General features: G+C 41.8%; 3 protein-coding genes and 1 long non-coding RNA gene across 8 annotated transcripts; 2 read left to right on the forward strand and 2 right to left on the reverse strand.

Moving 5' to 3' along the window:
• Positions 1-18,324: 18,324 nt before the first annotated feature.
• On the reverse strand, positions 18,325-165,033 carry LOC116981074 (phospholysine phosphohistidine inorganic pyrophosphate phosphatase). Of its 3 annotated transcripts, none has more exons than XM_033033748.1 (8): positions 164,769-165,025; positions 112,523-112,710; positions 111,288-111,441; positions 103,742-103,805; positions 99,951-100,043; positions 71,446-71,537; positions 18,720-18,962; positions 18,325-18,486 (listed from the first exon to the last, which is right to left on the reverse strand). In XM_033033748.1, exons 1-7 carry the CDS (start codon positions 164,984-164,986, stop codon positions 18,869-18,871), a joined length of 903 nt encoding a protein of 300 aa, XP_032889639.1. In that variant the 5' UTR covers positions 164,987-165,025; the 3' UTR covers positions 18,325-18,486; positions 18,720-18,868. The 3 variants fall into 3 exon arrangements, with proteins under 3 accessions (XP_032889639.1, XP_032889640.1, XP_032889642.1); XM_033033749.1 differs by lacking the exon at positions 164,769-165,025 and adding an exon at positions 140,553-140,736; XM_033033751.1 differs by lacking the exon at positions 71,446-71,537 and having other exon boundaries at positions 164,769-165,033.
• LOC116981076 lies at positions 141,653-146,987 on the reverse strand. Its single transcript, XR_004414158.1, has 3 exons — positions 146,579-146,987; positions 142,882-143,520; positions 141,653-141,921 (listed from the first exon to the last, which is right to left on the reverse strand). It is a non-coding gene; the product is annotated as an uncharacterized LOC116981076 (long non-coding RNA).
• nkx1-2 (NK1 homeobox 2) lies at positions 144,757-149,685 on the forward strand. The gene is made up of 2 exons (XM_033033752.1): positions 144,757-145,702; positions 148,730-149,685. Exons 1-2 carry the CDS (start codon positions 145,465-145,467, stop codon positions 149,350-149,352), a joined length of 861 nt encoding a protein of 286 aa, XP_032889643.1. The 5' UTR covers positions 144,757-145,464; the 3' UTR covers positions 149,353-149,685.
• Positions 165,034-165,213: 180 nt separating the features above from the next.
• Positions 165,214-192,979, forward strand: oat (ornithine aminotransferase). Of its 3 annotated transcripts, XM_033033747.1 has the most exons (11): positions 165,266-165,361; positions 175,345-175,350; positions 180,559-180,782; positions 182,587-182,811; positions 184,460-184,555; positions 184,841-184,968; positions 185,061-185,183; positions 185,270-185,398; positions 188,233-188,346; positions 189,734-189,878; positions 191,659-192,979. In XM_033033747.1, the coding sequence occupies exons 3-11, from the start codon at positions 180,581-180,583 to the stop codon at positions 191,817-191,819; spliced, it is 1,323 nt and encodes a 440-aa protein (XP_032889638.1). In that variant the 5' UTR covers positions 165,266-165,361; positions 175,345-175,350; positions 180,559-180,580; the 3' UTR covers positions 191,820-192,979. The 3 variants fall into 3 exon arrangements, with proteins under 3 accessions (XP_032889637.1, XP_032889636.1, XP_032889638.1); XM_033033746.1 differs by lacking the exon at positions 175,345-175,350 and having other exon boundaries at positions 165,214-165,362; XM_033033745.1 differs by lacking the exon at positions 175,345-175,350 and having other exon boundaries at positions 165,235-165,362; positions 180,562-180,782.
• The last annotated feature ends 95,379 nt before the right edge of the window (positions 192,980-288,358 follow it).

Here is a 288,358-nt window from a genome sequence, read left to right on the forward strand (position 1 = left end):
TCTATCATCCTGATCCCCAAAAATGCTCTCACTCAGGTCCACCACATCCTCAAACTTCGCCTGGCTCTTAGCCATAGCCTTCGTGACAGCACAAGCTGCGAAGACCTTTGGATGCTGCATAGCCAATCTATCAGGACTCTGCACCATCGGAACAGCCGTCACCTCAGGAGTGACTAAAACTCTACCTCCTGCCAAGTCATTCCCCAAAATCACAGAAACTCCCCCAACGGGAAAACACGGCCGTAACCCAACAGTTACCCGGCCTGAAACCAACTCGGACTCGAGACGCACGGTATGCAAAGGCACTACCATGTCATCCATCCCGAATCCTACCACTGGGACACTTGACCCAACCGATGATTCCCCAGAAAACGGCAGTACACCATCCAATATAAAGGACTGAGTAGCACCGGTATCACGCAAGATGGATACTGGAACTCTATCACCCCCATCCTCTAGAGAAACAAAACCATTCATGATGAACGCAGAATAATTCCTACACTCATCAGACTCAGGCACCTCAGGTACGACAGGTGCCTTCTGTGCACCCACCAAAGCCACAGGCTTTGCATTTTTCTGCTTCAGAACGGGACACGACTTTAACATGTGCCCTCTCCTTCTACAATAGTAGCACACAGGACCTTCATCAGTCCTTACATTTCCGTCAACCTTATCAGCTCGGACCTCCCCCTGTATCAACGTGCTGCATTTTGCAGGCACAGAAACAGCTTTGACACTGCCACCGGCGACACCACCACGATCAACCGGCCGTGCACCAATACTATAGGATCACCCAACAAAATCAGATTTATGGGTCAATACATACTCATCTGCCAACACCGCAGCCTTAGACACCTCATTCACCTTCTGCTCATTAAGGTAAGTAGTAACCCTCTCAGGGAGACAGTTCTTAAAGTCTTCCATAATTATCAAGGCCCGCAGTAGCTCAAAATCCTTCACTCCTTGAGAAGCGCACCACCTGTCAAAAAGTGCCTCCTTCTCCCTAGCAAACTCCACATAAGTCTGACTATCAAACTTCCTAAAGCGCCGGAACTTCTGCTGGTACGCCTCTGGAACTAATTCATAAGCCCTTAGTACTGTAGACTTCACACACTCATAGTCCAGACTGCTTTCAACAGATAAAGACGAGTACACCTCCCGTGCTTTACCCACAAAGACACACTGCAATAGCAAGGTCCACACGTCCCTAGGCCACTTCAAGGACAAAGCCACCCGTTCAAACACTGTGAAATACTTGTCCACATCCTCCTCACGAAATGGGGGAACCAGGCGGATGTTCTTGCTCATATCAAACTCCCGTTCCCTAGAAGAAACCCGGGAATTATCTATTTCTTTTTCCCGCAGCTGAAATTCAGCCCTTTTGGTTTCCTCCTCAAGCTCAAGCCGTTTCATTTCAAGAACATGCATGAGCTCTTTCTCTTTTAACAAAGAGGCAATTCTCTGTGACTCAAGCTCCATCTCCTTCAGTTTAATGATGGCCTCCATGTTCTGAACTGGCTGAACAGAAGGTGGGGGACTGTCTGCACCACCAGGCAAAACCCTAGCCTCCACCAACGCAGCCCACAACTCCGATTTAATGGAGTGTTTCTTTGAATGCTTGTCAATCGTCACGGCATAGTTCTCAGCCAGCAAAATCAAATGCTCTTTCGTACATCTATCAAACAACTCCCGACTAGGAGCCTCAACAAATTCTTTCACCTTAAATTCCATTTTCTAATGTAGCACCAAACCACCAGCTAAAACTTGGGCCTTAATGCTACCACAAACAGGGAAGAAAAAATTCCCTCTCAACACACAGACTTCCTCAGTCCAGAAGCCTACCAAAAAATACCCCCTAAAAACGTCTAGGGTCCTCAAAACTCCGGACGAGCCCCCATTTTGTTACGACTCCCGAATGCAAGTACTTCAGAGCCACGTAACACAAGTCAAAAACCAGGTTCAGGTTCAAAAAAACAGTTTTAATGATTCATTGGAACACAAAACTCAAACCTGATTTAAACAACCCAGTCAGGGATATGGATAAACCGACAAACAATTTAACAATGCTCCAGCCAGCCACACCATGGGCCGTCGAACCGGAGATTCCAAAACCTGCCCAAAGAGATACAACCCTGAAACCAAAATACACGAAAACTCTAAGGTCAGCCCTTATCCGTCCCAATACAATATCTGATAACAAGGAATGGTGAAAATACACAAAGTTCTATGCCATGTGGTCAGGCTGCCTCAGCCCCCACCAACAGTCTGCTCATCAGTCGGAGTCTACGACGAAGAGAAGAGAATCCTGGGAAGCTCTCGTATTTATACTTCAGATGAGTCACCCGTCACCTGACGCAGCTGGGCCAATCGGGTACAGGAGCCTTTAACCCCTCGATTCCAGACGCACAGCCACGAGGCCTGTACTTGGGATAGAAACAGAGAAGTAAGTACATAGCATTCACCAGGGGGGGGGGAAGTGCCTAACAGTGTGTGAGGGTTTATTTATTTGTGTGTTTTCACATCTTCTCGAATGGGAATTTTTTTTGCATATTCTGGTAGAGATTGACCCCCTGGAGTCCAAAATCGGCGTACCTGAAAAATTTGTGCTTTATTTCTTGAGTTATTAATTAAAATGTTCACAAATCCGATCAAACGCCTGTTTTTTGACGTGACAATGGATCTGCCTGCCGTCTGCTCGCGCTGCGACTGGCATCACCTCCCACCCCTCCCACCTCCCCCCGTTGTTCAAAAGTCGCCCTTTGGTCGACACTCGCTCGTGCCTCGGCCCGCGCTGACCGTCTCCCTCGAGTCCACATCCGCCCACATCCCTCTCCCTATCTCTGCCCTCTCCCTGTCCCTGGAGCCTGCAGCCTGGAGCAACGGAGTATTGAGTTCGGGAACCAGCCCTCCCCTGTAATGACCCCTCCCCACCCCGGGCTCTGGATTAAAGCTGCTGAACACGCAGTCCTTTGGTTGACGCCTGCCCCGCTGCCCGCTCCCCCCTCCTCCTCCTCTCCCCCCTTCCTCATCCTCTCTCCCCCTTCCTCCTCTCCCCCTCTTCCGCTCCCCCCTCCTCCTCTCCCCCCTCTTCCTGTCCTCCCTCCTCCTCTCCCCCCTTCTCCTTCTCTCCCCCCTCCTCCTCCTCTCCCCCTATCCTCCTCTCTCCCCTCCACCTCTCTCCCTCCCCCTCCACCTCTCTCCCTCCTCCTCCCCCCTCTCTCCCTCCTCCTCCTCTCTCCCCTCCACCTCTCTCCCCTCCCCCTCTCTCCCTCCTCCTCCCCCTCCTCCTCCTCCTCTCCCCCCCTCCTCCTCCTCTCTCCCCCCTCCTCCTCCCCCTCCTCCTCCTCCTCTCTCCCCTCCTCCTCTCTCCCACCCTCCTCCTCTCTCTCCCCCCTCATCTCTCACCCACCCCTCCTCCTCTCTTCACCCCCCTCTCTGCCCCCTCCTCCTCTCTCTCTCTCCCTCCTCCTCTCTCCCTCCTCCTCTCTCCCCCCTCCTCCTCCCCCCTCCTCGTCCTCTCTCCCCTCCTCCTCTCCCCCCCCCGCCTCCTCTCCCCCCCTCCTCCCCCTCACCCCCCTCCCCCTCCTCTCCCCCCTCCTCCTCCTCTCCCCCCTTCTCCTCCTCTCTCCCCTCCTCCTCCTCTCTCCCCCCTCCTCGTCCTCTCCCTCCTCCTCCTCTCTCCCCCCTCCTCCTCCTCTCCCCCCTCCTTCTCCTCTCCCCCCCTCCCTCCTCTCCCCCCTCCTTCTCCTCTCCCCCTCATCCTCCTCTCCCCCTCCTCCTCCTCTCTCCCCCCCTCCTCTCTCCCCTCTCTCTCCCCCCTCCTCTTGCCCCCCATCCTCTCCCCTCTCCTGGCCTCTCTCCTCCCCCCCTCTCCCCTCCCTAACCCCCTCTCCCCTCCCTTCCCCCCTCTCTCCTCCCCCCCTTTTCTCCAATATTAAGGGGGTGGTTAGTGTGAATGTGGGGGTGGCTGGTGGTTAGTGTGTGTGTGGGGGGTGGTTAGTATGTATGTGGGGGTGGCTGGTGGTTAGTGTGTGTGTGACGCTGCAGGTCACCCCCCACCGCAACCGCGCGTTGAGGGGATGGGACCCAACGGGTCCCCCTTGGTCTAGTAAGACTTAATTTTATTATATCTAACTATATCAATAAAACTTTGGTTAACAGATGCAAATTTCTACAGCCTTGAGACATTTTGTTGTTTTCCAGGTGAAATAATTGATGAAGATACTATATATTCCTAAATTAGCAATTAGGAAATCTGGCAGGTAATGGCAAAGGATGGTAGAAGGATAGAACCACGTAGCTGAAGATAAATTGTATATATGCATCTATGAATTAAATGCAATGACAACATGAAAATTATCAGTTTTCTATGTACCAATTTTAATGCATGTTTTTCAATATTTTCAGATGAGGTTCACCACCTACTGATTAGAAACCAGTGATTAAATAAAGGAGAGCTGCACATAGGTTGAGTTTCCGGTGGTATCGAACTTATTCATGCATGGTACCCAACACTAGCATAAACAGAGTGCAGCAAGCTAGAAATCCAGTGCTTGCCCATTTTCATGGTGAAAATCATAGCCCTCCTTAAAACTATACATTTTCTTTCTTGTATTTGTTCTTCATTTGCAGCTTGTTTAGTGACAAACCCAGTTGGGAGATGACATGTTTATTTCCTGCTCTCGGATGGGAACTGAAATGTGAGGAACTGTCACAGAAAATTCTCCATTACTGTAGACGTTACATGCTTTTCTTTGATATTCTGACTGGAGTTTTATGTTTCTGTCTTGAGCAAAGTAGATAACTGCAACATTTTTTTTGAGGCCACAAGTACTTAAAGCTGGACTGGAACACAAGGCGATCGGGTGGTGAAAATCAGTTTAAATAAGATGCAAACGATTTAATTCTGAATTTAAGGTTTAGTGAGCGTTCCTGATCTTACCCTGTTGCATTTGTATGACTTTCATCTGTTCTGGACACAAAGGAAAAACAACTTTTTCACATAAAGGGTGGTGGGTGTATGGAACGTGCTGCCAGGGGAGGTAGTTGAGGCAGGTACTATTGCAACGTTTAATAAACATTTGGACAGGTACATGGATAGGACAAATTTGGAGGGATATGGATCAAACGCAGGCAGGTGGGGCTCATGTAGCTGTGACATGTTGGCTGGTGTGGGCAAGTTGGGTCGAAGGGCCTATTTCCACACTGTATCACTCGATGACTCGAGAAACTTATAAAGCAGCAAAATGAGCAGTGTGTTTAAAATCAGTAACTAAACTCACCAAGTCCCTTTGTCTCTTGATGGGCAGTTTTTTTTTTTCATTTTTAAGAAGCATAAAAGGATAAGTGACACCAATTATTTTTGGAAAGTTGTGGTTTGGTTATAAAAAGCTGCCAATCAGAAAAAAAAACAGAAAAAATGATTCAGAGAAGAGTGAAAGGAACAGACATCTCTGGGATTTTCTGGACAAAGTCTGGGATTTTATAACAAACGCGAGTGTCTCTGTTTTCGCAAACAGATTTGTGTAAAGGGCTTCCACAATATTATTTATTAGTGTATTCAAGCAAAGGAAATCTGATAGCAAAATGTCCCAATATATTTGGTTAAACGTTTCTTCCCCTGTGTGGAAATTGTCCAACCCACTCTCCCATCAGCCACAACCAAGCACAAGGATGATGTCAATCTCGGTTAGAAAGTAGGCAGGAGCTATTTGCTCCCAGTTCGTGGGACTGTGATAACACTTGAAGCGATCACTGGGAGGAATACTATTGTGTCAATAGTTTCTTCACACTTTAACACCAATGTAGGTACGTCTCAGTTTGGTTGAAATTGTACCATACGTGAGTACAACCACATGTAGTGCAAAAGAAAGAAAGGAGAAGAGTGCAGAATATGATGTAAAAGGTACAGAGAATGTGCAGAGAGAAAGTAATTGCAAGGGCTACAATGCATGATGGATTCAGTCAGTGTGGAATTGTGTGCAAACTTTCTCTCTGTCGTTCTGTGGAACAGCACAGCACATAAAGGCACTGCCCTTCCAGACTGTCAACAAACCTTGATCTGCCATTTTTGTCTAGAATTGAGATTTAACCAAAAATAACAGAAAAAAATGACATTAATATTAATTCCTATCCATCATTCATCAAAAAAACCTGCCATTACATACGCTCTGCAACAGTTAACCTGCCATTACATACGCTCTGCAACAGTTAACCTGCCATTACATATGCTCTGCAACAGTTAACCTGCCATTACATACGCTCTGCAACAGTTAACCTGCCATTACATACGCTCTGCAACAGTTAACCTGCCATTACATACGCTCTGCAACAGTTAACCTGCCATTACATACGCTCTGCAACAGTTAACCTGCCATTACATACGCTCTGCAACAGTTAACCTGCCATTACATACGCTCTGCAACAGTTAACCTGCCATTACATATGCTCTGCAACAGTTAACCTGCCATTACATACGCTCTGCAACAGTTAACCTGCCATTACATACGCTCTGCAACAGTTAACCTGCCATTACATACGCTATGCAACAGTTAACCTGCCATTACATACGCTATGCAACAGTTAACCTGCCATTACATACGCTATGCAACAGTTAACCTGCCATTACATACGCTATGCAACAGTTAGTTTACTTCTGTAATAAAGGTCATCTGCCTTCCTTTTTAAATTGGTGAAAAGTAGGCTTAAAATCATACTCAAATCATGTGGCTTTTGATGCAAATAGATTTTCATTGAATGCATTCAAGGATACGGCTCTTAAATGTCAGCTGTTTGGCAGCTGGTCTAGGTGTGTCCATGACAACTCTGTCTCTCTGGGCTGAGAAAGTTCTGGGCAGAGTGGAGTGGAAATATTTGTTTCACACTGTCAGCTGTAGCATTGGTCCTGGTCAACCCACCACAGGGAGTTTGTGTGCGAGTTTTTAAATTACAGAATTAAAACTCAGATACCAAATCAGCTACATGTATCCAAATTGACAACAAGACCAACAGATAAAAATGGAACCAAGGGATTATAATGTGAATAAAGAACATACAAATTAGATGTGGGACATTCAACTCCTCAAGTGTGCTTGGCTGTTTCATAGCTGATATTGTAAACACAGATCGACACAAAAAGCTGGAGTAACTCAGCAGGTCAGACGGTATCTCTGGAGAAAAGGAAAATAACTAACTTATTCCTTTTCTCCAGAGATGCTGTCTGACCCGCAGAGTTACTCCAGCTTTTTGTGTTTATCATCGGTTTAAACCAGCCTACACACTCATTGTAACCACAAATCCACATTCCTGTCTATCCACCATAATCTTTCACCCCCCTGCTATCAGGTATTCATTCACCTCTATTGTTTATAATATCCAAAGTCGGGATCTACTGCCCAAAGAAGAAGAACATTCCAAACACTCACAATCATCTGAGAGATAAACAAACTTGTGGCCTGTCCTGTCACAGACTGGTAGCTCTTTATTTTTAAACCATCCTAGATTTTCCCACAAGAAGATACATCCTTTCTATGCCCATCTTGTGAAGACCCCTCAGGATCTTATGTATTTTCAGCAGGGCACCCTTCAGTTTGAAACATTAACGTATTGGACAGACTAGGCATGCATCTTTCCTCACATGCCCAGCCTCTCCATTCCAGGTATTAGCCCAGTAAACATCCTCTGAGCCTCTGCCATTGCATTAACATCCTTTCTTAAATAAAATTAATAATATGCACACTGCTCCAGATATGCCCTATGAACTTTCTGAGCAGTAAAGGATATGCATTCTGTTAGCTTTCCTACTTACTATTGTGCCCTCATAATTGCCTTTGTGAATCATGCACTAAAACACCTGGATCCCTCTGCAATTTCTCACCATTTGTCCCTATATTTCCTGCAAAATATTTCCTCCTTCATATTTGCCTACATTTGCCAGATTCTCTCCCCATCCCCATCAGTATCCCTCTGTAGATCCTCTGTCCTCTTCCCAACCTCCTTCCCTTTCTATCTTTAAAGTGTCATTGATAAATTTAGCGTTGTATCTTCGGGCAAGTCATTTATATAAATTGTAACAGGTTAAGGCCCCAGCAACAAACTTTGTGGCATTTTGTTATCCAGCCAAACTTTTATTACCTTCTACAGCACAAGTTCTTATTTTCCACAATAATATTGAGACGATGAATCTGCTTTATTCCTAATTTCTAATATTTGGCTTGCATAGGTTCTCTGCACTTGAGATAATGGGATTCATTGGACAAAATATGATCAAATGCATTTTAATTCCCATTATTCTTTAGCCTTGAATCATTTGCATAAATCCATGTAGTAAATAGATGTCATGGCTTCTTCTGGACACAAACTGTAACATCAATTAACTTCTGGAAAAATATTGGACGTTCAATTCTCAAACTTAGCGTTTAAACATTCAGAATATGGAAATTATCAATTTTCTGAAGTTAGTGACTTATTTGCAAAACATGCTTCAGAAATCACAATTTCCAAGGCTCAGAAAAATGATGGTGTCTGGTTGAGCTATGCAGACTAGAATCATTCATAGCTCTCTGCTTCAGCCAGTGTGGGGCTACGGGCAATAAAAATGTCTTCAGCACATCTAAGTTTAACAAAGCAAAAAGTGACCAGAGATTCTGCTTTTAAACACGTCAGCGAACTCTTTCTGGAAACATCATTAGGGAAAACTTATGGGGCGAGAGGATCAGATTGTAATTGCAATAGCATCACCAACACTCATGAATCAAAGAGTCCACATATTCAGGAGAGGAGAAAGATACTGGTGGGGAAAGTTCATGAGCAGAACTAAAACAAAAACACAGCCGTTTACATTTTATACTGGATGTTGCCCTGAGATAGAAGATGCTGACAGAACTCAGTTTAGATTATTATCACTTGAAGTTTCCAACCCAGCAAGTGGTTCTGTGGTTACAACCAACCATAAGCTTCTCACATGCATTGGAGCACAGTTTCTGCTGAAACCTTCAAGGGTATCGTTTCCGCTGCCTTCGTACGTTTCATGGTCATGCTCTGTGAAGGATACTTGTTTTTAACTGACTTTTAGATCCCTGTAGACTCTCTGTTTGCCATCACAGGTGATCCGTCGAATTGGTTTTTAAACCACAGAACAATATGTTGACAACTATAGATAAACTATAGATAAAACGGGCCATGAAATGTTCTGAACATAAAATGGCATCTTTGAATTCTGCTGGAGTTCTCAGTTCAAAGATATGTCACTCGACTTCTCCCGGAGAAAACATGCTGCTCTTCCCTGCTTGCACCTGTTGTAGGAGGACAGCAAACCAGGCTGGATCAGTGGGTAATACCGAGAACGAAAGAAAAATATGGGAACACAGTAAGTCAGTAAACATAGACACTAAATGCTGGAGTAACTCAGTGGGTCAGGCAGCATAGGAGAAAAGGAATAGGTGAGGTTTTGGTTCGAAACCCTTCTTCAGATCCAAAATGTCACCTATTCCTTTTCTCCAGAGATGCTGCCCGACTCGCTGTTATTCCAGCATTTTGTGTCTGTCTTTGGTATAAACCAGCATCTGCAGTTCCTTCCTGCACGTCAGTGAACATAAATGGCAGTGATGGAAGCAAGAGATACTGTGACCAGAAAGGCACCAAGTATATTCCATGTGGCATTACCGTGAGCCAGACAGATATACCTTTGGAGTTTGTACATTCTCACTGTGACCATGTAGACTTTCTCCAGGTGCTCTGGTTTCCTCCCACATTCGAAAGACCTGCAGCTTTGTAGGTTCTGCCTTCCGCAAAGACCGCTCCCTCCGTAACTCCCTTGTCAATTCTTCCCTTCCCTCCCGCACCACCCCCTCCCTGGGCACTTTCCCTTGCAACCGCAAGAGATGCAACACCTGTCCCTTTACCTCCCCCCTCGACTCCATTCAAGGACCCAAGCAGTCATTCCAGGCGCGACAGAGGTTCACCTGCATCTCCTCCAACCTCATATATTGCATCCGCTGCTCTAGATGTCAGCTGATCTACATCAGTGAGACCAAGCGCAGGCTTGGCGATCGTTTCGCCGAACACCTCCGCTCGGTCCGCAAGAACCTACCTGACCTCCCGGTGGCTCAGCACTTCAACTCCCCCTCCCATTCCCCATCCGACCTCTCTGTCCTGGGTCTCCTCCATGGCCAGAGTGAGCAACACCAGAAATTGGAGGAACAGCACCTCATATTCCGCTTGGGGAGTCTGCATTCTGCGGGCATGAACATTGAATTCTCCCAATTTTGTTAGCCCTTGCTGTCTCCTCCCATCCCTCAGCCCTCGGGCTCCTCCTCCTCCTTTTTCCTTTCTTCTCCCCGCCACCCCCCATCAGTCTGAAGAAGGGTTTCGGCCCAAAACATTGCCTATTTCCTTCGCTCCATAGATGCTGCTGCACCCGCTGAGTTTCTCCAGCATTTTTGTGTACCTTCGATTTTCCAGCATCTGCAGTTCCTTCTTAAAAGCTTTGTAGGTTAATTGGCTTCAGTAAATTGCCTCTGGCTCGAACAGTGTACCAGGATCGCTGGTCAGTGCTTACTCAGTGGGTTGAAGGGGCTGTTTCCCCACCGTATCTCTAAACTAAACTATACCTCAGGGATCACAAGTACTTGTAATCAAAAGTACTGTAGCATCCTTCTTAACAGCTGTTGGCTCTTCCTTCACGATGATCGCCTAGCTACGTTTAAATCTTTCTGCTCCCTCACCTGCCAGATCCAGGAAGCTCATCACCCCAGTAACACCATTGAACTTCACTCCATTCTCTAAGATGGGCAAGCCAGTGTGTCTTAAAATGTCTCCATTACAAGTGTAATTGTCCATTTAAAATTTACCAGTGAATTTGCTTCTACTGTTCTCTTTGACAGAATGCAAATCAGAACTGAGTCAAAGGGGGAATGGATTTGACATGAGCACTATGTGTAGTTCCTCAGGGTGATGAATCTTTGCTCTAGGAACGGGTCATCTGTGTCTACTCAGGGGTGAAAAGCTGCTTCGGATATGGAGAGAACATCTAGCTCTGACTCAGACGGACACCAAGATGGGAAGCTGCTGAGCTTGACCAGAGGGGACAGGAATAAAATAGACAACCCTACACTAAAGAGGCATGCATGGGTGCTAAATAGTAAAGGTTGTACATGTGCAAGAGTACTGCAATGCTGGATGGTTGCACAGGTGCTTTGGCCTCACATCTGGACAAAACTCTTGGTGATGGTCAGGGTGGGCCTTGGACCAACTGATGGGGTTAAGATTGGATGTGGTCGGCTTGGATATCACCATTAAATCTCAATAGACACCAGTAAAATTGATTTTCAGAATCAACCTAAGGTTTCACACGAGACAGTTAGGAGAAATTAAATATTGAATTAAAGACAACCTTTTGACATGGGTAAGGACATTATAGGATGTAGGGGATGGAGAGCAGGGTCTCATCTGGTACAATGTGCTTTATTGTATCTCCAAGATGCAGAGGAGCAGAAAGTTGCAAATATACATTGATAAATTAAGTAGGTGGCAGACAGAATTCCATGAGTGTTATTTAGTTGTTGAAAAGTTAGGAACGATGGAAAACAGAGAGATTTGAGAGGCCAGGCACAGATCATTAAAAGCAGGAGAACATGTACAAAAATAATTAAGGCAACTTACAGACTGTTAACTTTCATCAAAAGTGGTTGGTCTTCGCATTTACATTCAGCAGGCTTTGCTTTGAGTAATTTTGTTGGCACTGAATCATTTGAACTAATTGAAGCTATTAACCACAAAAGTCATAGAGGAATAATTTCCTAGCATACAATTTTTAGGGTCAAAACCAGTCATTAATTTAGGATGTACAATGTATTACACTTTTGAAAGAAACAGCTCTCTCCCACCAAGTCCACACCTCCCGCTCCACTCCACCTCCTCATTACATTCAAGCCTGCATCTTTGGCATGGACTTGCCTGGACGTGTTTAAAGGATTGGAATCGCTTTGTAAAAAAAAATTAACAATGACATAACTACAGTAGTAACAGGCTAACAATTCTGAATATGGATTATGATTGATTCTTGGTCACCAATCAATTTTGCTATTCCACCTACTTTAGTGGACGTTCCTGAAGCAAAATGCATGTAGATTGTTACAACGTAAGGGATTTCTATGGTTCTATTCCAAATCTGCATAGAGGAAACAAATTATAAAATAGACATCAACTGCAAATCTGTGTTTGTATCCAAGGAGCAGTTAGTACAGTGGATTGACCAAGCTTCAAAAGAGCAGCATATGCATCACATTTGAAAAAGACAATCGGACCAAAAAATGACAAACGTAAGCTAGCATGTCATGGTAGATGTGAATGTTTTGCCCCGATTATTCCCAGCATGGGGTGTTATGTGGTGAAAGGTCATTGTTAGCTGGAATTCACAGAAACCCCGATCATGTTTCTCCCTGCTCACTAGTTCAGAAACATCCCTTAATGACAGGCTAAGGTTTTGAATACACAAAAAAGGCTTACATTTAAACACTATAATTGCATTTCATTGATTTCAAAATATTTGTTAATCACCATGCAACCTCTCTACCACTGAAAGGAATAACTAGTGTGGTTATTTCAATGCTTAATTGTCAAATCCATTCTCCCAACTAACAGTTTCATCGTCTCCACCGCATCTGCGCCCATTCTTGGCCTCATTCATTAGGGAACAGGGATTTCCCTCTTCTATCATAGATGAGGCCCTCACACCTGTCTCATCGATATCCCGTAGCTCCCACCCAAACCACCCCCTACCCAGGTACCTTCCCCTGCAACCCTGTCGCTATACCTCCTCCCTCAACTGCGTCCAAGGACCCCGACAGACTGTTCAGGTGAGGCAGAGGTTCACTTGCACCTCCTCCAGCCTCATCTACAGTATCCGTTGTTTTCGGTGTGGACTAAGTGCAGCCTGGTCGAATGTTTCACTGAACACCTATGCTCAGTCCGCCTCGGCTTACGTGGTCTCCCAGTTGCCAATCATTTCAACTCCCCTTCCCATCTGACCTGGCCTGGGCTTAGTCCATTGTCAGAGTGAGGCCACATGCAAATTGGAGGAATAGCACCTCATATTTCGCTTGGGCAGCTTACACCCCAGCAGTATGAAAATTAACTTCTCTAGTTTCAAGTAACCCTTGCATTCCCTCTCTCTCTGTCCTTCCCCCACCGTAGTCGTCCTGCTAGGTTCATTGATCGTATCCTTTGATTATCACCTCTTCCACAGACATCAATGGACCATTGTGGGCTCCACCTTTTCTTGGTCATTGGTTCCGGCTCTGATTTGTTTTGCACTGTTTCACACCTCTAGTTTCCCTCTCCCCTGACTCTCAGTCTGAAGAAGGGTCTTGACCCAAAACATCACCTATTCCTTTTCTCCAGAGATGCTGCCTGATCCTTTGAGTTACTCCAGCATTTTGTGTCCATCTCAAGTTTTATTATGTAAATCCTATATACTTTAAACCCGATAACTTTTTTGGGTTAAAAAAGTGGAGCAAATGTCAATTGTTAAATTTAGCATTTCTGTAAAATGTTAGTAACATGGCTTGACAATGGATTTGAAAAAATAATGACCATTGTCCAATGCCGATTAAATTCTTACCCTGATGGCCCTGAAATTCTACATAGATTCTTTCACTGAATTAATGATGAAAAACCCCTTGCAGAAAAATCATCTTCCGTTCTATAGTATTATGTAGAAATGCGGGTAGAGGAAGGTCAAGAGTATTTAATTGTCATATATATCGACAATGAAACAATGAAATTCTTACTTGCAGCAGCATAACAATCCTATAAACTCAATATACATGGATAATATATAAAAAACAAAAGGTGATGGGAGAGGAATGGAAGGTAAAAGTAATCATGATGTGAGGATATGCAAGGACTCTGGCAGCCAGGTGGGTGTTGCATAATTTTACAAATGCCTGAAAGTGAAATCACTGGCCTTTGACTCTCATTTATCAACATCTGACACTTATCACTTTAGCATTAATGATAATTTTAACAGAGTCATAGAGTCATACAGCTTGGAAACAAACTCTTGCCCATTCCAGCCAACATATCCCAGGTGCACTAGTCCCACATGCCTGCTTTTGGCCCATTTCCCTCCAAACCGGTCCATGTACTGGTCTAACTGTTTCTTAAACGTTGCAATAGTCCCTGCTCAACTACCTCCTCTGGCAGCTCGTTCCATACACCCACCACCCTTTGTGTGAAAAAGTTATCCCTCAGATTCCTATTAAATCTTTTACCCTTCTCTTTAAACCTATGTCCTGTGGTCCTCGATTCACCTACTCTCGGCAAGTAGTTTGCACATCATTCTGAGATGCTTCAGGAAAGTCATTTTCCCCTGCTTGGCCTATTCTGGTCTTCAGACTACTGATCTCATTCTGTTCTTGATTCTTGACACATCATTCTGTTCTTGATGTATTTTGTTATACACTCTTACTTGAAGAACTAAATTAACCCAACCACTGAACTTGATTTAAGAAATGTCCTTAAGTTTTAGATTCCATTAGCAGCAAAATAACCTTGCAACATCAATATTTATTTCATTGCGACTTGTGGAGAAAGATGATTGGAGGAGAAAACAAAAACAGAAAACAGTCAGAAAGTCAGGCAGCATCTGCAAAGAGAGAAACAGAACTAATGTTTCTGGTCAATGACCTCTTCCCCAGCACTAGGAATGTGAAAACATAAACATGTTTTAAATAACAGAGAAGGGGGAGGTATAAAGAGCATAAAGGGATGATCTGTGATTAGGTGGAAACCAAGATAATGAGACAATGGCAAATGCATCTCACTCCGAATCAGACCTCTCTATCCTTAACCTCCCACACTCTTCCAATGCAGTTGCCCTATGACTCTAAGCCTAACATTGGATTGGAGAACAGCACCTCACCTTCCATAAAGGCAACCTGTAGCCCTCAGTGATTTAGTTTTTTAGTTTTAGAGATACAGCGCAGAAACAGGCCCTTCGGCCCATCGAGTCAGCGCAGACCAGCGATCCCCGCACATTAATACTATCCTACACACAATAGGGACACTTGGGATGAATTCTGTAGCTTCAGATGAGCAGCTTTTCCTCATTGTATCTGCGCGGCCAGTTCTAAAGGAAGGTCATCCACCTGTAACATTACCTAAATGTTCCCACTCTGCAGATGCTATCTTATCAGCTGAGCATATTCAGCATATTATTTTCATTTTAGGTCTTCAGCGACTGCTGCGTCCTGTATCTCACAGTTCTGGTAGTATTATTTCCTGTCTGCCCTCATTCAACATTCCATTTATAGCTCATCTAGACTGATCTTAGCTATATACATGCACTCACAACCCTTCCTTAGATGGTAGAAACTGCATTTGTGTTGTCTGGATTCGATCTCCATCTCATCACATGCATTCCCTTTGTTTTCTCCACATCTCCCTCTTCTCTGCAACTTTGTGCTCAATGGCTTTCTCACATTTTCAGCTCTGATGAAAGGCCACTGATCTGAATGACTAACTATGTCATTTACTCCGTTTTTCTCTTTGCAGATGCTTCCTGATCTTCTGTTTATCGCCAGCATTTTCTGCTTTATTTTAGGTTTTCAGCATCTGCAGTTTGTTGCGTTGCAGGTGTGCGTTATTGACGATTGTTTGCTATAACCGGCTGGTATAACACAAGGCTGGGTGGGGAGAATCATGGCATTGAAGGGGTGTTTAAACCAGCAGGACATCACAGGTTGGGGGTCCACACATGGTGCACTGGGGATGGGTCCAGTACTCACACCACCTTCATACTGCTCTAATCACGCTGAAGTTCAGCCTTTAATAACTCAAGCTTACCCATGTGAGGCATCATAAAATACTGAACAAAGTAATTCATACATTTCTCCAGAAAGATGCTATTACCCGAGTTTACACAGAGCATTAGTTATAAGTGCTCCTGTTAGCAGCAGTTTTGCCTTCTATAACAATTTTCATGTGTATTTTCGCTAGACTTTGTGTCATAATTCTAATTTCTGAGTGAAGCAACAGATCCAAGAGTATGAATTTAACATTTAATAGAATCTGAGAAAATTATGTTCATTCTTCGAAAAGTCACACAACTTCAACATCCTTAATTAAGGATGACATTTTCTGCATTAAAAATTAGAAAAAAATAATAGCATTCACACTGAGCAGAATGAGGAAGTAGTTCAAGTCACGCATGGTGAGGTAAAGACAAAATGAAAATCTTGCTTTCTTCATAATAATTTCTTTATAATAACTGCTCCAAGTAATGAAGAGGATGCTCTCCACAATATCATACTTTCAGTAGATAAAAATCATTGTTATTGCCAATTATCAGAGAGCAACACTGATTTCTTCAAAGGGTTCGCTTGATTCATAGTCTATGTTTATTGGAAGAACAGCACCTCATATTTTACCTGGGCAGCTTACAACCCAGTGGTATGAATATTGATATCTCTAACTTCAAGTAACCCTTGCATCTCTCCATCCCTCCCCCACCCAGTTTCAAAGTCGTCTTGTTGAGTCTCATTGTCTGTAACTTGTTTTCATCTAGCTCACAGTTAACAATGTGTTGTTTCCTTTACCATAGTTACTTTTTTGCTGTCTTTCATTCATTTGTTCGATATCTCTCTATATTACCGTCTATATCTCTTGTTTCCCTTTCCCCCCGACTCTCAGTCTGAAGAAGTGTATCGACCCAAAACGTTACCTTTTCTTTTTCTCCAGAGATGCTGCCTGACCCGCTGAGTTACTCCAGCCTATTGTGTCTATCTTCTGAAGATTAATTGTTTATGTCAGATTTGGAAAATTATTTGTGATTTCTTTGCTTTTGAATTCATCCCAAAAAAATGGTTTCAGCCTTATGAGGAAAGAGCATCACATCTGCCAAGCACTACTATTAACTAAGTAGGTTTTAGAATGTATTGTACAGTGCAGAAAGGTCCAAGATAAATGTCTCATTCTTAGTCGTTTACCAAATGCTTGCACCATTAACAATAATTTGTTGTTAATTTTGTATTGGTATAATCACAGAATATTTGATTTTTTTAGATATAATCTGTAAATATACTTAACCTGTTTGGAGATCAAAATAAATTTGCAGTTCCTTCTTGAACAACTTGTGATCAAAATAAATGGTGGGAATCCCATTCACGTTCTGAAGTAAGGGATTCTGTAATAAAGTAATTTTCATAAGTTCATAAGTTTTAGGAACTGAATTAGGCCACTCAGCCCAACAGGTCTACTCCGTCATTCAATCATGGCTGACCTATTTTTCCCTCTCAACCCATTCTACTGCCTTCTCCTCATAACCCCAGACACCCTAACTAAACAAGAATCTGTCAATCTCCGTCTTAAAAATATCCATTGACTTGGCCCTCGGCAGTCTTCTGTGGCAATGAATTTTACAGATTCACCACCCTCTAACTAAAGAAATTCTAATTCTGGCTGTCAAAGGTATATAATCTTAACTGGAAAGTGAGTGTGAGTGGTAAGTTTTAGCTCGTGGGGGAGATGGGTTTGCTTTTGGAAGCAACAGTAAGCTGTGAGCCATAGAGTGCTGAAAAAACTAATTTGTTGGAATTTGCTGAATCTAGTCTATAGAGTAAAGCAATTAACAATTTGCACAGGAAGATTGAGACAAATGTTCTCAATAAATGTATTTTCCACCAGTAGAATTCTAAACCATCAGTTCTGCATATGCGCTTGAAAGGTATTAAATCATTGGATTGTGCACCTCTGAACAACACTAGCCAATTCTGCAACCACGAGCTTTTAAAATCACACCAGATAAAATTACCAGGTTATAGTTTTTCTAAGCTAAATATATGAAAATGAATCCAAGCTGCACTAAATCACTTACAACAGCCCTGGGACAGGCCAAATTTGCTTCAGAAACGTGAATTCATGCTCCCTTCGGATTAGTTATAGTAGACTGAGATGTAGTTGTTTGCTTCATCATGAGTGATTATGATTAACACGAGCCACAATTCAAACTCAGATCTATTAAAAAAACGACTCTCTTCTGGGTTGTATATAGTCAATAAAAGTACAATGTCACCATATAATATATACCACGTACCTTCAACATGAATCTGTACTTTCTCATTACTTACGTGTTTGTCCTGATTATGGCAAGTTCTGAAAAAGGGTCCCGAACTAAACTGTCTCCTATCCATGTCTTCCTGATGCTGCCTGACCCATTGAGTTACTCATACATTTTGTATTTTTTGTAAACCAGCATCTACAATTCCTTGTACCTAAGCTACAGCTAATGTTTGAAAAAAAATCAATTGAAAAGACAAACCTGAATCTCGGATTAAAATCATCTTTATTGACAGTGTTACAGTAACATATACAGATGATCTGATATTTATCAGTTTATAAGACTGTATACAAGTGAATCCTTGGAGTTTATACCAACAGTAAACCAAATTGTACACAGTTTTATAATCAAGTATTTATCGTCTAGTGCAGTGGTTCCCAACCTTTTTTTGGCCATGCCCCACCTAATCACCTCTAAAATCCTGATGCCCCCCCCCCAATATTTTAGCACGAGCAGACAAAGAAATAATTCTCAGAAAATGGAATTTACTCAAAATAACATCTGAAACATAAACTACATATGTTTACCTGATGCCCCCCTTAAAAATCAAATTGCCCCCCAGTGGGTCATACGCCCCACGTTGGGAACCACTGGTCTAGTGTAAACTATAAACCCCTACAGGATAGTGTTAATTCTGTGACCACATAACATCAAATGTTAACTTCCTTCATTTTGCCAGACAGTAGATTAGGTTGACCTGCCAACTTTTGTTGATCACCAGATGATTCTTGGGCACTGACGTTCAAGTTACTAATGTAAGTGTTCAAGAAGAATTGTGACTGCTTGCGCCAAGTTGTTTACATACCCATCAGCTTTCACAGTTGGGTGCTGTTCATCACATGGTCTGCAAATAAAACACAGAAGCATTGTAAACAGATCCATCAAAAATAATCCATCGTTTAGGAGTTAAATAGGAGTTAAATAGCATCCAAAATAAGTCATAATTGTTGATGGAGTTAGATTGCAATTAAGCACTGTGAGGCCATACTTTGCCAAAGACAGTTCTTCAAATATCGTTTCTTTATTGCGTGTGAGGAAATAAATTAAACTTCAAGCAAAGCTTCACTCCCAAGACTAGGCAGTAAAAGAACAAGTACTTTCTCCAAAGATAGTTCTTGGCGTATTGTGTACAGTTCTGATATTCACACTCCAGGAAGGATGTATTCATAAGTTCATGTGTAGGAGCAGAATTAGGCCATTCAGCCCATCGTCTTCTCCGCGATTCAATCACGGCTGATCTATCTCTCCCTCCTAACCCCATTTTCCTGCCTTCTCCCCATAATCCCTGACACCCTTACTAATCAAGAATCTGTTCATCTTCACCTTAAAAATATCCATTGACTTGGCCTCCACAATCCTGTGGCAATAAAATCCACAAATTCAGCTCATGTATTTATTCAAAATACATTTCACCTCATCTCCTTTCTATAGGTACATCTTTTTATTCTGAGGGTATGGCCTCTGGTCCTGGACTCTCCCACTAGTGGAAACATCCTCTCCACACCCACACTATCCATGCCAGTAGAGAGAGTCACAGAAGAGATTCACCAGGATGTTAGGCACAAAATGCTGGAGTAACTCAGCGGGACAGGCAGAATCTCTGGAGAGAAGGAGTGGATAACGTTTTGGGTCGAGACCATCACCTGGATGTTGCCGGGAATGGTGGGAAGTAGTTATAATAAGAGATTTGATCGGCTGTGTTAATTCTCACCAGTACTTTGAAAGCTGAGGAGTGAGCTTAAGAGTGGTTCATAAAATTCATAGGTAGTAGAAAGGATAAATGGTCCTAATGCCAGGATGCGTTGTCTTTTTCCCAGGACAAGGGGTGTAGGGGTGAGAGGCAAGGCGTAGACAGATATGGTTCTCATGCAGGAAAATGGGATTAGTATAGAATGGCAAAAAGAGTAGCTTGGATGTGTTGTGCCAAAGAGCCATTTCTATTGTGCTGAACTCTATGGCCATACACAAGTTTTTAATTACATTTGCACATTCTCAGCGTGAGCGTACACGAGGATAACGACTGCAAGTCCACTTACCCGTGTTGGCAGTTTGAGGTGAGGAATCTAAAGATGAATTGAGTGTGCAGGCAAAATGAAAAGACTTTGACAAAATGAGCTTTCAAGCTGAACATCATTGCAAGTAGTTTGTTGGTGAAAACAACTGTTGCTTAAAAAAAGCAATAAAAAAACCACTGACATATATTAACACAGGGATAACTGGTTAGTGGCCAGCAAAGTGTTCATAGCAATGTCATCATTTGGTAGGGGCAGGATTTCTCACCCTCACTTCTTTTCCAGTTTTCTCCCCACCTTCTATAATCAGTTTGATGGTTCCCGACCTGAAACATCACCTATCCATGTTCTCCAGAGAATCTGCTTGACCCTGAGTTACTCCAGCACTTTGTGTCCTTTTTGTTATCATCATTTGATTCATGTTCCTGTCAGCTCTCAGTGATAGTGTACTGTTCAACCACTAATATAAAACAAGGACTGAGATAGAACCTTTATCAGTGTCAGATTCATTCTGCACCATTATTAATGTGTTATTGCAGCAGTATTCTTGCTCAGTATTCAAAGTTCCATCCATCTACCTTAAATCGATATTTAGCATTGATATGCTGCACTTTCAAAAAAAATATTACAAATATTTTCATAATTATTAATTCATAATTAATTGGACTGAAACAACTGAAAACAAGAGCACTTTCAATGTCTGTGGAATTCTCTGCCTCAGAGGGCGGTGGAGGCAGATTCTCTGGGTGCTTTCAAGAGAGAGCTAGATTGGGCTCTTAAAATAGTGGAGTCAGGGGATATGGGGAGAAGGCAGGAACGGGGTACTGATTGGGGATGATCAGCCATGATCACATTGAATGGCAGTGCTGGCTCGAAGGGCCAAATGGCCTACTCCTGCACCTATTGTCTATTGTCAATGCTTTACTCATCAGCAACACGTTAGAAGATCTGGGGCAATTTTGCAAACCCCAATAGGTTTATCTCTTGAAGAAGTAAAAGTAGTGCATGGAGTCCATACCCATGTGAATAAAAATCAATTGATATAACTGATATCCATGTTGAAGATCGAGTAACATCTGAAATTATAGCACTATACACAGGGTTCATGAAGAGTATACAGGGAATTATAACTTGTATATTGAATGCTCTATTCTCTATTGCTTTAAAACTAAAGATACAGAAAACACAATTTCACACATTGACTGTAAAAGCACTAATTAAAGTGCAGAACTGTTAGCACTGGTTACTTTTTAAATAAAAAATGTAACATTAATATAACTTTATTTTATGGAATGAGGTCTTTCATATAGAACTCAGACCAAATATACTTTCTGTATATAACAATCTTCAGTGGGTGGTGCAGTAAATGTTGACTACTTAGGACAGACTGCTGACTTATTTCCTCCTCTTTGGTGCACTGGAACTGTGCAGCAACAGTGAACAGTGACAAGCTGCCAGCCTCTTTCAACAAAAAAGTGTAGAAGGTGACAATTTCAAGAAAGCCAGCCAGATGGTGAAGGAAACCACTAAATGATATTATCTGAGCGTAAACACCCTTTATACAATCTTGAAGAGATAAATCTTAGATTAACATCGTCTTCACAGCAGCACCATCTCACATAACCAAATATCAGACGAGTCCGGAATGAGTCAACCCGTCAACCACACATTGGAGGGATGAGCTGATTTTACATGTCCCACGAATAAACATCACATTGCTTTCATACCAAACATTGACATCCACTTCTATGTTGAAAACAAATGTTGCTTCACTGTTGCACCACTTCTTACTTTTTAGTTTCTTAACTGTGCAGGAGATCATGCAGTACGTGATTATAAGTGATAGGGGTAGAATTAGGCCATTCGGCCCAACAAGTCTACTCCGCCATTCAATCATGGCTGATCTATCTCTCCCTTCTAACCTCATTCTCCTGCCTTCTCCCCATAATCTCTGATGCCCGTACTAATCAAGAATATACCTATGTGTTTAAGAAGGAACTGCAGATGCTGGAAAATCGAAGGTACATAAAAAAGCTGGAGAAACTCAGCGGGTGCAGCAGCATCTATGGAGCGAAGGAAATAGGCAACGTTTCGGGCCGAAACCCTTCTTCAGTCTGAAGAAGGGTTTCGGCCCGAAACGTTGCCTATTTTCTTCGCTCCATAGATGCTGCTGCACCCGCTGAGTTTCTCAAGAATATATCTATCTCTGCCTTAAATATATCCACAGCTTTCAGTGGCAAAGAATTCCACAGATTCACCACCCTCTGACAAAAGAATTTTAGAAAGAAATAAAGAAATCTGATGGTGTCAGCCATATGACCAAGACTGTGCAACACTTGTGAGCGTGATTAGTTGTCACTCAAATTTCAAGCAGCTCAACACCATTTAGGATAAACAAATCCATTTGAAAACACATTCATTCATTGGCCATTGTGTTAACTTCTCCAAATTGTCCAGGTTCCTCCAACAGCACCTCTAAAACCCGTGAGCCCTACTACAAAGCTGGCGAAGGCAGCAGCTGCAGGACACCATCGCCAACTCAAAGCCAACCTCACGTCTCACATCATCTGGAGATAGATCACCGATTCTTCATTGTCGCTCAAGATCAATTGCAGATGGGCAATAAATGCAAACCTTGACAACAATGCCCAGATCATGAGAAATGCATAAATAAAACAATATTATTCAACACCATGCAGATAGTGCTTGTTCTTCACTGTCAAATTAGAAAGTCTTATGTGGAGAACAGCAAATAAGAACTGCCAGTGCGACTGCATCTTGTACACCTTTCCTTATCACCATTGAACTACAATACCTAGGATTGCTTTTTCGAGAGATTTAAATTGTATTATCATTCGCCTCTTAGTACCCTACCCATTCCAACAGCAACTCCCCTGATATCTAATATCTTTATAACCAATAAATATATTCCAGTGGCGCAGTGGTAGCGTTACTGTCTTACAGCACCAGCGACTCGGGTTCGATCCTGACCATGGATGCTGCCTCGACGGAATTTGTACTTTTTCCCTGTGACCGCGTAGGATTCCTCCGGGTGCTCCGCTTTCCTCCCACATTTCAATGACAAGCAGGGTTGTAGGTTATTTGGCTTCTATAAAAATTGTCCCTCATGTGTAGGATAGAATTAGTGTACGGGTCGGCACTGACTCGGCCAATTTATCTCTAAATTAAAACTAAACTAAGCTAAGTAAAAATATTGTAGAAAGTGTTCAGAGAATTCTTGTTTTGCTCAAAGATTGCTTGCAAAAGCACCCAAGAGATGAATTGTTAATCAAGACAGTCTGTACAGCAATCCCTGTAATGTTGGCAGCCTTAGCCTAATAGAATGCTATGGCCCAATAATTGATTTGAGTGGGGTGGAGATGGTTTATCAAGAGGATCAGAGATCGTACATCTTGTGCATGTTAATTGTATTGGATGGATATCACATCCCCCTCACATCTGTCTCTCACATTCACCATTTGCATCGGTGCCTGGTGAAGTTCCTGACCCACTGGCAAATCTGAGCTTCCTGGAATTGAACTATCTCCAAGAAAGACAGAACTGGTTTCAAATGTACTAATAAGAGGATCAGAGAAACAAAAATCACACAACTTGGGCAGAATAAAATATTACTCCTCGGCAAATCTCTTGTACACTGTAGCAACCCTTTAACTTTTAATAGTAAGATTAAATGAGAACTTACCAGTTCGAAGTTTGATCATTATTTTATGAGGAGTACGTTGAGGGAATACGTGAAGAACCCCGCCAGGACGCATGCGTGTCATTCTTCAAAGCAGCAGTGTGAAATCACAGATAACTGTAATGACTTAAACATAGTAAGATTAGAGAAAGAAATACCAGTTGAGTATATGATCATGGGTGGGAGCGGAGGGCACGTATTCCCTCAACGTACTCCTCATAAAATAATGATCAAACTTCGAACTGGTAAGTTCTCGTTTAATCTTACTATTTTACTTCGGAGTCACGTGAGTGACTACGTGAAGATTTCAAAGCTCTGTGATTTCATGCCATGGAAACGAGTCCATGCATCACATCTGCCTTAATGACTGTAGGAGGAATTGTGTCAACATATTTTAGACATGAATCCGACATTGAAATCCATGAATTGATTAACACAAATTACAGCCCCTATTTATGGGGTAATTAAATTACAGAACTTAAATTGTTTCTGCAAATGTTCCAGGTTTAATGACTGGTTTATGATAAAATAGTTGGAATGTTTTTTTCCCTTGACCATCCTGATGCCTTGAGGATTTGGTCCATTGGTACATCCAACTGCATAGCTGCCGATGTAGCTGCAGCCCTGGTGGAATGAGATTTAAAATATTAGTATCCACCCCAGCCTGTGTTAGAACCTGTTTCAGCCATCTTGAGATGGTCTGGACCGACACTTTTTTGTGTGGTTGCTTATGGCTGACTAAAAGTGCCTTCTCATTGCCTCTGATGATTTTCGTTTTCTCCATATATAACGACAAATGTTTTACTATACAGAGACAATCATCTGTTAGGTAAGACCTAAATTCGATATTGAGGCCCGCTGATCCCTGTCTGTTCTGTTTCACTAATTCATAAATATGAAACGTAATGTTTTCAGATGAAGAAGTCATGTTGTCCAGTCTTAATTTATGTAATGACTGTACCCTTTGTGCCGTGACCAATGCCATTAGCATGACTGTTTTTAATGTCAGTCTATGTAGGGACAGAGATGTTGCTGGAGACCAATTCCTGAGCATCTTCAGGACAATACTCACATCCCATATTTGGGAGTACCTGGTTCTTGGGGGATTGGTATTAAAAATTCCCCTCATAAGTTTTGTTACCAGTGGGTGAGTTCCAACAGAGTGACGCTCTGTTCCTTGCCATAGATAAGTCGATAAGGCACTTCTGGCGCAGGTGATGGCACTATAAACGAGCCCCTCATCATAATGGAGGCCTGCCAGGTATGCCAGAACAGACGGGATGTTCATATCTCTGTAGGTGATGCTGTTTTTGTTACAATACATCTCCCACTTCCTGATATAGACCAGATACTGTTTTTTGGTGGACTGTCTTTGGGCCGCCGAAATCATGTTCACTGTTCGGTCCGTCAGTCCCAGCTGTAGTAGAGGTATTTTTAAACTCTACAAATTAATAAATTCAAATAGTTATGGCATGGGTGGCTATCCCTTGTTATGGGATGAACCAACAAGTCTGGTCTATTCGGGATGGTGATACATGGTTCTAATACCATGTTCATTATCACTGGGAACCATGGTTGAGTAGGCCAATCGGGTACTACCAAAATACCAGACGCAGAGTCCTGCTGTATTTTCCTTAATACCCGACTGATGAGGCAGAAAGGAGGGAATGCATAAATAAACAATTTCCCCCCAATGCAGCGAAAATGCATCTGTCGCCGCTGCCCCAGGGTCTGGTTCCCATTAAACATAATTTGATAACTGGTGATTAAGCCTGGATGCAAATAGATCGATATCTGGTGTTCCATATCGTGCTGTAATATCAGCAAATACTTTTTATTCAACATCCATTCGGTGTTTTCATTAAATTTGCGTGACCTGGTGTCTGCCACTAAATTTAGTTTACCTGGTAGGTAAGTAGCTGATATCCAAATATCTCTCTGGATACACCACTGCCAAATTGTATTAGCCAGATTGTCACATGATGTCGATTTGTTTCCACCCATGTGGTTGATATATGCTACCACGGTGGTATTGTCAATCTGTAGTCTAACATGCTGGTGATATGACCCAGTAAAATATGACTTTAGGCCATAGAATGCACCCAACATTTCCAGGTAGTTTATGCCCAGTGTTAGTAATAATGATGCCTCCTGAGCAGTCCATCTACCTCCACAGCTGGAGATGGAATTGGTGGCACCCCAACCAAGTGCACTGGCATCAGTTTGTAGCACCATAGAAGGGTTGCTGATAATGATTGGATTGAAACAAAGCCAAATGTTATCTATCCACCATTTTAGTTCCATTATAGCTTTGATTGGTAGCTTCATTGGTCTGTCAAAATGACCAGCATTGATTTTGAGTGCTTGTATTTTTGCTCTCTGTAAATTTTGGTAATGTAAAGGTCCAAATTGTGTGGCTGGAAAAGCAGCCACCATTTTGCCAATTACTTTTGCTACCAATCTGATGGACGGTTACTGATGTCAATGAGGTTATTGCAAGCCTCTATTAAGTATGTCAAGTAGGTTATTGCAAGCCCACAATAAGTATGTCATCTAGATATGCCATGACCATGTGTTTTCGTTTCCGTAGAAACGCTAGGGCTGGTTTCAAAATTTTAGTGAACAGCCTGGGGGCTGATGTTAATCCATTTGGCAGCGCTCTATATTGTCAGTGCTGTCCCATCCAGTTGAATTTTAAGTAACATCTGTGGTCACCTCGTATAGGCACTGAATAGTAAGCATTTTTTAATCGATGCTAGCCATGAAGTAACCTTTGGAAATCAATTGTTTAGCAGTAACAAAGGTTTCCATTTTTAAATGAATATATTGTACAAATGTATTCAATTTGGTCAGATCTATGATGATGCGACAACCACCATCTTTTTTGATTTTGGTAAAGATATTGGACACGAATTCTAGCGGTTCGTGTTGGGATTTTTCAATTACCCCTTTTGCGTAAAGCCGCTCCAGTTCAGCATGCGCTTCTGATTTTTTACTTTACCGGAAAGTACGAACATTCGGTGTTGAACTGGAGGGCTGTACTTGTGTATAATTCTATTGTATATCCCTGGATACTGCTTAAATATAAGTATCGGTAGTTAACATACTCCATGCATCCAGAAAGGAGAGTAATCTCCCCCCCCTCCATGCTCCCTGCAATGTGTAGGGAACCAGAGCCACCTACCTCCATAGTTACCAGTGGCAGGTTTACTTCTTTTTGTAAATCCTTCGTTGATGTTGAGGCGTCGGTGTCTGGGTTTGTGGTTTGGTTGATGTTGGAGGTGTGCGTATCTTCCAAGAAGGCCGGTCTGGGCCATGGCCTAAGAAAGACTCATGTTTGGTGTACCGGACCTTCGAGCTTTCACCAGTCGGTCTTGTTCTACTGGTGGGTGCGTAAGGGTGCTGTCTATGGCCGTGTGTTGCAAAGCAGTGCCAGTGCATCCTGTTGGCCCTGCGACATGTCCTTCTCATCCACTGTGCGGGTGAAAGCTGTTATCCCCGCTGTTTAGGAGTTTCCATATGCAATTATTTACTACAGGAAACATTCCGGGATATACAGTTACCCGGTGTCAGGTGTCCTCCAGGTTTTGGCCAGTCTGGTCTGGCTGTATGAAGTTGGACACCATGTCCAGTAGATTTTCACGTTCCTGCACCCCCTGCACACTTGATTTCTGTTCTGCAAACCCCTCTTCAGGATCAGCCCAGAACTGACCCCCAGTACTCCCCTCTGACGAGGGAGAAGCACTGTGCAGCCCTACAAGAGGTGCTGCTGTGGGTTTTACATAGAGCCCACAGTGACTCGACTCCATCTCCCGGAGCCTGTCACGTTGGAGCAAATGCTCCACACACCGCTCCATCCGGCTCCAGCGCTCACGGTCACTGGCTGCTCAAAGTCGGACTCCTCTGAGTCCACGACTTTGATGGTTTTTTGTCTTGCCTTACCGCCCAGCCGCGGAGTGGATCTGGCCGGTGCGGAGGCGACATCGGGCACAGCTGATCCCATTATAGGTGATTCAAGTGCCGCTGGCCGCTGCTAGCCCACCAGCTTTGTCGCAGCCCGTTGGTTTCTCCACCTGTAATCAGCATGGGAAAACACAAAAAGACCGCAGCTCTTACCTGCAGGTCCTGGTTTAAATTGTCGCTACGGGGGAACGTCGTTCCACCCCGCCTCCTGCCGTTTTCGACTTGTCAAACGTCGACGGCCCCATCTGAATAGACTCCCGCCCGGCCGTGGTGTTCTGGCCGGCGCGGGACCAAAAGTCGGCACAGCTGATCCCTTACGGGGCTTGTGCCTTCAGCTGCTGCTGGCTCCCGCAACTTCACGGTCCTCCCCAGCCAGCTTCACTCGCAGCACTTGTGGACACTATTTAAATCACTTACCTGCAGGTCGCGGTTTCAAACTTACCGCTGCGGGGGAACGCTCCACCCCGCCTGTCGTTTCGCAAGCGCGAAAGCGATATGGCACGCATGCGTCCTGGCGGGGTTCTTCACGTAGTCACTCACGTGACTCCGAAGTAAAATCGCCAATAACTGTCATCTAAGCAGAAACCAGAATGGACCACAAGTTCCTCCAGTATACATTACAGGGTATGGAAAGCAACATAGAGGAGCCAAAGATTGAAAAATCCTGGGTTAATGGAAGAAGTGATCAATTACAGTTGAGTGAAGATTTGAGAAGATGAGATTGCCATAAACTTTCTTTTGGAGCACAGTATGAAGGGGTCCAAAATAGATTTTGAGATATCAAAGGCAGCTGCTTCTGGAACAGATTTGTAGAGATAGGTTACTGAGAGCATCTGTGGGACTATCCACAAACTTTCAAATTTATGGATAATGTGAGAACTTTACTATTAGCTTCCTCATCTATGTGTGGGTGAATTGCATGATATCTTCCTCCAGATTCATGAATAACACATTCAATTTCAGCAGCAAAACAGCAGTGACACTTTCATTTTCATAGGTATGCAAACATGCTTTTTGCTACCCTGAATACAAGTCATAGCTACTCAATATTATATGAGGAAACCCCGCTTAGTTGGCTGAGCTCCTTCCAAACACTCAGTCTAAAGCTGTGACTAGAACAGAGGGCAAGCCTGCTTCCACATCTGGAAGTCCTAATTTGCTCTGTACATGTGGTCGTTAACCTCTGTAACTAGACAGAACTCCCTGCATATGCCTCTCCGTGGCAAAGGGCCAACCATTTAAATAAACAGGCAACGAAAACGGGACCAAACCCCAAATTGCAAATTTTAATAGAATTTTATTAAGCCCCCTCCTGAGTTTATGACAGACGAGGCCCCATAGCTGAAAAGACACAGGGATATGGGGGAGGACGTTGCAGAGAGAAGAAAAGTAACAGTGTATGGCATCATTCGTCTGGCATCTTGTACCTTTCTTTCAGCTGAAAAGTTTAATTGAGGAGGCAAAAAATATCCAGACCTTTGTTAATGGGAGGGAAGAGACGTAGGCTTTGATCACAGGTGCCAGGTCATGCAAGGGAGAAAGAAGACTTTCATCTCTTCATTCAAACTGAACAAAACTGCATCCCAGTGGAATTACAAGCCTGCTCCCTGGGATTATGAATGTTAATATTCTGCATGTAGAACAGTTTCCTGGTGAGAATACGTTCCTTTATCTTTGTGCCCAAAAGGAAGATTCATTTTGGTGCTGATGTGGATTTGTGTCCAAGCTACAGACTGCCAAATCTGCTACTGACTGCCGAGGGAAATGTATCATCTATTGACTCTGAAATGAAAAGTGCAATATAACAAAACTGCAATACCTTTCAACACAGAGCTCGTTTGTACTAAGAAATGTCACATACACAAGGAATAGGAGGGCGGTAAACATGGAACTGAAATCATTGCCTTATTCACAGCAATATGCAGCTTCCATCAGTTTTATTCTATGGCCAAAATAAGCTTCCCAGTGGCTTTTATACACAGAAAGACATCAAATGCATTTTAATTTGCTGCACCCTTTGTAAAATATAATTGTTTAATCAACCTTTAATTGGATTTACTTCATGTTCCAGTTGTTTGAGAAGAATAGATTTCAACATTCGACGATGGTGCTTTCCATCCTAACTAATACGTTCCATGCTGTATATTTAAGAGAATGGCACAAGGCCCAGCTTTGTCTGCAGAGTACAAGGTATTTGTGTTTGTACTCAATCACGGAATGACATAACACACCGGTCAGTCACACCAAAATGGTGAGCTTCATGAAAATCACAATTGTGATTGAAAACCAAGTTATCAGATGGGGACAAGAAGACACGATTTATATAACCTTGGCCATAATGCCAATTTAAACAAATGGTGGAAAACTGGGCAATCTTGAAAACCCTCAAATGGAAACAGGAAATGTAGCAGAATACTCACACCTGATAACAATTCGTCACCCAAGTTGTTACAAAAAATCAAGTTGAATAAACGTTTTTGGTTAGGTGCGCAGTTTGTATGCCAGTTGAAACATCCAAGTAGGTTTGAGATTTGAAGTCACAACAGCTGAAAAGCACCATCAGCATTCAGTGCACTGGACTGATGTGGTATAGCTATGAGACTGGTGTGAGCACAGTGACAGGTGCCAGCGCATCGGTCTCTCGGTCTGTTGTTGAACTGTGCATGGAGTCAAGTGGCAAGGCTAATCCTGCTTGGAGCCTTCAGCATAATTATGGGGGATCCACTTCTGTGGCGCAAGGAGAGCATGAGGAATGAAGTTAAATATTAATATTTTAACTTATTTTAGTTAGTGCTTAGCTATTTCATTTTTTAAACAGATGCTCAATATTAAAGATTCACAAACTGTTAAGATGTCTTCCAGCTATGTCAGGAAGCATGATTCTGCCGAAGGCCACGCCACCAGTCAAAGACTTTTAATGTCCTGTGAGTTATCAATTTCTGATCTGAAACAATGAAAGAATATTGTTCCAAAGCATAGGTTGTTTAGGCAAAATGGACTCTGAATTAGCTCCAATAAGCCAACTATCACATGTAGATGGACAGTTGTAACATAAGCCAAACAATAAGCATGCTGGCAAGCATATTGTAACTTGTGAGGTTGTTACCTGTAGTAGTATGCAGAGTAGGAAGGCCATAACACCCATCAATGTGCAACTGCACATTGGTGCAGGAACTGCTAAATCAATGCTCCAACTGTATCCCTTTACTAGCATTTAAAAGGGCCCCCAAAGTTATTGGAAGACCCCATCCATTGTTTGCAGATTTGCTCTTATCTGTTTCTGCCTGGGATTTGCTACAATTCTACGTGACCAATGCTTTCAAGTCCTGTGAAGTTGCAAAGAATGTGGTATGCTAGGACTATTGTCAAATTTCTGCGTGGATACTCCCAGACAGGGTACTAGTAATCATTCCCTTTGAAGTGCAGTACGACAGGGTGAGTGAGCAGAGAGCACATTCGGCAGGATGAGATAGTAGAAGGAGAAAGAAGGGCCTCAGGAGGAAAGCCTCCTAGAAGGAGGCCACATCTACTTGGGACTTTCAGAGAGCAATCATTGTGGTTGAACCTCAGTGAGAAACAATATGTGGTGCTCCAACTCTTCAGTAAAGATATCCTCACTCAAATACATACCTGCTCCAGCCTCAAATTCAAATGCAGAGGAGGGAAAGGATCACTTTTCCAACGGCCATGACCTTATATGCGTGATCATATTTGCCCATGTTACCCATTCCACATACTCATCTCACTTACAAGTTACAGATGGTGTAACCGTACAATTTTGATCTACAACCTCACCAAACCTTTCTGGTTTTCTCCTTTCAGATACCCAACTACTCCAAGTCCAATCTGGCTGGGAATTGGTGGAAAAGCGGAAAGAACATGAAGACATATCAAGAATCTTTACTAATAGCTCAAAGGGCTGAAGCTTACAGTTCAACATCAATTGTTGAAACATAATGATCACCCACCCACACTGTTCCAAAAGAGCCAAGTCTACCTCATTTTCACTTCTCACTGACCAGCAGTAGAACAAATGCTGGTTTTGTGAGGTCTGCATGTTGCCACAAAGTGAAATGCATTATTCACTGCATTCAGCTCCCTCCAAAGATGCCTTGTCAACTCGGGGATGTGCCATAAGCCAAAGGCTGGTACCCATGACATGCTCATAATGCCATCTGCATTTAAGCTGCCATGATATTGGCAGAGTGGCCCAAAAGAATGGGTTATCCACTGACAACGTAGTTCTTAACTCTGGTGTGTATCTGGTACTGAAGGCCAATCTGACAGAGGTGGCATGTCAGACCAGACCACCAGTGTTGTCAGGTCTCTATTACCTGAAACACTCTGGGAAAGGCCGGTAGACTGGAGGTCAAATCTCGTGGTCTGTTGAATGTTATATAGCCCATTTCATCAGGGCAATCCTGAGGACATTTCTGCTACCAATGCATTAAATATTTGGGCATGAGGACATAGTGAGGTGATGAGAAGCAGGAGGAAAAAGAGGAAAGAAGAATGGAGGGGACAATCTAGGCAGAGCTCCCTTGATGACTCTCTCCATACCAATTCATAAGACTATGCTAACCAAAATGCCAATCCCAAGTCACCATTGGTCCTACAATTTTCCTTTCTCTCTATTGCTTTCTGCAAGGTTACTGCTAGCTGCTTCATGTTACTTAATACTCCTTTCATTTTTGCCCATGGAAGCCCATATCATCATTGAGAACATCATTGACTTTTTTAGAGAGCTGCAAACAAGTGTTCTTTTGAAACTCCAGCACAATTTGTTTACAATCTCTCTTTCAGAAATGCTGGCCCCTGCATTGTCCTACTTTTTGTCTAGCTGTATACATGTCATGAAACTCATCTAGTGCAGATCCTACCTTTTGGCTAACATAAAATGCAAACAAAAAGGCCCCTTTTAAGCTGTTTAAGAAGGAACTGCAGATGCTGGAAAATCGAAGGTACACAAAAGGCCCCTTTTAAGCTGTTGACTAAGAGCACTACCATTTTTCATCTTCACTCGCTTTGCTTCTATGGGTTCCTGGCCAGGTTGGATTGGAGTTATTTCATACATGTGGTGAAGTGGAAAGTAAAAGTTGGATGGTACGGTCTTTAATTGTTTCCTCCTTGCCGCTGACCACAGACTGTAATAACCACTCCAATAATGATGAACTCCTTCTGCTCCATGTGGCAGAGTGTGCAGTTGCACTAGTTAGATGTTGGTGATTTTGAGTGCGTGACAGGACCTGCAAAGTAAGGGGGTTTGTTATTGTGTAATATATTTGGATGATATGTCTGTGTACAGGTTGAATAACTGGGGCAATGTGGTAAAGCTAGGGGGATGTGAGGCATGCAACAGGGCTCAGTCTGCGGTGGCTGCCAAAGATCCTATAGCAAGCAAGATAGCCCACGCGACGAAAAAGACGTAGTACGGTCATGGGCAGATGCATGGGTAATTCTCAGCCCCATTTCCGTAACCGCACCAAAGATCCCATAGCGGAGCAAAGATACTAGTGCGGAGACGGAAGCCGGTTACGGAAACATCCTCGCAAAAATAAAAGTTATTTGGAAAAAATCTTCTCCTCATTTTCACAATTATAATTTATTAACACAAACTGTTCCCCCGCAACGTTGATTACACTGCGAGATAATTGTTAGTAGGTGGAAACAATGGAAATGTAATATCAGGCTATCAGGTGATATCAGGCTATCCAACTCATGAGATTTTGATACATTTCTTTAAAGAGGATGAGATGGTCACAAAGTATCACAGTCTAGTTTATCATTGCATTTTAGCCTGCAATTGAATGTGCAGGAAAGAAGGTAAATCGATAATATTCTCTGATCATCAGGAAACTCAAAAGGCAGAAAATAAGCAGGTCAACCTTTGGTCCAGAGACCATGTGAGGAACTGGTTCCAATAACATCTTGTGCCAGAAATCTCAAAGATGGGCCCATGGCAGATTTCCAACTATGTCAGCCAAAAGATGGAGGCAAGCCCTTGCCCCAAAAACAAAGAAGTCAACGAGGCAAACTTCATGACATAATTTCCAGCGATGGCTTGCTTCACCCTTCATCACTAACCACACACTCCAACCCCACTAAGTGATAACTAGTGTTAGGCAGACAGTTTGCCTACATTCCAGAGTAGAATACAGAGAATGTGTACTTCAAGGGTGTTTAATTGTCATGCACACCGGGACGGCAACAATAAAATTCAAACTTACTGCAGATTTACAGGCTCATTAAATGCAACAACACAACAAATAAATACACTTGAAGTGCTTTGAAATCCTTGGGACATATAAAGAAGATCTCTTAATACAATTTTTTATTTCTACTTTGTCCAAGGTGTGTATTACTAAACTAACGCTCTGATTGTTAATGTTCTTTAATTAATCCAGCACAATCTCTGTCCAGAATAAGTAACTGATAACTGTGTATGCTATCATGTTCCAGGGCTTTGGCAGACACTGTGCTGTGTTAATGCATAAAGGCAGCATGATGCTTTATATATTTGTTTGGCAAGCCTGGACCATCTATTCACTGGTTGGAGTCACAGCCTTTACACCTGGCATTAAGCCAATGGAAAATCTAACTTTTCTTAGCTTTAATAGAGGAAAGAAGCTATTTTTTTTTCTGTACAAGGTTAATGGTAAGTAGATTAGGCAGGAAAAATGAAACTCAGTCAGATCTTGTTTTAGGTTTGCCAATACTGTGTTTCACGTACATGTTTGTTCCATAAGATTATTATATTAATAGCATCTGATTAACACCACTGAATCACTATGCACTAACTATGTAGCACATGAACCAAAATCAACCAATTTGTTGAGGGATCTCCCTAGCTCTGCTGGCAACAATAGTGTTAATGTGAAATAGCAAACCAACAAGCTGCTGAATTCAACAACAAAGTGCAATTTCAGGTGGGAGAGGCAACATTTGATGGGAACAACTCTCTTGAAGTCTGGCTGAGTGAACATTCCTGGTATAAGTTCAATTGGAAATTTTATACTGAAAATACAGGATAGCGGCAGGTTCCAGGAAAATTACAAGTTTGGCAACGTCTCGGTTTCTATGGACCTTCTCATGCATTAACTGAAATTACTGGCAGGTTTTAGATCTGCACCTGGTCACCAGTGATGAGGAGATGTTGCAGTTGAAAGATGAGAATCATGAGTATTTAATCAGAACATCCCTTTCACTTTCTCCATTACATACACAAAAGTTAACTGTTAATAATTTTGGCTTTCAGTAGTAACAGTGATAGGTTGTTGGATGCTTCAGTGCCAGGAAATGCCTGGCAGTATTGTGATGTACATATTTCCAATGTATTACTTTGTATCTTTCCATCAATTTATATTGTGCCATTGACATCGAAAAGTTGTGAGCTGTTTCAGTCATATCGGAAAAGCTAATCAGAGGTAATGAGAGTGTTTTCAAGGAGGGAGAGGGAAAAAGGTATTTAAGGTATTTAAGCCTTAGCTGGGGATAACATGATTTCAAATGATGGGAGAGGGGGGAGAGGGTGGAGAGGGGGGTGGAGGGGGGGGCAGTAGGGTGCACAATTGGCTGAACTCAGTAATGGATCAAATATTGAAAATAGCTGCAGGCCTGCACGAGGTTAAAGGTAGAGGCAGCAAGCCCAAAGAGGGGTTTAATAATGGGATGAGATTTTTAAAGTTGAGCATAAGCCATTGTGGGCAAAGTGGGCAAAAGGAACCAAAAAAAAAAGCAGACTTTTGGGTGAACTGCAATTTATACAAGTGGAAGATGAGATGAACTTTGGGACAGTCATTATGAAGGTTTACATGAGTGGGAGTGCAGCAAATGAGCAATTATTTGTTATTGAGAAACTGAGTTTGGAAATTAAGTTTGGAAATGAGTCCAAGATTTGTACAGAGTTTGAGGCAGCAGCTGAAGATAGGAATGGTTTATAATGAATAGGATTTCCGAAGGTGAAAACAGAGAAAATGAAGACAGATAAAAATATAATGTCTCTGCATTTGCCAGGTAATTCACATACAACCTCTCACTCTTCTGTCTCAGGACTGTAGGGTAACAATAAGTTAAGGCTATGTAGCCAGGACTGTTTAGGGCAGCACAGTGGCGCTGTTGTAGAGTTGCTGCCTTACAGTGCCAGAGACCCGGGTTCGAACCTGACTATGGTTGCTGCCAGTATGGAGTTTGTACGCTCTCCCTGTGACAGTGTGGGTTTTCTTCGTTTGCTCCGGTTTCCCCCACATTCCAAAGACAGGTTTGGACAGGTTTGTAGGCTAATCGGCTTCTGTAAATTGTCCCTAGTATCATAGTCATACAGCGTGGAAGCAGGCCTTGTGGCCCAACGTGCCCACACTGATTAACATGTCCGTTCTACACTAGTCCCACATGCCTGCGTTTGGCCCATATCCCTCTAAATCTGCCTATCCATGTGCCTGTCTAATTGTTTTGTTTAAGTTGCAATAGTCAACTACCTTCTTTGGCAGCTTGTTCCATACACCTACCACACTTTGTGTGAAAAAGTTACCATTCAGATTCCTATTAAAATCATTCCCCCTTCACCTTAAACCTATGTCCTCCATTTCTCAATTCCCCTACTCAGGGCAAGAGACCCTGTACATCTACTCCTCCCATTATTTTATGCACCTCTATAAGGTCACCCCTCCTCCTGCACTCCAAGTAATAGTCCCAGCCTGCTCATCCTCTCCCTGTAGCTCAGACCCTCGAGTCCTGACAACATCCTCGTAAATTTTCTCTGTTCCCTTTCCAACTTGACACCAGTGTGTGGGATAAAACTAGTGTACAGGTGATCATTGGTCAATGTGGACACAGGGGGGTCAAAGGGCCTGTTCCACGCTGTATCTCTAATTTAAACTAATACAGGTGCTGTGCTGGTAGTTCCAGGTACTTTGTTTCCTCGTCCCAGTGATGGCATCAACTTAAACAAGAAAATATTTCAGATGCAAAGCATTATAAAAATAAACAATCCACAATACTTCCCAGTACTGGGACTGAAACATGTCATCATTTACAAAATATGGAAGTGTGCCCTAACTGAAACCACTGGGTATCCATATTGCAAAGCAGATGCTTCGAACAGTTTTGGAAAATCTTTCAATAGTCAGCCCTTTTCTTTTAATCGTCTTGTTGATGAATCATTCAAAAAAGAAAGATAGACAAATATTTCTCGGGTAAGCAAGCAATTGTTGGATCTTGCTTAAAATAAAAAGAGATTTATAACAACAGAACTGTGTCTTGCTCTAGATCAGCTGTGGTGAGCACAAAACCATGGCTAAACGGAACCACAAAGTATTAGATTCTTTCTCAAAAACAGAACAAAACAGCTGTGGGCAGCTGTAAAAAAACGTTTCTGGGATTAGAAAGTTGAAATGACAGCATTGCACATCGTAAAAGATTCTGTTCACCAATCATGAACTGGTGTTCCTAATGGTCAGTTTATGCTGCAGCACCACAGGAGTAGGGTCAAATGTCACTGACACCGTTTGCATGCTGCATTTGACTTTCACTATTTTTTCTTGGCTCATTGTTAATTTTTAATTGACCATGTGAAACACCTTGAGGCATTCGGGTGTGCTAAAGATACGTCATCGGTGTTGATGCGCTAACAATTTTGCTGACAACTTTGATCACACAATGCGACTCATTACTGCGTCAATAAACCAAATCCAACTCTCCCCCACCCAAACCCCAATCTCGTGCCTCGCCTCCACCCACACATCTCCACTGCTCAGTCACAAAGGTCACATATAATTAACATACCTGCAACTCTAGCTACTCTACACAATATGCCATTGTTTGGTCCCGAACAAAGAGATCCTTTGGTGATTACTGTTCCAGTAGTGCAGAACAGAATAAGGCTCATCTCTATCAGTTTAGGAGGAGGCAGTTTAAATCAAGTCAAGTCACATTTATTTATATAGCACAATTAAAAGTAGATTTGATTGGTTTTTGGGCTTCAGGGGGAGATAGAGTTGTGTATCGTCTGCGTAGCAATGGAAGGAAATGCCGTGCCTTTCAATGACTTGGCCTAAGGGGAGCATATATACGGAGAAGAGAATGGGGCCAAGGATGGAACCTTGTGGAACCCCACAGCAGAGATTAGCTGGGGAGGAGAAAGAGTTGCCGATGTTAGTCGAGAAACTCCTACCTTTGAGGTAAGAGATGAACCATCTTTAGAGAGAGATAAGAAATTACAAAGAGACAATAACTGACAAGAGAGAGATTGACCTGAATCATTCATGGAAGGCCCCATAGCAGAAGCGTCCACGTCGCGGGGCTGGAAACTGGAAGTATCCCGAGCTAATTCTGCTACCACCATCATCTACTGCAACAAGTGATGGCTCCCACTGATTGTCGCCGGAAGCTTGCGTCCTTTTCAGGACGGACGATGACAGCGAAGTCAACATTTGAAACATGGAAGATGGACACGAAAGAAGAAGAGAAGATTCATGGAAGACAGCTGCAACTGGTCTTATGCAAAAATGACCATTTAATACATGAAGAAGCACATCTGAAACATAAGCTGTCTTTTTTATTTTATTTTCAGATTAACACACTGTGGAACTCCTATTTAAAAAAAAATAGTGTCCTTGTTTAACAAAAGAAAAATGAATGGGTATGTGCCTTTGTTATTGGCAGGCAAAAAATAAGCAATTTTGCTCAAGATTCAATTGGTATTGGTTTGATAAACTCCATCTGGTACATGCTAGAAGAAATCAGTGGACCATGCAGCATCTGTGGAGGTTCAAGATTATAGGTCCATTACAACAGGACTGAGAGTGTAGAGGGAGGATAGCAAATACATATAAATGAGAGGCAGTGGTGAGACAAATCGCACATAAGAGGGCAGTTGTTGAGGCAGAGGCTGGTGGGTGAAAGGGGAAACCAGATGTGAGGTGGAATGAAGTGCAGAAGGAACTCGTTGGGTGCGGGGAGGGGATAGGAAAGATGAACTAACGGAGAAGATACACAGGTGGATAGCACTGGGTGATGGGCAGATGGAACCAAATGGGGAAAGGTAACAAATCTCGGTAATGAGAGTTGGAAGGAAGGAAAAGGTGAACTAAGGGAGAGAGAACCTGAATGTATGAGTTTCTGCCAAATATTACTCTGCCTCCACTGATGTTGCTACCTGCTGAGTTCTTCCAACCGTTGTTTTTATGTACCAGATTCTAGCATCTGCAGTCTCTTGTGTATGAGAGGCTTATAACCAGCTTGGCTCACAAGAGGCAACCACGGCATACTTGAACATGAAAATTGTCCATTTGTGTGAATAAAAGTGTGCCCAGAGTAACACAAATTAAACACACATATTCTCTGTGATTTCTTGAATATCAATACATCAAATTTATTATTTAAATTCCTGATCTAGTAATAGACTTATTGGGAATGTATAAAACATTTGTGTCTATCTTGGGCCTTCATGAATACTTGAATCTGGACATTGTCTGCAGCAATTCTGTTTGCGCATAGTTAAGTGGCAAATGCTGAAATTGAAAAAGATGACAAATGAAATACCTCTGCATTAGAAAATGATTTATGCCAGAGTTTTGGCACAGAGGTGTGAAATTATTGTTTTCCTACTGTAAGAGGAAAATGCAAAGCATATTATCCAGGTGGGCTGCGTGCGTCGAGAGGAATCCCGGCGAGCCGCAGCTCATCCCAACATCAGGCCTGGTTCTCCCGCCGCGGAATCAGGTACCCGCCCAGAAAGGGAAGGCTGCAATGGCCCTTTGTGGCCAGTGGCAGCTGCAACTGTAAAATGGTGCCAAAATGGCACCTCATGCATTTATACTCAGTGGGCTGTTCCGTACATTCTGTACTAACCAGGGGATTGTTCTGATGTATGGAGACAGTCTTGCTGAGCTGTAGGCACAAAAAAGAGTTTCACTGTACCTTAGTTCACGTGATGGTGGACTAACGTCTGTGGTGATGAAGTGCTTTGAGAGGTTGATCATGTAGCAAATCAACTCCTACCTCGACAAAAACCTGGACCCACTGCAGTTCGCTTACCGCCACAACAGATCAACGGTGGATGCGATCTCGCTGGCCCTCCACTCTGCTCTGGACCACTTGGACAACAAAAACTCATATGTCAGGCTGTTATTCATCGATTACAGCTCGGCATTTAACACAATCATCCCCTCCAAGCCGGTTACCAAACTCGCAGAACTGGGTCTCTGCTCATCCCTCTGCAATTGGATCCTAGACTTCCTCATTCACAGACCACAGTCTGTTCGTATTGGTGGAAATGTGTCAGCCTCGATAACAATCAGCACGGGAGCACCTCAAGGCTGCGTGCTCAGCCCCCTGCTGTACTCACTCTATACTCATGACTGCGTAGCCAGTCACAGTGCGAACTCCATCATCAAGTTCGCTGACGACACCACTGTTGTGGGACGTATCACTGATGGGGATGAGTCAGAGTATAGAAGAGAGATCGAGCAACTGTCCATATGGTGCCAGCGCAATAACCTGGCCCTCAACACCAGCAAAACAAAGGAACTGATTGTGGACTTTGGAAGGAGTAAGAGGGGGACCCACAGCCCCATTTATATCAACGGGTCGATGGTTGAAAGGGTCAAGAGCTTCAAATTCCATGGCGTGCACATCTCTGAAGATCTTTCCTGGTCCGAGAACACTAATGCAATTATCAAGAAAGCTCATCAGCGCCTCTACTTCCTGAGAAGATTACGGAGAGTTGGTTTGTCAAGGAAGACTCTCTCTAACTTCTACAGGTGCACAGTAGAGAGCATGCTGACCGGTTGCATCGTGGCTTGGTTCGGCAATTTGAGCGCCCTGGAGAGGAAAAGACTACAAAAAGTAGTAAACACTGCCCAGTCCATCATCGGCTCTGACCTTCCTTCCATCGAGGGGATTTATCGCAGTCGCTGCCTCAAAAAGGTTGGCAGTATCATCAAAGACCCACACCATCCTGGCCACACACTCATCTCCCTGCTACCTTCAGGTAGAAGGTACAGGAGCCTGAAGACTGCAACAACCAGGTTCAGGAATAGCTACTTCCCCACAGCCATCAGGCTATTAAACCTGGCTCGGACAAAACTCTGATTATTAATAACCCATTTTCTGTTATTTGCACTTTATCAGTTTATTTATTCATGTGTGTATATATTTATATTATGGTATATGGACACACTTATCTGTTTTGTAGTAAATGCCTACTATGTTCTGTGTGCTGAAGCAAAGCAAGAATTTCATTGTCCTATACAGGGACACAGGACAATAAATTAACTTGAACTTGAACTTGATGTTGCAGAAAACATGGAAGCATTATTAACTACCAAAGAAACAATGTGTTTCTGTAATTATTCAATTGCTCTCAGATTAGAGCAACGCATTAGGTGGGTACAATCTCCCAAATGCAGCACTGGTATTCAAATCCTTTTCAAAACAAACAGATTCCTGAAGGGAAAGGGCAGAATCAATAGGTGAAAACGGTTATTTGTTTCCCAGGCATACTATGGTTTTTACCCAGATCGAAGAGCAAATGAAAATATTTCAAATGGAGTTGGATTCACCCACTGACAGGTTCTGAAATAAGGTTCAAACTGCTGATCAAAGATTTAACAAATATCAGTGTTTTTTATTTAAAGAGGGGCAGTTATAATTTGTCCACATTATTGAATTAATTATCCTCAGAAGTATTAGAAGCTTAATAGCCCTGTCCCACGGTGCGAGTTCATTCCAAGAGCTCTCCCGAGTTTAAAAAAAATCAAACTCGTGGTAAGCACGGAGAATGAACGTAGCGGTTACGTCGGAGCTCTGGGACGTCTCTTAGCGCTAACGGCAGGTACTCGCGAAGACTCGCTAACAGCAGGTAAGCAAGGGAAGACTCGTGAAGATTTTTCAACATGATGAAGATTGTCAACGAGAGCCCCGAGTTCCGATGAGTGGCCATTATCGTAAATCTCCGATTTCGAATCAGGGCAAACTCGGGAGAACTCTTGGAATGAACTCGTACCGTGGGACAGGGGTTTAATTAAACAAAGAACATAAATGGATAGAGCCAGATTTTAAGAAAGATCAGTTAATATAAAGGCATCTCAGTGGCAAGGCATTTCTGTGTATACAAAAAGGAGATATCTGTGACCCAGTTATAGAAAGTTGAAACAAGTTAATTAGATTCAGCATGTCAGTACTTGAACTCAAGCATGGATGAATTTACAGCATTGCCACATGAAGTAGAGATGTTGTAAACTCATCCTAGGCTGATGATGATACACGAGCCAAAAGATGAACACAAATGTTTGACCCTTATTCTGTTTATCAGTTTAATAGTTTCATTCCAGATATTATACTTCCCTTTTAAATTTAACCTAATGACTAACGTTAATCCTGAACAGCACCATTGTTTAAATATTGAACTTGTAAAACAGATTATATATCCAATTTCAATTTATTGCAAATTCATCACATCTTTTGTGCAGGGGCGGAAAACCCAGGGGGGCCAGAGGGGACATGACCCCCCCATGTTTTGAGAGGTGGGCAACAGACCCCCCCCAAGTTTTTGTAATCCGGATTTTAAAACCCGGTGAAATCTCCTCTTTCCGCAAGGCAGTGGGGGTGGGACTGATAATTGAGGGCGCCGATTGGATGAGAGAGACGTCCGTCAGCAAGCAATGGGGGCGGGACATGATAATTCAGCGTGATGATTGGAGGAGGGAGGAGTGGGGGAGGGGGTGGGACTGTAGATAGAGAGCGGTGATTGGAGGAGGGAGACGTGGCACAGACCTGCGCTTCATCCGCAGCGAGGATCGATCCCGGCCGGCTCTCCGGCGCTGCCCCAAGTGCCCCCCCCCCCCAACGGGTGGCCAGAGAGGTCGGCAGCAAATATCCTCCGCTTTGGTCGGGAGTCAGACGGGCGCGGTGCCCCCAGGCCCACAGCCAGCGCAGAGAAACAGCACTAAACCCAGCTCAACTCTGCCTGTGTCGCCAGGTGAGCCTACAGCCCTTCCTGGACTTGCAGGAAATAAGGCCAGCACGTAGAAGCAGCGCTGGTATCCCGTCAATCCAGACAGGGCTGTAGTTAACCCGGTGAGACAGGCAGAGTTCAGCTGCATTTAATGCTGGATTGAGCCTCGGTAGGTGGGGGGGGTGGTGTGTGTGTGTGTGTGTGTGTGTGTGTGTGTGTGTGTGTGTGTGTGTGTGTGTGTGTGTGTGTGTGTGTGTGTGTGGGTGTGCGTGCGCGCTTCTATCCTGCACTACTGAAAACAATGGAGAGATGTCTTAAAAATCATGCTGCATAAAAATGTATGAAGGCTGATGAAATGATTTTGTGGAAAATGATCCATATCATCAGGGATTAGTTTGATGATGTCAAGCCTGCTGAGGTAAATAAAGTACACCCCAATGAGGAACACTTAAAGAAAACTGTACTCGTTGTTTTTCCAAGACCGCACTTTATGTTGCTTTATTTTTTAACTATGCAGAAAGATTTTATTAGCTGTACAATGAAATCCTTAAGATGAACATTCTTCTAAATTTATTTGGCTGGATTTTGGGTGTAGAATAACAGTGTGGTTTATACTCCTCATAAATACAACAGGGCAAATCGTAAAGAACATATTCGCAGTTCTTCCAGTAATCGTACCATCCTATTACTGTTTCAAACAATTGCACAAGGATATATAAGACTATACAAGACTGGCAGTCTAAGCAATTGGGTTGGCGGCGCGACCGACGTCGCAGCGGCCTCTGCAGTCCGTCTGTCTTTTTTTTTTTTTTGTCCTGTTGAGTGTATAGTTTGTGGGGGTTTTTTGACTGTATGTGTGGGGGGCGGGTGGGGGAAACTTTTAGATCTCTTCCCTGTACGGGGACCCGACCTTTCCCTGTTGGGTCTCCGTTGCCATTGGGGCCTAGCACCGTGGAGCGGCCTCCAACCGGAACGACAGCTCAAGTCACGGAGCCTGCGGAGCTGCGGACCTACCATCGTAGAGCTGGCCAGCTTCGGAGTGTGGAGCTGTGGTGGCGCGCTGCTGCGACCCGACTCCGGTGGATGGTGACACCGGGAGCTCGCGGGTCCCCGGTGGGAGACCGCTTTGCAGGGCACCAGCAACGGCGACTTCTCCCGCTCGAATTGCGGGGTTGAAAGTGACCTGGAGCGGGGCCTTACATCGCCCGGCGTGGCTTTAAATGTCCGCGGACTTGCTAGCGCCCGCCGGGGGCTCCAACATCGGGACCCAGAGCAGGGCCTTATATCGCCCGGCACGGCTTTAAGTTGCCGTGGGACTTGTTAGCGCCCGCCGGGGGATTTGACTTTGGGAGAGGAATGGAGAGCAGGGGAGAGACAAGACTTTGCCTTCCATCACAGTGAGGAGGAGACTCACTGTGATGGATGTTTGTGTAAATTGTGTTGGTGTGTGTCTTGGTTCTTTTCTTGTATGACTGCAGAAACCAAATTTCGTTTGAACTTCATGTGAGGTTCAAATGACAAATAAACGGTATTGTATTGTATGTTCTAAAGCTCTCTCAAAAAATGGAATCCAATTTTTGGGCACACATATTTGCAATTCAAAACATCTCATCAAACATTCCATCATGAATGCAGTGCAATGACAACCAATATTGAAAAGGGCCATCTTATTTCCTCTTTTACCAGTATAGAATGCATAAATACAATTGTCAAACTATAGTACAATAGATAGAGCAAAGGGGACGATACAAAGTGCAGAATAAAGTTATCAGCATTGCATCGCATCAGTTTCATAGACCAAATCCACTCTCTGCAATGGGGTAATGGTGAATCGAACAATACCTTATCTTGTTCAGAAACCTGATAACAGAGGGGAAGAAGCTGTTTCGGTGTCTGGTGGTACACGCTTTCAAGCTTCTGTGCCTTTTAACAGATAAAATCTGGGAGCAGAAGGAATGATCAGGGTGGACAATGATTACTTCCACATTAATAAGCGGGTCCCAATCCAAACGCAGAATTGAGATTTCCAAGAACAGTAGATACAAATAATATTACTCTTGGTCATTCAATGTCAAATAAGAGGCTGCACTGATATCCACATAAAGCAGCACTCTTTTCAATAGAAATATATTAAATAATTTGGATAGGCTGTCAACTTGCTATTATCTGCGTTATGCAACGGTACAAGGACAATTTATTTTCCTGGATTACAATAGTTCAATTTTTCTGTGCATACATGATCCTGGCAGGATCAGTGAAGCCTGATGTAGAAACTTGTTTTTATATATTCATATCAAGACACAAGCATCTGGATACGCATAATCAGTTCCAGATATTGTGAAGGAAGTACTTAATGCAACAGATCACAAGATTCAAATGAAACTAAAGCTCCAATGTCACAAGTGCTCCAGGGACTGAGTGCTTCATATTGGTGAATGTCATCAATAGAAGGAAGCTAAAAATAAAAGACCTACTATCTTGGAACAGAGCAAATGCGAGATGATCCACTGCACAGGAAGAAAGCAATTATAATGGCAGTACCTTTATCAAGATCAAAATATTTAACTGCATCTCTTTAGAAATATTGCAAGTCTGCAAGCATCTGCCGTCATTTCTCTGCGTAACTGCCAGGAGGTTTGGGAACACAGACATGCATGTCTCCAGAGAGGTCCCTACTTGCAACTTCCTAACTGGAATCCAAACTTGGACAACTAATGCAATTCAGTAGCAGAGTTTCATCTTCTGCAGTTTATCTAGGAAATTTGCTGCGGAACCTACATCAGGTTGGACCCAGCACAAGTTAAGAAATCCCATTCATTTTAAAAGAGTGGAACTGTTGTGTGTAGAAGAGATAAGTTTAGTTTAGTTTAGAGATACGGCCCACTGACCAGTGATCACCCACACACTAATTCTATCCTACACACGAGGGATAGTTTTACAGAAGTCAATTAACCTTCAAAACTGCATTCTTTGGAATGTGGGAAGAAACTGGAGCACCATACAGACAGCACCCCGAGCTCAGGATCGAACCCAGGTCTCTGGCGCTGTAAGGCAGCAATGCTTTAAAAATATTTTTTTTGTGGTTTTTGTTAAATGCTTGTTAAATTTAAAAAAAATTAGATATTTTAAATGCAATCATAAACAATCAATGTTTTAGACAGCTGGCTCAGGAAGCAGGTGCGACTTATCTGACCATTAAACCACTTCTGTAGAAATTACAACTGAAAGGCTTTGTAACTTTCACGTTGGTACAAAAGATATTGTTACACGATTCACATTGAGAAAATTAAGAACAGTAATCACCTGGGGAATTCTAAACACAACAAGTATAACCAACAAAACAGCAACTGACAAATTCAATACAAGGCACAAAGATCTGCAAGAAGAGACGTTATTTTGTTAATACAAATTGGCAAGAATGATTATGCATTGACTAATTAGATTTGTGAAACTGACCAGAAATGGACACAGTCTATTATGAATTGTTTTAAATGGGAAGATAAATTACATCACAGACATCCCCTAATTTGAGGATTTCTTACCCAATTGTTGCAAAATAGATTTGAACTAATGCTTTGAGCTGGCTTTAACTGGAAATGTCTTTCACTGGCTTTGTAAACTTGTTAGATGGAATTCTAACGTCTTTAGATTTCTATAAATGATGCCACAGATAGTTCCCCCACAGAAAGGGTACAGGATTCTGAAGCATTTGCACTAATCAATTAATGAGCAAGACCAGAGTGCCAAAAATATACTTTGATAAATGAAATTCTTCCACTTTGTTTCTTGTAAGATTAAAATATCTAGAAGACTAATCATATCAAGTGATTTTGACAGGCAATGTTGGACTGATAAATGGCAGGCAACAATTTTTTGAGAAATTGAAATATATAGATGTAAGCTTGACCGAGTTCCCTGATGTTACAATGGAAAATAATGAAGATAGTGCAGATGCTGTTTTCCCACAGGCTTACACACCAGACAGAGAACAGCCTGAAGAAGAGTCTCGACCCGAATCATTACCCATTCCTTCTCTCTAGAGATGCTACCTGTCCTGCTAAGTTATTCCATTTTGTGGAGTAACTGTACAGCAGTTTGTGTCTTTCTTCAGTGTAAACCAGCATCTGCAGTTCCTTCCTGCACAGTGAGAGAACAATGAACATTCAATTTTCCAATCTTAGGTGACCTCTAACTAACCCCCCTCCTTTTCTCCTCCGCACTCTCCCCTCTCTTCCCAAATCAATTCAATTCCATTGGCTTCACAGTCCACAACTTTTCAAACCTGTCACACACTTATTGTTCTTATCTCTGGCCTTTGTTCCAACCATCTGCCCCTCGCCTGTGTTACTTGCCATGCTTTGTCCTGCCTCTCACCTTTTCCAGCTTTCTTCCCCTTCCCCCCACTATCAGTCTGAAGAAGTGTCTCAACCAGAAACATCACCATTTTCTCCAGAGATGTTGCCTGGTCTGCTGAGTTACTCCAGCATGTTGTATCCTTTTTAAAAACACAACACATATCCATGCCTTGGAAAAGTAAAGCACATACAACGGTGACAATGTAAATACCAAACTAAGCAAGACTGAAATCAAAGACTGTGATTAATACTTGCCTTTGAGACTAGAAGGAAGTTAATAGTAGTGAACCCCTTCTCCCCATTCAGCAATGGGATCATTGATTATGTTGATTACTAAATGAAGGTTTAACTTCAAAATTTGCAGATGGAGGCTATACATGCAGCAAGCATGTAATGAGAAAGATAATATCAAACTTCAGGAAGACATTTACTCATTGGTAGATGAACTAGGTAGATGCAATTTAATGCAAAGGAAAATGAGGAGAGGAAATATAAACTAACTAGTTATAATTAAAAGGGTGTGCACAATCTGATGGATCTGGGCCAAGTTGAAAAAGCTGTCAAGAAATGCTTAAGGTTTCTTGGCTTCATAAAGAGACACAAAGTTTGAAAGTAAGGAAGTTAAGGGAAATCACAAACTAGATCTCAGCTGCAGTATTGTATATAAAGCACAGCACCACATTTTTGAAAAGATATTAAGACACTAATGCTGAAGAAAGTCACATGTGGTGAATGGAGAAGCTCGGGATATGTTTCTTACAGCAGGAAAGGTTTAACAGGAATGACCAAAACCTTTATTGATTTTGAATTGAAGAGTAGGTCAGTAATGACATAAATTTGAAAACTGGCAAAATTGTCAGTAGGAATCACAAAGTTAAGGGCCCGAGTTTGCCCTTGACTCATACTCGTAACATGGTCGTCACGAGGTTGGAGGAGGTCGTAGGTAGGTCGTAGGAGGTTGTGATGTTAGTCGTAGGTACTCGTGGCATCAAGTAGGTCGGGGCGTTTTTTCTAGCATGATGACCTCCTAGCAAATGTCCACGAGTAAAAATGGTCGTGAGTTAGGTCATGAAAGTGGGACAGGCCCTTTAAAGATCAAAAACAGAACCATTATGCTGTTCAAGTGGAATACTAGATGTTGTTCTTCCGATTTGCAATGGGCCTCTCTGAAACAATGTCTGAGGATGGACATTAGTGTGCGATCAAGAGTTAAATTCAAATGCTCGACATGGCCATTAATGAAACACCTTTGTCTCAACGTGTGGTCTGAAAATCTCCCGTTTTGAAAGCTTTTGATCCCAGCTTATACCAGCTAATATCAAGATCGTGATCTTTAAATTCTTTTGCAGTTGAGCTAACACAAAATAGGTGCATGGTATTCAGGATGCAGCAAAGCATGCCCCACACCAAATTCCCCTATTTGCTTATTACCACAGCAATAAGGTAGCTTGCTTAATTTCTTTATGCAATACAGACCTCCCATTGAAATAATCCCATTAAAATTCTATACATTTCCGAACATATTTCCATTGACAAGCCGTATGACTTCTGACAAATGGGGATGTATTCCTTCAAAAAAGCTGCATTTCCTCATAACCCATTCTATACTAAGGTTTAGGGAGCAGATATAAGCATTTGAACCAGGGGCTAATCTGTCAAAATGCTGTTCTCACCTTAGTTAAACACACGATATCTTTAAATAAACAGCATTGACTACAACAAAAGCATGAACTTGGTTATTAAAATCAATCCATCTGCACACAATCCACCGTAGAAAGACCATCCCTTTGACTCTATGTTCCCAGATATAAGGGACAGAGCTGCTGCTCACTTTGTTGACTTATTGATGGTATTCCATATGTTTAACACACTGAGCCTTTGTATGAGCAGCCAATCAGACGAAAGATAGCCTCATCGCCTCCAGCGTTAATGTCATCCTTTATTAAATTAAGTGGCACATGACCCCCAGATCAGCACTTTGGTGCTGATTACATGTGTTTTTACAAATCAGGAGTTGTGGGCAGGGATGAAACAATGAAAGGAAAGGCAAAGAAATGTCAGACCTTTCATTTGACAATTATGGAACTTACAATGATTTAATGTCTTTAATCTTTAAACATCTAACATACATAGCAAGGTTATTGCATTGCAAGAATTGCTATTATTATTGAGCGACAAACAGATGTTCCACATTTTATAAAATACTTCAAATTACAAGTTGGTTAAGTGAAAGTACTGGAAAATTTTAAGCACAGACACAGAATTAAGTGAATGGGTGGGTGCAGGGAACAGATCTCATTCAACTGCAATAATTAGGGATTTTTTTCTATTTGCTTATCACATTCAATCATTTTGATTTGATTATACTTATTTGATATAACTTTTCTCATTATTTATTACTCACTGGTCATGAATAACAAGATGTTAAACAGTATAGAGGAGCATAAATATGGACTGTGATAGATCACTGCATAAATGTGGACTGTGTGTCCCTAGATCACTGCAAATGGCAGGACAGAAAAGCAAATTGTCGAAGGTAGCATATACTTGCTAGGTATTGGCTGGGGTACAGAACACGAGGTTATGTGATAATTAGTTGAAAATTAATTGGGCCATTGTTTAAGGATTTTACTACTCTCATCATTGTATTACTGAAAGCATGTGATAGCACCAGAGGATTTGTGAGCATGTTGCCAGTGCTGAAGAGAGTTAGGTATGAGGAAGGTTTGGCTCAGTTGTGGTTATAGTCTTTGCAGTACAGTGAGATATAACCATATAATATAACAATTACAGCACGGAAACAGGCCATCTCGACCCCTCTAGTCCGTGCCGAACACATAATCTCCCCTAGTCCCATATACCTGCGCTCAGACCATAACCCTCCATTCCTTTCCCATCCATATAACTATCCAATTTATTTTTAAATGATAAAAACGAACCTGCCTCCACCACCTTCACTGGAAGCTCATTCCACACAGCTACCACTCTCTGAGTAAAGAAGTTCCCCCTCATGTTACCCCTAAACTTCAGTCCCTTAATTCTCAAGTCATGTCCCCTTGTTTGAATCTTCCCTACTCTCAGTGGGAAAAGCTTTTCCACGTCAACTCTGTCTATCCCTCTCATCATTTTAAAAACCTCTATCAAGTCCCCCCTTAACCTTCTGCGCTCCAAAGAATAAAGCCCTAACTTGTTCAACCTTTCTCTGTAACTTAGTTGCTGAAACCCAGGCAACATTCTAGTAAATCTCCTCTGTACTCTCTCTATTTTGTTGACATCCTTCCTATAATTAGGCGACCAAAATTGTACACCATACTCCAGAATTGGCCTCACCAATGCCTTGTACAATTTTAACATTACATCCCAACTTCTATACTCAATGCTCTGATTTATAAAGGCCAGCACACCAAAAGCTTTCTTTACCACCCTATCTACATGAGATTCCACTTTCATGGAACTGTGCACAGTTATTCCCAGATCCCTCTGCTCACCTACATTCTTCAATTCTCTACCATTTACCATGTACGTCCTATTTTGATTTGTCCTGCCAAGATGTAGCACCTCACACTTATCAGCATTAAACTCCATCTGCCATCTTTCAGCCCACTCTTCCAACTGGCATAAATCTCTCTGTAGACTTTGAAACTCTTCTTCATTACCCGCAACCCCGCCTATCTTAGTATCATCTGCATACTTACTAATCCAATTTACCACACCATCGTCCAGATCATTGATGTACATGACAAACAACAGTGGACCCAACACAGATCCCTGTGGCACCCCACTCGTCACTGGCCTCCAACCTGACAAACAACCATCCACCATTACTCTCTGGCATCTCCCATTCAGCCACTGTTGAATCCATCTTGCTACTCCACCATTAATACCCAACCATTGAACCTTAGGGGATAAGGGGAGAGATGAGGATTTATTTTCAGAGAGCCCATTTTCAGAGAGAGGCAATGGAGAATTAAGGGTACAGGCATAAAACAAGCAGGGAATTGAGAAAAAAATCATCCTAAAAGTGGTGGGGATCTGGAACTATCTGCCTGAAATGGTAGAAGAGGTAGACATATTCATCACATGTAATAAATACCTGGAAGGTCATTTTGTCCTTTTAGCCTGCAAGGCTTCTGACAGAGAATTGGAAAGTGGCATGAGCATCTTTATTGTCGCCAGCATAGATACAATGGGCTGAATAGTCACCTCTGTGTCACAGATTGTTGACTATTTACCTAATTATTTTGTAAAGTGGCCCTCCACTTCGCTCTGGACCACTTGGACAACAAAAACTCATATGTCAGGCTGTTATTCGTCGATTACAGCTCGGCATTTAACACAATCATCCCTTCCAAGCTGGTTACTAAACTTGCAGAATTGGGTCTCTGCGCATCCCTCTGCAATTGGATCCTCGACTTCCTCATTCACAGCCACAGTCTGTTCGTATTGGTGGAAATGTGTCAGCCTCGATAACAATCAGCACGGGAGCACCTCAAGGCTGTGTGCTCAGCCCCCTGCTGTACTCACTCTATACTCATGACTGCGTAGCCAGTCACAGTGCGAACTCCATCATCTAGTTCGCTGAAGACACCACTGTTGTGGGGCGTATCACTGATGGGGATGAGTCAGAGTACAGAAGAGAGATCGAGCAACTGTCCATATGGTGCCAGCGCAATAACCTGGCCCTCAACACCAGCAAAACCAAGGAACTGATTGTGGACTTTGGAAGGAGTAGGAGGGGGACCCACAGCCCCATTTATATCAACGGGTCGATGGTTGACAGGGTCAAGAGCTTCAAATTTCTGAGCGTGCACATCTCTGAAGATCTTTCCTGGTCCGAGAACACTAATGCAATTATCAAGAAAGCTCATCAGTGCCTCTACTCCCTGAGACAATTACGGAGAGTCGGTTTGTCAAGGAAGACTTTCTCTAACATCTACAGGTGCACAGTAGAGAGCATGCTGACCGGTTGCATCGTGGCTTGGTTCGGCAATTTGAGCGCCCTGGAGAGGAAAAGACTACAAAAAGTAGTAAACACTGCCCAGTCCATCATCGGCTCTGACCTTCCTTCCATCGAGGGGATTTATCGCAGTCGCTGCCTCAAAAAGGCTGGCAGTATCATCAAAGACCCACACCATCCTGGCCACACACTCATCTCCCTGCTACCTTCAGGTAGAAGGTACAAGAGCCTGAAGACTGCAACAACCAGGTTCAGGAATAGCTACTTCCCCACAGCCATCAGCCATCTCCCAGTTTTGCTAGCCCTTGCTGTCTCCTCCCCTTCCTTAACCCTCAAGCTGTCTCCTCCCACCCCCCCCTGCCCTCGGGCTCCTCCTCCTCCCTTTTTCCTTCCTTCTCCCCCCCACCCCCCATCAGTCTGAAGAAGGGTTTCGGCCCGAAACGTCGCCTATTTCCTTCGCTCCATAGATGCTGCTGCACCCGCTGAGTTTCTCCAGCATTTTTGTGTACCTTCGATCTACCAGCATCTGCAGTTCCTTCTTGAACACATCAGGCTATTAAACCTGGCTCGGACAAAACTCTGATTATTAATAACCCATTTTCTGTTATTTGCACTTTATCCGTTTATTTATTCATGTGTGTAAATATTTATATTATGGTATATGGACACACTTATCTGTTTTGTAGTAAATGCCTACTATGTTCTGTGTGCTGAAGCAAAGTAAGATTTTCATTGTCCTATACAGGGACACATGACAATAAATTCACTTGAACTTGAACTTGTTCTCAAATATCCTATATTCTCTATTTGATCTATATTTGTCTAAGATTATTTTCTGTTCTCCATTCTACAGGCTAATGAAGTTTGAAATTCAAACGTATTTAATTGGTGTGGGGACTGAACCAGAATCATGTCATATTATGGGCAGTTACAATCCAGTGCAGTCAATCCCTTAATGATTCCTTAATGAAGGAGGTGTTTGGGAAGCTGAAAGGACTGAAGGTGGATAAGTCACATGGACTGCACACAAGAATTCTGAAATAAGTGGCTTTAGAGATTGTGGAGGCCTTAATAGTGATATTTCAAGAATCGCCAGTCAGTATTGGTTCCAGACGATTGGAAAATTGCCAATATGACCCCGCTGTACAAGAAGGGAGCAAAACAGAATAGTGGGAACTATAAGCTGGTTAGTCTGACTTCAGTGGTTGGTAAGATTTTAGAGTCCATTATAAAGGATGAGGTTATGGAGTACTTAGACGTTCATGATAAAATAGGCCGAAGACAGCATGGTTTTGTAAAGGGGAGATCTTGTCTGATGAATCTGCTGGAATTCTTTGAAGAAATAAATAGTAGGACAATCAGAAAGCCTTTGATAATGTGCCACACATGAAGCTGCTATGGAAGATGAGAGACCATGTTATCAAAGGGCAGATACGACCATGGATAGCAGGTTGGCTGGATGGCAGAAGGCAAAGAGTGGCAACAAAAGGGGCTTTTTCTGGTTGGGTAGGTGAGTTCCGCAGGGGTTGGTGCTGGGGTCGCTACTCTTCACGTTGTAAATGAATGATTTGGGTGAGGGGATTGAAGGCTTTGTGGCCAAGGATGTGGATGATACGAAAATAGGTGGAGGGGCAGGTAGGTTAGAGAAAGCAAGGACTCTGCAGAAGGACTTGGACAGGTTGGGAGAGTGGGCAGAGAAGTGGCAGATGGAATATTGTGTGGTAAAGTGTGGAGTCATGCATTTTGGTAGTCAGAATAAAGGCATAGACTATTTTCTAAATGGGGAAAGAATCCAGAAATTGGAGGTGCAAAGGGACTTGGGAGTGTTGCTGCAGGATTCCCAAAAAGTTAATTTGCAAGTCAAATTAGTAGTAAAGAAGGCAAATGCAATGCCAGGATTTATTTCAAAAGGGCTAGCATAGAAAAACAGGGATGTAATGCTGAGGCTCTATAAGGGATGGTCAGGCGGCATTTGGAGTAATGTGAGCAATAATGGGCACCATACCTGAGGAAGGGCGTGCTGGCCCTGGAGAGGGTTCAGAGGAGGTTTATAAGATTGATCCCAGGAATGAGTGGATTAACATATGATGAGCGTTTGACAGCATTGGACCAGTGCTCACTTGAGTTTAGAAGAATGAGGGGGGGACCTCATTGAAATGTACCGAATAGTGAAAGGCTTGGATAGAGTGGGTATGAAGAGGATGTTTCTATTAGTGGGAGAGTCTAGGACTAAACATAGCCTCAGAATTTAAGGACGTTCCTTTAGGAAGGAGATGAGGAGGAATTTCTTTAGTCAGAAGATGGTGAATCTGTGGAAGATGGCAGTGGAGACCAAGTCAATGGATATTTTTAAGGCAGAGATAGATAGATTGTTGATTAGTACGGGTGTCTGGGGTTATGGGGAGAAGGCACTAGAATGGGGTTAGGAGGGAGAGATAGCTCAGCCATGATTGAATGGCGGAGTAACTTGATGGGCCGAATGGCCTAATTCTGCCCCGATCATTTGTGACCTTATGATTCTTTTTATTGGAACAACTTTACAAAATTGTAAATTACAAAATCTCCACTTGCTAATTGAAGGTGCCTCAAGCAAAGAAATTATGATAAATTATGATCTAGCCAATATTTGCTTAGTGAAGCACTGGAACATGACATCAGTGAGTAATTTATCCCCTTCAAAATGCTGTGAATGCATTCCATTGTAAAATAATGGGGAACATTGAAAGTGTGACCTTGTAATGAGGTAGTTACATAACATTTGCTGGATGCATATGACAACTAACCTTGTAATTCTGATTCTAATTAATTACAGCAGATTTATTCTGCTTTGTACTTACGCTATGTAATGAGGCCCACATTCACAAGATCACAGAAATGTAGGGTATTTTCAAACTTTGCGATCGATCAAACGGCTGATAATACTTCAAAGAATTATCAATTTTTTATGTCCAAGACTAGCTCTCCCTATATTTGTAACATCTGGAATCTTCCCATGTCAGAGTTTCATAGTACTTTGGGTTTCAATGTTTTCAAAACCCAAATCTCACAACACTCTTTTTCTCCAGCAACAACAGAGTTCAATGAAAAAAAAAATCAAAGATGTAACTTTAAGATTATAATGAAACATTAAAACACACACATTAGAAACCCTTGGTGCAGTTGAATGCTTTTTATATCTGTCCTTTTCTATAATTTTTCTAAATTTCTGTATTTCTCCTGGGCTACAAAATCAATGCTTAATATCTGACTAAGTCACCTGCACAATTTTGCCTTGATATATTTTTCATTTTTAATGATCATAGCTAACCTGAGGGCTAAGAATAAGTAATAAGAAAAAAATGAGAAGTGGCTTACAGTATTTGATGGAGAATAAAACTTGAAATATGGAAAAGGAAATTTAAACCCTGACAATATTTAAATCTCACCAGGAGGGATCACTAAATAATCTGGAGGAAGAAGATAATTCGAGTTAGAAAATTATTCCACATGGAAACATTAATTTTTGCCTCACAAGAACAGCATAAAGACACTTGGGAACAGAATATAATCTTACTTCCTCCTATGCTGCAAGAGGCTACTTACATTTTAAATCAAATGTTAATGGTAGTATTATGTCAGGAAATAGGTAACATGGAGTTGTATAGAGTTTTAACGATGAAAGCCAGCTTTGAAATCTATTTTGAAAATCTGATAAAGGACAGTTTTCAATTTACTTTAGTAAACATTAAGTAATAGAAGATGTGGTTTTATAGTAATTGCAAACAATAACTTCTTTTCATATATCATTTTCAACAAGGAAAAATGTTCCAAGGCATGATCAGTCAAAACAGGATACAAAGCCAGCGGAAAAGATGCTTGCAATATAACGGAATGCTGGTGAGGCAGCATCTGTGGAAGGAGAAACAGAGTTAACATTTCAAGTCAAATATCCTTTGTCAGAACTGGGCCACAGGGAAAATAAGTTTGTTTTAAGTTGCAGAGAAGGTGGCGGGGGAGGATGAATAGGACAAAGGGAATATCTGTGATAGTTGAGGCTACGGTGTGTGGTTAAATTGTAGACACTAACCAGTTGATTGATTAAAGGGGGCAGTTGGAGTGAGTGCATCATAGGAGCATAACAAGTTGTGAAATGGAGAGCTTCTAGGATATGCCAGTAAGTCAGGCTGCACTAATCGAGTGAGTAAACAAAGTCAATATCATAGATAGATGACTTGAAAAAGAGAGGGCCAGTTCTGTTAGAGACAGAGAAAATTAGCTAACTGAAGTTAGAGAATTCAATATTGAGTACAGAAGGCTGAAATGTGTCCAGATGGAAGACGATGCGGTGTTCTTCAGGCTAACATTTGGCCTTGCCATAACAGTGCAGGAGGCAATCAACAGTTGAAGTGGAAACCACTCCAGAGTTGGAGTGGAAAGAAGCATTAAAGTGAGAGGAAATAAAAGGTTCAGAGTTACCACCACAGAGTGATCCTCAAAGAAGTCACCCAAAATATGTATCTATGTCCTCTGGTTCTCGATTCCCCAACTCTGGGCAAGAGGCTCTGTGCATCTACCCGATCTATTCCTCTCATGATTTTGTACACCTCTCAAAGATCACCCCTCATCCTCCTGCGCTCCAAGGATTGGAGTCCAGCCTCGGGTCTCAGACCCTCGAATCTTGGCAACATCCTCGTAAATCTTCTCTGTACCCTTTCCAATTTGACATCTTTCCTGGAACATGGTGCTCCGAACTGAACACAATTCAGTTTATGTCTTACATAACTGCAACATGGCCTCCCAACTTCTATACTCAATACTCTCACTGATGAAGGCCAATGAGCCAAAAGCATTTTTGACTACCCTATCTACTTGGACGCCAACTTCAAGGAACTATGTACCTGCATTACTATATCCCTCTGGTCTACAACACACCCAGAGCTCCACCATTCACTGTGTAGGTCCTGACAATGTTAGACTTTCCAAAATGCAACACCTCACAATTTTCAGTATTAAATTCTATTAACCATTCCTCCGTCCACCTGGCCAACTGATCAAGATCCTGTTGCAATTTTTGACATCCATCTTGACTATCTGCATACCACCCACTTTGTATCATCTGCAAACTTGCTAATCTAGCCCCAAACATTCTCATCCAAATCATTGATTTAGATGACAAAGAGTAACGGGCCCACTGCCAAACTCTGAGGCACACCACTAGTCACAGGCCTCCAGTCCGAGAAGCAACCTTCCACCATTACTCACTGCTTCCTTCCATGAGGCCAATTTTCTATCCATGGTGGAGCCCTGCAGGTCACAACTTGCAGCTGTCTGTCCTTTCACTCTTTTTTGTTATTTTTAGTCTGTTTAAAAAGTATGTTTTGGAGGTCTTTTAGTCTTTTTGTGGGGGTGGGGGGTGGGGGGTGGGGGTTTCCAGTCACTACCTGGTCGAGGATGCGTCTTTTTTCTAAGCCGCATCTTCGCGGCCTACCATCTGGATTGGCTCAGCCTTTCCTGCCGGAGACCAGCCAGAGCTTCAGCGGCGGCGCAGCACTGAGTTACCGTTGCAGAGCGGGCGATTCGTATCGGGCATCGCCGTGTTGGAGCTCCGGAGTGTTGGGCCGGGATTACATCGTGGAGCTGTCGTTGCGGAGCTTCCAGCTGCGGGCGGCACTGACTCTAACATCGCGGACCCTGGGATCTTTGCCGAGGATCGCCAGCATTGAACCTCCGCTCAGCTCAGCCTGTGGACTTCGGGAGCCGCGGTCTCCGGTAGGAAGTGGCTGATTCGGAAACTCCAAGCCACTGAGAGTGTTCTCCATTCTGAGGCCGGAGCTCCATCATACCGGCAAGAGGGCCTGAAACATCGGGCCGCCGTTTGGCTGCCTGTCGTCACTTCTTGCCGCTCTTGTTTGCCCTGGCTTTATTTTGTGTTTATCTGCTCTGGTCTGTACAGCACTTTGGTCAATGTGAGTTGTTTTTAAATGTGCTTAATAAATAAATATATTATTATTATTATTATTATTATTATTATTATCCATGGCGATTTTACTCTTCTCTATCTCCAAGATGCTGAGACTAATAATTGTTTCCCCCTATGAATCCAACCGACATGACATAAACCAGAACTGACTCTGGAATCTTTGCAGGAAAATTGCAATATTTTCCAAATATTACTTCCCTACAAGAAATCCACACAGGCTGGATTAGTAACATTTGAAATTTGAAGCTGAATAACTTATCAGGTTGTAAAAAATTTCCCACACCTACAATTAGACTTTTCTAAACAGCACAATCTCAACAATTGGAAGTCTTGCATGTGTTATGACAAATTCAACTATTTGAATCAGCCGATAATAACAACAAAGAATCCAAAGTTAGTGGCCCAAGACAAAATCTGAATGAAGCCAATAGATTTTGGTTATTCAGTTTATGTTGGGTAACACATCATTATATTTCTTTTTTCTATTGTTACATTGACTACAAATTTATCTGGACATTGCTTGTACATATAGCTATTCAAAAATGAAGTTGAGGACCCTTAGCATGGCATCTCACATAATAATAACTGGCCCCCTCCTCAAAGTGAGAGGTACCAGAAGTAACACTTTTGAATGTAATGTTTTTTAATACATATTTTACAAATTTTCCTAGGTTAGTTCTTTGCTGCTAATCAAATGGAGATGCTTCAGAAATAAGTAACATTTCACATGGAAATACAAATTCTAAATCAGCAGCAAAATCCACGCATTCTTACAATCTGAAGAGCTTGAAAAGCTTAGACACTTGGAAGGGCACATTGAATAGATCGTGCATAGCAAGTGAGTGGTTTCCTTTATGGGCTGCTGCTTCAAGGCTCTATTATGCATGAGGTTCGAGGCATTGGGAACAACAGAAAATATATCAGGTCAAGGTGAGTTTATTTTTATGTTTTCAAATATGTTGAGGTACAGGTACAGGTTTCTTGCAGCAGCATCAGAGGCACATAGACAAAACAAATGATACATCAACTAGATATAAATTACACATACAATTTCTGAAAGAAGGCTGTGCAAAGCACAATTAAAAATAGTTCCAGGAGAGTAGCTGTTCCTGAGCCTGGTGTGTGTGACTTCAGGCTTCTGTACCTCCTGCCCGATGGTAAGTAAGAATAGGGCATGGCCCTCTTGGAGATCCTTGATGATAACTACTGCATTCTTGAGGCAATGCCACAAAATATTCAAAAGGAGATAGGAAGTGGATCAGGAGCGGAGATTCTAGATGGGGGAGGGATGGAACATCTGTTGTGGAGGACTTGTGGGGCATGTCATCGGCAAGGAATTGGGCTTGCGATCAAAGGAGAAGTCAACGGCTCCAAAGAAGTGCTGTTACATTGATGAACAAAATGGATCTTGCTGAAGTGTGTTTTCATGTGCCCTAACGTGAAAATCATCACAGAAGTGATCTTCAGGGATGATTGTTTATATCCAAATAGCTTTAACCCCAAAAGAAAATCGATATTTGCGGAGTGAAAAACAAATCCCAACTAAACTTATAACTAGTTTATATCATGCAGCCAACATAAGCATTGCACCACATGCTAGAATTGCTATGTGGGAAATTATTAAATATCAGCCTATGTGCTCATTTTTTTGGTTTATGTCAATTACACTTTAATTGTGAAGCTCTGCCCCACTGTCCATAGGTTGCATGAGGTTACTGAATTCCTTTCAGCTGGCTTGCTACGATGGGAAAGAAACAGTACTTTGCCTGGTCCCATTCCAATTACAAAGCAACAAGAGTCACTGAATGGTAGTGGGGTCTGCTGCAGACATGATCAACTTCAAATGATGGGAGAGGAAACATGGGTTATTAAACAAAGCAGCTGTTTTACAAATAAATTAAACAAGAATTTTGGAATGTTAAATAGCAAATATAACATTCAGCATTTAACTATTTTTACAGAAAATATCAACCAATTCAAAATAGATCTCCTGGTAAAGCAATATGTTTAAAATAACTAAAAAAAAATAAAACATAATTTTCTGCTTAGAACATGAATGCATAACTATTAATGCTACTGATACTAATTTGGTCTGAGTCCAATTATATAACTCATATAGAGTTGCAGAAAATGTCCCATATTATTTCAAGTAAAACAAGGGTCTGTTGTGCCAATGAAACCATAACACAACTAAGTTGAAAAAAGGTTATAGATGTAGATTCTATTGTGTAGAACAGGAATCTAACCTTTAAATGAAAGTGGAACTTAGGTCAATGAAGGCATGGCAGACAACTATTAAAAGTTTATTTAATATTTTGTGACAGTTGATTGAGAAAGGTTTAAGTTTCTTTCACGACTCTACATTGTAATAAAATATTCAGTCATATTTTCATAAGGCCTTTTTGCTATTAACTGATGTTGAAGTTCTACTGTAAAAGGTGGGTCAGTGTCCAACTTTAGGAAAGAGACTCACTCTTGTTTTGCTGCAGAACAAGGCAAAGCCATAGCTCTGATTTACATTACCAAACATTACTGCGAGTGTAAATTTCACTGCTGCATTGCAAGTGTGCATTCAGTAACTAATCTGTTTGCCTTCAAATCATTGAAAACAACAGTATTGACAATGGAGAATTATTATAAAGGCTCATTAGATAAATTCCAATGTACAATATAAAAGATTGTGGCATGCAATTCAAACAGGATCAGTATTAAGATATAAAATCATACCTATATATTGATATGTTTGACAGACACAAATAGCTGGAGTAACTCAGCGGGTTAGGCGGTATCTCTGGTGAAAAGGAGTAGATGATCAGGACTGGGAGTTAAATATAGAGGGGTACTCGACAATTAGAAAAGATAGACAGGAAAGAAAGGGAGGAGGGGTGGCCCTTTTAATAAGGGAGGGAATAACGGCAATGGAGAGGAAGGATATTGCGTTGAAGGATCAGGATAGTGAAACAGCTTGGGTACAGATAGAGAATAACAAGGGGAAAAAAACACTAGTGGGTGTAATTTATAGACCTCCAAATAGCTGTGACGCTGTTAGTCAGAACATAAATCTGCAAATAGTTGACGCATGTAAAAAGGGAACTGCTGTAATCATGGGGGACTTCAATTTTCATATTAATTGGGCAAACCAAACTGGGCAGGGTAGACTAGAGGAAGAGTTTATTGAATGTATTAGAGACGGGTTCCTAGAACAGTATGTCACGGAACCGACAAGGGGGGAGGCAATCTTAGATCTGGTCCTGTGTAATGAAGCAGGATTAATTAAAAATGTCATAGTTAGGGACTCGTTGGGAACAAGTGACCACAATATGGTCGAATTCCATATTCAAATAGAAGGGGAGCAGGTTGAAACTCAGGCTAGGGTGCTTAGTCTAAATAAGGGGGATTATGAAGGTATGAGGACTGAGCTGATCAAAGTTGACTGGGATAGCAGACTCAAGAATAAGACGGTACATGAGCAGTGGTGTACGTTTAAGGATCTACTGTATAACCTTCAAGAAAAATTTATTCCTATGAAGAAAAAAAGGGGTAAGGGTAAGAACAGTCAGCCATGGCTCAGTAAAACTATAAAGGATAGTATTCGGCTGAAGGCAAGGGCATATAAGGTAGCCAGAGGTAGTGGGAGGGTAGAGGATTGGGAAGCATTTAAAGGTCAGCAAAAAGTAACTAAGAGATTAATTAAGACGGGGAAAATAGGCTATGAAAGGAATTTAGCGAACAACATAAAAACTAATAGTAAGAGTTTTTATAGCTATATAAGAAGAAAAAGGGTGGCTAAGGTGAACGTTGGTCCATTGGAGGGTGAGACTGGAGAGTTGTTGGTGGGGAACATGGAAATGGCAAAGGCATTAAACGAGTATTTTGTATCAGTCTTCACCATAGAAGACACAAAAAATATTCCAATGCTGGATAAACAGGAGGCGGTAGGAATGGAGGAGCTAAATACTATTAAGATCACCAAGGAGGTGGTATTAGGGAAATTAATGAGACTGAAGGAGGATAAATCCCCTGGGCCTGATGGATTACATCCAAGGGTCTTGAGGGAGATAGCAGTGGGGATTGTGGATGCATTGGTGATAATTTTCCAAAACTCCCTGGAGGCAGGAACGGTCCCAGTGGATTGGAAAATGGCCAATGTAACACCTATATTTAAAAAAGGAAGTAAACAGAAGGCGGGTAACTATAGACCGGTTAGTCTAACATCGGTGGTGGGTAAAATGTTGGAGACAATTATTAAAGAAACGCTAACGGGCCACTTGGATAAACATGACTTCATCAGACAGAACCAGCATGGTTTTGTGAAGGGGAAATCGTGTTTAACGAATCTGCTCGAATTCTTTGAGGAAGTAACAACTCGGGTGGATAAAGGGGAACCGGTGGATGTGGTATACTTGGACTTCCAAAAGGCTTTTGACAAGGTGCCACATAAGAGACTATTGCTAAAAATGAAAAATTATGGGATTGGGGGTAATATATTAGCATGGGTAGAGGATTGGCTAACGAATAGGAAGCAGAGAGTGGGGATAAATGGTTCATACTCGGGATGGCAACCGGTAACTAGCGGGGTTCCGCAAGGGTCGGTGCTGGGACCCCAGTTGTTCACGATTTATATAAATGATTTGGAGGAGGGAACCAAGTGTAATATATCAAAATTTGCGGACGATACGAAAATGGGAGGGAAAGTAGGGGATGAGGAGGATAGGAAGAGTCTGCAAAAGGATATAGATAAGCTAGGTGAGTGGGCAACAACTTGGCAGATGAAATTTAATACTAATAAATGTGAAGTCATTCACTTTGGGGAAAAAAATGATAGGGCAAGTTATTTTCTAAATGAGGAGGAGCTGCGTTGTAATGCAACGCAAAGGGATCTAGGGGTATTAGTACATGAATCACTAAAAGTCAGTATGCAGGTGCAGCAAGCAATCAGGAAGGCCAATGGAGTTTTGGCCTTTATTGCTAGGGGGATTGAGTATAAAAACACGGAGGTCTTGCTGCAGCTGTACACGGTATTGGTGAGACCACATTTGGAATACTGTGTACAGTTCTGGGGTCCATACTTAAGAAAGGATGTACTAGCCCTGGAGGCAGTGCAGCGAAGGTTTACAAGATTAATTCCTGCAATGAGGGGATTGACATATGAGGAAAGGTTAAGTAAGCTGGGACTCTACTCTTTGGAGTTTAGAAGAATGAGAGGCGATCTCATTGAAACGTATAAGATCGTGAGGGGCCTTGATCGGGTGGATGCACCGAGGATGTTCCCAATGATCGGGGAGGCTAGAACTAGGGGACATAGTTGCAGAGTGAGGGGGGGCTCTTTTAAAACTGAGATGAGGAAGAACTTCTTCACCCAGAGAGTGGTTAGTTTGTGGAATTCACTGCCCCAGGGAGCAGTGGAAGCAGAAACGTTAAATATATTTAAGTCGAAAATAGATGGTTTTTTAGCTGCCAAGGGGATAAGGGGCTACGGGGAGAGGGCAGGGATATGGACCTAGGTATGGTTAGTATAGTAGACCTGAGTGATCTCCTGGACAAATGTCGATCGCCTGGATTGGGGTCGGAGAGGAATTTCCCGGATTTTTTTCCCGAATTGGACCTGGGTTTTTATCCGTTTTTTTGCCTCCCCCAGGAGATCACGCGGTTCTTGGGGTGGAGAGGGGTGATAGCGGTATAAAGGGGAGGGTAGTGTCTTGTGTTCTGTGTCTTGTGTCTACTGTTTGTGGGTAAGTGTGTCTGTTTGGTGTTCAGCCATGAGTGAATGGCGGTGCGGGCTCGACGGACCTGGTGGTCTACTCTCGCACCTACTTTCTATGATTCTATGATTCTATGATGTTTTGGGTTGAGACCCTTCTTCAGACTGTCTTAATCTGTTTGTATTTTCACCTATTTCACTTTACTTCCAATTAAAACATGTGTTTTTTGTCCAAATAATCAATGAAAACATCTATTTTTTTCAGTTTTGTCATTATGTTTTATAATCCATTAAAAATATATTAAAAGCATATGAAAACTTTAAAACTGTGTACTGTAAAGAGATGTCAGAAGAAGAAAATAAAATGAATGATATACATAATCTATCGTTGCTTTCAGGTGAAGCATTTAACAAATGGGATGGGAACTGCCATAACTTTTATAATGGACCACTGATCAACTACTGTACAATTAACTCTGTAAGTGCACACTTGGAATACCTCAGTTCAACAGATACACTTGAAACAAAACAGACCATATTCATGCATACTTTAGTTCCCGTATTAATGAAGAAGGTAACCTTTACTTAGAGCAACTGTAGACCAAGAATGACTAGTTGAGGACTGGCAGGAAGTGCAGCAATTATAGAGCCAACTTAGTAGTCCTATGGTTCCAGCAAAGGTCAGTACTCCAAATGAACTCATTACACATGTCACCAAAGGAATTATTTCTCATCTAACTGCCCAGACTGATCAAGCTAAGTTACGAATGAATGAAAACCGGCCAGAATGAAGTAAAGAAGAACGAGAGAACCGCTGGCCGGTTTTCCTTGCTTGGCAACAGCAGAATGAGTTTAAATATGATTGCGATAGCTAATGCACAAGGAAAAAGGTTAGGATGCAGATTTATTCAACTGCAAGTTATTTAACTACAACTTTTTTTAAGGCTGTTAATTTTAACCAGCTAAATTTAACCTAGCTCTTTGCCATATAAATATGGCATTTTTTTTCACATATAAATTTATAGCCCTGTCCCACGGTACAAGTTCATTCAAGAGTTCTCCCTAGTTTAAAAAAAATCAAACTCGTGGAAAGCACGGAGAATGAACGTAGTGGGTACGTCGGAGCTCGGGGACGTCTCTTAGCGGCTCGTAACGCTAACGGCAGGTAGTCGGTAAGACTCGCTAACGGCAGGTAAGCACGGGAAGACTCGTGAAGATTTTTCAACACGTTCAAAAATGTCCACCAGAGCCCCGAGTACCGACGAGTGGCCATTACCGTAAATCTCCGAGTTTAAATCATGGCAAACTCGGGAGAGCTCTTGGACTGAACTCGCACCGTGGGACAGGGCTATAACTCCGTAAAATTAAATTAGTCTGGGGTAATTTAGAACTCATGTGACACCATCATGTGAAATCATGTTGACTTGAGTAGGAACAACAAAGGAACATATTTCACCCGAAAATCATCAGAGATTTATCTTAAGATAACACCGGTGACAGAAAGTAATTATTTATTTGTCTGATTTTTCATCGCAACAGCATGGGTGGAACTATGAGAATTAGATGATCATTTTCTAAATTGACACTGGGATAAACAACACAGAAGAAAGAGCCTGAACTGATTACAAACATCTGGAATCACACAAAGACAATGTTTTTGCTACTTCAACCAAGAAGTGCTGTTTAGAGTGTACACTATTTCTTAGTGTACAACGTTACAGCTTTATAGAATATATTCCATAAAACAAACTATATAAAGTGCAATAAATGTGATTTTGATGCATATACTGAAGGCAAGCAAGTATGAATAGAAAATTAATCAGTAACATCCATCAACTCCAAGCGCGATCTATGAAAAAAATCGTTAAATGAATGCCCACCCTGCCCCCAAGGATAGAATAAATAACATCGCCTGCTACTGAAGTGCATCGACCAAGAAGTTCAGGGTTTTATTTCCGCTCTTTTGTCAAGTTAGGCAATCTCATTCAGGGCTACTTTTAAACCACAAAATGAGCCTTTATTTTCCTGAACTAGGAGGTGGGCTGGGGGAGGGGAGGCAATTGTGAAGGAAAGGGAAACGAACTTAAAAGTAATCAAGCAGTAATATAGTCTTTGCAGCATTTAAAATGCAAGTCAAAATTATTTTTTCTAACCAAAGGATTTTTGAAAATTAGATCTATCATTACTGCAAGATTATAAAACCTAATTTTCATTCATTCTCAATCACCTATACAGAAATGAAACTAGCATTAAACAAAAATTAATCAATTAAAATTAAATTAAACCCCTCGCATGTTTCTGTGTAAACTGTTATTCTGTCTTTCGTTTTTGTTGGGACCATAAAGGTCCAAGAAATGACTTGCTCAAGTAGCTACAAATTTGAAATTAAGCAAGGATTTTGTTTTAGATCATGCCTTTATATTGGACTTGTTTCCCCCCCCCCTCAAATTGGCTGTGCCATGCACTAAAACATTTTAATGTTTGCACTTGGTATTGCATTTTGATCAAATCCAGATCCGCACCTTCTTGCAGACTGACTTTTTACAGCATGCAAAGTTGACTATAATTCTACAAATCATCATAAAGCACATGAATAGATTCTTAAAATATTTTGGTTAGATGGAATATCAAAGATTACCATTGTATGGTGGAGCTATTTATGCATGGCTTCTCACCTTGTTCTTCACAGATGGTGCAAAGGCCGTCAACATCCTGGGAGATCTGATGTTTAATTCTTACAAAAATAAAAATGATGCTCAGTTTGTTCCCCCGTGTGGTGGATAGTAATCTGATGTACCATATCATGGAATCATTGTCGACACACTGACTGAATGACAGCTAATCATGCCGTTTCACACAGAGGGTGTCGGGTACATGGAATGGGCTGACAGAGGAGGTAGTTGAGGCAGGTACTATAACAACATTTAAAAGATATTTGGCCAGGTATATGGATAGGAAAGGTTTAAAGGCATATGGCCCAAATGTGGACAGGTGGGACTAGTGTAGCTGGGCATCTGGTCAGCATGCGCCAGGCTGTATGAGTCTAATGGATATTCATTAATATCATCAAATCGGCCTGTTCACAGAACTCCTAAAACTGGAAAATGGATTGCTAAAGAGCCAGAAGAAAAATGCGGCAGACATGTATACCATGATTAAACAATACCAATTACATGGAACTGCAGATGCTGGAATCTTGAGCAAAATATAAAGTGCTGGAGGAACTCATCGGATTAGGCAGCATCTGTGGACTTAATGGGCCGGGTTCATTCTTCAAAATGATTGATGTAGGAGGGGAGAAAGCTTGCGAAGAGAGCTAGAAATGGGACTAATCCTGGTAAGTTATAGGTGAATACAAATGATAAGGGTAGGTTGATTGGCACAAAAAGCTGGAGTAACTCAGCGGGGCAGGCAGCATCTCTGGAGAGAAGTAAATGGGTGACGTTTCGGGTCGTGACCCTTCTGGTAATTGGCAGATGGGTGAAGTAAGTGACAAAGGCCAGAGTGGAAAAGGAGACAAAAGCGTATCCAATAAGGAAAGAAGAGGTGGAGTGAAATGTAAAGCCAAGGAGAAGAATATGGGTAGAAAGGAAGAGAAAGGAGGGTAAAGAATGGGGGATAAAAGGGAACGTGGGACTTGTAGATGGGAGATAAGTGTGGAAGGTGGGAAACGGAGCAGGGTGAAATGGGCTGGTGAGAGATCTACCCTGCCCCTTACGCCCACAACATTACTCCCACCATCTCTCACCACTAAGTCACCTTGCCTCTTCCTTCTCCTTCCCCTGAAGGAAAAGCTTCAGCATAGTTCCACCTCTTTTAAAAACATTTCTATAGACCATACTGTAGAATATGGCTTGTCAAATTTGACACATTGAGCATAGAGATGTCTATTTCTGCAGAATGTAAGAATTGCAAATTATGAAAAAACATATGGTTTCACATCACTGATTGTGAACTATCTATTCCCAAAACTATGTCAAGGCAAAGAGTCAGGTAAACTTAGGAAATAAAGTTTCTAACTGTATCACTTAAAGTCTACCATGATGGAATTACTACAGGTTTAAGGTAGTACTACAGTGCAACCGTGTTACACACATTGAACCCATTTCGGACTCTTCCATCATATCAGTATCCATTGGACTGGAGTGGAAGCTAATCATCTCTCAATCCAGAGCGTACTGCCCAACGAGTGCGCAGAAGGCAAAGGCCACACAGTTTGAATGGTTCACAAGGTAATATGGACTGAGAAACTGGAAGGATTTGTCAGATAGGACAAGGCCATAGGATATGAGGTTCAATAACCATTTAAAAAAGTTTTCTTTGTGGTGAATTCCCTGCAGTTACTAAGTAGTTGATTAATGTCAAACAAGCCAAGAGAGCTATCTAGTGTAGTGTCAGCTCAGGACCTTCATGGCAATGGGAAGGTCACCATGACATTTGGAACAGTGACAAAATTGGAGACAAGGTAAAATCTATAAATTTTCTTTACGTAAAGGGTGGCTTGTAAAATAATGACAATTGTTTCTTCTGGCACTTCCTAATGTACCCAGCTCTCTAGATGTGAAGCTTGTCTCAACATCCGTTATCTGCACCTTTAAAAGAAAATAGAACCAATGGTTTCCTTTCGCTTCAGTGTGTTTTACATGATCAAACAGCCAATTACTTAGTACTCCAGGCTAGCATTTCCCATTCAGCATCCTGTCTGAATCACCTGTCCCAGCGCCATGGATTTTTCTCAAAGGTCCTACTCATCTGTGCCTTAATGGGCAAGTGTGGATCATATTGTATAATTATATTAATTATATAAATTGGATTGTACTTGCAGGAAAAGCAGTAGATAGTACTCCATAGATGCTGCTGCACCCGCTGAGTTTCTCCAGCTTTTTTGTGTACCTTCGATTTTCCAGCATCTGCAGTTCCTTCTTAAACAGATAGTACTGATAGGTTGTTTTGTACTGATAGGTTGCAACTTTAAACCAAGTTAAATCCAAGTGTACACCTGTGAGCATTGGGTGTCATAGTATAGGCACGGTTAGCCTCAGAAAATGAATTTATTCCTGCAAGTTCTTTGCATAGCTTGGAGGAGCTTGGTTCAGCCATACTGCCACTTCAATGAACAGAACTGTCAGTTGAACACTTTGTTGGACTTAGATAGTAAGCAAGAATCTTCATTTTGTTTAAGTTTTCTATAAATTCAATCTAGCATCTACAAAGAGTGATTTTTTTCCATTTAAACATTAAATGTCCTCTTAATGGCATTACTTCCTTGAATTCTATAAATCTTAGCTGTCAAGATACAAGTTTGAAGGAGTACTGCTGAGTACCTCACATGCATCAACTTTCAAATTATTCCAATTACAGATATAGTAAAAATGTAGAAGTTGATATGAGCCCTAAGAGGTTAGGACATCAATTATGGGTGACAGTTTAATTATGTAAAATGTCATAGCTTTATCCTTTTATAATTATTTGGGAAAGTTTCACAAGAGCACAAGTGCAGTTTATAGCACCACCTAGAGGTATTCTTATGTCTTTGGGTGGCTGGGAAGTAACACAAGAACATAACAATAAAAAACTAATGCTTCAGATTAAAAAATAACAAAAATGATTTAGCAGACAACAGTATCTGAAATACAGAAATTATAATATTGAAATTTGGAATACATATTTAACAAAAAAATCGACCTATTTCAAAACTTGTAACAAAGCAATAGCCAGTTTGGCATAATGCTTGTAGCAAAAAACAGCTGAGAAATATTAGGGGAATATTAGAGAAATTTAGTCAGTTATGTCAGCATTTCCTCCATTACTGAAGCCTCCGCTAAAAAACTTTCAGAATTCATCAGGATAACGAATTAACATATTAAAATCTTCCATAATTTCATGCTGTGTTTATTAAGCCTGACATTTATTAAGTCTAATTCATGATTTAACAGCTTCATCTTATAAAAAAAATGTAATATAGCATTATCTGCTTTACATGGATCCCGATTGATTGCATTGGCTCCTGTTTGCATTAACTCCTACTGGTCTCTATGATATTCTCAAGCTATTTTAGTATTTGCTGACCTCAGCAGAAGCAGTTCAAACATTGCTGTAACTTTCCAGTTTTACTGTAGAAATTCCAGTTCAATAAGGTCCAAGGATTAAAATGATGCTGGGTTATAGCTTGGCATCTGGAAATTGGTAGAGGAAAATGCAGGTTTATGGTGTATGGCTTTTGTGAAGCAACATCATTATATAAAACTGTTCACCTTTGAGCCACAAGAATTTCACAGTGACTATTAAGATGAATGTTTAATGGTTTGTCAATAGGTCAAATGCTGTAAATGTGATAAACCACAAAATTCAAAATAGCTTTGTTTGAATTAACGCAAGATTAAATTGAAAATTTGTAAAATCTATGATGTTTTCTTTATTAAATTTGCCTCATTCAAATATTATTAGATAATTGTATTTATATTTAACTAAATATGATTCAATTAACATGAATAGGAGATACATTCAAGTAATTCTTTTATGTTAATGGGTCTTAACTATACTATTCAATCCCCTCACATTTTGCTTGTAGCACTGAAATCCAGGTCTAGATGTTCAGCAGAATAATTCTTGAGATGTAGGATTAATGTCTCATAAAATAGACTGTATAGTTTAAACTAAACTCCTCATTTATGCTGGCAGCATGCTTATATGCAAATTTAACACAATTACAAGTATGGCCATGGGGGATATGCTAAAGATAATGCAAAAGATGTCCAACACCTCGTTCAGTTGCAAACACTGTATGACTAACTGTAATATGTTTATAAAAGCCCATAGGCACAAAGATGCTCAATACATCCTTCAATGTTATCAATGTGTACTGATCCTTCAGTATTTTGCACAAAGTGTCAACAAACACCCCTCAGGTTAGAACAGAAAAAGGTTAAAAGACGTCCTTCTTTTCAGCAGATGGGAGTTTCAAGTAAAGAATTGACAAGCCAAGGAACTTTAGCCTCTAGAAATGGAAAATGAAATATGACATTTAAGAAAAATGTACAGGTAAACGATGGAATTGGAATTGTCAATATTGAGTGCTATTTCAATCCCAGCCATGACTGAAAAACAGCAAAAAAATGTAAACTGGCAAAAGACAAATTGAATATAAGGAAATTCCTCCACAATAAATAAATAATGGACATGACAGCAATGTGAGGTGGAATATTCTGCAGTTAATCACGAGGCTGTTAAATATAGTGATGATAGTGTGGACATAAATTTATAGGTTTTATTGGAGAATGAGCTAGCTGCGTGAATGGCCTCCCTTATCTTCATGACCTTTGGAATGCATAAACCATCTATTGTCTGCATGCACTTGACAATGGACAATAACATTCACTAGAATATCTGACAAGTGCAAGACAGTATTATCATTCTTCTATTCCACATAATGAGACCAGTGCAAGAATGACTGCCAACCGTATAATAAGTTGACAGATAAGAATAAATATTAATAAAATGTTATTTAATTTGGTTTTCTATGATTCTGCCACAGATTTACTTTTATGATGAGCTGTAATCTGGGTTTTATGAAATATAGCATTGTTCTTTCCTGCTTTTGACAGATTCCAACAATTGGTATGGCTTTAAAGGGAGGCACTGGAGTGATTCTCTTCTGGCAATCAACATTCTGAACAAAGCCACTCTCATTAAGATGTGGTGAAGGATTGGCCTGTAAATTTACTAACCTGTATTTGCCTGTCCTCACTTGGACAGCCTTCATACCACACTGCTGGGCTCCACCTACATCATACACAATATCATCCCCAATCATGATGACCTGTCAGAGAAAAGTAATGAATGAGTTGGTATCAGGTAAGATTATTTTGATGAGTTTGCATTTCTCAAAATATTAAATGTGAACTGTCACCAAGATGAATAGGCTGACATTGAACATTGTCATTGAACAAGAACACACTGGAATTTACAAGGCAGAACAAAATGGCAGGTTGCACGAGGTGGGCTGCAAATGTGCAACCAACAAGTCAGTCAAATGTTACCTGCTCTTCAAAATGTTTTGAAATCGTATAGAGCAATTAAGTCAAAAGAATGAAGATTAAAATAATTATTTTTTAATTGTAACTTAATCCAATGTTGAAAGGAAACATACACATTCAAAACAAAATGTTCTTGCACAGGAGGACAACAATATGACATGGTTAAACGTTCCTGTATATCTTCACCAGGGTGGTGTTACATACCACAAGATAAGAGATGACTGCTGAAAGTGTCAAGACACCTCTGGGCTCCAGTGTGCTAAGATACCAGGTTGCAAGGTGACATGAGTTACACCTTCAATCTCAATAAATACTTAAAACCATTTTGCCTGAATGAAATTGAGTACATGTTCTATACAGACAAATCATAGAGTGATACAGTGTGGAAACAGGCCCTTCAGCCCAACTTGCCCATACAGGCCAACATGTCCCAGCTACACTAGTCCCACCTGCCTGCGTTTGGTTCATATCCCTCCAAATTTGTCCGATCCATGCACCTGTCTGTTTCTTAAATGTTGGGATAGTCCCAGCTTCAACTACCTCCTCTGGCAGCTTGTTCCATACACCCACCACCCTTTGTGTGAAAGTTACCCCTCAGATTCCTATTAAATCTTTTCCCCTTCACCTCGAACCTATGTCCTCTGGTCCTCGAGTCCATACTCTGGGCAAGAGATTCTGTGCATCTACCTGATTTATTCCTCACATGATTTTATACACCTCTATAAGATCACCCCTCACCCTCCTGTGCTCCAAGGAATAGAGACCCAGTCTACTCAACCTCACCCTATAGCTCAGACCCTCTAATCCTGGCAACATCCTCATAACATTGGACCTTAACATTGCGGGCCCACAGCATCAGCGGCGGCACAGTGGGGACTGTCACATCACACTGGAGAAGAGCTCCAATTGCTGGCATGTGGCATACAACATCTTGGAGCCTCCGTCTGTGGAGTTTCTGGCGGCAGGCGTGGAGCGGACTTTACTTAACATTATGGAACGGGCTATCCCTCACTGGGGGTCGGCAAAGAAGAGCTCCGACCGCCTGCGGCCGACAACATCTGGTAGCCACGGTCTCCGGTGAGGTGGCCGATTGGGAGCTCGGTCGGCGTTCCGACCATCCCGACCAGAGGGCTTGAATATCGGGCCGTCCGTAGCGATGACTACGGAGGGTCAGGGCCCCGACCACGGATGATCAAGGGAGGGGGAGGAGGAGGACTGTCTGAACTGTATTGCCTTCCACCACAGTGAAGAATGCTGTGGTGGATGTCTGTGTTGAATTATGTTGTGCATAGTGTCCCTTTTTAATTGGAATGCTGCATGGTAAATTACATTTCACTGCACCTTATGGGGCATGTGACAAATAAATTTGAAATTGAACTTAAATCTTCTCTGAACTCTTTCAAGCTTGCCAATATCTTTCCTATGACATGGTGCCTAGAACGGCACACAATACTCTAAATGCCGTCTCACCAATACCTTATACAACTGCAACATGTCCGTCAACTTCTATACTCATTTAGCATTTAGCAGTCTTTAGCATTTCAAATCAAGTTTGGACTGCTTAACTCTAACCTGTGTGGCTGAGGAGGTGGTGCAGGGGTCAGGAATTCAGAATTTTGGAGCATTGGAATCTTTTCTGGTGCAAAGAAGAGTTGCACCTAAACTGGAGGGGAGCTAATTTCATGTAAGGCAGGTTTGTTCGTGCTACATTGGTGACTTTAGATTGGCAGGGGGGCAGGATCCAATGCAGAACTGAGGCAGGTGAGAGGCTGGAAGTTGGTATGGAAGGTGAAGAAAGGAAGTTCAGCAGACGATAGGCAGGAGCACGGCAGAGAGCGAGAAGGACAGTTGGATTGAATGACATTTATTTTAATGCGAGCGGCCAGACAGGTAAGGCAAATGAACTCAGGGAGTGGACAGGTTCATGCCACTGGGATGTTGCAGCCATTACAGAAACATGGCTAAGAGTGGAACAGGACTGGCAGTTTAATGTTCCAGGGTATAGGTGCTACATGCCAGGAGATTCCAGGCAGTTGCAAGACTAATAAGGATGATATAATACGGATTTAAACTTTTCCAATGTAGACTGCGACTGTCATAGTGCCAAGGGTTTGGACAGGGTGTAATTCATTATGTGTTCAGAAATGTTTCCTCAGGCAACATGTAAAGAGCCCTACAAGGGAAAAGGCAAAGCTTGATGTATTAGGAAATGAGAAAGGGCAAGTGACTGACGTGTCCATGAGCGAGCCTTTTGCAAACAGGCACCACTGTTCTATTACCTTTAAAATAGACAGGGCAGGCCCACAAATTCAAATCATGAATTGGGGTAAGACTAAGTGATGGTATGAGACAGGAACTTGCTAAAGCTGATTCAAGCAGGTTGTTTGCCGGCAAAGGAATGTCCGGAGAGTGAATGCTTTTAAAAGAGTGATTACAAGAGTTCTGGGCATGCATGTTCCTGTTAGAATGAAGGGCAAGACACGTTGGAGCAAGGAAGCTTGGATGAGGAGCAAAATTGAGGATCTGGTCACGAAAAAGGAGGCAATGGACAGGTTTAGTTAGCTGGGATTAAATGTATCCCTGAAGGAGTTTTGGGAACTGAGGACCATATTTAAAACATGGGGGGCAGGAGCTAGCTTTGGCATTAAATATTAAGGAAAGTACAAAGAGATTTTATGTTCATTAAGAGAAGTAGAGTAACCAAAGAAAGAATAGGGCTCCTCAGAAACTAAAGCGATCATCTCTGTGTGGAACCGCAGGAGATGGGCAAGGTCCTCAATGAGTATTTCTCCACTGTTTTTACAGTGAGATAGACATACATGGAAACTTGGGACAATTAATGGAAATGTCTTGAGGACAGCTCGTGTTACAGTCGAGGAGGTGCTGAATGTCTTAAGGCATATGAAGGTAGATAAATCTCCTGGGCCTGATCAAATACAAACCAGGACACTATCGGAGGCGAGAGAAGAAAATGCAGGTGCCCTAGCTGAGATATATGAATCATCATAAGACAGGGGCAAGGCATAGGAAGACTGGAGGGTGGCAAATGTTGTGCCTTTATTTAAGAAGGGCTGCAAGGAAAAGCCTGGGGACTGTAGACCAGTGTGCGTAAGGCGTTGTCTATATGGACTTCAGCAAGGCATTTGATAAGATTCTGCATGGTAGGCTGCCTTGGAAGGTTAGAATGCATGGGACCAAGGGAGAGCTAGCCGACTAGATAGAGAATTAACATGGAAAGAAGCTAAGGGTGATGGTGGAAAGTTGACTGAATGGTATATCTCATAGATCAGTGCTGGGCCCTTATGACAACGATTTAGATGAGAATGTAGAAGACATGATCAGTAAGTTTTCAGATGACACTAAAGTGGACGGTATCGTAGACAGCAAAGATAGTTATCAAAGATTACAGCAGTATCCTGATCAGTTGAGAAATCGTTTCATAGAGTTTAATACATATATGTGTGAGGTTTTGCATTTTGGGAATTTAAACTAGGACAGGACCTAGGGAGTGTCAATGGGATCTTGGAGTGTAGGTACATAGTTCCTTGATAGGGGTGTCAAGCTTAGATAGCTTGGTCAACCATGCTTTCAGTAGATTGGCCTTCATCACAGGGTATTAAATATAGAAGTTGGGACGTTATGTTACAGTTGTACACGTCATTGGTGAGGTCATATTTGGAGTATTTTGTTCAGTTTTGGTCACCTGCTATAGAAAAGATGTTGTTAAGCTCGAAAGAGTGCAGAGAAGATTTATGGGGATACTGTCAGGACTGAGTTATAGGGCGAGGTTGGGCAGGTTAGGACTTTATTCCTTGGAGCACAAAAGGCTGAGGGATGATATTATTGTTGACAACCGGCTGGAGAACTGTGACATACTATGTATGCAAGAGACATTCTTAGCGAAGCAAGACTTGGACAAACTCAATTCTCTCAATGACAACTTTCATGGGGCTGGGGAGTCTACAACTGACCTTGGCATGGGAATAGTCAGAGGTAGGATATCAGGTGGTGTGGCTATTCTATGGAACAAGAAGCTTGACTTATCAGTAAATGTGATTCGGCTTGATGTTGACTGGTGCATTGCCATACACTTTACTCACAATGACAAGGAATTTGTTATCCTGAATGTATATACACCCTATGAATGCCATCAGAATGAGGATGAATATTTAAATAGACTTGCTTTCATCTATTCTTTCATTCAAAACAATAATTATTGTAGTGTATATGTCATTGGGGATATGAATGCAGATATCTGTAGTGGGCGCTGCTCTATGCAGCAGCCATGTCAGCAGCGCATCAGTTTTTTCAACCTTTTTTTATTTTTTTTCGTATGTTTTAAAGTCTGCATTTAATGTTCCTTCGTGTGTTTTGTGTGGGGGGTGGTGTGGGGGGGTAAGGGGGAAACCACTTCGGTCGCCTCCTCCATGGAGAGGCGACTTTTTCCAGGTTGCCTCCCCCGTGGCCTAACATCAAGGATCGGCGCGGCCTTTCCCGGAGACGCGCCCGGGGCTTCAGCGGCGGGCGCAGCGTAGACTCTCGGCGTGGAGCGGGTTAGCCCTCGTTGGGGCTCGCTGGAGGGGAGCGCTCCGTTTTGCTGGCCCGGGGCAGCCGGCAGCCTGAAGTCGCAGCCTCAAGCCACGGTCTGCAGAGCTCCAGCTGGTGCGGCGTCTACAGCCCGGGATCCCTCGCGGGGGACCCGGGGGAAGAAGAAGCCATCACTGCCGGCCCGCGGCCAACTTCTACCGCGGGCCCGGCATGGACTTACCATCACCCCGGGAGGGGAGCTTCGACCGCCGGCCCTGCAGTTTACGGTGCTTCTGGCTGCGGCGGGGACTTTAAATCTCGACCGCCGGCCTGCGGCCTACACCATCTTAAAGCCGCGGTCTCCGGTGAGGAAGAGCCGATCCTGGACTGACTCTGGACTCTGGTCCTGTACACGGGGGGGAAATGGAGGAGGACTGGCCAAATTTTTGTGCCTTCCACCACAGTGATGAATGCTGTGGTGGATGTTTGTGTTACAGTTTTATTGTGTGTTCTTTATTATTATACTGCTGCTGACAACCCAAATTTCCACCGACCCTGGTTGTGTGGCAATAAATTATATCTATCTATCTATCTATCTCAGATAGGAACTCATTATTTGCCAATCATATAGCTCAGTTCTGTCAAGATAACAATTTAATATTGTCAAGCAAAGTGCTTTTACCTACAGATAGCTATACATATTAGTGAGGCCTGGCACACCACATCATGGCTGGACCACTGTATTAGTACAGCTGATGCACATGCCTCATTGGGGTGTGTGAGCATTCTGTATGGGGCAGCAATGATTGATCATATACCTGTTGCTATGACAATAAATGTTGAACACATACCTGTGGTATCCAGAGATAGAAATAGCTTTAATACAGAAAAACTGGACTGGTCAACGCTTACAAAGGAAGACATCCTAGCCTATTATGTCCATACAGATAAATCCTTAAGCAATATTCATCTACCTAATGATGCAATAATATGTAGTAATGTTAATTGTAAAGATATGAAGCATAGGAGAGATATCTGCTCCATGTATAATGATATAGTAAGCGCCTTATATGTAGGCAGTAAGCCCTACTGCAAGCATAAAAATAAGACACATAACATCAGACCTGGCTGGAATAAGTATGTAGCTGAGTATCATACTGAAGCCCGTGAAGCCACCAAATCATGGGCTATGGCAGGTAGACCCAGACAGGGGCCTGTGTTTGAGCACAAGAAGCTCACTAATGCAAGGTATAAGTATGCTGTTCGCTTCATCTGTAAAAATGAGCAAGCTATGAGGGCTGATTGCATGGCTAAGAAGCTGCTAAGTAACAATGCTACAGATTTTTGGAAGGAAGTGAGAGCTCTTAGCAGTTGCAAAACATCTCTACCATGTACTGTAGATGGAATCTCCGGAACAGCAATATCGCGGAGTTATGGCGACAACATTATAGCACTTTATTCAACTGTGTCCAAGGTGACGTATAGGGTGGACAATATTGAGAGTAATGACTCGATGGTGATTATGTCACATGAGGTGCATCATCCCATGAACAAGCTGTCCAACAACAAAGCAAGTGGCTTAGATCATATCTCTGCTGAACATCTTAAGTATGCGAGTATGAGGATAGCTCCTCTCCTTGCTATTTGTTTTACTGGCTTTATGATTCATGGCTTGTTACCAGACTCAATGTTGTCTGTCCTGTTAGTAGCGGTCATTAAGGACAAAACTGGCAAAGTAGGCAGCCTAAATAATTACAGGCCCATAGCTTTAGCCAGCATATTGTCAAAAGTTTTAGAAAGAGTTCTGCTGGATAGAATAAATGAGTTTGTTAACTCCACAGATAACCAGTTTGGCTTTAAAGCTAAACATGGCACTGACTTATGCATATATGCCCTAAAGGAGATTGTAAACAAATATAGAGGCAAAAACTCTTCAATCCTTATGTGCTTTATTGATGCTTCCAAAGCCTTTGACCGTGTTAATCACAGAAAGCTGTTTGGTAAAATGAGTCAAAGAGTGGTGCCTGAATACATTGTTAGAATTCTGGCCTACTGGTATGCCCACCAGACTATGCAAATAAAATGGGGCAATAGGGTCTCAGCCCCATTTGGGGTTAGCAATGGTGTTAGACAAGGGGGAATTTTGTCCCCAGTCCTTTTTAATCTATATATTGATGGTCTGTCTAAACAATTGAAAGCCTGTAACACTGGGTGCGTGATTGGTAATATTTTAGTGAACCATATTATGTATGCAGATGATCTTGTGGTCTTTAGTCCATCTAGCGCTGGTCTCCAGCAGCTCCTTACTATATGTTCTGTGTATGGTGTGGAACATGACATTAAATATAATGCTAGTAAGATTGCTGTTATGGTCTGTAGAACCAAAGAGGATAAATGCCTAAAATATCCTGATTTTAAATTGTCTGACAACAATCTTAGTGTCTGTAATAAGATAAAATATCTAGGGCATATCATTACAGAACAAATGACAGATGATGAGGATATTTATAGGCAACGACGCATGCTGTATGTACAGGCGAATATCCTCTTGCGTAAATTTGGTGCGTGTGCAGGTGTGGTGAAGATGTCGCTATTTAGAGCATACTGCACACCACTCTACACTGCGCACCTGTGGTCGAACTATTTAAAGACAAGTATGCAGAGACTAAAGGTGGCATATAACTATGCCATGAGAACACTGCTAAGGCAACCTAGATGGTGTAGTGCCAGTAATATGTTTGTGGCTGCAGGAGTCAGTACTTTAGAAGCTATCCTAAGACACCACATGTATAAATTAATTTGCAGGATAAATGACTAAAAATGTGCTTATTGTGGCCTTGACAAACATAAGGGTTAGCACTACACGCTACGAATCCCAGTTGTGGAGACACTGGTATCGTTGTCTCGTTGTAGGACATTGATCATCTTTTAATCTGGATTTTTAACTTAAGTATTGTGGGTTTTTAAAAATATATAAATTATGATGTTTTTATGTGATATACCATGATTTTATATTTATTTATGATATTTGATATGCAATGCATTTTTTATGTAATGTTGCCCCTTGTCTGGACCTTGAGTCCGTAATAAAGTGTATTATTATTGAGGTGTATAAGATCATGAGGGGAATGGATAGAGTGGATACACAAAGTATTTTACCCAAAGTAGGGGAATCAAGAACTAGAGGACATAGGTTTAAGGTGAGAGGGGAAAGATTTAATAGGAATTCGAGGGGCAACTTTTTCACACAGACGGTGGTGGGTATATGGAACGAGCTGCCAAAGGAGGTAGGAGGCTACTACAAAAACACATTTAAAGCACATTTGAACAGGTACATAGATTGGAAAGCTTTAGAGGGATATGGGCCAAATGCGGGCAGGTCTGACCAGTGTAAATGGGGCATCTTGGTTGATATCGGCAAGTTGGACAGAAGGGCCTGTTTCCGTGTTATATGATTATGTCCATCACTGAACGCTTCAAAATAGGTGCTGCATATGGAAGTTCAGAGACCTTGGGGCAGGAGGCACAGAGATGTCCATACTCTCAAAAGATCTTAAGCCACAATGCATTACACCTGGAGCTTTCTGACGAATAATATATTTGTCGAACGATCAGTGTAAAATCATTTCTAAGTAAAGATCTTTCATTTATTCATGATATTTTTAATCATTTCATATGGAGGGTTCCAAACGGATCAACATCAGACAAGTTTTTCATCTCACCATGCAGCCTTCATTAGTTGACTAAGCAGTCTGGATGCTGCAATGTTACACCCTTTCAGTTTAAATCTGTGCACATATCTTTGATGACCCAGGAGAAGCTCTTACCTTGGGTGGACAGGCTTCAGACATTTCCCAGTCAATTAAGGGGACATTTCAGGGTGGCTGGCAGTGGGCCTGGATGCTCCCTGAGATGCGACAGTGCCAGGTGAACTGAAGTCACGAAGAAAGGCCATATCAATGCGCAGCAGGTTCTGACATAATGTGAGGCATTAGATAGATGGTGTAGTGATCTGTTGACACATATATAAATATCCTCATTTCACAGGGGCCTGGCCAAGCTGCCATTATTGCTGTCCTCTGTGTCATCTCTCACACATGATTCTGCTCATGATAAGGACATGTGAAAGTCACAGGGAGGGGACATGCTGCTGCTCTTGCAGAAGATAAATCATGCCATATTTCTAGTAGGGAAAATGCTCATATAGGATATAACTCTGCACATGCAGGACACAAATCTGCTCACTTGCAGCAACTCTCCGTTCATGGAGAACAGTTAGTTGCATACACAGTTGACATCTTCTGCTCTAAGAGGTCATTAAGCTGCCAACCGATGCTCCTGAGGAGCTTCAAACTGCTCCAATGAGGCAGCCACCAGACCTCAGCTCCACCACAGGAAGGGAGAAGATTTAATCCTCTGTGTATGGGGTGCTGGGCAGGTGGATGAGTAGAAGACCAATATTGTGGCGAGGGATAATGCAGGAGCAGGTGGCATAGTAGAAGTATATGTGTGTACATAAGCGCATGTGCATTTCTCTCCCTTTTCCAATAAAGGGCCTGTCTCACTGACGCGACTTTACAGCGACTGTCTTCAACCTGGATCGACCGTCAGCGATGAAACCGTGAGAGACACACAGACAATCCAGACAACTTATAATAAAGTTTAGCGGGTATTTAAATTACCGGTTGGTTTTCCTTGGTCCTGAAAACTCCACTGAGCCAATTAAAATGCCTGGTCAGCGAAGGAGATTGCCTATGGCTGCCCTGAACTGCTTATAACTACACAGCGACCCCACTCCACTGCACTACGAGTTCAAAAGAACCATGCCGACCAATCTTTACTCGCGGAAAATTTTTCAACATGCTGAAAATCTTTCCTCTACCCAACTGAGGCCGCGAGTATGCGGGAACTTCCCTCGAGCATGAAGAGCTCATAGGACCACGTGTCGACCATACTGCGAGTTTGAGTCGTGGGCAAACTCTTCTAAACTCGCAGATTAGGTCGCCGCAGTGGGACAGCCCCTTTAGTCTCTGTGTTAGACTGCTGTATTTATAATGGCCGGTAGCTCGCTTGGAAGATCACAACATTGATTCAATTACTGCTCTGCTGAGAGAGGATTCCCACTCCTGGAGGACATAGCTCAGTGAGGTTCTTCTTATGCCAGCTCTGGCAAGTTTCCTGGCCCTCCTTGTGGCACAGGACACCAACCCTCTCCTCTATAACTTCTCCCTCTTCCAGGGCAGCCATGAATTGCTGCTGTTGGTGTTCATTCTCTGACTGAGTTTAGCCTCACCGTTCCTTTGCACTAGTGATTCTGCCTGAGTGTTAAACATGTCAATGCTACTGCATGTAGCTTTGTGGCCAAATCTAGGAGAAGTTTGAGGGGTACCTGATTTGGCATCAGAGATAAATGCAAAAATATTTTAGCACACTCAAGAAAAAGTGTGATCCAATTTCTCAATACACTTCTACGGTTTTGAACAACTTAGTGTATGAAGTAATAAGATCTTTATGTTTGAGCATTTATTTGCAAAGGGTAAAAGTAACATTCCTAATAGCATAAGGTATTAAAACCATGTTTTTAAAATAAATATAATTGCCTCCAGAACAGTTCTGGAATCTATCTCGTCTTGAACAAATAACAAAAAAATGTTAAGACTTAAAGATACATTTTTAAGGAGGAAACAGGCAAAGAACAATTTCAGCTGCATCAGTTCCGGGTCAGTGAGATTTTATTTCCATACCAACGGCTCTCTTTAAGTAATAGGTGTCAGCAACAGTACCACAATGCCAGAGTTGACAGGTGTGAATGGTAGCTAGTTGGAAACAGACAATCTTGTTCCAGCTGGGGTTTGAAAACATTTAGAACTGTTGACTTCTTTCAATTCTATTCCACCATTAGTTTGATGGATGATCTTTTACTCGGTAAGAGTGAATGGGTGGCAAAAGAATCGGATGTCAAGCTGTTTTGAGAATAAACAAGGAAATCCCCAAAAGAGCAGCTGATAGGAAGGATTTTATGTTGTGTATCCCCAAGATCCATTTATCTTGCTTGTTATTTCTATCCTGCTCTCCACACAGCCAATAAAATAGGGGCAAGGGAGGGTGGGTAAGAAGTCCTAGTGTGGTTTTCTGTTCAGTTATAGATGGTTGCACTCTAGTAAGAGCCTTGTACAAATTTGTTAATCTTCAACTCTTCTGTTTAAAAACATATACAAGTTCGTTGAACTGCGTTACTAAAAGTTACATATAGTTTAATCAGGTGATAAAGTATCTGTGGAGAGAAACTGAATGATAACCTTCACCAGAGGGTCATTTACAATGTTCTTCTCCTCCCTAGTCCAGCCGAACCTGAGTGTTTCCAGCATTTTCAATCTTCATTAATGATGACATTTTCATTAGTGAAGCAAGATAATTTCTTGCTTTTCTAAAATTACCTGCAAGTTGATAGGACCAGGATTTGTGGGGATATTAAACAAAATGAGACCAAACTGAAATTATTTAAGTTCAGGTTTTCTCTGCAGCTGAATTTGAAACTCTTGAAGTGATTGTAATTCTTATCTGGTTGAACAGCTGATTGGCCAGAAAGAATAAAACCCAACACATTCCAACCAGCAGTTGGAAGTTTAAATGTATTTTTTGGAACCTTAATACACATTCATCTTCAATAATATGACACTGAAATCAGAAGCACAATTCCCATCAATCTAAAAACCTTTTTCTGTTAATAAAAAAAAATTAAGGGCTGTACTTGAAAACACACCCCACTACCTACTAAGCAGTGAAAAGTAGAAGAGTGAAATATGTTATTCAACAAGTTTTATAGGTTCCAATTTAAAGGTTTCGAAGGTCTTTTATTGTCACATGCACCAATTAAGGTACAGTCATATGCGAATTACCATACAGCCATACAGAAAAAAGCAAGACACACAACTACATAAAACTTAACATAAACACACACTACGACAACCTGGCTTTCAATATCAGGAAAACCAATGAATTGATAGTGGACTTAGGAAGAGGAAGGATGAGGACCCGCAATCCTGTTTATATCAACGGGACGTCAAATTCCAGGGCGTGCATATTTCCTAAGATCTTTCCTGGCCCAGCATTGATGCAATTATAAATAAAGCACATCAACACCTCTACTTCCTGAGATTATGGAGATTTGGTACGTGAAAGAGAATTCTCTTGAACTTCTACAGGTGCACAGTAGAGAGCATGTTGACTGGTTGCATCATGGCCTGGTTCGGCAACTTGAACGTCCAGGAGCGGAAAACACTGCAAAATGTGGTGACCACTGTCCAGTCCATCACCGGCTCTGACCACCCCACCATCGAAAGGATTTATCGGAGTTGCTGTCTCAAAAAGGCAGCCAGCACCATCGGAGACCCACACCATCCTCACAACTCATTTCACCCGTCATCGGGAAGAAGCTACAGGAGCCTGGAAACAGAAACGTCCAAGTTCAGGAATAGCTTCTTCCCTACAGCCATCAGGCTATTAAACAATACAACCCCAAATAAGCTCAAGTAAGAATTTAATTGTTCTATCTGGGACATATGACAATAAAACACTCTTGACTCCCCACATTCTTCACTGGGATGAAAGGCAAAAAAGCCCATCTTCTTCCCCTTTATTCTCCCGCGGTTGGGGAGTCGAACCATCCATTGGGGTGATCGAAGCTCCCGCAGCCAGCGATCGAAGCTCCCGCGTTGGGGCGATCGAAGATCTTGCGTCAGGGCGATCGAAACTCCCACAGCTTGGAGTTCCGATGTCGGTCTCTGATCAGAGACCGCGAGCTCCGTGATGTTAAGTCTGCAAGCACTCACAGTCGGAATTCCGAGGTCGATCCCTGGCAAAGGGATCGGGGGCTCCGCGATGGTATGTCCGCAAGCTCCCAGTGGTGGAGCTCTCAAAATCGGACTCCAGCAAAAGCCGCTAACTCCTGGATGTTTGGCCGCAGTGTGGACTGTGATACGATACGGAAAAAAATTGCATCTCCGTCGAGGTAAGAGATTAGAAAAAGTTTCCCACAACCCGCACCCCCACATAAAACAAGCTAAAGAACACTAAAAACAAACATTTAACACATGCTATTTAAACACAAAGAAGGGAAGGACAGACAGACTGTTGGCGAGGCAGCCATTGCTGGCTCCACCCGGTGGACTGTACGAAATGAAATACGTTTATTGTCATTGCACAACAACTGTACAACGAAATTCCATTGCATCTCCTTCGGTGTGTACATAGAAGACACAGGATAAAAGATTTAAAAAGAACAAAACACAACAGCCATTGACTCACATATACACCAGATCAGTAAAGAAAATAATAAATAGGTATTAAAAATATTTTAAAATAATATTGCGCATTATCTTGCACCCCGAATTATATTGTGCTTCCCCCAGTGTTCTCTGTTAGAGTTATGTTCTTTTATCGCACATGGGTAGAAACTCTTCAGACCTGTATCGCCTCCCAGAGGGTAGCAGAGTGAAAAGGTGATTGGCAGGGTGGGATGTGTCCTGCTTGATGTTTGTGGCCCAGCGCAAGCATCGGGCCCTGTATATGTCATCCAGGGAGGACAGTTGAGCGTTTGTGATGCTCTGTGCAGTTTTAATAACTCTCTGCAACGCCCTCCTTTCAGCCACAGTGCAGCTAGCAAACCACACCAGGATGCCATAGGAGAGGATACTTTCCACCAAAGATCTTAGAGCAGAGCAAGATAGGCCACTCCTGCGAAACACAAAGGGCTGATGTGTAGTACGCTACGGAGGGGATCCTGGGCATTTTCCCCCGCCCATTTTAGTAACCGGAGCCTACCTGACCCGACCCGACTCGCAGTGCAATCAATGTTGCGGGGCAACAGTTTGTGTGTGTGATATAGGGTTAGATTCATAATTCTGTCAGTTCATACTTCTTGTCAAGAATAAAATTTGACTCTGGTAATTGTCTTTTTTTGATGTTTTTTAAATCATTTCTTTTTAAATGGCTCACAAGCAGTGTTTGAGTTGATTTTGTAGTAACCGGAACATACCCGACCCGACCCGACTCGCAGGGTAATTGACATTGCGGGGGAAGTTTTTGTGTGTGATATAGGGTTAGATTCATAATTCTGTTAGTTCATAATTCTGTTAATTCTTGTTAAAGAATAAAATGTTTATAAACACACATACCTGAAAATTATATAAATGTATATAATCATATAACACACACAATTATATTTCTTCTGATCCAATAATGAACTTTATTTCAGACTAAACAAGGGACATTAAATAAGAAACATTGTAAACCTCCCCGCAACTTCACACACACTAGGCCTTATCCCACCCCTAAACCCTCCCCCCCCCCCCCGGCACTCCCTCGCCTGCCCCCACACTACAATGTCTCCCCCCCTCCTATGTCCCTCTCCCCACTGCCCCGGGCCGCTCACTCCCTCTCCCCGCTGCCCCGGGCCGCGCACCCCCTCTCCCCGGGCCACTCACTCCCTCTCCCCGCTGCCCCGGGCCCCACACTCCCTCTCCCGCTGCCCCGGGCCGCACACCCCCTCTCCCGCAGCGGAAACAAAGATCCGATCTTTGGCCGGAAGCAAGATGGCGGAACAAGATGGCGGAGCAAGTTGGCGGTGCGACTCACCCGTTGCAGCGGCCCCTACAGCCTGTCTGTCTTTTTTTAATTTTTTGTCTAGTTAAATGTAGTTGTTTGTGTTTTTTAATCGTGTTTTTAACTGTGTATATGTGGGGGGCGGGGGGGGGGGGGGGAGGGGGAAACTGTTAAAAATCTCTTCCCTGTCCGGGAGACACGACCTTTTCCCTGTCGGGTCTCCGTTGTCGTTGGGCCTAGCACCGTGGAGCGACCTCCAACCTGAACGACCCGGGGGCTTGGGAGACTGCGGAGCTGCGGACTACTCACCATCATGGGGCTGGCCGGCCTCGGAGCGTGGGAAGCGGTGGTGACTCGCTGCTGCGACTCGACTCCTGGGGCTTGGAGGCTCCAGCAACGCAGCCGCAGGTCCGGTGTTGGAACGACCCGGAGCGGGGACGTACATCGCCCGGCACGGCTTCATGGCCGTGGGACATTCCAACGCCCGCCGGGGGCTCCAACACTGTGACTTTTAGACTGGGAGAGGGGCCGTAAATCGCCTAAAATGGCCGTGGGACTTATCATCGCCCGCCTGGGGCTTGGACATCGGGAGAGAAATGGAGAACAGGGGAGAGAAAATACTTTGCCTTCCATCACAGTGGGTTCACTGTGATGGATGTTTGTGTGAATTAAATTGTGTGTATGTCTGTAGGAAATTGTCTTTGTTTGTATGGCTGTGGAAACGGAATTTCGTTTGAGCCTCACTGAAGCTCAAATGACAATAAATTGTATTGTATTGTATTGTATTGTGTATGGAACAAGATGGCGGGGACTGGTTGTTAAAATGTGTCCTATAATCACCCATGAATCTACCCATGAGCGTACTACGCGTTTGCGTGAGAGTAACCCATCTTGCTCTGCTCTAAGATCTTTGCTTTCCACAGCACACCAGTAGAAGGACAGCAGCAGTTGCTGTGAAACGTTTGCTCTCCGCAGAGACCTCAGGAAATACAGCCGCTGCTGTGACTTCTTCACGAGAGTGACTGTGTTCATTGTCCATTTGAGGGCCTGGGAGATATATATTCCCAGGAACTTAAAGTCAGTGACTGTCTCCACCATGTCTCCTTTGATGTAGAGAGGAGCAGGTTCCTCTCTCCTCCTCCTGAAGTTAATAACCAGTTCTTTTGTTTTGGTTGGGTTGAGTACCAGGTTATTTTTAGTGCACCAGACAGTCAGTTTTTGGACTTCATCTCTGTAGGCAGACTCGTCGTTGTTATTTATCAGCCCCACCACAGTCGCGTCATCTGCAAACTTGATGATCCGGTTTGTGCTTGGTATTGGTGTGCAGTCATGGGTGTATATTGTGTATAAGATAGGACTCAGCACACAACCTTGTGGCGCTCCTGTGCTGAGCGTCAGGACTGGGGAGTGATTGGACCCCATCCTGACAGTCTGTGGACAATCTGTTAAGAAGTCCTTGATCCATCTGCATGTGTTGGCATTAACACCCAGGTCAGACAGTTTGTCCACCATTCTGCTGGGGATGATGGCATTGAATGCAGAACTAAAATCTACAAACAACATCCTCACATATGAGCCAGGGCGCTCCAGCTGAGACAATGCAGAACGTAGAGCTATGTTGATGGCATCCTCTGTTGACCTATTAGCTCTATATGCAAACTGATGCTGATCCAGGGTGGGTGGGAGTGAGGATTTATTGTGGGCCAGGACCAGCCTCTCAAAGCAATGTTTGCGGGAACTAGACAATTCTTATACATAATAGTAAATTTAGGGGAAAGACTTCCATTAAACAAAGTTACTCCCATCTCAAATTAACAACTATAGAATTACTAGCAAATAGTAAACTTAAGAGTGAGTTTAAGTTTAATTCTAAAAGTTGTAAGAAAATGTAGGTAAATACAAACAAAATAAAAGTAAACCATGCAAACGGAGCGCTTAATTTGTAAAATAGTGACTAATTTGAAAACCATGATATGTTGGCAGAATTAAAAACAAAGACTGTTATTGAATTTCCAGGATTTCAACAAATTATACTGTCAAACACAAAAACACTAGTCATAGATCACTGCATTTAAAATAAGGAAACCATTATTGGCTTGCTGATGTTTACTTGGAATCTGAAAATAATCTAAGTTGCTAATGACATCTGGAATTTGTTTCTTCATGCATACATCTAAAAATGTCAGATCTGTTAAAGTATGGTTAATATAAAACACGTTGCGCAAAAAATCAGTTACAAGAGTGGATTGTCAATCTGACATCCTTCCATGAGGGGTGTGGCGGGGGAAGGGGATGTGTGTGGGAGGGGGTGTGTGTGTGTGGGGGAGGGGGTGTGTGTATGTGTGGGAGGGAGGGGGCGTATTTTGGGGGGTGCGTGGTTGGGGGGGTCGTGTGTTGGGGGGGGGTGTGTGTGGGGGGGGGGTGTTGGGTGTGTGTGAGTGTGGGAGGGTGAGGGAGTGTGTGGGGTTGGGGGGGGGGTGGTTGGGGGGGTTAGTGTGTTGGGGGGGTTAGTGTGTTGGGGGGAGTGTGTTGGGGGGAGTGTGTTGGGGGGGGGGGTGTGTTGGGGGGGGGGGTGTTGGGGGGGCGTGTGTTGGGGGGGGGTGTGTTGGGGGGGTTAGTGTGTTGGGGGGGTAGTGTGTTGGGGGGGTAGTGTGTTGGGGGGAGTGTGTTGTGGGGGGTGTGTGGGGGGGGGCGTGTGTTGGGGGGCGTGTGGGGGGGGGGCGTGTGTTGTGGGGGCGTGTGTTGTGGGGGCGTGTGTTGTGGGGGCGTGTGTGGGGGGGGGCGTGTGTTGGGGGGGAGAGGGGTGGGTTGTGGGGGAGTCTCCCTGCTAGTGTTCCCTCATTGTAGGTTTGGAGGAAGATTGAGCCACTGTGACAAAGCCGAGACCACCAGAGCCACCATGTGTTCAAGACTGAACTTTCGGAACAAGCCCAAGATTGCCAGCATCTCCGCACATGCACACTAATGACGAAGAATAGCATGCCTATGCGGGCCTAGACTTCCTTGTCACTATAAATAAACCATATACGTGAATCGACCCTACTGCATGTGTCGGTGTAGTCACTGTTGACCCGGTGTCATCCACGACAAGACAGTGGATACATTTTGGACACAAACAGGATATACAGAGTAACCTCTAAATGATTATAAAAAGAGTGAAAAAGACGTGGGTTTATATGCATAGATCATGTATAGGTAGAGAGAGTAACAGTGCTTCCAAGCTTATGTTTTTCTAATACAACAAGATTCTTGGATAGATGGCGTCTGGAGAACTGTAAACATTTCTGGCCACCACAACTTAGAAATAATAATGTCTTGGAGAGAGTGCAGCATTATTTGCCAGTGATATTTAGACCCCATGTGATACCGTTACAAGGAATGATGATGTAAAGTGGCCTTTTGTCCCTGGAATACAGATGATAAAGAAGTGATTTCACGGTCGCTTTTGACAAATTAATACGAGGCAATAGGGAAAATAAAGAGATCTATTTCCACTGCTTGTGGTTTCTAGAGCTAGGAGATATAGTATAAAATTATTACCAGGCCCTTAAGGAATAACATTTTATTTGGAAACATTTCCATATGCAAAAGGTGGTTGATACTTGGAACTATCTTCTGGAAGTGGCCACTAATACCTGATTAATTATTCATTTTAAATATGAGATTGAAGTAAGTATATTGAGTTTAGTCACAGATCATTTGTGATCTTATCGCATGGCAGACCTGGCTTAAGCAGTAGGCTGTTCCCATGCCTACATAAAAGTCACATGAGAAACCAGCAGGTCAACAAAACAAGCAATATTTTTTTTTTTTTTTTTAATCCTCTGCTTTCAAAAGATGCCAAGGTCGAATTTAGAAGTAGTTTTAATACACGTAGCACGCCAATGTGTATTAATACCTACACATAGTGGAATGTCTTTATTAATTAGTCAATATACCAGTAACTTGGTGAGCCTAATCTAAAATGGCATTGATTCAAAATACTTAAGCTTTCAGTCCAAAAACAAATTTTGTGTACATATCAAACATCAACATTAGAAAAACGCAAATGGAAAAAGAAGAATAAGATTAGATTAAAAGCATTCCACGCAGGAATGCAGACAATTCTCTAGAAGTGAAAAATCAAATAAAAATTGGTCACTGAAGAAATTCATTTCAATCTTTTAGAATCTTGGCACTACCTGACCACCATATCATTTTTATAATAAGTTCCAGATGATCATCTGACAAGGTAACATCATCCTGCAAAAACCCGTTCTACTGAGCGGCAAAGAGGCCCAACAATTAGAGCCACTGCTCTTGCACATCAGGTTGCAAGGATAGTGCCTCTTGAAGCTTTGCTGGTGATGCTCTCCTATGCACCTCTCTCGTCTCCATAACCCATTGCTTGCTGTATGTACTGAATGCTGTGGAAGCTAATGGTGTTGCTCTACCAATGCACTCAGGCATTCACTATTCTCCTGTGCTGGGATTGTCACTTTGAAAGGATCCAAAGTCGTGAGAGAGCTCCATCAATACTACAACTGTCACTCCTTAAAATATTCCCTTTTTTAAACTTGCACATAGACACACTCAGGCTGTGCTATGGTGACAATCATCTACAGATTTGTACTCAGTCATTATGAAAGTGGTGAGATAGAGGGACATTATTTTTCCCAAGTCTCCATGAGCATTATAAACTGTAAGTAAATGCACACATTTTTACAAGATTAAATTCATGAACAGTACCTAAAACTGGATACAGTAAACTGGACGCCATACATCTCTCAGATGATATCAGCGACAGACCTGGAGCTTTAGTTTTAATTGAAAAGCGATCAATCCTAACCTAAAATGTGGGTAAAAAAGTATAAACCTGTGTATCCTTATTCAACTGTGCTGTTCCAAACCCCATGCCAGCTCACAGTGGTGTAAATTTGCTTCTGAGTTATTCACTGCAGCAAGCCAAGAATGCTATTTTGGAAAAACAAATCAACTGAAAATAAATGTGAAAAAATAGCTTACAACTTCTCGAACTATTGTGGTTTCACATCATAATTTGCTAACAGTTAAATGTGCCCGCTTCTCTGTTTTCATTTGTACAGAAATATTTTAGGCTGTGATATTTGGTATCTTTAAATTGATATTATGGAAAATAATATGTTATATGGAAGAAAAGTACAACTTCCCAAGATACCAGCCTCATCAAGCAGCACCTGTCCTGTCTGTGGCACAGATCCTGCACAGGACTCTTCACGCACTTTTATACCCACAAAATTTGAATGGAAGCAAGTCACCGTCAACTCCAAGGCAGTGCCTAGGGGAGGAGAGTGAGGTTTGGTTGGCGAAGAGCGGTTCCAATTTCCTGTGTGGCCACTTTTCAATCAGATTGGGATGGGGAGCTGGAGACGTGGAGTTATTTCTGCTGGCTGATGATGTGGTACATGAGGCAAAATTAACATGCAAGCCATTACCAATTACCAATTCAGCTTCTGATCACAAACTCCCAGGGGACGTCAGAAATCATATTACATTTAAAGTCAACATTCAGATGTAGAGAGACCACTTGGGTAAGTTACATAGAAACATAGAAAATAGGTGCAGGAGTAGGCCATTCGGCCCTTCGAGCCTGCACCGCCATTCAATATGATCATGGCTGATCATCCAACTCAGTATCCTGTACCTGCCTTCTCACCATACCCCCTGATCCCTTTAGCCACAAGGGCCACATCTAACTCCCTCTTAAATATAGCCAATGAACTGGCCTCAACTACCTTCTGTGGCAGAGAATTCCACAGATTCACCACTCTCTGTGTGAAAAATTATTTTCTCATCTCGGTCGTAAAAGATTTCCCCCTTATCTTTAAACTTTGTTCTGGACTCCCCCAACATCGGGAACAATCTTCCTGCATCTAGCCTGTCCAACCCCTTAAGAATTTTGTAAGTTTCTATAAGATCCCCCCTCAATCTTCTACCAGACAGTCAGCACCCAATGAATGTATAATTATTAATTCATGTATATTTAGTCTGTGTGCTATTCAGAGGAGAAGAAAGGAAGAACAAAAAACATGCTGCTAGAGATAGTGATTAAATAAAATTATTTTAAATCAGCGCTCAAGGTGCAGTCACTGGTCTGGACCGAGTCAGTTATTTGCAGATTGGGGGTCGATTAGAGAAATGTGACAGGAAGCTGTGTTGGGATGTATATGCTACTGGACTTTCTGGATCAAGGAGGAAACATTTAAAGACAAAATGCTGGAGTAACTCAACGGGTCAGACAGCATCTCTGGAGAACATGGATAGGTGACGTTTCGAGTCGGAACCCTTCTTCAGGTAACATTTGAACTGAGCTTCTTGTTCTAATCACTGCTTAGCAAATCCTTAGGAGAAATCCCTGTGTTTGGATATCCACTAAACAGATCATCCACCTAACACAGCTTTAACACCTTCTGCAGTTGAATATGTATCAACTGCTCATATCAATCAATAAACTTTAAAGGTACACAAAAAAGCTGGAGAAACTCAGCGGGTGCAGCAGCATCTATGGAGCGAAGGAAATAGGCAACGTTTCGGGCCGAAACCCTTCTTCAGAATCAATAAACTTTGTTGGTTCTGGCAGATGACAAATCTCTCTCGAAAACTACCAGTCAAGAGTGAGCAATGCAAAAGAAGAAGGTAAAGATCATTCAGTGAAGGAATTGGGGATGAATTTCACTGGAGCTACAATATTTTCTGCAATGATTTGAGGGGAAATTCAAAAGAAATTGCTGACAGGTTCATTTATGCCAGTCCCAGTCTTCATCTTCTGTCAATGAATCTCAAGAACCCTCTCAGAAATGTTACTCTTCTGACCTAAAATACTTTTCAATGAACATAATGGAGTGTAAATAGGATTGCTACTTAATTAAGTGCATTTTCAAACAGGTTTCCTATCTTTAGCAGCACCACACATAATTTATGAACAGCGGCAGTAGAATTTTAATTAATAAAATCAGATATTACTTTCCTGCATCATCCTCAGAGAGGAAGGACAAATACATGCAGATGCTGTTTAAAATACAACTGCATGTGAGCAATGGTGCTTGCAGAAACAGACAGTGGCAGACGCGTGCAAAAATGGCCTCTGGCCTCAGGGGAGTTTAGTGATTTACTATCAGTGAAGGGTAATAATCACTAAAGGCACTGCAATTATCCCCAAATCATTTAGGATTTAAAAAATCATTGGTGAGAAGATAGAGGTCAAAAGGTCTCATGTCAGGGGAAATAAAAAGCTCTGGTCATCAAACCCAAGGTATAAAATACTTTTTTTCAGGTTGACAGGGTAGGTGGGAATATCTAAGGGGATGAGCTGTGACAGGCAGTGTGACCATCCCATAATCAACGCAGTAAATGGGAAAATAAACAGCAGCCTCTTGATTAATAGGAAAGCAGAAATGGGATCTTTGGAAATGGCCACTGCAGGAGTTAAGAACTAATGCTCTGTGACAAGTAATTGATGTCAGAAATATGTCAGCCATTATTGGTAACTTTAATCACATAGAAATACACACAAACTAAGTCCCGAAAGAACATTTAAGTTTCTGAATAAAATAATAAAAATATAAATTGTACTTTAGTCACTAATATACTGTAGCTTTCTCCAAGGGAGTCAATACTCAAAACAAATGTGTGTACTTCTTGTGTACATTAAAAGTGACAAAAAGTCATGGCATTTTAAGAAGTCTGAAGATTCCATGATCAAGTTTGATGCAACCATGTCTCCAAGACAGCAATCTCATGCATTCTGGAGAGAACACCCAGAACTCCTGGTCACTGATTAAATAATTTTCTTATTCCTTGTGTACATGTCTCCTGAGGAACTTTCAACCATTTCAAGTTCTAACACAAACATTCTTGCCAATGGTAAATGGTAATTCCTACCTGCGATTGTTACAGTGCTGTGGAGATGTGTGAATTATCCCACAATAAAGTGATGGCCGGTGCTTAAATAAACCATAAGTAACCCGCAAATCATATATAACAATGGTTGATAATTTTCAACCTTTCAACCAACTTTCTGTCATCACATTTCATCAATAAGTTGTTTATTTACTTCACTGGTAAAAAAATTACACGATTGATATATAAGCCAACAACAAACAAGGATGAAAATGCACAAACATATCAAATGAATTAAAATCAGGCAAATTCTTTCCTTGACCTTTTCATGAAAAAATATTTCCTCATGCCTCTATATTTAAGAAGTGACCAGGCAGATAACCTACTATGTACCCTCAGTCACTACATTTGCTTACATGAGTAGAGTTGTAGAGGCGCATATGACTCTCAAAATACTGACAAGTGTACCAAAATATTTGGGAATACCTTATGACAAGTGTCATCAATGATCGCAATTATAAGTTAACTTGAAGTACTAAATGCAAATATATTAAACAAATCCATGGATCTCATTTACCACCAGAACTTTTATTTAAACATATTTTATTACAAAGTATCATATTATATTTTCACCTCAGAAACATGTCATTTATTGCCCAACTTGGTTTACTGTTCAACATTTATTCTAAACCCAACAACATATGCTTCTATTTATTTTTCTCTACGTAATTGATGTTTGGAGGTTTGAGAATCAGGGGGCTACCTTTATCTAAGGAGAACTGTGTACCATCTTTAGTGTTATCATTGGTGGGTTATCTTTATAGTAGCATATATGCACCATACCTGGCATATATTAGTGTGCGATCTTTATTGTTCAAATGGTATTAATTCCTTCATGTAGTATATAATTGCACTGCATTTACAGTGGTATATCAAGCTTGCCGCCTTTAGCATAGTATTTCAGTGTGCTATCTGTAGCATGGTATCAAAGCTACACATTTAGTGTAGTACATTAGTATATCCAGTACTGTTTGTCATGCACTACACAGTAGCACTCATCAGTACCATAAATTGGTATCAGAACTTTTACACCATCCTGTATGTATCCAGAAGCATTGTATGTGTATGCTTCACCAAGAACATCCTCGACAATTTTAACAAAGTATCTTAAAATAAGATAACTACTTATTCAGCACAATTGTTCAAGGTAGTGTCGTGCACACTAAACAAACAAAAGCATCTCAAAACATGGGCATGTTTAATGTAAATTCAGTGTTGCCAAATTAAACCAACTTAAATTAAGAACCATTAATGTGCATTTGTAAAAAGGAAAGGGAATACGATATTACTTTCCAAACAGAGGTGAGATCCAGCACTCACAGGCTAATATTATGTGAACTGGTTGCAAGGTTTTTTTTCCTAACAAGAGTAATTTTTTGCCTGTTTACTATTGAAATAATACAACACAATTTTGGCAAATTTCAACAAAGTAATTTTCAGTACTCCTGTGATAAAGCTAAGCTCTGGACACAATAAAGGCCGTGCAGAAGAGCACGACCAAATAAAGATTAATTTACCGTTGTGCGGAGAGCAACTGGGTCAATTGTTATGTTTTGGATTTTCACTGCACCAGTGAATGTGCACCACAATTAAACAGATGCCCCACAATCACAATCTCAGCCAGTGAATTTATAACATTTGCCAGACCAGAAAAATACTAATCAACATTCAACAAAGAATCACATGCAAAAATGTTGATATTTCTGGAAGGTTGTAGTTTTGAAGTGATTCTGACCAAAACAAAAGAAAATCCTTGATTTTATCAATGAGAAATGTAGCTTCAACAATTAGTATAGAAAATGCTTAAATGAAATAATTTACATAGTATTTTAGTTGAAAACAAAAGTAAATCTAGCCTTTCATAAATGCTGACATTTCTATTTCACTCTATTTCGCATCAATAAAGTAAAAGTTGAGGTAGCCCATTCCACCCTTTTATCCAATGCTTTCCCCAGTGTTTAACTACCTGTTCATTACGCTAGAGAACTTGCCTCTGATGGCTGGAGTTGTTTTTCACGTAATTAAGTAATGCAATCAAACTACGCATTAGTATAACAGGTAGAGCAAGAAGAGAAAATAAATATAGTTCTGAATATAGTGTTAGAGCTACTGAGAAAGTGGAAATTAAAAAAAGTGCAAGGGACCCCAACAAGATAGATTGGAAGATCGGGAATATATCCTTAGCTTATGAAAGGTCTATTCAATGAACATGTTTAAGAAAGAACTGCAGATGCTGGAAAAATCGAAGGTAGACAAAAATGCTGGAGAAACTCGGCGGGTGAGGCAGCATCTATGGAGCGAAGGAATAGATGACATTTCGGGGTCGAGACCCTTCTTCAGACTGATGTGGGGGTGGGGGGGGGGGGGAAGAAGAAAGGAAGAGGCGGATACAGTGGGCTGTGAGAGAGCTGGGAAGGGGAGGGTAAGGAGGGAGAAAGCAAGGACTACCTGAAATTAGAGGTCAATGTTCATACCGCTGGGGTGTAAACTACCCAAGCAAAATATGAGGTGCTGCTCCTCCAATTTGCGGTGGGACTCACTCAGGCCATGGAGGAGGCCCAGGACAGAAAGGTCGGATTCGGAATGAGAGGGGGAGTTGAAGTGCTGAGCCACGGGGAGATCAGGCTGGTTAATGCGAACTTCGCGGAGGTGTTGGGCGAAGCGATCGCCAAGCCTGCGCTTGGTGTCACCGATGTAGAGCAGCTGACACCTAGAGCAGCGGATGCAATAGATGAGGTTGGAGGAGGTGCAGGTGAACCTCTGCCTCACCTCGAAAGACTGCTTGGGTCCTTGGATGTAGTCAAGGGGGGAGGTAATGCGACAAGTGTAGCGTTTCCTGCGGTTGCAAGGGAAAGTGCCAGGGGAGGGGGTGGTTTGGGTGGGAAGGGACAAAATGACCATGGAGTTACGGAGGGTGCGGTCTCTGCGGAATGCTGAAAGGGGAGGAGATGGGAAGAAGTGGCCAGTGGTGGGATCCCATTGGAGATGGCGAAAATGTTGCAGGATTATCTGTTGTATGTGACGGCTGGTAGGGTGGAAGGCGAGGACAAGGGGGACTCTGCTCTTGTTACGAATGGACCTGAAACATCACCTATTCCTTCGCTCCATAGATGCTGCCTCACCCGCTGCGTTTCTCCAGCATTTTTGTCTACCTATTTAATAAACATCCTCAGCCTATGATAAAATGGGGAGGCTTATATTTTCATACACATTGAACAGGACCAGGTTTTCATTACGTTTCTGCAAACGTCTGCAAAGAATACTTTCCCACTCCCACCCACCAATCATCCTTCTGCTATTTGCAAAATTGCAAGTGGCGGCCCGGGGCTGCTCTTAGTGTTGTTACCAGTTAGATCCCTCGAATTGTCAGAGCCGAGACATCACGGGCCGCCGTGAAGAAAGGCGCAATGGTGCGGCGGGGGGTTCGGCGGCGGTCAGAATGGGACGGCTGCGGGTTATAACGTGCCAACGTTCCTCTCTCCCTTCTCTCTCTCTCTCTCTCTCTCTCCCCTTCTCTCCCCCCGTTCTCTCCCCTTCTCTCACCCTCCTTTCACTCTCTCCCTTCTCTCTCTCTCCCTTCTCTCTCTATCTCTCTCTCCTCTCTCTCTCCTCTCCCTCCCCCCTCTCCCTCCCCCCTCTCTCCCTTCTCTCTCTCTCTCCTTTATCTCTGTGTGGAATTATCTGCCTCAGAGGGCGGTGGAGGCAGGTTCTCTGGATGCTTTCAAGAGAGAGCTAGATGGGGCTCTTAAAAATAGCAGAGTCAGGGGATATGGGGGAGAAGGCAGGAACGGGGTACTGATTGGGGATGATCAGCTATGATCACATTAAATGACAGTGCTGGCTCGAAGGGCCGAATGGCCTACTCCTGCACCTATTGTCTATTGTCTATAAGCCAGGAAGCATCAGTAGAAAGAGAGGCAGAGATAAATGTCTCAGGTCTGAGTCCTTTTGTCAGAACTCAACAACTCTGATGAAGGGTCTCAGACCTGAAATGCTATCCCAGTTTCTCTTACCATAGGTGCTGCTGATTGTTTCCAGAATTTTCTGTTTTAATCCAGTTTTTATTCTGGTTTTGAGATCACAGTTTGATACCTGGTTAGGCAGACAAAAATGCTGGAGAAACTCAGCGAGTGAGGCAGCATCTATGGAGCGAAGGAATAGGTGACGTTTCAGGTCGAGACCCTTCATCAGACTGAGACTTCAGTTAACTGAGGCATCAATCCATGAAATGCCATGTGTAAACTGAAAATGAGATCCAATATACATTGAGTGACTCTATTTTCAATGAAGTTTTTTTTTCTCTGGCAAAGCAAAATAAAAAGTACATTTCAAGTCACAAATAATTACTCACCTGGTCTGTCACAGGACTATGTGCTTGCTCAATAATCTAAACTTGCACTCAATTGTCAATTTTATACCACTCTCTAGATTTTAGGCTGTGGGCCGTGGACCTTTTTCGTTCAATTTTGTGACCCAACTCACGGAACTACCTGAATTTTTAACATATTGTGCAAAAATATTATATAAATCATACCTGAAATTTGTCAAGACCAAAACCTGCACATTTTATTAAATATGAGAAAAACTTCCAATTTTCCAAGTAGTAATTGTCCAATCAATGCACGTTTGACATTGAGGTCGGACGCAAATTGACCAATCCCGTGCTTTGTTTTATGGTCGCTAGACAGCGAGGACCATGGGATCATGGCTGCCTCCTCATTACATCAATAGCAATAGCAAGGTTTCCAAGGGATAAAGGTAATGCTAACCTTGTTGATCATTTTGTTTTTCAATTGATTTATCTTTATAAAGTTATGATGTGATCTATTAAATAAAAATGATAAATAAAAATGTAGAGCTGGGGTTAGGGTCAGTCAGTCGGTCGGTCAGTCTGTCAGTTGGGCTTGTCGGTAGGCCGATGGATGCTGTGGAGGATTGGTCGGGCTGTCGGACCGTCAGGTCGCCGATGGATGGTGAGAGTGGTCAGCCAGGCCGGGCCACCGGTGGGTCGTGGGAGTAGTCGGCCAGGTCGGCCCGTCGGTGGGTCGTGAGAGTGGCCGGGCCACCGGTGGGTGCTGCAAGTGGTCGGTTGGGCTGTCGAACGGCCGGTGCTGCAGCGATCGAGCGGGCAGACTGACGGAGCCGGCGCTATGGTGGTGCTGAAGGCGGCCCGGGCGGCGTGCAGGGCAGTGCTGCTCCCCACCATCATTACCACGATGTTCGAGAAGGGCATGCTGGCCGGGGTGGACGCGTTGCGGGGTCACACGTATGGAGCCCGCAGCCGGTGCCAAAGCGGCTCCAGCTCCAGCTGTGGGCAGCTCTGGAAGGGGAGGGGCGGGTTAGGGTTAGGGATTTTCCTGTCAGTGGAAGATGCCTTAACCTTCCCCCAGCCTGGCACTGCCCCAGTCCCACTATGGCCGTGACCCCACTCTGCACACTGGCAGTCAGTGGGGTTCAGTAAATGAGGGAACCCACAGGAACTGCCCTCACCCACTAATTAGGCAGGTTCAGTCCTCTGCGGCAGTCTCATTCAAAATACACACTCACAATTATATTATTCTTATATAATATAATTATAAATAATTATATATTATTACAGACAGACACACACACACACACACACACACACACACACACACACACACACACACACACACACACACACACACACACACACACACACACACACACACACACACAGTGTGTGAGTGTGTGAGACGAGTTATGACTTCCTCCTCAATTATATTTTATCTAATCTGTGCAAAATTTCATGTAGTTCCAAGACACATTTTTGATGCTCGGCCCACAGCCTATTTAGGTTCACAATGCAGATAAAACGCTGTTCTTATTTTTCTCATGACTTTTTGAATTTAAAACTCCCTTTTATAATTATACAGGTTACTTCTGCATTTATCATATTTTCAAAACATTTTCTACATTTATTCCTTATTACTTATTTAAACTTCTAGCATTATTTCTCTATGCACAACAACAATCCAATAATCTGCAATAAATTAAACTAACTATTCATCAAAGAAAGATCTGCAAATACTTGAAAGCTCAGTGAAAACCACTAGAAACAGTTCAAACACGATTTTGTTTTACACAAGTGACAATTCCAATATGTTGTGTTAAAGATTAACCCCTACCTGATCTGGTTCCAAGCCCATATCAGATAAAGCGGACAAGAAAAACATTTCTGCTGGCTTGCCGACAACTTCAGCTTCAATATCACAGGCATACTAGTAGAAGCAATGGAAAGAAAAATCAAATTCACGTGCTCTTTGTGAGAAAATATTGCAAACAAAGCTGTAAGTACAGATTTTCATTAAAGTACATGAAAGCAAAGTAGTGAAGTTGGAAGTTATTTATATATTTATTCTGAGCAGCTACAGTCATTTCTCTAGAGTAGGGGAGTCAAAAACCAGATGGTGTAATTTAAGGTGAGAGGAGCAAGGTTTCAAAGAGATTCGAGGTGCAAATTTTCTCACACAGATAGTGCTTACATGGAACGAGAGGACAAGTAGAGCAGGTACAAATATGACACATAAAAGACACTTAAACAGGTACATGGTTTAACAGAAGGACACAAAATGCTGGAGTAACTTAGCAGGTTAGGCAGCCTCTGTAGAAAACATGGATAGGTGATGTTTCAGGTCGAGACCCTTCTTCAGACTTCACCCGAAACGTCACCTATCCATGTTTTCTAGAAGATGCTGCCTGACCTGCTGAGATACTTCAGCACTTTGTATCCTTTTGTATATTAACCATCAGCTGCAGTTCCTGATTTATACATGGTTTAACAGGTTTGGAGGGATATGGGCTACGCTTAGTTAAGCAAATTGGATGACATGGATAAGTTGAGCCAAAGGACATGCTTCCATGTTGTATAGCTCTGATGACTCTATTTTTAAAAATGTGTAAGATACAACAAGTAGCTACTGCGACAATTAAATGAATAATTATTTACTCTGACAGCTAATATGATGCATTTTTCATGAAGGGTTTTCATTTTTTAGATGAAACTCTGGTGTCACAACAGAACAGCCAGTTCCATGAATATTCGATCAGAAATTATTTTGAGTGTCATGGAAATTACTCTTTTTGAGAGTAATGATGCTCCTAACTATAGATAACCGTGCATAGCAAATACAGATGACATTTGCCCTGGTTTTAGTGGCAATTTAGCAGCACAACTCAACAAATATCTTTACACCTCCCTCTAGTGCAGGAACTTGTTGAGAAAAGCTGGCCTGCAATGTGGATGCTTGGGAACTTGCCCAAGCCCAAAGAAGCCATGCAAATATTGATGGTTAGTTAAGATATGCAATGCCCTTGGGTTAGCTGGGTGTCAAAACAAGTACAATTATTCAAAACCTCTTAACTAAACACAAAGTATTTATAAACATCCAAATATGCTGATAGTTGGCTCGCTCCCTTGTAGTCACTGACATCATTAGAGATGATCTCCTGAAACATATGTAGCCATGCACATTATTTACTTAGATTTCTATTGTACCATGGCAAAAGTTCAATATTTAGTAATGAAAAATACCGCAAAAAGCTACCAGTAATTTGGAGACCTGGCCTTCTACAGAAATCTTGATGTTACCGATTATTAAGTAGGGTAATGTTGGATTTTTGTGTGCAATACTTCCCCACAAAATCTAGCCGATTACGTGTCATGCATCGCAGAAGTACAAAAGTAACCTTGATGCGTTTACTCTTTCATCCTGACATTTAAATGTGTATTTTCCTATAACCATGTTGTGCAATAGGTCACATGTCAATTAAACTGAATATGTCCAATGCAGTTTGCAGCAAGATCACATGATCAGCACTACACCATGTAATATAGTGTGCACCCAGCAGAGGGAGATTGTGGTTTTGGCTGAGATGCACTGGTGCAGCAAAGCAGGCAATAATACTCTTGTTCTTCCACTGAAAAGCTGGCAGATTTGAAAGGATTCCCCAGCTTTTATCTTTTTTAACTCAGAGGATGCTAGAGATTCTTTAGTGCAGGCTAATACCCAGCCATCTGCTGCAACTAAGTTAGACACAAAATGCTGGAGTAACTCAGCGGCACAGGCAGCATCTCTGGAGAGAAGGAATGGGTGACGTTTCGGGTCGAGACCCTTCTTCAGACTAAGTGTTGATCTCAGCAAAGCTGTGCTGTGCCAGTCAATTCCAGCAGCACAGAATTCTCCAGACGTGTCAGCACATTGCCCAGGGTATCAGCTGACTGGGCCTATGCCAGACCCTACTCCGTGCAAGGCCAGCAGGCACTTACAATCAATCGAAAGAAACTGCTGAGAACAGAATGGTAAACAGAAGTGTATGTTCTCTTTATTTTCTGTGTGTTTTAATTAGATGAAAAAGTAATAGTTTGAATTGTCGAGTTGTTTTTGCCCTGTGCCCATGTGGCTTTAATGGTGTATGAATGTATCCAATGTGTACGACCTCTCTCATCAGCAGGGAACTGATTCCTGGCAAAAAAACTATGTCCAGAGGCATCTTGATAGGAAAATCAAGGTCCAATGGCAGGGGACTAACAATGTTGGGCAGCATGCCAATCTGTGGAACATTATCCCTGATGGTCAAATGAAAGATCACCGGCATTAACTCTGTTCCTCTCTCCACAGATGCTGACTGGTCCACTGAATATTTCCACCACTGTCTGTTTCTATTTATGTGAGATAACATGTTGCTGAATAATTCAGTGCATTTGCAAGTCTTAGGAAAACAGTTAGACCATTTAAAAAAAAGTTAACATACATCATTATGCCATGTTACTGAATTAAGCCAATCACCATTATTTTTAACTATGTACAGAATTTCATATAAGAATCATGAGAAGCAAAATTTTGCTCCTCCCTTGAGAAATCTTCTTATCTGTGAAAATTATCCTCTATATGTCTTCAGTTCTCTCACTGATAATCTCCCTCCATGGATAGGAAGGGTACAGAGAGATATAGAACAAATGCAGGCAGATGGGACTAATCCAAAATGCCAGGCAGCTTAAACAAGGTGAGCTGAAGAGCCTGTTTCTGAGCTGTATAGCTCTATGACTATGAATGCTACCTAAAAGTTGCATTGTTGAAAGGTGACAGAATGAAATATGGATTGTATACCTCTCTATAGGTGCTGCCTGATCAGCTTCCAGTATATTTTGTTCTTATTGCAGATTTGCACCATCTCTGTTTCATAGGAAGTGAATGAATGCTGCTGTATTTGTGGTAAGAGTAACTTATTTCTGTAAAGACAGTCCTGTACTTTCCCTCTTCCGTCTCCTGTCATGTTCTTCCTTTGCACCAAGAGCCCATAATCAATTGCTAATACTTGTTGGAGATATTACCAGTGGCTTCATCACAAGGCCATCCACAAAAACCACAGCTCACAGACCCCTTGATTTACAGGCACGATACCTTCACTGATCAGGATGGCTCCTCTCTCAGGAGCATTATACCCCGGAGGCCCTGGACAACATAATCCTCTCACATACCATTTTCCTGTTTGCTCTCTTTGCTTGCTCTCCTGTGTTCTTACTCAACTGCATACCTGCCTAACTAGCAAGCAGCCGGTGTCAAAATGCAGATGGGGTTTTAGGTCACTTGAAAGGGAAACAACCATGATAACAATTTCTTAAAGCAAAGATGCCGAAGGTTGGAACTCTAATTGTGATTTTGGATTTTGTACTAGAGCTATATGCAGCACCTATCAAGTGTATCAAATGTGCCTGAAGATCAATATTTAAGGAAATCAGTTTCTGTATTTTCTAAATTTGAGTTATATACAAATGCTTTCATTTCATTTAGTGCTATGCTTCTCATACTTCTATAATACCATATACCATAAATGGTAACATTCTGTTGTAAAATTGTTGCTGTAACATTATATGAATAATGCAGTAACAGTCTTAAAAGAGAAAGGATCCTCATACCTCCAAGGCCTTCATGTAAGCTCCAACATCAAGTTTCATCCCATCTGTTTCCTTATAATATCGCCTAATGTATGGAAATAGAAAGAAATGTAGAGATGTATATATATAACATGGAAGATACACAGAGTTTAGCTGCAGCTTCTTGTATATTAAACACAGCATCCCTTACAATTTCTCCTTCAGCAAAGAAAGCAAACAATAGCAGCCGTGATGCACATAATCATATAGCAAACAGAATAGGAAAGATGAATACAGCTCAATCTTAGAGACTTTACATTAATTTCTTTTGAAAAGCAGTAAATGTCTTCTGATATTTTAGCTCTAATATGGAGCCTTTTTCAGCTGGGAAAGAATGGGTCAAATGGATTCCTTCAAGCCAAATATCAACTGATCAAATATTTCATTGTCAATATGAAGAACAAAACGATTTCTGTGAAGCCTTTCAAAATAAGCCTGCATTAAAAGCAAAGTACGTCAGGAAATGTGAAGATTACTGAACAGATAAAATGTTAAATATCTCTCAGGTTATTACAAGCTACAATAAACTTCTTTAAAAAAACTCATATTGTCCTCTCTCTTAAATGTAATTCACCTTCACTCAAGCAGATAATGTCAGCTGAGTGACAGAATTATTGAGCAAATAATTTTTTCTAAACTATTTCTGCTCTATGCCAGATGGACTGCATTAAGGTCTCCGACAGCAGATGAGAAATGCGTAACATGGTCGGACATGGTTTTATAGTTTATCTTGCTGCCATTTTCAATTATACAGCAAAGCCTCTTTTTCAAATGACCACTTGACCTCTGCTTGAGCAGCCATTCACCTTCCACAGCCTAGCGTAAGCTAACACCGGCGTGACCGGAGACATTACACTGTCAGATCCATTTCCCACCAAAAATAGATGCTGAATGTAAATCAATATGTTTACTCTCGTCTCCCTGAGTAATTTTGTCACACGGGCATAACTTTTTAACTTCCCATTCGTTAGCTAGAGTAAAGATCCATCTGGACTGTTTTGAATATACTATTGAGTCCTGTTGTATTCTTAAGAATTTACATTTATATCATATTCACATGTGCACACATTACTTCTCCTTTGATTATTTTTTAAACATTGCAATTATGTTCCTGAATATGAGAATGGAATTATAAATTATACTTTTGTGGACATTTGTGTAGACAGCTGTGTATTTCTGAGCTATTGCTCACTCCTGTCTGTTTACTTCACCCTCACCCCAGGATTTTGCTTATTTACTTGACTTAATTCAAACAGAGATTCCCACATTACTAAATGGTGCACTTTAACTTGCCACTTGCTACTTTTGACCAAAATGTATATTTCTTTAAAAAATAAATGGAGGATTGGGAGCTCAGAATCTATTGTGTGAACTTATCATCATCATTGTGATGTGGGAACAAATGAATGATAATTCTAATCTAGCAAACAGAAAGCCAGAATCATGGACACCCAGCCTTAATCACAGAATATAAAAAATAACAACAATTTATTTATCTCATTGCGTATGAAAGGCAGAGACGACTATTTGAACCAGACATAAGGAACTGCAGATGCTGGTTTACAAAAGAAAACAAAGTGCAGGAGTATTTCAATTCCCAATTCCCTACTCCCAATTCTTCCGTCTACGCCGCATCTGCGCCCAGGACGAGGTTTTCCCATACTAGATAGGAGATGTCCTCATTCTTTAAGAAACGGCGGTTCGCCTCTTCCATTATGGATGAGGCTCTCACGAGGGTCTCCTCGATATCCCGCAGCTCCACTCTTGCTCCCTCTCCCCCCATTCACAACAAGGACAGAGTCTCCCTTGTCCTCATCTTCCACCCCATCAGCCGTTGCATACAGCATATAATCCTCCAACACTTTTGCCACCTCCAATGGGATCCCACTACTGGCCACATCTTCCCATCTCCACCCCTTTCTGCAGAGATCGTTCCCTCCGCAATTCCCTGGTCAACTCGTCCCTTCCCACCCAATCCACCCCCTCCCCAGGTATTTTTCCCTGCAACCGCAGGAGATGCAACACCTGTCCCTTTACCTCTCCCCTCGACTCCATCCAAGGACCCCAACAGTCTTTTCAGGTGAGGCAGACGTTCACGCACCTCCTCCAACCTCATCTACTGTATCCGCTGTTCCAGGTGTCAACTTCTGTACATCAGCGAGACCCTCGACGGCAGGCTCGGCGAATTGTTTCGCTGAACACCTGCTCGTCCGCCTTAACCTATCTGATCTCCCGGTTGCTCAGCACTTTAACTCCCCCGCCCATTCCCAATCTGACCTTTCTGTCTTGAGCCTCCTCCATTGTCAGAGCGAGTCCCAGCACAAATTGGAGGTACAGCATCTCATGTTTCGCTTGGGTAGCTTACACCCCAGCGGCATGAACATTGACTTCTCTAACTTCAAGTAGCCTTTGCGTTTCCTCTCTCTCCATCTCCTTCTCCTTCCAAGTTCTCCCACTAGTCTTATTGTCTCCGACTACATTCTATCTCTATCCCGCCCACTCTTCTGACATCAGTCTGAAGGGTCTCGACCCGAAACGTCATGCATTCTTTCTCTCCAGAGATGCTGCCTGTCCCGCTGAGATACTCCAACCTGCAGGAGTATCTCAGCAGATCTGGCAGCCTCTTTGGAAGACATGACATTTATGACGGGCTCCTTCTTCAGATTAATTATAGTGGGGGGGGGGGGGGTGTGTTGTGAAAGCTGGAAAAGAAGTGAGGGCAGGACAAACCCGTGCAGGTGACAGGAAAGTGCCCTTTCCCATTCCCTTCCACTTATGGCTTCACATTTCACTCCTTTCTCCTTATCTTACAACCTTTTGTCTTCTCTTCATCTGTGGACCCATCTACCAAAAAAAACCCCTCACCTGTATCCACCTATCCCCTTGCCAGGCTTTGTCCCACCCCAAACTCATTTATAGCTTTCTCCCCACCTACTACAATTAGTCTGAGGTAGGGTCTTGACCCAAAACATCACCTCCCCATGTTTTCCAAAGATGCTGCTTGACCCACAGTTACTCCAGCTGACCATTTCCTCAAGCCAATAAATGGCTCTAATTTGTAACTGATTCTATCAACATAAGCTGCTACAGATTTCATATTGCCATGCAGAGCCAGAAAAGGCACCAGGCAGAGTTTGTTAGGGTCTGGCAGCGCATTGCAAATCAGAGCTCTGCAATGCTGTCATTGCTTTGGCAGTATGATGTGGGTCCTGCTCTATATCCTCATCTGCTTATCTCCCTACTGGTAGGCTCCTAGCATCAATATCGTTATCTGAATAGCACTGCAGAGCAAACAAATAGTAGAGTTAATAACACAAAATTTTGGCTGCTGCCCACTGGCATTTATTTACCCAAGTCATGAATTTACTTTGCTTTTCAAAGGTTCAAAGGTTCAAAGATTATTTATTGGTCACATACACCTAGGTGTAGTGAAATGCTTCTTGCCAATGCAGCACATAAAGAAAGAATACAGACATAACATTAATAAGAGATTTAAACATAAAGAACATTCCCCCACAATGGCTCCCACCATGAGGGAAGGCACAATGTCCAGTCCCCAACCCCAGTTCACCTATAGTCGAGCCAATTGAGGCCTCCACAGTTGCGTCTACGGAGGCCCGATGTTCCTGGCCGTTCTCGCCGGGTGATGGTGCTCCGGCGTCGGGAGAATCCTCACAGCGGCTTGGGACACCTGGAACGGCCGCTTCCGTACTGGAGGCCGCGGCTTCCAAAGCCGACAAGGCCGCACCGGTTGGAGCTCCACAACTGGCGATCTCATCTAGAGATCCCAGGCTCCCGGTGTACAGTTCGGCGCCGCCGCCCGCAGCTGGCCGCTCCACAGTCCCGCAGCTCCGCGATGTTGTTCCCGGCGGTCTTCAGCTCACCGGAGCTCCAGCGCGGCGACCCAGGCAAGGCATCGCCCGCTCCACGATAGCGCTCCAGCGCTGTGCCGCTGCCGAAGCCGTGGTTCTGGGCGGTCCGCGACAGGAAACGCCACTCCAGGCCCGGTGGTAGGCCGCGAGGACGGGTCGAAGCTGCAGCCCGGAGAAAAGCAGCCTCTCCGACCAGGTAGGGACCCTGAAAGGTAGTTTCCCCCTTCCCCCCCCCCCACCCCCCACATAAAAAAGTCTAGACCTCCAGAAACAAAAACACTTTGTTAAAGCTAAGTCATTGAATAGAATTGAAACAGAGAAATAATTCTCTGATGATCATGGTCAATGGATTTTACTTTTAAAGATTAAGATGGGTCATTAATGGATGAAATTATCCAACACTTTCACCAGTAATGGCAAAGGGAGTCTTGCAAGGACATTGCAGGCACTGATATTGTCAAGATTGAGATGGACTGATTTTAGTTAGGCAAGGGGTATCAAGTGGTTTAAAACAAAAGATGAACTTTTGTGCTTAGAAATCCGTTCCTAATTGATAGTGCAGCATTCTTTTCTACTTCCTAAAATTGGTTTTGTTGACTTTTGGAAACAGTAGAAAATAGTGTTGTTCTATATGGCATGGTAAGCATTACATAGATCGTAGGACAGTACAACTCAGGAACAGGCTCTTCGGCCCATAATGTAAGTACTGAACACGATGCCATGTAAACTAATCTCTGCCTAAATGTGATCCATATCCATCCATTCCCTATGGAGGAATAGTAGATTATAACGAGACAACACACAAGACTCACCACGTATCTGGATGTGCTTATTCAAAAGCCTCTTATATTGCCTCTACCACCATCTCTAGTAGCGTGTTCCAGGCACCCATCACTCTGTGCAGAAACCTGCTCCAAACATCACTTTTAAATGTTGCCCCTTTCACCTTAAAACTATGGATTTGATTCATACAAAATGGCACCACATACGTGGTGAGTCTTGTGTGTTGTCTTGTTATAATCTACTATTCCTGCACTCTTGTATGATTGTGCCTATGCATAGTATGATTTTTAATGAACTGTATGCAAAAAAGGAATTTTACGATACCTACTGTAGGTACACGTGACAGACTGCAAAGTATCATTGAACCAATCAGTCAGATGAAATGAAAAGTTGCTATAAAATACTGTCATTTTGCCTACTTCCATAAAACCAGGACCAATAGGTTGGATGTGATCCCTAATAAATTGGCCATTTTGGAATTCAATCAAGGTTACTTCAGAAAGCTGTCCAGATAGCTAAAGAGGAATATGCAGAACATGTGGAGGAAGGAACTGCAGATGTTGGTTTAAACCGAAAATAGACACAAAAAGCTGGAATAACTCAGCGGGTCAGACAGCATCTCTGGAGAAAAGGAATAGGTGATGTTTCAGGTCGAGACCCTTCTTTTAGTCGGCATGGCTTTGTGCATGGGAAATTATGTCTCGTAAATTTCGGTTCAAGACCCTTCGTCAGACTGAGTCAGGGGAAAGGGAAACAAGAGATATAGACAGTGATATAGAGATATAAAACAAATTCATGAAAAATATGCAAAAAAAGTAACAATGATAATGGAAATAGGCCATTGTTAGCTGTGTGCTATGTGAAAACGAATACAATGAGATTCAACAAGACGACTTTGAAGCTGGTACAACGGGTGGGAGAGGTATGGAGAGGGGATGCAAGGGTTACTTGAAGTTAGAGAAATCAATATTCATCCCACTGGGCTGTAAGCTGTCCAAGCAAAATATGAGATGCTGTTCCTCCAATTTGAATTTGGCCTCGCTGACAATGGAGGAGGCCTAGGACAGAGAGGTCAGTGTGGGAATGCTAAAGGGAATTAAAGTGTTTGGCAACCAGGAGATCAGGTAGGCCCAGGCGAACTGGGTGAAGGTGTTCAGCGAAACGATTGCCCAGTCTACGTTTGGTCTCGCTGATGTATAAGAGTCAACACCTTGAACAATGGATAGAGTAGATGAGGTTGGAGAAGGTGCGTGAATTTCTGCTTAACCTGGACAGAGTCGAGGAAGGAGGTATAGGGACGGGTGTTGCATCTCCTGCAGTTGCAGGGAAAGGTACCTGGGGAGGCGGTGGTTTGGGTAGGAAAGGATGAGTTAACCAGGGAGATGACGAGGGAGTCTCTGCGGAAAGCGGAAAGGGATGGAGATGGGAAGATTGGACTAGTGATGGGATCCCATTGAAGGTGACGAAAATGTCGGAGGATTACACGTTGTATGCGATGGCTGATGGGGTCGTAGTTGCATACAACACATAATCACCCCATCAGCTGTTGCATACGCATTGCCCTTGTGTGAGTTTCCATTTGTCAGCTTGGTTTTAAAAACTCTGACAAAGTCAAGGAGCTTGAAATATTGCCCTTTTGGGAAGTTCAAAGATAATTCAGAGAGGTGCTTCTTGAACACCTGGTGCAGGTTTGGCCAAAGGAGGGGTAATCCAGTCGGTACAGAATGTGGAATGGGAAGGAATAGAACCAGAGTCTTAGTACTTAGAATAAATGTAAAAACTGAGTTAAGAAAACACGAGTCAGCAATGGACCATCTAAAGCTAAAAGTAAGAATTTGCACACAGAGTTATGTGACTGAGAAACAAAATAAAATATAAAATGTATATATTTCTGTTTGAGCCGTTCCATGCTCTGGTTGCTGAGTGACATGAATTTAAGTTCTAACGTTTCTCTGTCAGACATGACGAAGGTGAGTTTCCTGTTCAAGTGATAACCATCTTACTTGTGTTTTAAGTCTTCCTCATAGATAAACACAAGTTCAATCTCCTGAAAAAAGAAATAATTCAGTTTGTTGGTCATGTTGAGTTCACAAGTGTCTCTTCCTTCTCTGATATCTTCCAACTCCAAACGGTTGAGTCCAAAACCACCAAATCTCAATGCTGTTAAAGCTATCATGTTTGAGGTGGACAATTTTTCCCCTTTGAAGTATTTCATTAACAATTCAGTTTCTTCCTTGTGAGGGATGTTCTCTAGAAACATTGGGTTATATCTCCCCTCCCCTTCCTGACCATCCATCACCATTATCCAATAACATCCATCTACATTCCACAGCATCCTCTCCCACCATCAGTTCCAAGTGTCTGTGGAGTTAAAATAGTATTTGGTTTTGGCTCCCCAGTCTACAACCAAACATTGCTTAAACACCCAGCATTTAAAAACAACAGGGTCCGTTTCTATAACACTGGGCACAATGACATCCCAAGAAGGAAAACAGACCAAAGAGGATTTAATGCAAAATAACTGGTAAAATACAAAACGTACCAACTAAATGTTGGGGAACATTACAACTTTGAGAGGGGTCTCGACCCGAAATGTCGCCTATTTCCTTCGCTCCATAGATGCTGCCTCACCCGCTGAGTTTCTCCAGCATTTTTGTCTACCTTCGATTTTCCAGCATCTGCAGTTCCTTCTTAAACTTTACAATCTTGTTTGTTGCATGATGGGTCAGCCAAACCAGAGAAATCTTGTTGTTTAGTCATTTCTCTCCAGTGATCTGATTTTTCTCCATCCACACAATTTAAAATAAAATTATGCATAAGGCAAAAACACTTACAAATTTTAAGTAATTCATATTCAACAAGGAAACTCTTACCCTCTGCCAAGTGAAATCAGGATAGGTTTTTCTAGCCCCATTAGAATTTGAAAAGCCTCATTCATGTTCTTGTAAGTAAAATATTCTGCAGCATCTCCAACCACCACACAGTTGGGATTTGACTGGTCAATCTGGTCAAACTCTGGTTGAAGACCTATAAGTAAATTGTAGGATATTCATATTGGTTTATTATTGTCCATGTAGCGAGAAAACTTTGTTTTGCGTGCTGCGACTTGGATTATACCAATAAATTAGTACAATCAAGCCATGAACAAATCAAAGTTTTGATGAACACAAATTAAATGCTGTGTTGAGAGCTTTGGCATTTCAAATATCTTAATAGTTCAATTGTATACATGAGTTAACAACACATTTTAACTACTCTCTTTTTTTTTACAACATCCTTACACATATCCATCTAGTTATATTTCTAGCGATGGGAAAAAAAACAGTAATGTTGGCTACAGTGCATTTGGTACAGATAAAGGGATAACACATTTATCCAAAAAAGCAAACTGCAAAATCTCTCAATGTTTTTAAAGGGAACACGTGCTATTTTACAACGGAAGGACAAAATGTGCACATTTTAGTTGATAAAGTTATCCGCAAAATCAAGAAATCCAACATCTTGAAAGTTTAATCTTTCTCAATAATCTAGCAATGTAGAGAACTGATATGCAGTTCATTTCATGACTTTTCGCTGGTTTGTCCAAAGCTCAGATTAGCAATTTTTACTAGCAAGGGCAGCCCAAATAATTCAATGGTTAGAAAAAGTAACATAACATCAATTTATTTTCAGTGCAACCAGTAACATTCAATAAACAGGCTTGAAAATAACAAAACAACTGTAGATGCTGAAAATCTCCAAATAAAAACTGAAAAATATGAAAAACTCAGTAGGTCAGGCAGCATCTATGGAAAAGGATGTTAACATTTCACCAGAAGATAGGATTTCTGTGTAACAAAGTGCCTCATCATTAGAATAAGCAATCAAACAAAATTGTGTTGCAGCTCAGGTTGTGCACAAATGTTTCCTCTGAATGTCACCAAAGGAGCTGCATCATGTATTCCATTAGTTTTATTATGGTTAGTTAGGGTGAATACTCATAATCTAGAAATTTAATAACTGAAAAACAATGGTGTGTTTGCCGTGAAGAAGTTTTATTTATTTTATGAAGACTATACTGAATACCAATAAATTCAGCAGTGATAATGATAAAAGTTTGAATACCAACCATCATGTACCAGAAGATGAGGTCTAAGTCCACGTTTCTTCAGAACTTGACAAACAGCAGGGGCAGGAGAAAAGACTTCATCCACCGTGATATCAAACCCCAGGTTCTGCAATTTCTTTACAAACTTTTCCCGGGTAGCTTGCGTTTCATTGGTACAGAAACGCACTTGTAGGTTGGCTTCTTTGAGTCTGCAGCAGAAAAAAAGTGAACCTTAAAATGTAATGTTTTAAATGAATGCTGCTATCTACAAGAGCTTTAAAAAATAGTAATGAATACATTTCATCTAGAGGCAAGATCATCTAGAGAGTTCCTCGTGCTAAGGGCTTAACATACCAACATTATTCATTGGGAGATGTATGAAGTGATTACATTATCTCCAAACCTTAGAGCATAGAACAGGAACAGTCTCTTCCACTCAATATGTCTGCGCCGAACATTAACCAAGCTAAACTAATCTCCTTTGCTTGCAAATAATCCAAATCCCTCCATTTATTGCACATTCATGTGCTTAACCAAAAGCCTCTTAAAGGCCACTATTGTAACTTGCCTCCACCACCACTTCGGTAGGGCATTCCAGGCACCCACCATGTTCTGTGTAAAATATTTGCCATGCACATCTTCTTTACCCCTCAAAAAGCTTAAGCTGAAAGCTATAGACACAAAAAGCTGGAGTAACTGAGCGTGACAGGCAGCATCTATGGAGAGAAGGAATGGGTGATGTTTCGGGTTGAGACCTTTCTTCAGACGTCTCAACCCAAAACGTCACCTATTCCTTCTCTCCAGGGATGCTGCCTGGCCCGCTGAGTTACTCCAGCTTTATGTGTCTATCTTCGGTTACTTCTTTCACAAGCTTAAAGCTATACCTTCTGGTCTTTGACATTTCCACTGTGAGAAAGGTTCTGCCTGTCTAACTAAGTAACTATGCCTGATTAAGAAAGTATAAGGTTTAGCAAAATGTACATCAATAACTAAAATTACACTAACAAAGATTGAAAACAAACTCAGCCTTCAAAGATTGCAATCAAATGTCCAAAAACAATACAATGGATGGAAATTTAATGTTAGCAAAACTGTCACTATTCACTATCATTACGGTAACGGGCCTGTCGCACTGCCGAGACCTAATTGGCGAGTTTAGAAGAGTTTGCCCTCGACTCATACTCGCAGCATGGTCGACACGAGGTCTTAGGAGGTTTTTGTAACTCTCCTTCATGCTCGAGAGTAGTCTCCGCGAACTCGAGGCCTCAGCTAAGTCGCTGCGTATTTTTCAACATGCTGAAAAATGCCCGCGAGTAAAAAAAAAAGTCGCCGTGGAGGGGAAAAATTGTTTTTACTCGTAGGTTTAGTCGAAGTAGGTCGTAGTAGGTCGGCATGTCATTCGTAGATAATCGAGGGTAGTCGAAGGTAGTCATAGATAGTCTTCAATATAGGCGAAGGGAGGTCGAAGTCACTCTCCACTATTCGGTGTCCAATTTTCTCGAAGCTAGTCTTCAACATAGTCGAAGGAGGTCTTCTACATAGCCGAAGGAGGTCTTCAACTTGCCACTTACTCAAACTCTCCTAAACTCGCCAATTAGGTCGCCGCAGTGGGTCAGGCCCTCAACATTGTAAGCGACTTGCACATCTGAACATATACTGAATTGACATGGTTCAAGGTCCATGCACTTTCACCACAAATGCCCACAGCTGAAAGTGGATCTTTAAACAATATGCCATTTACTGCTGAACAACCCTCTTGCGTTTAACATGCATGTGAATTTTCACTTCTTCAAAATAACATTTTCAAAGTATTAGAAATAATAATCTATAAAATACTGTCTTTTAATTTGATGTTTCACCTCAATCTTTATTTTCCTTTCAATAAAGTATTTGAAGAGTTAAATAAGCAAATGCTTTTTGCTTACTGGATTGGAATCTGTGAGATAACTATTCAAAATATTGCTGACTGGAAATATTTAGATTTATAATAATGCCAAGAGACCAATAAGGAGGACTTAACTTTAGTAAATGAAAACAAATGAGTACATAACTTCTGATCGATACAAATCATAAATACTGCAGATGCTGGAAATCCAAAGTTTTAAAAAAACTGCTGGAAATACTCAGCAAGCCAGGCATACCCATGGAAAGGGAAACAGAGTTAAAGTTTCAGGTCAAAATTCCTTCATTGGAACTGGGAAATGTTTCTTTTAAGTGGAATTTTACTTTGCAAAGAAAATCGGAGATCCGGAATGAGGAGGGAAGAGACAGATAGACCATGTAAAGGTTAGAACAGTATGGCAATCTAACTTACTGCATTCAGTATTCACAATGTTAATTTTCATTATTATCTCTCTTTTCCATTTATGACAATGGTCTTCAAATTGAAATGTTAGCTCTGCTTCTCTTTCCATTGATGCTGCCTGCCTGACTGACTGGGCCTTTCCAGCATTTTCTGCTTTTATTTCTCACAAATGGATATCTGATATGTTCTTTAATGGCAATGAAGATAATGAACAGCTTAGGTTAAACTTGGAAGCTGTAACCCATCACATATTTCTAGAATCATTATTCCTATTTAATTATTGCAGGACAGATCCACAAAGCATTTATATCAGAAAAGAAACACCTATTTGGAAAAGAGTGGCACATTTATTGATTCACCTACATTCCATTCCTCTGGCTGCACAATTTGAACTTTTCTATCCTTATCTCACACCTGTAGGTTTTTCATCTCTGGCCTCTGTCCAAACATCTGCCTATCCAAAACCGCCCCTTGCTGCCACTTGCTCAGTTTTGGCCTGCCTATTATTCACTGATAGTGCAATCTTTCATAAAAGTAGCAAAGTGAACATTTATTTGGCATCACAGTTTACCCGCATATCTAACGGAATGGCTGACAAGAGACGTGTGTATCTCATACCTCCAATTACCTATCCGTGTTCTCTGGAGATACAGCCTGACCCGCTGAGTTACTCCAATTCCCTGGGATTCCAAGTAGACTGCTGCTTTTAACTAGAAAATCACTACAAGTACAAATTTTCAAATCTAATTCACAGCTAAAACTCAATTTTTTATACATTTTAGGGAGTGATAAAGTGTTTCATAATGTTTTCAGTGTCCTTTTTAAGAACAAATGGAAATGAAAGACAGCTTTGTTTACCAAGTGATATCTAATGGATTGAACTCTTGTTAAACATTGCCAATTGCATAAACATTTCATTACAAGCAAATCGTTGGCTGCAAAAATGAAACAACCCCTCCCAAAGATAATGAAGCCATTGACTTTTATCGATGTTTGCACAGGAAAGCACATCAGAATGCATTCTGAGCAGTGAAAAAAAGTGTATGACTTGACAAGTCTTTCTTAATGAGAGTGATGATCAGTTTCTTTAGCACTATTTATCTTTACTAATTGCGGTTAGTGTGAATTATCAATTACAGTTAGAGGTAATTGCCCTTCATACAGAAAGCTTTTTTAGTTCATTCACGGCCATTAATGTATTGCTACAATTAACAGTCACATTTACATTACCAATATATCTCCATTGTTCTAAATTGTAAAGTAATTTTATTTTTCACAGGAGAGCCTCTCATAATTTACTGATGCAATTGACTGAATAAGTAGAGAGACTGCCATGGGGCTAATCAGTGATAATGAATTATCATTTGACCTTGTAAGGGTAATGCACAACACATGCTCTCTTCAGATAACTACAGATGACATCTGCTGCAACTTTGACTTCAGTAAAGTTTCTATCCAAAAAGGATTTAAATGTAGCTAATTGTATCAAATGCAGAATGGTCTGCTTGGTTTAAGGCAAAATATTTTTCCAATTTTAATAAATTCAATGAAAAAAACAAAATATCTGATACAGTAGAAATTAAAAAGAGATACTGCAGATCTCTTGCATATAAATATGCACGTAAAATTCTTAAGGGATTGGACGGGCTAGATGCAGGAAAAATGGTCCCGATGTTGGAGGAGTCCAGAACAAATGGTCACAGTTTAAGAATAAGGGGTAGGCTATTTAGGACTGAGATGAGGAAAAACCTTTTCACTCAGAGAGTTGTGAATCTGTGGAATTCTCTGCCACTGAAGGCAGTTGAGGCCAATTCACTGGATCTTTTCAAGAGAGTTAGATTTAGCTCTTAGGGCTAACTGAATCAAAGGGTATGGGGAGAAATCAGGAACGGGGTACTGATTTTGAATGATCAGCCATGATCTTATTGAATGGCGGTGCTGGCTCGAAGGGCCGACTCCTGCACCTATTTTCTGTTTCTATGTATCTATCTCTCTATTGTGAAAATGAAAAGAAAAACGAGCCTATATGATGGCATCCAGGATTCAATCAGCTTCTCCCTTGGCTTGACATTTTAAATATTTTCCACAAATACCAATGTAATAGTGCAAGCATGCAAAGTTTGTGCACTGCAGATCACGAGGCTCTGAAATAAATCATTTCTGTACAACATCAGAGGGCACTTGGTCTATGCCAGCTCTCAGACCATTCCCATCAGTTCTATTCCCTCACTCATTTCCTTGTAACCTATTCTCTGCTACATGCACCAGGGGAAACTTACATCAGCCAATTAACCTTGGGATATGGGAGCAAACTGGAACACCCAGGAGAAACCAAAGCAGTCATAAGGAGAGTTAGCAAACTCTACAGAGACAGCACCAGAGATCAGGATCAGCCCAGCTTGCTGGAACCGTGTAGCACCTTGCCCTCATTAATGCATGATAAAGGTCATAATTCGTTTTAAATTAGAACACAATTCATTCTACTATGTTGTATTGATGTTTGATACATTACTTTGTCACAAATAAAACACATTTTAAACATTTAGCTGCTTTCTTGATGGAATTATGAGTGTTTCCAGTTTTAGTGGTGTTCACCTTACAGTGTGCCAATGTATGCTGTTTGTAGTGCTTGAATTTGTGGCTCATTTCAACTTCAACATTTATCTAATTAAGAAGCAAATAGATATTTACATCAACTTTCAGTTTCTAGGATAAATTACAAATAAATCTGCAAGACAATAGATAATAACTAGACTAAGTGGGACCCGTTGGGTCCCAGCATCACACGGGAGGGCTGGTCACCAACACAAAATTCCACCTCTCCACCAATTCCAATATTGCTCGCCAGTGGGGGGGGGCTGTCTGTTGCGCTAGTATGGGTGTTGCGGGCCGAAGGTACTGGTTTCCAGAGGGCTAGTATAGATATTGTGGACCGAATGAATTCTTGGGCTGGCATCCAACTGGTGCAATGATTTTAAAAGCCAAGCCAAGGCAAACAATTGGGCTGCAGCCACCTGACAACCAAATTTCATTTTGTGAACACAAACTTGTTAAAAAGGAGAGGCAAACAATTGGGCTGCATCCACCTGACAACCAAATTTCATTTTGTGAACACAAACTTTGTTAAACAGGTGAGGCAAACAATTGGGCTGCAGCCACCCGACAACCAAAATTCTTTTTGTGAACACAAACTTGCTAAAAAGGCGAGGCAAACAATTGGGCTGCAGCCACCTGACAACCAAAATTCATTTTGTGAACACATGCTTGTTAAAAAGGCGAGGCAAACGATTGGGCTGCAGCCACCTGACATCCAAAATTCATTTTGTGACACTTACTTGTTAAAAAGGCGAGGCAAGCAATTGGGCTGCAGCCACTCAACAACCAAAATTCATTTTGTGAACACAAACTTTTTAAACAGGCGAGGCAAACAATTGGGCTGCAGCCACCCGACAACCAAAATTAATTTTTGTGAACACATCCTTTTTAAAAAGGTGAGGCAAACAATTGGGCTGCAGCCACTTTACAGCCGCATCGAGGGGACTCACCGTAGAGTAGACTTTCGTTCAGTGTTAGTTGCAGCTCAGAGAGCCGTGACCCTCTCGCTTCCTGGGGGTCTGGCAGAGACTGAGTGAGGCACTACACTTCTGGGTTTTATAGTCCCTCCCCCTGCCGCCAGTGGGGGCAGCAGAAAGAATGGGGTATTTTTTTTAAACATTAATATCTCTCTGATTTTTCATCGATGGGAAAAATCCTCTGGTCCTGGAAGGCGGAGGGGTGGCTCTGAGCGAGGTGGCCAAAAATGACGGCCGTTGGTGGCGGCGTTCTCTCGGAAATCGTACCACAGTGGGCATAAAGCGGTCAAGATCAGACTTTTAGTAATATAGATTACAGGTATAAAATATCATTGCTTCCTGTTACTAAACCAGGCATTCCTTCCCCAGTTATGCTAATATTTAAATGTTCTATTAACAATTGGTCAGTCGTCTTTAAAAAGCTGCATTTTGAAGCAAAATGTACGGCTGAAATTGTAAAATGTTTTGCCTACTCAAGTGTTTCAATGTAAAATAAAGTGTTTTGTTTTCCATAGGAAACTGCAAGAAATCTTTCATGCATTAATGGACAGAGACCACAGTTGGAGGAAGTTTAAACAGTACTGCAAGAACTCTTTTAGACCAGAGAACAGAACAGTACATGTCTGCGCCCCATTATGTCAATTTAAACTGTACAACTGCATGCACATAGCCTATGTCTCTCCATTTCCTGTGTATATGTCTGTCTTAATCACACATGGAACATTTTGTCACAGGTTGCAAAAAGTTAAAAGATTAGCTGGGGAACAAAGTGCAAAGTGATAGATGTTTTCAATAAAAGAGCATTAAAACACAACAAAAAATAATGAGTAGCTTTGCTTGCCAAATTGTTAGGTTAAAACTGGAATGATCAACCAACAAATTAGATTTTTTTTAACCTTTGACCTGCAACAGATTGAAAAGCAACACACTGGGCCGCACACAAAGTCGTGGAGGGAATGGACAGGCAACATTTCAGGCAAACTATATAGTTTTACTGTTGATCGGTATAAGAAACACAATATATTTTAGAATAGCACTCATCATCTCTTAACTTCCTTTATGAACCTTTAAGATCTAGTAAGTAAAGTTCAAAACACTCAAGTAGACTGATAGATTTAAATTGTAATTTAAAAACAAAAGATTCTGGTTGGATGTGAAGTGCTTGGCATTCTAACACCATGTACTGCACAATGGCCTAATTATTTAAGAATTTCAAAGAATACAGCATTTTCTGCGGAAACCTGGGATAACAGGCAGGTGATATGTGATGGGGCCAAAGATTTTCTTCAAGTAATCATGACTGCAAATCGCTGCCATGAGCAAAGGATAGATTATATTTGCACCAAGTCATGGCAAAGCCTCCCACATCTATTGTTCACAATAGAATAGGTGTAATAAATTGACAAGTTGCAATCATGGGAAAGAGAGACCCAGAATGAGGTTGAAATACACAGCCTTGTGGATCTGGTTAAAATATTAATGCAAAGTGAGATGGCAATCAAAAGCAGAGGTGACTGGGGATTCGCGTGGGTAGTGATAGTGAGTTGGCCATTGTAATGGACTGGGAGGCAAGGGTAGGGGCTAATTGTGAGGCTTGAGGGATCACAAATGAGAGAGGTGATTATCATAATTTAAATGAAACCTACCTAAAAGTTCCCAATGTTGGACTCAGCAGACTAAGAAATGTGAAGGCCTGTTTCTGTATAATTGCTCAGCACCACGATGTATGAGCTCATCATATGCACCAGAAGTCTTGGAAGGAAAGTTGGGAATTAATGGACTTTATGGCAAGGATAGAATTTCTGGTCTTTGATTTTCCCACACCATTTCAGGACATGAGGAAATGCTGGGTTGTGTCCTAACAATGAAGTACAAGAGAAGTAAGACAGCAGCTCGGATATTAGTCTTTCAGCTCTTTGTCCCAGCTTCACATCCTATTCATACTGTTATAATGGAAATATCCTCAAAGTGCAGAGCACAAACGTCTTCTAAAACTTGTTATAGGCAGTTTCCATCCAAATGTTTGCCTTGATGAAAATCTCACTCAGACTCAGAATAGATGGAGTGGAAACTGGATTTTGTTTTGTCACAGGCACAGAAGGTATGCATTTTTGAGATGGGTGCTGAGGCATGATGTTGGAGCACAGTAAAGGGAGTTTTGTACCTGGGTAAGAAAGAAGGGTCTTGACCCGAAACGTCGCCCATTCCAACATTGTGTCTACCTTTGAGTTTTGTACCTGGTTGAGTTAGACCTGACCTAGAATCAGAGCTTAATCCTGACATATTGTACCTGAAATGAAAGGTACAATTGCCTTAAATTAATTGCCTTAAATTAATCGAATGCATTTTATTGAACTCAAAAAGCAAAAATAAGTTGGCAACTCTTCTGCTTTTCCAGAGAATCCCATGATCCTCTGCTCAACCACCAGTGTAATTATTTGGGATTGGGGTGGAGGACAAAGAGAAAGAATGCCACCAGTGATGCCACTTGTTGTTACTATCTAGAATGACATTCACCCCTGAGTCTTTATCACAAAACGTAATTCACCCTCGACTAAATTTTCTTATGTTTTTTGCTAATTTTCGTCTTATTCGTCGTTGTGTATAATATCTGAATAAATTAAGTCATTCACCCTTCATTCACCCCAAAATAATTTAATTCACCAGTTTGAGAAGCACTGCATATACTATATAGTATATGCACTGATAGTGCAATCTTTCATAAATGTGGCAAAGTGAACATTATTTTAGGATTCATTTGGTCATGACAAACGTGCACAATCTTCAAATATATTTCTGAAGGAATAGTTTTCCTTTCCCTTGGGTTCTCTGCACATAATTCCTGTATCTGACTGACAGGACAACTGAAAATCCTGATGCCAAATCCCAACCAAGTTATTCTAAAATTAAACCAAACTACAAGTAGTTCTGCTATAATCCATGTGTCCAGAACATGAACTGGAAATAACACGATTGATGAAGTATAGAATTTGTCTTGCGTGGGCCAAATCAGCCAAAATACAATTTTGATCAAGAACTAGAGACTGCTTAAATGTTACTTTGCAAGTTGATAGGCAGAAAATAAAACTGTCTGAAAAAAATAAATCAGTGTTGGAAGAAAAACGTATTTGCCTGTATCCTCCGTGCAGTAATCAGACACCTTTGGCTCTTAAAAACCTAGCTGCTAATTTCACCGTAAGAGGCCATGAAATTGACAAGGGATTGACACTTGTGCAATGTTACTCTTAAATAATGTTATAGCCTTTAGTTTTTTTTTAGCTTGCAATAAACTTACAGCTACTAAAAAAAAACTTGATTTTCTTTAAATCCTGGAAAAAGTGTTGCCCCTAGCACCCTTTTCCAATTGACACAATTATTTTAACATGATTTTCTATTGCGTGGGGTTTCTTAGGAATGCAACTACATTACAGCACAACTGCTATTCTGGAAATAGTAGACGAGGAGCAAATATGCATTCACTGCTGTCACCAGCTGTCTTCAAATTCCCAAGGCTGACACAGAGATGAGAGTATAGGCAAACACAAAGTGACCCAGTCTTTCTGAAACCATAACCTATGCAGTTTGATTATCTATTTTACTTCGGAGTCATGTGAGTGACTACGTGAAGAACCCCGCCAGGACGCATGCATGTCATATCGCTACACGCATTGCGAAACGTCAGACGCGGTGGAAGGACGTTCCCCCGCGGCGGCAGTTTAAAAAGCCTCTATTTACAGGTAAGGTTTTACTCTGCGGTCTTTTTTGTTCTTTTTCCCATCTACAGAAGGGAAATGGAGAAAGCAAAGAAGACGAGGGCTGCGACAAAGCTGGTGAGGGAGGACCGCGGAGCAGCGGGCAGTCAGCAAGAGCAGCCGACGGCACTTAGATCACCCGTAGTGGGATCAGCTGTGCCCTGTGTAGCCGCCGCACCGGCCAAATCCACGCGGCCGGGCGGCAAGGCAAAACACAAAACTAACAAATCGTGGACTCGTTGGAGTCCGACTTTGAAACACCGCGGGCGGCCAGCGACCGAGAGCGCTGGACCCGAATGGAACGGTGTGTGGAGCATTTGCTCCAACGTGACCGGCTCCGGGAGATGGAGTCAGGTCACTGTGGGCCCTATGACAAACCCACAGCAGTACCTTTTCAAGGGCTGCACAGTGTCTCCACCTCATCGGAGGGGAGCACTGCGGGTCAGTTCTGGGCTGACCTGGAAGAGGGGTCCGCGGAAGAACAGACAAGTGTGCATGGGGTGCGAGAAAATGAGAACTTGCTGGATATGGTGGCAAACTTCATACAGCCAGAACAGACTGGGGAAAATCTGGAGCCAAAGCTTGCTGCCAGTATTGACTATATGTCATTAAACAAGTTACAAGAGCAGGCTGTACTGGACACCACAGGAAGACATATGGCACCGGGCAACTGCATTTCCCTAAATGTCCCAATTATCAACAACTGTATCTGGAAACACATCAGACAAGGGGTCAGAAGTATGGATGTGAAATTACAAAAAGTACTAAAATTGCTGACCGCAGGAATAACGGCATTTGCCCGTACAGTGGACGACAGGAATATGTCCCAGGATCAACAAGATGCGCTGGCACTGTTCTGTAACACCCAGCACGAAATAAACAGCATCAGGAAAAGTGCCATACAGCCGACACTCAACCCAAAATTCGCGGGACTGTGCAAACCTGGGGCCACAAAACCACCCATCCTCCTGTTCGGAGGAAACCTATCGAAGCAGGTAAAAGAGCTTGATGAGGAAGCCAAAACCTTGGGGTTAATAAAAGGAACACCTGCAAAAACCCACTACAGCCAAAGACAGCATCCCTACGCACCCACCAGCAGAACTGGTGAAAGCTCGAAGGCACGGCATTTTAAACATGAGTCTTTTTTAGGCCATGGCCCAGGCCGGCCTTCTTGGAAGATGCGGGGAACCCCAACAACAGCACCAAGCAATCCGAAAAACCAAGCACCAGCGCAACAACAACGGAAGAACTTCAGGAAGAAGTAATCCTGCCACTGGTAACAATGGAGGTAGGTGGGTCTGGTTCCCTAAATAATATGGAGAGCATGGAGGTTGGTGGGAGACTACACTGGTTTTTGAATGCATGGAGCATGCTAACAACCGATACTTACATCTTAAGCAGTATCCAGGGATATACAATAGAGTGTATACACGAGTACAGCCCTCCAGTTCAACAGTTCAACCGAGAGTTCGTGCTCTCTGATAAAGAAAAATCAGAAGCACAAGCTGAACTGGAGCGGCTTTACATAAAAAGTGTAATTGAAATAACTCAACACGAACCATTAGAATTCGAGTCCAATATTTTTACCAAAACCAAAAAAGATGGTGGTTGTCGCATCATCATAGATCTGACAAAATTGAACACATTTGTTCAATACATTCACTTTAAAATGGAAACCTTTGTTACTGCTAAACAATTAATTTCCAAAGGTTACTTCATGGCCAGCATCGATTTAAATGATGCTTACTATTCAGTACCCATACGAGGTGACCACAGATGTTACTTAAAATTCAACTGGATGGGACAACTCTGGCAATATAAAGCATTGCCAAATGGGCTATCATCAGCCCCCAGGCTGTTCACAAAAATCTTAAAACCAGCCCTAGCATTTCTACGTAAACGTAAACATATGGTTATGGCATATTTAGATGACATACTCATTGTGGGCATAACTTTGGAATTGGCCATACAAACTGTAACAGCCACAAAACAATTATTTGAAAAACTGGAATTTATCATCCATCCAGTTAAATCTAAACTAACACCGTCCACTATTATGGACTACTTGGGTTTCACCATTGACTCAGTTCACATGACGGTGACACTGCCAAAGGGAAAGGCAAGAGATTTAATAGAGTTTTGCAATAACCTCATTGACATCATAAACCCATCCATCAGATTGGTAGCAAAAGTAATTGGTAAAATCGTGGCTGCTTTCCCAGCCACACAATTTGGACCTCTACATTACCAAAACGTACAGAGAGCAAAAATACAAGCTCTAAAAATCAATGCAGGTCACTTTGACAGACCTATGAGACTACCAATCCAAGCCAAAACGGAACTAAAATGGTGGATAGATAACATCTGGCTTTGTTCCAACCCAATCATTGTCAGTAACCCTTCTATGGTACTACAAACTGATTCCAGTGCACTTGGGTGGGGAGCCACCAATACCATCACCAGCTGTGGAGGTAGATGGACAGCACAGGAGGCATCCTTCTTACTCACACTGGGTATAAACTACTTGGAAATGTTGGGTACATTCCATGGCCTAAAGTCATATTGTACTGGATCACAACACCAGCATGTTAGATTACAAATAGACAATACCACTGTGGTAGCATACATCAACCACATGGGTGGCAACAAATCGATATCATGTGACAATCTTGCTAATTCAATTTGGCAATGGTGCATCCAGAGAGATATTTGGATATCAGCCACTTACCTGCCAGGGAGACTAAATTTAGTGGCAGACACCAGGTCACGCAAATTTAATGAAAACACCGAATGGATGTTAAACAAAATGGTATTTGCTGACATTACAGCAAAATATGGAATATCGATCTATTCGCATCCAGACTAAACAACCAGATACCTAATTATGTTTCATGGGAACCAGACCCTGGGGCAGCAGCAACAGATGCATTTTCGCTGCATTGGGGGAAATTGTTTATTTACGCATTCCCTCCTTTCTGCCTCATCAGTCAGGTATTAAGGAAAATACAACAAGACTCTGCGTCTGGTATTTTGGTAGTACCCGATTGGCCTACACAACCATGGTTCCCAGTGGTGCAAAACATGGTATTAGAACCATGTATTACCATCCCACATAGACCAGATTTACTACTACAACCTGTGACAGGGGATAGCCATCCATGCCATAAATGCTTGAACCTGTTAATTTGTAGAGTTTAAAAACACCACTTCTACAACTGGGACTAACGGACCGAACAGCGAACATCATCTTGGCGGCCCAAAGAGAATCAACTAAAAAACAATATCTGGTCTACATCAGGAAGTGGGAAATGTACTGTCATAAGAACAAAATCACCAACAGAAATATTAACATCCCGTCTGTTCTGGAATATCTGGCAGGCCTCCACTATGATGAGGGGCTCAGCTACAGTGCCATCAACAGCGCCAGATGTGCCTTGTCGACTTACCTATGGCAAGGGACAGAGCGTTACACGGTAGGGACTCACCCTCTGGTAACTAAGCTCATGAGGGGAATATTTAATACGAATCCCCCAAAAACCAGGTACTCCCAAATTTGGGATGTAAGCATTGTCCTGAAAGCACTCAGGAACTGGTCTCCAACATCTACTCTGTCCCTACACAGACTAACTTTAAAAACAGTCATGTTAATGACATTGGTCACGGCACAGAGGGTTCAGTCACTGCACAAACTCAGACTGGACAACATGACCTCCTCACCTGACGATATTACGTTCCACATATACGAACTAGTAAAACAGAACAGACAGGGATCAGCAGGCCTCAATATCCAATTTAGGTCATACCCTGCAGATGACCGTCTCTGTATAGTTAGACACCTGTCACTATACATGGAGAAAACAAAAATCCTAAGAGGCAATGAGAAGGGACTGCTGATCAGCCATAAGCAACCTCACAAAAGAGTGACGGTCCAGACCATCTCGAGATGGCTGAAACAAGTACTGACACAGGCTGGGGTCGATACTAACGTTTTAAAATCTCATTCCACCAGGGCTGCAGCTACATCGGCAGCAGTACAACTGGATGTGCCCATGGACCAAGTCCTCGAAGCAGCAGGATGGTCAGGGGAAAGAACTTTCCAGTCATTTTACAATAAACCAGTGATGAAAACTGGAACATTTGCAGAAAACATGTTAAATTCTGTAAATTAATTAAACCCATAAAAGGGGTTATAATTTGTGTTAATAAATTTTATGATTTCAATAACGAATCATGTGCAATTATGTTAACACTATTCCTCCCACAGTCAAGGCAGACGTGATGCATGGACTCGTTGCCACGGCATGAAATCACAGAGCTTTAAAATCTTCACGTAGTCACTCACGTGACTCCGAAGTAAAATAGTAAGATTAAACGAGAACTTACCAGTTTGAAGTTTGATCTGTATTTTATGAGGAGTTACGATGAGGGATTACGTGCCCTCCGCTCCCACCCTGATCATATACTTAACTGGTACCTCTTCTCTAATCCTACTATGTTTAGTCATTACAGTTATCTGTGATTTCACACCGCTGCTTTGAAGAATGACACGCATGCGTCCTGGCGGGGTTCTTCACGTAATCCCTCATCGTAACTCCTCATAAAATACAGATCAAACTTCAAACTGGTAAGTTCTCGTTTAATCTTACTATTAAAATGCTGTACAATGTACTTATAGACACTCATCATTACAAGATGAAATGCTACACTGTCAGAGGAGTATAAGTTGGTTGATCAGGAGTTTAGCCACTACAAGGCAGCTTTGAACTGACCTTTACCTCGTCCCAGCAGGTCAACAGTCTGATGATGTCCCACAATGCAATTACTCAGTGTCAGATGTGCAACTCCTTACAAATCAACCAGAATTCTACACATCTGCTGGCTGTCAGCATCTGCCAGGCTCAGTCATGTGCAAATAATGAAAAGCATTTGTTATTGCCCCAGAACAGGTAAGCATTATGACAATTAATGTACATCCCAAGTGACCTTGTATAAATCTAAATTCCAATGACCCCTTTAAGCCATGGATATGTGGATGTTGAAAGTGATCTAGATCAGTGAACGAGGTTTGACATTCATTCATTCATTTTACAGATGTGAGCTTCCAGTTTTTACCTGATGTAACCCTGATCTGCAATATATAACCCACCAGCACCGATGAGCAGAAATCTGAGCATAAAATTGCTCAACATTTGCAAAGCAAACTAGAATTGGAACTTCTTCCGCTGGCCGGGGCAGAAACTTTAGTCATTATTAAAATCAAGCACAGAACATTTACAATGTGCATAGTCAAGAGAGTAGATTAAATTCCTACTGTTGGATTGAAAATGTTCCTTTGCCTGCAAAGATCATGCTGAAATCAGTTAATTTAAGGTTTGGGACAAAATAATAAAATCATACCCAATTTAATAATCTAATTCAATAATGTTACAGAGTGACTGGGTAGAAATTAGAAAAATAGTCACCCAACGACAGTGAAATGTCCTCTCATAAAGGGTAGAATACAGCGACTGCATAAATGATACATAACATTCTAAAAGAAAAGACAACTGTGCAAACAATGATACATCTGTGCAAAAACACAATCAGAAAAAAAACAAATCCATCACAGTGGAAAAGGTGGGCCGCAGTGTTCCACTGCCGAGATTAGGCTAAGGCAATGTACGTTGGTTCAAGAACCTGATAGTTGTAGGAAGGTAGCTGATCCTGAACCTGGTGGTGTGGGATTGCAGGCTTCTGTAATATCCTGCCGAACGGTAGCAGTGAGAAGAGGGAGTGGCCTGGATGATGAGGATCTTTGATGATAGATGCCACCTTCTTGGGGCTGCATCTCATGTAGATGCTTTTGATGGAGAGGTGGGCTGTTCCTGTGATGGACTGGGATGAGCCCACCACTTTCTGCAGCTTTTGGAGGGAGAGGTAGAACAGCCATGATTGAATGGCAGAGTAGACTTGATGGGCCAAAAGGCCTAATTCTACTCCTATCACTTATGACCTTTTGCATTCTTGTGCATTGGAATTGGTATACCAGGCTACAATGCAACCCATCAGGATACTTTCTACAGTATATCTGTAGAGTTTGTTAAAGTATTCAGAAACATTATGAATCTCTTTAAGTAGAGGTACTGGTGCACCTTCTTCATGATTGTATCCATGTGCTTGGCCCAGTACAAGTCATCCGAGATGTTAATTCCCAGGCATGTGAAGTTGCTAGCTCTCTCCACCATTGACCCATCAATGGAAATTGACATGGGATCTCCCATCTTCCTTTTCTAAAGTTAATGCTCAGTTCTTGGTCTTGCAGGCGTTGTGCAAGAAGTTGTTGTTGTGGCACCACTCAACTAGGTAGTTCATCTCTCTCCTGAATGCTGACTAATCATCACCCATGATTCAGCCAATAAAAGTGGTGTTGCTTGTGAGTTTATAGGCGGCGTTGGAGCTGTACTTAGTATAAAGTATACAGTATGTACTTAAACACAAAGACATGGGTGTAAAGTGAGTAGAGCAATGGGTTGTACATGCATCCGCGAGGTGCACCTATTCTGATGGTCAATGAGGAGTAGATGTTGTTTACCACTCCAACTAGATTGAGGTCTGTCAAAGAGGTATTCAAGGGAAGGGAACTGCAGAGGCCCAGAGCTTGGTGATGGGTTTGGAGCAGACAATAGTGTTGAATGCTGAGCTACAGTTGGTAAACAGCAGCCTGATTTATGTGTCCCTGCTATCCAAACCCATTCAGAACAGAGTGGAGAGCCAGTAAGATAGCATCTGAATACTCTAGCTAGTAGGTCCATGCGGGCTTTAGTACTTGGCCAGACAGGCGATCTGGACTAGACATTACCTAGATTCACCCTCTGGATAATGCTCTGGCCTGGGACTGAAATCATGAGGTTGTCAGGGACTGTAGGGGCTTAGGTAGATGCATCATTGTTCTCCCTTTCAAAGCATGCATAGAAGGCTGTCAGCTCATCAGAAAGTGATCCATCGTTGCCATTTATGCTACCCGGTTTTGCCTTCAAGGAGGTGATAAGCAAACCCTGCCTGTCAATCAATCATCTGTATCACTAGCTTAGCTGTGAGCAGCCTTCAGGAAGTCATACCTGGTCTTTATGTATGATCCTGGATTGTCAGTGTGAAATGCCACAGATCTTATTCTCAGCTGATTAGGAGTCTCCTGGTTCATCTGGAGTTTCTGGTTGGGGAAGACTCAGAATGTTTTGTTGGTGCATACTCGTCCAGACATTTGCTGACAGCCGTGGCATATTCATTCAAGATTAATTCTTGAACATAGCCCAGTCCATCGAATGAAAGCAGTCTCGTAACTCCTCTTCTTTGTAACTCACTGACCAGCTCTTCATTGTTTACTTTGCCAGTACCACACTCTTCAGCTCTGTCTGCACACAGGTAGAAGCAGAGCAGCCAGGTGACCAGTCTTTCCAAAGTGTGCATGATGGTCGGAGTGATAGGTGTTCTTGGTGGTGGTATAATGATGGTTGGTGTGTTGGGTCTTCTGGTGTTGATAGTAGCTTGCCAGATACTTCTTCAAACTAGCCTGGCTGAGGTTCCCACTGATAATGTGGAAGGCACAGGGATACGTCATGAGGTCATGTGGTAGGAGAAGAATTAGGCCATTCGGTCTATCACGTCTACTCCGTCATTCAATCATGGCTGATCTATCTCTCCCTCCTAACATTCTCCTGCCTTCTGCCCAAAACCCCTGACACCCGTATTAATAAAAAATCTCTGCTTTAAAAATATCCATTGACAGCGTCCACAGCCTTCTGTGGCAAATAATTCCACAGATTTTCCACCCTCTGACTAAAGAAATTCCTGCTTATCTCATTCCTAAAAAAACGTCCTTTAATTCTGAGGCTATGACCTCTATTCCTAATCATTCCCAATAGTGGAAACATCCTCTCCACATCCATTCTATCCAAACCTTTCACTATTCTGCATGTTTCAAGAGGTCACCCCTCATTCTTCTAAACTCCAGCGAGTACAGGCCCAGTGTCGTCAAACGATCATCATATGTTAAACAACTAATTCCTGGGATTATTCTTGTAAACCTCCTCTGGACCCTCTCCAGTACATACTGCCTCAGATATGGTGCCCAAAATAGTTCACAATACTCCAAATACAGCCTGACCAGCTCTTTTTAGAGCATCAGCATTACATCTGTTCTATTTCCACTGATTGTGGTGCCCAAATCTTCAAATAATACCTTAATGTCTCACAGAGGATGACGGCAGAGAACTCTCTTAGAAAATAGAATGGCCAGCACTTAACCACCACATGCCCCAAGTTGGGGGAGCAGGAATGGGATAAGACCGCCATTGTCTGAGCACCACAACGTGTCTATCATGAAGCAGATGCCACTTCCTTTTCCTGATGCTGCCGTCTGGTCCATGCAGTGAATGGAAAACACTTGGCTGGACCATTGTATCCAGAGACTTTTGGGTGTGCCATGTGTTTATGAAACAGAATGCACAACTGTCCCTCAGATATAGTAGTGTGGAACTCATTTCTTCTGTCTTGATCTCCAGCAACTGTACATTGGCCAGCAGGATGCTAGTGAGAGGGGCTCGCATACCACAAAGCTTCAGTCTTAAAAGCCTCCTTGGCATCCACGTTTTCTAGCACAATGGATGTCTCCCTTATGCTTCCAGGTGCTGCAAGTGTTCTGAAGAATCGGGTTCGCTGCGTCTGTCAGGTGAACTTGAAATTGTTAACGCATGGCTTTAAAAGCCCGCTACGTACTGCTGTAGTTGTGGCTGCAGTATTCAGTTTTAAACGTCCCTGATGCATTCAGGTGCTGTACTTGCATTCTTATGAGTCAGATCCACTGAGCTTGTCGGGTCATATACACCCACTGGTATAGTCTCGTATGCTGCTTGCAATTGTTACATCTTTCTGGCACCATATTTTGTCTTGAGTAAATGTTGTATAGGAAACTGGTCCAGGGTGCCTTGAACTCTAAATACAAAGTGTTTTACATTTGTACAAAGTAATTATCATTAGTAACACAATTATCACCATATTAAATCAAATTTCCCTTGGCACTACTATATGAAACTAGTTTCCATAATCACTTGCATAGCAGATTCCAAATGACCTTCAACATTAAATACAGCAACAGGGCCACCTCTATGCTGCCTTGCCAGGGGACTGTCATCAATGCCCAGTGAAATGTTCTTTGGTGTCCTTTGCACTGACACAGATCCAAATCATTGCTGTCTGGATTTTGACATTTGATTTAATAGCAGCTAATGAAATTAATTTTCAATAAAAAAATAAAGAAATAAAAAAAATAAAATAAAATCAGGTTTGTGCTTAATGAGTGAAAAGTGGAGGAACTACATAATAACATTTCTACAATTAATTCTCAAGGAATAAAATGTAAAACAATCTCATCCGCATCTCAGAACAGAAAAGAACTTTAGTTTATGTAGATTATAGATGTACCTTTTCCCAACCAAACTATTTCTGCCATTTTTTCACATTTCTGAAAAATGAATGATATATCATAATATTTATTGTCACAGATATTGTTTTTCACATGCCCTTTACTGCAAATATCAAGATGACAATCTGAATATGAAGATACAGAGCTCCTTCCAATGGTTCCACAGGCTACCATCAAAATTGCATCTGAAGCAATGTTGAGGAAGTTCTAAGAAACCTTTTAGCTTCACATATTTCCTTACTAAATATGAAGCCATTCAGTCCAATAAGCTTATTCTGGTTATCAGAACATACTCTTCAGTCCCATTCTACGACATATTTTCCTGCAACCTATCTGTTCTCACAGATCCAGTCTCCTGCCATCCACAAGAGATTAGAATCAAATGTATGCCTCTGGAACTGTGAGGTCGAAGCACTCACTGCTATAACATTGTGCTGCCTGAAATTTAAAATTTGGTTCACAATACAAAGAACCATCAATAAAAAGTACACCCTTGTTTCAGCAGCAGATAGAGTCATCAAGTAATACAGCGTGGAAACAGGCCTTTCATTCCAACTTGCCCACACCGACCAACATGTCCCATCTACGATAGTCTCACCTGCCTGCGTTTGGTCAATCTATATAACTAAAAGTCTCATCTTGATCACTTCCTGTCTGCGCTGTACATTGATTTTAGAAGAAACGCTACCCTATATCGCTATGATTTTTCGCCATCTTACTCACATTCCTCCTCCGCTGAGGCAGCCCCGACGATTTTTCTGATCGATGAAAAATAAAAATGTTATGAGTGTTTAAAAAATCTTGAGATCAGCTGATTGGTCCTCTCGCCTGTCAACCACCATGATGAAGGTAACACCCCTTCCGGGGGGGGGGGGGGGGGGGGGGCAGGACAATAAAACCCGGATGCCTGGACGCGAGTCAGTCACTCCGGAAGATCGCGAGGGAGAGTCCACAACTATGATTCTTAGCTGGTAATCAACTGAACTGTGAGTCTGCAATGTACTTGCAATAAATGATTTGTTAACCCTTAATGACAATGCAATGAGTTGTTTGGCAATTTGGTGGCCTGCACTGCTTGAAATGCTATGAAATTGAATGTGGTGGCCTGCACTTTGCTTGAAATGCTATGAAATTGAATGTGGTGGCCTGCACTCTGCTTGAAATGGAATTTCAAGGAATAGCCGTGAGTGAACTGCCAGCCCACCAGCCCTGAGCTGCCAGCCTACCAGGCCTGAGCGACTGAGCTGCCACCCTACCAGGCCTGAGCGACTGAGCTGCCAGCCCAAGAATCCATTCGGCCCACAATGTCCATACTAGCCCTCTGGAAACCAGTCCTTTCAGCCCACAACACCCATACTAGTTCTCCAGAACCTCTCCCCCCCCCCCGCCCCCCCACTGGCCATCAATATTGGAATTGGTGGAGAGGTGGAATATTGCGTTGGGGGACCAGCCCTCCCGTATGAACATGGCACCCATCGGGTCCCACTTAGTCTAATATCCCTTTAATCCTGGCTATCCATGTATCTGTCTAATTGTTTCTTAAACATTCCAATAGTCTCTGCCTCAACTTCTTCCTCTGGCAACTTGTTCCATACACCCACCACCCTTTGTGTGAAAAAGTTAACCCTCAGATTCCTATTAAATCATTCCCCATTGACCTTAAACCTATGACCTCTAGTTCTAGATTCCCCTATTCTGGGCAAGAGATTCTGTGCATCTACCCAATCTATTCCTCTCATGATTTTATACATCTCTTTAGGATCACCCCTCATCCTCCTGCGCACCAAGGAATAAGAGTCCCAGCCTGCTCAACCTCTCCCTATGGCTCAGATTCTCGAGCAACATCCTCGTAAATCTTCTCAGTATCCCCAGTACAATTTGACAACAACTTTCCTGTAACACGGTGCCCAGAACTGAACTCATTACTCTAAATGGGGCCTCACCAACTTCTGATATAACTGAAACATGCCTCCCAACTTCTATACTCACTTAGTGTGAAAAACATTTTCCATCCAAGAGTGACTTTTGATAGAGTGATACTCAAAACATTGCTGCTTATGCCTTGCCCAAAGGGTACAAGTGTTTATTGCATCAGACTCCATGTCAAACTAGGTTCACAAAACATTTTTCAAATCAAAGTTTACTAGAATTGAGTTTGCGTGCTTGGAATACAATTGCTGGTGTTGCAATTTAAATGTTTCCATATTTTAATTTTTGGCATTCCTCATGCATAAAACAAAATACTTCCACCTTTCGTTATAGGATGAGCAGGCTAGGACTTTATTCCTTGGAGAGCAGAAGTTTGAGGGGTAATTTTATGGATGTGTAAAAGATCATGAGAGGAATAAATAAGGTAAGTGCAGTCTTTTCCCATACAGAGGGGAATCGAGAACCATAAGACATGGGTTTAAGATGAGTGGGAGAAAGTTTTAATAGGAACCTGAGGGGCAACATTTTTCTATATATGTTGGTCTGCGTGGGCAGAATGGCCAGTTTCCACACTAGTTGATGCTATGACATGACAACTGAAAGTTATCAGAAGCATAACTACACAGAACTGGTTGTGATCATTTTGTTAAAGAATTCAGAACATCTCATGTGGAGGGAGCAGGGAGGAAGCCATAGAGCATGGAAACTGGCCTGAGGCCCAACTTGCCCATGCCGACCAAGATGCCCCATCTACACTAGTCCCACCTGCCCGCATTTGGTACACATCCCTCTAAACTATTCCTATCCATGTACCTCTCCAAATATTTTTTTAAATGTTGTCATAGTACATGCCTTAACTATCTGGCAGCTTGTTCCATATACCCACCAAAAGGTAGCCCTTCATGTTCCTATTAAATCTGGCACCTCGCACCTTAAACTTATGTCCTCTAATCGTTGATTTTCCTACACTGGGTAAAAGACTTCATGCATTCTCCCCATCTATTCTTCTAATGATTTTATACCTCTATAAGATTAACCCTCAGCCTCCCGTGCTCCAAGGAATAAAGTCCCAGCCTGCTGAACCTCTCCCCATTGCTCCTGGACTGGGCCATCCTGCCTTGTGAGTGCATTGTGACATCACCGTTGGAACGCTGGAGTGCCCCTTCCTACGGAGTGGGGCATTGTGACATCATTTTTTTCCTTTCCGAAATGGATGAGTTTTCGGGCTGTTTTTAAAACTTTAAACGATTAATAACTTCGGAAATATAGGTGGAAATGCGACGGGAAGATGTTTATCGCCTCGACGGGGAAAATGTGAGTAGGATGTGTGAAATGGTGAGGCTGCGGCCTAGCGTTTGGAAAAAGATAGGAAAACCAGGTTGACACATGGTCGACACAACGTGGGCACAATCAAGACTAAGACTTTTAGTTATATAGAGATATAGTTATTAACACGCAAAGGCTCCAAGGAATAGATGGAGAGTGCGCGAGTAGAAGGCTGGGTGAGGCTGGGACCACAGTTTTAATCTTCCTCATTCAACGCGTGGTTTCTGCTGTTACCTATTGCGGCTCTCAGTTGGTTGTTAACGGTTTGTAGCGCTTCCATTCTGAATCTTCAACTATTGCTGACATTGAAAATCCCACATAAAAAAAAACTTTGAACTCATTTATCATTTCCACTGTCAAATAGACATTATCGTTCCTATAATTAGTAACCAAACATCTGGCAAGAGTGAAAAATTAACCCTGAACACAAAGATTTGAGGGGCACTGACGTACATAGCAAAATAAATTTGCTTCATAAATTGATAATCTCCAGAGAACTTGGGCATATATTTCAAATAGTGTAACAAATGTATTTTTTATAAAAATAATTGCAAGGAATGGAGAATAGATTCATCAAGCTTGTATGACCATTTGACTTTTATAAGCAATTAGTCATTCATTTAATGCTTAAAGTAAATTTATTTCCTGCATAAATGAATGCTGGTTCCCCTTTTGTTTGGGGAGAAAGCCAACTTTTGGTTTCACAATGTTTATATCATAATTATGTACAATGCAATCTATACGTTTTCTGGTTATTGATTTTAAAGTTAAAAAGATACAATAAAGGATACAAATCAATTCTGATGAATGTATTTTTTTTAAAGAAAACACACAGTAAGCGCTATTTATACATAGGAAGGTGTTTAGGGGAAAGATTAACAAACTTCATGAAAGAAGTTTTGGATCCTATAAATTAAAAAAAAGTAGAACAAATGGTTGAGGTTGCAGAACATGCAACTGGAAGCTCAGTGTCACCCTTGAGGATTGAACAGCAATTACACAATCTGCATTTCAATTCCCAATATAGGGGGAACCTTATCATGAATACCAAATGCAGTAAATGAAATTGAATTAAGCACAAGTAAATGGCTGCTTCACCTGGAAGGAGAGTTTGCATCTTTCGATGCCTGGAAAGAGGAGATAAAAGGACCTGTTGGATGTCTGGCAGCTTGTTCCATATCCTACTCTGACAGTTGGATGTAAAATGCAACAAGAGAAGCGAGTGTTGGTGGACATGTAAAAGTGGACCACGATGTTGCATTGGATTGGTTAAGGGGAAGAGACCGAGCTGTGTTTGGTGCTTGCATTACTTTGGCGTTGTCAGAAAACAGAGATTGACCCATGAAAATGAAGTTTGGTGGGGTGGTACACATGATCACAGGAAACCTGATCCTTGTCCAATGTGAGTGGTGAGGGAGTGGAAGTAGAAGTGTAGAAATTGAACAGATGTCATTGAGAACCCTGATAATTAAGGTGAAGGTAAAACACAATTAAGGAAAATACATATTGGGAGCACTAAAGTGGAATAAGGCATGACAAACATGGGAAAGAGGAGAGGCTGAGGACGTTGAAATCATTGTTCTGCATCTACACCAAAAGATGAATCCCTGCAAGAACTCTTTAAAGCATGCTAGTTTAAGTGTTTGTATGCATCCATTCGTCTAATTCCAAAATGAACTTTGTTCATGAGACAGAGTTTTTCATCCAAAATGGCAAAAATATTCCAATCTGATCAAAAAACCCCATAAGATTTGTTGTTGTTTTGTTTGGACATGTCTCTGTTGTGGATTATAGGAATGAAATATAATTTGAATTCTGTAGTTTAGGGTCAGCTTAGGTTAAGCGGAACTGAAGCAAGTTCCGTCATCTTTTCTTAGTAAGAATGTTTTTGACTTGGCAGATAATTAACAAATGTGGGGCTCCCTGATGGTAGATTGCTTTATGGGTGTATTTGTGGAACTAACAAACCCCTTGCTGGTTTTCCTGTGATCTTGGCACAATTATGGCTCTGCAGGGTTTTGTCTCGCTACATATTGGCCAGCTGCTCCTACTGCCTTCTTGTGTATAGGACTTGCTGGTCTTTTGTTAATATCCCATGTTCCTTGTTTAAAGTTCTGCTAACAGATGCACTATACCAAATCAACAACAGGATGTTGTAAAACTCTGGCATTTCTTTGCTTTTCATATGGAACGGCTCTCAATGGGCAGGCGATGAGGATAGAAATGTAAAGTACTGGTAAGCAGAGCTATGGCTAAATAGGGACTTCAGACATGTCACCTTTAACAAAGTAATAACTCACTATGGTATCCTGCTGCTAATGTAAAATGTAGGCTTCCTATAACTAAACCTATAGTTGTAGTATTGTTAATTGCTCCATTACAAACATTAAACTGCAGACTATATTATGTATGTTAAGTGGTTGAGGTAGAGACCATCACATCCAAATGGTGAATAAAGTCAATATTTGAAGTAGAAGATAAAAAACTAATGGAAGAATGCAAGGTCATGGATTTGTTTTCCATTTGCAAAAAGAAGCCTAAAATGCATGCTCACCTGAAGCTATATATTTAAATTCACTCTTAGCGAGTCATTTAATACTCTTTAGTTACTGCCATTTTGATAAACTTGGAAGTAACATTAAAGATTATCCAGTGGCTGAACTGCAACACATACAATATTTCTACAGTCCATCCTAAATATATCTCACAGTGCAATATGTTTGAGAGTAGAAAACAGCAAAAGCTTGGCAGAAAGGAATAAAAGAGTGAAGGGGTGGTTTAGGAACGGAATTGTGTAAATCTGTTTCTTTCGGCACTACACAACACAAAAGTTGACTATCTGGATGCAATCATACCCTCTACAAAACTGGGCTGTGCACCTCCGGATGCAATCATTGTTAGCATGTCCAAGGATTTCCTGCATCAGGTATGCACCCAATAACCCGAATCACCAGATAGAGCTGAAAGCTCGAACAATGTTTAAAAAATTTACATTTTTTTATCATTTGGATTTGAAGACAATTCATACAACTGTCTATCCAGTTAAGGATAATTGTCCTGAATTCCATGAACAAGGACCACAGCACCATATAACACTCATCTGAAATTGCCAATTTTAGAAGACCGACATGTTTTAATTTCTCAAACAAATCATGGGTTAGAGAGAAGGTACACAAAAATGCTGGAGAAACTCAGCGGGTGAAGCAGCATCTATGGAGCGAAGGAAATACGTGACGTTTCGGGCCGAAACCCACAGAATAGGCCAAAATAGGTTTCGGCCCGAAACGTCACCTATTTCCTTCGCTCCATAGATGCTGCTTCACCCGCTGAGTTTTTGTGTACCTTCGATTTTCCAGCATCTGCAGTTCCTTCTTGAACATATGGGTTAGAGGGATATAGGTTATGGCAAATGGGACAAGCTTAATTGGGCATTTACTTGGCATGGACTAGTTGTTTCAATGCTGAATCATGATGGGTGTATGACACTATTGCCAATTGCAACACTCCCTGCAGTGCAGCGCTTGTGCTTCAGAGTAGATTTTGTGCTTATGTTTCTTGGATAGAGCATGAACTATTGATTCTGGCAATCAACTGACCATTGCACTGATTAGTTATTTGAGGGGTGCAATTATATTTTGCAGAAATATCTAACTGCCACAAATCTGTAAATTTCAGTACATACAATTAAGAGAGGCATTTATAGGGTAGAAGACATTCAGAACCTTTTTTCCCCAGGGTGGAAATGTCCAACACTGGAGGGCATAGCTATAAGGTGTGAGGGGGAAAGTTTAATGGGGATGTGTGTGACTTTTTATTTATTTATTTTTTTAACACAGAGACTGGTGGGATCTTGGAATGCATCATCAGGGATGGTGGTGAAGGTAGATACGATAGTGGTGTTTAAGAGGCTTTTAGATACGCACGTGGAAGTGCAGGAAATAGAGGGATATGGATCATGTACAGACAAATGGGATCAGTCTAACTATGCATGATGTTCGGCACAAACATCATGGGGCAAAATACCCGTTCCTGTGCTGTACTATTTTATGTTTAGGTTCTCATAATAAGTAGCCTTGATTTTTCATGTCAGCATTATGTTAAAAAATTTAAAAGGTAATAAATGTTAAATTGCAACAAATAATTGGAAAACAAATAAAACTGCAGATGCTGGGATCTGAAACAATCCTTCCCCCTTTTGATGACGGGTCACTGAGCCAGAACATTGACTGGTTTCTTTTTTCACACAGGCTACCAGAGTGGCTAGTTCTCCCAGCTATTCTATTCGTATTGGTTTGTTATTGCAACGTGTATGAGAGACAGTTAAAAAGTTTGGTATTTGTTACAATGAGAAGCTTTTTAAAACAAATTGCATGAATAACATGTTTAAGAAAGAACTGCAGATGCTGGTTAAATCAAAGGTAGACACAAAATGCTGGAGAAACTTTCCCCAGCATTTTGTGTCTACCTTAGATGAACAACATTGTGGGCAGAAATAAGAAATGGTTTCAACACTCAAACAAAATTTCAACAGCGTATTAGGCTTCTGGATGTATTCTGATGCATCTTCAGAAATAATCGTTTGGACTGATACTCAATGGATAAACCACTTGCATAATTTATTCATTTTGGGTTTGTTATGAATGCATTTTTATTTTTAAATGACTCTATTTCTATTTTGTTAATTTTAAAGTAATTTCCTAAATACAATGTGAAAGACACAAAATGTAATTTGACTTGCTACACAATTATACTTTGAAGGTGTCAGCCAAATCTCTTCTGCTCAAATCTAACTGCTGCTGAAAGTTTGGGGCTGCAGGCTCACTCCAGACATTTGGGAAATAATCCATCTTTAAATTGTGTTTAAGCTAGTTACCACTATAGTCACAACCACTTTGTAACTATGGTTATCATACCACGATAATCATAATATCACTTTGACATTCCCAACTATATTCTTTGGTATTTTATCCCAGGTGACAATGACATGTGTGCAAAAGGTTTGGATTTGGAGACAGAATTGTTTACTTAAATTTCTTACTTCCCTCAAGAAATCAGTCAATATGTGTTGGTGGAACATTATGTATCCATCTCAATACTATGTACTAAGAGCAATCAGAAACAGAGCATAAATTGTAGGAGGAATGCACTGCCTCCCAAACTACCCACCTTCCTCTCCAAACTCACTACCCCAACTATGTCAACATCTGCAGGTACAAAATTCGAGTGAAAGATGGTCATTCTTGAACCCTGGACTGCCTTCATGAGAAGCAGGCTCAGTCGGACTAATAGATTGTCCTCTGCTGCATGTGAATGGTACTAAATGTGCAAGGAATAAATCATTTAGGGACTTTGATTTGGATGCACAACTATTTTGAAGCTTTACTAATATTACTGCTGTGGGAACTGTTAACTATCTCGAGATATGACCAATATGTGTTTAGACTGCGTTTAAATTTCAGTCAGAAATTTCTTGCTTGATCAATAGACCGAATACAATATATTGTAGTTCATTAATAAGCCTCTGATGGGATGGAGACGGTTACCTTCCCAAGAGGGTTGGCAGTGTGTATTGAAGCCTTCACACGGCCAATATTTGATCACTGTTTATCTCAACAAAAAGACAAGTTTAACATCTGCTACTTACGAAGCTGCGGAGTCAATCTACCCCGCTAAGCGAGCAGACTTCTCTTGGAGCTTTAACACTCACCTTTTAACCGCTTCCACGGAACCTACAATGGGAACCCCTCCTCCATCCCCACTTTCATACAGAACCCCACAAATATCCAACAGCACTCCCTTCACTCTACCCACGGGCTTGCACCATTCAGCCATCACGAGAACAGAACAAGCTGCACTCTGGGAGATGGCGTTTATTGGGAGGCGCTGGTTATTAAAGTAACAAGCAAAGATACTAGAGGACGAACTACAGACGCCGGAGCACCGTACGTCCAGGCTACCTCCCAAAGTCCCAGTCATTAATTGGAGCATAATCGTAACTCTGCTGACTGACCAATCGTTATCCATGACACTGAGCATGGCATACAGGAATCTGCAATGTGTTTTAAAAGTAGCGATATTATTTTTGTTTTGCTGCATGCGAACCAGAAATCCGTGCACCTCATTGTAGTTTGATATATAAAATGAGGTGTGGATAAATTATATCGTCAGCGCGTTTTCAAATCCATCCAATAGTAACTCGTAACTGTTTATGACTGTATATATTTTCATTTCCGTGTTAAACTGGGAACAATATATCGTTGCTACAATGAGATGTGAAAAGAATGATATTACGTATAAACTTAAAAGCTCGGAACAATAAATAATTGCCAATTATTTTTTTAATTCAAAAACATGTGCCTATATCTCTACTTCGCGAAACATCAGTCGAGAACGTAACATTTGTATGGTTATGAAATGCATAAATTCTCTGCATACATGAAATGGTAGCTAAACTATATACTACAGAAGATAGCTGTTAAATAGGGAGCGAAATTTAATTAATTTCTCTATAAACACGTAATCAATCATTTTATGGTAATTAACAGGACTGCTTCTTATCGTTTCTCCACTAATGATTTTTATCTAGAATCAACGAGCAACTATTCAGCTACTAATAGAATCGCTACACGCATCATTCTCACCAAGTTATGTCATACTACAATGTGTTTCGCCTCTGAACTATTTCTTTTGGAATCTTCGGAACGTAATTTCTAAGCGTTCGCCTATTGCTGTTTGTAAGGGTTCTATCTTCTTGCAGATATAATCTATACTGTAAAACTCATTAGTAAGAATTGGAGATTGAACAAGTTATTTTAAACAACATCTTTAATAGTGTAATATCTCAGCTGTCTACTTTGATAGTGAACATTGTCTTGGACAGTCTTATCAGCAGAGGACACCCGCTGTGAATATTGATTCCAGCTTGTTTCAAGCCATCAGCTGCCATCAGGACAGGTCAGGTCTGAATCCCACCTGGCGTCAAAGCAATTTAAAGACAGCACTCACATTGAATTCTAATCCTTTGCCATGGGAAAGCTACTTAAAACTGCCAAAAGGCAGGACATTTCACCGCAATTCTGCAAAAAAAACAAAAAAACTTTAGGAAACATACTTTTATTGCTTTTAAAAGCATCATTGCAGAACACAAACCATAATTTGGTCTAATTGAACAACATAATGGGTGTTGTACGGAACTTATTTCATGAAATAAATTGTATCACCGTAAACAGACTGGAGACTCGGTATAGCATCATGAAAACGGGACAAGGAAATGCTATTCCTCCAAAAGGCAACGCATTGATTTTTAGTTGTAGTCTTACGAGAATCCATTTCAACTGTGGTGAATTTGCACAATGATTGTCAAACGTTTTAAAACCAAATGTTGATTCGTGTAGAGAATAGCTTTAATGACGTTATTAATTAAGTGAGACAAAAGGATGCTGGAATTTTAGTAAGAGCACAAAGTGTTGCGAGTAACTCGGAGGGTCATGCATCATCTCCGGAGGACATGGGTAGGCGTTATTTCGGATTTGGATCTCTTTTCAGACCCTTCTTCAGAAACATAACCTATCCATATCCTCCAGAGATGCTGCCTGGCCCACTGAATTACTCGAGCACACTGTGTACTATTAATTAATTGATTTTCTGATAGGAAAATCCACCTAAAGCAACAAATAAATAGCGAGACACGAGGGACTGTATATACTGGAATCTGGAGCAAAGATAAAACAGTTGGAGGAACTCAGCGGGTCGTGCAGCATCTGGGGCTGGGGCTGGGGGTGGGGGTGGGGGTGGGGGGGGCAAGGAATTGTCAACGATTCCCGCTTCGCTTTGAAGTCAGAGCAGATATTTATGCATATTCATCGTTATCTCTTCAGACAGATTGCTAAAGTGGGTTCTGCCTGTCAAAATTAGATCGGAAGAACATTCAAAGAAAAAAAGAATGAATTGTGCCATTTAGAGTGGCTATCAGCATGTATGTAGTCCATAATGCTGGAGTAACTCAGCTGGGCAGGCAGCAGTGTTGTGCGACCTACCCCGCTGAATTACTCCATCATTTTGTGTTTATCTTCGATTTAAACCAGCACCTGCAGTTCTTTCCTCCACTGTATGTAGTCCACACCTGTGTAGTTAAAGCCTAGAAATAGACTTTAAAAGGAAAATGGTAATATCGTTATTCATTGTACATTAAAGCTCATTTGATGAACGGCTTGTTGTTTGGTCTAGCTTGTCCATAATAGTAGGCTATCCCAACTTTAAATGTTTAAAAAAACTAATCTTAACAATACGATACGGCACACGATACGGAAACAAACAATTAAAGTATTACTCGGGAACCAAGGATCCTAGAAAATATCAGCACAAAAATGAAACAATGGACCATTGCAGTCTGGTTTTCATGTTTACTGAATTAATTCCTTGTTATTACTTAATAACTATCGTGATACTTGAAGTTCTAGGTAAGTCCTGCTGTGTGAGATTGTTTCATGGTTTCACTTACGATTTCTATTTGAATAGAATATTGTATTTCCCTATTGCTGCAAAACACCAACAAAGTCCAATCCTTCCATTGGGACGCAGAACGCGCACTGGCGTGAATATCTAGCTTCCATATTCTATTCATAAAGTCCTCGAACTTTAGATGTCCCCTTCATCTTGAAAGAACGACATAAAATCTAAATAAAATGTATATGTCATCCTTATTACTGAAATAGTCTGATGGAAATGATGTAATAGAGCGATATGTTATTAGTCGGTTTAGTGGCGCTGCGATTATGAATCATCCATTGTGGTGCACGAGTTGAAAAGACCAATTCCCAAATATCGCCTGCATCAAGGTTAAAATGTCACTTCCGATATATATATCGTTACAACATTAAGCTATATAAACACATACACATTAAAGTTTATAACAGTATTGTACACATGCACATTTGTGGCTGCATTTAATACAATGGATGTGTGGAGAAATTAGTCAAAAGTGCGTGCAAGGTTGGATTTAAACTTTATTTGCAACGCCAGATGGGTGCTGGATGGTAATAGCATTGATATGTGATATATCCTCTAGCTTTCTGCATTTCCATCGGTCTAGAAACGCCTCTTGAGGTATTACCAGATGCAAATGATTTGATCTACATAATGTTTTTAAAAAGATCCGTGTAATTATAGCGGACAAAAGAGCATAATTGAAGTACCGGATGGACGGTTAAAGTGCAACACGAATTTGTTCCGCTGATTTGCAAGACGCCCCCAAATGGGCTGGATCGAATGGATATAGTACATTTCTATTCAATGTTTAAAACGTTATCCACAGGTTATTTCAAAGTAAACCTATTTCACTTCAATAGAAACGGAGATCCGTGAACAAAAACTACTAATAAAAGAATGTTCTAATGGTTATTTCGAAAGCACATTATTCTAGTCGAATATACACATCCAGTTATGTATAATGTTAAAGAGAACAGTAAATACAAGCATTGTGAGTTTATGTGGCAGAAATAAATCAACATTTGTATTGCTTCAGGGCGAGTCACTTCATTTTCATCCATTTATAGATTTGAAGTACTGAAGAAATATTGTAATTCATCTATGCTATCTTAAAGAAAATCTACACGTAGATTGCAGAATAACGTCTTTGGCATTTTGCAAAACTAAAATCTCACTGCTCACCAATTATTTCCCAGAAGGTATATAGTCATCAAGGCTTTTGTCCTTGCAGCAGACTATCGTACTACAGAACTTAATCGTGACAAGATTAAAAAAGCAGTACGAAATTTCGAAATATTTACTTGGAAGAGTGCGGCCAGTATGCAATTGAATTAATTAAGACATGCTCGCCACTCTTGATTTACAACGGAACTTTAAAACTGAAAAACATAATTAATAGCAAATATTTTATTACGTTGCTTAAACTTGCACACCTTTGCAATTAGAGTGTAGTTTGTTAAATAATATTCAGAACTAAATATCCACCCTAGCGTGTTATAGATAGATTAACACAATTCCACAACAATAATACGCATTTATATGACATGGTTGCGCACATTCATTATTCACTGGAACAGCTAGCTGAAATGAAGTGACCGCAAATAAAACACACCATTGTATTTCATCTATTGTAATGGCAATGGAAATTCTTTTGAAGTTCGCCTAAACTATTATTGTAATCACGCGTACGGAACCTGTCCATGCATATCCAAAGGTCTCTATAGTGTTAATAGCTGAGATTTGCTTCTGGGCTCTGTACCACGTGCACCGATACTATTAGTCTCTGTCACGAACCCAAGCATTCAACAGACCAGCTCCACACTCGGAGAGGAGTCCCACAATACACGCGCAGGAGCAGAGGTTACACCTCATGTCGAGGCTTTGCAATTTGCTTTTAAAGGCAAACGGATGAGCAGTCCTAATAACGGATCAATTCTTTGTCCACTGATGGCCACCAACCTAAAGCATTAGCTAGTAATTGTGGTGTCAGGTGTGAACTGTGAGTCTCTTGATAACCTATTTTACTTCCAAACTGAATTCTTCTGTGCGCCAACTTGTGACAAAATCGCTGTCTTATCTGTACTGCTACACAAGTCGTACCTACTGGGTAGTATCGAAAGTGGAAGAGGGCGATGTTCGAGTGTCCGGACAGTGGGGAAGGGATGAGCCCTACTCACAAGATATCTTTCTCCATCATAGATATCCTCGACCCCCAAAAATTTACAGGTAAATCCCAGGCACAAGGGCTGCAAGACAAAGGGCCAAATGAAAACAGTGATATGCCCGTAGTCTCCAGTGCAGAACAGGCTCTAAAGGAGACAGTAAAGCTGAGTGCTGAAAAGAACAGCAACCAAATCGGCACTGACTCTGGTAAGTAAATGATGCACGGTCTTATTTTTAATCCACGACAGCAGATTGTACCAAAGTTACTTTTTTTTTAATTAGACCACTTGCAGGCACTTTATTGAAATCTATAAAGATCTTACTCTGTACTTCTTGTAGTCTGTAATTGTACCCGATTTATCCAACGAAAAATAACGCTGTTAATTGAATAATTAAACCATCTACTTTCTAACTATATGCCTCCAAACCAACCTACAGTCAGAAATGATTGAGTTTATGAAACTGACAGATTGCTTTCAAAAGAAACATTCTAACTTTATGGGCAAAAAAGTCTTCATTTATTGACGGCGTCTATTTTTTAAGACATCATACCGTGGTCAAAAGTAGAAACTGAACTCAATTAGAGTATGAGTCAGATACGTAACATATTTGGTGTATATATATTTTTTTAAATGTAGAGATGGTTCATCTTATGGAAAACGTATCTGCACTTGGACAGTTACATAACCACATCTGTGCTGCAAACGTATTGGAATAAGAAACAAAACAATTGTGTTTCATTTTAAATGAGACTCTCTCATGATTAGTGCATATTAATTTAATATCTTCCCTCTTTTGTTCTTATCGCGAAATACACTGAAATCATAAAAATGACTTACACTGCTGGCCATATCTTGAAAAACAATTACAGTTGTTCAATAACAGCTCTTTGCTGGGTATGATTGGCACTGGGAGAGAGTCTGGGTAATTGTTTAAATCGTCCCATAGAGGATGCCGCTGCTCAAATGATCGATATCCTATTACTGACTTGTGCATATCTCCTTCCAGCAGCTTGCAGGTACAGCGTGAAAACGAGTGTCTGAAGCAGGTCGAAGGTCCAAATATTTTTCGATTAAAACTTACCTTTAATAGATGGTATTATCGATCTGTTAAAATCTGAGACTAATTGCGCATCGTGGCTGGTGTAGATTTGGACACCCTCTCGTGTATCCTCTGGTAACTCTCTATCTGCTTGATGTTGGGTTTGGTTTCGTCCCAATCAGGATGCGATCAGCCCATTTAGACACGCCATCCTTACTTTCCTTTTAAACAAGCAAACATATACCGTGATCCATTATTACATCTCAAGTCGAGTGCCTACGATAAACTATGTCAATAACAAAACTTCCCTATTTTTTAATCTCGGAAGAAACGCGTTGCTAAATGGCAGTGCTCTCACCAACGTATCCGGATTTGCACTTCATGATCTTTTACTGGTAAAATAACAATCAGAGTTTGCCACAATTCCGAATTTAAAAACACTTCTATATACCGACAGGTACACAAAATTGCTGGAGAAACTCAGCGGGTGCAGCAGCATCTATGGAGCGAAGGAAATAGGCGACGTTTCGGGCCGAAACCCTTCTTCAGACTGTCTATATACCGACAGCCTCTCTAATTCGCAGAGAGGCTGTTAAAAGTGGTCAGATTTTAGACGAATTCTGGGGCGCATTTCGCAAACAGTTGATCTCTGATTTCTGAGCACTTGTGAGTAATTTTCAGTGGGAAGTCCATTAGCTCATTGTTAGTCACTTTTAAACTTTGAAAATAGTCCATGAGACCAAACCGATCCACCGTTTCGATATAACCTGTATATCCCAGGTTCTATCAAATACATACAAGTGTTGAGTATTTTATAGGATTGATAAGAAATCAATAGATTTGTAATTGAGATAATTGTCATTATTAATAATTGATTTATGTTCAAGGAATATTGATCTGTTTATAGAAATTAAGTAGAAAACTGAGGGAAATAAAGAAAAATTGCAAGCACATGAGTGTAGAAACAATGAATCTTGAGTGAAACACAAAGCACTGGAGTAACTCGGCGGGTCAGGCAGCATCAGTGAGGGAAACGACAGGCGATGTTTCGGACCCTTCTTCAGGCTGATTGTAGTGGGGGGAGCTGAAAAAAAAACGTGTTTTTATTTACTGGGAGATAAAATGCATTGTAACATATGGTATTTTGATCATCTTCAAGATAAATTGATCCTGCATTACCAATCCTTAACATATTTGAACATTTGTATATATGTTATAGTCACCTAACATCTTAATTTTAAAGAAATTGAAACTAAGTTAACTTATTTTCCAAAAACTTCAGTTGGTTGAAATGAGCTTTAAATCAGTATATGGTGTAGGAACTGATCGATAAAACTTGCATGGGTTGTGTATGAAGCTGCTAAACTTTACTGTATATGAGGTGGATTGATGCAAAAGAGATAATGAAACTATGGAGGAGTTGATTACACCATGTTTGTAATTCACAGCAGTACCTTGTGGTTGATAATATATCTACTGGGACTCTACTCTCATAATCATAACATGTTTGTTCAAGTCTTCCCACTTGTAATGTTTACAAGCAGAGTCATTGTGACTTTAGGTTGTTTAACCATTTGTCTTTTTTTATTTTGCTTTTGTGTCACAGTTCTTGTCTATTTCCTCTTGCCTTTTTATTGGACCTCCTCTAAGGATGTAGTCCTGCACCTACCTTCTTCCTAGCACATCTATATTCACTTATCTGTGCTATCTGAATGCAGTGCTTCACTGTGTGGGTTTCCTCATAGATTTTGTATTATGTTAAAAAATTAAGTTCAAACTGGTTATATTTCATGAATTTGAAAGATATGTGAAAGCGTTATATCTACAAATTCATGTAATAAATAAAACTGCAGTATATAGCAAAAATTGCAAGAATATAGAAGAAAAATACTAAAATCTGATATATAGTATCTAGATTAAACTGAAAAGCTAAAATAATTGGGGGTTGGTTTAAAATAAAAGCAGTTTGGGGAATTCAGAGAACCTAAATGGTGTAGAAAATCAGATCTTACACACAATTTCAAATAGTACACAAAGCTAAGGGAAGGTGGGGTGGGAAGATTGTTGCATATTTCCATATGATATAGAAGGATGTAATTTGGCCCATTAAGTCTATGCAGGCTCTCATTCCCATTGCCTACTAACATTTCCAAAATTCACATGGCTGACACCATTATAACTGTTTGTTTGCAGATGGAAGTGATTGGGAACAAGGCAAACATTCCAACGCTAATACTTCAAAAGAATCTCCAGAATTCCATGGAAAAGTTCAACAATTTAAAAAGGATAAGGATTCCATACAACCTGAATTAGACAACGACCAGAATACCCCCACAGAGTTGGAATCCAGGTCCGATCATGCTGCACCCAGACAAAAACGCCGTCGAGCTGAACCAGGCTGTGCTAAACCAAGACGAGCTAGAACTGCCTTTACGTATGAGCAACTAGTGGCTCTGGAGAATAAATTTCGCTCAACGCGTTACCTATCAGTATGTGAACGCCTCAACCTTGCGTTGGCCCTCAGCCTAACAGAAACACAAGTTAAAATCTGGTTTCAAAACAGACGCACAAAGTGGAAGAAACAGAATCCTGGAGCAGATAGCACAATCCAGCCTGGAGCTACAAGCCTGTCGCTAATCAGTCCAAGTCCTCCTGGACCAAGTGCACTCAGCTTTCCAACCTTTCAGGCTTACTCTGCAGGGAATGTCATTTGCCAGACAGCAACACCAGTCCCTTTAGTATCATCCACTACAGGTTTGATGTCTCCTTTCCTGAGTTCTGCCTACTTGACACCATTTTATGCACCTCATTTATGAAAACAAAATATGTATATCTCAAGTAACTATTTACACCAAACATAATAACAACAATTTTTATTCTTGAGCTACCATTTTGTACAACCATCTTGTAATAAAGTAATCATCACCTTAAAGAGGACTGAATAGCTCAACTGATGATAACTTATTTGTAAGCAGTGTTTCAAAGCCTTAAATAGACAAGTTCTGAGTTTTAACAATATACAAGAAATATGCCAATTCAATATCTGTAGGTAAGAATAAACAAACCTGACAGAATCAGAAGAAACGTGTGTTCTGTTGGGTTTTGGTGGAGCATTATTAAGGCTAAGATTATGATTCTAAGATTATGAAACTAAGGACCAGGCACTCCTGTGTACTGGGTCCATTGGTGCTAAAGTCTGTAAACAATACCTTTGTACTGTTCAGTACTGTTACCGAATATTAAGTATTTTCAATTGTCTGGTTACAATGATCTAAAAATATAAAAATTCAATGTGGATGTTCTGTTCATTAAATTGAACAAATACACATGATAATAAACGACTGCATTAAATACTGAGGTTCATGGGATGGATATGCACTGAATATGGCACTATCGTTAATATATAATGGAATTATAAATTATAACAGAAGGTTCGAGTGGTCCGACCATGGGAGAACAAAGAAGAGAAGATATAACTTTTTTTGCCATCCATCACAGTGAGGAATGTGGGGGAGTCACTGTGGTGGATGTTCATGTTAAAAACTTATTTGGGTGTCTTGTTTGTCTTTATTGGTATGACTGTATGGCAAATTAAATTCCTCGTATGTTGCAAAACATACTTGGCTAATAAATTATGATTACGAAAAAATGAAACGAGAAAGGAACTTGCCATCCAAGAGTAGCTCAAATTACTCTGTCCTTCTGGAAAATAGTTTATGATATCTCCATACTGATATTCTAAGGTTTTATGTGGACTTTGCTACCACGAGAATACAACTTGATTAGAATGAGTCCATAACATTTTATTAACAACTTAAATTCAGAGAAGATCCATAATTTATTCTTGGATGCTCAAGGGAATTTGGCTTTGGCAATCAAAACACTACTTTGCAAGAGACAAATAACTTTTGCCATAATTAAAAATACAATATTTTCTATGAGCTAATGTTGAATTTCTTGATTTAAGTAAGTTTTGGATTTTCAGCCCGTCAGTTTCACTATAAATGATAAAGAAAGAGGGTTACTGCAGCTCATAAATGTAATCATTTGTAGTTCTAAAGACAGAAGAAAGTCAGTTCCTCCACTTTGGCCTTCTTCCTGGTGGATCTTCTTATGCAACCATATTACATTTTTATAAATATTTGTTTAGGATATTTCTCTCCATGATTAATTTTACTTCTGACAATGTTTCTAGATGTTTGACATAGCCTTAATTTGAAAATAAATGTGAATTGATTGATGTGGGATTATGGACATTCTAAAAGCTTGTATTGAACAAATTTTAGATGATAAAAATATGTCAGGATATATATGGTTTACAGATATTAAGGTAAAGAAACACCTTTAACCCTCACTGCTTCGCAATGCTAATCTTGCTTACAAATTATGAATATCTACCTTAATTATATAATGTCTATGATAATCAATGAATGATTATCATACACTTCATATTTGCATATCAGTTATTCAGATGAATGAAAACAAAATACGTATATTCACTTTAGCGAAACAATAGGTGTTTTCGCGAAACAATAGGTCAGAAGTTTTCTGACTTCAGTTTTACTGATTACAAATGATTCTTAACAATGTACCTTTGGAACTCAGTTACTTAGTTGATCGGAAAATGTATTATATTTCCTTAATAAAAAGATAAGTAAAAGTGGTATTATGTATTAAAATGGGTATTAATAGGAACAACATCCCAGAGGTAAAATAAAAATCTGTCAACCACTGAAGTCCTGAGCCAAATTAACAGAGTTTTGGTGAGGTGTTTTCATATTCTTAAGAAATTCTCAAAGCAAATTATAACTTCACACAGGTGCTGTCATTGTTGGGTTGTACAAGCACTGGCAGACCATTTACAAAAACATCAATGTCTAATAAGTATCAATGAGCTGAAAAATCAGCCAATCTATTTTGGTGGTTTCAAATGAGACCTACATGCTGACTGGGAGAGTTGCTTTGATAGTCTCACATAGTGTCATTTTATCTTCTGCACCCATTGAGAACAAAGAGTAAAACAACCTTCCAACATTATCAAGAAAATAACTGAAAATATGCTACCAATCAAAGTAAGGACAGGAGAAACTATCCATCATATGTTTAAAAATATCCAACCTATTTTTGAAAATATTTTTAACTTTGATCATGCTTTCTCTATGGTGAGGAAATATTAAAGCACCATTTGTAAATAAAAAAATATTAAATGCTAATAAAATGTTACTTACAAGTTGGTTTCTTTTGTTTTCGAATTCTATTGAACAATTTAATTCCACAGTTTAAGTATTCTCAATGCATAAGTTATGGTGTGTTACATCCTTTCTTTCCCACTGCTGTGGCAATTCCATGAAGTAGATTGCATTTTGGATGTACTACTGTCTTCTAGCGCACAACATCTTGAATTAGCTTCATTATTTTGTGCACACCACTCTGGGGGATTACAACTCCTAGTATTTTGACTAGCTTCTTTTGGCAAACAAGGAGTCACACCATTTTCATATGGTCAAGTTTGTTAATCATAAATAAAATTCAATGTTTAAAATGACAAATACCGCGACCTTTGTAGGCATCTGGCTGGAAATTGGAAATGTTTTCGATTGTTGCAGCAGCATCAAATGAAAGCAAAATAAAACAGCATGTTTCATGATTCTGCTCTATTAAACATTTCTTCCCCAACATCATTGCAATCTTGTCCTATCACTACAACTGTCTTATAAAAATCCTCCTGGTTTCTATGTCTCTCATAATGTTCAAAAGCCTCTTGAAAACCTATCTCATTAACAGCTCCCCTAACCTTCCTCTAACAGTTTTGTGGAATCAACCCCCCCCCCCCCCCCCCCCCTTCGTTCCTTGAATATTGAGAGGCTTTGAGAGAATATTAAGACCACTGAAATTTAAAAAAAAAGTTAATATTGTTTATTCTACATTCGTTCATACATTTAAAAGAGCAAGTAAACAGCTGGAATCTTTCCTGGCTATTGGAAGAAAAATGCATAATAAGACCGTCCATGGAGATAGCAATAGATATTGTTGAAAATCTGAAATAAAACAGAAAATGCTGGTAATAGTCAACACGTTAGGCAGCCACTTTAGAAAGAGTAATGGATTTAATATTTCAGGTCAATGATCCTTCATCAGGCCACCTCCTTTGTTGTCCAGCAGTTCTCATTGAAAATATCTCTTTAGTCATGCCTTTTGTTCTGGCATTCCTAACTATTATTATAGGAGCACACAAATGTATATCTGTGCCCTCTGGACCCAAGAGATCAACTAGTTTGATGCAGCCTAAAAATAGTTAGATTATCTTGTAATATGCGCAACTGGGCAGCACGGTGGTGTAGCGGAAGAGTTGCTGCCTTACAGCGCTTGTAGCGCCAGAGACCCGGGTTCGATCCCGACTATGAGTGCTGTCTGTAGGGAATTTGTATGTTCTCCCCGTGACCTGCGTGGGTCTTCTCGGAGGGAATTTGTATGTTCTCCGCGTGACCTGCGTTGGCTTCCTCCTACACTTAAAAAACGTACAGGTTTGTCGGCTAATTGTGTACTAACTTGTGTAGAGTTGTGTTAATGAGCGGGAATTACTGGTCGGCGCGGACCCAGTGGGCCGAAGGGCCTGTTTCCGCGCTGTATCTCTAAACTAAACTAAACTGTCTACAATAGAAATGGTATAAACTTAGAGAAGGATATTTAATAAAGAACAAAATAACTTATCTAAGTAGTTTTTACATTATTTCTGGAAGGAAATCCCCAAGTATTATCTGATTCATTCACACTGATATTAATGCATGCAGCCTGCAATCCGTCAAGAAAATCATTGGCTGTGTGACTATAAAAAGTGACTTTCATGTGAAGTCTTTGGGAATTATGCAAGGATAATGGAGGAGCAATGTTTGGTGCATGAGTGGAGGTAGGATAAAGATTTTGGATCAGTTGTAGATCGTGGAGAATCATACTAATAAAAGTACTTTTGAAAAGCTAAAGCCATAGTTTTTACTGCTCCTTGTAAAATAAATAATGAATGAATTAACACCTACAATGCAACAAAGTTAATATGTTGAATCATGAGCTGAACACTTGCTTTGATGTCAAAAAGAAGCAGTGGACCATTACTATAGAACTAACGTCTCGCGTTACAAAATATATAACAAACTCACTCAATGTCAACTTTTTAAAAATAAATTTCTACTTGTCCCCCTTATTCTGGATTAGTTGCAGAAAATATTTCATCTGAGAATAATTGAAAGACTAAGATACTACACCAGGAAACTAAGCAATGGGAAACAGGTTGAATTTTTAAAATAATTACAATTGTCGAGGAATTTTGTAGAAGACTGACTGACTATCATCACCAGGTGCACTGGTCAATATACTATCACTGACTATTGCAGACACTTACGAAATAGAAAAGATTCTTGGAAAACTTGATGTAATCCCTTAAATTATGCCCATCTGTCTCTAGATCACTAGAAATCTTGAAATAAATTGACCTAAGGATTGAAATTGAGAGTATAAAATTAATTAGCTTTTTGATGTCCACATTATTGAAGGCAAACAATATTTTATTAATGCAGATAGATTCCGTAACATGGACCTTTGTACATGAAAACAAATATGATAAATGCGACTTTAAAATAAACAATTATGATACAAAATCTCAAATTATTGAATTCTACCGCAACAAGGATATAAGTATGAGGAAGAAGTAAGATAGTTTTATGCGATATTTCATTTATTTTAATGGAAAATATTATATTGGCCACCAGTGATTTTGAAAGTGAGGTTTATGAAATTTCCTAACCCATGTCCCAGTGCGCATATATAAGATTTACATTCTTACTGATTCATTGTATATTCATGCTATTCTATATGGCATTATATCACTGTATTACAATAAACATTGCTGATGAAGCACTAATTTTCACTGCCTGGTTTCTTTTGGAAATTTGAATCTTGCAAGGGATTCCCAAAAATCAATTTATATTTCCAAAGGTTCCTCATACACCACAACATTAATAATAATAATAATGGATGGGATTTATATAGCGCCTTTCTAATACTCAAGGCGCTTTACATCGCATTATTCATTCACTCCTCAGTCACACTCGGTGGTGGTAAGCTACTTCTGTAGCCACAGCTGCCCTGGGGCAGACTGACGGAAGCGTGGCTGCCAATCTGCGCCTACGGCCCCTCCGACCACCACCAATCACTCACACACATTCACACACAGGCAAAGGTGGGTGAAGTGTCTTGCCCAAGGACACAACGACAGTATGCACTCCAAGCGGGATTCGAAACGGCTACCTTCCGGTTGCCAGCCGAACACTTAGCCCATTGTGCCATCTGTCGTCCCAACATTGACATAAACTCAAGTGCAAAATAGTATTTATTCAATATAAAGCATTTCTGAAAAGATTTTATAACCTCAAATGAACATTTCATTGTGATAGATACTTTAATTTTAGCTATTATAAAATATTATTAATTTGTTTACTGCTTGGTTATATTATTCAATGGATATCAAAAATCATTGCTTGCTTTTTTTCCATTTTAAACTGGTGTAAAAGGTTCTGGAACATATTATGCAATGTAGAACACATATGTATATATTTTTGTAAATACAGTGCAAGTATGAACAGGAGTATTAATACTTGCAGTGAAGACAAGCTTGTATAGATGTGTAACATAAGTGGAAAAAACAGTTAATTGCAAGAAATTATTTTTCTTTTAAATGGATCTTGAGTGGCAATTTAATAAATGTTGTTTGATGTTATAATTATTCAATATTGTTATTGAGAAATTAAATCAAATCATAGGCTTAGTTGCTGAGAAGAATAATTTCAACCCCTGATTTGATTAAAAAACACATTCTGCTCTCTTTATTAACAATTTCATCTTAAAATCCTGAAAACCTTAGGATAAACATGATACTGACGTCGCCCGCAATTGCTGGATAGCGCTAATTATCATACAACTCTTTTCCTACAGTTGAAAATCTTCAGTGATGCAATGGTTACTTTTACAACTTTTTATTCCAGATTTGGATGATTTAAAATGTAACAAACACCTGAACGCAACACCTAGACTGAATTTTTGTGGAACTTCTTTGCTGCCACTGGGACTAGCAATTGGATGAGCAATTGGCCTGGGACTAGCAATTGGATGAGCAATTGGCCTGGGACTCAGTCTGATCTCATTGGTGAGCACAACATATTCCACAGAAATGGAAATTGTTCATGGGGCCATGATCAATAGTTACACCCAAATTCAATAGCATTAAGAATTAAAACACTGCTCTTTTGGATACTTTTGCCCAGTGTTTTCTCATCAACAATGTTAATTATAATTAATTGGAATGCCTTGAAAGGGACTTCAAAGGCAAAATGTGAACGAATGAATACATTCTTTGTTTTTTTTTTCTCTTAAACTCATGAGAATCACAACAGCTTAGTTGATTCTTTTTTATATTCACACAAACACAGTGGCTTTTGATAACTGGAAGCCTGTTAGCATTGCAATAGTCAAGCGTTCAAAATAAGGCTTATGTCAGATAATTCAAATTTTCAATGTAATGCAAATGAAAATCAATTTCGGACACATACGATTTCATTTATTTATAGATATTGTTTATGACTCTTTATAAATATTTTTGTTTTGTTTTTTGTATACTGTTTCACACTTGCTTTTTATTCTTTTATTCTGTTAGAAATAAATAATAAAATAAATAAATAAATAAATTTAATTTGAAGTAAACAGCTTTTGTTTTTTAAGGACAAATTAAGCATATAATGAAGAAGCAAGGAACTACAGATGCTGGTTTACCAAAAAAAAGACAAAGTGCTGGAGAACTCAGCAGGTCAGGCAACATCTCTATTCATCCCTATAATGAAATTTGACTAGGTATTCTTGTCATGAGATGTGAATCATCCTTACAACTCTGAAACAACATGTAAGGAATATACTTGAAGATGCCAATCCCCATGCAACAAGTCGCAGAGGAACTTTATCTGAATTCTCTTGGATGCACTTATTGCAAGGCATTCTTGAGATAAAATGGTTAAATTGGCCAGAAGTGATTTAGAGTCCTGCATTTAGGTGTCTGAATCATTAGCGACAAAGCTCACAGACACTTTTGGCACCGCACCAATTGCCCCATCCACCATCCAAGTTGTAAAATTCCCAACGCTTTCACCACTGCCTGTGAAAACACACCCCAGCCTTCAACAAACATGTCAGCCTCTCCATTGATCCCTCACTTGAAATTACACCAGATCACTCTCCTGATAGTGTTCCCAAATGCCTTCCCCCTCAATCCCTAATGTCTCTGGCTACCTTCCAAACACCACCCAATGTCTCTGCCCATCCTAATTCTTAAACCCATGCTCCAAAGCCATACTCCCATTACCCTTATCCCCCCCCCCCCCTCCCCCCAACTATCCCAATAGATGCCACAGATCAGTAGCAGGCTTTTTGAGTCCATACTCATAATGCATATTGTGTATTTAAACAAGTAATATTTGATCAATCGCCAGGTGGTAAGGTTGCAACTACTTTATTCACTACATAACATTCTTTAAATAAGTCCTTTGGAGTGCACTTCAATTCCTAGGAATTACAGTGCCCTCCATAATTTTTGGGACAAAGACCATCATTTATTTATTTGCCTCTGTACTCCAAAATTTGAGATTTGTAATAGAAAAAAATCACATGTGGTTAAAGTGCACATTGTCAGATTTTAATAGCTTTTGCAGCTGTGTTTATACATAGTCCCACCATTTCAGGGCGCCATAATGTTTAGGACACATGGCTTCACATGTGTTTGTAATTGCTCAAGTGTGTTTAAATGCCTCCTTAACGCAGGTATAAGAGAGCTCTCAGCACCTAGTCTTTTCTCTAGTTTTTCCATCACCTTTGGAAACTTGTATTGCTGTTTATCAACATGAGGACCAATGTTGTTCCAATGAAAGTCAAAGAAGCCATTATGAGACTGAGAAACAAGAATTATATTGTTAGAGACATCAGCCAAATCTTAGGCTTACCAAAATCAACTGTTTGGAATATCATTAAGAAGAAAGAGAGCACTGGTGAGCTAACTAATCGCAAATGTACTGGCAGGCGAAGGAAGACCTCCACAGCTGATGACAGAAGAATTCTCTCTATAATAAAGAAAATTTCCCAAACATCTGTCCAACAGATCTGAAACACTCTTTAGCAGCCAGATGTGGATTTGTCAATGACCACTGTCTGCAGAAGGCTCTATGAACAGAAATGCAGAGGCTACACTGCAAGATCCAAACCACTGGTTAGCTGCAAAAATAAGATGGCCAGGTTACAGTTTGCCAAGAAGTACTTAAACCAGCAACCACATTTCTGGAAAAAGGTCATGTGGATAGATGAGACGGAGATTAACTTATATCAGAGTGATGGCAAGAACAAAGTATAGAGGAGAGAAGGAACTGCCCAAGATCTAAAGCATACAACCTCATCTGTGAAACACGGTGGTGGGGGTGTTATGGCCAGGGCATTTATGGTTGCTAAAGGTACTGGCTTACTTATCTTCATTGATGATACAACTGCCGATGTTAGTAGCATAATGAATTCTGAAGTATTTAGACACATCCTATCTGCTCAAGTTCAAACAGATTCCTCAAAACTCATTGGCCGGTGGTTCATTCTACAGCAAGACAATTATCCCAAACATACTGCTAAAGCAACAAAGCTAAAAAATGCTCAATTGTTGAGTGGCCAAGTCAATCACTCGATCTGAACCCAATTCAGCATGCGTTTTATATGCTGAAGAGAAAACTGAAGGGGATTAGCCCCCAAAACAAGCAATGCTAAAGATGGCTGCGATACAGACCTGGCAGAGCATCACCAGAGAAGACACCCAGCAACTGGTGATGTCCATGAATCACAGACTTCAAGTAGTCATTGCATGCAAAGGATATGCAACAAAATACTAAACATGACTACTTTCATTTGCATGACATTGCTGTGTCCCAAACATGATGGTACCCTGAAATGGGGGGGACTATGTATAAAAACTGCTGTAGTTTCTACATGGTGAAACTAAAATGTATAAAAATGGCCTTTATTAAAATCTGACAATGTGCCCTTTAACTACATGTGATTTTTTTCTATTACATATCTCAAATTGTGGAGTACACAGGCAAATAAATAAATGAATGGCGGTTCTTTGTCCCAAACATTATGGAGGGCACTGTATTCCACTAGTAACCTTTAGCAAGAAAAGCTTTTTGACCTTACAATAGATTATTTGTTTTCTGCCCAGTATGTGGTGCAGTAATGAATAATAAAGCTGACCCTTTCTTTGTAGCCATGTCAGATATTCTAATTGATAGAATTTAAAATGACAATGATTGGATGACAAAAGGTTGACTTGTTACTTGGACCTTTCTAGAAGGTAATGTTGTGTTTGCTTTTAAAGTTTTATTATGTTTATTTTGTTTATAAAATCCAATTATATTAAATACTGTGATCACAGGGGAAATGTTGCAGTTAGTTCTTGGATAACATAACATATAAAATGTTTCCAATAACAGAAATGCAGCTACAATTAGCAACTATTTGCCAATACCATTAACAACAATGTATGGTATAAAGTGTTTGATGAAGCCATAAAAGGATTAAAAAAAAGGTAAAGAAAGGAAAGCCAAAGACAAAAACCAATGTCATTAATTCAAATCAGAAGGAAGTGTTGGAACAAAGCTTTGATACTTAACAAATCCCCTCAGGATGTTGTGAACCATTCATATGTACATATTTTCTTTCAGTATGTTAACCCATTTGTAAATTACATGAATATAATTAATTGCAGATGATGGAAATGTTACAAATGCAATCAGTGGTTTTATAGAGCCATCAAGTTGTACAGCTCTTCGAACCACCGTGCCCATGCTGATCACCGTGCCTCCATGCCTATCTATGTAGTCTCACTTGCCTGAATCAATTCCATATCCCTCTATGCCCCGCTCATTCAGGTTCCTGCCAATATGCCTTTTGAATTTATTCCCATTTGTCAAAAGCTGTCTGAATGTAATGTACAGATTCATGGATCTACAGTTTAGCACTCGACACCTCAGGAAAAAGATAATATAGTTCACCGTGGCAGTGCTGGCATTTTGGGCTATCCAATTAACGTCACTTCTTTATTCTTTCTACAGCCACATGTAAATAACGAAGGCTAAAGGACTGTTGAGGGAATATTTCATTGTCAGATTTGCAATAATTTTCAAATGAGGTTTCAATCTTACCATTCAGATGGACATTAAAATGCCTTAGTACTATTATTTGAAGAAAAGCGGAGGGCGGTTTAAGCATTTACTCTTAACCAATGCCTTTGTATGATGATTCATCTCATTGTATGTTAAAGCTACCTGTGCAAGAATTGCATATCATATTCCTTATATCATAACACAGATGATACTTCAATAATAGTCCACTGACAGAAAAGTGCTGTCAGATTTCTAAACAGTCCTCATTATTCATCTTTGAGCAACAAAGATAATTATAAAAGGCAATCAATAAACAAAGAAAACTGAAATCAGGCTGGCACCAATGCGGACCAATAGAAGATGACAAGGAAAGCTCAGCTACAAAACATGAGAAGAAATAAATGCACCCTTCTTTATCATTTTCATCTCTCCTGCTCCTCTTTCATCCTCCTGTTCTCTTGCTTGATTCTACTTTGCCACTCTGTACCCATCTCCACTACTTCTCCTTACAGCTAATAAGCTCAAAACTAGGCAACACCCTTACAAACCTCTTTTGCACTCTAAACATTCCACATTCTTCCAGACATGTGGCGATTTGAACTTCACACAATCCTCCAAATGTGGGCGAACCGTGGTTTTATTAATCTGCAAATGACTTCCTAACTTATACTCAATGGCCCAACCAGGGGCCTACAATAATGGACCTTGACAAATGCTTGACTGTAAAAACATGTTCTATTAGCGTTAAAATAGTTATGAATAAGGACAGGGTGGACCATGAAATAAAATTCTGAATTGGGGCACGGCCAATATTGATGGTATTAAACATGAACTTACTCAAGTTGATTGTAGTAGGAGCGGGATGCTTTTAAAAGCTTGATGACAAGAGTTTAGGACCAGCAAGTTCCTGTTAGAGCGAAGGGCAAAGCAGGTGGGAGTAAGGAATCCTGGATGACAAGAAAAATTGATGGCCTGGTCAGGAAAAAGGAGGCAATGGGACAGGAATAGGCAGCTGGGATCAAGAGTATCCCTGGAGGAGTTTCAGGAACAGAAGAGCATGCTTAAAACTTGCGAGCAAAAGGGTGGCGGGAGATAGCTCTGGCAGGTAATGTTACGGAAAATCTAAAGTGATTTTATGTACATTAAGTGAAAAAAGGTAACTAGAGAGAGAATAGGATCTCTCAGAAACAATGCGGTCATCCCTGTGTGGAGCCGCAGGAGATGGGCAAGGGATTCAATGATACTTCTTTGTTGTGGAGAAAGACATGAAGACTGGGGAACTTGGAGATGTCTTGAGGACAGACCGTACTACAGTCGAGGAGGTACTGGACATCCTAAGGTGTATGAAATATCCAAGTACACTGTGGGAGGCTGGAAAAGAAATTGCAAGAGCCCTAGCTGAGATATATGAATCATCATTAGGCATGGGTGAGGTGCCAGATGATTAGAAGGTGGATAATGCTGTGCCTCTATTTAACAAAGGGCTGCAAGGAAAAGCCTGGGAACTATAGACCAGTGAGCCAAACATCTGTGATGGACATGTTACTGGAAAGGATTCTGAGGCATAGGATATGGACAGGGATTGAGTCTTACGAAGCCATAGATGTTGTTTATATGGACTTCAGCAAGGCATTTATTAAAGTTCCGTCCTGGTATACTGCTTTGGAAGATAAGATTGCATAGGATCCAGGGACAGCTAGCTGAATTAATAGTAAATTGGCTTCATGGAAGGAATCAGTGATTGTGGAAGGTTGTTTTTCAGACTGGAGGCTTGTGACGGGTGGTGTGCATTGGGATCAGTGCTGGGCCGATTGCTTTTGTGGTTTATATCAATGATTTGTATGAAAATGTACAAGGCATGATTAGTAAGTTTGCAATGACACAAAAGCGGGTGGTATCGTAGATAGCCAAGATGGTTATCAAAAATTACAGCAAAATCTTGATCAGTTGGGCAAGTGGGCAGAGGAATGGTTTATGGAATTCAATGGAGAATATTTTTTGGTGCTGCTCAACGGAAGTGCACAATTATGTTTTACAGTAACACGATTTCCTCAAAAAGTCTGTGACTTAATGCCATCGATACATTTAGTTCCAAGCATTCTTCATCTTTTACCTCTTCTTATATGCAATGTGTTCATTTATTTCAGAGGGAGTGAACTTGATTTGATGAATACTAACTTATTTGATAGTGAGAACCTTGGAAAGACGCTAAACTGAAACATCTATTCGGCATATCTGGCTGAGGATTGTTGCAAATGCTTCAGCTTTGTCCGAGACACTCAGATGCTGGGCTCTGCCATTTTTGATGATGGGAACATTCATGGAGTATCCTCCTCCTACTAAATTGTTTCATTGCCTACTACCTTCCACTACAGGGTATATTAGTAGAGCTGAACTTTAATTGAATGTGATTTTATTTTAACAGCCTACATAGCACGCCACTGCCTGTTCTGATCTTCACCTTGCAGGTAGGTAAAAGTTCTCGGGAGTCATTTACGAAAAAGACACCAGTTTCTAATTTGGTGTTGTGGCCTCAATATTTAGATGGCTAAATATTGCTTATGTTTCTCATCAATAATCCCGGGCTCTTGATGGGTGATGTGCTTGGCTAGCGCAATGCCACTGCATGTGTAGAAGTGGCAGCATGACTCTAGTAGGATAAAGATTTTGCTTGATTCCTGTGTGGCAGAAATGTTGAAAGGTTTCAACCCAAAACATCAGCTGTCCGTTTCCCTCCTCAGATACTGCCTGATTATTGAATTCCTTCAGCAGCTCTCCTTTTTTTGCTATTGTAAGCTTTAAATTGATCTTTAGTTGGTAATGAACTGCCTAGTCTCCCGATTGTGTCTCCGATGAATCCATAAATTAGGCGCACCTGTTAGGGGCATGGTTTCTGCCTGTTGTTCCCCACTGAAGACATCCCCTCATACTTTATCTTGTCCTCCCTTGTCTGGTCATCCAGGATATCTCACAAGCATTCCACCACTTTCACAACTTCCAATTTCTTGTCTCCCAGTGCGTCACCTTTACCATGGATGTCTGGTCCCTTATACACGTTCATCTCCAATCAGGAACACCTCGGGGCCGTCCATTTCATCCTAGAACAGAACATAGACCCAACCTATTCCCCTCAACTAACATTCTACTCCATCTGTCATATCTTGTCCTCCCCCCCCCCCCCCCAAACAACTTTTCTTTTGGTTCCGCTCACTTAATTTAAATCAATGCTGGAGAAACTCAGCGGGTGAGGCAACATCTATGGAGCGAAGGAAATAGGCGACGTTTCGAGTATTGGGATACCAATAGGCACTGGGAGTATTCCGAGGTTGGCTGCAGGAGGTGCCCGATGTCAGAGTTGTGGCTGTGGGAGGCGAGGGATGGATCGGGGGGCGTGAGTGGATCAGGTGCTGCTGGAGGCCCCAGAGGTCAGATGAGTGTGTGATTGGATGTGGTCTGCAGTACTATAGAGCAACAGAGGCCATCGCCATCATTTTCTGACCAGGCTCATTCTTGCAACTTAGGCACAGTGCCTTTGCTCTGACAATGGGCCAAAAGGCCAAGTTAAGACTTTACGTTTTCAAGAACTTTGAAACTTGAAGGATATAAATTGGCGCCAGAAATGTGGCGATTGCTGTGTACTCCCTCTGTGTAATCTACTATTCTTCTATATTCTCTCTTCTATATTCGTCTTAAGGGTCTTGACCCACACATCACCCATTCCTTCTCTCCAAAGATGCTGCCTGTCCCGCTGAGTTACCCCAGCATTTTGTGATTACCTCCTATTTTTCTACTCTTGTACTTAAAAGTATGATTGTGCTTATGTATAGTAAAATCTTATGTATAGTAAAATAGTGTTGTATTTCCTGTGGCACTGGTGCCAGCTGCCTCCACCTTCAGCCCGGTATCTTTATGTTTTTTCGTTTTTTTTTGTTATGTTGAAGTGTGTTTTTTATGTTTTTTTTAATGTTTTAATGTGGGGGAAGAGGGTACGGTAAGGGGGATACCATCCTTCAGTCGCTTCCTGGAGAGGACACGACTATTATTCGAGTCGCGTCCTCGTCCCCCCCCCCCCAGTGGCCTACCTACTGGATTGGCGCGGCCTTTCCTGTCTGGACCGACCAGAGCTCCAGCAGCGACGGGACAGCGCTGATGCATCACGGTGCTGGCGATGCCTTACCGGGGATCGCCGTCTGGAGCCCGGAGTGCTGGGCCTGCGGCACCGACATCCTGGAGCTGTGGTTCGCGGAGCTCCCAACGCGGGCGGCGCTGACAAACATCGTGGGGTCCTGCGACTCTGCCCGGCTCGGCCTGCGGACTCGGGAGCTGCGGACTCCGATGGGAGGCGGCTGATCGGGAGGTCCGGGCCGCTGAGGAGGATTTTCACCTTTGTGGTTCGGCGTCGGCGTTCCATCAGCCCGGCGAGAGGGTCTGAGCATCGGGCCGCCCAGGGTGGCGACTGCGGGTGCTTGGAAGACCCCGACCACGGGTGAACATCTGGGAAGATCGGAGGGGAGGCTGGCTGGACTATGGTGCCTTCCTCACCTTGGTGCCATTGTGTTATGTTGTGTCGTGGACTTTCTGTGTTTGTGCTTTTTTAAAAATTCTATTTTATTTTTAATATGTTTTATTATTTATTATTTATTTATTTTTATGATACTGACTGTAAAGGGAAATTCATTCTGTTGTCTCTAATTGAGACAATGACAATAAATTTGAATACAATACAATATTTACTGAATGGTATGCACATTTTTTTTACTGTACCTAGGTACACGTGACAATGAAGTACAATCGCATCATTGGACGTGGGTAGCCTACAACCCAATGGCATGAATATTGAATTCTTCAATTTCAGTTCTATCCCACTCTTTCTCTTCTATACCGCATATCTTCCTTCCTTATGAGATTCCACCAAATGCACCCATTTTGTCTCTCCCTCATATTACCTGGTTACTCTCCAACTTTTGTCCTCACTCATTTGCCAATCAACGCCTCCTCACCTGGATCCTTCCTTCGCTTGCCAGTTCTTGGCCCAACCCTTCTTCTCGCGTCTGCCCTCCATGACACTAAACGTCGTGTCCATTCCCCTCCACTGACGCCGAGTCCCTTCGACACCTGCAAGGCTCTCGTGTCTCCGTGTACCTCCTCGGCGTGTTGCACGCCACCGCAACATCTCCAAACCTTTTTTTTTGTTATTGGCAGAACACTCCCGTGACATTTGCAGCTGGCCAAGAGTGCCGGGGTACTATTTAAAGAGTAGCTCGTCCAATTGCCAACTGATTATTTTGCAACTGCGTGGTTCGTAAATATCTTCCAACCACGGAGATGTGTGTGTGTGTCAACCCTGTTGATGATGCAGAAGGTAGCGCTCTGCTCTGTGACGGGGCAAGCGGCCAACCGCCGCCAACACACACGGCGGGAGGGGGAGAGTCGACGGTTACTGGGTGACGCAGGCAGCTCTCGCGCTCGGCGGGCGTGGTGACGTGCGACCCGTCACGTGAACCGCCCCCGTTTTAAACGGCGTCCGAGCTGGCGCCCGGCTCTTTTGTGATCGCGAGCGGCCGTGGAAGGTGAACGTTGCTGGCGCGAGCAGGGTGAGTGTGAGGCGGGCGGCGTGGGCGTGTGGAGAGAGGAGAGAGGAGAGGACATGAGGGTTGAGGGTGAGGGAACTGAAGCGGGCGCAGTTCTGAAGAAGGCTCTCTGCACGAGATAGCCCAGCTGTTGGCGGTTGTGCAGTAGCAAGCAGAATATCCGAAACGTCACCCATTCCTTCTCTCCAGAGACGCTTTGAAGAAGGGTTTCGGCCCGAAACGTCGCCCATTTCCTTCGCTCCATAGATGCTGCTGCACCCGCTGAGTTCCTCCAGCAATTTTGTGTACCCCCGCTGAGTCACTCCAGCTTTTTGTGTCAAGCCATGGTTGAATGGCTGAGTAAATGGGCCAAATGGCCTAAATTTGCTCCTATCACTTATGAAGTTATTAACAGCGGGGAGATGCGGGGTCCCGGCGAGGCGGAGGGAAGCAGGACAGTTTACAACAAGCATACAATTATTATTATTAGCGCACTTGAATGTAGGAGTAACTCTGCAGGTCAGATCAAAGATCCATATTTCGCAGGAGTAGCCTATCTTACTCCGCTATAGGATCTTTGGGTCAGATGGCATTCCTGGGGAGAGCGAATAGGACGTTTCGGGTTGAGACCCTTCTTCAGACTGGCGCAGTTGTCGGCTGCTTGCACGGACAGTACAGACTGGTGCATCTTGCATCCACGCACACGCAATTTATCTGTGGTGACGGGCAGCAACTCTACCCTTTCCGCACTTCCCGAGGAGTGATCGATTTGCCCATGCCCTGGAAATGTTAATCCCCACCACTCCCTTCTTAGAGGGAGGATTCCAACGTGGCTAGATTATATGCGTAAGCATTGTGGGGGAAAAACGAATTGTGAATTTACCTGTAAGTATGCAAATATTTCAAAAGTCGGTTATGGGTGTCTTTTTAAGTTACTGGCATTGATGCTGTTTGTGCAATTATTTGGGAAAATGTCAAAAAGACAAGACTGCAAATTGATACATTTTCAAGTGTTGTATCCAAAATCCACAAGCCACGCTGAAATGCAGCAAGAAGCAGTTGATTGGCCTGCGCGGGTTCGGCCTCCCACCTCCCACCAAGACTTGCCAACATGATCTAAGGAATTGCTCCCATGACAGAATCACATGCAGTGCTAATTATTTACTGAAGCATTGGGAATGGTGGCAGGCATTTTAGACATTTTAACATTTGTGTTAACGATGTTTTGGTTTGCTCTGATGGGTCACAGTTGTACAGTGGAGAGTTTTTCTTATTCCACACGTTCATTGCTGTGCCATCTGCCCTGAATTGCATAGATCCAGTTTAGAGCTGCCTATCTGTAATGGGCCTGTCCCACTTGGTGATTTTATTAGGCAACCGCCAGTGACTGTCATAGTCGTAGCGGGTCGCAGAACAACTGGCGACAACCTACTTCATCCTGGCGACAACCTACGACAATACCTACGTCAGAAGTCAAGCTACGCTCATTGGCATCAAGCCCACGGTTGCCGAAAATTTCTCAACATGTTGAAAATTTAGCGGCGACCAGAAAGACGCTACGACTTTTTGCGCGACTGAGAACATGTGGCAACAAACTAGTTGCCTGTTGTTGCCTAAAAAATCGCCTAAGTGGCACAGGCCCATAAGTTCCTGGGTTCAGATAAAGTTGTAGGCAGGACTTTTGAGTGCTGCGTTTTATTCTTATCAGGTATTTGAACGTTCAATTTGGGTTGGAGTTACTTTGAGGAAGGTCAAATGTGATTCCAGCCTGTTTACAAATACAATACATAGGATTGTAAAACTTCAAGCATGTTACTGCATTCTGATATTTTGTAATATTTGTGGTATTTCCAAAGAGGAGTTGTGCGGTGATGAACAAACAACCTGGTAGGGGGGTGTACTGGGAATCAGTGTATCATGACTGACATAAATTCCATAGATGAGCTGCATTGTTGTGTTCAGTCATACCTCTAACAGCTTAGTTGTGTTTTTCTCATCCATTTTGTTGTTCATCGAGTCTGAAAGTATACAAGCTATCTCTAAAGAGCTGATAATGTTCAGGGGGAGCTTTTGGGGTCAGGTTTACCCTTGATATTGGCAGATTGAATACAGCGTAGCAAAGTGTGCGGTCATGCGCTTTGGTAGGAGGAATAAAGGCATAGACTATTTTCTAAATGAGGAGAGGATTCAGGAATCGGAGGTGCAAAGGGACTTGGGAATGCTGGTGCAGGATTCACTAAAAGTGAATCTGCAGGTTGAATCGGTAATAGGGGGGTTGCACGAAAGGTCACTGGGTCATAGGGCTCGACGCACGGAGCCGCTAAATCTAACTGGAAGACATCCGTCACTTCCGGTATATGTTATTAATGCTAGAAACGCGTACTTTCCTACCTGTTAAAAACCGCCAAAATGTTGAATTTTTGCGCTGAAAAAAATTGTGGAAGTCGGGTTAAGTGTGAGAGACATGTACCCAACTTTAGAATTCCAAACGTGATGTGAAATGAAGGTATAGGGAAGCGAGAACTGAAGGGACTACAGCAGCTAAAGTGCTTGGTAAACATTGAAAATATTGGGAATTATCGCGTTTGCTCACTGCATTTCATCAAGTAAGGCATTATTTGTGTTTTTTCTGGATTCCATTGGTATCTAAAAAATTTTCAGAAGTGATAAATCTGGCTGTAAATTTTTCTTCAGATGCGTTTTCATTTTGTATGTAAAAACCCACGAGAACCATGGGCGATTTAAAAAAAATTACAGCCAGATTTATCACTTCTGAAACTTTTTAGATGCCAAAGGAATCAAGAAAAAACACAAATAATGCCTTAGTTGATGAAATGCATTGAGAAAACGGCCAATGTTCGCCAAGCACTCTGGCTGTTGTTGTCTCTTCAGCTCTCGTTTTTATCTACCGTCATTTCTCCTCACTTTTGGAATTCTGAAGTAGGCTAAATGTCTCACACGCTTATCCCGATTTCCATAATTATTTACAGCGCAAAAATTGACTATTTCAGCGGGTTTTAACGGGCCAGCTACGCTGGAAACAATGGTAAGTGCCTACCTGCAGTACATCGCGTGTAATCCATTTGGAGTAGCCTAGCAACAGTACGGGTCATGGGTCGTGACCCGACTGCCATGAAACCTCCCTATAAGGAAGGCAAATGCAATGTTAGCATTCATTTTGAGAACACTGGATTTCAAAAGCAGGAATGTAATGCTGAGGCTTTATATGGTCAAATTGCATTTTGTGTATTGTGAGCAGTATTTGGCGCCGTACCTGAGAGGTTGTGCTGGTGTTGGAGTGGGTCCAGAGGAGGTATACATGAATGATCCGAGGGATGATTGGGTTAGCGTCTGAACTCTGGGCCTGTGCTTTCTGAAGTTTAGAAGAATGAAATTCATTGAAATTTACAGCATAATGAAAGGCCTGGATAGGTTGGATATGGATATGATGTTTCCACTTGTGGGAGAGTTTAGGACCAAAGGGCACAGCCTCAGAATAAAATACCTTTTAAAAATGCGATGAGGAATTTATTTAGCGAGAGGTTGGTGAATCTGCGGGATTCATTGCTACAGTCTGCTGTGGAGGCCAAGTCATTGGGTACTTTTAAAGCCGAGATTTACAGGTTCTTTATTATTAATAGGCCTTTCTCACGGGGCGACTTGACGCAAGATGTAACCAGAGTGAAGTGGTCGTGGTCTAGCACGATATCACACGATATAACGGGGGGTAGATAAAGAGTTCCCATGGGTATTCGGCATTTCTGTTATTTGTGCGAGTGACTTGTCCATCTCCCGAGCTTTCCCGTTAAATCTTGAATGAACATTGTGAACTGTGAAGTGTTGATAAATCATCACGTGGCACAAATGATGTCACTTTTTTTTTCACACACTATAAATATCCTCCCTTGGTTGAATTAGCTCATTTGGAGACATGCCTGTACTAAGTAGTTTCGAGTACAGGATGGTGGTGTTTTTCATTGACGCGCTGTATGCAGCAGCCCTCTATGTGAATCGAGGACGCTTGCGTGAAGGCAGAAGGGTGAGATTAATTAAAAAGAGAATTAAGAGGAAGTCTCACTGGGTGAAGCCCATCTTTCAACGGAGACCTCTATTTGGACAATATGATAAACTGCTTAATGTGCTGTGCGAAGAGGATAAAAGTGCATTCACAAACTTTGTCAGAATTCCACCCGAGCTCTTTAATGAGCTGAAGAATAATTTGGGACCTCTGCTGAAGAAGACTGATACTGTAATGAGAAAGGCACTGGAACCAGGGTTGCGCATAGCAATCACTTGGCCTCAGGCGATTCTTATAAAAGTCTATCTTACAACTTTCTTGTCGCCACCAACACCATGCTGTGGTATTGTCCGAGAAACCTGTGAGGTGATCATCAAATTTTATGCAGCTGAAGTGATGGAATGCCCCAGTACACCAGATGCGTGGAAGAGAGTGGCGCTGGGGTTTGAAAACAGGTGGAACTTTGCTCACACATGTGGGGCTTTGGATGGCAAGCATGTGGCAATTCGTTGTCCACCCAGAGGTGGCTCAAATTATTTCAATTACAAGAAATTCCACTCAATTGTACTCTTGGCGGTGGTTGATCATAACTACAACTTCCTGTATGTGGATGTGGGCACACCTGGAAGTGTTGGTGATGGCCGGATTTGGAAAGAAACCTAGCTTGGAAAGAAAATGGAAGGTGGAACAGCAGGCATGCCTGATCCAGAACCTCTGCCAGGAGAAGACAGCCTGGACATCCCATATGCGATGGTTGCTGACGAAGCCTTTGCACTACGGCCCTGGATTATGAAGCCATATCCACAGAGGAATCTAACTAGGGAGCAGAGGATCTTCAATTACAGGCTGTCAAGGGCTAGGAGAGTTGTAGAAAATTATTTTGGCATCTTGGCAAACAGATTTAGATGCTTTGTCAAGACAATGGAGCAGAAGCCCAAGAATGTTGAGACTATAGTATATGCAGCATGTGTTCTGCACAACCTGATCCGAATGAGAGGTGCAGCTGCAGGATCAGCAACAGCCATCCAGGACGGTGACATAGTGGACAGTGACACAGGGGGAATAACACTAGGTACATGGAGAAGTGGTGCAACCAAGGCGGAAATGGCCCTACTGCAGCGTTTCAAAGGTAACTCGGGCACATAGTGGGAAAGAGCAAAGAGGCCATCTCTGCGCTTACTACAATTCACAATTGGGGAGTGTGCTGTGGCAGGACAGCTCTATTGATGGGTAGTTGACCACAGGAACACTACTGCATGTTAGCAGACATGCATAGAAAATAAGCTGATAATAATGTCCCGTTGTAATCTTGCTTACTTCTCTTTGTTTCACTTTCTAGTGTTGTCCTCTGAAAAGTGCTTCCTATAAGTTGGTTGTCCGCAAAACCTGCCATTTAGCACATTGCATTGTCCCTTTTATTGCCTGAGTTTAGGCTTGTTGCGGAGGTTAATGAATAGAATCTGTTTAAAAAAATCTAGCGTGCCTCATTTGTTGATTTTCATGTTTGCGAAGCCCTTTTTTAGACAAATGTTGTTTGGTGTGATGCACCTTCTCTCAATATGTGCAAGAAGTCGTCTTTTTATATTGTCAAATAGGAATAAAGACTTTGTCTCACATTGACTGTGATGATTGTCTTATTTAATTATCTACTGAGAGGTGAAACTTTCAAACGCTTAAATAGCTCAGCAATTGAGGGACATGAACACTCAAAAATAAAAAAGAATGAAAATGTGATTATATCACCTCCCTTCAACTATTTTGTGTTTCAGCATGAGAGGGATTATAACATTAGAGACATTCATCTTGTAGGTGATGTGTTAATGAAGAATTGCAGACATCAATCTGATAGTAAAAAATATATTTATTTAACAATGAGGTAAACAAGCACTGACAATCAAACTGCTGAGTTAAAGGCTTTATCACACTTCAGGCTATAATAAAATGTGGAGCCTCCAACAGAAACAAAGTAATGCCCAAGAGGAAAAAACACACATTAACATAAAGGACTCTAGATGTCACACCAAATGGTGAGTGGCCAACAACTAAAATAAACTAAAACTCACCTTCTGTCCCCTCTGTCCAGCTTCCGGGTTCACCGTTTGCAGGAGTTCCCACGGTAAACGCAAGAGTTATTACGGATATTGCACTGGCCACTACGTCCATATAATGTTTCAATGTTCAACCACAAGTGTACAAGTCACTCTTGGAGAAATTCAAGCTTGCTTGAATTTTCTCCCTAGTCGACAAGTTACACGAGTACCTGCCGTTAGCGCCACGGTGGTCCACGAATGCCGTACAGTTATCGTACGAGGTTCCCAAGATGTTCAACTCTGGTTACCTCTTGCGTCAAGTCGCCCCGTGAGAAAGGCCTATAAGAGTCAGGTTACAGGGAAGAATGGGGTTGAGAGGGAAAGATAGATCAGTCATTGTTGAATGTCACAGTAGGCCTACTTGGCAAAATGGTCAATATTCTGCCCCTATAACTTCTGAATTTATATTGTGAAGGTTGAAGTTGTTGAGGTTCTCATTCACTCTGCTTATACTGAGTTCAGTTACACATTTTTACTGCAGAAGACCCCTTTCTAGACACATTTACCACTTTTATGGAGACACAAAGAACTTCAGATGTTGTAATCTTGAGCAAACCACTGTGCAGCAGGAATTTAGAGGGTCAGGCAACCTGGAGGAATGTGAATGAGATTCAATGATGTATTCCGGGATTTGGCCAGGGAAATCAATCTAAGTTTGTCCAATCTCTCCTTGTACCTAATATGCTGCATCCTCCAAATTGCCACATCCTTTCTGTAACGTGATACAGAACTGTGCACAATATTCCAAATGTGACCGAACCAACGATTTACAAGCTGCAACGTGACTTTGTGACTCTTGTCTATAACGCTCTAATTATTGAAGGCAAGTGTAAGAGCCATTTAGCTTAAGTAAGTTTATTATAGCCACATGTCTAGTTACCTTTAATTGTTATCTGCCTGTGTTAATGTGGGTGGAGTTATTTACGTAGTCTGGGCATGTTTTTTAGCCAGAGGAGTCTAGCGCAGGCACTCAGATTAGTTTTGGTTTTGATGTCGGAGCCATGAGATACAGTTTTCTACCATGTCTGCAACACATTATCATCATGACCACGAGCATGATTGGGACGACAATTAAGAACGGAAGTTAAGAGTTATTTCATTATTCTGTATTTCTACAATAAAGAAGCTATTAATCAACGAACTATGTTTGGAAGATTCATCATTGCTATCTCCAGAGTGTCGTGACGTGAGATTACTTTACTAATGGTCTCTGACATTAGTGGCTTAACGAACTTTGGATGCTTTAAAAAGCTGCACTATAGCACGCATGTCATGTGCCTTCATTACCATTCTATCTACTTGTATTACTACTTTCAGAGAGCTGTGGACTTTTATCCCAAGATCTTTCTGGGCACCAACGTGTACAGAGTACTCTGTGTACTTGATTATCGCATAGTCTTTTATTTGAGTGGATGACACATGAACAAAAGCTTTTCATTGAACTTTGGCACATGTAGCAATAATAAACTAACCTAAACAATGCTGTTAAGTGGTCAGCCATAAACTGTACCTCTCCCAATATTTGACCTCCCAAAGTCCAAGACCTCGCCTGGATTAAATGCCATTTGCCATTTCTCCCCCTTATCTAACTGCTCTATATCCCTGCTGTATCCTTTGATACCCGACTTTACTGTTGCGCCGCCAATTTTTGTTGTCTGCAATCCTGCTACCAATGCATCTGCATTTTTGTCCATGTCGATTTCCTATGCATCACAAACAACAGCATCTCTGCGGTACAACACTCGTCACAGATCGTCAGCCAGGTTAACACCTTTCCACAACTACGCTCTATCTACTATGGGTAAGCCAGTTCTGAATCCAAACAACCAAGTCTTCAAGGACCCAATGCATCTTTTTACCTTCTGTTGAGCCTACCTTGAGGGACGTGAAATGCCTTACTAAGGTCCATGTAGACGATATCCAGAGCCATGAACTCATCAAATCATTAAGATATGACCTGCCCATTACAAATCCATGTTGACTGACCCTAATTAGCCCACTCTCTTTCAAACATGAGTAAATCCTGTCCCTATGAATCATCTCCAGTAACCCCTTGCCATTAATATGAAGCTTACTGGCGTACAATTTCCTGGAGTATCCCTATTTCCCTTGTTAAACAAAGGAATAACATTGGATATTCTCTAATACCTTACATTTGGCAAGAGAGGATATGAGGATGCGTGTCAAGTCCCCAGTAATATGTCTCTGCGGATTTATCCACCTTGATACTTGTCAAGAGACCCAACACTGCCAACTTCTTGATCTCAAAATGCTCTTTCATTTTAGTGCGGTAATGTGGCGGCACCGGGCGGTGGGCCATGTGCTATACATAACCATCAGCTCCTGGGGGGCGGGGGGGCGGCATCACGTGTCCAGGTGACGAGTGGTAGGGGTCAAGTTGTCACGGGAGCCCCTGGGGAGTATTTAAGGGGTTAATCGCGCACGCACGGGGTTGGTGAGTGAGGAGAATTAGTGTAGCAATAAAGGACAGTATTTTCGGACAAACTACGTGTCTGCCATGTTCTTTAGCGGACAAGTCCGCGTCCCCTACATTTGGTAACCCCGACGTCCAGAACAGATATTCTTGAAGAAAAACGCGCCGTGCCAGTGCCCAACCCGCCACCGCAGACGACGACCAGGCCCAACTCGGCATCGTCGCCCTGAAGCTGCCGACCTTCTGGACAGCCCAGTTGCAGGTATGGTTCCAGCAGGCTGAATCACAATTCTTCACTCCAACGATGAGACCCGCTACCATTACGTGGTCGGCGCGTTCGACCATGAAATGGCTGGGCGAATAATCCCCTTCCTGCAGGATCCACCGGTGGCCTGAAGGCGCTGCAGCTCCGTACCTTCGGCCTCAGTTGGATGGAGTGAGCGGCCCGCATTTACAACATGGGTAGGCTCGGCGACCGGAAACCATCGGCCCTAATGAGCGAGATGCTCTCGTTCATGGACAGCCACCACCACGGCATGCTTTTTGAATATGCCTACCTGCAGCAGTTCCAGACGACATCAGCCCAATCCTCGCAGGGGTAAGTTTTGAAACCCCCCGGGCTCTAGCGGAGCGGGTACAGACAAGCTGTGGCTGGCCAGGTGGCCGGAAGTGGGCTTTATGCCTGTCAGTGGCTCGTTTGAAGCCGGCCCATTTGTACCGGGGCCGTCGCTGTTGAGGGCGTCTGCCGTCTCGGGTCCCACCTAGTTCGTCCTTACCAGAAAATAAACCTTTGCGTGGGGACGTACGTACGTCCATTTTTGTACCTCCGGTTCTGGAGGGGTGTAATATGGCGGCACTGGGTGGTGGGCCACGCACTATACATAACCTTCAGCTCTTTGGGGGGGGGGGGGGGGGGGGGGGGGGTCATGTTTCCCGGTGATGAGAGGTAGGGGTCACGGTGTGGTCACAGGTGCCCCTGGGGAGTATTTAAGAGGTTAATCGTGCGCACACGGGGTTGGTGAGTGAAGAGATTAGTGTAGCAATAAAGGACAGTATTTTCGGATAAACTTCGTGTCTGCCTCGTTCTTTAACGGACAACTCGGCGTCCGCTACACAATACTAATTTTCTTATTCTCCTCTTTGGTGAATACTGAATTTCTACCTCTGACTCCAAGTATAAATCCCCTCATTTATATTTGAGTTGTCCTACCCTCTCCCTATGTACAAAATAAAATCACTTGGGATTCTCTTTAATGCTAATGCATGCAGAGTTTTGAAACATTTACCTTTTTCATCAACAGATAATAGTGACCTACTGATTATCTCCAGCAGATTGTTGCATCAAACCATAGCATCTGTAGTCTCTTGTGCCTACTGTTCAGCATTTTCTGTGGCAGACATCGTTCAGAATATTGTAAAACTCGTGGTTGAGTATCAGGTCTTTAAACGTCAGATCATGATGAAAGCAGGGTTGTGTGCTCTTGAAGCAATGATGTTTATTTGAAAGCTGGTATCTTAGGTTGGAGATCAAAATGCTGCAAATCTAAAAAGTTAATCTGGTCAAAGTGAATGGGGAAAATATAGACAAAATGTAAGCTAGTCTAAATAATATGTTGTGAATTTCAGAGCAAGAGGTCAAGCCTAGCAGGTAAAGCTGGATATTTTCTTCACTCAAAAAGAGAGAAAAGAGGCAGAATCTGACCACCCTGACGCCTTCCAAACCCATAACCTTGCCACTGAGGACAAAGACCAGATGCATGGGATCATCTCCTATCGACGTCACTCCAAGTTGAACAGCAGTGTGACGTAAAATTATATCGATTCAGAGCTGTATCTGAATCTTGGGAGTTTCTCCTTAATTGATCTGAGGGAATAGCTTTGCCAGAAAAATACTGGATGTGGTTTGAGAAATGAGCTCTCCACCTTCAAGGGCAGCTGGAGATGGGCAATAAATAGCATTTCATGCAAAGCCAAGGTGTTGAAAAATAAATAAAGTAGGGGAAAAAACAAACGGTTGAGAGTGCTTCAGGCGTCAAGTGCTTTGGGACTGGACAACCACCAACTGCTACAGTGCCATAGCTTTGAGGCACAGGTTGAATGTAGAGGAACAATTGCACATAGGAATGAACAGCAAAGCTTGATTTCTTCCTTGGTTGTGACATCTTGCTATTTTGTTGAAATAAAAAGATATGCAACAGTGTGCACTGCATTAAATTTTAATAGAAATGTGCATTTTCCCTTTTTCATGCAATCCTCCCAGCCTATCCTTTTATATGTGCAGTTTTGAATCACTGTTTGTTTACTGATCACATATTACTATTTGCCTCAAACTTTTACGAACAAAGTATCTATGTGGCCCTGCACTAACTTAACTGGTTTACAAGAATAATACAGCAAATACAATTTTGGTTTATGGCTTCGTGAAGGGGAGGTCTTGCCTGGCAAATTTGCTGGAAATCTTTGAAGAAGTAAATAGCAGGGCAGTCAAAGGAGAATTGATGTTATTTCCCTAGATTTTCAGAAAGCCACACGCGAGGCTGCTGATGAAGATGAGACCCATGGTAAAAAGGGCAGATACGAGCATGGATAGCAGGTTGGCTGGATGGCAGAAGGCAAAGAGTGGCGATACAGGGGGCTTTTCTGGTTGGCTGCCAGTGACTAGCAGAGTTCCGCTGGGGTCGCTATTCTTCACTTTGTATATTAATGATTTGGATGAAGGCTTTGTGAGAAGAAAATAGGTGGAGGGGCAGGTAGTGTAGAGAAAGCAGGGACTCTGCAGAATTACATGTACAGGTTGGGAGAGTGGGCAGAGAAGTGGCAGATGGAATATAGTGTAGCAAAATGTGGAGTCATGCATTTTGGTAGTAGGAATGAAGGCGCAGAATATTTTCTAATCAGGGAGAGAATCCAAAAATCGAATTGCAAAGGGACTTGGGAGTACTGGTACAGGATTCCAAAGAAGTTAATCTGCAAGTCAAATTGGTAGTAAAGAAAACAAACTCAGTGCTATCATTTATTTTGAGAGGCCTCAGCATAACAGATGTAATGCTGAGGCTCTATAAGGCGCTGGTCAGGCCACATTTGGAATATTGTGAGCAATTTGGGGAACCAAATCTGAGAAAGGATCTACTGGCTCTGGAGAAGGTCCAGAAGAGGTTTACAAGAATTATCCCAAGAATGAGTAGGTTAATGTATGATGAGCGTTTGTTGGCACCGGGCCTGTACTTGCTGAAGTGTAGAAGAATGAGGGGGGACCTCAGTGAAATGTACTGAATAGTGAAAGGCTTGGATAGAGTGGACATGGAGAGGATGTTTTCACTTGTGGGAGAGTCTAGGACTGTAGGTCATTGCCTCAGAATTAAAGGATGTTCTTTTAGGAAGGACATGAATTTCTTTAGTCAGAAAGAAGGTGGTGGATCTGTGGCATTCTTTGCCACAGAAGGCTGGGGAGGCCATGTCAGTGGGTATTTTTAAGCCAGAAATAGATAGATTCTTGATTAGTACGTGTGTCAGGTTATGGGAAGAAGGCATGAGAATGGTGTTAGGTGGGAGAGATAGCCATGATTGAATGGCGGCATAGACTGAATGGGCCGAATGGCCTAATTCTGCTCCTTTCACTCATGACGTTATGACCTTATTTCCAAGTAGCTTTTGTGTGAAAAATAAACAAGATTGTGAGCAAGGTAAAATTGCAGAATGGATAGCCAGCTGAAACTACAGTGCCCTCCATATCTCCATAACTTTAGATTTGAGTGTGCAATCCAGTGCTAATGCAGAAATCAATATCTATTTATTTATTCCAAATCAATAATCAGATTTTATCTGTGAACAGTATTCCCAGCACCAATGCTTACAAGATAACACATTCCACTTCCAGCAATACAGTGCCCTCCATAATGTTTGGGACAAAGACCCAACATTTATTTATTTGCCTCTGTACTCCACAATTTGAGATTTGTAATAGAAATAAAATCACATGTGGTTAAAGTGCACATTGTCAGATTTTAATAAAGGCTGTTTTTATACATTTTGATTTTACCATGTAGAAATTACACCTGTGTTTATACATAGCTCCCCATTTCAGGGCACCATAATGTTTGGGACACATGGCTTCACAGGTATTTGTAATTGCTCAGGTGTGTTTAAATGCCTCCTTAATGCAGGTATATGAGAGCTCTCAGCACCTAGTCTTTCCTCCAGTCTTTCCATCACCTTTGAAAAGTTTTATTGCTGTTTATCAACATGAGGACCAAAGTTGTGTCAATGTCAGTCAAAGAAGCCATTATGAGACTGAGAAACAAGAATAAAACTGTTAGAGACATCAGCCAAACCTCAGGCTTAACAAAATCAAAATGGTTTGGAACATTAAGAAGAAAGAGAGCACTGGTGAGCTTACTAATTGCAATGGGACTGGCAGGCCAATGAAGACCTCCACTGCTGATGACAGAAGAATTCTCTCTATAATAAAGAAAAATCCCCAAACACCTGTCGACAGATCAGAAATACTCTTCAGGAGTCAGGTGTGGATTTGTCAATGATCACTTTGTCAGAAGACTTCATGAACAGAAATACAGAGGCTACACTGCAAGATGCAAACCACTGGTTAGCCGCAAGATGCAAACCACTGTTTAACCAGGTTACAGTTTGCCAAGAAGTACTTGGAAGAGCAACTACAGTTCTGCAAAAAAGGTCTTGCAGACAGATGAGACGAAGATTAACTTATGCCAGAGTGATGGCAAAAGCAAAGTATGGAGGAGATAAATAACTAACCAAGACGCAAAGCACACCGCATTACCTGTGAAACACGGTGTTGGGGGTGTCATGGCCGCTGAACGTACTGGCTCACATATCTTCATATGCTGATGGTAGTAGTATAATGAATTCTGAAGTGTATATCCTATCTGCTCAAGTTCAAACAAATGCCTCAAAACTTTGGCCAATCCTTCTACAACAAGCCAATGATCCCAAAGCAACAAAGGAGTTTTTGAAAGCTAAAAAATGGTCAATTCTTGAGTGGCCAGTCAATCACCTGATCTGAACCCAATTGAGCATGCCTTTTACATGCTGAAAAGAAAACTGAAAGGGACTAGCCCCCAAACCAAGCATAAGCTAAAGATGGTTGCAATACAGGCCTGGCAGAGCATCACCAGAGAAGACACCCAGCAACTGGTGATGTCCATGAATCACAGACGTCAAGTAGTCATTGCATGCAAAGGATATACAACTAAATACTAAACATACTAATTGATTCGTCACTTCGGGGAACTTACCCTGGTCCACAGCCTCTGACTCCCAAGGAGTTTGAAGTGTTCCCCAGAAGTAAGTGGTTTACAATAAGGCATAATACAAGTATTATGAAATTGTTGATGTTTCTGTTTGGAAACCCTGCTTCAGGACCAGTAGTGAAGAGAGAAGATGGCTAATGAAAAGAGGAGTGGGTGGGGGGGGGGGAGGGGGATGATGGACTGAGACTGAAGAATGATGGGCAGATGAAGTTGGGTAGAGGATGGTTGGTTGTGAAATGGAGGCAACAAGAAAGGGCAGATGGAACAAGATAGAGTGAGGAAAAGGTGAAAGTGGAAGCATTTATAAGGATGAGCAAGAACACAATGGCCACCAGTGCTGGAATTTGATAAGTGAGGTGGTGATAACGAGAACCACAAAGAGAGGTGCAGGGCAAATGGAACCAGGTTTTTTTTTTTGGGGGGGGGGGGGGCAGAGACACAGGAGATGATGATTAACTGAAATGGAAAATCTGACTTTTATGGTGGGATTTCCTCTTTATGTTGGGCCTCACCCTGACAGTGGTGACAGTGGTGAAGGGTGTGGATGGACAGGTCAGTGTGGCATTGAGAAGCGGAGCTAAAATAGCATCCAACCAAGAGGTCAAGATGGTAATTGCGACAGAGCATAGTTGTCGAGTCTGAGCTTGGTTTTGCCGATGTGGAGGAGGCTACAGTGGGAGCACTAGATGGGGTTGGAGGGGTTCACTTGTTTGTTATTAGTAAGAGTTGACATGTTGCATGGCACTGAGGATTAAAGCACTTAGAGAATTATATAATTGGCACATAAATTTCAGGAGCTGAGTTTGAAATTTTGAAATTTGTTAAACTTAATGTGGCTTCATGAGAAAAATAAAACTAGAGAATAGCAATGGAATCTGGGAGTAAAAATATACACATTACTATAGTTCTGGTGTCATAAAGTAAATGTCTATTTTTTCAAATGTGTTAAATAAGCTAAAATGTGCTAAACCTCTATTATACTGTTGGATTACACAAACTAGCGTAAAGTTCTTATTTTCATATTGCATGGAAATGGAGCATCAAAAGGATGGTCAAACTTTTGCAGAGATGGTTTCAGAAATGACATGTTGTTGCATTTTAAAAGGAAGAATTGGCTGGGTTTGCCTTGAAAAGAGATCTGGGTAACTTAGAGCTAATTTATCTTTGTTTGTTTTCTCTTACCTCTGCAAAAGGTTAAGTGTATTTAGATGTTAATGTTATACACAATATGGAAAAAGTTCTCTATTCTGGGTAATACCTGTGCATTTAATTGAGTTTAGGATTATTTTATTACATTATTACTGTAGCAATAGGATTGGACTTTTTAGAAAATATGGTATGAATTACTGAATTATTGTATGAATTCAATTTAATATAGATTTTTATCTTTGAGCAGGAAAGAGGAACAGTTAACAATGTTATCCCGATTCTCACGTTACATAAATTCCAGTGGTTCGGTTTTGAAGCAAAGAATCCAGGCGGTGACCTATTCTGGTGCCACGGAAGCTTCATTAAAAACTGACAAGTCAATCACTCCTGAAGAAATTTTTGCTCGTGAAGAAAAGTATGGCGCTCATAATTACCACCCCCTGCCTGTTGCGTTGGTCAGAGGAGAAGGTAATCAATTCTAAATAGTAGATAACTACTACATCATTGTACAAATTATTGAATAATTCTGAGAGCTTTAGAGTTAAATGCAAATAGTATTCTAAGTTGGCAGTTGAAATGGATACGATCAAAGAGTAGACTATTGAGGTCATATTTGATTCGGTCATTTGATACAAGATCTAATTTTTACTATCCACCTTGAAATACCATGACATGCCTCCTACCAGCAAGCAATTAGATTCTATCAACTTTGATTTTGTCTTCTCTATTCCATGTGCAGTTTATTTAATGTATTGGTATGCGCCAAGAATTTCCTGAGGTGGTTTAGAAACTTTTGTTTTGTACTGCTAGATAGTCATCCACACGCAAAACGTGGCAATTCTGTAATACTTTGAATCATCTTGAGATTTGGCTCTTAGGGCCAAAGGAATCGAGGGATATGGGGAAAAAGCAGGAACGTGGTACTGATTTTAGATGATCAGCCATGATCATAATCGTATTCGTAATTTATTTTAATTTTGCGACATACGAGGAAGTTGGTTTGCCATACAGTCGTAACAAAAAAGGAACAAGACACACAACTACATAAAAATTGGCATAAGCATCCATCACAGCGGTTCCTCCACGTTCCTCACTGTGATGGAAGGCAATAAAGTCTTATCTTCTCTTCTCCTTTCCTCCTGCGGTCGGGGGAATCGAACCATCCGGAGCCGGCGATCGAGATCCCACTTCGTGGCGATCTAAGCTCCCGCATCGGGGCGGTCGAACTCCTGTGGCTTGGAGTTCCCGAAATCAGTGTCTCACCAGAGACTGCGTGCTTCACAATGTTGAAGTCCGCAGCTCCCGCAGGTTGGAGCTCCAAAGGCCGATCCCTGGCAAAGGGGTCGCCCGCTCTGAGATGATAAGTCCACAGGCCAGCGGTTTTGGAGCTCTAGGTGTCCGAAACAAGAGGCCGCCAGCTCCACGATGTTAGGCCGCCGTGCCAATGGAGATCTCCGTCGAGGCGAGACAAGAAAAGTATCCCGCACCACCCCCCACATATTACAAACTCAAAATAAACTAAAACATACATTTTACAACAAACTAAAAACACAAAGAACGAAAAGACGAAGACAAACCGTTGGCGAGGCAGCCATCGTGCGGCGCCCCTTGGTGGATATTGAATGGCGGTGCTGGCTTGAATGGTTGAATAGCCTACTCCTGCACCTATTTTCTATGTTTCTATAGTTTCTATGTTTCTATCATGCACATCCATATGACCATTTGCTAGATCATCTAAGGTTGCATAGTTTATATTTTGCAGTCTTGGGTCTTAAATTGTCAAAAACAAAGATCGACTTTACTCTCTTTTGGCGATTGTATTTTGGCAACACAAACGAATTGTATAAATCTCAAGATGATTCAATTGTATATTTTATCATCATATAATATTATGATTTATAGTGCCCCTTGACATGTAACAAACTGCTTGGCCACATACAGCAGCTATTTTAACATTTGTGCAGTAACGTAACTTAATGAATTTTCCATATTAATCCCCCCCGTTCAAATTTTGTGCAAATTATCTGGCTATAAGCGAGTTTGGTGTTCCAAAAAATGCAAGGATTCGTGGGATTTGTCAAAGGTCGAACGTTATAAATTAAAATCGATTGGAGCGCTGTAGGTCTGATTTTTTTTTTTGTCTTTAAAAGGCATCAATCAATGTGCATTTTAAGCCTTTGTTGCTAAATTAATTCTCTTGTTAACAGTAAAATGATCTTAACATTTTAAGTAGAAATGTTTAACAATTAAAAGTCTTGATTAAATCTTGCAGGAATTTATGTGTGGGATGTTGAAGGCAGGCGGTACTTCGACTGCCTGAGTGCTTACAGTGCTGTGAATCAGGGACATTGTCATCCGAAGATTATTGCTGCACTTAAATCACAAGCTGATAAATTGACTCTCACTTCACGAGCTTTCTACAATAACGTACTGGGGGAATATGAAGAATATATTACTAAATTGTTCAACTATAACAAGTTGCTGCCGATGAATACAGGTATGTCTATTAAGCATTTACTGTTATTTTTACAAAGGTGCGGATTTCTTCAAATTTATGTTGTTTCTGTTTCTTTGGTATTGTATTTCCAATTTGACAGACGCTAACATTAAAAAGTTCCACGAGGTGAACATTTTTCCGCCCAGCATCACCCAACAGAGAATTAAGAAAAAATACACCTTCAAGTTCTTCATTTTTGTGATTCTGCCATTGATGGTGCATTGCTGCATGAACATTAACCTGTTATACTTTTAAGCATGGAGATTATTTTTAAATGCCTTGCAAATATTGTGAGGCTTTTAATTCATCGTTCAATTGGTTCTACAGCAATTGGTTTTGTTGAATGGTTGAAAGAGAAAATTCACATTCCAGACACTTATTGTTGGTTAATTTCTTGAATTTTTCAAATTCATTATTATTCTTGTTGGCTGTAGGACGATGTGTAAGACCGATTCTTTGGAGGACTAAAATTAGATATTTAAACTTTGCACATCACTAATCTTGGTCCAGTTGAACTGTCCCTAATGTTTTTCCTTGGTTATTACTGGTTGTAGGTTTGTGGCCTGCCAGTATTGAACCATAATTCTGTTTACTGATACATGTAAACCGGTCCAAGTTCATTGTGTATTTTGGTTACTGTATTGAACGGTGATTATGTTAAAGATTTCACTGGCAGCTTAAGATCCAGAATTGTATCTTTCTTTGCATATCACTGCTTGAAGGTTGGTGACCTGCCAATATTGAACCCTATTTTTGTTGCTGATTTATACCGGCCTAAGTTCATTATATTTCTAGAAATGTGTACTTTAGTTACTTTATTGAACTGTGATCATGCTAAAGGTTTTTCAGGTAGTTTATGCTCCAGAATGTTTCTATTAATACCGTTATTTTTTTTAATGATAATTAGTGGAGCTGATTAATCAAACCTACCATGAGTAATGGAGTCAACATTATAAACTGTCACCCAGACATCTTTTCCGTACAAACCAGCATTTGAAAGACCATTGGATTTGATGATTGCTGCAGGCATCTGCCTGATTGGGGAACAGATCCTTCCCACAAGTCGTCTCTCCCCATCACTACCATCTCCTACATACCCAATATTCAGGTGTTGGAATGAGCTGTGCAGAGCTGGAAAAGCTGAGCGGGCTCGCTCACTCATCACTCAGTCATTGAGGCCAGCTGGTGGCTACTCTTTCTTACTTAACAGCTACTTCTGTGATCCTCTCCAGCAATATTTTAGTTCATTTCTGATTTCCAAACAGTTCTGGTTATGTACAGTTCTTGGGAATAGAACCTTGTTATAATGTGGGGACTTTATGTAAAAAGAGTCTTATTGCTGTATAAGTATTGATTAGTGATTCAATGCCCATAATGCAAGTTGGAATTCCATTATGGATTTGCTATCCTCCGAGTGGAATGGAAAATAAGCATGCACCAGTATAAGAATAAAGATCATAAACTGCCGACATGTAGTGAAATTGAAAGGCGGGTAAATGTACCTTAAAATTTGGTAATATTTTATTATATCTATTTCTAATTGCACTTTTCCTCCTGTTTACCAGAATTATGAATTAATTTGTGCTTAACTTCAATTTGTTTTTGGCAGTACTTTTTAAAACTTTGAGAACTAATTTTATTATTGTAGGTGTAGAAGGAGGAGAAACTGCCTGCAAGTTAGCTCGCAAATGGGCATATGAAGTTAAAGGAATTCCTAAATACAAAGCAAAAATCCTTTTTGCAGGTAAGATGTGAAGAATTAATGTAATATATATATTTAATAATCCTGTTCCTCTAAATTACAGTTATCTTTATTCAAATCTCCCGGGTGCCAAACTGTTGGATCTGTGTAAAATCAATGCTTGGGTTTGAGGGTTTTAAATTCTTTAGGACTTAAATAAATAAAATCTGCAGTTCTCTATTAGCATAATGATGCAAATATTTCTTATCGGTTATTTTGTTTATTATTTTGATTCTCGTGATATCCTTTACTTCTTAAAAATTAAACTTTATTTCCACCATTCTTCAGCTGGCAATTTTTGGGGTAGGACTATATCTGCCATTTCCAGTTCAACAGACCCCAGTTGTTATGAAGGATTTGGCCCGTTTATGCCTGGGATTGAAATTATTCCATACAATGATCTGCCAGCAATCGAGGTATTGAAAGTTGAAATTAAATTTGTTACAGGTGACATCTTGCTTTAATTCTGTTTAAAATTACTGTGAGCTGTTTCCATCCATTTCTCCAGCGTGCATTCCAAGACCCGAATATGGCAGCTTTTATGGTGGAACCCATCCAGGGAGAAGCCGGAGTAGTTGTTCCAGACAAAGGTTATCTTCAAGGAGTGAGAGAATTGTGCACAAAGTATAATGTGAGTTAAAAGAAGTAGTAGTATTGGAGTTTAAGTTTGCTGAATTTGAACAGGGCATGCTTTTAATATGATTTGTAATTGAATAGGTCCTATTCATTGCGGATGAAGTACAAACCGGACTGGCTAGAACTGGTCGCAGATTGGCATGTGATCATGAAGACGTTAAACCAGATATTGTTATACTTGGAAAAGCACTCTCTGGAGGAGTATATCCTGTGAGTAATGTCTTACATGATTTTTGCATATGTATCCTTGAACAGAGTAGATTTTGTTAGCACATATGTCGCTTTCCTTGAGGTAGAGGGCATAAACCAGGCGATTATAAATTACCCCGCTTAGCATCTATTGAGAAATTTGTAGAATCTTCTAGGCTAATAACTGAATTGCCAAAAAAATGCATGGCTGGAGAAGGGCAACGGTAATTTGCCTTTTTTTCTTGAATGAATGATTAAATAAACAATGAAATGTCCCAGGTTAAATTTTGTGGATGTCCAGAAAGCTCTCATATTACCAAACATTTTATGGCCTTTCATAAATAATTATTTAAATTCATGGAATTAAGGCAAATTAATGAATAGATTAGAAAATTGGCTGATTGACGTGAAACACAGTACGGCAATATTAACTTGCTTAAATTATTAAAATTATGGCCTGATAAGAATCTGAGCCACAACTGTTAATATTTTTAACTCTGATATAGAAAATCACTTATCCAAGCTTGCTGATGCCACATGGGATGGGGGAGACATTATGTGCATGGGAAATGCCACTGTTTACAATTTGGGTCCAAAAAGAATGGAGCTGTGTATTGCAAAGTTAGATGTGATGAATAAGAAATAAAAATAAAACGAAGTGCAGTTACACAAATCATTAAAATGTCATGGATTGATGGGAAAAATGAAAATGCATTCATCCATCCAGGTTGTCCAGCAGACTGGAATGCAAGGGAGAAGTTGTTGCACTACATTTGTTTCTTGTTCTTGGATGATTACTAGGGATTGATGTTGACTTGCTTCCACTCCAATTTTGTGGGTTTTGAGATGGCCTGGGAGGCAATTATGGGAACCACAGATACTGTATAACTGCTGATTGACCACACCTGAAACATTTTGATCAGTACTTGCACCAGATTTTAAGAATTGGTTAATTTACAGGATTGCTGTGAAAATACATCTGGACATTATGTTGCTCAGGAGCTGAAGGCTATATGTAATCCAACCACCTTAAGGGTTATTCTTAATCACTTTAAACAAACTGTTTATCTTTGGGATGGATGATTTGGAGGATCGTCTGGAGAATTTCTGGGTTATTTAAATCTCAACAAAAAGTTGCCTCAGACGAATATGAGGGTACCTGGTACTCACATTAGTTGGTAGAGCTGCTGCCTCACAACGCCAGAGACCTGGGTTTAGATGCTGGCTGCGTGGAGTTCTCCTGTAATTGCATGGGTTTCCTCCAGTTTTTTCTCTTATCCCAAAGATGCATGGAATTGTAGGTTAATTGGCATCCATAAAAAATAACCCCTGGTGTGGCAGGGGTGGATATAAAAATGGGTTTGAGAACTAGTATGAACAGGTGATTGATGGTCAGTGTGGGTGGGTTGACTGAAGAGCCTGCTTCCATGTTGTATCTTTGGTTAGGCCACAATTGAAGTATTGTGTGCATGTCTTGTCGCCCCATTATAGGAAGAGTGTGGAGGTTGTGGAAAGGGAGCAAAGGGTTTTACGCCTCAGAGAGGAGTTCCACGGTGCCAGAAAGGTCCGCATAGGTTTCCGGGAAGCCATGATATCAGGCCGCGAAGTCGGCTATGGAAATGAAATTGCCGGATTTCCAGAGCCTCAGCCGTGGGGGGTGGGGGGGTGGGGGCAAATTCGACCCACCGATTGGCATTGAAGTCCTGATGAGGTGGAGATTGCCTGCCTCACCAGCACTCACAATTTCAGGGGGGGGGGGGGGGGGGGGGGTTCTGGGAGTTTTGCAAGAGCGCTCTCATAATTTAATCTGGATTACAGGCAGTGCCGGACCACCAGTTGCCAGGAAATCAGTAGTGGACCTGTAGTAAGAAAATATCAGTTTCTTCAAGTGCATTGTATTTTTTCACAAATCAATTGAATACAGGTCCAATACTGATTTTCCAGCACCCTTGGTTCCAGAGCCTTGCTATATTATCCATTTTGTCAGACCAACGGAGGTCACTGCATTGGAGGGGGTTGAGATCATCGTTGAAAACATCTACGGGCACGGTGCCTTACAATGCCATGTACGACAGTGATTGCAATTTCTACTGAAGTGTGGATGGCCGTTGGCTCACTAGGAGCTCATCCGCTTTTGACATGTCTTGTTTTTGGTCCTGCTATGGATCCACAGCCCCCTCCTCACCTCGCAAACCAGGTGGGGGAGACGGTTTAGTCGCCGACTATCCGACCATGGAGCAGGTAGCACGGGATTACATGGTACCAGTGGCGGGGGGCACTCCCCCCGACCTGACCTGAATCGTACTGAGGTACTGGTTTCCTAAATTGGCCGCAGAAGTTGTCTAATTAGAACGGATGTGCAGCTCTGCCTAGGCCAGATTTCCAGAGCCTCAGTGCAGGGGGCAGGTAGTGGAAGGTCTAAACTTTCCACTACCTGCAACCTCCAGCAACCACCTTCAACTAGCATCGCAACCGGCTTCAACTAAAAAATTACCGATTTTTAAAACGGCAACCTATTTTTAGTCGCGGCCGGTTTTAAATTTTTTTGAAATAATCGCCCGGAACATAGAAGAAGCGGAAACAACTTTCGACCATTAGGGAGACTGACAAAAATCTCCGGGAACCGCATGGAAACCTTGGGTGGGGCACAAAGTCTCCAGAGGTTTCCGTTCAGGTTTCCTAAGTGGGACAGGGGCATAAGGATGCGGACTGAGATTCCATCCGGTTCAGGGCTGTCGCCTCTCTTTGATTTAGTAGCAGCTAAAAGTTTGTATTGATTGTGATTATCCTTACAATATAATTTTGCTCCAAGAAAGATGTAGCTGACAATTAAAGATTGCTGATTTATTTTTCAGATATCAGCTGTTTTATGTAATGATGAAATTATGTTGACCATTAAGCCAGGTCAGCACGGGTCTACATATGGTGGCAATCCATTGGCATGTCGCATTGCTATTGCTGCCCTAGAGGTAGGTCTCAGAAATAGGACATTGGTTACAGCAATCGGTTTTAAAACCAATGCATGTCCGATTAATGTAATAAATTCCACCTCCCTTATTTTATCCCAATGACTTCCTCTGGTGGCTGTAATATTTCATGAAAATGGATTAAAAGAAAAATAAGTTTACCACAGAATTTATAAACCTACAGGTGGGCATGGGTGGTTCACTGTGCCAAACAAGTCAAACATTTTACACGGTGTTATCCAGTATTTAATTTCCGTCACACACTCATCCCTCCGCTGCCATCGGGTAGAAGGTACAGGAGCCTGAAATCTGCAACATCGCAGCAATGCAAGAATTTCATTGTCCTATCTGGGACACATGACAATAAACTCTCTTGACTAACTCCTTTGCTCAGAAGCAAGCTCCAACATATCCCATCTTTCCTCAAGGCTAAAATTTACCGGTCCAGGGAATGTCCTTGTACTTCAGTACAGTTACATATCCCTGTAATTTAACAACCAGAACTGTCTGCAGTACCTTTGCTAATATGTATGCACATTTTATAGATAATATCTGCTCTTGCGTTCCATGCCCAGGCAATGATAAAAGAACAAGATATGCTTTCCATTATTATATCGACTACACTGCTCCCTTTTAAGATTCTGACTCTGTTCCTTCACACCTCTCCCTCTATTCCCATTGTGCATGCTCGTATGTTGTTGCTCCTCCCAAATCTGATCTCAGTGTTTGTCTGTACTTTACTCGTGTCTGCACGGACTTTCTGTGCTCCATTGGGTTCAATAGCTTAGGCTGCAGAGGTGCAGGTATTCCAGAAACAGGATTATTTGCAGGGAGGTTCTAGGCTACGGGTGGTAGTTCCTCAGACCCTGACATCTGAGATTCTGACCTTTACAAACATTTGAAAGAGGTGTGGTTAATTAATTTAACATGTTTTTAATTAATATCTCAAAAGAATTAAAATCTAAAGCGGTAATGATATTAAGTTAAAGAACAAACTATAGTCTCTGAAGAAGGGTCCTGAGCCGAAGCCTCACCTGTCCATGTTCCCCAGTGATGCTGGCTGACCCGGTGAGTTACTGCAGCATTTTGCCTTAAAAAAAACAAAAAAAAACATCATCTGCAGTCCCTGGTTTCTGCTATCATTCAATATGCAGTTTTTCATTCTGTTCGCATTTAAATAAATGGGTTCATGCATCATGGCTGGTGTAAGGGTCTTCCTTATAATAAGGGTCACCCATTCCTTCTCCACAAGAGAGCCTACCCCTCTGAGTTACTCCTGCATTTTGTGTCTCTGTTCGGTTTAAAACTAGCATCTGCAGTTCCTTCATACACACTAAACTTATGAATTTGTTTTTTTTTCCTTTTGCATTTCTTGAACTGAAATGTAAAGGTCCTTGAAGAAGAGAAACTGGCAGAAAATTCAGAAGAAATGGGAATGCTCTTTCGAAGTGAGCTGATGAAACTGCCGTCAGATGTTGTGACTGCTGTGCGAGGAAAGGGATTATTAAATGCGATTGTTATTAGAAATACAAAAGGTACAAAATGGCTGTGATTTCTTGCTCTTTTACCCCACAAAAGCCTGCAAAACAGTGCAGGTAATAGGAGACACAATTTTTGATGGTGTCACAACGCGGTACAATTACCATTTCTCCAAGACAAATCATTTTAATTTCATCTCTAACCATTTATTGCATCTGTGTTCAAGAGATCATTTCTTAGTCATTACATTGGGTCCTTTGAAAATATCTCTACTTGTTATTCTTCATGATGTTGCTATTAAAGATGTGTTGGTCATTAATCTGGAGCTGGTCTCTTGGTCTTCCAGGTCTCCTCAATGTGATCTGGTTTGAACATTCTAATGTTTTGCCTTTGTTCCTTGTTATGTGCAAGGATAGGGGCATGAACTTACTGCAGAAAACAGAATATTGTAGATGCCATTAAAGTGCTCTCCTTTATCTCCAACACAATCCCCCACCTCATATACACATATGTAGCAATGTTACTAAATTTTGAGATATTAAAAATCAAGTCTGCAATTTATCCCATCAGATAAAGCACAAAAATAAGTTTAATTTGACACCTAATTCACTTTCATATCTTCAGTATTAAAAAAGTTATGGCCATTTTCATACTCGGAAATTAGCATCTTGTTCCCTATTGATTTTCCATTGACTTAACACAAAAGCTGTGATCGAGGACAGTGAAATGGCCATAACTTTCTTAAAAATTAAGAGAACTGAAATAAATTTTCAGTTATTATAGATTGAAGCATTCTGAAACAAATATGAAACAATATTACTTGGATGACCAGAAATTAAAGCATATAATTAGTTAGTTACCCAATTGTAGCTAATTCCAAACTTCAATTACTAGATCTAAACATCTATCCATTTCTTAAGAAAAGATTAACATTTTTAAATAGCCTAAGTGTCCAAATAACATTCACAAAGAATTCACAATAAAACATGATTTTAAAATCTCATTTACATTAATTTATAGGCCAAATGAAAGGAATTTAGTGTTCAATTGCTGTAAATTAATGGCCATTTAAATCGACTTTCGAGTGGGATCCTGTGGAACTCTGGCACGCACTGGTTTAGAACGTTCCCATTTGTACCCCAAATGCCCAGAAAAATACTGCGGGATTTAATGGGGCCCCAAATTAGCTACTCGCAACATTAAACTTTGTATAAAGGGATCTTAAGAAGCCCTTTTTAATGTAAAAATAAACAACCTACCTTCCGTTGTCCGCTGTATGAGATCCGTCCCGTTGTCGGCGGACGCGGGTTTAGAGGATAATTTTTAACTTACTATAACAACTAAATTAACCATTATAGTTTAAAAATAGCTCCAGCGAACCAACGTCCCAGCGATTTTTCGTCAGCAACTAAGTAGGCTGAACAACCTCGATTTGAATAGCCTAGGGAAAATCGCGTTTTAAACCCACCCCCGTCTCAACGGCGTCAAAATCATGCACACGGGCTGGGACAGATCTGCAGCGACGCTGAAGGTAGGTTTTGCAACATACCTAACATGCTCTCTAAACATACTTTAAAAGACATACCAAAAGAATTGAAGTATCCAGAATGAAATGACATTGGCTAATAAGCTACAAACAACTAGAAAATCACAATTCTAAAATCTTTTTGGCCTTGCCATCAAACTCGGTTTAGTGATTCCATTATTGTGTTGCTTTGACCAAAGTTGTCTGAAATGTAGTTGTTGAGAAATGATAAAAGTTAAGTGTACTACAATGACTTTGGATACATTTGGGGAAAAAAATCAAGTTTATTCAACTTTTATTTCCTGTTTAAGCTTTTGATGCCATGGATGTTTGTCTTCGTCTACGCGATAATGGGCTGCTAGCTAAGCCAACCCACAGGGACATCATTAGACTGGCACCTCCTCTTGTGATCAAAGAGGAAGAAATACGAGAAAGTGTGGACATCATCCAGAAGACAGTTTTGTCATTTTGAAGAGGACTGAAACTTGATGTGTGTGCTTTCTTTTCAACAAGGTGGTATTTCTTGCTCATTGTACCAGGGATTTATTTGAAGCTGCAGATTTTTATCAACCCCTTCTCAAATAATCATACTTAAGAAATTTAAATTCAGTGAAATAATACACTTAGTTTGAACTTTTGGTGAGATTGTAGTCTACTTACTGCCTTTAACTATCCAAAGATTCTATATAGTCATCACTATGGGATTTTTTTAATTTTTTTTTTGCTTTGACCAGGTTATTGAATGATGTAACCCAATTTACACACACCATTCTCTGAAACTTTCATTGACATAATGCAAGTTGAATCATCCAATGGAGAATGTTATGCATTTTTTGGTTTCTCCATGCTGCTTACGTTTGGAAAATGAAATGTTTCCCCATCGCTGTCATTGAATCGGAGCTTTAGCTTCTGTGTTCACAGTCTGCAATTTATCAAGAGTCAAAATTGAATAAGTACATTTATAGCACAACTACAAGGCTTTTCAGGGTAAATGTGTAATTATTATATTTTGAGGACATGACTTCAGCATGGAAAAGATAAAAATGTTGTCTGGAAGCAGAAATGGAATCCTGTCTTCAACATCACACTTCAGGATCAGAAAATGGTGGATTGGATGAAGTATGATGTGATTACCAACATATGCTATGTAAATATAGTTTGGATGCAATAAAGTTACCTAGATTTTGATCCAGTGTGCTTGGCTGATATCTCTGAAGTTGATCTGTTGTTCCACGTAGAGAGAAAGGTACTCTAGAAATATTGAAACATTGGATATCAAGGATGGCAAATGTTAATTTAGGCAATGAATATTGTGTTATGGACATAGTAAGGAAAGCTATTAACTCCATTTAAAATTTGACTGGGAGGAATTGTGACTTGCTACCTTGCTGAGCACTCATTGCGGTGAGCTGGTATATTTTTAGGATGCATCTGAGAATCTGTTACATAATGCTGTGCAGTAAATGAGATTATGTTTACCCTATTGAATTCTTCTGTTCATTAGAAAAAGCCTTGGATGCTACTGTAATGATAAACCAAGGTTTTTGTTCAACTGTACAAGAGCAAGATGTATATTCTTGTAAGATGCTCATTATGCAATATCCTTGGTTTAATAAAGTATTTTGAAAAGGAGTACTTATTAATGCACCATTCAATTATTGATCAGTCAAACTCTGTCCCATGCAAGACTGATTAAGATCTTGTTTATAGGCATAACATGATAGTGAGTAAAGATCTCAGATTCAATCTTGTGGATTTCCATTGTAAGCAAATAGCCTTCACGTCATAAATGTTTAATGAATAAAAAAAGTTTAAATATGTTGAAATTTGTTATATTTATGATGTGACAATTGATTGGGTTATTAATAATAATAATAATATATTTTATTGTCATTGCACATAAGTGCAACGAGATTTGGTATGCAGCTTCCATCCGATGTCATAACTTAAATAACTAATAAAATTTAGATTTAGATACCCCGAGAACATGGTTTGTAAAAAGAACATTAAAACAGTCAAAACAGTTCCAACAGACTAAAGTGCAGATGTGCCTGTGTGACGTGACCATCCGAGGGGGACAGTCCATGGGGGTGGGGGGCACTCAGCAGGACCGGTTCAGAGCCGCTATAGCTCTGGGAATGAAGCTGTTCCTGAGTCTGGAGGTGCGGGCGTAGAAGGCCTTGTAATGTCTGCCGGAGGGAAGAAGTTCGAACAGTCCATTACAAGGGTGTGAGGAGTCTTTATGGATGCTGACGGCCTTCCTGAGGCACCGTGTGTGGTAGATGCCCTCCAAGGCTGGTAGCGGTGTCCCAATAATCTTCTGCGCTCTGTGGACGACGCACTGAAGAGCTCTCCTCTCCGCCTCCGTGCAGCTGAGATACCACACAGAGATGCCATACGTTAGTATGCTCTCTGTGGTGCAGCGGTAGAAGGTTGTCAACAGCTGTTGGGGCAGGCCGGTCTTTTTTAATGTTCTCAGGAAGAACAGTCGTTGCTGTGCCTTCTTGACCAGTGTTGGTGGACCATGTGAGGTCCTCTGAAATGTGAGTGCCCAGAAACTTAAAGCTGGACACTCTCTCCACACTGTCCCCGTAGATGGAGATTGGGGCGTATTCTCCATTATGTGACCTCCTGAAGTCAATAATCAGCTCCTTGGTCTTAGAGGTGTTTAGTGACAAGTTAGTATTTTGTCAAGATATTTAATTGGAACTTGATATTTCATCACATAACAGAATTAGTCTGAAGAAGGATCTGGGCCTGTAACGTCAACTGTCCTTTGTATCCCCAGATGCTGTCTGACCTGCTGTTTTCCTCAGCACTGAGTTTTGCTCAATATATCAACATTGCAGTCTCCCATGTGTCCAATCGTTTCATAAATGATTGGCAATTTCTTGAGCCTGGTCGTATAATGCAACAAAAATGCCAGATTGACCAGCTTTTCAATTTTCTTTATTTTGTCACACTGGGCTTTTGATACTTGCATGCCGATGTTTATTTACAGCAAACAGAAAATGCTGGAATTGTTCAGCAGGTCGTTCAGTATATGGTAGAGAAAATTTTAATTTTAGATTGGCCTTTTGTTTGATGTCTACTGAAATGGTCATTTGTAATGTTTTTCTCTCCGTAGATTTTCTGTTTTTTAATTTCAAGGTTTTAGATTATTTTACTTTTTGTATTCTAGTGTCTCACTTTTGTCTTCAAAGTGAGTTGTGACGTACTTAGAACATCAAACTGTACCGCTCAGGAAGGGGCTCACAATGTCTGTGATGCTAAGTTAATCTCTGCCTGCATGTGATCCAAAACCCTTCATACTGTCCATATTTATGTCCATTTTAAAAATCTCGTAAGTACCATTGTATCTGCTTCCAGCAGTGCCCTGGGCAGCATATTCCAGACATCTGATGTGCTGGGTAGGTTTAATAAAATCTTGTGCCCCACCTCTGACTTTAGAGCTGCATCCTCTTATCTTTGACATTTCAATCCTGGGAAGAAGGTTTTCTCAATAAATGTATATACTTTTACCAAGTCTCCCAACCTCTGATGCTCCAGAGAAAACAATCCAGGGTTGTCCAATCTCTCCCTATAGCTGGTACCCTTTAATCCAGCAGCATTCTAGTAAATCCCAGCATCCTCTCCAAAGCCTCTACATTCTTCCAATAATGGGGTGACCAGAACTGTACACGACGCTCCAAATGTGGCCAAACCAAGGTTTTATAAGGCTGCAACATGACTCCCTGACTATTACATTCAATGCCCCGACTGATTAAGGCAATTGTAACATACACCTCCTTTACCACTGGATGTCGAGGAAATTGACAGGAAAATTAAAGGAAAAACGGGGACCGAGTTTCGCTTTAAGAGGCTTTATTGCATCATATCAGGGAGAGATGGCGGCAGCCAACTGCTTACCCATTCTGTCTTTGCAGCAGAATTAGCCGACAGCCAATGCAGTAAACAACTTTTTTGTTAGATACAATTAAATGAAAATATACTCGTCCTTGGCTTTATGTTTTCCTGTTATTACCATCTACAGCATGGGTATTAATTATTTCATTAGTCAATATACTTTTTGTTTGTTAATCTTATTCAGCAACGGATGGTTAATACAAGTCAAACATAATACAAGGGCATCTTGACATTATTCTCTCTCATCTTTCAAGCAGACCACTGCCCCCTCCCCGAGCCAATCATAAGCGCCATTGCAATGTTTCTGCGCTAGTGGCAGGGGGCACGGGTGGTCTACCCAACTATTGCTGTTGTGTTTTGTTCATCAATGCCACGTATTCCCAGACAATAAACACATTCTAGTAGATATCGTGCCTAAACCTGTTTTGCTCTGCAGCTGGTCGAGATGCCAATTGCCACATCCGCACACCCTTTCGATACCTGATTTAATTCCAACCATAATTAAGTATCTAGAGATGTTAATCTTTCTTTTACAATTGAGACCCTCATAATCAGGTGACAACACAACAAACTAAATGTCACCAAGACAAAGGAGATAGTGATCTACTTCAGGAAGCAAAGTGGCACACATACCCCCTGTGGATAAATTGACAGCGCCAAAGTGGAGATGGTTGAAAGCTTCAAGTTCACAGGAGTAAACATGATCAGCAACTTGTCCTGGATTAGCTGTATCGAAGCAATGGCCATTGCCTCTATTTCCTTAGAGGTCTTTTGGGCCTGTCCCACTTGGTTATTTTCAGGCGACTGCCGCCGATTGTCAATTCGCCGGCAGTGGCCTGAAAAACCAGCGACTGGACTGCCACACACACACACACACACACACACACACACACACACACATCGCCGCAAGTTTTTCAACGTTGAAAAATTTGCGGCTACCATAATGAGGCTGCGACTTGTTCCCAGAATGTGGGAACTCCTCACGACCAAGAAGGCGACTACCCGACAACCTCCCGTGAACATGTGGCGACAGCAGAGTCGCCTAAAAAGTCACCTAGTTGTAGCGATGTTACAAAATCCTATCATCAGTGGCGCACCAGATCTGCCCACTGCCTGTGCATGCGATTCCGGAAGCTTTGGGACGGGATTAAAATGCAGGTTTGTATTGGTTGTCGGAGAGGGAATAGCTCGGACAGCTCGCTGATGAAAATTCGTTCTGCGCTTCCATTCCCGTTTTTAAAAAAAAGTTGCTGGTCAATTGCATTGCTGGGTTGAAGTTAAATGCCTTCAACATCACGGATCGCAAGTGCAGGACAAAACAAAAGGTATGTTGTGTATTTAACATCTTGCTTTTTGGTGTGGTTTCATTTTAATCTGATGCAAAATATGTTATTAAACCCCAATACGATATCGGCAGTGTCTTGCCTGCCGATCGGGGCTTAAATCAGGGCAGCGGCCACATTCCGATCTATCGCAATCCAGAAACATCCACTCTCAAGATAATCAAATTCATTATTTTTTTGCACAATCATGTCATAAGAACATCTAAATCATCTATAGTTTGTGATTGTCTATCCATAATCAATATTATCATACTAAATATCCACAGTACAGTTTTAGATGTATAGTATGAAAATATTGATCATGGACAATTACACAAAATATAGATTTATGGGAATTAAACATTCAATTCCTTCCATTTGGCATACAAATTCATGACAAAGTGAGATTTAAAAATCATGTTATATTGTGAATTCTTGTGTGAATGGGATCAGTTTGTTATTTGGATACTTTGGCTATTTAAAATTTTACTTTTAGCCTTTTAAGAATGGGACAGATGTTTAGATCTAGTAATTGAATTTAGATGAATTTACTGGTTTGATGATACTGGTGAATATGAATTTTTTGTTGGGTATTTACTATTTGTTTTACTGTTTAACTTGTGTTAGGCATTTTGTTGAACAAAACAGCAAATAATAACTTGTTACTGTTAATGCGTTCAGTGTTTTTTTTTCTTTACATTTTAAACAGTTGTCTCTGAAGAAGAAATGCAAAATTGTCAATCCAAATGCCCAGCCAGGCATAGCTAGAGCTCACCTTGAAGTGAATTTCTCTGTCATGCCCGAGTCTAAGAGGGATCTTAAAAATGGACACATCTTGTACTTGTATACCTCGTTTGGGACAAGACTGTCTGAAACTGAGGGACGGCTGAGTTCACATTTCTCTTTGTCAGATGCAGAAGGCTATTCATTTGTTGCTGTTAACTCAAGGGTGAGGACTCTCGTTAACCAGACTTTGCTGAAGTTTAAAAAACTCAGCAATCCCAAGGAACTTGGAACATTAATGAAAATTTGTGATGAAACTTTTAAATTTCCAGAAGGCAGCCAACACATTTCTTTAGATGACATTCCACCGCCTGGTGCTTAAGATCGTGAATCCTTGACATCAGCTGTAAGCCAAGTGTCCGTATTTCAAGACACTGAGGACATGGACGATAATAGTCAGTCTGCATCCTCCACTGAATCTAGCAACGCCAACGACAGCTGCTGCTCTCCTGAACCAATGCCATTGACATCTAGTGTTTCAACAAGATGTAGCAGAGAACTTCTAAGTCTTTCACCAAGGAAACAGAAAATGAAGAAAAGACTAAACTTTCTGTCCACATCCAAGGTCGCTCTTGCACTAAAGTATCGCACAAAGATCTGTCAATTTAGGGCACAGTTGAAAACTCCCAAACGTGTAGTTAATCAAGCCTTATGGAGAAAGCAAAACCGAATAGATTTAAAGGACAGAAAGATTCAGGAACTCAAAACCAAATTCCGTGGGTATACTTTTGCACGAGAGCTTGCTAGAACCAAGGCAGAGTTTTTGAGACTTAAAAAAGCACACACACAATTGCTCAAGTTTCGTGGCAGTAAGAAAAAGACGAAAACTGTTTCAATTCATCAGTACAGAAAAGTTAATGAAAAACTAAAGGACAGGGAAGAGGATGTGAGACTCCTCGAATTTGACAATCTTGTCCTCAAAGAAACAATCGAAACTCTGGAGGCTGCCAGTATTGTCAAGCCAAAGGTGGGTCAGAAGACTTACTCCTCAACAACAAGGATGCATGTGTTTGACTGTATTGTAAACAAAATTCCCACAGCAAACATTCCAATCCTGATAAGCCAGTTCTACAAGCAGAGTGGACTTAATCTGGATCATGTTCCTCGATGCAGTGCAGTTGAACTTATGGCCTGAGAATTGGGAGCTATTGCTGAGTTATAGACAGCAGAGATGATCGTAGCAACAAAGGATTTGACTGTTGGTTTTGATGCAACCACCCAAGAAGAGACACATATTAACAGTGTACAAGATAATAGATAACATTACAAATACACTGAGTGACAGGTGTGCAGATAATCATGCTGCTATTTGGATTGTGTACAGTGAGTGGGGTAAATCTTTGAATGAGCTCTACTGCCACTTGCATCCTCTTGACTCTATCGCAACATCAGTTCGCTCAGCCCTCAAAATGCACAAGCAATCCAGAGGCAAATGCACAAACAATCCAGACGAAAGATTGTCTAGCAGGAAATGTCATACTGCAGATGAACAAACTTTGGTACAAGAATGGAAAAGGGGACCCAAAAGGATTTGTTGCATTTTTGGATGAAAGGAACATCCCCCGAGGTGTCCCCCCACGGTATCGTGGCAACAGATTACATATACATTTCTATATTAGTGGCAAGCTCATAGAGCACTATGACGACTTTGTTGCCCTGCTGAATAGCCGAACATCCTCCATGACTTCACCCAGGCTGAAGCAAAAGTAGAACTTCAGATATTAGGCTTACTTGACAAATATCTGACTGGGCCTTGGATGAAGCGCTTCTACACTTCAAGCCAGAATCAGACCAACCATGTTGATGGCATCAAAGTGGTTAAAAGGGTCATTGCTTCTCTAAAGGAAGCCACAGAAAATCCAAAGAACCTGTTATTGGCAAGGGAAGATTTCTTCAGTGAGGAGGTGCATCTTGATGCCACGTTGACAAAACTTCGGGAGCTACCAGTATATCCACAGTTCAGTTCAAAGATGAGGAGCTGTGTTCAAACTGTCATCACTGTGTTGGAGAGGCAGTATAGTAAATACTTTGAACTTGATGTAATTAAGAAACTGAAGGAGGAGACTGCATCAGCATGATCACACAACATTGATGCGGAGGAGATAATGGGGATGTTTACCTCATCAAAACAGAAATCTTCCAATGCCACCATGTGTTATTTGTTATGTAGGATGCGGGCCTGCAAGAGTAGAACAGTCACCTTCCTTGATAATCTCGAGGAGCAACGAAGAGAGGAGGTGCTCTAAGGCAATGAAATTGGGGAGAGTGCAGAGGAACAGGCGAAAGAAAAAAACAGAAGGTATTGAGAGCAGAAAGCATCAAGGGACAGAAAGATGAGGGCATGCATGGGACACGAAAGAGTAAAAAAATTGAAAGAGACTGATTAGAGAGCATTCGCAGATATTATCCGAATTGGATTATATACTCCAAATGTGATGATCTACAGGACATTCTTAATGGGAAAGTAGTGGGCAGAAAGGCATGTCATGAGTGGTTTGAAGAGCAAAAACTTGTAATTTACAATTTTCCAAAATTGAAAAGTTGAGGAAAAACAAGGTGTACAGGGTTGCTTATTGGTTGCAACCTGAGGAGTATGATGATGCTACTGATTATGATATGCCAATGTACCAGCTAGCAGCTGATCTCCTCCATAAAGATTTCTATTGCTAGAAATTGTAATTTATTTACCTGTCTGTTACGGACTTACAGCATATAAATACAATAATATTAAAGTTCTGATCTTGAGAATAACACATTTTTGAATTTTCAAGGCAGTCTGGGTGTTTATTACTATGTCCGTCACAACGGTCAATTTTGTAACTAGCCACAAAAAGGTAACTAATTATATGCTTTAATTTCAGGTCAAGTATTTGTTTCAGAATGCTTCAATCTATAATTCATTCAGTTCTCTTAATTTAAAAAAAAAGTTATGGGCTTTTATGTCAATTGACTGTCCTCGATCACAGCTTTTGTGTTAAGACAATGGAAAAGCAGTAGGGAACAAGATGCTAATTTCCGAGTACGAAAATGAACGTAACTTTTTTAATACTGAAGATATGAAAGTGAATTAGGTATCAAATTAGTATCAAAGTTTTTTTTATGCTTTATCTGATGGGATAAATTACAGGCTTGATTTTTTAAATCACAAAATTTTGTAACATTCCTACTAGTTGGGACAGGCCCAGTAGGAAGTTCTGCATGTCTCCCAACAATTCGATACAATACAATACGATAGAACTTTATTTATCCCAGGAGGGAAATTGGTCTGCCAATATACACAACAAGATACGTGAAACATGGAATTAAAGTGGAAGTCCAGGATTGGGGATGTGCAAAGATTGCGGAGGGGGGGGAGGGGGTGTGTGTGGGGAGGGGTGGGGGTGGACAGTCAGTCTACCACATGACAGAAGGGGGAGGAGTTGTACAGTTTGATAGCCTCAGGGAAAAAGGATCTCCAGTGGTGTTCTGTGCTGCATCTTGGTGGAAACAGTCTGTTGCTGAGGGTGCTCCTCAGGTTGACCTGAGTGTCCTGGAGGGGCTGAGCTGTATTGTGCAAGGTTAAGACCACCTCCAATAAATCCAATTCCACTTCCACGATGGAGCCAGCCTTCCTGATGAGCTTGTTGATTCTGTTGGCGTCCGCGGCCTTCACTTTGCTACCCCAGCACACGGCAGGGAAAAAGATGGCACTGGCTACCACTGATTGGCAGAACATCTGAAGCATCTTACTGCAGATGTTGAAAGAGCGGAGCCTCCTTTAAAAGTACAGATGGCTCTGTCCCTTCTTATACAGGGCCTCAGCGTTCCTGGACCAGTCCAGTTTATTGTCCAGGTAAACTCCAAGATACTTGTACTTCTCGGTAAACTGCACATCCACACCATTGATGGGGACTAGGTTGTTCCTCGCCTCCTAAAGTCCACCACTAACTCCTTAGTCTTGAGTCTGGTGTTGAGCTGCAGGTCAGCCCATGCCACTCAACAAAGTCGTCGACTGCACCTCTTTTTTCAGCTTATCTCCCCTCACTGATGCAGCCCACAATTGCAGAGTCATGTGAAAACCTCTGCGGGTGGCAGGAGTCCCAGTGTGCCTGAAGTCCGAGGTGTAGATGGTGAACAGGAAGGGAGAGAGGACCATTCGCTAAGGGGCCCCTGTGTTGCTCACTACCGTCCGAGCCACAGTTTTGCAGCCTGACATATTATGGTCGTCCAGTCAGATAGTTAGAGATCCAGGACACCAATGGAGCATCCACCCGCATCTTCATCAGTTTGCTCCCGAGCAGTGCAGGCCGGGTGGTGTTAAAAGTACTGGGGAAGTAAAAAAAAAAACATGACTCTCACAGTGCTTTCCAGCTTATCCAGCTGAGCATAGGAACGATGAAGCAGGTGGATGATGGCGTCCTCCATTTGTTAAGTGAACTGCAGGGGGTCGCAGATGAGTGAGCACCAGCCTCTCCAGGGACTTCATGATGTGTGAGGTCAGCACCACTGGTGTGTAGTCATTGGAGGAGCTGGGACACGACCTCTTTGGAACATGAACTAGGTAGGATGTCCTCCACATCACAGGAACCCTCTCCAGGCTCAGGTTGAAGATTTGCTGGAGTACTCCGCACAAATGGCCTTGTGTACCCTCGGGCTGACACCATCGGGACCCGTGACTTTGCCTGGGAAAAGTCTACTCAGCTCCTTCCTCACCTGCTGAGCCTTGATGGTCAGGTGTGACAAAGAACGGGCAGAGGAAGACAGTCCGTCTGTCTTTCTTCTTTTTGTTTTATTTTTGGCTTGTTAGAAGTATGTTTGAGTCTGTTTTTAGTTGTGTATATGTGGGGTGTGGGGAAACATTTTTTAAATCTCTTCCTTCAACGGGGAAGCGACCTTTTCCTTCTCGTATCTCCGTCTCCGTCTGTGCTGAGGCCTAACATCGTGGAGCTTGCGGCCTCCAACTGGAATCAACCTTGAGGGCTGCGGTCGCAAAGCCTGTGGACTCACCATCGTGGAGTTGGCTGACTTCTGAGGTTGTGGGGGCGCTGTGGCTGCGACCCGACTTCAGAGCATCGGAGGCTTCGGCTGTGGGCCCTGAGGACGATAATATCAGGAGCTCGCAGGTCCCTGGTTGGTGACCAACTTTCGGGAGCTCCTGCAACGGCAGCTTCGTCCGCCCCAAATCACGGAGTTTGAATCAGCCCGATCGCGGAGCTTGAAATCGGCCGCGGGATTTGCCATCGCCCGGAGGGGGCTTCAACATCGAGAGCCTCGACACAGCAGTTTGGCTGCCTGGCTGTGGGAGAGCAGGCAGGGAAGAGATGAGACTTTGATTCACTGTGATGGATGATTCACTGTGATGGATGATTCACTGTGATGGATATTTATGTTGAATTGTGTTCATTGTGTGTTTTGTCGCTTTTTGTTGTCATGACCGCATGGTACGAAATTTTGTTCAGACGTCTGAATGACAATAAAGGAAATTCAAATTCATATTCAATTCGAATTAATCTGTTGAAAAACAGGTTTCGCTTGTTGGCCAAGTCCTGATTGCTTTCCCTCTCCAGGCCACTGGTCAGCTTGCAGTCTGTAATGCTCCTCATACCGCTCCACTCATACCCTCATGTTGTTCTGCTGACGTTTCAGCTCCAGTTTCCTCCTGTAGTCGTCCTTGCCCTGTCTTCATCTCACCTTCAGATCTTTCTGTTTCACCTTCTTCCTGTCATAATTCTACTAAATCTCACCAACTTCTACAGATGCGCCATATAATGCATTTTATTGGGATGCATCACAGCATGGTTTGGGAACAGCTCCATCTAAGACAGCAAAAAATTGCAGAGAATGAATGAATGAATGAATGAATAAGCTTATTGGCCAAATATTTAAATACAAGGAATTGGCCTTGGTGCTCCGCCCGCAAGTGACAACATGACATACAGTGACAGTTAGGAATGACACATAAAACATTAATAATAAACATTATCGATTAAACGTCAGAATTAAATAAAATACCAGAGCAAAAGGAGGCTACATATTTTTGGTTATTGAGTATTGAGTAGAGCTACTACTTGTGGAAAAAAGCTGTTTTTATGTCTGGCTGTGGCAGCTTTGACAGTCTGGAGTCGCCTTCCAGTGGGAAGTGATTCAAAGAGTTTGTGGCCAGGGTGAGAGGAGTCGGAGATGATCTTACCGCTCACTTCCTAGCCCTTGCATTGTACAGTTCATCAATGGAGGGAAGGTTGCAGCCAAAAACCTTCTCAGCTGATCGGACAATTCGCTGCAGCTTCCGGATGTTGTACTTGGTGGCTGAGCCAAACCTGACCATGATGGAGAAGGCGAGGACAGACTCTACGATGGCTGTATAGAATTGGACCATCATTGCCTGTGGCAGATTGTGCTTCCTCAGCTGCCACAGGAAGTACCTCCTCTGTTGTGCCTTTTTGACTGTGGAGTCGATGGTAGTCCCCCATTTAAGGTCCTAGGAGATGATGGTTCCCAGGAACTTAAAATACTCCACAGATGTGACTGTGGTGTTGTTGATGGTGAGTGGGGTGAGGGGAGGGGCAGCTTTCTTAAAGTCTATAATCAATTCCACTGTCGTAAGAGCATTGAGCTCCAGGTTGTTGCAATGGCACCAGTGTCACTTCCTGTCTCTAGGCAGATTCCTCCTCATCGTGGATCAGTCTAATCAGGGTTGTGTCGTCCGCAAACTAGAGAAGCTTGACATAGGAGTCAGTGGAGGGGCAGTCATTGGTGTAGAGAGAGTAGAGGAGAGGGGAGAGTACGCAGCCTTGCGGTGCTCCTATGCTGAGGGTCTGCGGGTCCGAGATGTGCTTTCCCAGCCTCACATGCTGCTTCCTGTCTGTCAGGTAGCTGGTGATCCACCGACAGAGGGGTTCAGGCACAGTCAACTCGGAAAGTTTGGAGTGTAGTAGCTCTGCTACAATGGTGTTGAATGCAGAGCTAAAATCAACAAACAAAATCCTCGCATAGGTCCCCTGGCGGTCTAGGTGCTGGAGGATGAAGTGCAGGCCCAGGTTGACTGCGTCGTCCACAGATCTATTAGCCCAATATGCAAACTGCAGAGGGTCCAGCAGGGGGATTGTGATATTTTTCAGCTGGGCCAGCACAAGTCTTTCAAGGATCTTCATGACTACAGAGGTCAATGCAACAGGCCTGTTGTCGTTAAGACCAGTAATCTTGCCTGGGACATAGCCCAGACCATCACACAACCCAACCTTCCTTCCATTGACTCCATCCACCACGCTGCTTCAGCAAGGCCACCAGCATGATCAAGGACTAGTCTCATCCCGGCAGCTCCCTTTTCTTCCCACTCCCATTGGGCAAAAGGTATAGAAATGTGAAAACGCACATTTATTATTGAGACCGTTTCTTCACAGCTGTTATCAGGCAACTGAACCATCCTATCACCAACTAGGGAATGGTCCTGAGCTACCATCTACCTCATTGAAGACCCTTGGACTATCTTTAATCAGACTTTACTGGACTTGATCTGAATGTTATTCTTTTTATCCTGTACCTGTACACTGTGGCCATCTTGAGTGGAATTAGGTATAGTCATCTTGCTGACTGGATAGCACACAACAAAAAGCTTTTCATTGTACCTTGGTACACCTGACAATAAACTAAACTAAACTACATGTCCAGATATTGCCATTTTCAATGTGCTATGCACCTAGACCCAATGATCTCTCTGCACATCAATGCCGTTAAGGGCCTTGACATGAACTGCATACATTCCCCTTAAATTAATCTCCTGAAATATAGCATCTCTGACTTGCTTAAATTAAAGTGTCTGTTATCTCTCTGCCCATATACATGACTGATCTAAATCTGGCTGTAGGAAGGAACTGCAGATTCTGGTTTACACTGAAGATAGACACAAAATGCTGGAGTACCTCAGCAGGGCAGGCAGCATCACTGGAGAGAATGAATGTTTGACGTTTTGGGGAAGAAATGTTACCCATTCCTTCTCTCCAGAGATGCCTGTCCTGCTGAGTTACTCCAGCATTTTGTGTCTAAATCTGGCTGTATCCATTGGCAGCCATCTTCACAGTCCACAATTTAGTGTTGTCTGCAAACTTATCAACCAAGCCATCTACATTTGTAATAATATGCCAATTTGATCGTTATAATTCAAAGGCTACAGAATTTTGGATGGGTTCATCTACATGTTTCAAATTTGTATAATAGTCAAAATATTCTTGAATTAAAGAGTAAGAATATTTGAAAATTTGTGAAATATTTAAATTTGATATTTTCATTGATTATTTGTTAGAAGGAAGATGCAAATCATTCTGAGAGTATTTACAAGGGTTTTTCTTTTGTAACCATTTTGTGACACTTCTCTTGGTGTGGCACCGTCTTTCTGTCTCTCAAAGGAAATGCTGGCTCTTGAACCAGTTTGGAATGCAATATTTTATTGTGTCATGTGACTAGGCACAGTGAAATTCTTTACTTGCATACCTAATGCACACAATTGTGCTCTATATACCCTGCGTAAAAAGTTCTTCATAACTTCTAACTGGTTTCCCTGTTTTAAAAAAAAAAAAAAAATTATTGTGGCAGCTTTATGAAATACTTTTTGTTTAAATTGTCTCTGGTCTTGCCTTGGGGCTAAACCAAATATGTTCAACTGTCAACCTTGTATCAGACAAATCTTTTGATTACATGATTAGAAATTGTACAGATTATTCTTTGTCACTTTTGACACTCATTAAATCGTCGTTCTTGAGTGTAACTAACATAGCCTTTAAAATTGTATTTCTTTGTCTTGTGTGTTTACTTCTAAGATGGCAATACAATCTAACTTTGTACTTTGCAAAGCTATGCTTAGCTTGGCAATGAAATCTGATTAAGAATTAGTAATTAACAGACCAGTTTCAAATGTAAAAATGTTTTCTGGAATCATAGAATTTGGCTAAGTGGGGAACAACTTGAAATGTGACAATAAACTTGTCTTGAATTTTCAGTTTTTTCTGAAGCCTTTGAACTTTTCTTACAATATCAGGTATGCTGGAAGCTCAACTGCAAACTCTGAATATTTGAAAGTTTGAAAGAGATGTGTTTGTGGTATGTACCTGGCTCAAGCTGCCAGAACTGCTAGAAGCAGATAAAATAGCAACATTTAAGGCAGAAGTGTGAAGGTCAGAGAATAGAAGGATATGGTGCAGGCAAATGGGATTAGGTAAGATTAGCAATATAGTGATCCGAAGGGCCTGTTCCTACGATGTTCCATTGTATATTCTATGTTCCACTTCTCACAACCTTGTCATACAGCTTCTTTATCTGCCATGTGTTCACAGATGTTGAAATGGTGCATGTAGGGAAATATGTGCCGCAGGCTTTAGCCTCCACACAAAGTTGGCAGTTCTGCTCAGCTTTGTATGCAGGATTGCGGGCAAACCGACCAAAATGACAAACATGTAGTTGCTTGTTCTAATAATATTTGTCTTATAGAAATCTTCATCCACATTCTTTACAGTATGCATGGCTTATTTGGCCTTTCAGGCTGCTAGTCCTTGCGGTAACCTTGTATTGTTGTTTTTTTTTTATCTGCAATATTTCCTTAAAACCCATCTGTATCCTGACAGACTGCAATGCCTTTTTGTTTTGCATCATAGGCAAACTTGGAGAATACACTGCTACCCTTGATTGAACATCAGGTTACATTAAGGAAGCCTCAGGTAGGTCAGCACTAAAATTAGATCAATTAGTTGTTCCAACTAGATTGTTGATAAAGTTTGGAATTGTGATATGTTTCGGCTTCATTCATCAATTTTGGTCACATGCATGACAAGGTAACATGGGGCTATTGGGATGAGGAATTTTTGTTTCTTTATATTCACTCGTTGAATGTGGAGAATGATGGTGTGACCAATTAATGATTTCTAATTTCATATGAAATGGTGTGATATAGCCACCACCTTGACCTGTTGCAGTCCTTGCAGAGCACAAAAAACGCCCCCCCCCCCCCCCCACCCCTTCAGCCCCCCTCCAACAGCCCACTCCAACCCTTCCCAGTGCTATCAGCTGTTCAAAGACTTTGACTCATTAGGGTACGCTGCCAGATGGTAGAGGTTTGAGTCAGCAGATGCTGCCGAAGGAATTTTGATGAGATGCAGCAAATTAATTGTACAAATTGCTTGCATGGTGCACTGATAATGGAGAGAACGTATTTCGGAGTGTCAGTTAGATGTCAAACCAAACCTTAAGAACTCCATCCACCTCCCATGTGCATTGAAATTGGTAAAACATTTAAATGTAATTGAACATAAAGTGCTTGCACAGGATCATAATGGAAATATACATTTGGGTAACACAAATGTAACTCGCTGACTAGAAAATGGAAAATAGTTGTTGATTCAAAACGCCTAAGGGTAATTTATGAAATCAAATAGAAATGTATAGTTCAGCCTCATTTCTTCCTCTTGCTTTTTACAGAGCCTGACAGTAAGTCTGGAACTGTTCAGTCTAAGCAATACAGGTTAGTGAACAGTTAATCACATTACATAATTCTTTCAATGGTACAGCCTTAATACAGCACAAATTGTTTTCAATTTTACATGTGACACTTTTGTTACACTTGCCATTTATTGGCCCATGCTGAATGTTGTTCCGGTCCTGCAGCATTTGGCAGAGGCTAATTCACCCTATGGAGTCATGATTGTGGTCAGGAAACATGATGCTCTTCCTATTGGTAAATGGTTTGTTTCCTGACACTCTGTTAAATGATGTTAACTGGATTGTAACACCTCAAGCTTCAAACAGTTGTGGTCAAACCTCCTTTGATATCTGCTTTCCCTATGCATTCAATATGCACCACCAATCCACCCTAACCAATTCATAAGATATCCTAAACTGTACTTGGTGTGTGCTTGATTAATGCTTGAGATAGAAATCAATAGGCATTGCCTGTTGAGAGAAATAGATCTTCAGACCTTGTCTGCATTGGTCCCACCATTTGTCAGTCTCCCATCCAAAACTGGATGAAAGTGCTGGTTCCCTGGTGGGCTCGACTGGATGTTAGCTGTTGGGAGAACACTGGGAGAATACCAAAGGAATTCCATCACTTCAACAAGTGAATGTAGGGAGATTGGAGGGCCTTATGGGTGTTGTAAGAATAGTGGGAAGTGGAGAATCCAAAATGGTATGGGAATAACTAAAGGGACATGCCCTCCTGCCTCTAAGGTGGAGTAAAAAAAAAACCAGCCAGGCCTTTTTTAAACTGCATCTGTCAGATCTTTCTGGTGGTGGAAGCAAAAAGACTGCTCAACGAACTTGGCGGGTCGGGCAGCATTTGTGGAGGGAAACGGACAGACAATGTTCCAGGTCGGGATTCTTCTTCAGTCAGGACCGTTCTACACTGGCCTGAAATATCATCTGTCCATTCCCCCTCCCTACAAGTGCTGCCTGACCCGAGGCCCAAGTAGTTTGTTTCCTGCTCAAGATTCCAACATCTGCAGTGTCTTGTGTCTCCTCTTTGTTGGGATTATCAGAGAAGTAAACTCAAAGAATACACTAGTGCATATCTTTGGTTCAAATTGCAACCTGACCTTCATGAGTTAGGTTCTTGACCTGCATTTATAAAGCACTTCTACTGCCATCCAGGAAGGAGCTGCAGATGCTGGTTTACACCGAAGACAGACACAAAATGCTGGAGTAACTCAGCAGTCCAAGCAGCATCTCTGCAGAGAAGGAATGGTTGATGTTTCGAGTCGAGACCCTTCTTCAGCCTGAGGCAGGGTCTTGCCCCAAAATGTCACCCGTTCCTTCTCTCCAGAGATGCTGCCTGTCCTGCTGAGTTTCTCTAGCATTTTGTGTCTATCAACTGTTGTCTACCTGTTTTTCTTCTTCCCTGCTTAGAATATCAAATTTCTAATCAAAATCTGCCTGAGTAAACAAGATTAGTATGGCTTCGTTTCTGAGCCATTGTGCTGCCTGCTCAGCTAACTTGGGCATTGTTACATATTCCCTAAAATAAAATGGCAAATACAAAACACATGAGTGCTTAAAAGCCATTGGGTTTAGTGATATACTTTGTGGAATATACTATATGATGTTAATTTTGGGGTCAAAAGGAGCAATTACTTATGCAAGTGACAATGTGTAGATAAATAATATAACTCTCATGCAAGCAAATATAATTTGAAGAATGACTGTTATCTCACAAGCAGCAAATAATTTATCTTTGCTTTTGAATGAGTGAATTCATATTTTTTATGAAAAAAATCATAGCACTCAAGGACCTAAACACAACCTCCTTTTGACAGAAATTGCATTTCACAGCTTCACCAGTCATTTTTCATTTGTTTATCAACTCCTTTTTGCCAATATCCATTGTATAATTTAATCACTACTGCCTTTTATTTGTCACAATTCTATTTCCATTCTTTTCTCCACTTCTATGCCTGCCTTTCTCTTGACTTAAATATTAAATCTTTAACAAATAATTTGCCAATTGTTCCATCTTTGCTGAATGGGTGTCTCCTTCTGACCCAAATTTTTCCAGCATGTTCTGTTTTTAGCATAACAATGCAGATAATACTCATTGATTTTGAAGCACAGATTTTTTCTAGTTTTTTTTCAGATGGTCTGAGTGGAATGGAATGGATTACAAGAATGGGAATGAAAATAATAGTGTTACTAACGCAATGCAAATTCGTGGTGCAGAGGTAAATATTGATTTTATATTGCTTGGAAGAATTGTTTTCAACCAACGGTTATGATAAAAAAATGTTAATTGGAAAATCTGACTATTATTGTGACATGCTCACTAGAGGGCACTCTTGTTTTATACTAGCAGTCTGTTGCAAGTTAAGCTACAACCAGCTTTGCATTAAAGACTTGAAATGCCTGTGAAATTAGTTGATCACTGCTTACTTAGCTCATACATGTGATACTTCTTAGCTTGCTATTTTAATAGAGGCATTGACCCGTTCCAAATAAACAAGGAATGCTGATAAAAGTAGACTAAAGGAGTGTCACGTGAATAGAAATTGCATGATGGGAGCTGATCATCTAACTCAACTAGTCTGTTTTGGCATTAATCTTATAAGCAAATTATCTTGATCACTGCCTACTTTGTTCTAATGTCACCTCAATCTTTGCTATGTTTACCTTTATGCAGGTTGACATACTCACACTAGACATTAGCTTCACACTAACCTAAATGTTTTTGTGTTACATTGTAAAGAAATAGCATTCAATTTATTCTAAATCTTACATATTTTCTTTATCAAATATTCTAGATCAAATCTTCTCATCATTTCTGAACTGACTCCCAGCTTGGCCTCTTTGAGACAGGCCAAACAAAAGTTTGCTTAAATCTACGTTGTTTTTAAGAAAGTTCGTTTTTTGCCCTCCTTTTCAAGAAAGGACAGTTCTGATACATTGAATTAAGTCTGGATAGGTCAGGAAGCATCCCTGGAGATCGTGAACAGGTGAAGTTTCGGGTTGGGACCCTTCGTCCTGACCCGAAGGGTCACCTACTCGTGTTCTACAGAAATGCTACCTGACCCACTGAGTTACTCCAGCACATTGTGCTTTTTATGTAAACCAGCATCTGCAGTTCCTTAAATCTCCTAATTCCATGCCTCTTATTTTTATCTAATTATCTCCCATTAGCCATTATTTAATTCACACCACAAAAGAGCATGGCCATGACCATCATCAGCAAGAGAGAGTCTAACAACCCACCCTATACCATTCAATAGCATTCCCATCACTGAATTCCACACTATCAACATTTTAGGGTAATTAGTGTAAACAAAAAACTGAATTGAAAGACCCTATAGATAACGTGATTGCAAAAGCAGGTTAAAAGCCGGTTATCCTGCACAAATTATAACTTCCTGACACCCCAAAGCCTTTCCAATCGAGCACAAATTGGGAATGTGATGGAATGCTCTTAGTGTTTGGGGCACAGTGCGACAACTCTCCAGGACAAAGCAGCCTCTTAACACTGCATGCACCACTCTAAACATATGTTTGTTCACCACTAGTTGGTGAGCTGCTGAGTACACCGTCTAAAGCATGTATTGCAGTCTCTCACCTGGGGCATTCTCACATCACCTCCCAAATCTACAGTCTTTACCACCAAGAAGTACAAGATAGTACTACTAACATCTGCTTGTATCACTCACTGTCCTGACTTGGAATAATATTAGCTGTCCCTGTTTTTTGCGGTGTCTAAAGCCTGGAGTTCCCCATGCAACAGTACTTTGGGAGTACCTGCACCTGAGACTGCAGCAGTTCACGGTTCGCAGCTCACGGTAACTTTTTTGGGGTTGATTAGGAATGGTCTTTCCATTGATGTCCAGATCCCAGAAATGGAAAAAAAACATAAACTTTCATAAATTGGTGTGACATTTAATTGTTCATACATCAGCAATAATTGTTAGTCAAAGGTTTTCAGTGCATTTTAAGGAACGTGCATATCAATTGTTATCCCCTTGTTCAAATTTTATAAAGGAAATTTGATTAACTGGTTTTCCATAATTGTACATTTTCTAAAGCTGAAAGCTGTCATATTAATTTGCAATGGCTTTAGTCATTTATGAAATCTTACTTTGAATCAATACAACATAATCGGCTGGCAGATCGTAATTCTGAGTCAGAAATATATCACAATTTTGAAAGGCTCCATAGAGACTGTGCACACACTTCCACGAAACACGCTTTTCTATTGGGTTCCAAATGTCATTAAATTCGGCCACTCTTATAAGTTATGTTTCTTAGTAGTTCTATTTTGAGTTAGTTGTATTCATTATAAAGTTAGTAGAAGTGGTAGGCAATGAGTCAAGAAACAGAAGCAAGCTGGAAAGCCCTTCAAGCTTATGCCATCAGCATTCAATTAGTTCACATCAGATCCTCCGTTTTAGGTCCACTTGCTCCAAATACATTCCTACATCCCTTTGTTCTCAAAATGACCCAAACACCCCCCCCCCCCCCCCCCCCCCCCCATCAAAATTTACTTTGAACACTATCAACCTTGAGCAGCCATAACCCCTTTTGAATAGTGAATTGTAAAGATTCACAATGTTTATCATAAGTGTTTCCACATCTTAGGCTAACCCCAATGCTTCTGACAGGTACTTAGCTTTTTGCTATCCACCCTTGTTTAGCTGTCTCAGAGAGATCACTTCTCATTCTTCCAGATACGTGAACATCCTTTTCAACCTACCCCTCTGGGGCAACCCCGTCATTTCAAAAATTAACCTAGTAAATCTTTGCTGCATCCTGGCAAAGTAAGTAGATCCATCATTGGTTAAGTAGATCAAAGCTGCACAGCTCTCCAAGTGCAGCCTCACCAGAGCTCTGTAGATCTGCATACAATCTTTAAAAAATAAAATATTGTAGATGCTGGAGATCGGTCAGAATGAAAAGAACAGACATTTGGAAAGTACCCGATAGTGTGGGCAGCATACATGGAGAGACAAAGGGAAGAGGGAAATTACAAAGATGTGCGAGGGTGGAAGGCTGAAAGAACATGAAATGTTAAAGCATCAGTAGGCCATGCAGCTACTCATGCCCACAGCAATTCCCCCTGTTACCTCATTGTCTCTATCCCTTTGAAGTCTCTCTGCATCTTCCATAAATCACATTGCCATCCTGCTTTGTATCATCATCAATAGTGGTAGAATTTCCATGGAGTTTATCCAATCTTCTACTGTAACTTTGTAGATTTTAGCAAAATGGCAAGGGGACATTAAGCAGGGATCCTATGTTTATGTATCAGTATAAATCTAGGATAGCTGTCTACCCTGGCAATAACACTAGGGGGAGCCAATGAGTAATGATTGAGTGAAATTGATGCAAATGATTCCGGAAGTTCCACCATGCGGTTTCAATGATTTCATGCATAATATAAAGGAATTTGGTCAAAACCCTGACTGATGATGCAATTATCGCTCTAACCCTGTTGTTTGATGTTCTTCTGCGGGGGGACATTCAGACATACTCAACTGGGATTTTGATATCACTTGCAAACAATGCATTTGTCCTGTGTGGCATGGAGAACTTGTACAAAAGCAAACCTTCACAAGACCTTCATCTAAGTCTATTTCTGCCAACTTAAAGAGAACTGGACTGACCTGGTTTGTGGAAATATATAGTGTAAGGAACCCACTGTAGAAGAGCCTTTTAAAGTTTTATTTTACGCACACTTATTTTGCACACGTCCTCGTCCTACTGCTTTGATGTAAACATCCTTTGGGCTTCCTAACACCTGATCCACATTCAATCATGGCCCCAACTAAAGCTCTGACATTTTCCAAGCCACCTTCTTGGGCTAGCATTGGAGCTAGTGATGAAAAGTCTTTTGGGAATTTGTGGACACATGGACCTTTCTATTGCACATCATACCATGGGTCAGATGAGCAATAGAATGTTGCTGTAAGAGAGTTAGGAATAGAACATGCAACAGCCTATTCTATGTCATGAGGGTGGACCAGTTTCTAGACTTTTAAAGGATTCCCTAGTATTAGTTTTAAAAAATGCTTTAGAAATGTGTTCATATTATTATTGACAATGTAGAAATTGGTATCAAATTTGATATTTACTTAATTTGAATCAAAATCCAAATTTTATTTTTCATGGAAATATTAACTACTGAATAAAATGTAACATTTGTTCGCACATGACTCGTACTGAGTGCTGTATGTTAGAATTTATTGGAATTTCACGTGATCTTTTGGTGCTGCTTTTAAATTATCAAGCAATTTATGTATCTACACTAATGTCCTCTTTACTGGGAAAATTGTGAGTAAATGTGATGTAATAGAGTTTGTAACTTGGGAAATAGGCAGTGTGTGCATTTCACCTAAATGTTTTCCTGGTGTCATAGTCATAAAGAGTTGCAACATGGAAAATGCACAGCAGGTCCTTGCTGATGATCAAGCATCCAGTTTCACATTAATCTTTCCCTAACCCATTTTATTCTCCCCCACATTTCCCATCACCTTCCCTCTAGATTCCACCACTCATCTCCAAACTAGCACCAGTTTATAGCGGAAAGTTAACCTACTGACCTGCACTATTTTGAGATGTAGGAAGAAACCAGACCACCAAAAGAATACTCATGTGGTCACGGGGAGAATATGCAAACTCCACACAAACAGCATCTTAACATGAGGGTTCAACGTTGGTCATTGGAGCTGTGAGGCAACAGTTGTTCAAGCTGTGCCACTATGCACTCATGTCAGTTGTGCTGAAATGCGTAAACTTTGTTAAATGAATGGGAATGTAGGTTTAAAAAATGAAACTGGCAAAGTGAATATATTTGTATAATGTTACATTGAAAGAAATTAAATAAAAAGAATATTTCATCACACCATATCTCAATAGAAGGCAGTGGTTGCTTCAAATTGTAAGGTTTGAATTTGACACCATTAAAGTTGCAAGAATACTAATACAAAGCTTTTCTATTCAATAGAGTGGGAAACAAGTTTTGCAGAGTTATTAACTGATTTCAAGGTCAGTTTATTGTCACATGTACCAATTAATGTGCAGTGAAATTTGAACTCCTATTAAAGTTTCAAGAATGCTACAAATCAGGTCTACCTCAGCTAAACCAAAAGTCTGGGCTAAATGCATTTCACTTTTCTCACAGCAAAAGCATTGTCATTGTATTTTAACACCTAAGTCACAAAACCAACAGATGTTAAATCTGCTCCTAACATTTATCTAAATATTTAACTGCAGATTGGACTGAATAGTAATGAAGCAAAAGTAAAATGTATGTGAGGTTTTAATACAAAACAAGGCTGCTGCCTGTCTGCGATATAGTACAATGTTCATTTAAAGAATGGAAGACAACTTTTCTTGTAAAAAATGTAAAGATTTATTTTTTCATGTCTGCTAAATTTCTGATTGAAACAAAACTGCTTTAAGTAGGTCATTTTTGATTATGTTATTAGGAGAGACTTCCTGTCAACCCATCATATTAACTGGGTGACCTGCTCTCAAGCTAATAAATATAACTTTACCATCAGTATGCAAAATATGCTGATAATGTCATAATACTTTAATGAAAAAATTATGTGCATTATTACATTTAAAGATACGATAGATACAAACTGGTAAATGTTTCTGCTGGAGAGATGCTAAAATGTTTGTAATATTTTGACTGATGGGATTGAAGAATATGAAGCTAATGTGATTGTACAAGAAGAAAGTGAGTCAAAGATTAGGGGGGATTGTGGATTAATAATCGACATTATGTTATCACATTGTATGGGCTAACTTATTGAGTCAAAAGGTTCTTAGCATTTTGAGATTATGGACCCTTACGTTTAATAGTTCATCACCAATGCCATCAAGGATTCAAATACGTAACAGGAAAAGATTGACGTTGAGAGGTCATAATTAAGCAGAGTGGCAAAATTATTTAAACTTTGTTAGTAAAGTCATCGTTACTGAGAAAATATGTTTGTTGATCATATAAATTCAACATCTAAGAAATGGTTTACTTTTCAGTACATTCAACAAATCATCCTGTCTATCAACCTAAACCTTAAAGCAAATGGCCATTTTCAAAGACAGTCCCATTCAATCTATATATGTTAGCACTGGTTTTAAACTCCAAAATTGAAACCACATTTGAAATTATTTCTAATTGTAATCATCTGGAATAATCAAGATTCACACAATGTTCATACAATCCAACCATTGTTTTTTTTTTTGATAGTATGATTCCTAAATTTCAAGTCAGATAGTTTTGTAAAGATTTTACAGAAATTGAATAAAGTCGTAGAAAAAAACACTATAGTACATGAATATGTACATGACGAATGCAGGCTAAAGTGACCAATTAAATTATTTTTTTACGTATCGATTATAATCTCTATAGAATTTGGGGTGTGATATGAAAATATTTTTAACAAATGCTCGTTTCTTCATTGATCATGGCTCCCTTACCATTTTATATTGCAGCTCATCAATGATAAAACACACAAACACCTCAACTTAAAGAAACCCAGGAAATCATTGAAGTTGTGTGACAACGTGAGTCTTTACAACATTAGATTATTTGGAAAATTACTAACTTTTGTGAGTATGTGATATTTGATAATATTTGATGATATATGTTTATTGCCAAACAGCAATACTAGAGTTTTTCGGCCTACTCACTTGAGCACTCTAAAAGAAAATTATGTGGAATGCTTTCAGGAAACACTTTAATGATTTTGGTCACCATGTTATAGGAAAGATGTTGTCGAGCTGGAAAGGATGCAGAGAAGATTCACGAGGATGTTGCCAGGATGCTGTACAAGGGAGGTTGGGGGTGGGGGAAAGAAGATTTATTAGGAACCTGAGAGGTATGTTTTTTTACACATAGGATGGTGGGTATATGGAACAATCTGCTGGGGAGGGGGTTGTTGGTAGTTGACGCAGGTGCTATCATAACAATTAGGAGATGTTTGGATAGGTACATGGATAAGATGGTTTAGATGGCTATGGGCCAAGAGCAGGCAGGTGGGACTAGTGTAGATGGGGCATGTTGGTATGCATGAGCAGGATGGGCCGAAAGGCCTGTTTCCGTGCTGTATGACTTCATGACCATGACTCTAGAGAATCATAAAGAATTAAACAGTGGAAACAGGCCTTTTGGCCCAACTTGCTGATGCCAACCAGCATGCTCTATCTACACTAGTCCCACCTGTCCATATCCCTCTAAACATATCCTATCTAGTTCCTATCCAAATGTCTCTTAAATTTTATGATAGTACCTGCCTCAACTACCTCCTTTAGTAACTCGTTCCATATACCTACCATCCTTTGTGTAAGAAAAGTTGCCCATCGAGTTCCTATTAAAGATGATTTGACAGCAACACTATTGAAAGCAGTGATCATGATAGTCTGTCTACCCAGCATACTCATCCCATTATTTGTGGAATAGAGACCTTGTTCAGTTTGAGCATTTTTTAAATTGCATGCCATTCCTAAAATCTTAATTAAGCTGCCAGGTATTTAAATAAATTGTTGAATCAGCTACAAAATATGACAAAAACAAAAATGGGGAATTTAATTGGATATCAAAACCTTAACTATTTAAGGATATTATTAAAATACTTCTGCAAATTGATTGCTGGAGTTACCAGGGGAAAATCCATGTGCAAATCCATTCTGTGTGGTTACTTTGGTCAAAATAAAAACATAATATTGGGCATAGTAATAGAAATGTAAAGGATTCATTTCTGAATCAATTTCTATTCTAGTAGCATCCTTTTCCAGAGCTATTCTAAAGTATTTCATACCATGTTCACAGTTTATTAAACATTTCTCCACCATTACTTTGCTTGGCCTGCCTTATTCGCCAACGTTTCCTTTTTCGTTGGGCTGGTCATGTATTAATAAAATACTCTGATCTCCTGGATGCATTTCAAAATTTCCTCCTCCTCGTTAACCCTCATCTTATTTCTATCCACTGTACGTGAATAGATGAAGCCTTTGATTATTATTTCTCAATGATTTCTGCATATTCTCTTCTGCAAAATCTCTCCTCTATACTCTCTTCGCCAACTGATGGCCTCAGTAGTGTAATCACACCTCCATTGTTTCTTAACTAATGAACTCCCCCTGTCTCATGCGTAGTAATAATTTCCTTCAATATAGCCGTCCCTTTCTTCCCTTTCATACCTTTCCTGAGCACTTGCATCTAGAGAAAACGCTAGAACTCATTCTAGCCATTTTTGGATAAAGTCCTGGTCTCCATTATTCTCACAACATCATAATCGCATGTGTCTATTTGTGCCTACTTCTTGCATTTTCTCCAGGACTGGTCCCATCTAAAACCCGACCATTTCTCACTCTATTGTTATTAATAGTGTTAATACTGTTAACAGTGTTAACATTGTTAATAACTGCTTTACACGCATCAAAAGCTTTTCACTGTACCTCAGTACACGTAACAATAAACAAAACTGAACTGAAAAACCTCTCCAAATCCTTTGCATTTGTCTTCATCTGGGTGTTCATTCCACCATCAACATAATTGCCTGAATCAAATTTTATCTGAGATCGTTATCTATCAGGGAATCCTCCTCTTAATGACTTTATTATGATCCGAAAAAAATGCATGCTGTTTAATTTCAAGATGTGAAATTGCTAATTTCCTTTTGTGCTGCCAAAGGAAATTTACATTTTTAAGCCGAATAGCAGACATTGCCTTCCCATGGTCGAAATAGCAAGATTAGTCTTTGAGAATGCCGCTTGTGTGTAAATAACGTTCACATCCCAAAAATGTATTCTGTTTTGATCATGAGTTTGAACATCATTCTAACTTTTACAAACAGATTTCAACGTGCTGATGTGGCTATGTTGTGTATTTTGCATTACTCTCTGGGGATCCATTTTCAGGGCCATCAAACTTGAAAGTGACTTTTGCAAACTTAAATGAATGCTCATTAACATCACTTGATGCCGTCATTATATTATAATAACATTGTTTAAGCATGTGCACCTAATAAACCATAAATCCATTGATCTCTGTAAGGAAACAGCCTAATTTCAAGAACACATTTACCACATCTTGCATAAACTAAATGTGAATTATGCATGACAAAGTCATAATTTCTCATTGGATTATCACGAGCCACTTTACATGCTTAAGTAGCATGGGGAATTGCCATCCTATTTTCGAAAATAGCAAGATGAGTTTTTTTAGAATGTAGTCTGAGTTTAACATTTAAGATGATTCTCAAGTCCCAGATTTGCATTCTGTGACTTGCATCATGAGTTTCAACATCATTCTGAGTTTCTAAGATGTCTCAACTACTTCCATTTCCATTACTGGCATTTGGCCGATAGAACTCTGAAACATTCCTAGTCATGCACGTGTCCAAATGTCTTTTAGATGTTATTGTACCTGCCTCAACTCCTTCCTCTGGCAGCTCATTTCATATACCCACCACCCTCTGTGTGAAAAGGTTGCCCTTCAGGTTTATATTGCATTTGTTCCCTCTCACCTTAAGCCTGTGGCCTCTGGTTCTTGATTCCCCAACCATGGGGGAAAATACTGTGCATTCACCCTATCTATTCTCCTCATGATTGTATATACCTATTACATCACCCTTCAGCCTCATGCACACAAATAAATAAAGTCCTAGCCTTCCCAGCCTCTCATTATAGCTCAGTCCCTCACATCTTGGCAACCTCATCAATCTTGTGTCCATCCTTTCCAGAATGTCAGCAAAACTAAAGAGATGATCGTGGACTACAGGAGACAGCAGGGGATTTGACACCTCCCCATCCACATTGGTGATGCTGAGGTTGAAAGGGCCAGTAGCTTCAAGTTCCTAGGTGTGCACGTCACTGAGGACCTCTCTTGGACACCGCACATGGACACAATAAATAAGAAAGCCCGCCAGTGGCTCTTTTTCCTGAGAAGACTGAGGAAGTTTGGCATGAACGCCAGCATCCTCACAAACTTCTACAGTTGCACCATCGAGAGCCTGCTGACGGGCTGCATCACAGTCTGGTACGGGAACTGTTCTGCCCACAGCCACAAATCACTACAGTGAAGGCGGCACAGCACATCACTGGCAACTGTTTCCCGGCCATTCAGGACATTTTCCACAGGCGGTGCCTGCGGAAGGCACACAGCATCATCAAGGCCCACAGCCACCCAGCACGCAGGCTGTTCTCCTTGTTACCGACAGGCAGACGATATAGGCTGCACGCACCACCAGACTTAAGAACAGTTTTTATCATCATGCCATCAGGCTTCTGAACTCATAAACACATGATACATGTTGATTATTTTATTTATTATTGTCTTTTACTGACCAGTGTCACTCTTATCTTCTTTTAAACGTTAATTTTATCCTTGTAACATCATTGCTGAGGTGACTTGTTGTCTTGTCAAAAAAAATGTCATTGTACCGTTGACCCTCTGTTAGCCTACATATGACAAATTAAAAAAAACGGAACTGATCTTTCCTAAAGCAGGGTGACCGAAACTGAACACAATACTGCAAGCGCGGCTTCACTGACATCCAGTAACATAATGTCTCAACTCCTACTTTCAGTTCCCTGATTATGACTTACCGTAAAACAAGAAAAATTAAAAACATTGTCAATAATTCTGAGAAATTTACAGAATTAAGGCCACGAAAATAGGGAACTTTAACTCTCGCAAAGCAAACTGGAATTAAGACTAATAACAGTTCACATGAGGAAATGATTATAGAATGCACTGAGTTATTTCCTGGAACCAGGCCTCAATAAAATTTGGAGCAAGTGTGCAATGCGGATGTAGGAGAACACATAGTGATCAGTAAACCTAATATTTCTGGATTGGAGCTTGGAAAAGCATAGGCGAAATGGGCTACAATATTCACACATGAGGCATGTCTATGATTTTTAAAAATCATTTTGTAATTTTTCAGCCAAGGATATTGAAGAGAAGGAAACAGAAAGAATGTTCAATGCTAACTTCTTAAAGAGCAATATTTAAAGAGTTTTACTGAAAACCAAATAAATACTGAAAACTCAGATTAGCAAAGCAGGTTTCTAGTTGGTTATTTAATACAGTAATCTATAAAATAAAGAGAACAAAAATGGAAATTCCTGTTTGCATCCTGATCACCTTGTGTAAAATAAATAGTCTTCAATACATCATGTTTAATAAGTGGCCTGTGGCTTAATTAAATTAATCTTGAAGTGATATAATTAATCCTTTTCAGTGCAATGATAATCATACTCAGTTTGCTGAATATCAGGATTAAATGCTCCTGAAAATGGCCTGGCCTGTGCTCTCTGATAGGGACAACTGTGATGTAACATAATTCAAATCCACAAACAATAAACTCATCTCTCATAATTGTAGGTTTACAGGAAATTTGTAGATTATAGTTTCTATCCCAGCCCAAGACATATGAGATAGGCGCTCTCCAGACCTTCTTAAAGAGAGGCTCATTCATTATCCACCCTCCAGTCTTCCGGCACCTCACCCATGTCTAATGATGATTCATAAATCTCTTCCAGGACTCCTGCAATTTCTTCTGCAGCTTCCCTCAGTGTCCTGGAAACATCTGATCTGGTCTGGGAGATTTATCTACTTTCATATGTCTTAAGGAATTGAGCACTTCCTTGACTGCACTATGGACTGTCCTCAAGATATCTCCATTAAATATCTCAAGTTCGCTAGTCTTCATGTCTTTCTCCAGGATATAAATAGAGATGTCATTGAGGACCTTGCTCATCTATAGATGAACATTGGTTTCTGAGGGGCCCTATTCTCTCTCTAGTCACCCTCTTTCCCCGAATATATGCGGGTTGTGGGTGGTGCGACCGACGTCGCAGTGGCCTCTGCAGTCTGTGTTTTTTTAATTTTTTTGTCCCGTTGAGGGTATAGTTTGTAGTGGGCTTTTAAATGTGTATGTGTGGGGGGTGGGGGGTGGGTGGGAGAAACTTTTAAATCTCTTCCCTGCACGGAGACCCGACCTTTTTCTCTGTCGGGTCTCTGCTGTCGTTGGGGCCTAGCACCGTGGAGCGGCCTCCAACGGAACGACCTGGGGGCTCAAGTCACGGAGCCGGCGGAGCTGCGGAGCTACCATCGTGGAGCTGGCCAGCTTCGGAGCGTGGAGAGCTGCAGTGGCGCGCGGCTGCGACCCGACTCCGGTGGATGGTGACACCGGGAGCTCGTGGGTCCCCGGTGGGAGACTGCTTTGTGGGGCACCGGCAACGGCGACTTCTCCCGCTCGAATTGCGGGGTTGAGAGTGACCTGGAGCGGGGCCTTACATCGCCCGGCGCGGCTTTAAATGGCCGCGGACTTGCTAGCGCCCGCCGGGTGCTCCAACATCAAGACCCGGGGCAGGGTCTTATATCGCCCGGCGTGGCTTTAAATGGCCGCGGACTTGCTAGCGCCCGCCGGGGGCTTTGACTTTGACTTCGGGAGAAGAATGGAGAGCAGGGGAGAGACAAGAGGCCCTGACCACGGGGAACAATGGAGGAAGAGACTGACTTTGGTGCCTTCCCACACAGTGGGAAACTCTGATTCTGCTGTGTGGGGATGTTTTATGTCAAACCCTATAGTGTGTTGTGTCCCTTTTTTTTATTGTATGGCTGTATGGGAATTACATTTCACTGTGCCATCTGGCACATGTGATGAATAAATCTATCTTGTATCTTGTATCTTGCCTTCATCACAGTGAGGAGGAGATTCACTGTGATGGATGTTTGTGTAAATTGTGTTGGTGTGTGTCTTGGTTCTTTTCTTGTATGGCTGCAGAAACCAAATTTCGTTTGAACCTCATGTGAGGTTCAAATGACAAATAAATGGTATTGTACTAAATCTTTTTTGGATTCTCTTTAATCTTATTTGCCAGATTGATCTCTTGGCCCCGTTTCACCTTCCAGATTTAAGTATGCGTCTCAATCCTCTAGAAATACACTTGATTACAGCTGCCTATACCATCCCATGCCTCCTTTTTCCTGACCAGAACCTCAATTTTTCGTATCATCCAGGCACCTTTACTCTCACCTGCCTTGCCCTTCGCTCTAACAGAAACATGATTACCTTGAGCTCTCGCTGTCACATTTTTAAAACCATCCCGCTTTCCAGACATCCGCTTGCCTGCAAACAACCTACTCCGCGGCCTACTTCTAACCGATGGCGAGGCGGGGACTTCCATCCGGAGTGTGATCCCTAGACGGGGATCCCTGGAGAGGAGCTCCGACCACCGGCCTGCAGCCTACATCATCCAGAAGCCGCGGACTGCGGTGCTTCCGGCTGGCGCGGCAACCGGAGCCTGGGAACCCTCGTTGGGGACCCCGGAGGAGAAGAGCTCCGGCCCGCGGCTAACTTCTATCCACGGGTGCGGCGGGGACTTACCATCCGGAGCGGGATCCCTCGTCGGGGATCCCTGGAGAGGAGCTCCGACCGCCAGCCCTGTGGTCTGCGGTGCTTCTGGCTGCAGCGCGGCGGGGACTTTAGACCTTCGACCATCGGCCTGTGGCCTACACCAACTTAAAGCCACGGTCTCCGGTGGGGAAGCACCGATTCAGGACTTACCTTTCCTGCACATCTGGGCGCCCGCAGCGGCAACTGCGGAGGGTTGTGGTCCCAACCACGGGGGAAAATGGAGGAGGACTGACCAAACTTTGTGCCTTCCACCACAGTGATGAATGCTGTGGTGGATATTTGTGTTAAATTTTTATTGTGTATTGTATGTTCTTTTTTTATTGTACCGCTGCTGGCAAATTAATTTCACTGCACTTTATGTGAAATAAAACCTGACTTGACTCCAATCAACTTTTCCACGTTCCCGTCTAATACAAAGTTGGCCTTTTTTCCCAATTTAGAACTTTAACTTGTGGGTCAGCTCTATACTTATCCCAAACTACTTAAAAGCTAACAGAACTGTAATTTCTGGTCCCAAAAGGGTTTCCCACTGACATTTCAGTCACTTGTCCTGCCCAGTTCCTGGAAAAGTATGTCAAACTTTGCTCTTTCCCTTGTAGGTCCCTCTGTATATAGCCTGAGAAATTTTCCTGAACATATTTGACAAATTCCATCCCATGTAAGCCTTTGGTATTATGGCAGTCCCAGTCGAAAATGGGAAATTTAAAATCCCCTATGACACCCTATTTGTCTGGCAGATGCCTGTAATTTCCCAGCATGTTTGTTCTAATTCCTGCTGACTCCTTGGGAACCGATCGTACAATCACAAGGTGATCAACCCCTTTTTATTTCTTAGCTCCACCCATATAGCTACTCCGGATGATCTGTCAGTAATGTCATCTCGGACTACTGCCGTGATGTTGTCCTTAATCAATAAAGCAACTCTCCATCCTCTATCTCGCCTGTAGCACCCTGGTACCTCAGGACATTCATCCGCCAGTCTTGTCCCTTTCTTAGCCATGTTTCTGCAATGATTATAAACTTCAGTCACACGTACCTATCCATGCCCTGAGTTCAAACAGTGTCTGCAGTTTATAACTATTTAATTTTGAGGAGATATTTTATTTATGTGCAATTATCTCCTGTCATCTTTTATCTGTCAATTATCTGCCGTTACATTTGTAACGTTATAAATTTTGGTTAATTTTTGAAGTAAATCGTCTGAGCAATTAACGTTAAAAAAAAAAGACACCAAATGCTGAAGTAACTCAGCGGGTCAGGCAACATCTCAGGTGAACATGGATAAGTAATATTTTGGGTTGGGACCCTGCAGATTGAAGAAGGGTTCCAGTCTGAAGAAGGGTTCCGACCTGAAAAATCATCTATCTATGTGTAGGAAGGGACTGCAGATGCTGGTTTAAACCGAAGTTAGACATGAAATGCTTGAGAAACTCAGCGGGTCAGACAGCATCTCTGGAGAGAAGGAATGGGTGACGTTTCGGGTCGAGTCCCTTGTTAAGTAGGGTCTCGACCCCCAACATCACTCATTCCTTTTCTCCAGAGATGCTGTCTGGCCTGCTGAGTTACTCCAGCATTTTGTGTCTATCATCTATCCATGTTTTGCAAAGATGTTGCCTGACCCCCTGATATACTGAAGCACTTTGTGCCTTATTTTGTAAACCAGCATCTGCAGTTCCTAAGTAATGAATGCTCTTTGTTGTTTGCACACGAGCATTGTATGCATTTGGTAACCTCATTAGATTAGATTAGATTAGATTAGATTCAACTTTATTGTCATTGCACAAATACGAGTACAGGTACAACGAAATGCAGTTTAGCGTCTAATCAGAGTGCAAAGTAGTAAAATACTGGTTAAAACAATATGTACAATGTGGGTAAATTAATCTAGTACATAGGCAAATAAATATATACAGATAAAAGGGTATAAAAGATAGCTAGCGTCGGGCCTGTGAGTTCAGCAGGGTAATGGTATTTTGGAAGAAGCTGTTCCTCAGCCTGTTGGTGCGAGACCTGAGGCTCCTGCACCGCCTCCCTGATGGGAGGAGGGCAAATAGTCCATGGTTGGGGTGTGAGGGGTCGTTAATAATTTTCCCAGCCCATCTCAGACACCGTAGCGGTGGAGGGCAGCCATGGCAGGGAGCGGGGCACCGATGATGTGATGGGCGGTTTTCACCACCCGTTGCAGTGCCTTCCTGTCAGCTGTGGTGCAGCTGCTGTACCACACTGTGAAGCAGGTGGTCAGGATGCTTTCAATGGTACAGCGGTAGAAGTTGGACAGGATCTGGGGGGGACAGGTGAACTTTCTTAAGCCTCCTCAGAAAGTGATCATGATCTGGTGACTTGTAAAGCTGAGGACTGGGTTGCGGTTCTCACCATATGGTGAAGTTCTTGTCATGGTTCAGCATGCACATGAAAATAAGCTTGACAGGACACCGCTTTTCAACTGCTCATTCTTTACTTAAAAAAAAAAGAAATGATTGGAAAAAGAAAATCAGGTGAACACCTTGGAAACTCATCTGCTGCATTCAGTTTCTGACCCGGCCTTTAAAAAGAAGAAATTAAATGTTGCCAGTTCTGATGAAGGATTTATTGACCTGATACATTGACAGATGCCGACTGATATGTTGAGTGTTGCTGGCATTTCCTGCTTTTTGACAGTTTCTGGTTTTCATGTCCCAGCCAACCTCCAATCCCTCTACACCTTCATCTCACACCAGGGTGGCCTCAGGGTCCTCCTTGAAAATAAATCAAACCAGTGCCCCTCCATTGCCTGAAACAATTTCTCCATTTTCTCTCACTTTCTCCAAATTAAAGGTGAAGAAAGAGAACTCACACGGCTTCAAGTTCTGCCTGTGTCCTTGCAGGATATAGTCCTTTTTTCAGTCCTAGGCAGATTCCCTTTCTCATCTTATTTTAAAGTAGATTGTTAATTGCATTAGCTTCTTATACATCAACAGAACAAGAACATTTCATTCTCTTTGTAGCCACGTTCTGTCCTATTCTCACTTTCTCTTGCTTGTATTTCTATCTCCAGATGTGACAACTCTGGAACTCAGAAGGTTACCATACCTTTGAAATTTTACATCATCATATGGTATCAAGCAATTACATGTAAAACTGGAGCCTCTGATGTTTAGGATGTTATTTCCTTTATAGCACTTTGAGTGGTACTTGCAGCCATGCATGCGGACAATGTCTCGTGTTGTTCCACCATAAGGCGTATTTCTATAACACGAACATAGACACAAAAAGCTGGAGTAACTCAGTGAATAACATGAATAGGGAAAGATAATTTGCATCATGTGGGCTGAATTGGTTATAACCAAAGTCTAGAACTAGAGAACCATTTAAAATACACTTTGGAAATTGACAAGCAGAAAATAACTGTCTTGGATTAAAACTGTATGGGGAAAAAAAATATGTTTCCATGTAACCTCCCTGCAGTTATCAGGCACTGTTGTCTCTTAAGAACACAGCTGGTATTTTCACCACAGAAATATCTGCGTGTCTATTATTGAAATGAGCAAGAAATCGCTTCCATTGACCCTTGTGCAACAATACTCTGTTGAACAATGTACCATGCAACTTATAGTAGACAAAATATATCGCGACTGAAAAGACCTTTCTTTAAAAAAATCCTGCAGGATTGCTAAAACTCTTTAGCCCCACTGACACCATTGTCTTTATAACATAATCTTCTACAACACAGGGTTTCTTCGGAACACAACCACTGCAAGATAGCAAAACTACTTGTATTACTTAAAGACGAGTGACCTCTGCAGTACAGAATATCTACCCTTACCGAACTTGCATCTCACTACCCAAAAAATTGAAGTTACGGAATAAAATTCATACTTGCAGAATTTGTGTGGGAAAGAAATCAACATCAAATGTGAAAGAAACGACAAATTTTGTCTAGTTTTATTATTTTTTGACCCACGCTCAAAGTGTGGCTTTATTTTAGTGTGATGGGTTCTTTTTGCTGTCTAGTAGGTTTTTTTCATGTTATTTACCTTCAAGATGTTTGAAATGGGGCCAATGAGTTTAAGTGGATGTTGGCAACGGAACCAACCACTGTAATTTGCTGCATGTTATGTCATTAACCTACCTCACCTATATTTGATATGTGTTTAAAAGTGTAAAGTGCTGTTTGACTCTGTATATGTCATAGAATCATACAACATGAAAAGAGGCTCTTTGACCCAACTGGTCTATGCCACCCAAATGCCGCATCTAAGCTTGTCTAATTTGGATGCATTTGGCCCATACCCCTCTACACCTTTCCGATCCATGTACCTATCCAAATGTCTTTTAAATGTTTTTGCACCTGCCTCGACTACCTCCTCTGGTAGACTGTTCCATATACTCACCACCCCGTTGCTCTTCCGGTTCCTGTAAAATTTTTCCTTTCTCATCTTACACCTATGCCTACTTGCTCTTGATCCCTATATCCTGGGAAAAAGACTGTGCATTCCCCTGATCTATTCCCCTCATGATTTTATGCACTTCTATATGATTGCCCCTCAACCTCCAGTGTTTCAAAGAATAAAGCACTAGCCTATCTAACCTCTCCCTATAGTTCAGGCCCTTGAGTCCTGCCAACATCCTCATAAATCTTCTCTGCATTCTTTCCAGCTTCATGACATCAGGCAACTGAACCATCCTACCAGCAATTAGAGAGAGTCCTGAACTACTATCTACCTCATTGGAGATCCTTGGACTATCTCTGATCGGACTTTACTGGCTTTATCCTGCACTAAAGGCTATTCACGTTATTTCCTTTATCTTGTAACTGTACACTGTGAAGGGCTCGATTGTAATCATGTATTCTCTTTCCGCTGACTGGTTAGCACGCAACAAAAACCTTTCACTGTACGTCGGTACATGTGACAATAAAGTAAACTGAACATCTTTTCTCCAGTAGGATATGTCTCCATTCAAACTGAAGGCCAGAAGGCAATAAGCGTCTGCAGTTTCTTGTGCAGCCAAACGTAGCTGCTGCCCAGTTAAGAGATGGCCCCCTCTCACTGTCAACCAGTATCTGCAGCAGTAATCTTTACTGTTGAGAGAAAAATATCCCGTAGGAACATATATCCACTTATAACATGGGATTCAATGCGAAATACTGTTTTGGGTTGCAGAAAATCACAATACAGATGGCAATGCAACCCCTCTGTAATGTGGGGGTCACCAGTATTGGTTGTATCTATATATTATGAATTAAAAAGAAACAATTGGAACGTTTCTTCTCCCCCTACAGATAACCATCTATTCGGCCTTCTTTGCTCTAAGCTTGTGTTTGCGAGTAGGCAGAAAGCAACCATTTGGCCCATCGTGTCTATGCCTGACATTTTGGAAAAACACACAGAAGACACCAAGTGTTGGAGTAATTCAACGGGTCAGGCAACATCCCTGAGAAACGTGGATAGGTGATGTTTCAGGCCGGGTCCCCTCTTCAGACTAAAGAAGGAGCTGAAGACGAGTACTGAGCCAAAACATCACCTTTCCATGTTCTCCAGAGATGCTGCCTCAACCACTGTGTTGCTCTAGCACTTGTGTGTCACCTCTTGTAAACCTTTTTTAGTTCCTTGTTTCTATAGTTTGAAATAGCTGGTCTACCCCAGCATTTCCTTTAATGCAGTCATATTGTTTTAATAATATGCTCTGTTGATCCACTGGACAAAATATCAAGGTTTGTTTCATAAACGTGTCACCAATTATGAAATTTGTTCTGGTGGGGAACCATATTGGGAAAGGCTATAGAAGTTAACAGGGAGTACATGATTCTATGTTATAGGGACAAAGAGTTGTTAAATACTGCCTATATTCATTTCATGAAAAAAAAAATCCCTTGTTTGTTCTTGGTTGAGAAGTAATGAAGAGCGTATTCTCTCCACACATGGTTACAATTGTGCAGCAAATAAAGATCAGAGGATGCCTACCACATCTACTCAATTCATCAATGCATGAGGCTTTTTCTGTTGATCCTTTGAAGCCCACAAATACTTCCAGCCCATTTATCTTCAAAGGTGAAATGCTATAATTGTTGAGCTGTTCCGGCTTCCTCATCCACAGACCACAGTCTGTTCGAATTGGCAGAAATTCTTCTTCCTCGTTAACAATCAGTACGGGAGCACCTCAAGGCTGCGTGCTCAGCCCCCTGCTCCACTCATTCTATACTCATGACTGTGTAGCCGGACACAGAGTGAACTCCATGTTCAAGTTTGCCGATGACACCACCGTTGTTGGAAGAATTATAGATGGTGATGAGTCAGGGTATAGAAGTGAGATTTCCCGATTGACCAAATAGTACCAGCACAACAACCTGGCTCTGAAATACAGTAAAACCTAGGAAATGATTGTGGATTTTGGAAGAGGAAGGATGAGGACTCACAATCCCGTTTATATCAGTGGGACGATGGTGGAGAGAGTCAAAAACTTCCAATTCCTGGGCGTGCATATTTCCAAAGATCTTTCCTGGACCCAGTGCACTGATGCAATTATAAATAAAGTACATCAACGCCTCCACTTCCTGAGAAGATTACGGAGATTCAGTACGTCAGAGAGGATTCTCTTGAACTTCTACAGGTGTACAGTAGAGAGCATATTGACTGGTTGCATCATTGTCTGGTTCGGCAACTTGAACGCCTAGGAGCGGAAAAGACTGCAAAAAGTTGTGAACACTGCCCAGTCCATCACCGGCTCTGACCTCCGCCACCATCGAAGAGGTTTATCGGAGTCGCTATCTCAAAAAGGCAGAGAGGATCATCAGGGACCCACACCATCCTGGCCACACACTAATTTCACCCCTGCCATCGGGAAGAAGGTACAGGAGCCTGAAAACTGTAATTTTCAGGAACTGCTTCTTCTCTACAGCCTTCAGGCTATTAAACACTACAACCTCAAATAAGGTCTAAACTACAATAGACTATTATAAGAAGAATAATTATTGCACTACTATTGTTTGTTTTTTGTGTGTGCATATGTGTGTACATATGTATATATATATATATATATATATATATATACACACACACACATACATATATATAATATATATATATACATATATACATATATATATATATGTGTGCGTGTACTTGTGAGCATGTGTATATACACACACTGAATTTTTTTTTTCTTTCTCATTTATTATATAGTTTACAGTGTACTATGTTTACATATTCTGTTGTGTTGCAGCAAGTAAGAATTTCATTGTTCTATCTGGGACACATGACAATAAAACACTCTTGACTCTCATGACTGCTTCCATGTGACTAGTTTTGATAATGTGCAGAAGCTGAATTACTTTGTGAATAATTTCAACTACCATGTAATAAGCATTAAATTTTGTTATTCCAGTTCCCAAAATTCATTCTCCATTCATTGAGCAGAGAAAATATAAGCAATATTTATGAAATTAAGGATGGCACAGTGGTAGAGTCGCTGCCTTACAGCGCCAGTGACCTGGGTTCGATCCTGACTATGGCTGCTGTATGTATGCAGTTTGTACCTTCTCTCTGGGTGATTGCGTGGGTTTAATCTGGGTGCTCCAGTTTCCTCCCACATTGCAAAGACGTGCAGGATTGTAGGGTAATTGGCATGTAAATTGCCTCCTAGTGTGTAAGACAAAACTAGTGTGTTGGTTGGTGTGGATTCGGTGGGCTGAAGGGCCTGTTTTCACGCTATCTCTAAACCAAACTGCAAAATAGTTAATACCTATAAGTCTACTTTGTAGAGGCCTTCCAACAGTAGAAGCTTGGATTTTGGCAGCAACATTGCAGCATGGATGGTTTAATATGTCTGCAATTGGTGTTGTGAATGACCATCAAATGTAGTTGTTTACACTTCATGTTGATGGAAGAACAGAGAGGCCAGCCAGCAGCAGAGAAATGGCTACCACCAGTCATACCGAGAATTTGGATTAGCTGAGAAGTTAGTAGTAATTGGTTTGTCTGTAACCTCATCCAAACAGAAGTAAAAGTCACTATAATTAACATTTTAAAATATTAAGCATTCACAGTTGTTTTTGTGTTGCTGCCACTGCTCTTGTAAGCCAAGTTCGTTTCACAGTGCTGGCAGCCAAGAGAAACAGTAGCTACTTCTGTATAATATAAATAAGCAAAACGACCGAAGCAGAGAATCATTTGTAAATGCATCCATAGTCATTCTGTGCTGTGTGTTTTTGGTAAGTATATTAAGCTGCCATGTTCAGGAAAATGAGAGCCCATGGTATTAGAGGGAAGATATTAGCATGGGTAAAAGGCTGGCTGAATGGGAGAAGGTAAAGAGTGGGAAGAAAGGGGGCTTTTTCTGGTTAGTGACTGGCAGTGTTCTTTCTGCAAGAATCAGTGCCAGGGCTGCTACTCTTCACATGTATATCATCGATGTGATTGAGGCAATTGAAGACTTTGTGGCTAAGTTTGCAGATGATACGAAGGTAGGTGGAGGGGGAGGTGGTGTAGAGAAAGCAGGGACTCTGCAGAAGGACTTGGTCATTGAGAGGGTGGGCAGAAATGTGGCAGATGGAATACTGTGCAGCAAAGTATGCAGCCATGCATTTTGGTAGTAGGAATAAAGACATAGACTATTTTCTGAATGGAAAGATAATTCAGAAATCGGTGGTACAAAGGGACTTGGGAATGCTGGTGCAGGATTCCCAAAAAGTTAATTTGCAAGTTCAATCGATAGTAAGGAAGGCAAATGCAATGTTAGGATTTATGTTGAGGGGAGTAGAATATAAAAACATGGATGTAATTCTGAAGCTCTATAAGGCACTGGTCAGATAGCATTTTTTGTAATGTGAGCAATTCTGAGCCCCATATCTGAGGAAGGACGCACCTTTAGAAAGGAGATGAGGAGGAATTTCTTTTTAGTTACAGGGTAGTGCATCATTGGAATTCATTGCCACAGACAGCTGCTCAGGCCAAGTCATTGGGTATTTTTAAGACGGGGATTGACGGATACTTGATTGATAAAGGTGTCAACGGTTATGGGGAGAAGGCAGTAGAATGTTGTTGAGAGAGAAAGACAGATCAGCCATGATGGGCTGAATGGCCTAATTCTGCTCCTATGACTAATTAACTTATCAGATGAATGCCAGATTCCTTGTTGCTGATTGACACTGAAGTCCGGGTGACTGTCAAGTTTGCTAATGCATCATTGTATGCTGGAAGAACTCAGCAAGTTAAGCAGAATCTATCTGGAGGCAAAAGATGTAAGATGGCGTTAATGTTTTGGGTGGAGACTCAAATTATCTTCAGTGTTAGCTTCAGTGTTCTGTAGCCGGATTCATTTGATTCATTGACAACTGTGCTCTTTCATGACTTGGGATTCGTGTAATTCTTTTGTACGGCCATGGCAACATGCCATTTGTGTCCATTGTCACTCTCTGGACAAATCTTGCCTCTACAAAACCCTCAGAGTTACATGCAACGCCAGTGCCTGAGCTCGGTTGCTGCAAGTGTCCATCTTTATCTTCACTGTTCCCTTTCTTGCCAGGCTGCACTATTTAGGAGGAAGCCATACTGATAAGGTCACACAAGTCGCAGGAGGGAAGTTAGAGAAGATGCTTACACCATCCAAAGCTTGGAAATCAGTCATGGTTAAATGGTGTTGAGGAATGAAATTTAGATTTGTGGATTGTGATCAACACTTGCCATTACCTCAGAAAATGTCTGTCACCATCTCATCTGTGTGTAGTATAAGGTGGACGTGCTCTCCAAAATATGCTTTGGGGAGGGAATCATCAATTGGTTTAAACTGCTTTACACAGATATCTCGAGTGCAGCACAAATAGGAAACAGATAGGTTCCCTATCAAGAGTGGGGTTAGGGAGAAATATCCAATGTGTCTTGTCTTGTTTGTGTGTTGTGTAGAACCCTTTGCCAAATCCATTAGGAAGGACAGGAGCATAAGAGGGAAGACTTTATTAAGTAGTAGGGCACTCAGGTCATAGATACATAGATACAAAGACAATAGGTGCAGGAGTAGGCAATTCGGCCCTTCGAGCCAACACTGCCATTCAATGTGATCATGGCTGATCATCCACAATCAGTACCCCATTCCTGCCTTCTCCCCATATCCCTTGATTCCGCTAGCCTTAAGAGCTCTAACTCTCTTTTGAATGCATCCAGTGAATCAACCTCCACTGCCTTCCGAGGTAGAGAATTCCACAAATTCACAACTCACTGTGAGAAAAAGTTTCATCTCAGTTCTAAATGGCCTACCCCTTATTCTTAAACTGTGGTCCCTGGTTTTGGACTCCCCCAACATTGGGAACACGTTTCCTGCATCTAGCATGTCCAATCCCTTAATTTATATGTTTCTATAAGATCCCTAAAATCCTTCAAAATTCCAGTGAATACAAGCCCAGTCGCTCCATTCTTTCATCATATGACAGTCCCACCATCCCGGAAATTAACCTCGTGAACCTACGCTGCACTCCCTCAATAGCAAGAATGTCCTTCCTCAAATTAGGAGACCAAAACTGCACACAATACTCCAGGTGTGATCTCACCAGGGCCCCGTACAACTGCAGAAGGACCTCTTTGCTCCTACACTCAACTCCTCTCGTTATAAAGGCCAACATGCCATTAGCTTTCTTCACTGCCTGCCGTAACTGTATGCTTACTTTCAGTGACTGATGTACTAGGACACCCAGGTCTCGTTGCACTTCCCCTTTTCCTAACCTGACACTATTCAGATAATAATCTGCCTCCCTGTTCTTGCCTCTAAAGTGGATAACTTCACATTTATCCACATTATACTGCATCTGCCATGCATCTGCTCACTCACCCAACTTGTCCAAGCATCCTCTTCACAGTTCACACTGCCTCCCAGCTTTGTGTCATCTGCAAATTTGCTAATGTTGCTTTTAATTCCTTCATCTAAATCATTAATCTTTATTGTAAATAGCTGCGGTCCCAGCACTGAGCCTTGCGACACCCCACTAGTCACTGTCAGCCATTCTGAAAGCGACCCGTTATTCCCTACTCTTTGTTTCTTGTCTGCCAATCAATTTTCTATCCATGCCAATACCCTACCCCCAATCCCATTGCCCACTAATCTCCAGTGTGGGACCTTATCAAAGTCAAGTCAAGTCAAGAGAGTTTATTGTCATGTGTCCCAGATAGGACAATTAAATTCTTGCATTGCTGCAGCACAACAGGATATTGTAGTCATAAATGTAGATCAGATCAGTGTCCATATACTATAGAATATATATATACACATATCAATAAACAGATAAAGTGCAATAGGCTGTTATAGTCCTGAAAGTCCAGGTACACTACGTCCAATGGCTCTCCCTTTTCCATTTTACTTGTTACATCCTCAAAAAATTCCAGAAGATTTGTCACACATGATTTCCCCTTCGTAAATCCATGCTGACTTGGACCGATCCTGTTACTGCTATCCAAATGTGCCACCGTTACATCTTTGATAATTGACTCCAGCATTTCCCCATCACTGATGTCAGGCTAACTGGTCTATAATTCCATGTTTTCTCTTTCCCTTCTTTCTTGAAAAGCGGGATAACATTAGCTACCCTCCAATCCACAGGAACTGATCCAGAATCTATAGAACATTGGAAAATGATCACTAATGCATCCACAATTTCTAGAGCCACCTGCTTGAGTACCCTGGGATGCAGACCATCAGGCCCTGGGTATTTATCAGCCTTCAGTCCCTTCAGTCTACCCAATACCATTTCCTTACTTATGTGAATTACCCTCAGCTCCTCCATCACCCTATGTCCTCTGTCCTCTAGTACATCTGGGAGATTGTTTGTGTCTTCCTTAGTGAAGACAGAACCAGAGTACCTGTTCAACTCGCCTGCCATTACCTTGTACCACCGTCATCCCTGCTAGGGTCCCTTTCCAGTCAACTTTGGCCAGCTCTTCTCTCATGCCAACATCATCCCCTTTGTTCATCTGCAATACTGACATTTCCAATTTTACCTTCTTCCTCTCAAATTGCAGATTAAAACTTATCATATTATGGTCACTATCTCCTAATGGTTTCTTTACCTTGAGTTCCCTTATTAAATCCGGTTCATTACACAACACTAAATCCAGAATTGCCTTCTCCCTGGTAGGCTCCAGTACAACTGCTCTAAGAATCTATCTCAGAGGCACTCTACAAACTCCCAGATGCAACTCTATTTCACCTGACTTTACTCCCTTATCCCTTTTTGAACTTTCCATCACATTAATTTGGGTGTCTTTCATAACTTTTTCTGTACTCTCTTCTCCTTTAACTACACCCTTATACTCCCAATTTGTCAACCCCTCCCCCCCTCCCCCCTCCCCCCCTCCCCCCCTCCCCCCCCTCCCCCCCCCCCGCTATTTAATTTAAACCCCCCGTGTAGCACTAGCAAACCTGCCTGCCAGAATGTTGGTCCCCCTCCAGGCTGACTACTGAGAAATGGAACCCGTATGTAATTCCCTCTTAATTCTGGTACAACCTCCATGTTAGATAGATTCCTATATTTCCAGATGTTTAAATCTCTGATCATGTCTTCCCAGCCACTCTAAATATTGACCCATGCCAATATTAAACATCATATTTCACAATAACCCTCATCCAGTTTCAATACCTTTTGTTTAACTCTTACTGCTGTGAATCCTGTTGCCTAAATTTATTCGGAAAAAAAAAATCAACAAAGACAGACCATTACAAATATTCTTTCTTAGGCCTTTTAGGACATCTCTTTGTGTCTGAAAACCAATGAAATGCATCTGAAGTGTAGACACGGTTGTAGTGTAGGAACAACTGTACTTTGCTTGTAGTAAAATCTACAAACAATAACGTGATGATCTGTTTTAATCATTGAAGAATAAAGATTGGGAATGCAACATGATTAACTCCAATATCTTGCCTCCAAATAAAGCCATGAGTTGTTTTATTTCCATGAGAGAGCCCAGCTGCTTCATTTTAAAACACTGCAAACAAAAACAGGAAAAAAACAATATTAAGATCAGTCTGAAGAAGGGTCTCGACCCGAAACGTCACCCATTCCTTCTCTTCAGAGATGCTGCCTGTCCCGCTGAGTAGGGGCAAACCTACACAATATTAAGATCATAATGTTGTGGGTATTAAAGGCTACTGCCCTATTGACTGAGGGATGCCTCTTACTGAGTTCCTTTCTGTGCCTTTTAAGGAACACCAACCAATACTACATGCAATGGAAGTCATAACTTTCATGAGAATTGGGTTAAATTTTTTTGTTAATTTGGTTCACGACTCTTAACCACAATCACCAGAATATTGTTATCCCAGATGTCTGAGCTGGATTAGTGCCCACACAGCAGATCTTAAGAATCTAAAGCCTCTCACCATGTACCTAAAAAAGTAAATTGTTGCTCAAATCATTTTAAAAGTGTTACGGATTTTAAAGTCACGAGAGCACTGGTTCAAAACAACTTTGACTCTGTTGAATTCTGGCTGTTATGAATCTGCGGTGAAATAAATTGAGCATATTTGATTATGAATTGTGCCTTGGGCACATTTAGCAAAATAGCTGATGATCTGATATTAAGCAATGGAAAATTAATACAGAACCACTTTTCTTCTGAGTTTAAGGAGGAGGTGCGTTATGGTAGTGTTATATTAAGATATTTCTGTTTAAATATACCCTGCTTTACAACCATTAATATAAACTCTGAAATGACATGTTTTTATTAAGCATTGGTTCGGAAGCCACACTTTCAAATCTTGTCATTTAATGGTAGGTAAAAGTAATTAGGGAAAGCTTTTAAAGAGGTAAGTTTGTAAAGAGGATACAAAATGATCTGACACATTAACTGAAACTGAATTCACCAGAGACCTGAAGTTTAAATATCACAAGGTGAAATTAAAAAAAAACAGATGATGGGCATCAGAAATAAAAACTGCTGCTGCATAAACTGTTACTTATTTTACACGATTGGTCATTTGGCCTCACTTTCTATCTGAGATATTGCCTCTGTTCTGCTCATCCCTCGCCTGCCATCTCTGCTGCTGAAAACTGAATTATTTTCTCTCTTTCCCAGTTCTGAAGAAAAGTACCCGATATAAAGTGTTAACTGTCTCTGTTTCAGAGCTGCTGACCTGAGTATTTCAGGCTTTTTAGTTTAAATGTCAGGCTTTGGGCTGTCATGTGCCAGTGCAGGTCAGTGATGCTGCTGGTGATGATGAATGAACAAGACTTTACCAGGGGGGTGTTTTATAATGATAGCTGTTTGGTTGTGCAGAGATAATATAAAGTGCACATTGAGAGGCCTTAACAGAGGCATCACTGCAACAAAGGTGAATTTTTAATATGATGAATTACATTTGTATGGGTGCAGCAGAGAATGTGAATCTGGAGAATCTGTGTCAGGGAGTCAAGCGCAATGCATTCATTTATTGGTTTCACTTCACTTCTCTGGGCTGTCTGGAAGAGGCAGGTTATGGATTAGCAAATGTCAGTTGATCGATTAGATTGTTATTGCTGTAGATCATTGATTTTAATTGAGGAGAGGTTCTCTGGGGCTTCCAGAAACTCAACAGCGAATGCAAGGTGTGTACAAACAGCACAATAAGTGTTGCTGACAATTTCCTAATCAATGTTTACTTGTCTGCTGACTTTTTAATTGCTGGCTGCGTGAGATGATGGACCACAGTGAGGACACAGTTCAGCACATTGTCCAAGTATCCAACCGTGGCACAGTGGCAGAACTATTAGAATGGTCACCTCTCATTGTCAGAGACCTAGGTTCTCTGACAGTGAGAATTCTCTGCCTCAGAGGGCGGTGGAGGCCGGTTCTCTGGATACGTTCAAGAGAGAGCTGGATAGGGCTTTTAAAGATAGCAGAGCCATGGGGATATGGGGAGAAGGCAGGAACGGGGTACTGATTGGGGATGATCAGCCATGATCACATTGAATGGCTGTGCTGGCTCGAAGGGCCGAATGGCCTACTCCTGCACCGATTGTCTATTGTCTAATTCTGACCTTGTGTGTGTCAGTGTATTTGCACGTTTGCATGTTATTCCTGCAACTTTGTTGCTTTCCTCTGGCTGCCCCAATTTTCTTCTGCATCATAAGACATGCAGCTTGATAGGTTTATTGGACATGGTGAAGTGTCTTCTGTGTGTAGGTGAGTGGTTTAATCTAGGATGAATATGAATATGGGGGGAAATGGGATTAATGTAGGACTAGTTTAAAATGGGTGGATGGTGGTCAATACAGGCTTGAGGACTGTTTGACTGTATCTCCCATTGACTCTCTCAACACTTGAGTGGGTGCTTTGGGAGAATTAACACATAGTTTGTCCCATTGACGGAAGGCATTGGGTGGAGTGGAGCAGAGCTACGGGAGAAGCAGTGATGACTGACACAAGACAGTTAGCCTGGGAAAGCATTGAAATGTTGGGTGCACCATGCGTGAGAAAGATATTTTTATAAATAGAAAAGCCTCGAGAACTTGATTCTAGGATGACAAAGAAAGAAAACAGAGCTTTGGTAAATGGGTGAGATTGTATTTTAATGCTGAAAATGTAGAATAACATGTTTTAAAAATGAGCAGCCAGCAAATATTGTGGCTGAATCCTAAAGAGAAGAATATTATTATCATATTTATATATTATTTATATTTTAAATCTTGTGCTACAAACTGCTAACATTTACTTTCAGTACGACACTGCATTGTGCAGGCAAACATGTTGGGAAGGGTAAAGGACAGGGTGGTGGGATCGTTCATGCTGAGTGGGGAAGAGGGGGTAAATAGTAAGATTAAACGAGAACTTACCAGTTTGAAGTTTGATCTGTATTTTATGAGGAGTTACGATGAGGGATTACGTGAAGAACCCCGCAAAGACGCATGCGTGTCATTCTTCAAAGCAGCGATGTGAAATCACAGATAACTGTAATGACTAAACATAGTAAGATTAGAGAAGAGATACCAGTTGAGTATATGATCAAGGGTGGGAGCGGAGGGCACATAATCCCTCATCGTAACTCCTCATAAAATACAGATCAAACTTCAAACTGGTAAATTCTCGTTTAATCTTACTATTTTACTTCGGAGTCACGTGAGTGACTACGTGAAGATTTTAAAGCTCTGTGATTTCATGCCGTGGAAACGAGTCCATGCATCACGTCTGCCTTGATGACTGTAGGAGGAATTGTGTTAACATAATTTGGACATGAATTCGACATTGAAATCATAAAATTTATTAACACAAAATTATAACCCCTTTTTATGGGTTTAAATTAATTTACAGAACTTAAAATTGTTTCTGCAAACGTTCCAGGTTTCATTACTGGTTTGTTGTAAAATAGTTGGAATGTTTTTTCCCCTGACCATCATGCTGCCTTGAGGATTTGGTCCATTGGTACATCCAACTGTATCGCTGCCGATGTAGCTGCAGCCCTGGTGGAATGAGATTTTAAAATATCAGTATCCACCCCAGCCTGTGTTAGCACCTGTTTCAGCCATCTTGAGATGGTCTGGACCGTCACTCTTTTGTGTGGTTGCTTGTGGCTGACCAGAAGTGCCTTCTCATTGCCTCTTATGATTTTCGTTTTCAAGTTCAAGTTCAAGTTCAAGTTAGTTTATTGTCATGTGTCCCTGTATAGGACAATGAAATTCTTGCTTTGCTTAAGCACACAGAAAATAGTAGGCATTTACTACAAAACAGATAAATGTGTCCATATACCATGATATAAATATATACACACATGAATAAATAAACTGATAGTGCAAATAACAGAAAGTGGTTGGTAATAATCAGAGTTTTGTCCGAGCCAGTTTTAATAGCCTGATGGCTGAGGGGAAGTAACTATTCCTGAACCTGGTTGTTGCAGTCTTCAGGCTCCTGTACCTTCTACCTGAAGGTAGCAGGGAGATGAGTGTGTGGCCAGGATGGTGTGGGTCTTTCATGATACTGCCAGCCTTTTTGAGGCAGCGACTGCGATAGATCCCCTCGATGGAAGGAAGGTCAGAGCCGATGATGGACTGGGCAGTGTTTACTACTTTTTGTAGTCTTTTCCTTTCCAGGGCGCTCAAATTGCCGAACCAAGCCACGATGCAACCGGTCAGCATGCTCTCGACTGTGCACCTGTAGAAGTTAGAGAGAGTCTTCCTTGACAATCCGACTCTCCGTAATCTTCTCAGGAAGTAGAGGCGCTGATGTGCTTTTTTGATGATTGCATTAGTGTTCTCGGACCAGGAAAGATCTTCAGAGATGTGCACGCCCAGGAATTTGAAGCTCTTGACCCTTTCAACCATCGACCCGTTGATATAAATGGGGCTGTGGGTCCCCCTCCTACTCCTTCCAAAGTCCACAATCAGTTCCTTGGTTTTGCTGGTGTTGAGGGCCAGGTTATTGCGCTGGCACCATATGGACAGTTGCTCGATCTCTCTTCTGTACTCTGACTCCAGGTATAACGACAAATGTCTTACTATACAGAGACGGTCATCTGTTGGGTATGACCTAAATTGTATATTGAGGCCTGCTGATCCCTGTCTGTTCTGCTTTACTAATTCACAGATATGAAACGTAATATTTTCAGTTGAGGAAGTCATGTTGTCCAGTCTTAGTTTATGCAGTGACTGTACCCTCTGTGCCGTGACCAATGCCATTAGCATGACTGTTTTTAATGTCAGTCTGTGTAGGGACAGAGCTGTTGTTGGAGACCAATTCCTGAGTATCTTCAGGACAATACTTACATCCCATATTTGGGAGTACCTGGTTCTTGGGGATTAGTATTAAAAATTCCCCTCATAAGTTTTGTTACCAGTGGGTGAGTCCCAACAGAGTAACACTCTGTCCCCTGCCATAGGTAAGTCGATAGGGCACTTCTGGCGCAGTTGATGGCACTGTAATCTGCGCCCCTCATCATAGTGGAGGCCTGCCAGATATTCCAGAACAGACGGGATGTTCATGTCTCTGTGGGTGATGTTGCTTTTGTGACAATGCATCTCCCACTTCCTGATATAGACCAGATACTGTTTTTTGGTTGACTGTCTTTGGGCCGCCGAGATCATGTTCACTGTTCGGTCCGTCAGTCCCAGTTGTAGTAGAGGTGTTTTTAAACTCTACAAATTAATAAGTTCAAATGGTTATGGCATGGGTGGCTATCCCTTGTTACGGGATGTAGCAATAAATCAGGTCTATGTGGGATGGTGATACATGGTTCTAATACCATGTTTAGTACCACTGGGAACCATGGTTGAGTAGGCCAATCGGGTACTACCAAAATATCAGACGCAGAGTCTTGTTGTATTTTCCTTAATACCCGACTGATGAGGCAGAAAGGAGGGAATGCATAAATAAACAATTTCCCCCAATGCAGCGAAAATGCATCTGTCGCCGCTGCCCCAGGTCTGGTTCCCATGAAACATAATTTGCTAACTGGTGGTTAAGTCTGGATGCGAATAGATCGATATCTGGTGTTCCATATCTTGCTGTAATATCAGCAAATACTTTTTTATTCAACATCCATTCGGTGTTTTCATTAAATTTGCATGACCTGGTGTCTGCCACTAAATTTAGTCTTCCTGGTAGGTAAGTGGCTGACATCCAAATATCTCTCTGGATACACCATTGCCAAATTGTATTAGCCAGATTGTCACATGATGTCGATTTGTTTCCACCCATGTGGTTGATGTATGCTACCACGGTGGTATTGTCTATCTGTAGTCTAACATGCTGGTGATATGACCCAGTACAATATGACTTTAGGCCATGGAATGCACCCAACATTTCCAGGTAGTTTATGCCCAGTGTGAGTAATAATGATGCCTCCTGAGCAGTCCATCTACCTCCACAGCTGGTGATGGTATTGGTGGCTCCCCACCCAAGTGCACTGGCATCAGTTTGTAGTACCATGGAAGGTTACTGACAATGATTAGATTGGAACAAAGCCAGATGTTATCTATCCACCATTTTAGTTCCATTTTAGCTTTGATTGGTAGTTTCATAGGTCTGTCAAAGTGACCTGCATTGATTTTGAGTGCTTGTATTTTTGCTCTCTGTAAGTTTTGGTAATGTAGAGGTCCAAATTGTGTGGCTGGAAAGGCAGCCACCATTTTGCCAATTACTTTTGCTACCAATCTGATGGATGGTTTGCTGATGTCAATGAGGTTATTGCAAGCCTCTATTAAATCTCTAGCCTTTCCCTTAGGCAGAGTCACCGACATGTGAACTGAGTCAATGGTGAACCCCAAATAGTCCATAGTAGTGGAAGGCGTTAGTTTAGATTTAACTGGATGGATAATAAATCCCAGTTTTTCAAATAACTGTTTTGTGGCTGTTACGGTTTGTTTGGCCAATTCCAAAGTTTTGCCCACAATGAGTATGTCATCTAAATATGCCATGACCATGTGTTTTCGTTTCCGTAGAAACACTAGAGCTGGTTTCAAAATTTTTGTAAACAGCCTGGGGGCTGATGATAACCCATTTGCAGTGCTTTATACTGCCAATGTTGCCCCTTCCAGTTGAATTTTAAGTAACATCTGTGGTCACCTCGTATAGGCACTGAATAGTAAGCATCTTTTAAATCGATGCTGGCCATGAAGTAACCTTTGGAAATTAATTGTTTAGCAGTAACAAAGGTTTCCATTTTGTAGTGAATATATTGTACAAATGTATTCAATTTTGTCAGATCTATGATGATGCGACAACCACCATCTTTTTTGTTTTTGGTAAATATATTGGACACGAATTCTAATGGTTCGTGTTGAGTTTGCTCAATTACACCTTTTACGTAAAGCTGCTCCAGTTCAGCTTGCGCTTCTGATTTTTCTTTATCAGAAAGCACGAACATTCGGTTCGGTATATGTTGAACTGGAGGGCTGTACTTGTGTATAAACTCTATTGTATATCCCTGGATACTGCTTAAGATGTAAGTATCGGTTGTTAACATGCTCCATGCATTCAGAAAAGAGTGTAATCTCCCACCAACCTCCATGCTCCCTGTATTTTTTAGGGAACCAGACCCACCTACCTCCATAGTTACCAGTGGCAGGTTTACTTCTTTTTGTAGGTTCTTCGCTGCTGTTGTTGCGCTGGTGTCTGGATTTGTGATTTGGTTGGCGTTGGAGGTCCGCGCATCTTCCAAGAAGGCCGGCCTGGGCCATGGCCTAAAAAAGACTCATGTTTTGAGTACCGGGCCTTCGAGCTTTCACCAGTCATTCTTGTTCTGCTGGTGGGTGCGTAGGGGTGCTAGGTATCTTAATGTGGTGTCCAGTACAGCCTGGTTTAGAGACATATAGTCTATACTGGCAGCTAGCTTTGGCTCCAGATTTTTACTAGTCTGGTCTGGCTGTATGAAATTGGACACCATGTCCAGTAGGTTCTTTCGTTCCTGCACCCCTTGCACACTTGTCTTTCCTTCTGCGGACCCCTCTTCCAGGTCAGCCCAGAACTGACCCGCAGTGCTTCCCTCTGATGAGGTAGAAGCACTGTGCAGCCCTTCAAGAGGTACTGCTGTGGGTTTATCATAGGGCCCACTGTGACCCGACTCCATCTCCCGGAGTCTGTCACGTTGGAGCAAATGCTCCACACACCGCTCCATCCGGCTCCAGCGCTCACGGTCGCTGGCCGCCCGCGGTTGTTCAAAGTCGGACTCCTCTGAGTCCACGACCTTGTTTGTTTTTTGTCTCGCCTTACCGCCCGGCCGCGGAGTGGATCTGGCCGGTGCGGAGGCGACATCGGGCACAGCTGATCCCATTATAGGCGATTCAAGTGCCGCTGGCCGCTGCTAGCCCACCAGCTTTGTCGCAGCCCGTTGGTTTATCCACCTGTAATCAGCATGGGAAAACACAAAAAGACCGCAGCTCTTACCTGCAGGTCCTGGTTTAAATTGTCGCTACGGGGGAATGTCGTTCCACCCCGCCTCCTGCCGTTTTCGACTTGTCAAACGTCGACGGCCCCATCTGAATAGACTCCCGCCCGTCCGTGGTGTTCTGGCCGGCGCGGGACCAAAAGTCGGCACAGCTGATCCCTTACGGGGCTTGTGCCTTCAGCTGCTGCTGGCTCCCGCAACTTTGCGGTCCTCCCCAGCCAGCTTCACTCGCAGCACTTGTGGACATTATTTTGTCCAGCTTCCCCCCCTGTGTAAAAACAGCGCGGGGACAAAAACTACCGCAGAGTAAATCACTTACCTGCAGGTCGCGGTTTCAAACTCACCGCTGCGGGGGAACGCTCCACCCCGCCTGTCGTTTCGCAAGCGTGAAAGCGATATGACACGCATGCGTCCTGGCGGGGTTCTTCACGTAGTCACTCACGTGACTCCGAAGTAAAATGGTGAGTGGCCTGCAAAGTGTGGACAGAGTGGATTTAGGATTCCCTTCACTCCCAAGATGCAAACAGTCCTAATGGGCCTGCCGTGGTCACGCAGGTGAACTCAACAACCAAGAGAAGGTTCCAGGCCATTTATGTGGCAGTTCTTTTGAGACTGGGGGGGTTATGTTGCTACTGGCATCGAACACTCAAACTGAGCTTGGGTGTACATGGTGCAGGAAGGAACTGCAGATGCTGGTTTACACCCAAGATAGACACAAAATGCTGGAGTAACTCAGCCGGTCAGGCAGCATCTCTGGAGAGAAGGAATGAGAAGGAAGCAGTGTGTAGAGGGAATGGATATGTTGTTCTCCTGCCATTTTCCACTAGCAGCTACTTTATAAAGAGGGCAGATAACGCTTGAAAACTGTCCTTTATGTCACATAATAAATTCACATTCATAGCTAAGCTCGAACTACCAAGATCTGTCAGTGCTATTTCTTACCAACTCAGAGAATTCGACATCAGTAATGTTATTTAAACAGATAATTAACTGTGCGCTAATTAACTCCTGGTCCATCTTTACAGCATGCTTAACAAGTTAACTTTCATGAGTGGCAGGTTACACAATATCTGCTTTATAGTAATGTTACAAGCACTCAATATTTCACTCACCAATCAAGTTCCTGCACTTTGAAAATATGGTGAACTTTTAATTAATGGCAAGTAATGACTTGCTGAAGGAAGCGGCCTTTTATCTTGGACAGAAATAAAATGAATTAAGAAGAAATCCTAAATGTAATGATCATGTCTTAAAATGATGTACAAAATACGATTTATGCAAGTAACACTCAGCCACTTGAATACAAAATAAAATCCATCTATATCTAAGCACAAAATCAATGTTTTTCCATTGCTACAAATGTCTATATTGACAGTATCTATTCTATAAGTATTGTACCGCATTAATCAAGAATTTCACTCGTGAAATACAGTTCACATTTTCTTGTTTTTACTTTTGAACTCTCATGCCGTAAACAGTTTTCACTTCACCCTAAAGATTCTGGCATGTAATAGTGAAAAATTAGCCTTTCTGCTGTTGATTTCTACTTCAAAGGCCGAAGAGGGAATTGTGCAATGTGCAGTTGGTTAAAGAAGCTGGAATTTTCCCTTCATTCTTTCCAATCTCAATAAACTGTTCAAACTTCCCAGGGAGATTGCTTCGGAACACTAGTGTTTGTCATCTGTAATGTTTTGGGAAGTTTGTTGGAAGCCAGTGTGTACAAGGACAAAGAGTGAGCAGTTTAGATGTATTAGCTATCCTGTAAAATAGACACAAAGTGCTGGAATAAGGTCAAAGGTCAAAAACTTTATTTGCCATTTGTGCTTACACACATAGGAACTCTTGTGCGGCTATTCAGAGAGTCAAGTCAAGTCAAGTTAAAAATTAAAATTAAAAATTAAAAAATTAAAAAAAATTAAAAAGACACACAGAAGACACATAATCCATAAAAAACACATACCACTCCAGAAATAAAAAAAAGAAAATGCCTAAAACCCTATACAAAGGGGAAAGTGAGAGCATTGTAACTTGCACAAACCCTATATCAGGACATCAGTTCATTTTGTTTTGTTTTGGCCAAGAGTCTCACTGTTGCAGGGAAGAAGCTCTTAAAAAAGCGTGTTCTATTTGTGGCGATACTGTCCGCTCGTCTGTGCCTGAGGTTGTATGTGCAGTTTTTGTGTTTGAGCAGGGAATGAGCTGGATGTAGTGTGTCTCTGATGATTCTCTCTGCTCTTTTTTGACAGCGCTGTGTGTAGATTGTGTCCATGGAGGGGAGTTCAGTTCTGATGATCCTCTCTGCAGTCTTTATGACTCTTTGCAGAGCCTTCCTCTCTGTCTGTGTGGTGTTTCCATACCACACCGTGATGCCTGTGGTGAGGATGCTCTCTATCAGTCCTTTGTAGACCTGGGTGAGAGGGCGACAGTGCAGACCAGCTTTTCTGAGCAGCCTGATGAAGTACAGTCTCTGCTGGGCTTTTTTCACTGTGGCTGCAGTGTTCAAAGTCCAGTTCAGATCTGATGTTACTTGTAATCCCAGGTATCTGTAACTGTCAGCCCTCTCCACCACAGTCCCCTTGATGATGAGGGGCTGCAGGGGGGGTGGATTTTTTCTGAAGTCCATTATTATTTCTCTTGTCTTGTCTGTGTTGAGGCTGCGTCTCTGGATAGGTGACATTTCGGATCGGGACCCTTCTTCTGACTGAAAGTACCGGGGAGGGAGGGGAGGAAGAACCGGAGGCAAGGACATTTCAGGACTGGGAACAAATGATAGGCAAGGTGGTGCCCAGGCCGGCCAATTGTTGGTTAGGGAAGGTGTGATCTCAAGAAGGATACACATCTAGTGAACAATGGAACGGGTTAAACAACGTGGGCGAGGGAGGGGAATGTTAGTAGAAGTTACTTTAAATTAGAGAATTCAAAGTTCATACCGCTGGGGTGTAAGCTACCCAAGTGAAATATGAGGTGCTGTTCCTCTAATTTGCATGTGGCCTCACTCTGGCCATGGAGGAGGCCCGGGACATAAAGGTCCATATGGGAATGGAAAGGGGAGTTGACATGGTTGGCAACTGGGAGATCCCGTAGGCCTCGGTGGACTGAGCGTGTGTTCAGCGAAACGGTCGTCAAGTCTACCTTTGGTCTCACTGATGTACTGGAGTCCTCATCGGGAACATCGGATGCAATAAATGAGGTTTGGAGGAGGTACATATGAACCTTTGTCTCACCTGAAAGGATTGTCGGGTCTCTGTATGGAGTCGAGGGAGAAGGTGTTGCATCTCAGGCAGTGGCTTTTCATAAGTGTTAGGAGCAGAATTAGGCCATTCGGCCCATCAATTCTCTGCCATTCAATCATGATTGATTTAGCTTTCCCTCTCAACCCTATTCTCCTACCTTCTCCCCATAACCCCGACGCTTGCACTAATCAAGAATCTATCAATCTCGGCCTTTAAAATATCCATTGATGGCCTCCAGAGCCGTCTGTGGCAACAAATTCCACACATTCACCACCCTCTGACTAAAGAAATTCCTCCTCATCTCCTTCCTATGGCCTCTGGTACTAGACTCTTCCGCTAGTGGAAACAACCTATCCACTCTATCCAGGCCTTTTACTATGCGGTAAGTTTCAATGAGGTGTCCCCTCATCCTTGTAAACTCCAGCGAGTACAGGACCAGTGCTGTCAAATGCTCATCACATGTTACCCCAATCATTCCTGGGATCATTCTCGTTAACCTCCTCTGGACTATATCCAATGCCAGCACATCCTTCCTCAGATATGGGGCCCAAAACTGCTCACAATACATCAAATGCGGTCTGACCAGTACCTTATAGAGCCTCATTGTTACATCCATGTTTTTAATATTCTAGTCCTCTCTAAATAAATGCTAGCATTGCATTTGCCTTCCCTACTACCGATTCGACTTTCAAATGAACTTTATGGGAATCCTGCACCAGCACTCCCAAGTCCCATTGCACCTCCGATTTCTGAATTCTCTCCCCATATAAAAAACTGTCTAAGTCTTTATTCCTTCTACCAACATGCATGACTCCACACTTTGCTGCACTGTATTCCATCAGCCACATCTTTGCCCACTCTCCAAACCTGTTCAAGTCCTTCTGCAGAGTCCCTGCTTTCTCTGCACTATCTGGCCATCCACCAGGCCGTGCCAGCCCAAACCTCCTTCTATTTGTGGTTCACAAAACACTTGTGTGCATGTGTTCATGGGAAAGGTTGATTACATTCAGAAAGAAAACGATTAATTCATGGTAAATTCCACCGAAAAAATTTGCAAAATCTGTGGCCAAGTTTGAATTAGTACAATGACATGTCTGGCTATTTGTAATTTTACAAACCTTGTACCTTTATCAAACTATGTGTTGTTTGTTGAATACTGATAGACTCGTCTAATAATTTCATCTGGTGGGGTTGAATTGAGAGGATTTTGAGCTCACAGTTGAAACCGGAGAAATGTACTAATAAATCAAACAAATTCTTACAAGGGCCAATTATTGAGCCCAATTGTAGTACCACATGTTCTGAATTAAGTAAGCAATGAGTTAAATGCAACAAGAAATTAACTCCAGACATATGAGAGGGCACTGTTTCCCTGAGCCGACTGTCTTAGTAATTGCTCTGTGCTTAGAATGCACATTAGTGTTGGAAAGGCCAATTAAATTTATTTAACCCAGATACTCAGGGCACTAGTTAGCGTGCTGCATTATTAAGTTCCACCCACTTTCTATCTAAAATATAATTGTTATTGTATCTTAATGAAGCCATTAACTGTTTGCAACTACTATCATGACAACAGTTAAAATACTGCAATTTATTTGTTTGTTTATTATGATGCTTTGAAGTGTATTATAGATTAACACTGCTTTCATTTTATGGCAGATCTCTTTGATTTTTATCCATTTTATGTGTCATGCACTATTTTTCTCTTTTAGTTTCTTGCTACTACTATTCTATCACATGAACGGTGTTAAATAAATGCACCAGAGCAAAGTGCTTGGAGAGTTCAAGCAAGGATTAATGTGGTGGCAAATTGAAAAAGGCAGAGCACTGTCTGACCAGACAGCTGTGTGCTGACTCTGAAACACTCATCGATACTTTTCAATCTGCTTCATGCCAAGTAATTTCATTGCTGACACATGCAGTCCAGTGGATCAGCATACTATTGGGAAATCATAATGGGAGCAGTCTTACAAATGATTTCTTTATTAGACTTCATAACATTAATAGTTTTTGAGGACCATCTTGGTTAACTTTCTGATTAAATGAATGACTGCCAATGGAGATATTTTTTGCACAGAAGTAGAATTGATAGTTTCCTTGTTGTGTTAGATTGTAGTGAGAATGTGACAGGGCATGGAATGTGTCAGGATTTTTATCTCTGACTGAAAGCATTAAGCTCTGGGTGTTATTTTTCTACAGCTTGAAATCTCAGGTAATAGCCCAATAGCTTGATTTTATTCCGTCTGCACCATCAGAAAACTGATCTCCCTCTTACCTTAATTTTTGTAGTCATCAGACCTTCTTGCTGAGATCTTTGCTAATTAAATCCTTTAGGAATTATATATTTAAAATGTTGTAATTACAATGTTGGTCTCTATGCACAAATGAATGTGTTAAATATTAGGGTGACATTTTTCAAACCATAGCTTTTTGTAGCAATTTTATGTAAACCTGCTTTGCTGCCATTGTCCGGGTCTAGTTTTTGCTATCTGGCTGATATTCGACAGGAAGACAGTTAACAAACTACCCCTGATCCAGGGCTGCCAACATTGGGTGAGAGTTGGGCGTGAGAAATTGCGAGAGACCAAGCCCGAGGGAGCATAGCGACTGAGGGGTGAGGAGGGTGTGGGAGGGGGGTGTTCCCCCTCCCATTGGTATGGAGCTTTTGCATTTTTCAGCTTGAAATTGTGCAATCTGGTGTGTAGCGAGTCTTTTAAATTACACTTGAATGCAATATTTATGCTTTAAATTGGATTAGCTATGAATAAGGTTAGGCTAAATTACATTCCTAATTACATTCCACAGTAGAGCCAGGCTCTGATCAACAGGTGCAGCACATGAATGATCTTAGTGTATTCATGTATGGAAATCAGATTATAATCAAGCACTTGGCACATGTTGACTAACCTGGGTCTCACTGCACACCTGGTACTACTCCTGACCCTGACTCCAGTTGTATACCATCTCTCATTCCTAACCCTACCTCAGTGAGGTAAATAAACATAATAGTTGAGAGGAAAATGACAATAGTGCTACATTTCCAATATTTAACTGAAGGAAATAATGGGTTATCGGGGCTGTATGTTGCGACAGACAGCCTGACACCTTGCATGTCATTTAAATATTACACTTATCCCATCCCTCTGGATATTCCGGATTAATAAATTAATGTTTTGCCAACTAATTATAAATCAGGCTACTTACAAATCAACAACATTAGCCAACTCCGAAACACGAAGTGCTGAGCATTGGGATCCAGACATCATGAACAACTGGCCTCAGTTGCCCGCTCACATCTGGCAGTGCTCTCCGTCTGAACCAGGGGCTGCGGAGCATTTTTGAAAGTGGGGGGACTGAGCGATCACTGATCACTGGCCTTAAGGCACTGGAGCGACCGAGTGGGGGGAGGGTGTGGGAGGTGGGTGCCTTTTGAAATTTGATGTATTCAAATCATGTTTTAGTGCAATGTAGAAGTATGATTTCAATGTTTTTTTGTTTAAAGTATTTTTAAGAGGTAACTTTTTAAGGTGTAACTTTTTCCACACTAAGGATGGTGGGTGTATGGAACAAGCTGCCAGAGGAGGTAGTTGAGGCAGGGACTATCCCAACATTTAAGAAACAGTTAGACTGATAGGACAGGTTTGGAGGGATATGGACCAAAAGCAGCTAGTGTAGCTGGGACATGTTGGCGGGTGTGGGCATGTTGCGCCGAAGGGCCTGTTTTCACACTTATCACTATGACTACACTATACCTTCACCATGCATGAATGCTTCAAAATCAAGTGGTCGAATTTTATTGCCATGTACTCAAACATATAAGCATAGAAAATAGGTACAGGAATAGGCATTTGGCCCTTCGAGCCAGCACTGCCATTCAATATGATCATTGCTGTTCATCAAAAATCATTACCTCTTTCCTGTTTTTTCTCAATATTCCTTGATTTCGCTAGCCCCAAGAGCTAAATGTAACTCTATCTTGAAAATATCCAGCGAATTGGCCTCCACTACCTTCTGTGGCAGAGAATTCCACAGATTCACAACTCTCTGGGTGAAGAATGTTTGTCCTCATCTCAGTCCTAAATGGCCAAACCCTTTTCTTAAACTGTGAGGCCCCTGGTTCTGAACTCCCCCAACATCGGGAACGTTTTTCCTCAGTCACAGTAAGTGAAAACCTAGCAGGCAAGCAGGATGCTTTCTCCAACATCCCCCATTTGAAGGTCACTATCTTCCACCGCTTCTACCCAGTGCTTGGCACCTACTTCCAGCAGCCACTGGTTGTCCCCCAAGCCGCAGCCTGATCCATGCCAGTTACCAGAACAAATTCGGCACAGACTCTCACGGCAGCGGCGCAACGCTTCTGATGGCCAGGGACTCTTGCACTGAGGCTGCTCCATGGCCGGAGCTGCAGCGAGCGACTCGCCAGCCCGGCAAACACTCGCCAGCCCTGGCTCCCCGTCTGCATCTGCCCCCCGCCGTTGCTTCTGCTTCCATCCCTCTCTCAACCCCGGCTCTCCAACACCCGTGGCCCATGCAGTCGATGCATTCTGAAATTTTCGTTGATCACAGAATTTCTCACAACAGAGCGTGAGAAATTTGTGATCAGCGTGAGAGCATGGGAATTTGGCCAATTGCGTGATTCTCACGCTGAATGCGTGAGAGTTGGCAGCCCTGCCCGATCCCACTGCTTTCTCGTGGGTTGAACATTTATACTCTTGAGCAAGCCCGTGGTAAAATGGCAGTTAGTTCCTCCTTTAAGAATGCAGGTCAGGCTAGTTAGAATCTATCTTCTAGTTTTATGTCTTGTTCTGGATTGGGACAAAAGGTCAACCCCACAAATAGCAGAACAAGTCCTGAGGGCCAATTGGCTTAAGAGGTTAAGAACTCATGGACAACCCTACATATGAATTACATTCTATAATGTTACTAAAATCAAACATCTAAATAGGTTTGTTCCTATGAGCAGCAGACTGTAATTGTTCATCCTTTTCAGTAATGTATACTTTTGATGTAATTGTTACAAACAGTAGTGATATATTTAGCACATTGAGTGATTTCCGTGTATTTTCTGACGGACAAAATTGACTTATGGACATCAGTACAAATCAGTCTAAAGAAGGGTCTCGACCTGAAACATTACCTATTCCTTCACTACATAGATGCTGCCACACCCGCTGAGTTTCTCCAGCATCTACCTAGTACAATTGGAATCCTTTCATTACCTGGAGACTGTTCGTAACCCAGTTCCTATTGCTGGTATCACTGGGGCCTGACTATAATTTTAACAATCTTAACCTAAAACCTTCATGATTTCCCTGCTCGGCCGACAATGTAGTTAATGGTTCATGTGCCAGCCAAATATCTCACCTGGAAAAACTTAGCAGGTCCAGGTAATATCTACGGAAATAGGAACAGTTAACATTACACGTTTCTCTTTCCACAGATGCTGCCTGATCTGTTTAAATTTTCCTGTATTTCTGTTTTCATTTCAATTTCCAGCATCTGCAGATTATTTTTGATTTTCACAGTGATTTACTGGTATATATTTTTCTGTATTTCCCAGTGTCTTGTATAATCTATGTTTAATTAATGTTTTATGCGCTGTCTGAGTCTGTGTGCCAGTGATGCTGCTGTAAGCAAGATTTCCATTGTTCCTGTACCCCACCGCACAATAAACCAGACTAGGTTTAACTTGACACATTGATAACAGGGACTAAAGCTGGGTGACAAGTAGAGCTCTGTGGCACTTAATTTCAGTGTGTTGAGGTCCCTGAACGTTTAAAGATGTCACTTACAAAGAGCATGCATAGTCTCAGCAGGAAGTGTAGCGGCCACTGAATCTGCAAAGGCATTGGAGAATACAAAGCAATCGTCTTCCGCTAGCAGGCAAACAGTGAGTTGTTGGTTTAACTGCAGCACTCCACAACACAGCTTTAATCTTGCACAGCTAATTGGCACGATGCACCTCCCCCCAGCAATATATAAATGGGTCATGAACTCTTTATGGCTTACTTGATTATTTAGTCCAGCCACTGCTGCAATTCTGCACATTTCAGTGGGATTTCCCCACACTAGCCTACATTTGGAGTAATCTACAGGGACTGGCCTGGCTGGTTCAAATTTACTTTATTGGTGACTTAAAGATACACAGCTTGCAGAACTGAATGGTTTAGAAGACCGAACCCTGGGAATGGAGGATGAGTGGAAAGTGATTAAACTGAGCAGGACAAGCTGCTGGAGAGTGGAGGAGGAGGTGGGGAGGATGAGATCTCAGCAGGAGGGTGAAGAGGGAGGAGCTCTTTCACCTGAACTTCATTCGGCAACGACTGTGACATATGTGGTTCACAAATCACGCTGTGACTGATAATTGTCATCTGTTGCAGCCATAGCTATAACCACAGAATAGGCCCAGCACTGCACTGGCCGTGGCTTTTAAAATGTCTGTGGTTTTAAACGTGCATTCTTGTCGCTGGAGGTTGAAGGAACATCTTGCAATTGGCTGCATTGTAGAGGTTAGAGAGGCTCTCTGTTCAGGCAGTGAGTCATGGCAAGTTTTTCTTGGAAAGCAGACTTCTCCATATGCAGAACCGCGCGGACTGAACATGCACTGCTTTGCATCTTCCCTCTCTCAACACTGCCATTTCCCTTGAACTAGTGGATTCTGCTGCCTGATGCAGCCAGTGTCTAGCTGTTGATGAGGCATTGTGCAGGTGTGCTGGCACAAGTCACCGTGCCTTCACACTACAGGAATCCAGTCTCCCACTTAAATTGAATAGGAGGGTGGTTGCTGAGCAGCAAAGTTTATCTACAATTATGAACTAGCTCGTGGTTCCTGTTTCAAAGCAACCCACACCCATGGAGCAAGCATAAAATAAGTCACGCTGGCATGAGGAATATATTAAAGCACAACGTCGACATTTTCCAGCCACATTTTTTTCCTGTCTGGTTTATTTTGCCAGAGCCCTGGGAGGATTCAACAGCCTGTATCACAAGCTTGCCACATTATGAAACCCTGGCCTCTATAGGTATGGGTGAAGAGCTGACAGAGGCATGAAGGAGAATGAACAAAGGAACGGAAGGTAGCAGTGCAGCTAATCCCTTTTCTGTCAAGTCTCTAGTTATCAAATAATTAACAAGTAAAATTATAACGTCAACCACAATTTCACTGTCATTAACAGTCCCACACTCAATAACCTCTCTGGGTTCCTGAGTAATACTCTGTCCTCTTTCCACAATATAAAGAGATAAGCCAACAAAAAAAATAAGTATTGTAATCTCAAACTGTGAATTAAATGGTGACATTAGACACACACACCAACTAATCCACTTGGGCTTTATCTTGGTGCCTCTAACAACTGTCCATGCCCCTTGTTCTTGCTTCTTGTTCTTCACCAATGCCCAGGTAGATTTCTGAGTACCTGAACCAAGGTTGAAGTGTCGGAAGCGGAGAGGAGGAAAGAAGTTCTGCATCTAGGTGGACGGTACTGTGCCGCCGTGGATGGCACAATGGTGTAGCGGTAGAGTTGCTGCCTTACAGTGCCAGAGACCTGGGTTCAATCCTGACTATGGGTGCTGTCAGTACAGAGCTTGTATGTTCTCCCTGCAACTGTGTAGGTTATCTCTGGGTGCTCCGGTTTCCTCCCACATTCCCAAGACGTGCATGTTTGCAGGTTAATTGGCTTCTGCAACTTGTTCCTACTGCACAGGTGATCGCTAGTTGGTCGGGACTTAGTAGGCACGAGCCTATTTCCACGCTGTATCTTTAAAACATAATCTACAGCTTCTCAGTCAGAAGCAATTGGGGATGTTTTTAATAATTATTTGGGTTTATTTAAATAATTTGTATATGCCTCCAGAAGAAGGGCCATGACGGAAGACCATGCCTAGGTCTCTAGTCAAGACCCACTGACTTACTCCGGCAAGCTAATGACCCACTGACTTAATCCAGCATTTTTTGTTTTGCTTTTAGATACATCTGTTCATTTGAGATATGTAGAACTAGTTCAGAGGCATTTGATAGCAGCGGGCTTTTGAAGGATTGTTAGAATGTTTCGTTGTTGCCACTTGAGGACTAGTTTAGAGTTTATAGATACAGCGTGGAAACAGGCTCTTCCGGCCCACTGAGTTCTCGCCGACCAGTGATCCCCGCACACTAGCTCTATCTTACACACACTGGGGATAATTTCCAATCTTTACCGAAGCCAATTAACCTACAAACCTGTATGTCTTTGGAGTGTGGGAGGAAGGCAAAGCATCCAGCGGAAACCTACGTGGTCACAGCGAGTATGTACAAAATATGTACAGATGGAACTCGTAGTCAGAATTGAACCCAGGATGTCTGGCGTTGTAAGGCAACAACTCACTGTGCTACCCACTGCAGCTCAGTACCATCCACCTAGATGGGGGACTTCTTTCCTCCTCTCACCTTCTGACAGTTCAACCCTGGATCAGATACTCAGAAATCTACCTGGGCACAGGTGAAGAACAAGAAAAAGAGGCAGTTCTAACAGTTGTTAGAGGGATCAAGAAGATGGTGTGCGCGTCCTGAAGTCTCACTCCATTCCACAGGATGGTTGTCAGTTGCAGAGGTTCGACTCGGTTGGCCCTCCATGTTAAAGGCACGCTGATGTCAAGCCAATAGGTACAGTAGAGAAAGCTTCAGGCTGCAAGCCGGATATAGGATGATCCAGCCCATTGTTCTTCCTGATCCATCTTTTACAACTTTCCTGATGAGGAATTTTGCTCAAAGTGATGAGATAAGCAGTGATCTATAACAGGCCACTGTTGATCCATCTCAGTGGCAGTGTTAAAATGGCCAGCTCCACAAATTCATAAGACGTAATATTTCATACACTGTAGAACAATGAAATACACATAGAAACATATTGCAGGCACCAATATTCCACCTAATGTTCCCTTGGATGTGAAGTTTGGCCTTCCAACTGTAAAAAATTAACATCAGTAACCTTCATTTATCATTTTTAAATTAGGAGCAAATGCATTCTGTTATTTCTTTGCACATAGTAATTAATTTCAGCTTAGGAAAATAACAAATGTCACCCTGGAGAGAGGTGCACTGGAACTTTGTAAACAGCACAACATGTGTTCATTGTAACCTTTGGAGAGAAAGAAAATATCCATTGTTCTCTGTGGTCTTGCCAGAGTAACAGCAGCTTTGCTGACACAAAGATTAATAGGCTTATTAAGCAGAGCAAATTCCGCTCCTCATGAGTTTAACCCAATTCCCAGCTGAAATGGGATGTCAATGTGAAAAACTGCAATCAAATAAATATTGAGAACCGAGTTCATTTTAAAAATAATATATACACTCATTTAGGAGTTGAAAATGTTAGATGTAGAGGACATAAATTGACTGCTCTATTGTGAACATTGCCACGGGTGAGGCACTAATGTCATTTTTAATAGGCTTCTTGTAAACGGGGAACTCCAATGGTGACTTTGCACTCATGTGCGAGTTTAATGTATGTCTGCTTCTAATGTATCTGTCTCTTCCTCCTTTAAGCTGTGCCTTGTTTAGTGGTTAACCTCCAGGGTGCTATTGGCTTTCTGATGCATTGTCCAAAATAGTTACATTTCACATGCGCTTCCTCAGTGAGTACAGGTAGCCCTGGGTTATAACAGGGTTCCATCCCTGAGAACGGATCGTAACCCACACTATCTAAAGATTTTTGCCTCCACCACAGTGAGGAGGTGCTTGGAGGATACACTGTGGTGGATGTTAATTTGTGTTTATTGTTGTTTTTTATTGTATGTATGACTGCAGGCACGAAATTTCGTTCAGACCGTAAGGTCTGAATGACAATAAAGGTATTCAATTCAATTCAATTCAAATAAGAAATGATCAAAAACAGTGTGTGGTAGAGGATTACAGAAGAGCTGTGAGGGGAGAGCGAGCAGGCGTGGGAAGAGCAACTGGCCTCGCTGACTCATGGAGTGAGTCTGCTCAGCCCTCATGCCTCCGCACGACTGTCCCCTGCCCTCGACTGCTGTGGCTTGAGGGAAGAGGGAAGTCAGCAGAAATGCCCTGTTCCCATCTGGCAGAAGATGACTGCAGTCCTGCACCATCCGCCAAATCCATCGCAGTCTCTCAAACGCTTATTCGCGTACGGAGTGGCCATACTTTGGACATTTGTAACCCCGGGAGGACCTGTACCAGATTCTGACTGCAACTAACATTGTTGCAACCCCCCATCCTATCTCAATATAACATTTGCACACTTTCATTCTGAACAAATATAGCAGAATGATGTTTAAATGATCAGAGAATGTTGCATCCAGGTGAAAAGGCCCCATTGCAAGCTGAGCATGCAAATGTGGCAACAAAAAATCAGAGACTGTGAAGGGAATTAAATAATTGATATTTTGGGTCATGCCTCCTTCATCTGGATTCACTCCAGATTCCAGGATCTGCAATCCTTTGAGTCTGTAAATATGGAGCAAATTTGCAATAGCAAGGTCCCACAAACTTAATGACCAGATTTCAAGTGAAATGTTGCCCCGGTTCTTTTATGTTGATGTGATGTTGATGGAGAGCACTTTTGATCTATCACTGGAGTGGGGACTGGCACTTTGGTGCTCCCATCTCAACAGTGGACAATAGCTTTTTGGCTCAGAAGCCAAATGAGCCGCGGTTGAAAGAGTTCGGACTATAATCAATGAATTCTGGGCATAATTACTTTTGCTGTTTATTTTTTAGATTTATAACGATTTGTTATTAAATTCATCTCAAATGATCTTGGTATCAAATGGAACAAACAATTCCGACATTCAGTTAGTTCTGCTACAATGCATATTTCCATGATAAGAATTGAATATAACACAATTGATGAATTAGGGAACACTCTTTGCATTATGGCAGCCAAATTAATTATAATCCAATTTCAATCAGCAACTGGAGAACCACATAAATGTTATTTTGGAAATTGAAGAGCAGTAAAAAAAAAAAGATGCCTTGGATTTAAACAGTATAGGGGAAAAACTGTTTCGATTTAACCTCCCCACAGTAATCGGACATCAATGTTACTTTAGAGCACAACTACTTTAACTGGTTGAAATGGACAAGCAACGACACTTCTGACTCTTCTGAAACTCTATTAAACAATGTAACATACAGCCTTAAGTATTTTTAGCTTGCGGTAACAAAAATAAATTTACTGCGACTGAAAATACTTTATTTTTGAAAATCCTGTGGGAAAAATAACTGTCATTGCAAGTTGGAAACTCTAGTCCCTAAATCTCTTTCACCCATTGACACAATTGTCTTTATAACATGATTTTCTTAAACACAAAGTGCAATATAGTAGCACTACCTCTATACTGTTTCCAATGGCCAATTAATTAATTAGGAGCTTTTAGGAACTAGCTGATCTCTGATATGCCAACATTGGGGCTGGGTATGTACCTGGGAGTTTTATGGGAGAAATTTCTTTTTTTTCTCTATGGAGTTCTAATCAAAATGTTGTGTTGACTAGAGCCAAAATTAAAATGGAATAGTTAAATTTGAGTGGCTTCTGAATCCCTAAATTGAACAAGTGTAAATATATACTGGAAATTCAGAGAAAAACCTGCAGATGCTGGACAACTGAATTAAAAAAGAAAGTGCAATAAAACTCACCTGCCCTGGCAGCATCTGAGAAAAGTTTCAGATTCAGATTCAGATTCAGATTCAACTTTAATTGTCATTGTCCGTGTACAGTACAGAGACAACGAAATGCATTTAGCATCTCCCTGGAAGAGCGACATAGCATATGATTTGAATAAATATTTACATTAGCATATATACAGACATAGTGTTTTTCCTGTGGGAGGAGTGTCCGGGGGGGGGGGGGGAGGTGATTGGCAGTCGCCGAGGTACGTTGTTGAGTAGAGTGACAGCCGCAGGGAACAAGCTGTTCCTGGACCCGCTGATCCGGCAACGGAGAGACCTGTAGCGCCTCCCAGATGGTAGGAGGGTAAACAGTCCATGGTTGGGGTGAGAGCAGTCCTTGGCGATGCTGAGCGCCCTCCGCAGACAACGCTTGCTTTGGACAGACTCAATGGAGGGGAGCGAGGAACCGGTGATGCGTTGGTCAATTTTCACCACCCTCTGCAATGCCTTCCGGTCGGAGACAGAGCAGTTGCCATACCATACTGTGATACAGTTGGTAAGGATGCTCTCGATGGTGCAGCGGTAGAAGTTCACCAGGATCTGAGGAGACAGATGGACCTTCTTCAGTCTCCTCAGGAAGAAGAGACGCTGGTGAGCCTTCTTGATCAGAGTTGAGTTATTGTGGGTCCAAGAGAGGTCATCGGAGATGTTAACACCCAGGAACCTGAAGCTAGAAACACGTTCCACCTCCGTCCCAATCGAGGCCAATCACCGTTGTATCATCTGCATACTTGATGATGGTGTTAGTACCATGTACAGGTGTGCAGTCGTAGGTGAAGAGGGAGTTACTGGAGTCTGATGTCCTGTCCGCTCGGAGTAAATGACGCCCCGTTAGCTGGATGGCGCTGTCAGGAACGTCGGTGTTGAGCCAAGTTTCCGTGAAGGTCAGGATGTTGCAGTCTTTGATCCAGTTGTGGGAGGTGATCCTTAGCCGGAGTTCGTCCATTTTGTTTGCCAGTGAGCGCACGTTGGCGAGGAAAAGGCTAGGAATCGCTACCCTGTGTGGGGCTAGCTCTAACCTGGCCTTTAACCCACCTCTGCGTCCCCGGCGGTGCTTTCGTACGCGTGAAAGAGAAAGAGAGTTAAAGCTTCAAGTTGAAGGCCCTTCATCAGAACAGTGTTCCTCGAGCCACATACGTTTCTCTCTCAGCACCTTTGTTCCACTTGGCTTGTGGCTCAGATAATAATCTAAATTGATCACCTTTGTGGATCCGTCTTTTAATTCTGTCCCCGTTCCTCAAACTCCCTTAAGCGAACTCTTATCTTGACTACCTATATCATTGGTACCTACCTGGATCACCACAGCCAGATCATTCCTCTTCCACTCTCCAGCTCAACCTCTTATCCTATGTCTCTTATCCTAGCACCAGGTGGGTAGGAGACCTTTAGGTTTCATACTCTCTCTGCCCAATGACAGTATCTTACCCCCTAACTAAATGTGCCCTTCTACCACCTTGGATAGAGTCATAGAATTGTACAGCACGGAAGCATGCCCTTCCATGCTGACAGAGATTATAACTAAACAAATAGAAATATTTGCCCACGTTTGGTCTATATCCCTTTAAACTTTTCTATCCATGTGCCTGTCTATAAATGTATTTTAAGGTCACCATTGTTCCCATTGCCAGCTTCTTCTGCACATAAACACCACCCTCTGTGTGAAGAAATTGCTCCTCATGTCTGTTTGAAATCTTTCCCCTCACACACACCCTCTAGTTCTGGATTCCTTTTCTCTGGGGAAAAAGGCTGACCTTATCTATCCCCCCCCCCCCCCCCCCCCCCCCCCCCCCCCGTGATTTGATATCTATCTATCAGGACACTCCTCAACCTTCTACCCTCCAGGAAAAAAATCCAGCATATCCAGCCTCTCCTCATAACTCAAGCCTTCAAGTCCTGGTAACAGTCCGGCGAATCTCTTCTGCACACTTTCCAAATTAATGACATCTACATAACTAAAATTTAAAATCTTGAGATCAGCTGATTGGTCCTCTCGCCTGTCAATCACCATGATGGGGGTAACATGATGGGGGGAGGGGGGGGTGGGGTGGGGGCGCACTCTGCTTGAAATGCTATGAAATTGAGTTTGGTGGCCTGCACTCTGCCGGAAATGCTATGAAATTGAGTTTGGTGGCCTGCACTCTGCTTGAAATGCTATGAAATTGAGTTTGGTGGCCTGCACTCTGCTTGAAATTGAGTTTGGTGGCCTGCACTCTGCCTGATATGCTATGAAATCGAGTTTGGTGATGCACTCTGCCTGAAATGCTATGAAATTGAGTATGATGATGCACTCTGCCTGAAATGCTATGAAATTGAGTTTGGTGGCCTGCACTGCCTGTAATTCTATGAAATTGAGGTTTGTGGCCTGCACTGCCTGAAAAGCTCTGAAATTGAGTTTGGTGGCCTGTACTCCGCCTGAAATGCTATGACATTGAATTTAATGGCCTGCACTCTGCTTGAAATTGAATTTCAAGGAATTGCCATTAGTGAACTGCCAGCCCTCCAGCCCTGAGTGACTAATCTGCCAGCCCACCAGCCTTGAGTGACTAAGCTGCCAGCCCACCAGCCCTGAGTGACTAAGCTGCCAGCCCACCAGCCCTGAGTGACTGAGCTGCCAGCCCACCAGGCCTGGGTGACAGAGCTGCCAGCCCACCAGGCCTGAGTGACTGAGCTGCCATCCCACCAGGCCTGAGTGACTGAGCTGCCAGCCCAAGAATCCATTTGGCCCACAGTCCTTACTAGCCCTCTGGTAACCAGTCTCTTTGGCCCACAACACCCATACTAGTGCTCCAGAAAGCCCCCCCCCCCCCCCCCCCCCCCCAATGTTGGAATTGGTGGAGAGGTGGAATTTTGCGTTAGGGGACCAGCTCTCCCGTGTTAACATGGGACCCAACGGGTTGCACTTAGTCTAGTCCTTTATAAAGCTGGGCTACTAGAACACACATAGTACTCCAGTTGTGATCTCACCAATTGCTTCCACATGATGTCCCAACTCCTGTATTCAATATCATTCACAATAAGGACAAGCCATCTCCAAAAATATTCAGATTGACAATCAGCCTTAGCCTACTGTGAGATCTTGCAAGACAACTTCCAGAGTGCGATCCTGTGATCAGGCTGTGAATGAAGAATCATGTCTGGGAAGGTCCGATGGAAGAATCACATAGAAAAAATGAAACGTACTATATACTTGTGCACCAGACGTAGCCTCAAATGTTAAGACTGAATATTTCTAAATCTTTTGGATATTTAAAAATAATCAACAACTATTAGAAACATTAAAAAAAAAATTATTGAAATTAACGTGAAAATGTGAGAAAGCATGTTAATCGAAAAGCAAAATATGCAGATGTTAACGATCAGAAATAAGAATATAAATTAATAACCAGTACAGGGAAAAGTACCTGGACGGCATCACTCATGTTGAATGAGGAACAGAGAACAGAATGCTTTGTGAAGTTAAATTGCTTACAGCTAATTTGTGACTTTTCTATTTGCGCATGCGTCAGTGGAATTCCCACTCGCTTACAAGGCATAAAGCCAGCAGTCTTGTTGACCTTTCTTGCAAAATCTGGCTCTTTAAAAAAAATAACACTCCCAGTAAAATGTTTAGGAAATAGGTTAAAATTGTTGTTATTTCTGTAAATGCAATGAATGACCAGTCACAAAAAACAGACATCAGGCAAACCCTACATTTGCTCTGAAGCAGCCTGCTTGCATTAGCCATCACAGTCCAGCTTTAACAAATCCCTTCCACTCTACTCTCTTTCAATGCTGTCATGACAGAAGAGCCGTCTGGAATGTTGGTGAAGGATAAACCAACCAAATTGATCTTTGCTCTTCGGGACTTAAAACGGAAAAAGACAGGCTTATTACTTGCATGAGCAACTACAGACAGTGGTCTCTTGTTTAGGTTTGCAGATTAAGGCAAGTTACGAAAGGCTACAGAGGCGAGAAGGTGGTACCATTCAGTTACTCTGTTAATTGGAGCTCTATGTTCAACATAAGAGAACATAATATCATAATTTATATTTAAAGTGAAAGCAGCTGTTCATTGTAGGGTGGGTGAATGACTTTCTGTCTTGAACGAATGTCCTCGTTGTTAGCCACCAGTGAGTGTGTTTTTAATCCGCAAAGCCACATCTGCTTGGTTTGCAAGTGTTTATTTATATCCATCACAGAAAAAGCAAGGATGCTGTTCACATTTTTGTCACTCGTATCCTCTCTCAAGTGTAAGCGAGTACTAAATGATAGAGTAAAGCGAGCAATTGGGAAATAAACCAAATTACTCAACAGTAATTAAGATTAATTAAAAACATAAACCAGGAAGATGTGACTGCAGTATTATTTGATGCAAAACAAGGATATTTCAGTTAAATGTAGCATAAATTACATGGTAGATTTTATATTTTAATAACAGTGGAGAAGATTAAATAGGACTTGCTCTGAAACACCCCATTATGTTTTAATTGCACCTCTGTCACTTTGCTCTATTGATGTTATTTGTGTTGAAGTTATGAGTGGTAAACTACACAAAATTCAACTTGACAACAGCTGTGGATCACTGCCTTAACCATTTACAATTGTATTTTGCAGTGAAGTATTTTTTAAATCATATCCAACAGACTGCATATATCGAATGAGCTGCCAGAAGAAGAATTTTTGAGAGACCTTATTGTTTTTCAGCCTCTTGGTTCCCATGGCAGGAGACAGGGATCGGAGCCTAAACTCAAATTCTTGGCACTGTGCTCAGTACTCAGAGGTGCATGTCATCGGACCAGATAGAGTATGGAAACCAAATACTCTCATGTGACCTGTACTGATTTACGATTTGCCTGAAATTATGTGTCCAAATAAAGGGGAGCCTGTATCAGAACCAATTTCCTTCACTGTGTAACTTCTGGTGCCTGGAATTCAGCTACCAGAATGGAACTCCCAGCTATCCATAGAACGTAGAACTGTAGATACAGCACAAGAACAGGTCCACAATGTCTGTGCTGAACATGATGCCAAGACCAACCCTTATCTGCCTGCACATAATCCATATCCCTCCATTCTGCCTACCTAAAAGTCTCTTGAATATCACTATTATATCTGCTTCTACCGCTACCCTTAGCAGCACAATTCAGGCTGTGTAAAATACTTGCCCTGCACACTGCCTTTAAACACTGACCTCATCTTAAAGCAAAGCCCTTTATTGTTTGATGTTCCTCTCCTGGGATAATCTTATATACTTCTATCAGGCTTTCTCTCAACCTCCAGCGATCCAGAAAGAGCAATCCATGTCAGTTCAACCTCTCCTTGTAGCTGATACTTCCTAATCCTGGCATCGTTCTGGTGAACCTTCCCTGCACTCTTTCTAAAGCCGCCACATCCTTCCTGTTTTGGGGGTGACTCCCAATACTCCAGATGTGGCCTAACAAAAGCCCTATGAAGCTGCATCATTACTTTCTGACTCTTATAGTCAATGCCATGACTAATGAAAGCAAACATACCATCTGCCTTCTTTACCACATTATCTATTTATGCTGCCACTTTCAGGGCGTTATGGACTTGGATCCCAAGATCCCTCTGTACATCAGTATTAATTCCCCATAATTACAGAAAAAGTGGTAAAAATGACATTCATGACCAAAAGAAATCTAGGTTTACGGAAAGAAAATGTCCCTTTCCTGATATTTGAGACATTCGGAAGAATAGTGACTATATTATCCGTGCTGAATCAGCATGACCATACAATGCACAGCTATACAGGGCTGCTGAAGAGGCAGTCTGGAATTCATTCTTTAGTGCCTTGGATGTAAGTGTAGCGATTGAATTTGACGGAACACCACTGATCTGTAAGAATGCTGCAGAGGTCAAGCTTCCTTGCCAGCTAGTCTTTTAATTTTCAACCTCAGTCACATTCAAACTGAAATAAGCTACTGTTACAGTTATAGCTGTGAAGGAGTACCAATCCATTGCATTGATATTAATATTTTACATTAAAATAAGCAACAATTCCTACAGGAACAGACATTGCATTTAAAAGCAGGCAGATCAGAGTGCCGCCACGCTCTGCTGGCTTTTAAGCACTTAACTGGGGAGAGGCATGGGATTTTAACTTCAATATGATTATAACTTCCTTAATTATTTAATGCAGTTCTTCAAAATATGTGGGTGTAGAAATTGGTGCATGCGGTGCCACATTTTTGTGTGCAATTTAATCTAATTTCAATAAATGATTAGACATAAATGACAATTGGGGGACCTCATTCAAGATGCCCAGTGCCTAGTTTCCACTCCGGATCCCCCATATCTCTGACTAACAGTTGCAAGGAGGTAGCTATAGTGGTGACCAATGGTGCGTGATGCAATGAACTGCTGGCTATCCTTTCAGTCATTTTTTAATGTCGCATTGCACCGTACTTGCCTAGAAAAGGACCTTCACAGTGTCTGTGAGGCCAGCTTCTGCATAATTTATGGGGAACACTGTATTTACCCGGCATTTCTTCAGATAGAGAGAAGGAAGGGGTGACATTTCAGGTCGAGACCCTTCTTCAGTTTAAACCAGACCCGAAACGTCACCCATTCCTTCTCTCCAGAGATGCTGCCTGTTCTGTTGAGTTACCCCAGCATTTTGTATCTAGTTGGAAAGTGCATTTCACCCTTTTACGATGGGATTTTCAATCTTCCAGTCTCTTTTTGTTTCCACTGTAGAACACCCCTAAATTGTGTCAATAGTTACGCAACATGCAAAATTCATTTACAGAGAGACTTCCAATCTCAACAGTCTGAAAAGCACAGTTCTCACTGTCTTGAAGAACAATTAGGTATCACGTACCCCCTTGGACTAGAAACCATGACGTTTAGAGGGCTGGCATTCAGATTGTACTCTTGAGCGTCACTGAGAGCTGTGACCTCCAAGATGACTAGTGTAGCTGGGACATGTTGGCCGGTGTGGGCAAGTTGGGCTGAAGGGCCTGTTTCCACACTGTATCTCTCTGTGACTATGACTCTATGACTACTGAGACAGGCACATGTGTCTGGACTCCTTGCCCTTGGAGGTTGACCTCCGGGTCACTTATCCTCGCTGTCTTTTCAGGTTGCTGTTGTTCTTTGGTGTGTTTCTCACAGTTAGTAGCTCAAGGACCAGTGTGACAGATATGGATTTCAATTAATGAGAACTGACACCAGCAATGAGGAAAGAGGGAGCTCTTCTGAGTGAATAAGCTTCACTTCGAGTGAATTGATTAACTATCTAAACAGGAGAAGGGAGAGTTCAGCTGAGGGGAAATGCAGATAGTTAAAGAAAAAGCATTAAGCAAAGTCTGCAGGATGCTGGCGGTGCAAATCCAGAAATCAGAGGTACAAAGGGACTTGGGATTGCTGGTGCAGGATTCCAAGAAAGTTAATTTGCAAGTTGAATCGGTAGTAAGGAAGGCAAATGCTATGCTGGGATTTATTTCAAGAGGGCTACAATACCAAAACTTGGACGTAATGCTGATGCTCCATAAGGCACTGGTCAGGCTGCATTTGGAGTATTGTGAGCAGTTTTGGGCCCAATATCCAAGGAAGGATGTGCTGGCATTGGATAGGGTCCAGAGGAGGTTTACGAGAATGATCCCAGGAATGATTGGGGTAACATATGATGAACGTTTGAAGGCACTGGGCCTGTACTCGCTGGAGTTTAGGAATGAGAGAGGCCTCATTGAAACTTGCCAAATAGTGAAAGACCTGGATAGTGTGAATGTGGAGAGGATGTTTCCAGAATTGGGAAAGTCTAGGACCAGAGGCCATAACCTCAGAATAAAAGGACCTACCTTTAGAAAGGAGATGGGGAGGATTTTCTTTAGTCAGAGGGCGGTGAATATGTGGAATTCACTGCGACAGACAACAGTGGAGGCCATTAATGGATATTTTTAAGATGGAGATTGACAGATTCTTGATTAGTAAGGGTGTCAGGGGTTATGGGGCGAAGGCAGGAGAATGGGGTTGAGAGGGAAAAATAGATCAGCCATGATCAAATGGTGGAGTAGACGATGGGCAAATGGCCTAATTCTACTCCTAGAACATATGAACTAGTGGAAACCTATAAAATAGATGCAGGAGGAGGCCATTCGGCCCTTCAAGCCTGCACCACCATTCATTGTGATCATGGCTGATTATCCACAATCAGTAACCCGTGCCTGCCTTCTCCCCATATCCTTTGAGTCTGCTAGCCCCTGGAGCTCTATCTAACTCTCTTTTAAATTCATCCAATGAACCGGCCTCTACTGCCTTCTGAGAATTCCACAAATTCACAACTCTCTGGGTGAAAATGTTTTTTCTTATCTCAGTTTTAATTGGCCTCCCCTTTATTCTTAGACTGTGGCCCTGGTTCTGGACTCCCCCAACATTGTGAAAAAAATTTCCTGCACCTAGCTTGTCCAATCCTTTTATAATTTTATAAATTTCTATAAAATCCCCTCTCATCCATCTAAATTCCAGTGAATGCAAGCCCAGTCTTTCCAATCTTTCCTCATATGACAGCCCGCCGATATCCAAATGCACCATTATTACTTCTTTAATAATTGACAGTTTTAATAATTTCTCACAACAATGATGGTTTTGAGCATTAGTCCTGTGTGTGTCATTAGAAGAATGTATTATTGCAATATTATATTAGTGCAGTAATCTTTGTTACTGGTTAACCTCCAATTGGGACAATTATATGTACACATCAGCTGCATTAGGACGCATACTAATGATACTACCAATGAGAAGCACAGGGAATTTGAGAATTAAGGGACAAAAGTTTAGGGGTAACATGAGGGGGAACTTCTTTACTCAGAGAGTGGTAGCGGTGTGGAATGAGCTTCCAGTGGAAGTGGTGGAGGCAGGTTCGATTTTATCATTTAAAAATAAATTGGATAGGTATATGGACGGGAAAGGAATGGAGGGTTATGGTCTGAGTGCAGGTAGATGGGACTAGGTGAGAGTAAGTGTTCGGCACGGACTAGAAGGGCCGAGATGGCCTGTTTCCGTGCTGTAATTGTTATATGGTTATATGGACAGCAGGTACATGCAAATACCATAATCATAAGTTTCATTTCACATTGCACATCATCTTGACTTACAAATTTATCACCATATCTTCATGTTTTTCTGGTTCTCTGGGACACAGCAGGAGTACCACATGGACGATCTGTTCAGAAAGGCAACTCTCCAATAGCTTCTCAAGGGCAACTAGGATGTGAGACAAATGCTTGCATTGCGAGTGACCCCCATATCTGGTGAATGAATAAAAATCATCGGCAGGATATTTGACATTACTGATATTTCATTGTCTGCTATGATTTAAAACCCGGTTCAGTGACAGCAGCAACCTTGTGCCGGCGATTAATAGGAATGATAATTCAGTCCTGAGCTACTGTTTCTGTAACCTTCTTACTGAAGTGAAACAGCTGAATTAATGCCAACCAAAAATGTAGCATTATCCTTAAATTTGGAATCAAATTTTAATTTAGTTTAATTGGTTGTACAGGTTGAAATTTCCTAGTTGAGCATCCTTGGGACCTGACAGATGCTGGACCACAGAAATTGTCTGATGATATTCCTCTGTACAGGACAACTATTTTCATCGCTTGTAGACACTCCTGGATCGTTAGAGTAAAGGGCTTGTCCCACTGTACGAGGTAATTCAAGAGCTCTCCCGAGTTTTCCCCTGATTCGAACTCGGAGAATGTCCGTAGCGGGTCCGTAGGAGTTTGTGGATGTCTCGTAGCGGCTGGTACGAGTAAAAAGTAACAATTTTTTTCATCATGAGTATTTTTTTACTCGTTGACATTTTTCACGGTGTTGAAAAAATGTCACGAGTTTACCGGATTTCCCGAGTACCTGCCGTTACTCGTACGAGCCGCTACGAGACATCCACTAACTCCTACGGACCCACTACGGACATTCTCCGAGTTCGAATCAGGGGAAAACTCGGGAGAACTCTTGAATTACCTCATACATTAGGACAGGCCAGCAGTTCCTACAGTTGCTGGCGCCCCAGAGATTTGGAAGGTCAGAAACACTGTCGGCTGGGATCGCAAAAGTTGCACTGGTAGATTAATTAGCTGCAGGTTAGTACAGATCTTAGTTAATTTTAGATCTTAATTAGAACTTAATTGGAATTAGTTGATTAGTATAAATCTGTGCCAAAGATTCAAAACATGCCAGACCACAGGAGCTGCTGAACTAGAGACTTTCAACCTTCAGTTCGAGTTCAATGTGCAATGTTTAGATTCTCCCACTATTTAACATTAGTCGCTAATATTTTAAGTTGCATGTGTGAGCACACCTCAGATTGACATACTCTATATTTCAAAAGCACTGAAAACTATTGTGAATAGACAGAAAAACGGAAACAAATCACAAATATTGACGGATTTTTTGATGAAGGTCCAGATTGTGTGTGGATATATCATTGTTCACACACAGAGGTCCAGATCTCGACCAAACCAATTCCTTGGCATTGATTTTAGAGCCTTTCCATCTGGTTTAAGATGTCATGATTTCAGAGGGCGTGATTGGACCATTTCTGATCAGGCCAAGAACTGTGGCCAGCTAAACACCACCTACGGCATCTCTACATCGACCTAACCTCCAGCTTTAGCTAAACATAGTCTAGGCTGCCTTTTGCCAACGATTGCATAGTGTTTCCGTTCAGTGCTAGATTTCAGGAACTGTATTAACTGCACCCACTCATTTCTGAATGATTGATCATGGACTTTTATTTCATGACCACTCCTATTTCTGTATATAATACCACCCTTGGGTGAATGGGTGAAGTGATGAGCAGTCAGTATCTGAAGTGGACAGACCTTCTAAAACGGGCATCTTAAAATATTAGTTCCCAATGTTTAATAGTGGGGAATCGTAAATGTTACACGCGGCACTGAAGAACTACAACTTACTTCGACTGAAATTACAATGTTATAACTGGTTAAAGAAGAATGCTGCATTTTTGATTGAATTTAATTCAGTTGTTACTTTCAGCACTGCTAGGGATGTGATAATGTGAGAATGTACAACGAATTACAGGTAGTGACCCTAGCCTGTTATAAAACCTAGATAGCTACTCAAATCAAAAGTGCCGATGAGTTCCAATGTACTTGCAGGTTTGATCACAATTCACAATAGCAACATGTAGTGTTAGCAGTGTAATCTGTCAGGTACTGCAGGCAATTCTCTTGCCTGGGCCAGTCTAATTAACAAAAGGGAAGGCCCGAATGCTCATGATCATCCCGATCCCATTTCAGTGCCGGTAGCGAGGTTCATTCATATCACGCCATCTATGCCACTGCATTCCCCACATGACAGAGACTTAATAATAATAATAATAAATTTTATTTGCGGGCGCCTTTCAAAGTCTCAAGGACACCTTACAGAGATTAACAAGAGAGAAAAAACATATAGTCGGAGTAAAATAAATAATAAGGATATCACCAATACACAAATTAAAGACAGAAATCGCTCCAAAGACCAAAAATAAAAAACACAATGTGAAGAGAGAGCAGCGGCAGCTAAAGCGCGCCAGCGTCCACTCTCCCTTCCGACAGCCATCTTGGACACAGACTAACATATTAACTTACACACAAAAAAAATCATCCCCCCACAATGATTGCCACTGTGGGGGAAGGCACAATGTCCAGTCCCCATCTCCAGTTCTCCCAAAGTCAGGCCTATTGAGGCCACCGCTATTGCCTCTACGGAGGCCCGATGTTCCTGGCCGTTCTGGCCGGGTGCTGTTACCCCGGCGTCGGAGAGTCCTCTCAGCGGCTGGGCCACCTGGAACGGCCGCTTCATAACTGGGGACCGCGGCTCCCGAAGCCGACAAGGCCGCGCCGGTTTGGAGCTCCCAGGCTCCCGATGTTAGAGTCGGCGCCGCCCGCTCCGCCCCGCAGACCCGCAGCCCGGAGGTGTTGATCAAGGCGGTCACAGCTCACCGGAGCTCCAGCGCGTCGATCCAGCGCGGCGACTTACATTTCATGGAGAGGGCAATCCACCTCCTCCTCCTTGAAGAGGAAGCAGATCCAGAGGTGATTGAGTGGATACATGTGGCATCAAGATGTCCAAATCTGAATGCTGAGCTGTTTAGCATGGCTAAATGTTCTAGTCGGGATCATGCATCCATGTAGGAAGGAACTGCAGATGCTGGTTTACACTGAAGATAAACACAAAATGTTGGAATAACTCAACGGGACAGGCAGCATCTCTGGATGGAAGGAATGGGTGACTTTTCGGGTGTCGACCCAGACATCACCCGTTCCTTCTACCCAGAGACATTGCCTGTCCCGCTAAGTTACTCCAGCATTTTGTGTCTATCTTCGTGCACCTGTGTTGTTTGCATGCACCAATCTTACTGAATCAGTCCATCAAGGCCACTTCAGCTCAGCCGTCTCATTGCACACATTGAACAAGTGAAAACTTCTGAATTCATGTTTCCTCTGTGAACAATGATGGGTGTAATTAGAGTCTAGTTAGACTCTGCTGTTTGTGTTACCTAGGCTGCCAGTCTAAGATTATTAAATGTCTTCCTGCGTTGGGGCATCAGTGCTGGCAGTGACATCCTCCCTAGCAACATCCTATAGGTTTAGATATAGATTTATTATTGTCACAGTGAAAAGATTTGTTAAGCATGCTATATAATCAAACCAGATACTACTATACATAAACACAAGCAAGCCAAACTCCTGGAGATACACAAGTTCTTCAGGCACGCAAGTGTGAAGGTGCAGTTCTACACTATCCAATTAATATTTTCAGCAGCGCAAGTGAAAATCACAGTACTTGCTTTCATGTCTGACTTGCCATGTTTGGGGTCAGGCTCTCTTGGTGGGAGGGATGAAGAGACACTATGTTAACACGGGATTTAAAATGCTGCAGCAATTTGAAACAATCAGATTAACTTTGCTGTGTTTAATCAATATTACTCTCCCGGTAATACAGGATAGCCGGCTGCATTTTCTTGGATTATGTTCAAGGAGACTTTTGCAGGGGATTAGACACAGAAAGAATAGTTTGCTATACGATAACCATATCAGTTAAATACATTGTAGTCTCTAAGTTTAACTGGTTGTTGCTAAAAACTATATTCGGTTTCAATTTTGTTGAAAGGTTGCAGTGTACATTTACCTTCAATTTCTATTAAAATCAATGATCTTCCCTGGAATGAAACATTGATTTTGTTGTTGATTTGGAATATACCTCCTGTATTATGTTTGGCAACCTGGTGACCCAAATATGGTCAGTTCATTATCAATGCATCTTTTCAGAGACGGCAGAGAAGCCAACAAAAAACATGACTCAGAAAATGATAATGGGGAACAAGGATAGGTCTGAAGAAGGGTTTCGGCCCGAAACGTCGCCTATTTCCTTCGCTCCATAGATGCTGCTGCACCCGCTGAGTTTCCCCAGCAATTTTGTGTACCTAAGGATATAGATAAGCCTTGTTTTAAAAAATGTGAGAAACCAAATGCAAACCCATTCTGATAACAAGAGGGAAGTCGGAGTAGCAATAGCTACGATATCAGTCGGCAATGTCAACGGAATATGTCACTTGTGATGTAAAAGATATTGCTGCTGAGAAAACTAATTATAGTTATCTGGTAACACCAAGTGAATGAAAAATGCCACCCTGAGCCAACTACAAACATCTCCCAATACTTTTTTTTGACTCCCATGCTTATGACAAATACAGGAATTTATTTTTATAAAGCTACTATACCATTCCAGGGGCAGCCGAGATATCTGTTCGTGCAATGAATATTTAACTAAACTAAATGGTGAATTAAGTGGAAGTATTCATTATTACCTAGCTAAATATTGCTGATGATTGAATGTTCCTGCAGAGCTCAGTTATGTTGGTCTAAATCTGGTAAACTATCTGTTGCAAAGATTTTGGAGCTCTGTAGCTAGCTGACTCTGATGAATGGGTCAGTCCCCACTGTAATCTGCATGCCTGTCGCACCCTCTGCATTCCTCAGCTGCCCCCTTTTTCTACTTTTCTTAACTCACTAATGTCTTCTCCGTGTTCTCTCGGGGAAGATTACCAGTGCTTTCCCGTAATCAAGATATTTCCTGTGTTTTCCTGTAATTACATTCACTTTTCCCTGCGGTAAAATATTCACACTTTTACTTGACATTGAGCCTGATGCCAATTACATAATTTTGTCATAAATAATGTTCAAATGCTCAGACTATAACAGGCAAAAATGCTTAATTTCTTTCTCTCTTTTTATTTCCCCTTATTATTCATCTAGAAATGTAGAATTCCTGGAAACAATGTGTGTTCTTAGCCCATGAATGATTTTTCCTTTTTATACGTCACTTTTCATTCAGTTATACTTTTCACTGAAATGAACAGCAGGAATATCACCCCTTTAATGCTTAAAAAAAAAAATCTGCATTTGGCAGATTATTCATTTAAAATGAATGGCCTTAGAAATCTATGGAATGGAATTGGAATTGAGCTTAGTTCATTATTGCCATGTGCACCAAGATGAGCTTTGCATGCTTCCCAAGCAAATCATACCTACACCAATGGAATTTCCATTTTCAAGAGAGGTTGACTGAATAGTTTGCTGATGGCAGACGCCCATCTTACGTGGGTCAATTCCTGTTTGGGTTTGTTATAAAATCTTTGTTGACAGTGGTTGTGGCGGGGGTGAGAATGGAAAGGTGAACAGGTCAATGGTCTGCTACGTTTTGTTTTATTTAACCCTTTGACTGCTGAGGCTTTGAATCTAGTTTCTTGGTGATACCCCCTGAGGTATGTCTGGACTGATGCCCACTACCCATATGGAGCCCGTCTCTGTTGTATTTTTTTGCAAATGAGACTTTCTGTACCTGAAATGCATTCTTTCTTCCTGAACCATGGTTTTCCTACTACCATTGTTAACAAAGCCCTTGACCGCATCTCATCCATCTCCCGTGCCTCTGCTCTATCCCCCTCTCCTCTGGAACAAAACTAGGATAGAGTCCCCAGATCCTCATCTTTCATCCCACCATCCTCCTAGTTCAACAGGTTATTCTCTGCAATTTATGCCACCTTCAAAGAGATTCCACCATCAAGCACATCTTCCCTTCTCCTCCCTTCTCTGAATTATGCAGGGACCATTCACTTTGTGACTCCCAGATCCATTCCCACCAACCACTCACTTTTCTTTGCTGCTGCAGGCAATGCAACCACTTGTCCCTTCATCTCTTCTCTCCCCACCATCCATAGACCCAGGAGGTATTTTCACGTGGAGCAATGATTCATTCGCACTTCTTCCCATCTAGTGTACAGCATTCAGTGTTCATGATGCGGTCTCCTTTACATTGGAGAAACCAAATGCAGATTGGGTATCACTTTGCTGAACATCTACTGTATGTTGAGTCCACAGGGGTGGCCCTGAACCTCCTATAGCCTGACACCCACACTCCAACCTATTGGGCTATGACCTCCTTCACTGTCACAATGGGGCCCAATACAATCTTCTGTAATATTAGCTCCGCTTGACTATTTTCCTTCCATTTTTCACCTCTGCGAGTGGAAGACATGCCCAACCTAACCCGTTGGGCACATCTTCCTGCTCTGCATTTCACAACTCCAAAATAATTTTGCCTATGTTCTTTTCTCTATGCTCCCATTCTCAAAATGTACCCAATCATTCATTGACCAGATAACCTGGTTTGCAGCTTATTCCAATGCATCCATTGCCCTGAAATTCAGCTCAGTAATGACATCCCCTCACCCCCCCCCCCCCCCCCCCCCCCCCCTGCAGTTCCACAGGTTTCTTTTGTCTCCTTGTCATTTCTGATGATATGTCTTCCACCTAAAACATGACTATTTTTCTTCCCTGAACACATCCAGCATTTTTGTTTTTGGCCTAATCACTAGGATGGGTGCATTTGTCCCATGGGGACAGATTAGCTGGCTAGGCCATACTCTTTTTAGTTTCAAAGAATGAGAGGTGATCCTATTGAATCCCGCACAGAAATCTTATGGGATTTGACCGTGACTTGATGTTTCCCTTGTTGATATTGTATTAAACTAGGGGGGTCACAGTCTCAATGCCATTCACTGGTCAAAGAATCCTTCAGTGGGGCAGAGGCTCAGTCGTTAAATGTATTCAAGAAGTCCAACATAACTTTAGTCAAGAGATATGGGATAAATATGGGAAAGGGTAGCTATATAAATGATCATCTGTGATCTTGGGGACCAAATCCATAGTGAATTGGCCATTTGGCTTAAAGTAACCATTTGGCTTTGGAGTAATCTCTTGAATGATATAATGATCTGCTGCTACACATAGCCCTCTGAAAGTTGCAATTCAAGTAGATAGAATAGTAAGGAATATATTGTATGATGCCTAAAAGACTCAAAAATACCAGACTTCCGGTCTGGTCAGAAGAAAGGCCCCAACCTGAACCATTGCCTATCGACGTTTTCCAAGGGTGCTGCCTGAGTTACTCCAGTACTTTGTGTCTTTTTTTGAAAACCAGCATCTGCTGGTTCCATGTTTCCACACATTTGGTTCCTATTATTAGTACACAAAGCTGCTCTACTGAAGTGCAAATGTATAAATATCCAAATGTTGTTTTGAAAGTTCTAAAGGCAATAAGGCTGAATGAATGCGACTCTCTGGATGAGGAGAAGTCCTCGAAGGAAGTGATGGGCAATTGAATGAAATCCATTCATGGATTGAAATTATAGAGCTGTTGGCTTATATTCCCAATTCTCCATGAGAGCTGCTTCTTTCCAAGAGTTCCTGTTTAGGAAATCAACCTCAGAGGGTGATTCATTCATTTATTTATTTGCAGCAGGGGAAAGCACTGCAGACGCAGAGTAAAATGTACTCAGCTGTTTTCACATATTCGTCACTAAAGAAACACTGACGTGATATTATGCATCTATAATTACAGAGGACAGTGAATGTTATTAGTTTCATCATTCACTGGGAGAATATGGGAATTGGCTCTGCTCAGTGTCTCTTGGATCATCCCTTTTGAAAGCCTGAAATTGTTCCCCTGTGGTCTATTACTTTCCCCATGTTGTGCCAGTTTTTATTAAAACTTCACATTTTATTTGTAATAATTGTCTGCATTCCTGAATGTCCGGCGTCTTTTTAAATCAAAAACCAATGTAGTGTCAACATAAAATCACGTTTCCAGTGCTCCAATTACTCTTTAAAATACTGTATGCGTGAGTAATTCTATCTTGTGAGAATCCTGCTATTTCCCAGTCTGTTGCTACCACCCTTGTAATAGTGTCACGCAGTCACATCATGAGATAAATGCAGCGAACTGGACGTCTTAACATTCTATCTTCAGTAAATTCAAGCTCAGTGGCACCTAAAATAGGCGTGATCAATCTTGGAACTACGGACAGTTGCCCTGGAAACTGTTTCAAATACCATGAAAATAGATTGACTGACTGAGGAATTCTGTTGCATCAATGTTACTGATGGTTGGACATTGATTCTTTGGATGTCTTGAAGGTCTGCTTGGCAACTGCTCTGTATGTTTCAATATCAAAGCGAAGCAGACATCTGAAAAATAGTTCCCACAGGAGGTCCATAAAGAGAGCAGGTGGTCTTTTTTAATCTACACGTCCTGGATTTGAATTAATGGCTGGATGAGGTGGGAGGGAATTCTGGTGGGAAGTATTGCTCACTGTTAGCAGAAACGATTGGGTTTTATTATGAAATGCAGTATAACAAGAGCAGGAGCGCTTACATTTGATCTCTTGTATTGATGCAAAGAACTCATGCTAACATCACAACATTAGTACCGTTGGCCACCATAGTTGTGGGAATTCCTTATTGCGCCCATGCACAGCTCAGGAAACCACTTGAGATTGGGTCTAAATACTACAGCTAGTTCTGTAATGGTGGAGTTAATGAATAGTGGTAATCTTATGCCTTAAATGCCTCAGTGGCCCAATCTGTACTTGCTGTACATCAGGTCCACTGCACTAAACGGGCAGTGAAATAGTTCCACATCATTTATAGTAGTCGACATTCTATCCACACCCTCCCTCCCCTCCTACGATGCGTCACTCACAGTCCGATTGCCCTGAGAAAATCATTTAAAAGTCTTCCTGATTGTTCCTGAGCTGCATTGTCGGAGATCTATTGATCATTTTGGGTGTCATTTTTGTTGCAAGTCTAATTAGGATTTCAATGAAATCACCAAATATCCAAATGCTGTTTTGAAAGTTCCAAAGGCAATAAGGCTGAATGAATGCGACTCTCTGGGTGAGGAGAAGTCCTCGAAGGAAGTGATACAGGCATGTAGAGTCCCATTCATGTTCAAGTTCAAGTTCACGTTTATGAAGGTTCAGTGATATTTGAGTTACCATACAGTCATACTAAGTGAAAAGCAACAAAACACACAGCCACATAAAATAAAATTTAACATAAAACATCCACCACATTTTGGCAAACTGCCTATCAATTGATTTGCCAACGTGGCTTTATAATTCAAAATCCCTCTCTGGTCCAATTGTAAATTCAGTTGAGGTTCTGAGAAAATAGCAGAGTTGCTGATATGTTATATCCTTGGCCCTGCTACAACATTATTTTGTATTCATTGTCAGGATATGGCTTCACTGATGAGGCCAGCTGTAACAGGATTTCAATCCTTCTGGTGAAGGTAAGTCCCAGGTGTTGTTGGGCAAGGAATTCCAGGATTTAGGTCCAATGCCATTGAAGGACCAGCAGTATATTACCAAGTCAGGATGACACAAAGCTTGGAGAGAAACCTTGCACCATCTGCCCTCTGCCCTTGTCTTTCTTGGTGCTGGATTTTGTGGGTTTAGGAGATACTGTGAGAGTAGTCACTGGTGCGTTTTATTGATGGTACATACCACTGTCACTGTACGGAGGGAATGAATGTTCAGGGTGTTGATGAGATGTCAATCATCGGTAAGGAAATATTGGGCTCAAATGTAATTTGCCACACACTGGGTTCTACTGGCAGCTGGTATAGGAATATAGAAACATAGAAAATAGGTGCAGGAGCTTCGAGCCAGCACCGCCATTCAATATGTTCATGGCTGATCATCCAAAATCAGTACCCCTTTCCTGCTTTCTCCCCATATCCCTTGATTCTGTTAGCACTAAGAGCTATATCTAACTCTCTCTTGAAAACACCCAGTGAATTGGCCTCCACTGCCTTCTGTGGCAGAGAATTCCACAGATTCACAACTCTCTGGGTGAAAAAGTTTTTCCTCATCTCAGTCCTATATCAGGATAACGCTGGTCACTTGATTATGGGACAGGTTTAGGTCATAAAGAATAGGAGTAGGATTAGGCCATTTGGCCCATCATATCATGGCTGATCTATCTCTCCCTTTTAGTCACATTCTCCAGCCTTCTCCTCATAACCTCTGACACCCATACTAATCAAGAATCTATCTTAAAAATATCCACTGACTTGGCCTCCACAGCCATCTGTGGCAAATAATTCCTCAGATTCACCACCCTCTGTCTGAAGAAAGCACCCTTCGGCTTGCATTTTACCAGCGGCCAAGGTATGCAATCTGTCATTTGCCTTTTCAGGGAGATTGGTAGACATTTCTAAACTTGCAGTATGCACTGTGGCTGCTTGCATTGACCATGTAACTGGTTACAGGCCCTTCCCTTGGCTATTGCTGCCAGGTGCTCAAAATGCCCTCATGGTGAGTGCACTAAAATGCCGGATCAGCTCCCTGGCCTTGAATCCTGCAGCTGGAGCACTGACAGATATATCTCAGGGACTGATTCCAACATGTCATGTAGGATTTAGAGTGATGATCTGACCAGGATTATTGCAGTTAAGCTGATCTCCTGACGTTGGACTTTGGATGATGAGTGCACTGGTTGGAGAAGGGAACAAATTATGTGGCCTGTCTGTCAGTTGTACTGCTGCTGAACACAACTCCAACCCAGGCTATTAGCGAGAACAGCATTGCTGAAGTTACTCGAATTACTTTCTTACACAACATTTATTTTTAACCGACTCAACGCTGTAAATGTAATCCTGAGCCATCTGCAATGTATGACTTTTACATCTAAGCTTCTGCTTGTGTCAAGGTAGCAGCTCCAAAAATCATCAGTGGCCTATTCTGTACTTACATCAGGTCCACGATTAACAGGGCAGTGAGGTTGTTGCGCCCCATTGATAGTAGTCGACTTTCTATCCACGCATTCTCCTCCCTTCTATGCTTCACTAACAATCCGATTGCCCTGTATGAATCATATAAAATAAGAGGAAGACCTGCATTTATTCACGGCCATTTGTAAGCTCAGGATTGGGAGTCAGAAACCATTTTAGACTCAATGTAGCACTTGTGGTGCCTGATCCGCTGAGTTACTCCAGCACTTAGTGTCTTGTTTTCCTTTGGTAATTCTGATGTGTATGGTCATTGTTGCAATGCAAGAATCATCCGGTCCTCTTGCATTCCTTGAAATTGTAAATAAAGTTATACTTTAAAAGATCATGGGTTGAATCAACTGGCCTGCCCACTAGACTGCAGAGTTGTGAGCCACTTTCTGCCAAGTGTTTCTCATGTTTCATGTTTTGTTCTGTTTCCAAGTGCCCTTAGTTGAGCCTTCCATTTTGATAGTCATTCCACCTTTGTTTCTCTGGTGGTGTTGACAGACCTTGACTTGTTCTTCTTGACTGCTGTGCTCCTTTTTCTCCTTCAACGCAACATATCTATTTATGTGTCTTCATTTTTATTATTCCAATTTGCTCATAATTTTATGTGTTTTTCTATCCAACATACTTGCTACTTTCCTTCAGGCAGTGTACCTAATGTAAGTTTTATGTTGTTTCGTCTCCAAGTGTTATTCTTCTTATCAATTTATCCTCATCATCATGGCCAGAGCTCATGGCAGTGAGATAGTGTTTGTGAACAGATCAAGTTTGTTATGAGCAGAAATCCCTAGACTTAGAAGTGTTGTGAATAAGGAAACCAGCCATAAAAATGCCAATTGCACTTTAACTATGACATAAAGTGTGGAACACCACTGTGCTTTCATGGTTATAGTAGACCATAAAGAAGAGCCTAAAACCAATATTAACACTGGTTTATTTACACATTTTACTTCGGAGTCACGTGAGTGACTACGTGAAGACCCCGCGAGCACGCATGCGCAACATATCGTCTCTCACATTGCGCAAACGACAGGCTGTTGGAGCTCTGCTTCCAACAGCTCGGACCTGAAGGTAAGTTTTTAACTTTTTCAGGTCTCTTTTTTACTGCAGGAAGCGTTCAGAGCTCCTGCTGGAGGTCTGAGGTCGGAACCCCAGCACCACCCAGCTCCCTTCTACAGGGACCGCCGGGGGGGGGGGGGGTGGGGGGAAATCCCGGCTGCGAATCGCGGGGATATCCGAAGCTGACCACAGAATCGCGGGGAAGCCCTTTATCAGGGACCGCGAGGGAAACCCCGTTTACTAAGCCACGCCGGCTCGGGGGAAGCCCAAAACCGAGGGAGCATTCAAAGGGGAAATCCCGGCTCCCGACACCGCAAGGATCCCTGCTACAAGGTTCCATAGATGCTGCTGCACCCGCTGAGTTTCGCCAGCATTTTAGGTCCCAACTACAAGGGCCGTGGGGAATGCCGACCGCAGGAAGAAGCCTGGCTGCTGGGACCATGGAACCTCAGAAGACTGCAGGTAACCTGCCTTCCAGGACCGGGGGAGGACCGCGGGTAACCCGTTCTCTGAGACCGCGGGAAGACCGCAGTTAACCCGACTTTGGAGGCCACGGGAAAACCACAGGTAACCCGACTTCAGAGACCACGGGAAACCACGGATAATCCGACTTCAGAGACCACGGGAAAACCACGGGTAACCCAGCTTCAGGGACCGTGGGAAGACTGGGGATAACCCAGCTTCAGGGACCGTGGGAAGACTGGGGATAACCCAGCTTCAGGGACCGTGGGAAGACTGGGGATAACCCAGCTTCAGGGACCTTGGGAAGACTGCGGATAACCCAGTTTCAGGGACCGCGGGAAGACTGCGGATAACCCAGCCTCGGGGGCCATGGGAAGACCACGGATAACCCAGCTTCAGGGACCGTGGGAAGACTGTGGATAACCAAGCTACAGGGACCTTGCGACGAACACGGGTAGAACCGTGCTTGGGGGAAACCTCAGCTACGGGGACCGTGGAAGACCACGGGCAGAACCGTGCTTGGGGGAAACCTCAGCTACGGGGACCGAGCAAAAGCTGCGGGTAGATCCATGCGTGGGGGAAACCTCAGCCACGGGGACCATGTGGAAGACCGCGGGTAGAACCGTGCTTGGGGGACACCCCAGCTACGGGGACCGTGTGGAAGACACGGCTAGGACTGCAGAAGAGCGGGTAGCCGGCGGCGAATTCAGACTCCGGCTGCCCGAGGAGGGTAAGAGCTAAAACAGGAGACTGAAAGGCCTAGACTGAAGTCAGGCCAAGAGGGTCCCCTCCGACATGGGTTCGTCCTCGGACATTTTATCCACCCTAATTGGCCAGGGAGGGCCATATCAGCGCAGGTCTCCTCGAGATCCTGTGGCAGCACCCTTTTCAGGGCTGCCTACAAAACTCACTTCTGCGAAGGTGAGTGCGAGGAGTCAGTTGGCAACTGACTCTGAACTCGGAAGCATGTCCGAGGAACAGGTGCCGGCTGGGAGTTACCATGCACCTGGAAAGACATGGGTCCACATACACCAGCAGCCCTATGACCCAATCAAGGATGGAAATCGAACCCGCATCGGGGGGGCCTTTTGGGCTTACCATAAAACCACCGATAGCCATGACGGTAGGTGGGTCTGGTTCTTTCCGAAACGTGGGGTTGTGGACCATTTACAAGAAGGTTGGATGAGATAGTTTATACTGCACAGTACAAGCGAGACAGTCTAGGAATATGGCTGGAGTTGCCTCTTTAGGCATGCTCGCTATTATGACAAATGAGGCCTGTTTATTATCAACAAGCCCAACTAGCATGTGCAGTATAGACATTGAAACTTCGTCAGCTTCATTCGCAGGGCACCGGAAATATCTGAAATTTAACTGGATGGGGCAATGATACAGTTAAAACATTGCAAAATAGGCTAACTTCAGTTCCCAGGTTATTTACTAAATGAGTGCTTCGTCTGCTCAGAGTTAAAAAATATTGTTAAGAACTATCTGGATGAGATTAAACGCTGTATTTTGCTAAATTAGCTGTATCAGCCACAAAACCCATTTGAGAAATTGGGTTCTCATCTGTCCAGATAAATTTAAGTTGATACCAACTGAATTTATTGATGATTGGGATTACCTTTAACTCTATTTAATCGTCTGGGGTAAGGGATTGGAATTAATTGAAGCCCGTAACAAAACTGATCAAGCAACCTTCTGTTCATCAAGTATAATTGGCTTACAGCTGTGCTATTTAGGCCTTTGCACAATCAGAACTATACAGCATGCAAAAGAAGTAAGCACTCAAGTACCATGTGGTCATTGTTACCAGCTCTATGCTATTCCACTAAATCAGTAAATCTTCAGTTAAATAACAAACTGATGCTATTGTTCAGGATGAGAATTTGCTCATGCCATCTAGTTACAGATGTGGATGGGAGAGTTACCAATTCCTCAGTTACATGGTATCAACTACCTATAGACACTGGGTGCATTCTGTGGATTAAAGGTTTATGCAAATATGCCTAATCTGCATGCTCTAGTCCAAGTTGATACACTTCTGTGGTGGCAAATGTCTGTTTACATTGGTGCAAACAAGTCAAAATATCCGGTGATAGTTTACCCAAACCTCATTACGGTACACAATATGGGTGTTGGATCACAAAGTATTAAAATACATTGTGAACATTAAAGACCATCCAGGCTTAATCACCAGTGGAAAATATGTGGCATATCGGTAGCGTTGGTTACATTCTAGCTACACTAAGGAGGAATGTTCTTTTATGTCTTCCTCCATTTCTGCCTCATCAGACGGGTTTGCAAAATTCAGCAAGTTTCCGCCTCAGGCATTTTTATAGTGCCTGCCGGGCTTAGCCAGCCATGGTTCCCACTGATGTGGGGAATGATAGAACCATATATGGTTATTCCAGACACAAGTATTGGTCTAGCCGTGATGCGGGAAACCGTCCTCAGCATGATATAATCAATTCTTTGACTTACAGAGACTGAGAAGACCGTTCCTGCGGCTAGGGTTGTTAAACCAACCATGAACGTGCTCGCTGCAGATCGCAAGGATAGCACCAAAAAATATCAATATTTCCTCATAAGGAGATGGGAGGTATTTGTTTTATAATTATATTACATATTCGGCACGGATGACTGACGTCTTGTAGTTCAGGCTCATATGAGGGCTTGACAAATCATGATGTCTGAAGTGCCATCTACCATACCTAAGTGCTTCACCATACTGGCTGAGAGGAGTAGAATCCACTCTGGGGGGGTCACCCTCTGAGCTCTAGATTATGAAGGAAATCTGCAACTCGACAACTCCCAGGCCTAGGGACGCAGAGATATGGGGTGTAAACGTTGTGCTACGTCGCTTCGCTGAAGGGATCCGGCTACATCCCTGTCCTTCGGCTAACTCACTTATAAGTGGTTATGCTCGTAGCCCTGCATGCAGCACTACGGGTCCAGTCATTACATAAACGTTGACTGGATAGGATGATTATATCTGCAAGCTAAATAACACTTACGTTATGACTTAGTCAAGCAGTATAGACCAGGGGCACCAGATCTCAAACTAGATGTTCACATATCCCTTGAACCTTCGATTGTGTATGGTCACACATCTGCACCAGAATGTTAGATCACTAGAGCCTAGAGACTCTGAACTAGCAATATTGTTAGTTACATCTACCCTCAAAAGAAGGTATCACTTCAGACCATCTGGCTTATACAGGAGTAAATACTGACATTTCAAATCACTCCACCAAGGCTGTAACAACCTCAGCAGCAGGGTTATGGAAGTTAGCGGGACCACATCCTAGTGGTTGCAGGATGGTCAATCTAGCAATTTCCCACACATTTAGTACTAACCCATTGCCAGATGGGGGGGTATTTACGAACTCTATGTTAAGTTCTGTTCATAGTTCCTCCCGGGTGAGGGAGGTTACTATTGTCATTATTCATGTCTGAATACGATAACATACTTCCTCCCCTGGTCAACTAAGGCAGTGAGTGAAGCATGGACTCGTTCCACGGCATGAAATCACAGTTCTTTAAAATCTTCACGTGGTCACTCATGTGACTCCGAAGTAAAATAGTAAGATTAAATGAGAATTTACCAGTTTGAAGTTTGATCTTTATTTTATGAGGAGTTACGATGAGGGATTACGTGCCCTCCGCTCCCGCCCTCTATCATAAAGGTCTACTGGTATTCTAGTTCTTCTTATCTTACTATGTTTATTTCATCTACTGTTGTCTGTGATTTCACACCGCTGTTTGAAGAATGACGCGCATGCGTGCTGGCGGGGTCTTCACGTAATCCCTCATCGTAACTCCTCATAAAATAAAGATCAAACTTCAAACTGGTAAGTTCTCGTTTAATCTTACTATTAAATAGTACACAAAGAAAGAAAAGTTGCCTTGAGGTTGGAATATTTTGTGCCTTTTTTTTAATACAGATTGTGCACGTAATCAGTATTGCATCCATGTTTTAATGCACTTGCACCCATTTCTGTTTGACATCTACCCATTGTCACATTAGACCAGGCATTTCCAGTTGCACATTCACCAAATTGAGGAAGTGATTTTTGTGGAATGCACAAATAGTTCCATGAAAATAATTTCCACATTTTGGTGAATTGCAACTGGAAATGCTTGGGCCCTGTTAAGGATTAAAATTGCTCAACTTATGACGTACTTAAGGGTGGCACAACTGGTAGAACTGCTGCCTCACAGCATCAGAGACCCGGGTGTCATCCTGACCGCGGCCGCTGCCTCTGTGGAGTTTGCACGTTGCCCTTGTGATCATGTGGGTTTTCTCTGGGTGCTCTGGATTCCTCCCGCATTTCAAACATTGCAGTTTGTATGCTAATTGTCCTCTGTAACATTGTCCCATGCATGAAGGGAATGGATGAAAAAGCGGGATAACATAGAACTAGTGTGAATGGGTGATCGATGGTTGGCATTGTCTTGGTATGCCGAAGTGCCTGTTTCCACGCTGTATCTCTAAATTAAACTAAACATATTTAGAAACATAGAAACATTGAAAAATAAGGGCAGGAGTAATCCATTCGGCCCTTTGAGCCAGCACTGCCATTCAATATAATCATGGCTGATCATTTAATATAAGTACTGATTTTTCCCCGTATCCCTTGATCCCTTTAGCCCTAAGAGCGAAATCGAACTCTCTCTTGAAAACATCCAGTGAATTGGCCTTCATTGCCTTCTGTGGCAGAGAATTCCACAGATTCATAACTCTCTGAGTGAAGAAATGTTTCTTCATCTCAGTCATAAATGGCCTACCCCTAATTCTTAAACAGTGACCCCCCTGGTTCTGGACTCGCCCAACATAGGGAAAATATTTCCTGCATCTACCCTGTCCAATCCTTTAACCACTTCTATGGCCGCTTCGACAGGGACAATCTAGAGACAGCCATCAAGGCTGTGCTCCCTGCTGATCACCAACCCCTCACACACACCCCCTACGACGTGTACGTGGCACTGAGTAGGACTAATGCACGTAAGGCTGCTGGCCCTGACGGCATCCCCGGGCGTGTCCTCAAGGCCTGTGCTGCGCAGCTGACAGACGTCTGGACTGACATCTTCAACCTGTCACTTGCCCAAGCAGTTGTCCCCACGTGCCTTAAAACCACCTCCATCATGCTGGTGCCAAAACACTCCACTGCGGCAAGCCTCAACGACTTCCGCCCAGTTGCACGTACCCCCATCATCACCAAGTGCTTCGAGAGGCTGGTCCTGGCACACCTCAAAGGCTGCTTACCCCCCACATTGGATCCCTATCAGTTTGCCTACCGCAAGAATAGGAGTACGGAGGATGCCATCTCAACGGCACTTCACTCCGCCCTCTCCCACCTCGACAACAGAGACACTTGCGTAAGAATGCTGTTCATCGATTACAGCTCAGCATTCAACATCATTATACCCTCTAAACTGATCACCAAACTCGGTAACCTGGGCATCGACCCCTCCCTCTGCAACTGGATACTGGACTTTCTAACCAACAGACCCCAGTCTGTTAGGTTAGACAAGCACACCTCTTCAACCCTCACCCTGAACACTGGCGTTCCACAGGGCTGTGTGCTGAGCCCCCTCCTCTACTCCCTCTTCACCTACGACTGCACACCTGTACATGGTACTAACACCATCATCAAGTATGCAGATGATACAACGGTGATTGGCCTCATCAGCAACAACGATGAGTCGGCCTATAGGGAGGAGGTCCAGCTCCTAGCAGCATGGTGCGCTGACAACAACCTGGCCCTTAACTCCAAGAAGACCAAGGAGCTCATTGTAGACTTCAGGAAGTCTAGGGGCAGCACGCACACCCCCATCCACATTAACGGGACGGAGGTGGAACGTGTTTCCAGCTTCAGGTTCCTGGGGGTCAACATCTCTGATGACCTCTCGTGGACCCACAATACCTCAACTCTGGTCAAGAAGGCTCACCAGCGTCTCTTCTTCCTGAGGAGACTGAAGAAGGTCCATCTGTCTCCTCAGATCCTGGTGAACTTCTACCGCTGCACCATCGAGAGCATCCTTACCAACTGTATCACAGTATGGTATGGCAACTGCTCTGTCTCCGACCGGAAAGCACTGCAGAGGGTGGTGAAAATTGCCCAACGCATCACCGGTTCCTCGCTCCCCTCCATTGAGTCTCTCCAAAGCAAGCGTTGTCTGCGGAGGGCGCTCAGCATCGCCAAGGACTGCTCTCACCCCAACCATGGACTGTTTACCCTCCTACCATCCGGGAGGCGCTACAGGTCTCTCCGTTGCTGAACCAGCAGGTCCAGGAACAGCTTCCCTGCGGCTGTCACACTACTCAACAACGTACCTCGGTGACTGCCAATCACCCCCCCCCCCCGGACACTCCTCCCACAGGAAAAACACTATGTCTGTATACATGTAAATAGATTTATTTATTGGGGAAATCATATTCTATGTCGCTCTTCCAGGGAGATGCTAACTGCATTTCGTTGTCTCTGTACTGTACACTGACAATGACAATTAAAGTTGAATCTGAATCTGAATCTAAGAATTGTATATGTTTCTACAAGATCCCCTCTCATTCGTCTAAAGATGTCAAAGAAGAGTCAACACCTGCACCATGTCTCTAAGTATGTGTGAGTTATATTGCCCAACTGGGGCATTAAACATTTTATTCCTCATTGTGGCTCCCTGCCAGATCAGTGAATGCATGTGCAGTAGATTTGTTCTATGTGCATAAGTTGTAGAAGTTCTTCCCTGCAGAGATCACGACTCTGATCTCTGTATGGCTTGGAACCGCCTAAAGCACAGAAATGGATGCAATTGGGGCAGGGTGGGAGTCAAGAGTGGGGCTTAAGTGCTGCCCCATGCCCCACATCTCCATGGCATCTACTTGTATAATTGCTGTGGATGATAATGTAGTGAGCGCTCTGTGGCTCTGACATGCTTTCCATGATCCCTTGTGGAAATGACATGGTAACTGCGATCCCTCCACATGCTGGAGTTAGGATTCACTAAGCACACTATTAATGCTGCTGATAATGGTAAAACCATTCTAGCAATTTTGAAAGATCAATTTCTCCAATATGATGATTTACATTTGGTTCCACTCCCCGCCCATATAAAACTCAAAAACGGATGAAATTCGATATCAGGACAAGGCTAAAGATCCACTGGCATTTACAATACATTATTTTGCACAACCTCAAAGTAAATGAGTTCTGTAGATCACAAACATGAGCTGGGCAATTTTGTGCTTTTTTTTTTGATGTTTTGGCTCCCATTATAAGATTTGACTCCTGTTTTTTTCTGCTGGATGTTTGATCTCTCCAGCAACATTTCTCCAATGTAAAACACCCAGAAATGACATAAACGATTGTGGCCATGCTAGACACCAAAGCTCACTGGGCTGAACAATGACAGTTCATTAGTCACGAAAGAACATGTTGAACTGACCATGATACAGCTCAAACCAGGGTATTTAAAGTGCCTCCACTCAAAACTGCATTCTTTATTCTCATAGTGATCTGTGATCCCCTGTGAAATGAAATGCAGACTTAGATGTGTCCTTGGGATGCTTTGACTTTGAAAGTCATGGCCATGGTCACTCAGCTTACTGACCTCAGGACCATCTGGATGCTGCTGTTGTTCTCTGGCTACATCTCACAACTTTCCAATTTGGGGAGATCATCCAAATTCCACATTCGTTGGAAGAAACCTCACCAGACTTCTAGTTGGGTCAACAGGGGCAGTTACAGCAAGAGTGTGCATTTGCT

This window comes from Amblyraja radiata, chromosome 15, assembly GCF_010909765.2.
Source record: "Amblyraja radiata isolate CabotCenter1 chromosome 15, sAmbRad1.1.pri, whole genome shotgun sequence".
NCBI lineage: Eukaryota > Metazoa > Chordata > Chondrichthyes > Rajiformes > Rajidae > Amblyraja > Amblyraja radiata.

What these genes read in the sequence shown, in the direction of transcription:
- nkx1-2 (XM_033033752.1), top strand. Translation starts at nt 145,465, where the DNA reads ATGTTCGAGTGTCCGGACAGTGGGGAAGGGATGAGCCCTACTCACAAG. An exon ending in CCAAATCGGCACTGACTCTG is followed by an intron (nt 145,703 to 148,729) that starts GTAAGTAAATGA and finishes GTTTGTTTGCAG; the next exon opens with ATGGAAGTGATTGGGAACAA.
- oat (XM_033033746.1), top strand. Translation starts at nt 180,581, where the DNA reads ATGTTATCCCGATTCTCACGTTACATAAATTCCAGTGGTTCGGTTTTG. An exon ending in GTTGCTGCCGATGAATACAG is followed by an intron (nt 182,812 to 184,459) that starts GTATGTCTATTA and finishes TTATTATTGTAG; the next exon opens with GTGTAGAAGGAGGAGAAACT. An exon ending in AGCAAAAATCCTTTTTGCAG is followed by an intron (nt 184,556 to 184,840) that starts GTAAGATGTGAA and finishes ACCATTCTTCAG; the next exon opens with CTGGCAATTTTTGGGGTAGG.
- LOC116981074 (XM_033033748.1), bottom strand. Translation starts at nt 164,986, where the DNA reads ATGTCACGGGAGTGTTCTGCCAATAACAAAAAAAAAGGTTTGGAGATG. An exon ending in CAAGCGAAGGAAGGATCCAG is followed by an intron (nt 112,711 to 164,768) that starts GTGAGGAGGCGT and finishes TTTCTGCTGCAG; the next exon opens with ACTCAAAGAAGCCAACCTAC. An exon ending in GTGAGGACAGGCAAATACAG is followed by an intron (nt 18,963 to 71,445) that starts GTTAGTAAATTT and finishes TTTTATTTGCAG; the next exon opens with ACCATGTGATGAACAGCACC.